The 244,238-nt window shown below is 38.8% G+C and overlaps 27 protein-coding genes, 1 long non-coding RNA gene, 1 other non-coding gene and 2 pseudogenes across 37 annotated transcripts; 13 read left to right on the top strand and 18 right to left on the bottom strand.

Moving 5' to 3' along the window:
- Window positions 1-1,264: 1,264 nt before the first annotated feature.
- Window positions 1,265-3,997, top strand: LOC145906174 (contactin-associated protein-like 5). The gene is made up of 6 exons (XM_082993591.1): window positions 1,265-1,528; window positions 1,718-1,811; window positions 1,888-1,995; window positions 2,365-2,534; window positions 2,843-2,966; window positions 3,392-3,997. The coding sequence occupies exons 1-6, from the start codon at window positions 1,304-1,306 to the stop codon at window positions 3,571-3,573; spliced, it is 903 nt and encodes a 300-aa protein (XP_082849717.1). The 5' UTR covers window positions 1,265-1,303; the 3' UTR covers window positions 3,574-3,997.
- Window positions 3,998-5,171: 1,174 nt separating this feature from the next.
- Window positions 5,172-7,897, bottom strand: LOC145906165 (uncharacterized). 2 transcript variants are annotated; one of them, XM_082993580.1, is made up of 9 exons: window positions 7,773-7,897; window positions 7,188-7,346; window positions 7,003-7,122; window positions 6,735-6,887; window positions 6,573-6,674; window positions 6,398-6,514; window positions 6,171-6,335; window positions 5,942-6,120; window positions 5,172-5,340 (listed from the first exon to the last, which is right to left on the bottom strand). In XM_082993580.1, the coding sequence occupies exons 1-9, from the start codon at window positions 7,828-7,830 to the stop codon at window positions 5,203-5,205; spliced, it is 1,191 nt and encodes a 396-aa protein (XP_082849706.1). In that variant the 5' UTR covers window positions 7,831-7,897; the 3' UTR covers window positions 5,172-5,202. The 2 variants fall into 2 exon arrangements, with proteins under 2 accessions (XP_082849706.1, XP_082849705.1); XM_082993579.1 differs by having other exon boundaries at window positions 6,573-6,887.
- Window positions 7,898-15,046: 7,149 nt separating this feature from the next.
- LOC145906164 (retinoschisin-like) lies at window positions 15,047-17,835 on the top strand. 2 transcript variants are annotated; one of them, XM_082993578.1, is made up of 9 exons: window positions 15,047-15,123; window positions 15,581-15,739; window positions 15,805-15,924; window positions 15,996-16,148; window positions 16,212-16,313; window positions 16,372-16,488; window positions 16,551-16,715; window positions 16,766-16,944; window positions 17,559-17,835. In XM_082993578.1, exons 1-9 carry the CDS (start codon window positions 15,066-15,068, stop codon window positions 17,694-17,696), a joined length of 1,191 nt encoding a protein of 396 aa, XP_082849704.1. In that variant the 5' UTR covers window positions 15,047-15,065; the 3' UTR covers window positions 17,697-17,835. The 2 variants fall into 2 exon arrangements, with proteins under 2 accessions (XP_082849704.1, XP_082849703.1); XM_082993577.1 differs by having other exon boundaries at window positions 15,996-16,313.
- A 917-nt stretch (window positions 17,836-18,752) lies between these two features.
- Window positions 18,753-20,624, bottom strand: LOC145906181 (contactin-associated protein-like 5; annotated as a pseudogene). The gene is made up of 5 exons (XR_014402803.1): window positions 20,455-20,624; window positions 20,180-20,273; window positions 19,995-20,099; window positions 19,440-19,609; window positions 18,753-19,122 (listed from the first exon to the last, which is right to left on the bottom strand). The product of XR_014402803.1 is annotated as a contactin-associated protein-like 5 (transcript).
- A 3,663-nt stretch (window positions 20,625-24,287) lies between these two features.
- Window positions 24,288-26,413, bottom strand: LOC145906171 (contactin-associated protein like 5-3-like). Its single transcript, XM_082993587.1, has 6 exons — window positions 25,995-26,413; window positions 25,625-25,715; window positions 25,476-25,568; window positions 25,086-25,267; window positions 24,735-24,867; window positions 24,288-24,674 (listed from the first exon to the last, which is right to left on the bottom strand). The coding sequence occupies exons 1-6, from the start codon at window positions 26,388-26,390 to the stop codon at window positions 24,487-24,489; spliced, it is 1,083 nt and encodes a 360-aa protein (XP_082849713.1). The 5' UTR covers window positions 26,391-26,413; the 3' UTR covers window positions 24,288-24,486.
- Window positions 26,414-27,049: 636 nt separating this feature from the next.
- On the bottom strand, window positions 27,050-34,449 carry LOC145906155 (putative flavin-containing monoamine oxidase A). Of its 2 annotated transcripts, XM_082993564.1 has the most exons (10): window positions 34,234-34,449; window positions 33,939-34,026; window positions 33,704-33,881; window positions 33,438-33,552; window positions 32,966-33,123; window positions 32,082-32,171; window positions 31,436-31,639; window positions 30,949-31,101; window positions 29,413-29,603; window positions 27,050-28,386 (listed from the first exon to the last, which is right to left on the bottom strand). In XM_082993564.1, exons 1-10 carry the CDS (start codon window positions 34,355-34,357, stop codon window positions 28,089-28,091), a joined length of 1,599 nt encoding a protein of 532 aa, XP_082849690.1. In that variant the 5' UTR covers window positions 34,358-34,449; the 3' UTR covers window positions 27,050-28,088. The 2 variants fall into 2 exon arrangements, with proteins under 2 accessions (XP_082849690.1, XP_082849691.1); XM_082993565.1 differs by lacking the exon at window positions 34,234-34,449 and having other exon boundaries at window positions 33,704-33,891; window positions 33,939-34,011.
- A 3,390-nt stretch (window positions 34,450-37,839) lies between these two features.
- On the top strand, window positions 37,840-40,817 carry LOC145906166 (microfibril-associated glycoprotein 4-like). Of its 2 annotated transcripts, none has more exons than XM_082993581.1 (6): window positions 37,840-38,365; window positions 38,496-38,635; window positions 38,914-39,010; window positions 39,611-39,707; window positions 39,888-39,955; window positions 40,411-40,817. In XM_082993581.1, the coding sequence occupies exons 1-6, from the start codon at window positions 37,876-37,878 to the stop codon at window positions 40,674-40,676; spliced, it is 1,158 nt and encodes a 385-aa protein (XP_082849707.1). In that variant the 5' UTR covers window positions 37,840-37,875; the 3' UTR covers window positions 40,677-40,817. The 2 variants fall into 2 exon arrangements, with proteins under 2 accessions (XP_082849707.1, XP_082849708.1); XM_082993582.1 differs by having other exon boundaries at window positions 40,395-40,530.
- A 534-nt stretch (window positions 40,818-41,351) lies between these two features.
- LOC145907033 (fibrinogen-like protein A) lies at window positions 41,352-43,726 on the top strand. The gene is made up of 4 exons (XM_082994473.1): window positions 41,352-41,598; window positions 42,791-42,890; window positions 42,957-43,024; window positions 43,191-43,726. Exons 1-4 carry the CDS (start codon window positions 41,352-41,354, stop codon window positions 43,286-43,288), a joined length of 513 nt encoding a protein of 170 aa, XP_082850599.1. The 3' UTR covers window positions 43,289-43,726.
- Window positions 43,727-45,117: 1,391 nt separating this feature from the next.
- Window positions 45,118-47,108, top strand: LOC145906152 (cyclic nucleotide-gated channel beta-1-like). The gene has a single exon (XM_082993562.1). The coding sequence runs from the start codon at window positions 45,165-45,167 to the stop codon at window positions 46,935-46,937; it is 1,773 nt and encodes a 590-aa protein (XP_082849688.1). The 5' UTR covers window positions 45,118-45,164; the 3' UTR covers window positions 46,938-47,108.
- A 138-nt stretch (window positions 47,109-47,246) lies between these two features.
- On the top strand, window positions 47,247-51,251 carry LOC145906173 (iron-sulfur cluster transfer protein NUBPL-like). Its single transcript, XM_082993590.1, has 10 exons — window positions 47,247-47,384; window positions 48,191-48,325; window positions 48,495-48,588; window positions 48,660-48,699; window positions 48,760-48,850; window positions 48,969-49,062; window positions 49,127-49,212; window positions 49,560-49,680; window positions 49,751-49,833; window positions 50,285-51,251. Exons 1-10 carry the CDS (start codon window positions 47,277-47,279, stop codon window positions 50,336-50,338), a joined length of 906 nt encoding a protein of 301 aa, XP_082849716.1. The 5' UTR covers window positions 47,247-47,276; the 3' UTR covers window positions 50,339-51,251.
- An 89-nt stretch (window positions 51,252-51,340) lies between these two features.
- On the top strand, window positions 51,341-58,149 carry LOC145907032 (uncharacterized). Its single transcript, XM_082994472.1, has 9 exons — window positions 51,341-51,673; window positions 51,960-52,216; window positions 52,386-52,563; window positions 54,257-54,556; window positions 54,674-54,828; window positions 55,440-55,536; window positions 56,957-57,056; window positions 57,123-57,190; window positions 57,316-58,149. Exons 1-9 carry the CDS (start codon window positions 51,352-51,354, stop codon window positions 57,561-57,563), a joined length of 1,725 nt encoding a protein of 574 aa, XP_082850598.1. The 5' UTR covers window positions 51,341-51,351; the 3' UTR covers window positions 57,564-58,149.
- Window positions 58,150-59,876: 1,727 nt separating this feature from the next.
- LOC145906177 (uncharacterized) lies at window positions 59,877-61,560 on the top strand. The gene is made up of 3 exons (XM_082993596.1): window positions 59,877-60,298; window positions 60,577-60,833; window positions 61,351-61,560. The coding sequence occupies exons 1-3, from the start codon at window positions 60,013-60,015 to the stop codon at window positions 61,558-61,560; spliced, it is 753 nt and encodes a 250-aa protein (XP_082849722.1). The 5' UTR covers window positions 59,877-60,012.
- Window positions 61,561-63,768: 2,208 nt separating this feature from the next.
- Window positions 63,769-65,171, bottom strand: LOC145906179 (uncharacterized). The gene is made up of 4 exons (XM_082993598.1): window positions 65,055-65,171; window positions 64,695-64,892; window positions 64,280-64,579; window positions 63,769-64,212 (listed from the first exon to the last, which is right to left on the bottom strand). The coding sequence occupies exons 1-4, from the start codon at window positions 65,128-65,130 to the stop codon at window positions 64,091-64,093; spliced, it is 696 nt and encodes a 231-aa protein (XP_082849724.1). The 5' UTR covers window positions 65,131-65,171; the 3' UTR covers window positions 63,769-64,090.
- Window positions 65,172-66,962: 1,791 nt separating this feature from the next.
- Window positions 66,963-70,926, bottom strand: LOC145906175 (uncharacterized). The gene is made up of 9 exons (XM_082993592.1): window positions 70,766-70,926; window positions 70,367-70,531; window positions 69,630-69,692; window positions 69,306-69,395; window positions 68,812-68,895; window positions 68,616-68,687; window positions 68,216-68,282; window positions 67,566-67,702; window positions 66,963-67,306 (listed from the first exon to the last, which is right to left on the bottom strand). The coding sequence occupies exons 1-9, from the start codon at window positions 70,818-70,820 to the stop codon at window positions 67,203-67,205; spliced, it is 837 nt and encodes a 278-aa protein (XP_082849718.1). The 5' UTR covers window positions 70,821-70,926; the 3' UTR covers window positions 66,963-67,202.
- A 4,116-nt stretch (window positions 70,927-75,042) lies between these two features.
- LOC145906180 (uncharacterized) lies at window positions 75,043-78,759 on the bottom strand. The gene is made up of 8 exons (XM_082993599.1): window positions 78,638-78,759; window positions 78,300-78,347; window positions 77,887-77,952; window positions 76,369-76,461; window positions 76,066-76,122; window positions 75,925-75,970; window positions 75,613-75,740; window positions 75,043-75,381 (listed from the first exon to the last, which is right to left on the bottom strand). The coding sequence occupies exons 1-8, from the start codon at window positions 78,687-78,689 to the stop codon at window positions 75,212-75,214; spliced, it is 660 nt and encodes a 219-aa protein (XP_082849725.1). The 5' UTR covers window positions 78,690-78,759; the 3' UTR covers window positions 75,043-75,211.
- Window positions 78,760-80,485: 1,726 nt separating this feature from the next.
- LOC145906183 (uncharacterized) lies at window positions 80,486-83,961 on the bottom strand. 3 transcript variants are annotated; one of them, XM_082993602.1, is made up of 6 exons: window positions 83,596-83,961; window positions 83,312-83,418; window positions 82,272-82,367; window positions 82,117-82,200; window positions 81,128-81,229; window positions 80,486-80,843 (listed from the first exon to the last, which is right to left on the bottom strand). In XM_082993602.1, the coding sequence occupies exons 4-6, from the start codon at window positions 82,187-82,189 to the stop codon at window positions 80,647-80,649; spliced, it is 372 nt and encodes a 123-aa protein (XP_082849728.1). In that variant the 5' UTR covers window positions 82,190-82,200; window positions 82,272-82,367; window positions 83,312-83,418; window positions 83,596-83,961; the 3' UTR covers window positions 80,486-80,646. The 3 variants fall into 3 exon arrangements, 2 of the variants coding, with proteins under 2 accessions (XP_082849728.1, XP_082849729.1); XM_082993603.1 differs by having other exon boundaries at window positions 83,312-83,395; XR_014402804.1 differs by having other exon boundaries at window positions 80,777-80,843; window positions 81,128-81,195.
- A 1,196-nt stretch (window positions 83,962-85,157) lies between these two features.
- Window positions 85,158-87,018, top strand: LOC145907031 (steroid 17-alpha-hydroxylase/17,20 lyase-like). Its single transcript, XM_082994471.1, has 4 exons — window positions 85,158-85,196; window positions 85,808-85,931; window positions 86,272-86,435; window positions 86,704-87,018. Exons 1-4 carry the CDS (start codon window positions 85,158-85,160, stop codon window positions 87,016-87,018), a joined length of 642 nt encoding a protein of 213 aa, XP_082850597.1.
- A 1,413-nt stretch (window positions 87,019-88,431) lies between these two features.
- LOC145907030 (cytochrome P450 2C28-like) lies at window positions 88,432-94,777 on the top strand. The gene is made up of 11 exons (XM_082994469.1): window positions 88,432-88,722; window positions 89,139-89,284; window positions 89,593-89,695; window positions 89,752-89,861; window positions 90,373-90,494; window positions 90,676-90,797; window positions 91,870-92,014; window positions 92,625-92,788; window positions 93,118-93,427; window positions 94,205-94,312; window positions 94,689-94,777. The coding sequence occupies exons 1-11, from the start codon at window positions 88,432-88,434 to the stop codon at window positions 94,775-94,777; spliced, it is 1,710 nt and encodes a 569-aa protein (XP_082850595.1).
- Window positions 94,778-98,720: 3,943 nt separating this feature from the next.
- On the bottom strand, window positions 98,721-100,538 carry LOC145907029 (uncharacterized). Its single transcript, XR_014402874.1, has 5 exons — window positions 100,487-100,538; window positions 100,015-100,068; window positions 99,780-99,863; window positions 99,075-99,134; window positions 98,721-98,758 (listed from the first exon to the last, which is right to left on the bottom strand). It is a non-coding gene; the product is annotated as an uncharacterized LOC145907029 (long non-coding RNA).
- Window positions 100,539-102,066: 1,528 nt separating this feature from the next.
- LOC145907028 (uncharacterized) lies at window positions 102,067-106,096 on the bottom strand. The gene is made up of 10 exons (XM_082994468.1): window positions 106,045-106,096; window positions 105,573-105,626; window positions 105,338-105,427; window positions 104,632-104,691; window positions 104,220-104,321; window positions 103,620-103,670; window positions 103,189-103,275; window positions 103,058-103,109; window positions 102,601-102,743; window positions 102,067-102,392 (listed from the first exon to the last, which is right to left on the bottom strand). The coding sequence occupies exons 1-10, from the start codon at window positions 106,094-106,096 to the stop codon at window positions 102,262-102,264; spliced, it is 822 nt and encodes a 273-aa protein (XP_082850594.1). The 3' UTR covers window positions 102,067-102,261.
- A 1,534-nt stretch (window positions 106,097-107,630) lies between these two features.
- LOC145906182 (uncharacterized) lies at window positions 107,631-108,818 on the bottom strand. Its single transcript, XM_082993600.1, has 4 exons — window positions 108,735-108,818; window positions 108,604-108,655; window positions 108,151-108,293; window positions 107,631-107,942 (listed from the first exon to the last, which is right to left on the bottom strand). Exons 1-4 carry the CDS (start codon window positions 108,811-108,813, stop codon window positions 107,815-107,817), a joined length of 402 nt encoding a protein of 133 aa, XP_082849726.1. The 5' UTR covers window positions 108,814-108,818; the 3' UTR covers window positions 107,631-107,814.
- Window positions 108,819-109,725: 907 nt separating this feature from the next.
- LOC145907027 (uncharacterized) lies at window positions 109,726-111,592 on the bottom strand. Its single transcript, XM_082994467.1, has 5 exons — window positions 111,482-111,592; window positions 111,095-111,148; window positions 110,860-110,943; window positions 110,155-110,214; window positions 109,726-109,838 (listed from the first exon to the last, which is right to left on the bottom strand). The coding sequence occupies exons 1-5, from the start codon at window positions 111,531-111,533 to the stop codon at window positions 109,726-109,728; spliced, it is 363 nt and encodes a 120-aa protein (XP_082850593.1). The 5' UTR covers window positions 111,534-111,592.
- A 1,462-nt stretch (window positions 111,593-113,054) lies between these two features.
- On the bottom strand, window positions 113,055-118,102 carry LOC145906176 (uncharacterized). 2 transcript variants are annotated; one of them, XM_082993593.1, is made up of 10 exons: window positions 117,982-118,102; window positions 117,595-117,648; window positions 117,360-117,449; window positions 116,655-116,714; window positions 116,237-116,338; window positions 114,588-114,638; window positions 114,167-114,253; window positions 114,036-114,087; window positions 113,583-113,725; window positions 113,055-113,374 (listed from the first exon to the last, which is right to left on the bottom strand). In XM_082993593.1, exons 1-10 carry the CDS (start codon window positions 118,031-118,033, stop codon window positions 113,250-113,252), a joined length of 816 nt encoding a protein of 271 aa, XP_082849719.1. In that variant the 5' UTR covers window positions 118,034-118,102; the 3' UTR covers window positions 113,055-113,249. The 2 variants fall into 2 exon arrangements, with proteins under 2 accessions (XP_082849719.1, XP_082849721.1); XM_082993595.1 differs by having other exon boundaries at window positions 117,360-117,443.
- An 821-nt stretch (window positions 118,103-118,923) lies between these two features.
- Window positions 118,924-121,250, bottom strand: LOC145906170 (uncharacterized). The gene is made up of 2 exons (XM_082993585.1): window positions 121,007-121,250; window positions 118,924-120,870 (listed from the first exon to the last, which is right to left on the bottom strand). Exons 1-2 carry the CDS (start codon window positions 121,074-121,076, stop codon window positions 119,849-119,851), a joined length of 1,092 nt encoding a protein of 363 aa, XP_082849711.1. The 5' UTR covers window positions 121,077-121,250; the 3' UTR covers window positions 118,924-119,848.
- A 682-nt stretch (window positions 121,251-121,932) lies between these two features.
- On the top strand, window positions 121,933-122,715 carry LOC145907026 (uncharacterized). The gene has a single exon (XM_082994466.1). The coding sequence runs from the start codon at window positions 121,939-121,941 to the stop codon at window positions 122,713-122,715; it is 777 nt and encodes a 258-aa protein (XP_082850592.1). The 5' UTR covers window positions 121,933-121,938.
- An 11,758-nt stretch (window positions 122,716-134,473) lies between these two features.
- LOC145907025 (uncharacterized) lies at window positions 134,474-136,455 on the bottom strand. Its single transcript, XM_082994465.1, has 8 exons — window positions 136,305-136,455; window positions 136,107-136,226; window positions 135,892-136,045; window positions 135,718-135,833; window positions 135,518-135,625; window positions 135,163-135,282; window positions 134,714-134,833; window positions 134,474-134,628 (listed from the first exon to the last, which is right to left on the bottom strand). Exons 1-8 carry the CDS (start codon window positions 136,324-136,326, stop codon window positions 134,474-134,476), a joined length of 915 nt encoding a protein of 304 aa, XP_082850591.1. The 5' UTR covers window positions 136,327-136,455.
- An 8,352-nt stretch (window positions 136,456-144,807) lies between these two features.
- On the top strand, window positions 144,808-144,922 carry LOC145907509 (U5 spliceosomal RNA). Its single transcript, XR_014402894.1, has one exon. It is a non-coding gene; the product is annotated as a U5 spliceosomal RNA (small nuclear RNA).
- A 12,057-nt stretch (window positions 144,923-156,979) lies between these two features.
- On the bottom strand, window positions 156,980-157,576 carry LOC145907024 (uncharacterized). Its single transcript, XM_082994463.1, has one exon. The coding sequence runs from the start codon at window positions 157,574-157,576 to the stop codon at window positions 156,980-156,982; it is 597 nt and encodes a 198-aa protein (XP_082850589.1).
- A 55-nt stretch (window positions 157,577-157,631) lies between these two features.
- Window positions 157,632-162,029, bottom strand: LOC145907023 (uncharacterized; annotated as a pseudogene).
- Window positions 162,030-196,664: 34,635 nt separating this feature from the next.
- LOC145907022 (uncharacterized) lies at window positions 196,665-213,713 on the top strand. The gene is made up of 14 exons (XM_082994462.1): window positions 196,665-196,781; window positions 196,984-197,047; window positions 197,240-197,349; window positions 197,419-197,604; window positions 197,836-197,995; window positions 200,936-201,045; window positions 201,115-201,300; window positions 201,532-201,691; window positions 208,829-210,480; window positions 211,203-211,364; window positions 211,549-212,097; window positions 212,842-213,003; window positions 213,233-213,457; window positions 213,687-213,713. Exons 2-14 carry the CDS (start codon window positions 197,020-197,022, stop codon window positions 213,711-213,713), a joined length of 3,717 nt encoding a protein of 1,238 aa, XP_082850588.1. The 5' UTR covers window positions 196,665-196,781; window positions 196,984-197,019.
- Window positions 213,714-220,526: 6,813 nt separating this feature from the next.
- Window positions 220,527-225,326, bottom strand: LOC145907021 (uncharacterized). The gene is made up of 8 exons (XM_082994461.1): window positions 224,393-225,326; window positions 223,872-224,170; window positions 223,665-223,803; window positions 223,292-223,483; window positions 223,072-223,229; window positions 221,991-222,482; window positions 221,525-221,722; window positions 220,527-221,462 (listed from the first exon to the last, which is right to left on the bottom strand). Exons 1-8 carry the CDS (start codon window positions 225,324-225,326, stop codon window positions 220,527-220,529), a joined length of 3,348 nt encoding a protein of 1,115 aa, XP_082850587.1.
- Window positions 225,327-244,238: the final 18,912 nt, after the last annotated feature.

Genomic DNA, 244,238 nt, shown 5'->3' with positions numbered 1-244,238 from the left:
CTACCGTTCATTTACGAACCAAACGCTGTATATTTTCGTGTATATCCATACTCCATGTACATCAAGTAATGTATAAGAAATAGAGCCAATAATGCTTTTTATTGTTTGCTTCAAATTCACTACAAAATACACCAAGAAATGTTTTGTGCAATTTATCAGTGAAAAGACGCTTTGAAAATGATGAAGAAAACTTAACCCAGTTGTCTACCGAGCATTAAAAAAAGATGTTGAAAATTCTTGGTTGTTTTTAATTTCTTTCATTTTGTGAATCGCTCAACAAAGGCCATGGACTGCACAAATAATTAACAAGGTTTTTTTTGTTTATTAATTGCGGGTGACGCGTGCTTGTTTCCTATTAATTTCGTAAAGTTGTTTTATTTGTCTATTATTCCATTTTTAAATTTCCGCAATCTCCAAATTTCAATCTTGTATGAATGTAAATAATCGAAGGAGAAAGATGGTGCGTTACAGCAAGAAAGCTGTGTTTTATCTTTTGTGGCAGACTCCATTGTGCAACATAACGTGTAGGTCAGGGGTGCATAACACAGGGTACACGTGCTAAACTTGGCACTGGTTGAAAAATGGCACGCAGGATTAATTTGGCCGCAGTGCGTTGTCCTGAGTTGTATCTTGTTTTTCCTAACAATCATTTTTAATCATCATCTACCTGATTAAAATATATGTTGGTCACGCGATGAAATGGAAAACACCTCTTGTATGGACTAATTTCAGCAAAATGTTTACGTCTAATATGAAAAGCTCCCAGTACATGAAATTAAAAATCACCAGGATTTGCTTTTTTCAATCACTATGATAAAATCCTCCCTTTGTTTGTCCGCCCGTCAGAATGGACAGTGCAGTGCGTGAAATGAATGCCACCATCACCAACCAAGAAAAGCAAGCCTTCTTCCTTATTGGCACGTAACGATTTGTTCTGTGTACCAAGTATAACTTTGAGTCAACCTTCTTCTAGCAAGCAGTTTAGAAACGTCGAGAGTCGGTTACAGATGGGATAAGTGCAAATGAGCAAATAAAACAGTGTTAGATCTGGAAAATTGATAAATTACAAAACATCGGACCAGCTTTATTGAAACAGTTTTCGCGAAAACACTGAATTTTTATATTTTGCCAATGACCAGTAATATTGTTTCAGATGTAAAAGAATTTTGATGAAGCTAATTGCAAACAATATATAAATCCATTGCCTATAATTAGATCTCTATGTTTAGTGCAAAAATAATTTACATTCTAATTGCCAACTGACAGGTAAAAGTATAGGCTAGTAAAGGAACCAGCTAACGATATGCTGGGTGTACTATTGCTCTGTCTACTGACAACTTTGCAAGTTGTGACATCGCAGCAATCAACTAATGAAAACTGCAAGGGATCAACCATTATACAATATTTCGGGGGCGATCAACTTCCACAACAACATCTCACGCAACCAGTCGGACCTTCTCGGCGTGGGCCATCTGGGCCACCAGGAAAACGTGGCCCCGTCGGTCCGATAGGGCTTCAAGGACAAAGGGTAATATTTATTTTTACGTTGTAATAACTACAGAAGTTATGAATACGCTACAACATGTTAAGAGATGAGGAAAAGCAAAAATCAACTTGTGTGGCAAAATTTTTGCTGAAATTATTTATTGCTTGGTTGAACTGATTAGTATTTGCTCCTTATATAAAAATATTTGTTGAATAAATAATGTTATTTTAGGGTGAAGTTGGACTTAAAGGCCAAAAAGGAGATCGACACGAAGAATCTGTTCTCATTCAATTAAAATCGCAGTTTGATGCACTGAGAATAAAAGGTTTATAGTTTTACTAAAATGCACATATGCTGGTAATGATGTCGGACTGCAAATAAAACTTTGCTTTTATATTTAGTTGAAGAAATTCCGACATCATGCAAAGAAGCAGCAACAAACATATCCGGTTATTATCTGATTTCTCCATTGGGACGACAAGAGATTCCGTTTTATGTCTTTTGCAACGGTATGTTTACACGTTGTTTTGTATGCTTTACCGGTTGTACGATATGCTTTACATATTGTACAGTATGTTTCACATGGCTTTTTCAAAGTCACGGAACCAATGTCAACAAGTATTCTCTGGTTCGACGCAATGTTTTGAAAAATATTTAAACTTTAACACAAGAAAAGAACTTCAAATCCATTTTAACATAAGTCCACTTCTATTTAAGCTTTGATTAACTTCAATGTTGCGCACTTTATTCTATTTTTGGACCAAAATTATTGTACAGATATTTTGTTGGTAATTTTTTAGCATTTAAACTATTGGTGGCGAGCCATTTTAATGCCTGCCCTCAGTTAATTTCACAAAAGTTTTATATATTTGTTACAGTGACCGATTCGCGAACAACAACTTCCATCAACCACGATAGCGAAGATGAAATACAGGCAACTAAATGCATTCTTAATAAATGTTACAGAAGGAAAGTGACTTACAATGTTGAATTTCGGCAAGTTGTGCAACTGGTTGATTCGTCTGAACACTGTAGACAATTCATCAAGGTAATGTTTCTGGTATTCAACAAGTGATGTTTATCAGTCATCCAAACCTATTATTCAAATACTTAAAATTTGTTAAACATTATTAGCAAAAAATATCATAAATCAGATAATACTATAATGTTTGACACAAAAGTCAACGTAACAAATCCTTAAGTGCAATTTATATGTAAAAATTGTATACCGCGAATTCAACCCTACATATGCATTTCATAAGTTCATTTGAATCTCTGAAGCAAAGGTGCCTCGTCCAACTACATTTGAAGGGACAAAAATTTGCTAAAACTTATTTGTACAAAATACAATCACAGTATCGATGCAAGGGAAGCCAACTGCTTACAAGTCGGCTAGGAGCTTGGGTTTCACGAAACGGGATTGAGAAATATTACTGGGGTGGAAGTGAAAGAGAAAACTACTGTGCGTGCGGAGTAACAGGTTAGATATACATGACGTGTGGTTAGGTGAACAAATTACAACAATGTTTGTTTGGTCTGATAGTCATACCAACTTCACTGATGGGACCTTATATGTCGAAACATTTGGCCATCTGTATGCAGCTTACACAAACCTTACTATTGGCTCCACTTTGCTGATCTTATGATTATTGTGACACGGGGCCTGACAGTACTATTGGTTGCGCATTGCTTGGCCATAATGTTTCCTGCTTGTTTTCTCCGTAAGGTTGCACCTAGCTTGGTTCCCAACGAATGACGGAGTCATATATAGTCAAGTCTTTGCTTGGCCGTTTGGTCAGCAAAGTCGTCTTATAGTCACACCAGCTGCATTGATGAGACCTTATAGGTCGTGACAGTAGTCATCCGTATGCAGCTCACACAAATTACAACAATGTTTGTTTCCAGCATCTTGTATTGACAACAATTACAAGTGCAACTGCGGCCAGAATTCAAACAGCGTGATAACATCAGATGAAGGTTATCTGACTATTAAAGCTGATCTCCCGGTGACAGAAATGCGTTTTGGCGACACTGACGGCCCAAGTGAAAGTGGATGGCATACACTAGGAAAGTTGGAGTGTTGGTGAAATATGTATATTTGAAAAACTGCTTGTAAATAATGTGCAACGCATTTATATTAAAACTCATTACCTGTATCTACAAAGAATAATCAGAGTAAATTTCCAACAATGCTCAGACAAAAATAAACATTAACCTGTATATCTGTATATCTGCGTAGCATAATCAGTAAAATACAGCTATTTCTGTCATACGAATTAGTAAATATGATGATTTATCACAAATTTTCGGAATGGTTTTGTTTTTGGGCAAACAAATACTTATACTTTTGGCAAACAAAGTATGTGTTTTGCAATGATAACAGAAAAATTAAATTGGCCTCTACTGGCAGACAATGATAACCCTGGTTGTGAAGTCTATACTTCATTGTATTCCAATATTATCGAGGAAAATAAAACCGTTATTTCACATTGTAAAAGTGATCTATCAAAAAAATCAGCAATTCGCTACAAGGAGACCCGTGTTCATGGTATGACTGGTCTGATGGACATCATTGAAAAGTATTTCCTCGTTGGCTTCTACAATATTGTTTTGTTCTCCGACAAGCAATGAGGGTCGCAATTTTGATTTCACTTGCTGTGGTCACCGGGTTTTCATACGAAAGAAATGTTAGGCGCAATTGAGAAACTGCAAGATTCGTAATTTTGACAACATTTTAGATTAACTTTGCAGAAAAGTTTTAATTGGAAATTAAGACAAGACTTTTTTGTTTTTGTAACGTGCTTTTTCAACGGATCGGCGGCGTTACACGCTACATAGCAGTTTTGGTCTTCAGCCCAAATGTGTTAAAATCGCGTCCCAAATTTTTCTATGTAGCCCGCGGAACACAACAGACACTTGTATTTAATACAACGGAAATGACCGGCACAACATCAACGCACCAGAACAGAAACGGTTTCTACAAACGAAAAAGAAATTCAATTGTATACAGTATACGGTTTGCAGACATTCTAGTACACTCAGCAAATTGTTTTGCGACCGATCTATAAGCAGGCACAGGCTGCCCGTCGCGAAATCACACTTCCAAATGTCACACAGTTTTCAGAGATAAACACAGTTGTCAGACGTAAACACTACCCACGCCTTATTCAAGTAGAATTCTTATTGAAATAAAATCCTTATTGTTAAAATACATGACAAAAACTGGCAACACAAAACAAGCAAACATAACCAAGCGGTCTGCACGCGCACAGCTACTGCGCAGCCTTTGTTACGAGTGTTGCGCCAAACATAGAAATAACAACAATAACGAAATGAACTCATAAATTTGGGTTTGGGATCTACAGGTTTGATGTCGGATTTATGCACACTTTCGATCGCAAACCCATAATGCTACCAATATGTACAATGTGACGATTCAGAATGGTTTGTGAATGATCTGGCAGTGGTGTTTTACGTATTCGATGGCCAAAAATACAAACGATATATTACATTTCTGTTTATCTCAAGAATGATCTGGCAGTAGTGTTTTACGTATTCGATAGCCAAAAATACAAACGATATGTTACATTTCTGTTTATCTCAAGAACATTTTGACAGAAATATTCTACATTATTTTAAGCATGAATGACAAATGTTTCACGTTTACCTTTTTGCCTTACTTTCCATCGCTGTATACAACATAAAAAACAGTCAGATTAACAAACAAGATACTCAAGACGAACAGTCATATAGTTATTGTAAGTTTGTGGATAAAGTCGCAGCTTGATGGCAATCACCGGTTGGAGAAATCGATTAGTAACCTTCGTTGTCCTGTCTGTATTCCCAACAAAAACCTTGAAAAGCATTTGCAAAAAGTTTTCAAAATTTGAAGCAAATGTGAATATTGTTACAATTTTAGAAACAATATACACAATGCACCAGAAGTTAGCCTATATTAAATTATAAGGAAAGGGGGTGGCGACAACAAGTGTGGTGGTGAAAGATTTATTGAAAGGGCGAAAGTAAATGGGGTTATTTGTCATTTTACGCTAAAGATAGCTAAACGTTCTTTGATTACAAATCAATGTCTCACATGGTTTCGTAGGAAATGACGCTTTGCCTCAAACAACACATTTAGTCCACCGATAAACAACTCGTGACAGTAGTGATGTGTATACGTTATTGGACAAGTACAGAGATTCCAAAACTGTGGACCATACCACCAGTAATGGGGCACGCGGCCACATTCAGAGGCCACATTTAAAATAATCGCTTTGTTTAAGTATTTCTAAATATTCTTCAACCGGACCTTGGCTCATTTCACCGACATCGCCTTTTGCTTGACAATAATGAGACTGTAGTTTGCCAATAATACCTAAAAAGTCCCGCCACGGACATAACATTTAGGACACGGAAAAAAAAGCGTGGAAACGTGATATAAACTAGCAAACCTACATCATTAGAGCTCTTGGAGTTCGCTACGTATTTCCAAGCCGACGAATTAGGTGGCAGATATGATATCTTGTAGGTCTTAACCCATTGTTGATGATTGCCATCGGCTCTTCCCTGTGTTATTACTCCTGTGACTTTTGTGGGATTCTGCAGTGCGACTTCAATGTATTCACCAACTTGTTCTGTAGAAAGAATTTTTTTACCAGTTTATAAGAAATATTAAGTTAATTACGTTGATTTGGAATCCATCCGCCAATATTCGTTCCCGGTATAAATGGCTGATCAAGTCTTCCAAACCAGGGTGCATGATATGTATTTGATATGGAATCAAAATAAGAGCTTGCTGTCATCGAACTATCTGGTATTATCGTACGGTTTCTTACTCCAAGACGGCAATCTGTTAATTCGCAAAATATTAAATATCTTGCAGTAAAGTTTCTGCAAACAAAACAAACACACCTTTTTCACAGTTACTACCTCCATACCACAGATCACAAACACATCGATATCCATTCAAAATATCAACACAAGTAGCACCGTTTTGACATGGATTAGAGGGCAAACAATCGTTTATATCTAAAATTCCATTTCTGTGTTATGACAAATAAATAAAATCTGGTATCAGTATTTTTACCTGATCTAAACGTGAACCAAGCCTCCTTACATGATGTTTTATTCGTTGCAAAATTGACTCCACTTGAATATTTGTAAAAAGTTACCAAACCCCCGACATTTTCTGCAAAACTATTATTGATAACAAAAAAGTTCTTTAAATCAACACAACAATTTGCAAAACCTTGTATAATTCCTTCTTGTACTGCTGCAGCACAAACCGAAGTATTGACGGCATAGGTGCCTGTTCCGCATGAGTAGGTATTGCCACGACAACCCGGTGGACAATCGACTTGGGCGACATCATTCTCACTGTTTCCCGTTGTCGAGCAAGTCACTAAAAGTTTGATTAACGTTAATTTTTTTGTTGTTACAGTGGCCATCTGTATGCAGCTTACCCAAGGTAAATTTTTGTTTGATTTCACAATGGATTACTACATATTTACACTTACCAGAAAATGTATAAGTGTAATTTGCTGCTGGGCAAGATATGCTTGTTACACCGTTTCTTGATTCACCAACATAACTCATTTGACCAAATCCACGGTAAATATCGACTGGTCCTCCACTTGCTACATGACAAATTTTTTCTTAACCACGCAAGACTTTTGTCGCATTTTCCACGTAATTATCTTACCATCTATCCACTGATCATGCATTGCAGCGAGACATATTGGACCTTTGGAATAATGTGAACTTCCACATAAAGTTGATGAACCGACCGTTGGACAGTTAGGAGGACAAATGACTCTCGATATGGAATAATTAAGAGCCGATAGTTTGGTGTTGCAATTCACTGTTAGAAATATAACAAGAGGTTTATTAAAACCAGCTTAAATGCAAACACCACGTACATGGTTTTTCTTGCGTTATGGGATAAATTGCCTATCTTGAAAATTCGTATGTTTGTGTCCTAATTTTTTTTAATAATTTGACGTTCAGCCTACTTTGGTCGCATTGTCCTTCGTAGAGTGATGTTTCAAAACCAAGCTTTTTACATGCTTGCACAGCACATAAAACATTTTAGGTCGGCAAAATTCTTGCTCACTAGATCGCAACAAAATACGTTTATCAGTTAATTGAGGTTAACACACGTCACATGGCAAAAGGTTCTGCAATTTATGCTACTGTGAATAATTGGACACTGACCTGCCATTAAATTATTTACTAAATTCATCAAATTCACTTGTTGAATAGTAAATAATAAATTAAATGCACTTACCAGTTAGAGCACACATATTCCTCATACAAAGAGCAAACGCCCAAAGTTTTAAATTCATGTCGGAATATTACAGTTACAAATGATTAAAAAAGAAGGCGATCTGCCTGATTTTGTTGCCTGTCCGAAAATAAAGTATACTATGCTGGTAAGGAAGACGTTATTGTCTGTCGAATCATCTAATGATAAATTAATGACATCTTCCTGCTCTCATATAGTATATGACGTGTCGTTTATGTGACGCATAACATAAACCAAACGATCGTATTCATGTATAAGATTAAGAGCACATTTTGCCTGGCGCGGGTTACGTTTTTCTCATTCTTGTGTTGGTCTCAACACAAATGACTGCAAATTTGCAGCAAGGTATGGCTTTAAATTAATTTCGAAATGATTTTCTAAATGCAGATCGAAAATTTAGAAAGCGATTTGATCCGCATTTGTTAACGTGTTCGTACTTTTGGAATATATGACGCCATTAGCGATCTATTTATATCATATATGATGTTCCTGATATATATTATATATATTGATTCGAAAAGACAGATCCGTCGGTCACCGATTCTCACAGGTTGATTCGTTTAAAGCACTTTTGACGTTTACTCTTTTTATATCATGTTAACATTATATTTTTTTCTACGCTACCACTAATTTAGCTGTAAAGTATAATGATATATTGATCACTATATTCGATGTAGAAGAGTAACTTTTAGGCTTGCCACATAATTCTGCCGTTTTTTCTTCTATAGTTACACACTATATACGGTAAACCAATTTAGTTACGCACTATACGGTGAACCAATATACATTATACTGTGGCAATGTGTATGTGCTGAGTTTTTTAATATCCAATTAGGCTCATGAAGTAACCCGTGCTGCTGTGATGGATTTCTTTGATTATCCAATGAGTGGTCTGATGTTGATTGATGGTAGGATGATACATATATAGTTACACGCTATACGGTTATTCTGTCAGGTAAAGTTTAAATGCGCGGTACCGCGTGGTACATAACCTATGCGAGCTGTGGTAAACTATCATCTTTCAAAGTATAACTTCCGACGACACCTTAGTGCCTTAGGAAGTTGTAAGGGTAGTTACGGGCGATAATAAGGACAACTGGGCACATGCCCTTTACAGCAGCATATTGTATACGAGCTGATTATGCAGCGTGCAAGAATACTAATTTCGTGCAATTGGCAAATTTTTTGGGGGGAAAATGCAGAAATATTTTCATGCTTATTTTTGGGACTTCATGAATTTTCTCTTCAAGCGAACAAGGTGTTTGAGTTGATGTGCTAACACAGTGGTTTCCAGCGATAGGCGATGCCTCATTAATTTAACATAGAAGGTTAAAAGTTAAAAGTGATAAAATAAATCTTTTTAATGATGAATTAACAAAGCTCTCATAGTTTGAACACAAAGTCCAATTCTTCATAGCTGTGTATCTCAACTATAATTAAAGGTTTTTTAAAGTGGATGCGGGATTCGAAGGACGGTGCATCGACGTTGACAAGTAGGTTTAGAGCAGGGATGTGAAACAGGCGGTCTGAGGGCCAAATATGATCCTTCGTGTCCCGTTTTGTGTCCCGCATGACATTTAATTTTACCCTTAGATTTAAGATTAAGCATCTCCAAACGACTGTCTAAAAAAAATTAAACAAGTTACGCTTAATATGATGTTAACGTTATGCTTGACATCGCTGTGCTACAAATAAAATTTAAATGGAATGATCGTAAGTGCTCTTAAACTTGGGGTCTGCAAGGCAAATACCCCTTTCGCCATGTGATTAAGACCTATAGGAAAAAAGGACAGAATTTCGGAATTATGCCAACAAAACCTCTAAAATTAAAATCTAATGTTAAGTGCTACATTTTCTTGTAGACACCTGCCTTGCTACCACTGGATGGTTCGAGAGAGCGTGAGGTACGGTGAAAAAGTGAAGAAGAAATGGGCACAGGTAGTGATTGCATGGAGTGTATTTTTGTGTCTGAGGTGGAGAATATTTACCAAATATTGTTTTAGGACGCGGCTTGCACCAAAGTACTTTTCCAACTACCAGAGGTGTTGGACAACTTTGCAAAACCAGCGAACCGTGACGCATTTCCGAAATGGGTCGATTTTCGTGGCGCTTTTCTCAGCCAGGTGAGCGATTGAACTGAGAACTCTGTTGGGATTTATGCAAAAATTTTATCTTATTTTGATATTAGATACTGTTCGTGACTGTAGATGGCCTCAAGAGCTATTGACAAAAAAGCGATAGTTTCTAAATGACGTTTCAACTGCACAGGGAGGAATCATTGAAACGTATCCCCCCTCAGAGAGTGTCACGTGTTTAACGGTGGACATGTTGATCGATCCCAAGGGGACCGTCCAAATGACGTCATGCAGGGACCAGATTCACGCTGAATCCCCTGAAATGCTGGGGCACCTCCATACCACAGGTTAGACCTTCATCTTTAAATACTTATCGTCATTTCTGTATTTTCTCTAAAATGGGTTCACAGTTTAGGTGTTAGTTTTTCGGTGTTTGTTGTACACAGCATGGGTATAGTGTTGTTTTTTTCTTAATCGTCCTGTTTGTCGTGTTGAATCTTCCGTTGGGTGTCGCTGTGTTGGTGGTAAAATCATCTTGGTATTAGCAAAATAACTGTAATGACAAATGACTTTTCTTTCTCGTATAACTTGTGGGAAAAATCAGATACCAAGCCTTTGTTGCCCATAACACAGTTTGGCAATTCTGATGCTTATTCAAAGAGTTACAGCAGAATAACAGTATGTATACCTGCACTTTCTTCCAGGCTTCTGTGGATCCAGTCCAGCTATTTGACGTCAGCTTGCGGATCGGTGAAGCGTGCCGTCGCGTGGAGTTATTGGTCACTTCTCGATCGATTACGTCACTTTCATTGACCCCATATCGATGCAACAGAGTTTGTGGGCAACCGACCTTACCTTGGGCTACAGGTGCATATTGGAATAATTTTAAACGCATAAGGATTTCGTAAACGTCTTGTCTCTTAGCAAACATTGTGTCATCATAGTACACTCATAGCATGCATCTTCAACACAATTTGAAAGTTTTCGCTTACAAGATCGTCACCAGACCTTACAGGTCAGTACACAGGACCTGTTTACAGCTCACTAAAAACTGTTGTGCTCTGTTACTGAAAAAATATCCTTGCTTTTAAAATCCATATGCAGTCATATAAGCTTTGCCCAAAGTAACCCAAAAACATTTATCGCCAGTCGTTGATTTTGTCATGAAACAGTTCCCATGCAATGGAGAACGTCTTCATGGCAGTTTGAAGAGCATTTCGTATTCTTCGAAACATTCACAACTTTTCTGTATTTATTGTAGCGACTAAATGGCGATGACACTCTCACTGCGTTGTGTTACATCGAGACTGAAGCATCACGTGTTTGCTGCCATTTAATAACTCATCCAAATGTAGTGTATATCTACTGAATTGTTTCGTAGCCATTGTAATTATTTTGTTTGACAACAGACTCCGGTCAATCTTAACCGGTATTGCGTGTTGAGCACAAACCTCATCCACAGCAACATGGCCGTTGTCCACATACAGCATCTTTTTCCAGGTAAGCTGGTTTTCCGGTAAACCAACAAAATATGTCAACAAAAGACTGTTTCGTTGTTTCAAGTTCTATTTTTTTCCTTTCGTACAGATGTGTCGCGCTCATGGGATTGGCTTTGATATCAAGGAACGACAAGAAACAGTTTTCACACTGGTTGATTCGTCCAAGCGCGAGGAGTTTGGAATGGTGTGAGTATAATTATTTCCCATAAACTATAAATTATTTAAGGCTGGTGCCGCTTTTTTTGTTAGCTGTAAAATATAAATTTTGAAAAATGCGTCTTATTCCGTAGTTATTGTACCCTACGCAAAAAATTAGATTACTTAGGATTTGAAAATAAATATTGTCAACACCTATCTTTGTCTTCGCCCCATTGACTTTGTAACCGTTTTTTACGTCACACAAGTCTGTGGGTGACGATCTTCCTGGAGCGCTCGCGGCTTTCGCGCGGAATCTGTTGATTATTCACCAGGAAATATCGGCTCCCAACATGCAGGGAGAAAACAACTTCAAAGTGGCGATGAACGACATTGAGGAAATATTGGGAGTTACAGCTCAGAACGAAAAAGAAGACGACACGACCAGCAGAGAACTGGTGCCGGTTTAGCGACAAAATAATATTTCTTTGCTGTTTTTTTAAAATGTTCGTGTTTTTTTTATTCTGCTGGTTGACGATGCATGACCGTGTGTCCGTATGCACACTATTTCTGTTACTGAAAAACACAAAGGTACTCCTTTGAAATTACGACCAAAAGTAATTTGGTTACACAATGAGAAGCGGATAATTTCCGCATGGTGTCGTTAAAGAGTATCAGCATTCGTACCTGTTGTCCCTAGGTGACTCAAGTATTTACACCCACTGTGTTTTGTCGAATTTAATATGTTGACGCGAAACGGTCGATTTTTTTATGTTTGAATCCAGTATTGCTTTTTTAATTTTACCTTAAGCTGCACACCAAGGTTAAAGATGGTTCTCGAACCATTGCAAATTATTTCCTATCGATAGTCACAATATTAAAGGACAATTCAGCGCAAGCACTTAACCGCTGCATCATATAAATTGTAGGCAACGTTACTTCGTTGAAAGTGGAAAAGACACACTCATCGTAAGCTAATGAACAATACCGAGTCACTTGGAAAACACGACTTCGAAAGATATTTTTAGAACGGATGCCAGCAGACATACACAGTGGCTTGGGGTTGATATATTTGACACTGCACAATTTTAGATTCGTTGACAAATTTTTCAAGTCAATGGTCATCTCCTCTGCACATGTGGTGGCCTGTCATGGTAGATTTGTCATCCACTGTTATTTTACCTGGTTAAGTAAAACTTTACTGAAAAAATAACACTATACAATTCTTTTGATTTAATTTCTTTGTTAACCGTTTCAGTACGAAGCTTCGTTGGTTTAACTGGTCCTTATACAAAATATCTACATCGCAATCATTTCTTGAAAATTTATATTTTACTGTGCTAATTGTTCAAAAACGACAGTCCTTTACGTAAATCTGCCAAATACCCAAACAAATATTGCAACAGGTTTTCAGGTTCACTTCTTTAAACAATTCAAAGCCACAAATTTAGCAGAACAAAATTTTACGGATCCAAAACATTTCGCACTAGCGCGTAAACGGCGTTTCATAGTTTTTAAAATAATATTCCCAACCTGGATATCGCAGGAATCCTACTTGCGCAATGTTAACACGAGCTTCAGGTATTACCACATATTGCTAAAAAACAACAAATATCATGAAGCGCGATGTCACCCATTTTTGATTTAATATGTTGTAAGAAGTTGTAACACCCCCAAAAAGAAACTTAACCTGTATTTCTCTGATAAAGTTCATTTAAACATATGGTAACGGCCTTTATTGAGCCAGCAACAAACTTGCGAAGGTGGCAGTGGACCAACGTTTTGAAAGTGCTGTGGCTGCATTTGTCCTGAAATGTCGGATATTGCGACAACGCGTTTGTTTTTGAATCTTTGCCCTATGGGATTATGTTTTTTGCCGACAAGCCTTTACCGGGCAATGCATAGGCCATGCAATATAAATTTCGATGCCAGCAGTCTCGAGTCCGTCGAATGGAGGATGCGATAGGCCATAAACCACGTCGAAACCTTCCTGTGCCATGTTTTATGACCAGTCGGGCGTGGCGTGCCTGTTTGGGTATCCCAAAGTTTTTTGCATTTGAATCAACAATTTGTTGGTCTTTCAGCTTTAGGCCATACAGTTTGTTGCTAATGCTGCCAGGCATATTACTCAATAAATCAAAACTCCTCTGGCAAGAAAACCACTTGTTTGGGCGACGTTTCGGTCGTTATGCAACAGACCTTTATCAGGACAAGTGAAGTGAAAAGCTAACAGGGCGATAAATAGCAACGCGTGAAAAGGCGAAAAAGGCGATTTCATGCAGTACGCCTGTATTTCGGCATCTTGCTGCACAGCTGCAATTCGAGTAAACTTTAAGCTTTTGATTAGACTGCTGCTGCAAAACACTACTAATAGCCTTGTCGGATGTGTCGGTGGTTAGGGCTGTTGGTGCTTGCGCTGGTAGTTGATATTACAGCGTTGCGTTTGCCAGCGTGGTCTTAGTGTTCGTGAACACTTCCTCACAATTTGATCATTCCAATTCGCAATTCTTCGGGGTTTCCTGATAAAGTTTCGGAAATAGACGACATGATGGTGACAGGCGCTGGGTGCAATGTGTTAATAAAAAATCAAAATGCTCGCATAATGCTAGAGCGTGGTTTGAATGGAATTTTGAACTGCCCGGACCTTCTAGGGTAGTGGTTTGTGCCATGATGGCAAAATCCAAGATGCCAAGATAAATCCGGATTTCCATAAATGAGAATATTCGTGCAATTGTGCCGTTGCCTGTAAAGTTGTTCATAGGTTTGTGCTTTTTTAGGTGTCAACAAAATGTCGACCTGCGGAACAAGTCCCAAATATACAAAAGACTTTGTCATCGACGTCGCAGTTACACCAGGCCTGGAACGTTGTTTTTGAAAATGCACATGTAATGTATCTTTATGCCGTAATGTCGATGTAACTTCAAACAAACGTCTTTGTTACGAGTTCTAAGTCCGACAGGCGCTTGTTGAAAAAGATCAGATCTATACGTAATAATTATAAATAAGTTGACACTCTTCTATCGAATATAGTGATCAATAGATCATTATACTTCACAGCTAAATTAGTGGTATACATAGGAAAATATATAATGCAAATACGATGTAAACAGATAAAATGTCAAAAGTCGGTGATCGACGGATCAGTCTGCGAAACAATATATATAATATATATCAGAAACATCATATATGAAATAAATATAACGCTAATTGTGACATATATTTCAAAAGTACGATGTGAACAAATGTGAATCAAAGCCCTTTCTAAAATTTTGGATCTGCATTTAGAAAATCATTTCGAAATTAATTTAAAGCCATACCTTGCCCCAAATTTGCAATCATTTGTGTTGAGGTGCTGTTAATCTGCATGAATACGATCGTTTGATTTATGTCATACGTCACATAATCGATTCTGCATGAGAGCAGGAAGTATTCATTAATTTATTATTAGACGATAAGAGACACAATAACGTCTTGCTTGCCAGCTTAGTATACTTTATTTTCGGACAGGCAACAAAATCAGGCAGATCACCATCCTTTCTAATCATTTGTAACTGTAATATTCCAACATGAAGTTAAAACTTTGGGCGTTTGCTCTTTGTATGAGGAATATATGTGCTCTAACTGGTAAGTGCATTTAATTTATTATTTACTACTCAACAAGTGAATTTGGTGAATTTAAGAAACGATTGAATGGCAGGTCAGTGTCCAATTATTCACTGTAGGATAAATTGCAGAAACTTTTTGCCATGTGACGTGTGTTAACTTCAGTTAACTGATAAAGATATTTTGCCTGCTCATATGATTGTACTTGCCTGAGTGTTGTGATCTAGTGAGCAAGAATTTTGCCGACCTCAAATGTTTTATGTGCTGTGCAAGCATGTAAACAGCTTGGTTTTGAAACATCACTCTACGAAGGACAATGCGACCACAGTAGGCTCAACGGCAAATTATTTAAAAAAATTAGGACACCAACAGACGAATCTTTAAGATAGGTAATTTATCCCATAACGCAAGAAAAACCTTCTACATGGTGTTTACATTTACGCTGGTGTCCACTTATCAATTGTTATATTTCTGACAGTGACTTGCAACACCAAACTATCAAGGGTTAATTATTCCATATCGAGAGTTATTTGTCCTCCTAACTGTCCAACGGTCGGTTCATCAACTTTATGTGGAAGTTCACATTATTCTAAAGGTCCAATATGTCTCGCTGCAATGCATGATCAGTGGATAGATGGTAAGATAATTACATGGCGAATGCGACAAAAGTGTTGCGTGGTTAAGAAAAATTTTGTCATGCAGCAAGTGGAGGACCAGTCGATATTTACCGTGGATTTGGTCAAATGAGTTATGTTGGTGAGTCAAGAAACGGAGTAACAAGCATATCTTGCCCAGCAGCAAATTACACTTATACATTTTCTGGTAAGTGAAAAAAAGCTGCATACAGATGGCTACTGTATCGTATAAAATAGTAACGTTAATCAAACTTTTAGTGACTTGCTCGACAACAGGAAATAGTGAGAATGATGTCGCCCAAGTCGATTGTCCACCGGGTTGTCGTGGCAATACCTACTCATGCGGAACAAGCACATATGCCGTCAATAGTTCGGTTTGTGCTGCAGCAGTGCAAGAAGGAATTATACAAGGTTTTGCAAATTGTTATATTGTGATTTACAGAACTTTTTTTGTTATCAATAATAGTATTGCAGAAAATGTCGGGGGTTTGGTAACTTTTTACAAATATGCAAGTGGAACCAATTTTGCAACGAATAAAACATCATGTGAGGAGGCTTGGTTCACGTTTAGATCAGGTAAAAATACTGATACCAGATTATATTTATTTGTCACCACACGGAAATGGAATTTTAGATATGAACGATTGTTTGCCTTCAAATCCATGTCAAAACGGTGCTGCTTGTGTTGATCTTTTGAATGGATATCGATGTGTTTGTGATCTGTGGTATGGAGGCAGTAACTGTGAAAAAGGTGCGTTTGTTTCGTTTGCAGAAACTTTACTGCAAGATATTTAATATTTGGTAAATATACAGATTGCAGTCTTGGAGTAAGAAACCGTACGATAATACCAGATAGTGCGATGACAGCAAGCTCTTATTTTGATTCCATATCAAATACATATAGTGCACCTTGGTTTGGAAGACTTGATGAGCCATTTATACCGGGAATTAATATTGGCGGATGGATTCCAAATCAACGTAATTAACTTAATATTTCTTATAAACTGGTAAAAAAGCTCTTTCTACAGCCAATGTTGGTGAATACATTGAAGTCGCACTGCAGAATCCCACAAACGTCACAGGCGTAATAACCCAGGGAAGAACCGATGGCAATCAACAACAATGGGTTAAGACCTACAAGATATCATACCTGCCACCTAATTCGTCGGTTTGGAAGTACATAGCGAACTCCCAGAGCTCTAATGATGTAGGTTTGCTAGTTTATATCACGTTGCCACGCGTTGTCATCCGTGACCTAAATGTTAAGTCCATAACAGAAGCTCGGTGGTAGGACTTTTTTGGAATTTTTGGCAAACTACAGTCTCACTTTATCAAGCGAAAGGCGATGTCGGTGAAATTAGCCAAGGTCCGGTTAAAGAATATTTAGAAATACTTAAACAAAGCGATTATTTGACATGTGGCCTCTGAATGTGGCCGAGTGCCCCATTATTGGTTCCATGGACCACAATTTTGGAATCTCTGTACTTGTCGAATAACGTATACATAACTCTACTGTCACGGATTGTTTATCGGTCGACTAAAAGTGTTGCTTGAGGCACAGCGACATTTCCTGCAATTATATAACCAATGTGAGACATTGATTTGTAATCAAACAACGTTTAGCTATCTTCAGCGTAAAATGACAAATAACCACATACTTTCGCGCTTCCAACATTTTCACCAACGCACATGTTGTCCCCAACCCCTTTCCGCACAATTTAAAATAACTTCTGGTGCACGGTGTTTATATTTTTTTAAATTACAACAATATTTACGAATTTGCTTTAAATTTTGAAAACTTTCTGCATACGTTTTCTTAAGGTTTTTATTGGGAATACAGACAGGACAACGAAGGTTACTAATCGATTTCTCCAACCGGTGATTGCCATCAAGCTGCGACTTTATCCACAAACTTACAATAACTATATGACTGTTCGTCTTGAGTATCTTGTTTGTTAATCTGACTGTTTTTTATGTTGTATACAGCGATGGAAAGTAATGCGAAAAAGAAAAAAACGTGACAGATTTGTCATTCATGCTTAAAATAATGTAAATAATTAAAATATCTTAGTTGTTTTTTGTGTAAGTCAAATTTGGTTTTGGGATAAATCGCATCATACAGTGTACAATATTTCTATCACAATGTACTTGAAATAAACGAAAATGTAACATATCATTTGTATTTGTCCATCGAATCGCTAAAACACCATTGCCAGAACATTTGCAAACTATTCTGAATCGTCACATTTCTACATATTGTTAGCATTATGGGTTTGCGATCGAATGTGTGTAGAAAACCGGCATCAAATCTAAAAGTCTTGTCCTAATTTCCAATTAAAACTTTTCTGTAAAGTTAATCGAAAAGGTTAGAAGACGTCAAAATTCCGAATCATGCAGTTTCTCAATTGCGCTTAACATTTATTTCGTTTGAAACCCGGTGACCGCAGCAAGTGAAATCAAAATTGCCACCCTCATTGCTTGCGGGAGAACAAACAAGATTGCAGGAAGAAAAACAAGAAGTCAACGCGGAAGTACTTTTCAGCGATGTCCAGACCAGTCATACTATGAACGCGGGTCAAAATTTTAGCGAATTGCTGATTTTTTGATAGATCACTTTTGCAATGTGAAACTAAACGATTTTTTTTTCTCGAAAAATAACCCATAAATTTAAAATGCAATGCGGTATAGATATCAAAACCAGGGTTATCATTGTCTGCCAGTAGAGGCCATTCCAATATTTCTGTTATCATTGCAAAACACATAACTATTTGTTTACCCAAGAACAAAACCAAGCCAAAAATATGTGATATATCATCATATTTACTAATTTGTATGCTATCAATAGTTCTATTTCACTGATTATGCTACGTAGATATACAGACATGCAGATTAATCTTTATTCTTGTCTGGGCATTGTTGGAAATTTAGTGATTATGCTACGTAGATATAAAGGTAATAAGTTTTATTAAATTGCGTTGCACATTACATACAAGCAGTTTTTCAAATATACATATTTCACCAACATTCCAACTTTCCAAGTGTATGCCATCCACTTTCATTTGAGTCGTCAGTGTCGCCAAAACGCATTTCTGTCACCGGGAGATCATCTTTAATAGTCAGATAACCTTCATCTGATGTTATCACGCTGTTTGAATTCTGACCGCAGTTGCATTTGTGAGTGTTGTCAATACAAGATGCTGGAAACAAACATTGTTGTAATTTGTTCACCTAACCACACGTCATGTATATCACATCATCTGTTTCTCCGCACGCACAGTAGTTTTCCCTCTCACTTCCACCCCAGTAATATTTTTCAATCCCGTTTCGCGAAACCCATGCAAGCTCCTACCCGATCTGTAAGCAGCCTGCTTCCCTTGCATCGATACTGTGATTGTATTTTGTACAAATAAGTTTTAGCAAATTTCTGTATTCCTTCAAATGTAATTGACGAGGCATCTTTGCTTTACAGATTCAAATGAACTTATGACACGCATATGTGGGGTTTAATTCGCGGTATACACTTTTCACATATAAAGTGCATGTAAGGATTTGTTACGTTGACTTTCCAGATGTGTCAAGCATTATAGCATTATCTGATTTATTTCCCACTTTTTCTAATACTGTTTAACAAATTTCAAGTATTTGAATAATGTGGTTTGGATGCCTGATAAACATCACTTATTAAATACCAGAAAACATTACCTTGATGAATTGTCTGCAGTGTTCAGACGAATCAAGCAGTTGCACAATTTGCCGAAATGCAGCATTGTAAATCACTTTCCTTCTGTAACATTTATTAGGACTGCATTTAGTTGCCTGTATTTCATCTTCGCTATCGTGATTGATGGAAGTTGTTGTTCGCGAATCAGTCACTGTAACAAATATATAAACTTTTAATAAAATTAACTGGATTTAAATGCATGGCCACCAATCGTTCAAATGCAAAAAGTTTACCAACAAAATATCTGTACAACAATTTTCTATCAGAAAAAGTCTCCGATATTGACGTTTAGCCTAAAAGGTCAAAAATAGAATTAAGTGCGCAATACTGAAGTTAATGAAATGCAATGAGCTTAAATAGAAGTGGACTTGTGTTAAAAATGTGTTTTGACGATCTCTTCTTGTGTTAAAGTTTAAATATTTTTCAAAACATTGCGTCGAACCAGAGAATACTTGTTGATATTGGCTACGTGACTTTGAACAATGTTAAACATACCGTGCAACATGAAAACCGTACTGAACAACGTGTAAACATACCGTTACAAAACGCATAAAACGGAACCTCTTGTCGTCCCATTGGAGAAATCAGATAATAACCGGATATGTTTGTTGCTTCCTTGCATGATGTCGGAATTTCTTCAACTAAATATAACAAGCAAAATTTTATGTGCAGTCCGTCACTATTACAGCATGCATATATGCACTTTAGTAAAAGTATAAACCTTTTATTCTAAGTGCATCAAACTGCGATTTTAATTGAATAAGAACGGATTCTTCGTGTCGATCTCCTTTTTGACCTTTAAGTCCAACTTCCCCCTAAAATAACATTTGTTATTTTGTTTATATAAGGAGCAAATACAAATCAGTTCAACCAAGCAATGAAATGATTTCAGCAAAAATTTGCCACACAATTTGATTTTTGCTTTTCCCTCATCTCTTCTCATGTTGTAGCGTTTCTAACTATTTTGTAGTTATTACAATGAAATAAAAATATTACCTTTTGGCCTTGAAGCCCCACCAGACCGACGGGGCCACGTTTTCCTGGTGGCCCAGCTGGCCCACGCTGAGAAGGTCCGACTGGTTGAACGTGATGTTGTGTTGGAAGTTGATCGCCCCCGAAATATTGTATAATGGTTGTTCCCTTGCAATTTTCATTAGTTGATTGCTGCGATGTGACAACTTGCAAAGTTGTCAGCAGATAGAACAGAAGTACACCCAGCATTTCGTTAGCTGGGTCTTTCACTAGCCTGTACTTTTACCTGTCAGTTGGAAATTAGAATGTAAATTATTTTTGTCCTAAACATAGAGATCTTATTATAAACAAGGGATTTACATATTATTAGCTTTTTCAAAATCCTTTTACATCTGAAAAATTAATATTGGTCATATTGACAAATAAGACATTGCATCGTTTTCGCAAAAACTACTTCAATAAAGCTGATCCGAAGTGTTGTAATTTCTCAATTTTCCAGATCTAATACTGTTTTATTTACTCATTTGAACTCATTCCTTCTGTAACCGAATCTCAAACTTTTTGAACTGCTTGCCAGAAGAAAGTTGACTCAAAGTCATACTTGGTACACAGCAAAAAATTGTTACGTGCTAATGAGGAAGTAGACCTGCTTTTTTGTGGTGGTGGCATTTAACGAACTGCACTTTCCATTCTGACGGGAGGACAAATAACGGGAGGATTTTTGCTTAGTCACTGCGTGGAATTGGAGTGGCTTCTGCGGTGAAATCACTATTGGAAGCTAAGTTAATAAAGCGGTTAACAGTTGGAATTTTGTGATTTTTAATTCATGTACTGGGAGTTTTTCATATTGCACGCAAACCTTTAACTGAAATAAGTTCATACAAGAGGTGTTATCCATTTCATCGCGTGACCAACATATATTTTTGTTAGGTGGATGATTAAAAACCATTGTTAGATAAAACAACATACAACTCAGGACAACGCACTGCTGCCAAAATCACTACGCGTGCCATTTTTAAACCCGTGGCATGGTAAGTTTAGCTGACAATGCTGCTAAACGTTACCGGGAGGGAGCCTGTCGCGGAATATAAAATACTGCTTTCTTGCCTTACCGCACTATATCTCACTTATTCGATTACTTATATTCATTCAAGATAGAGGTTTTAAATTTTGCGGATACTGTTAACGCAGTTAATGACAAATAAAACAACGAAATTAATAGGAAACAAGCACGCGTCACCTGCAGGTAACAAACAAAAAACTTTTTAAATATTTATGCAGTCCATGACCTTTGTTGAGCGATTCTCAAAATGAAAGAAATTAATAGTAAAGTGGCGTCTGAATGCTAATTTTCTTCTTGAAAGTTCAATTCCATAGAAATAATCTCTCCTTCTCCGAAGGGAAACAAAGCAGTAGTAATAAGTTATGATGAACGGTGAAACAATACGTATTTAAATAAAACATGGTAAGCAACCTGACTGACATTCTATGGCTGCGGTTCCGAAAGTGGGTTCCACAGAAACCTAGGGTTCCATAAAAGGTTTAAAGCTTTCGTGAGCTTTAGTTTTGGGTTAATAAAATGCTGACGATGTTTGATAAAACAGACATAAAAGAACATTAACGACGTTTTAAGGAAAAAGTCATTTATGTTTACAAGACGAAAGTTTAGGAAACAGTGCTACGCAGCCATCCGTAACATACCATATTGCCAGATCATTCACAAACTATTCTGAATCGTCACATTTTGTACATATTGATGGTGGCATTATGGGTTTGCGACCCGACATGAAGACTAAAAGTCTTGTCCTAATTTCCAACTAAGACATTTCTGTAAAGCTGATCTAAAATGTTAGAACACTTCAAAATTCCGAATCATGCAGTTTCTCAATTGCTAACATTTATTGCGTACGAAGCCACCGCTGTCCACAGCAAGTGAAATCAAAATTGCGACCATTATTGCTTGTGGGAGAACAAATCAATATTGTAGAAGCCAACGCGGAAATACTTTTCAGTGATGTCCAGACCAGTCATACCATGAACTCGGGTCCCTTTTTAGCGAATTGCTAATTTTTTTGATCGATCATTTGCAATGTGAAGTTACAATTTAATTTTTTTCTCGAAAAATGATCCATAATGTTAGAATGCAATGCGGTATAGATTTCACAACCAGGGTTATCATTGTCTACCAGTAGAGGCCATTTTTTTTTTATCATTGCAAAACACATAACTATTTGTTTACCCACGAACAAAACCAAGCCGAAAATATGTGATAAGTCATCATATTTACTAATTCGCATGCTATCAATAGTTCTATTTCACTGATTATGCTACGTAGATATGCAGATATACAGGTTAATGTTTATTCTTGTCTGAGCATTGTTGGAAATTCAGTGATTATACTACGTAAATATAAAGGTAATAGGTTTTATTAAAATGCATTGCACATTATTTACAAGCAGTTTTTTAAATATACATATTTCACCATCATTCCAACTTTCCTAGTGTATGCCATCCACTTTCATTTGAGCCGTCAGTGTCGCCAAAACGCATTTCTGTCACAGGGAGATCATCTTTAATAGTCAGATAACCTTCATCTGATGTTATCACGCTGTTTGAATTATGGCCACAGTTGCATTTGTGAGTGTTGTCAATACAAGATGCTGGAAACAAGCATTGTTGTAAATTGTGTAAGCTGCATACAGATGACCATTGTTTCAACCAAAAAGGTCTCATCACTGCAGCTGGTGTGACTTTCAGGCGACTTTGCTGACCAAACGGCCCGTTTTTCTTTGACGTAAACATTTTACTGAAATAAGTTCATACAAGCGGTGTTTTGTATTTCATCGCGTGACCAGCTTATATTTTTATCAGGTGGATGTTCATTAAAAAACATTGTTAAAACAACATACAACTCGTACTGCAGCCAAATTCACCCTGCGTGCCAATTTTAAACCCGTGGCGTGGCAAGTTTAGCTGACTTACACGCTATGCTGCGAAACGTTACCGGAAGGGGGCCTGCGGCAGAAGATAAAATGCTGCTTTCTTGCTATATTATTAAAAATCGAAATTTAAGAAGTTCTGACTGCAGCAATATTATTCAGTTGCCCTGCAGTTACACGCTTCGTTAAAATGTCTTCTCCGAAGAGAACTCACGCAGTAGTGATCAGTGATGATACGTCATCACCTAAAACATGCTGGTTAATGACAATGAAAGCTTCCGTGAGCTATTTAGTTTTAGAATAAAAATGCGGAGTATTAAAACAGGCGCATTATCACAAAGCTGCATGAAAAGAGAAAAAAACGATATTTTAGGAAAATTCGTTTATGGTATATTTTCGTTGCGTTTTTGAGATTTTTTTTATTCCCAGGCAAACTAAAATAAATTTTAGGAAGCACTGCTACATGCCAGCCACCTTTTCCCTAAAATGCCACATTGCCAGATCATTCATAATTCATTCAAGCTCATCGTGCGACATGGGTTTCCTTGCTATTACATTAAAGGTGCGGATGGATTTATTTTTCTGATAACCACAAATGTACAGAAACCGGTATAAAAGTAAAAAAAAAATAACAGTATTCTGGAATCTTGCCAACAGGGAAAATTTAACTGAAAACAGATATTTCCTGCCTTTTGGTCTAAAAAAACAATTTTTGCTGATGTGTTTGTTTTTACAATGTATGTATGTTTGCAATAGGAATACTTCTTTTGTAAATAGAGATAATTTTAATTCCTAAAATTGTAACGCAAACTTAAAGTGTTTTTTCTTTCCTTCAACCAAGAATTTTCGACATCTTTTCTGCTCGGTAGACAACTGGGTAAGTATTCTTGTCATTATTTTCGTCTTTTCACTGATAAATTGCACAAAACATTTCTTGGTGTATTTTGTAGTGAATTTGAAGCAAACAATAAAAAGCATTATTTGCTCTATTTCTTATACATTGGTGTATGCGGAGTGTAGTTATACACGAAAATGTACAGCGTGTGGTTCGTAAATGAGTGGTAGTTGGGTGAAACTCATTAGTTTGTAACAAAATGTTTTGTTTGTAATGCAGGAATCAGACTCTTCCCCAACACTCAAGCTTTCCAAGTGTGTGCCAACCAAATTCTCCACGTCCCCCATTATCTCCAAATTGCATTGAGGTAACAGGAAGATCAGCTTTGTTTGTCAAAAAACCTTTATCTGACGTCATTATATGAGCATTTGTGTCGCAGTTGCACTTGTACTTGTTATTAATACAAGATGCTGTAAACATTGATTGTGAGCCATTTGTTTAAAAACCAAACCTCACGTATATCACATCACCTGTTTCTCCACACGCACAGTATTTATCTCTCTCACTTCCGCCCCAGTTACGTTTCAAAGTTCCATCCCTTGAAATCCATGCACCGATCACTTCACCAGTTTTAGCGTGCAACATACTTCCACGGCACCGATACTAAACAATTCTTATGAGATGTTTTCGAATGTAAACAACACAAGTTCAGCATCTTATTCGATACGTTATCTGCGTATTTGTGATAATGTTTTGCTAATCCATGTGCTAGTGTTAGGGTGCCTTAGCAAACGTCCTGTCGATACTAAACAAAATTAAGACATGTGGTATTACCCTAATCGACTCGAGTACATCAAAAAAAGAAGAGAATAAATACTTACTTTAATGTATTGTCTGCATTCTTGAGAGGCATTTATTAATGCAATTATCTGTTGCATGGGAACATTGTAAGTTACATTTCTCTTGGAACATAGGTTTCCTTCACATGATTCTGCTGCAATCTCGTTTTCGCTGTCGTGGCCAATCAAGGTTTTCACGACCATTCTACCGTTTACATTTGCACCTGGAATAGAAGTTACTTTTATTTTTAGTTAAGACGCCTTCTAGTAGCGAAATATATTTGTCTCAGAAACAGAGCCGACTAATATTAACCTTAAAAATTCACGTTTTCATAGATTTGGTACTTTGTTTGGCCCTTCTTTTTATTGACCAAAGAATAAATTTCTAGTTTGGAAAGAGTTTCCTAAAAAGTGTAGAAAACGCTTGTCTACTTTGACATTGAACTTGTACAGACTCCTCTTGCCCTTCATGTGGCCAGATAAAAAAACCTGCAGCTTCTTCACAATTCCGAGGCTGTTTGTTTACTGAAACAAATTTAGGAATAAATTGCTTTGATTTTAAATTTTGTCACAGATCAAACCTATGTTGGATAATTCGTCAACTCTTGCTTGCAACTGGTTTATTGCAGATATGGAAGAATCTCCCTTTTGTCCTTTCATTCCAATCTCACCCTAAAATTTAAAGTTAAATATTAAGTTTTCAGCAGTGTTTGTTAAACCATGGGTCGTTTTGAGTTGTCCACGTAATTATTTGTGATTGGGATATCTCTCACTTTAGAGACATCTTGTCAATAAAAACCATTATTTTACGTTTGATTGCAAAAAAATTTTTTTTTCAAAGTCTCCGCAATAAACTTGAAGCGTCTCAATTGGAAATCAATTTTTTCACATACAGTGCATGCTGAACAATTTGGAAATCACTTAAAGATTGAAGAAACGAATTAACATTACCTTCAGACCTTTGGGGCCCATGGGGCCAACAGAACCAACGGGACCAACGGGACCAGCGAGACCAGCGGGACCAGCGGGACCAGCGGGACCAGCGGGACCAGCGGGACCAGCGGGACCAGCGGGACCAGCGGGACCAGCGGGACCAGCGGGACCAGCGGGACCAGCGGGACCAGCGGGACCAGCGGGACCAGCGGGACCAACGGGTCCAATGGGACCAACGGGACCACCTTTTCCAGGTGCTCCTGGCGGTCCACGAGGGTAGGATGCAACTTGTTGAACGAGAGGTTGAGTTGGAAGTTGATCGCTCCCAAAACATTGAACAATTGTTGTCCCCTTGAAATATTCCTCGGAAGCCACAATTTGTGATATTCCCACAAGTAGCAACACAGCGAACATGTTGAATTGTCGGTCTTTGCAACCCTTTCAGAACAAACAGAATCGGCCGAACGTTTCGTGAAGTTTAAATACCCGCTCAATCCTCCCTTTTTCCCCGTATTTCTCCAAGTTTTAGCTGCAAGAAAGAAGACCCTGACGTGGAATTAAAAAAGTGGCAGCAACGTTGGCAATTTTATAACATTACTACTTAATATTTAAAACATTTAATGATTTAGTTGCAACCACTTCTCGGTTGTGCTGGTTCGTTCGTGTTTTTGCATGCAGTCAAACTATATTTCTAGTACAGAACTATAAATTGTTTATTGGTGATTTATGTTGCTGAAGGTATTTTCGTGGTGTATAAAATTGCAGCACAAATATTTGGGTAGAAATAAGCCCCAGACTTCGTTAAAACGTTTTTCTAGTGTTGCCAATCATTTTTTATCTTGTCACTGATCAACGGAAAAAAAGTTGTTTTGGACTTCAGGTTCTACACAGCAACGAATAATGATAACAATTGCTTTCGGAAATTATCCGCTGAATGAATTTGTTTGTGCATTTTCCTGCAGCGCTCTGGCTGCATACGCAGTACACATAAAAATAAAATCAACATTACGTCCAAAAGGAAGTTTGTGGTAAATTCTCTACGTCAAGATGTTTACTAAACAATTTCACTCTTCATATTTCCACTTTAATTAAGCGACGCGGGCAAAATGAAAGTAACGCGCCTGCATAATAGAATTGCACAACTTCAGCAATGCTTTGCATGAACTTAACACAATTACAGCAATTACAACTGCAATCTTACATATTTCAACAAATTAAGACGGTGTTGGAACGACCTTGCATTCGCTTTCTCCAATATCCGATGCACTGAAAGAATAAACGAGAAGAGAAAGCATTGGTAATTAGACAGTGTCCACATACAGGCAATAACTTTATGACATGTGAGTGCTGAAGACAAATAAACACGTTTTAGAACCACACACGAATTACAGGCAAGCGCATTGCTGTCTTCAACATAAGTACCGTTCATACCGAAATAAAAAGAAGTTGTACTACATAGGAATCAATATTTCGAAACACACGTCCGCACTTGAAAGTAAAAACATACTGATGGTGTTAAAAAGTAAAACAATTTTTAAAAGCGTATTGCATTTGACTTCAGTGCATAGTATTTGCAACGTTCGGTCAAATGGTATTTCCAATAAAAAGGATAAAAACAATTAACTATACTCTCGTAGGAAAATAAGAAAACAGTGAAACGATTATAAAGGAACAGAAACATCTGTAAGTCGGAAACTATTATATTCACACCATGTAGCAAAACAATGCTGTGAAGAAAATATCAACATGGTAAAAATATTTGCGTCGTTAACGAAAAGAAACGTTTAGTTTAACTGTCTTGCATGTGTTTCAGATGGTGTTCCAAAACGATTATTGTCATAATATTTTTCATCATCTGCTGTGATGACATGTAATGGTAGTAACTGCTGTTTTAAGCGCTTTTTATCAAGGTAGTATTCTGTTTTAACAATTTAAACCCTTACAACGATAGTCAGTCTTAGATGCGACAAGAATCGCATCGATACTATTTCGACATCATCTCTTTAACAGTTACAAAAACGGCGTTTCACTTTGAAAACACGTACTATTGACAAATGTTGATAAAAGATTAGCGGGGATGAAAATGATTGCGAGCAGCGTTGAAAATCTATTTTACTCCAATTTCTGTTTCAAGTACTTGAACGACACATAGCCCGCACCGCACAACGCTGCAACCAAGCACATACCCTTGACCACACGAACGGTACCAGACGGACGATGACACGTTGCAGTGTTGAGTTCGAATACTGGGGAAACTGTAGCTCGAATCTGGGTTGCAAAATCATCCACCTCGCCACTTTTGCTGTTGTATTTTAGAGCCACTTCGCCAGCTGCTCGTTGTCCTGCTTCCACGCCACCGTCGATATATCCAGTCCACTTACGAGCCGTTTCAGTGCCAGCCCAATGTACTCTGCAGGGACATGATACATAGTTTACATATACAGGCGGTAATTTATTCGGTCGAAGCCTCAACCCATATTTCAAAAATTGGCGGTGCTTCATTACTGGGGGTTGAAAGTCCGGCAAATTAAATTGACTACAAAGGTCACATGTGTGGATTTCTGAAGTAATTTATTGGATTAATTACAACTCACATGATAGCATGACAGGAAACTTTGATGCACAATTATTTTGTAGGGTTCGGCAACCTTATGAAAGCAGTGTGCAAGTTAACAAATGATGTCCAAACGTTAATGACGTCTAGGTCTAAATTCTGTGCGTCAAAAATGTAGCATGTTTTACTACATTAAGTAATATTGGAGGATAAACTTGGTAATCAAATAAATGGCACAAAAATCTTGGCCCACCAGTTTAATATACGATTTAACTTACTGAATATAAAAGAAAAGCATACATTAATGCAAACGTGCTCATATTGAAAAACTTTGCGTTTCCAACTAAACTCTGTGGACATATGGAGCATGATAGTGATCCCCATAAAGTCAAATCAGGAATCATTGTGTCGTTATGTTGACGTAAGTGCGTGCTGTACAACACGTATACACAGCCCACAGTCACAGGGTTGCAGGAAAGTGCACCCAAGCAGCGCAAAGCGAAATGAGCAAAACAAATTTATTCAACTCTACAACTTCCGCAAACACACGTCAACCTAGCATTCATCAAGCTCTCCACAGAACCGATGCCAGCACAAACACGTGACTCAGGGGAAAACATATTTTGTATTTAGGCGTCCATCGGCTGCATGACTATCTGCCAGATACAGGCAAACTCCAGCCAAATCTGGCATGCCTTCAAGATGGCCAACCAGGTGTTGGTATCAATTAATGGTGTTATCGCTATAAGCACGGTCCATATTGCAGTTTAATCTAAGTTTAGTCAAACCGCAGTGTTAAAACTGATTGTCCACTGCATATATTGCCCTTTTTCTCACATCGGCCACACAAAGTGTATAAATTAGGTACAAAGCGTGGTTTACCTTTTGAAGGGTTCTCTAAGTGCGTGATGATAATAGATCAGACAGCCCGGCTGCATGACGCTCACGGGGCATCCCCCGTTGTAAGACTCCTTTGCCCAGTCCTTATCTTCGTAGTGAATTAACTCGTCGGCAGCATCTGAACCGAAAAATTCCACCAACTTATCGACAACAGCCATTTTTCTTTCATCCATCTGCGCAACAAAATATTTGCAAGTTATTAAATTCGTTTAGGAATTTTTACGCCTGTGATTGACGGATTCTGTGCTTTGTTTACTGGAAACTCTCCATGTTACGGACAATACGCTCCCAAAGTTCTTCAATTCTTCAGTCTCTATTTGTTTAAAACAATTCCTGCGATAATCGTGAAGACCTATTTTAAATATGCCTATATACTAACTGTGAAACCAGGCCAGAAAGAAAAATTTAAAATTTCCAAGACTACAGCAATTGCTAAAAAGATATAACCTGTACTTTTAAATATTGATTCGGTTATTGGTGTTGATGGTCGATTTGTTACCTTTGACTACAAATTTTTTGCAATACCAGTATTTTAACATCCTGCAAAAAAGTCTGATAAGGCTGCTTAGATTTGGAATGTCTTGGATTATATTCACATTGCCAATATATGGGGCACTTGGAACTTCGAGGTAAACCAAATTTTTGAGGCAGTTCAAGTTTTATATGAAACTACATATGGAAACAAAAGCAGTCAATTAACGTGAAGCATGGGTCTGGTTTAGGTGAACAATAATATAGTTTGGTTTCGTGTCCAACAAGCACATCCACAGTTCCTCATTCAAATCTGTGGATTGCGAATGTATTTTTTTAATTATTGCTGTAGCGGAAAAAGTTGATACAGAAGTAGAGTTCACAAGCGCTTGCAATTTATGTTCTCAACTCTGGTGTTACACAATTCAAGCAACGCATGCCGAAACTTCTTATTAATTATTGTTAATTTGGAGGATCCCGGTTCTAACTAGCTCGTTAAACAAAAAGTTAAAACCCTTCGTTGAATGTAATACAGGTTTTCTTAAACTATGTGCTGCACTGGTATTGTCACGGGCGATAGTGCAATACCATCGGGCGTGCGTCACTTTTTTCGATCGTGGCGTGGAAGTGCCTCATCGCCACAGGATGTCAATGTTCCGAAACAGCAAACGGTTTTGATTTTTTGTTTAAACCAGATTGTTAGAACCGGAATATCGACTCTGTTCTCGCGAGAACACAGTTCAATGCAAGTTAGTTAACATTTTTTGCTTTTCAATTGCATCATTTAAAGGTTAAGTAATGTAGAGGTGACATCATTACAACTGCAGTGTGAACGCAAACACTGGTTCTTTGCTTTTACGCATGACCAATTGGTCAGCTTGGGAAATTTGTGATAATTTTTGGCAAGTCAGTAGAATTGTTTGCTCACCCCAGCTACAACCGAAATATGATTTAATTTGGCCTAACCGGTACAGAAAAAACCTAATGGCTATGGTTCAACAATAAAGGTGTCGTGGCATTGGAATTTGTGAGAAAACGAATACTCACAGATTTGTGCGTCCAGTAGGTGGCGTGCTCGGCTCCAATAAAACCCACAAGTGCAGGATTACCTTTGAAACTTGTTGCATCCATAAAGTAACACACAGGACCGATTGTACACGGGTGAGTCAGTGCCATACATTCACCAGATTCGCCGCGTTTCTTCGTAAGTATATGAAATTGTTAAGTATAATTTTACATTTTTACACTTCTTTGAGCTATTAAGTCTATGCACAAAGTTGTATTCTATGCATAAAATATACTGAATATGTATTTACTATACAGGAACTCACAATGCCACAGGTCGAAATATACATAATTATTTTGAACAAATTAAGCCGATCCTGTTTTCAAAGTAAGTGCTTTTTTGTATGAATCTATACATCAAATGTTTGCTAAATAACTATTATAAGCCAAACAATCCTAATTACTTCGCTACAGGTAAATAAGGAAGCATCACATAATTGGCGACTCACACGTAATTAATACAACATACCTTCCAGAAAGCTGTCCTATACGTTACAATAAACTTGATGAGGTGGCCCACTGGCATACGATCGCCCAGACGGCGTCGGTCGACTGGCAAATCAGGCGTGAAGTTTATCTGGTTTACCAAATGTGGCGGAATTGCCATAATCACGAAGCGGGCTTGGTAGGTTGTACCATCTTTCGCTGTAACTTTACATACAGAAGGGTTGCTCTGCAACAAAGGTAAACATGTTTTGAAAATGATTATGAAAAAGAAAATTCAAAAAAATATCCACTAGTTGATCCACTATGTACGATTTTAATTATGTTTTGGTTTCTTAAATATTGTTTGCCAGTCAAAAATCTACAGCTGCTCAGACACAAGAATGATTAATTATGCCATGTGGCAAACCCGCAACATTGCCAGTATGTTGATGGCAAATATGGGCATAATTACAAATAGTAACTCACTGGCAGAACCCAAATATATCACACAGTAAACCCCCTATGACTGGACAAATAATGAAAAACGTTTTTCTTCAGTTTACTGTACTGATTTTTCATATTAGATGTTTCCAAATTACAATACTCTGGACCAACTACAGAGCCCTAAAAATGGGTATAATTATGATGTGATTAGTGGATCAATCATAACATAGAAGAATAAAGCCTACCTGGTCAATGTTTACAACTGGTTGTCCACATTTCACTCTCTCTGTTCCAATTTCTTCACTAAGCTTGTCAATAAGTTTTGCTGCGGTTTTCTGAAAAAACATTGATATTTACAGTGAACTGAAAAGACATTGAACAAAGATATAACAATTTTTTTTTATTCTGTTACATATATTTTTATTATAAAGCTTGTTCCATTGTAAAAAATAGGAGTAAAGGCACAAGTTATTTTTTATGTGGGAGAAAGTGCATCATTTTGTTAGAAAGTTACAAACATATCAAAAGCTGTGAGTCTCAAACAGATAAACAATTTGCGTTTTTGACAGTTGTTGGCAACAACGAGATGACTATCAAACTAATGCTTAGTGGATCTAAACCTTTTTTCATCATTCCACCCTCGCCTATTGGTCTATACATACAGGCCCAAATGCTAAAACAATTAGTTTAGTTTGCTAACACTAGCTGAATAATGGCACCAATACTGCATTTAATGGCAGCGTAGGCGTCCATTTACAAAAAAAATCGATGTATGACAACACAACCATTCATGGAAGATATTCAGTTGAAACATAATGTCACAATTTGATTTTTTGGTGTGCAATTTGTCATATATTACTCATATCTTTGGCATTTTCTTCTTGCGTCAATGCAGGGCAGCAGATATAATGGCCATCAAGGATAAAAATGCTCGTTTAGAGCAGCCTCATAGGTTAAGACCCACTGGTTTAAGTCAATTGGTTGAATTTAAAGGTATTTGCCACATTAATAAATGATTGGTTTTGTTCTAAAGTGCATGAAGTCTCAAAGTATTTGATGCATATCAGGTTGCTTTTGTAATGAAAAACAATAATTAAAGTTTTGGTACAATGTGAAACAAACAATATACCTGAACCCGCATTTCCTGTGCATCTCCAACAGAGTGGTCGACCAGACGGTTGATTCCGCCAGACAGAGCACAGTAATAAAGGAAATAGAGAAGTGAAATTTGAGACAACTCTGCTCCAAACACAGTGCGCATGCCACATGCTATGGTGTCAAACGTGGCTGCAAAGTATTATGTCATTAGTTTCCAGGAGTACCATCTCCTATTTATCATTAGTCCTCCAATTTGGCAAATTCCCATATGGATTAAACAACATCTGGACTACAATTCATATGTACCCTTGCAAACAGTAGCATCATACAAGCAAAGATTATTGTATATATATACCATTCAAAGGTAACGGTATTTGGTCAGTTGATTGGTTTTAAAAAAATACCACAAACTCACAAAATTTTGTAGATAAATATCTCATGGACAACCCACATGGGAAAATACCTCAAATGGAAAATGGGTCACAACAAAAAAAAACATTTACCTTTGCATCTTGATGATTGTTTTAAAAATGTTTCCATTGTCATTCCATCCCACTGACATGCATGTTTTGCAGATGCTGGACTGCCTATGGGTATTTCAGCTGTCATTTTATCAATCTTAAAAATACAATATTTGTTTCAGACAAAAAGTTCCCAATGGAAAAAAAGTATTCAATATACAGAATACTAATATTAAGTGAAATCTAATAAATGTGGATCAAGTATTCCTATGTTTGAGAATTTAGTGACATACAAGGCAGCATGTTACCTTTTTTACAAGTTGATCCAAATCCAAAAGTTCAAACACACTCAGAGAAGGATAAAGTCCCTTGTATTCCCTCAAATCAGATTTGTCGTACATCATCAACTTCTTTTTGCCATCAGAAAATTGAGGAAATGTACCCAATCCAAATTCCTCGAGTAGTTGCATAACATAGATCTGTGAACTGCCGACATCTTTTTTCAAAAAATGCATTTCACTAACCACAGTTACTGAAATATACCTTGATACCCATTGTCCTCCTAAATCCCAGTCATCCATTCCATTTGCAGCGGGAAGCGTTTTTCCACAAAGTCTTCCCCCAGGCCTATCTAATCATACATGTAATGACTGTAGTAGCATTTATAACTTTTTAGGAATTTGCAACATCATTTTTTAACAATAACTTAGGATTCCACATTACAAAGCACTTGTATCATGAATAAATTGCAAGATACTCTAATTGTATAGACATGTGTATCAATGAATACATTTGGCCTTCGTATCGAAACAACCATGATTTAGTTAGTAATTTGTACCTTTAGCTTCTAAAATCACAATTTCGGCTTTTCCATTTGTAATATGTTGCAATTCATGGGCAGCAGCCAGTCCAGATATACCAGCACCAATAATGACGACATCAATACAAACAGGTTCAGACATTTTTACTGCCAACTTTTTAACAAAGAAAGTAGCAGCGCCACAATTACCACCCAATTGCACAAAAGAAGGAAACTTCAGACCAACGTAGCACAGTTACTGTAACAGAAACAGAGCCAGTTACGAAATTAAAGTTGCATGAAACGAAAGCTAATAGAAGGTTTTCTGCACTGCGACGCAATCCAGGAACAAGGGGACAAATTATAAATTGTATATTAAGGGCGTGCACAAACTAACAGCTTTATAGGTCTTTCATAGTACAAAGCCTAATGTCACGTCCGCTTTGCTGCATAAACCTCAATTTTTACGCATTGTTTACTTTTATATGTCAGCTGATAAAACGGTTGGACGCATAATGGGCAGTCAACCGTTAGAAAAAATTTCCAACCAGGGTCCGTGAATTTATAGAATGGCAAAATTGTTAAAATGGTTTCAGGGTTCCGTGTATGGACAAGAACAGACTTCAAGAACGATGAAATCAATACAATCATCAAAGAAAGTAGTCACGTCAAAATTGCCACTTCCTGCAGTTACGACACTTCACGGGCATCCGCTCTTGTGGAAGCTCATGCAATGCTGAAGTTTAAATGCGCAATTTTCAGTTGTTTGTTGTTATTGCACTGCTAGCATCAACTAGAAAAGGAGGACCGATAGAAGGCAGTTCACAACACCAAAATTCTATCATTTGTGTCTGATTATACTCACTTGCATGCTAGAAAATTAGGACATCGCGGATTTATCAATAAACCTTTTTACAGTGAGGTAGAAGGCTACAACGAAGGGCGTTGAAAGAGTGAGAATGTCCTGTTATATCTTATGGCTTTTATTTTCTGGTGTCGCTCTCGGACAAGAAATGCGAATGGCTCAACTTTATTGTTTAATCCCTTCTGAAAGAGCGTCTGAAAGTACTTCTGTTGGTCGACCTGGAAAAAGAGGTCCTGTTGGACCACTAGGACAAAAAGGTCCAGCAGGCCCGGTTGGCCCGGCAGGCCCGACATGCCCGGTTGGTCCGGTTGGCCAAGAAGGCCCGATTGGCCCAGAAGGCCCGGTTGGCCCAGCAGGCCACAAAGGCGAACCTGCTGATGACGGGGAAATTCAAACACAAAAATATATGCTCACCTATATTATACTTATAACATACACAGAGGAGGAACGTAAAAGTGTTGTTATAGACATACAGTCAATAATTTCAGGATGCACCAATGGCGCAAATGGCCTTCATAATTTAGCATTTATTACTCATATCATGATATGAATCTTAATTGAACTGTTATTAATCTCTAAACAAATAAAATCCCGTAGGTCCACTATACCATGTTGGTCGTTCTGTAGATATGATACTTCAAACTTAAACGCAGTCGCTTGCAAACAAAACAAACATGTTTGTTTCCGCTGCATTCGCCTCGATTTATTGCGTTTACAGTATCGTGCAATGTTGCATCCAGTATACAGGCCGCATTGCAAAGCGACGTAAGTCGCCGCAAAATGAGGACACATGTGCAATCTCAAGCGGAAACTCATTCAGTTTACGGCCACCATTAACCCTTTAGAGCCCAAGGGTATACTGAGCAACGGAAAAAATTAATGCATGGCGTTTTGTTGCGTTGATGGGTCCAATAACACATTTCAAAAAAACAATTTGAGATGTTTGACCGCTAACCCCCATGTTTTGGTTTGGTCACTTGTTATGTGACCCATTAGGCTCTTGAGGATACACAATGAAAAAAATTACCTTTCTAATTTTTTTGAAACTAGTGAAGCGATACATTTGTTTAGTAGTACAAGTAACAACTTGAATGAGATCGAGGTAATATTTTACATTGAATTTACCCATACGTGTGATTTTCGTGTTTCGCAGGTTCTTATGGGCAGAAAACTTTGTTTTTCAGTATTTGAAGCTAAACAACGCCTTATTTAAGTCCGTGCTGATGCTACACAAGTTGTAATAGCGATATTTGAGAACTTTTGCTGCTCAATGATTATTTATACCAATTATATTTGAAATAACCTACACATATTAATAATCCATATTAAACCATGCATAAAATAAAAACCTGACCCGAAATTGACACAGTAGATGATACACGTATTATTTTTGGTATCATGTGATGTTGTTATGTAATAATATTCATTGAAAAGCTTAAAAACATGATTCATAAAATTTCATCGTACTTGTCACCAATGCCCTATGTCCCATACACGACCCCATGGAATTATAAGGTGTGCCGTATCTTAAAAATACGTGCTATGAATACCTAACTTATTATAGATACTATACAAGGCCTTAGCTCAAGGATTACCAACTTTATTTGCAAATTGTTTACCAGTTGAATTGTATTTTGACATATTTAGATGTAGCTTACAAAGCATTTCCTTTCGGTGTGCTTCATGTGTAAATCAAAAAGCACATTTACCGGCTTTAAATTTTTTGCTATAGCACATTTACCGGCTTTAAATTTTATGTAGATCAGGGCAAAGGGGGACTCTGGGCTTTAAAGGTAAAAAAATGAAAAAGCAGAAACCTTTCTGGTATGAATCTTTAAAGTCATGGGGTCACTGGTTACCCCTGGGGCTCTAAAGGGTCTAGGTGCAATTTGTAGAAAACCATGGGTGTTGACTACAAAAATACTCTACTCAGAAAATTTGTGTGCAAGTGCAGAAAATTTAAGTTAAGGAATGCAATGAACCTAACTATATCAAACTTGTTTCGAGTTGTATGGGCTGCGGGAAATTAGGGAATAATAGCTACCTGAAAAATTAGATTGTACGTTAGTTTTTTTTATGATTTCCCTTTCAGTCATTCTTTATCTGCAGCATTGAGACGTCAGATCTGCTGATGAAGAAAAGTCGGAATCATAAATATAAATTTTATGTCACAAATCACTTTATGTAGCTTTGTCAGAATATTGAAGTAATTTATACGTATAGAGCTACTTAAACCAATATAACAGCTTTCCCTTTTGTAATCTGCAAACCATGGGCAGCAGTCAGTCAGTCAGACATACCAGCACCACGAACGATGACATCAATACAATTGTTCCAGACTTGTTTTACTGCCAACTGTTCATCAAAGAAAGTAGTTACGTTAAAATTGCCAATTCCTGCAGTCACGACACTTCACGAGCATCCGCTCTTTTGGAAGTTCATGCAATGCTGAAGTTTAAATGCGCAACTGTTCAGTTGTGTGTTGTTATTGCACTGCTAGCATCAACTAGAAAAGGTTAAAATCGGTTTCTGCACTAAAGTCAGAAATAAGATTAGAATTTGCACGACAAAATCATAAAACTAAGACTTCCATCATGGGAAACTTGAAATTACGTTCGTTTTTCTGCACAAACCTAAATCTATACGCAATTTCATGTTTTAAACCGAAACAAGGCAGTTCACAACACCAAAATTCTATCATTTGTGTCTGATTATACTCACTTGCGTGCTAGAAAACTAGAACATCGCGCATTTATCAATATTACTTTTTTACAGTGAGGTAGAAGGCTACAACGAAGAGCCTTGAAAGAGTAAGAATGTCCTGTTATATATTATGGCTTTTCTTTACTGGTGTCGCTCTCGGACAAGAAATGCGAATGGCTCAACTTTCTTGTTTAATTCCTTCTGAAAGAGCGTCTGAAAGTACTTCTGTTGGTCGACCTGGAAAAAGAGGTCCTATTGGACCACTAGGACAAAAAGGTCCAGCAGGCCCGGTTGGTCCAGAAGGCCCGGTTGGTCCAGCAGGCCCGATTGGCCCAGCAGGCCCGATTGGCCCAGCAGGCCCGGTTGGCCCAGCAGGACCGCTTGGCCCAGCAGGACCGATTGGCCCGGTTGGCCAAGCAGGCTCGGTTGGTCCAGCAGGCCCCGTTGGGCCAGCAGGCCCGATTGGTCCAGCAGGACCGATTGGCCCAACAGGCCCGGTTGGCCCAGCAGGCAAAAAAGGCGAACCTGCTGATGACGTGGAAGTTCAAGCACAGTTTCGGACAATGTCTCTTCGCTTGGCTAAAATAGAATCAGAACTGGAAAGTACGTTTCTCTTTTTGTTTCCACCGCGTCCAGAACGTTAGTCTATAACTCGGGAATTAAACCTCATGCAAGTTTAGTAATAGTAAATAATGCTTAGGAATAGGGTGGACACATTTTTCTTTATATTTAGACTCTGTCAACAAACACAGTTGCTCTCAACTGATCTCTGGTGGAAGTGGAGTTTATGTAATTTATCCATTCCAAAATTGTGGAACAGGCAAACCTCTTCAAGTGTTTTGCGACCAGACAACTGACGGTGGTGGATGGATTGTAGGCTATGTTGATTTGATTTTTGACTCGTACTTTCTTTAATCTATAATGAAGTTTTATTGTCATGCACTATTTTCGCATAATTAAATCTAATGAAATATACCAGAAGACATGTGGTATAGGCCTATATTGTTGCAAACAAGGTTTAAATATGCGAAAATAGTGTGATTTAGTGTTAGTTTGTTTTGTGCGTTTGGCAACTATGACCAAGCTTTTTTATCACAAATATTTATTGCCGGTTTTTCAAATCTATTCATGAGTGTTTTGCTCCATTACAGGTAATTCAACGACGTGTGAACGATTCCGTAAGTTTTGAGAAGAATTGGACTTCGTACAAACATGGCTTTGGGTCATTGGGCGGCAACTACTGGATTGGTAATTACAGACATTTTCGAAGAAGTAATTTTTGCAAAATGATCAACCTATAACTAAACCGTATCCAGTTTTACTGCCAAATGTTTATCAAAGAAAGTAGTCACGTCAAAATTTCCACTTCCTGCAGTTACGACACTTCACGGGCATCCGCTCTTTTGGAAACTCATGCAAATGCGCAATTGTTCAGTTGTATGTTGTTATTGCACTGCATCAACTAGAAAAGGTTAAAACTGGTTTCTGCACTAAAGTCAGAAATTAGATTAGAATTTGCGTCAAAAGCATAAAACTAGGACTCATATAGAACTTCCATCATAGAAAACTTGAAATTGCGTTTGTTTTGCCGCACAAAACTAAATCTATACGCAGTGTTTTCTTAGTCGTTTGAATAACTGGTTAAACGGACAAAAGTTAGTTTACAACACCAAAATTCTATCGTTTGTGTCGGAAGTTTTGAAAAGTGTTCAACCTACCGAACTGTATCAAATAAATATCTATGTTTAGTGCCCGTTGAAACATTATGTTCAATTGCATACACACTTTACCATTAATCCATGAATAGTAAAATGCTTGGTTGTTTAAAATAAATCTAATCTGATTCAGGTCTTGAAAATCTGCACAAATTGACGCAGGCGACGAACTATGAACTTCGAATTGATATGGAAAGTTTTGATAATTCGTCAGTGTACGCAACTTACAGGTAAGCTATGCCTTTTATCCAAAGCGATGGAGTTGGATGGTGCGTTTAAACATGTCACAAGTTGATGTGTGGAAATTACCCCAGTGAGATCATTTGGCACCAAACGTGGGTGGCGAATGGAATCCGTGCTGACGATTAGGCATTTTGTTCCAAGTAAATTCTGATGTCTATTTCCTGCAGAACTTTTCGTATTGGAAGCGAACAAACAAACTACACTCTCTTGGTCGAATCGTTCAACGGCACCGGAGGTACTAAGTTTGTGTTTGTCGATACTTTGAGATTGCGTGGAAAAGTTTTGGTGTATAACATGTAAGCACAAAAACTTGTACAATAATCATTTAAATCATTCCAAGGCTTTTTCTAAAGTTTTTGGGTGAGGTAAAAAGTGTCTGAAGTCGTAATGTTTCATTAAGTCATATTATCCCTGAGCATGGGCCTGAAGCCCTAGTACATATTTGCGCTTTTTCGTTAAATTTATCTGGCAACATATATGCTGCAAAAAATCTGATTATTATGAAAAAATGTCAAGCCTGTTTGTTTGCTTGGTAGAAACCAAGGCAACCAGTATAGATGCAGGCAAAATTGCCTTCAAAAGTCTAATACACTTGTCATCAGTCATGCCGTAGTTTTACCAATAACTATATTAACACTAGGATAGTCACTGTTAAACGAATTAATAGATGACAGAATTTATGTTTTCCAGGAGATAGCCTAAGTTACCACAACAGAAAACCTTTCACAACCTTAGATCGGGACAACACCAACATGCCAGGTTACACCTGTTCGAATTCACACGGTGGTGGATGGTGGTTTGGAAACGGCCAAATATGTTACAACACCAACTTAAATGGTTTTTACGAAAATGTCCAACTCCGAGAATGGAAAGGTGTCGTGTGGAATATGTTCCGAATAAATTACTCCCTGAAAAAAGTAGAAATGAAAATACGAAAAATCCCTTTTTCGTCATAACATATCTGAGCTGACGCATCACAAAATGTTTTCCATCATCACCGATATATCTTAGGTTACCTCCAACAACATCCATACGAAATTATGAATGTGTATAAAGTGTTTCAAATGTTCCTTATTTATTAATGGCATATGTTTGCCTATGCCTCGAATATATTCCTTCAATCTTGTTGTAATATTCGACTGTTCGTATGTGAATTGCGTTCGAACTTTAATGCAGTAAATAATAACAATTGTCGAATCATCATCAATTGCCTAAAACCATGAAAATCGTGCTGTGATGCCTGAAGCCATAGCAAGTAAGCAGTGGAACCTGTACGCGATAAACGTTTGCAAGGTGAATCATTTGAGGTTACTGTACGTGGAATAACAACCTGTCAATGTACTTACTTTAGACATGAAAAGTAATTCTGCACAGGATAAATGTAAGGAAGTTATTTCAAAATTAGATAATTTCGTTTCCCTGACATAAAATGCAATAAAAGATCAGCATGAAATGTATCTCCTCGTAATTACTGTTTTTTAAAAAAAAGTCGAATTAACAAACAATTGCAACGAAGTAGAAAATTGCAAGTGTGCATATTTCACTAGCAAAGAAATTTCATTGAGTGGTAAATACAGGTTTAGCCCTCATGTGATAAGTGTAGTTATTTACTGTATTAACAATATCCGACAATGCATTGCTTTCTGTTTCTACTGTTCTGTTGCGGTCTGGTGTCAGCACTTAAAACTGCCAAACTTACCTGTTCTCTTCCTACTGAATTCATTGGACCACCAACAAAAGGTGAAAAGGGATCTTCCGGACTCAAGGGATCTAAAGGTTGCAAGGGAGATACAGGAGAATCACAGGACGTCACTCCCGCTCTGACTGACGTCACTTCACAACTCGCTGAACTACAACTGAAAGTTTCAAACCTCCAAGGCAGGATATCTCTCTCTACAGTTATATGCCAGAATGTCTAAATACCCTGTGGTATAATTATGTTCCCTGGCATCGCAGCCAAGGCATGCCATCGAACATGATCTCGATACGATGGACGTGATCGCCCATTAATAACCTACGACGTGGGAACCTGCCTTGTCATGCGTTATCATGTGCTACTTAAAACAAGAGTGTTTTGTTAAGGTTATTGAATTATTTGTGAATTTAAAGGCGACGTCGAAGGAAACAAATTGCCAAGGAGTTGTCGAGATGTTCAGAAACATAGAAACATCAGTGACATCTACACTGTATTTCCATTTCCCAACGACCTTGGCGGATCCTTGAAAGTGTTTTGTGACCAAACAAGAGACGGTGGTTGTTGGATGGTATGGATGTGCAAGAATTTTATGATTACATGAATTAGTGCCAAAAGTCATCGTTTGCCCGAGGATTAAGACAATTGTTGCAGTTGTATCGTTGTCACAGCGCCCTTATATGAGAAAATGGCGGTTTGAATTTGTTGACATAACGATATTCCTCATTTTGGGGCCCTGTTTACTAATGTTATTTTGTTACAAGTCCTGATTGAATTAAATATAAAATGTCAAAACAGGGCATTGCTGTCCTATTGCGTTCAGCACAGTTATGTATTACACGTAAATTTATTTCTTCTAAGCTTTGAACAGTTTTTTTGTATCAAATTTGCAATCAGATCGTTTTGTCTCAGAGTGATGTTTTCTACTTTTAGGTCATTCAAAGACGAATCAGCGGTTCTGTAAGTTTCGCAAAAAGCTGGTCCGAATACAAGAGTGGGTTTGGGAGTTCGACTGGCAACAATTGATTTGGTATGATTTCTATGCCAGTATAGTACAGTACAGTAGGTTTCAAATAAGAACATCACAATTTACGTATTTTTGTGCTGTCGGTGTACATTTTCGTTGCGGTCGGTGTACAATGGTGGCACCAGCTATGTTTTTTACACCATTTTAACAGTAACTAGTGGATACTTATATCACCAACCAATCTAGTGGCTGACTGTACTTTCATTAAATTGAAAGTGCCAAAGGAACGAAGTTCATTTGATAATAAAAAATCAAAACAAGTGGGAAAGAAAAAAGCTGCATGCTATTATTTTTTAAATTCCTATATTGCACTGTCACCTCGATTGATTTCTTTTGTCTTGGTAACACAGGTTTGGAAAATCTACACAAAATAACTGGTACCGGCACCAGCTACCAACTTCGCATTGAACTTACTGACTTTGCAAACAGAGAAGTTTATGCTAAATACAAGTAATAACCATGTGAATGTGGTATATGCCGAGTGTCACTAAGATTAACCATCTCATTTTTTTGCAGTAACTTCAGTATTGGAAGTGAATCAACGAAGTATATTCTAACGATCTCAACGTACTCCGGAAATGCTGGTATTCTGTTGCTTTTAACATCACTTTTAGTAAAGTATTAAGAACATGCTACCAATCCTATTTATTCCGCCTGTAATAACGGTTTTTGTGTAATGATCCTGAACATAGATATTTTCCGAATTTGTGCAAAACAAATTATTATCATGTGATGCATTAATCTTTTCAGGTGACAGTCTTGGGTATCATAATGGAAAACCATTCTCGACACAAGACCGAGATAATGATAACCGTGAACAAGACTGTGGGGCTTACGGGGCGTGGTGACATGGACATGGTCTATGGTGCTACCAAAGTAATCTGAATGGTATCTACTATACTGATCAACGCAGAAACTGGAGAGGGATTGTATGGAATGCGTTCCACGAAAATTATTCACTGAAGAAAGTGGAAATGAAAATTCGGAAGCTCATGTAAACATGTTAACTGGTTACAACCGGGTGTAGAAATCAGTTGTAAATATTCATTTTAAACTGCTATACAGCATCGCGTGGTTTGCATTGAAGTGCAAGTTACAAATGCGTCGAACTTTTTCCGCTTTGATTCACAAATTCTATGTAGCATCGATCAGTATAAATTTGATTGATAAATAATCTCACATAACCTACAGTCACTAAAATATTACGTTAACAATCATTTTTTTAACAGAAACTGTATTAGTGACACATTCTGTGCATTTTATAAGTCGTATTCAATAAACCATTCGCATGATGCTGTTTTTGCTAATCAGCCTTTTTTTCATATCAGAGTACTGCAACTATTTAAACTTCTACCGCTGCTTTGTGTATTTGCTTAGCGATCGCGACGGCAACGGCTGCGTACACAGTGGGCTGATTTAGCTAAATCAGTCAGATGTTGTGCCTAGGGTTAGTCTGCATAAACTAGCAGCAAATGGGTAAAAAAAATCTGCGCTATGAATATGCAGTTTTGCATTTGGAGGTGCGGTTTTGAATATCACGCTTTGATTTTGAATTTGGAGACAGCGATTGTGGAACCACTGATCACCACCAGATAGAGTTTTCTACTAGATATATACGGGTCGGCACTTGACTCTTATGGGAGACCGTAACAGTGCGCTATACGCGATTGCTAAAAAAAATAGTGTCTGAACCTATGCATTTTTATTAAATCTTTACCTGCAGCAGTGTGAGGTCAAACCCTTTCGTGAGGCGAAAGCGAAATAACTTTGTTCGCCGGCAGCCAAAAAGTGACTATAACTTCTTTTTTAACAGTTTTAACATCATAAATTGGTTCGTTTGTATTACTATGCTATTATTTTAAGTACAAAGTATTATTTAAAGTGCCACATATATACCCATTTTAAAATTTGAAATAAATTTGCGGAAATACTTTGACTCAAGAATATGATTTTTGCATAACGCACGTGCAACATTTGCATTGTTTATCACGTCGGCAGTGATGCGGAACGAATGCTCGCGATCGTTTGCCAAATCCAGTAACAGAGATTAAGGTTTTGGTTTTGGCATTATCTGTTCCCGTTGGTGACTGCGCCCTAGATTTATCGATTTCAACATGTTGTAGGGATTAAAGTTTGGAGAGAAATATTTAAATCACAATGTTCTGATATGTGGAAGCTGCATGACCTTGTGAAACGTTGTCAGGGTCGATGGGTCAAACTTCGACTCAGGGGCGAGAAATTAGTAAACATTTTGCACACAGGCAGGCCAATGATCTGGGTATTTAATTGTGTTGCAATGTTGTTATTGCTTAACTACTTTATTTGCAGTAGTTGTTGTTGAAAGATTCAACCAAAAATTATAAATACAAGCAAATTACTCTTAACTGCAGTGTCAACAGTGTTCTGACACAACATTAATTTTGTTTCTTTACTTTGACCAGCAATTTTCACCTTTATTATTTGCCCAAAATATCTCATTTTAAACATGTCAGGCTTAATAAGCCTAATAAGTTATTATTTTAATATCAATCAGCCACTTTGACGTTTAATTGTCCCATGTTGCAAAAAATTTGGCAATTTCAATGACGTAGTTTGATGCATTTAGTAGTTTTTTAGAGATTGACTTTTATTTTGGTCGAGCAAGCAATAATAATAAATTCATATTTCAGGTATTTTTTTTATTTTTTTGTAGTATGTAAAAAAAATTGCACCACAATAGGTAGTATGGAGCAACTGAAAATGTCAGAAGTTGATATTGATTGTGTAAGAAATAAGTGTCAATCTCCAGCAGTAGTTCATGCTTTCAAGAAATGGCATCACAAATGTCACTCACGGGCAGTTCGTATGGAGCAGCATTTGTTTGAAAATGACAGCAGTTCTGATGAATCACAAGACCAAGATGAAGAAGAAAAACACGGCAGGACAGAATCAATGTTTAAACACCAGGAAACGTCACATACAAACATTCTTTCAATTATTATCAATTATAAGTTTCCAACTACTATAAACCCAGATGGTGATAGCATATACTTACTGTGGCAATTTATGGTTACGTTGTGTTTCATGTACAATGCTGTCTGTATTCCACTGAGAACAACTTTCCCTTATCAAACAAAAGAGACCCTACACCATTGGCTTGTGTTGGACTATGTTGCAGATTTCATTTATTTGGTTGATATGGTGCTATTCCAAGTGCGTCGTCAGTATTTATTAGGCGGTGTAGTTCAAACTGAACGCAAGATGACACAAAAATATTACTTTACTACCTGGCGTTTTCGGAGAGACCTAATTTCTTTATTACCAACAGATTTGCTATATTTAAAATTCGGAGTTAATCCTATTTTCCGCTCTAACCGCTTGTGTAAGCTTGATTCATATTATGAGTTCAATAACAGGTTTGAAACGATCTTAAAGCAAGCTTACATATTCAGGGTGTTTCGCACAACTGGCTACTTGCTTTATGTTATTCACTTGGATGCCTGCTTCTATTATTATGTTTCATACCTAGGTGATTTCAAAAGTCCTTGGGGTTATGATCTTCAAGGGATTGCTTATGTCAGGTGCTACTTCTGGGCTTTTATGACAACTGTTACTATCGGAAATGTACCAGAGCCTGATACTACTCTTGAATATATCTTGCAACTTGTAAACTATTTTGGCGGTTTGTTTATATTTTCTGTTGTGATTGGTCAAGTCCGTGATTCAGTCCATGCAGCTACAGCTGAGGAGGAAACATATCGCTCACAAAAGAATGCATGCCTAAATTACATGCAAAAGAATCACATCCCTGTGGCGATACAGCGCAAAGTGAGATTGTGGTTTGAGTATACCTGGAGCACCCAACGTATTTTAGATGAGAATGCCCTCCTAAAGCAAATGCCAGACAAAATGCACACTGACCTTGCGATTAATGTGCATATGGACGTTTTAAGCAAAGTGGAAATTTTTAAGGAGTGTGACCGACAACTGCTGTATGACCTGCTTCTGAAACTCAAACCTGTATTGTACCTGCCAGGGGATTATGTGTGCAAGAAAGGAGAGGTAGGGAGAGAAATGTACATTATCACTAATGGAATGGTGCAAGTGGTTGGAGATACAAAGGCAACCGTTTTTGCATCCCTTTACCCAGGAACCGCATTCGGTGAAATTAGTCTTCTTGCCATTGGGGGTGGGAACAGAAGAACAGCCAATATCTACAGCCCTGGATACACAACATTATTTCTGTTGCTTAAAAATGACCTCAATGAGGTCGTTAAAAATTATCCTGCTGCCCAAAAAATTTTAAGAAAGAAAGCAATGAAGATGCTGAACAAGGACAACAAATCCAAGAAGCCTCTTGTAATTACAAGAAGTTCAGTAAGTCGCTATAATTCTATGCAAAAAAATTCTAGGAATCGTACTGGTGGATTAATGAAAACAATTCTGGATGCTGCCAAGGTAAAAAATAAAGAGTTTACTTTTTTAAAATCATTGGTTTCCAAAGCAGTGGATAAATGATGAAACGTAGGTGGTGGGGAATTATATTGTTGTTCGTGCTTTTCTGTATAATCATTGTGCCAGACTCTGTTTTTAACTTAACTGTCTTGTGTATGTTTTTAGTTTATATGTGTACTTTAACTGTATTTTCATTGTTTTTACAGTATTTATATTTTCTGTATATTTTCTATGTAGTGCAATCAGAATTCTTCACTTTGTTAAATATATATACAAGTTTTAGCAGTTTTCATTTGTTAAAATTTTTCAAGCCTTGAGCAATATCTTTTAAACAAACCTTTTGTATTACTTGTTGTTTTGTTCTTCAGGTTTTAATTAAAATAGTTCACTGTTCCAATTTTCATGATTAGAATGATTTTCAAATCAATATGTTCCAGTCATTTCTATCGAGGATTGAACAAAACTATTCATTCCTTTGTTCAAAGGGAGTTTGCATCACAAACAGACCAGGTATGTATTGGAAAGGTATTTTACCTGTTCTTTGACCATGCAAAAACGATTTGGAAAAACAAAATTACTAATATAAATGAAATGTAATCTCTAAAGTAGACAGAATCTAGCCCCTGATGTGGCACTGTCTTAAAACCAGCGACAGCAATTAGCGGATAGCAACAGTTTGAAACCAAGTGTTTCTGATTACCGTCAGTCGGTTAATTTATGAAATACGAAAAATCGATTTCGCCTACAAAGGCATCATCAGTTTCTGCAATAAAAATGCAATAAAGCACTCGAAACTACCTTTACACAAGATAGGCAAGCAAATAAAATAAAATTGAATGTAACATTCAAAAAATGATCCTACTGGAATTCGTTAGTAATTGCTGGTAGTTTTGCTTTATGTTGTTGTGCGTTTTTGTGGACAAGTACATCTTTTACCTTTGTTTTTAGTGCTGTTCAATGATGTCGTGCGTTCATGCTGGGGTTGTCATTACTATTTTACATACTCACGTGATTCGCACTCCCTTATATTTCGGCCTCAGGTGTTAGAGAGCCTTGCACAGCAGTGCAGTTCGTAGTTGTGTATATGCAGTGGTAGGGCCCACAGTGTTCACCATTTAGTTTTGTTTTTTTTGCTTGCCTATCTTGTGTAAAGGTAGTTTCGAGTGCTTTATTGCATTTTTATTGCAGAAACTGATGATGCCTTTGTAGGAGAAATCGATTTTTCGTATTTCATAAATTAACCGACTGACGGTAATCAGAAACACTTGGTTTCAAACTTTTGCTAATCTAAATGATTTTGTTTTATCTCACACCAGCAAAATGTCATGTCCAAAGGTCTGCCTAAGAAGAAACCTATTAAGGGTGTAAAGGACATCATTCTGGTTGCATCTGGAAAAGGTGGCGTTGGAAAATCAACTATAAGTGTGAACCTGGCTTTGGGTATGGCACAGGTTTGAAAGAAATATTTTTTTTTGCATACAAGAGTAAATAAAATTTTTATAATTTGATCAAGAAAGCTGAAGCTAGTATGGTAGACATAGAGCGGACGTTTCAAACAAGGCTGTGTTCATCATCAGTGCTAACTGTAATTAACGAGTTGCATTTTGGTTTTGTTTGCAGGAAAATCAAAAAGTTGGTTTGTTGGATGCGGATATATTTGGACCTTCAATTCCCAAATTAATGAATATTAATTGCAAGCCAGAAGTCAACCAAGGTTTGATTTACACCTAATGTATAAAATTCTTGAGAAGAATATGGAAAACTTTGTTGCCTCAATATTTCCAGATAAAATGATGATACCACCCAGAAATTATGGACTACCGTGGTAAGTTATATATTGTTTGTTGTCGACCCCATGTAAATGGGTGACATGGTTTCTATGCAGCATGTCAATGGGATTTCTCATTCCAGAGGAGGCTCCAGTGGTATGGCGAGGTTTAATGGTGATGCAAGCTGTGCAACAGCTTCTATGGAAGGTACACTAGTATTCCGATTTCAGAGAAAACTTCACAATCCCCAATAAATTTTCCTTGAAAATGTGTCTGGTAAAATGTAACAGAAAAAATGTTATTAATCTCAACTGCAGACTTGCAGGTGGAGTGGGGAAATTTGGATGTTCTTGTTGTCGACATGCCACCTGGAACTGGTGATGTTCCACTTTCAATCATACAAAATGTCCCAGTAACTGGTGAATGCCTTGTCTTTTGTGTTCCTGATGAACTTGTGTTCTTATGCATCTTACATTTGTCCAGGTGCTGTTATTGTATCAACACCACAGGACATTGCATTGAGTGATGTAAGAAGAGGAATAGAAATGTTTAAAAAGCTTGATGTTCCGGTAAATTAAACAACCTTTTTGCAATAGTTGGAAATTATCTTTCACTACTATAGATTGATTGCACTTTTGTTAAAACAGTTTTATTGTAATTTAAACATGTATTTTTTTTGTTGGTAATAAAATTATAAATTTGCGAAATGTAAACTCTGTGTATATATATTTGATTTTAATTTGTTCCATAATTCCTACCACCCCCTATTTCTCATTATCTTTACTTTGCTGCACTAGTTTGTCCGCTTGGATTTCTCATTGCCAATGATGGTGGATACAATCCTAACATTTGCTAATGAATTTCAGAGCAGTTGTTTGGGCTTTATTGTTCGTTTTAAACTCTGTTTATTGTAAAGGTTCTCGGTATCATTCAAAACATGAGCGTTTTTTCATGTTCTCATTGTGGACAACAAACGCACATATTCGGAAAGGACAAAGTTAAAAACCTTGCCAACAAAATGAATCTGCAAATATTGGGTATGATGTGTTCAAAGTTGATGTGCAGCATATTTTAGGTTGAAAACAGTGTGTTTCTTTGAACCACTAGGTGATGTACCCCTGCATGAAAATATTTCTGAACTTTCTGATGAAGGAACTCCTATTGTTGTTTCAAAGCCCAACTCACAGGAGGTTTGTTAAATTTATCACAATAGAAAAAAAACCTTTAAATTTTAAACTAAATTTTCTGGTGTACGCACTTTGGCACAACTTATCATATAGTCAGTCAGTATGCCCCATTTGTTTGGTAAGTCAACACCATGTAAAAGTATGATTGATTGACCAACACCGGCATTATTATCGTGTAAATTTTTTCCACTTGTGGTTTCTATTGTTACATACTCCAAGTTGATATTTAATTTGCAATGTAGTTGGTCACAGTTAAATTGGTTTGAAGGTAATGTGTTGTGTAAGTCTTAAAATATACCTTCTAATTTATATATATTCAATACCTTGAAGAGGACTATTTGTTTGAAACATTACCGGTATTGTTTGTAAATGTCCTGGTTTGGTGAAAGTTAAGTCCAGCTATTGGTTACGTGTTGTTGTGACATTAACAAAGTTGTTGTCTATGTTTTTTCAGGCCCAGGCATTTCTGTCCATTTCACAAAACCTCAAAAAGGCACTGCCAAGATGACTTCAAAATTCTATGTTTTCGACAGTAGTTAAACATTGGATTTCCAAGTTCGCCAGTCTGTGTGAAGATGTCAGAAAATCTGGACCAATACAGCAGGAACTTTTTACACCTAAATGGATTTCCCTTACGATTTTATTCTGAAACACATTTTTCTCACCTGTACACACAAACGATAACAATGCGTAAAAGTTTTCCAAACACCTTGATCATCACGCCGTACATCAGAGAGTGCTGTTGTTTTTTTTGCAGAAATACGTTACCATTAAATTCATAGTGTGAATATGGGGCAATTTCAACCAATTCAATCCCATTTAAATTTATTCTATCTTGAAAAAGTAAAACGAATCCCAACGAAGAAATTATACATGGTAAACCTGATCGTCACGCTGTGAAGGCCTTTGACTTGTCGAACGCGGCTGGCGCATTTGTTGTATTATTAGTTTACTGTTACAATGGTAGTGGCGGAACATTTCATAGAAATATTGACCACCGTGGCAGGGATCGATCGGCGTAACCCCGTTTCATTCTCTCCAATCGCTCGGAAGACTTGTTCGAATAAAACCCTGCACACAAGGGTTAGGGATGAGGATAATTCACTTGCTGAATGCGTTCACGTCATTCAGGATTCGAGAGAATTGCGCCGATCGATCATTGCCGAAGCGGTCAGCATTTCTTCTGATTTTGTGATATTCAAACCAATTTTACTAAAACACGTTTTACCAGAATATTCGTCACACTTGATGTCGCCCACATGACATTATCTCGTCATTGGTTTCTATTGTATGTTACATTCCATGTTATAAGGTGTGTGGATGTGCAGATACTTGCAGCGCATTTTGCCCACAATTGATAGCCTGCTGTATACATAACGATTACGCCACACCGGTTATCATGTATTGCACGATCCAGTAAAACCCTGCATTAATCACTTGCTCTTTCTGCCAACTGTTTCTCGCTTGGTCCGTGCTCGACGCAAAGCAAACCAGACCGTAAACAAAAGCAGTCTTGAAAGTATGGGGTCGCGTATATGGATGAAAGGAGGTTCGCGGGCAAGCTGGATAAGCCACTTTTCCTGGATGAAAAGAGCGTTGATAATTTGTACAGCATTGAGCCATGTATCTGGTGAATATTTGGTGTGTAAACCAATTCAAAGCTTTTTTGAGTCCAACAGTACGTCATCAGCTGTGGGACAAACTGGTGTTGGGCCAAGGGGCCCACCTGGACCTCCAGGCAAAAGAGGGCCCCAAGGCTTGTCTGGGCCTTCTGGACCAGTTGGACAACAGCCGGAAATCGATTGGAAAGTGATCAACGAAATAATTAACTCAAGAATCAAAGGTTTTGTCTAATTTAGGGTAAAATTGCAAAAAAAAAATTTAGGGTGAAATTGCAAAAAATTAAGCTTGGCCAATTACTTTTTAGTCATGTAATGGCATCTTTCAAAATCGAGACGAAATTACTCCTTCCAGATTTCCGAATTGCATAGGTTATATTATTCTCTTAAAAATTCAACTAATGTGTTGTGAATAAAATATAGTTTTACCAGTAACAAGTTAGGTGTGTCCATTTGTATGTCACAAGTTTTTATATATATTGACAAGTTTAACCCTATATGTCATGGCAGAAAACCTCAAGTGCAGCGGGTTCGTGGACGGTGGCTACTGCTATAGATTACTCTACACAACAGGACTTTACTCTGTCGACCATGGTGGGAAGCAAAGAGCAACAAATTTATGTGTTTTTCATGGGGGAGAGTTGGTGGATATCGATACCCAACAACTGTACAACAAAATATGCAAGTATTTGCAGCAATATTGGCTTGGATGGGTGGACAAGCCATCGCGTTACGCCTTGTATATCTGGCTCGCTTCGACTTTTCAGGTACCTGCAAGAAAATAGTTTAATGTCTAGAAACCAATTGACCTCCTCCCTTCGTGAAAATATAAGACGATGCAAATAATAGAAATAAACATCACCAATCACATTTACATTCTCATTTTTCCTTTTTTTTGCCCTAAATCATGATTATTTGAACATATTTTATGCACAGAACAACCACATAGTCAGTTCAACAGGAGGGAATATTTATGAGAATTGGTGGCCCGGATTCCCAAGTGGGTCAGCTGGTGGAATGGCATTAGAGGTTAAAATGTATCCTTCCCAGAACAGGAGTGACACCGGAGTGTTTAATGTAGCGACGAACAACCCGAAAATTGTGCCTTTTTGTCGTTTTACCCACTAACAATCTTCGACAGCACAACGAACTTTTGTAAACTTTCAAAGTGAATTTTTTAGTGGTAATATTTGTTTTTGGAATGTGAACGTATTTGCTCAATACTGTCCAAGTTATTTCTTTGAGTGGATCATTATTACCATTTGTCAGATAAATGTTATCATTCAAGCGATATGTTGTACTACTATACAACTAAGTATGTGTCTAATAATTATGTCTGTGTCAAATACCACTCTTAATTTATTGGTTGTCTTTGGGCACTTTCTTTACTTCCCAACCCTAAAAATATTTAAACGTAAACAAAGAGTGTTGTCAAAAAAATGATAAAATGTTATAACTTCATTTTTGTCTTGTATAAAATTTTATGTGATTTTCTCCTTACAATTTGTTGTGTGAAATTTTAACGCATCGTCTCCCTTGCAACAAGCTGGGCGATTGTATTTGACAGTCAAGGAAAAACAATGGTTTTTTCTTGCTACCACATTTAGTTTTGCATATCCTTTAAGGATTTTACATAAATATTGCTGTAATATAAAATTTTGTACAGATAAAAGTGTCGTTTGCTGTGGATGCCAATTCTTCTATTAATTTCTTTAGTTCATCGTTTGTTGCCTGAAGATTATATCCAAAAGATCAAAAATATGTTTATGGAGAGGTATTTTGGTTGGGTACGTGCTCTCTTTTACGACTAGAAACCAACACTACACATCGTTGGAGGTCAAAAATTACAGCGTTCTTCTTATAATACCGACTTGGCACTGTAGGCTATTTCCAAATAACATTGAGCCTAAATAAATAACCGGCAAGGTTGACTGAAACAAAGTCGTTTTTGCAGTTGTGTTTGGAAGGTCGAAAATGCTAAATTTATGAAGTGCGACAACGCAATACGTCTTTGGTCTTGTTGTTTCGTAAAACCAAACAACGTAAGTTCATAATTATCAGTCGCTTATAAGTTCATAACGCTCATGAAAAGTAGGATAGTATATAGTACTTTTCGGGTGTAAAAAGTTAAAAGCAAGTACGTACAACATTGACCGTGACAGATTTAAATCTTTAGTAAAAGGTGCGTGTATACTATAGTACTTGTGCCGTGTGCTTTACAAAATTAAACAACACTGTGGACCACTATTCCTAACACATAAATCAACAGATATGTTGAAAATGGATTAAGCTGTGTATTTTTTACCTGCAAAAGCCATTAAACATCACCTATCCAGTCCAAAGATTCAAGACCGGCAAATGCAACTAAAAACGTTACTTTTCAAGGCTCCATTGGTCGCAATTTAAGGGCCGAAGTAGGTCCGTTTTTAACAGCACTATAACCACAAAATCAATGCAAGTAGATCCAAACTTGTGTCATGCAGCTGCTCAACCAAGAATGTCAGCGTCATAATTGTCATATCACGGAAATACGTCAATGCGTGCTCTTTTGGCAGTCTGTGCAGCAGGCTTGAATGTTAATTGATGCAGTTGAATGATGTTGTTACACTGTAAGCATTAACAATTATTGTTAAATTCAGTTTTCTGCACTAAAGTCAGAAATAATATTAGAATTTACCCGTCAAGATCACAAAACTAGGAGTTTGACTGCATGGATATAGTCTTCCTCAGTAAAAAACTGGAAATTACGCTGCAAGTCATCGCATATAAAACAGTGCCTCGTTTGTTACTTGCCAGGTGTAACAATTGACTAGAAAGAGTAACAATGCTCTGTTTTCTCATGTGTTTTTTATTCTGTGGCGTCGTGCTCGGTCAAGACTTACGAATGGCGAAGCTTTCTTGTTTAATACCTTCTGAATCAAGTACTTCAATTGGTCGCCCAGGTAAAAGGGGTCCTATTGGACCACCGGGGCAAAAAGGTTCCGTAGGCCCGGTTGGCCCAGCAGGTCCCAAAGGCGAGGATGGTGATGCAGATGAAAATGAAGCACAGTTTCGGACAATGTCTCTGCGCTTGGCTGGAATTGAGGAAAAGCTACGGGAGATACAAAGTATATGTTTTGAAGAGGTTTACTTGTTAGCAAATTATAATACAAACGTAACAAAAATTATTAGCGTTTCGGACAAGGGATGCTACAAATAAGAAGTATTTCCGCATGTATTTTAAGGCGACGTCGAAGGAAACAAATTGCCAAGGAGTTGTCGCGATATTCAGAAACATAGAAACACCAGTGACATCTACACTATATTTCCATTTCCTGACGTCCTTGGCGGATCTTTGAAAGTATTTTGTGACCAAACAAGAGACGGTGGTGGATGGATGGTATGTTTACGAATATATATAAATACACGGGTTACTGGAAGCTTATTTAAAACGTAACAATTTCAAATTTCGTCGATCACATTCGCTGCGGTTAATTAAGGACCGACAAAATTAGTGCTAATCAGAAAAGTTTAGCTGTTTTTTTCACGAATTATGATGTCGCACTGACATAAAACAAGTTATATACGAAAAAACCTACGTTACGTTGTTTCTGACACATATATTTCGCCTACAATTCGACATCGTCAGTATCACTAACAAAAAAACAAAAAACAACGCGTTATAAAACAAAATAAGCAAAACAATGCAAAAAAACTGACATGAAAGTCTAAGGACTTATCAGATACCAAGTCTCTGTTGCCCATAAGCCTGTTGGGAGATTCTTGTCCATATTTTAAAAGTTAACATAAAACAACGAATGAATAAGTTATTTTCTACACCGACAAACGAAATCTGCCCAATAGCGCAGTGGCGGACAGACACCAAAAACCCCGTTGAAAACATTTAAAGCAGTCGTTTAAACTTGTGGGTTGCAACGTACTGAAATGGCTTCACCGAAAAAAAGAAATATCAATCAGAACGCATTGTTTCAGAAGGTCAAATGCTTTCAGGTCATTCAAAGACGAATTAGCAATTCTGTGAGTTTCGAAAGAAATTGGTCGGAATACAAGAGTGGATTTGGGAGTTTGACTGGCAACTATTGGTTTGGTATAAAGTTTGTTCCAATAGAGTTTAAATTAATGAAACAATTTCATGCAAATTCCATTCTCTAAAAGTCTAGTCGATTTTGGTGAGGATGTTAACTAAAATAAAAATTGGGTGTGAATACTTGTGGGTGATCAACTTAATTCCGATTCCAAATGATTATCAGCAATTTTGATAATCTATATATCAGTAAGTATTCGATATGAATATCCCCATCATACTTATTTTTGAAAAGCAGTATTTGTTAAGTTATATGTTTCGTCGCTAGATTAAAAACTACATTATACTTTAATAATCTGCTCTTTTGGCACAATTAGCGTGACTTTTAAGGTGGACGTTTCACCTGCTATGCAGCTAGGCTACATCAGGGTATAAGTGCATCACACAAACAAGCATCAAAGACCGTACATACACGAAAAAATAAAATAGGGTGGCGACTAACACCGCATGTGAATTCACGTGATATAATTAAAACGCGGGAACAACAGTTTTAAACAAGTTCCGGGAAATATACACACTGTTCCCTGTCATTTACGCAGAGATTGTTGTTTTTGTATGTGGAGCGCTTCTAGAAAAAGGCGCTAGGTGTGATCCGCCTCCTTCTCCAGAACCTTGGTCCTGTCGAATGCAATCTGATGACCGTGTAAGGCAGAATGTTTATCCAATGCTGTCTTACTTGCGCCTTTTGATGCAACATCGCGACTGTGTTCCTTTTCTCTGGTCTTCAGAGCTCTTCCGGTTTCCCCGTTGTACACACCCTCGGGCACTCTCCGCACGGAATCGCATAAACCACTCCTTTTGATTCTGCAGCTTCCGTGGCAATCGGGTGCGACAATAAGCTGCGGAGAGTTCTATGGGGACTAATGTAGACCTTAATCCCATGGTCGGTCAACATCCGCCTTATAGTCTCAGTAAGTGTGGGGCACATGGAAGAACAACTCGAGACCAAAGCATTAGTTCTGTCCATTAAGGATCTCACAACCGACCTTTTGCGCCACTAACGGTTTGTGTGTGTCGGCTTAAGGTAGACACGAGCGCCGATTTTGTCGTCCATGCTCAGGTACACTTCCACATCCAAAAGCGGCCCACTTTTTCGTGTATGTACGGTTCTTGTTGAAGCCAAACTGTAACGCAGGTGATAGGTCGGACAATAAAAGTCGCTTGAATTGTGCCAAAAGGACAGATTATTAAAATATAATATGCCTGGCAGACACAGCAACATATTATAAAAACTACTTTCAATTTTGAAATTACCAAATAACTAAAAATATATCATTACCAGTTTGTTTGCATCAAATCGCTTCCGGTTGTGTAATGCAGTAATGGGACTTTTTATTTGCCATTAGAATATATGAATAATTTAAAGAGTAATTCTAAATGAAATTTCGGCCGACAGACAAAAGAAACATCTTTGCCAACACAGGTTTGGAAAATCTACACAAAATAACTGGCACCGGCACCAGCTACCAACTTCGCATTGAACTTACTGACTTTGCAAACAGAGAAGTTTACGCTAAATACAAGTAAAAGACAGTGAAAATGTTTCTTGTACTGTATAATACTTTAATAAGCAATGCATTTTTTTGAAGTAATTTTAGTATCGGAAGTGAAGCAACAAAATACATTCTTTCTGTCTCGTCGTACTCCGGGAATGTTGGTAAGTTATAATCTCAAGGGTTTTTATTAATCACTGTTATTAAGATTCTGGACTTTGTCGCAATATATCCCAGTCTCTTTAAAGCAGGAATGTGCGTACGTTACTACACGTTAAATGCATTCCAGGTGACAGCCTTGGGTATCAAAACGGAAAACCATTCACGACCCAAGACCGAGATAATGATAACCGTAAACAAGACTGTGGGGCTTACGGGGCGTGGTGGCATGGACATGGTCTATGGTGCTACCAAAGTAATCTGAATGGTATCTACTATACTGATCAACGCAGAAACTGGAGAGGGATTGTATGGAATGCGTTCCACGAAAATTATTCTCTGAAGAAAGTGGAAATAAAAATTCGGAAGCTCATGTAAACATGTTAACTGCATGGTTACAACCGGGTGTACAAATCATCTGTAAATATTCCTTATAAAACTGCTATAGCATTTTGCGTGGTTCGTTTAAAAGCGAAGTTACACAATGCGCGAAACTTTTTCTTCATTGATTCACAATTGTTATGTTCATTGATTCACAATTGTTATTTGTAAATAATCTTACAAAACCTACAGTCACCAAAATATTACCTGGAAAAGCTTTACATTATTTTTTTTCTAATAGAAACTGTACCAGTAACACGAAGTTCTGTGCATTTGAAAAGGCGTATTTATTAAACCATTTGCATGATTCTTTTTCTCCTAGTGGTCAGCCTTCTATCCAGATCAGCACATACACTTTTTTATTACAATGATTGCAAATATTTAAACATCTACCCGCTACTTTAACGACAGCTATAACAATGTGGATCCATGTACATGTGAAACGACTGATTCACTGGTTTCAATATAAATAAGCTAATGTTGCACAAACTGTTTCATGAACGAAGCTGAATTTTTGTTTGCATCCCGTATGTTTAAAGTAATTTTTTGTAATATTTTGAAGTAGGTGTGCGTTAATACGATAGTCAACTGCTGTAAAAATGTACAGTTGTGAAATACAATCCTTAGCAATGCTATACGTAGAGGATAAAGGCTTTATAATGTGGACTTATGATTTCCCTTTTTACGGCAAGCACATGAACTTTCTACACGGTCCACGTGCTTTTCTTGCGCCTCTTCCACAAATTTCAAATATAATGAATTTTAAAAATAGGGCTAAATTAAATGTATCGCCTGAACTTGAGGTACGTTTAAACCGGCCCTCAGGAATTTCTTTGGGTTCGTTAAATTCCGTAAATTTACCTGGTTGCCATTCACAGCGTAATAACCAATCTCACCACAAAAACTAAAACTTTTGTTTGAATTACATAATTGGAATTTCATTTGTGAGTATATATTTTATAGGTTCTATCGCCGGTTTGTGGAGCGTTTCCTGACTTACCTCAACATGCCCAGTCACACAGGAAAAAATCTGTCACACACTTTACTTCAATGCTTTTCAGATCAGTGCATTAACATCAAAATTTGTCATGCTGCGAATCATAAGAAACAGCAAAAATTATATATATTAATTGCGCTGGTCATTCTTTGAACCCATAATTTTACAGTTAGATACGGATTGTTGTGGTGAGTGGGTTTTATTATTCGCCTTTTGCATTATTCAGCGATATGTAAAGCTATATAATGAACAATTAACCTGGATGTCTTGTTCCAAAAAACAATAGAACTCTCATAGAGATGATGAAGCATTAAAGCATTGACGACCAGTTTAGAAATGTTCATCAGAATATCTTCTAGGATTCTACTTGCAACACATGGAACGATACAAGTGAATTAGCCAAACACGTTGGCACAATTGAAATTTCCTTATTATGTAAACTTTAAACCACTTTCTCCAAAGTTTCAACAGCTCCAGCAAGTTGTTGCAAAGTTTCACGGTCGAATGAACACCAGCTATATTTGAAGAGCTTGTGTATATTTTGGGTGAATGTCGAGAAACGTTTTCCTATTCTGAGCAGCAGGCAAGCGATCGTTGCTGCACCAACTCATACATTTGAAAACCGAAGCGTAAGATTCGTACCCAGTAAATAGCACGACAGATGTTGTATGATGATAGAATGTCGGTTTAGCGAAACTTGAAAGTCAATACTTTTTTGTTGTAATGCATAAGCTAAAGTAGACAACTGTATTGATGCATGTTATATAGTGCAGAACGATTGGGAGAGTTTTTCTCCCTGTCAGTATTCATTGGACAACGGACATTCACCAATGAGCATATTAATGATGCTACTACCAAACATTGTAATCTGTATATGAACGACTTTTCCTGCATAAAACAATTTGTAATTTATTTTGAGTGATGAAGAACAGAGGCGCCATAATTTAACGTCAACCCGAATTCCCAAACAACGTTTCATTTTCTGTACACCGCATGTTGTTTATCCAGCATTTTCGAACACCAAAGTTGCACAAGGAAAGTCACTTATGGTCACAAACTCTTCAGTCGAATGCCCTTTTCTCGCAGCTCATAATAATTCTAAACTGCCAGCAATGGATTAGCAGTGCCTGTGAATTCCTTTACAAACTTAGCTTTGAAAAATAGATCAAAGAATTCGCGGTAACATACACGCACAAAATCGCAATATAGTTTGACTTATGGAATTTTTACCCTGTGTGAACGCACAATATGGTGCAATATAGAAGGTATCAAACTCGTCACGTTTATGGTTGGCGCTTGAGTCGCATCACAAGTTGTTCGCCATGAATCATTGCATGAATTGAGCAAAAACCTTTTGTTGTTTAAAGCGCTCGTGTAGTTACTTGCTGCACGCTCCGTCTATGAAGGCAAACCGGGAAGCAAGGATAGCGAGAACAATCTTTACAAAGTATGGGGCCCCACAAGGTGATAAAAGTAGTGTGTTTTATTTGTTGTGTTTGTGAAGCGTTGTGTCAAGTATCAGACGAATATTTGGTGTGCAAACCTATTCGAAGCTTATTCGAGCCCAACACCACGTCATCAGCTACGACTCAAACTAAAGTTGGGCCAAGGGGCCCACCTGGTGGTCCAGGCAAAAGGGGACCTCAAGGTTTGCTGGGCCCTCCTGGGCCGGTTGGACCACAGCCGAAAGTAGACTGGAAATTGATCAATGAATTAATTGACGCAAGAATCGAAGGTTAGAACTAAACCTAAAAAAATTAGCAAAACTCGCTAGTTCTATATGGTGCAAACAATCATTTTGCTGAGTCTCTTCAAATCTGTGTTTCTGGAAACGCATAATGACCTTTTCTCGTCAAAAGTAAAATTTTGCCACATAACTTTGTTTTCAATTCATGGATAATAAACAGAAAATGCAGTGAATCTTTCAAAAAGGCTAAAAGCGAATGTTATGATAATAACGTTTCTTCATTATTGTGAGTTTGTTGAGACAAATTTATATGCATGAAATGACAGAAAACCTCCAGTGCAGCGGGTTCGTGGACGGTGGCTACTGCTACAGATTACTCTACACAACAGGACTTTACTCTGCTAACCAAGGAGGAAAGCAAAGAGCAACAAATCTATGTGCTTTCCATGGAGGAGTGTTGGTGGATATTGATACCCAACAACTGTACAACAAAATTGTCAAGTATCTGCAGCAGTATTGGCTTGGATGGGTAGACAAGCCGTCGCGTTACACCATAGACATCTGGCTTGCTTCGACATACCAGGTATATATCCAAGACCTAAGCAAATACTTATTATTAGTAAACAGTTGCTTTCTCACGCTCTTCCATCATTTGGAAAGAGATAACAAACCGGTCGAAATAATGTCAGCTATTTTTTACAAATATTCGAGGTCTTGATTTCGCCTATACAGGAACCATCAGTTTACTGTTGATAATCTAGTTAATAATATCATGTCACCAATAATAATCTAGCAGACAATAATCTGAAGCAGGGTTAAACTACTACGTATTAATGCTTGTTTTTTGCATGAAAGATTACTTCCCACTGTTATTATAACCTTGACTTTGTAAGTTTTTATTTTTGGTTAAACGTTCAATGGCCCTCAACGCAGTACAGGCGAATACTCGCAAAGCACTTGTAAAGATGACTTTCGGAATGCCTAGGCTTGAAAAATACCATGTGGTCCTTGTGTTAAAGCAAGTGCTTTGTATGTATGTAAAACTGCAAAGATTTAGTCTTATCCTGAATCATAATCATTTGAAAACATTTTATTCACAGAACAACCGCATAGTCAGTTCAACAGGAGGAAACATTTATGAGAATTGGTGGTCCGGATACCCAAGTGGTTCAGCTGGTGGATTAGCATTGGAGGTTACTATATTCCCTTCACAGAACAGAAGTATATCCGGCATTTTCAATCTGGCAACCAGCCACCCAACAGTTGTGCCATTTTGCCGTTTTGCTATAGCTAAACTAATAAATGTATAGTAGCCTTCACTATAACTAAACTAACAAATCAATTGACGTTCACAGTGATGAGAAAAATAAACTAATATTTACATTTAATGTATACATACAGCGATGGACTTTAATAAATTAATTTCAGAAGTTAGGGGGTTGTGGAAAATTTAAAGCAGTTCTCACTGTGAGGTTTTTGCAATAACATAAAAAATGCTGCCAGTGCTAATTATTGAACTTTCTTTGCAAGATGCTGTGGTACCCTGGTTCTAAAAATGTGACCAGAGTTCCTTTAAGAGTCCCAGAAACATCTATCTGGGCCAGTGAAGCAAACTCAATTTTTGTAGTGGCCGTTGGTGTACAAAATAGTTGCACAGCGGTAATACGCTGCATTCTATAATTCCTATGAAATGTTAAACAAAAGTGCGATTGGCCAATCGCAAAAAACGTTTTGAAAAGGTAGAGAAATCTTGAAATATTTGCAGAAACATCAACACATTTGGGTAGGAGAACATTTAAAAGAGAACGGGAAAAGTAGCTAAACTCACGCCACAGCAAAATCGTGTCAACATTTCAAGTTGTACATCGGATGCATCGTCGGTTGATTAGGTTGAACATAGTTTTTTCTGTCATAGAAACTTCTGTTAAAAACACAAAGAAAGAACAAACGTCTTTTAAAACGCCAGAATGCGAAATTCGCAACTATTTGCTTTAACAAAGCAACTGTGAAGGATTACAATCAATGCAAATTAATGCATCTACGCATCGGTGTATATACTCATATATTTTGCAGCGTGAAAGTCTAACTTCTTAACTTCAACGGCGTATGCTGGTAAACATCAAACTGCCAACTGTTAAAAAACCAGCAGGTTGGAAGGGCGCTTCTCCCAACATTACCAATTGGCCTCGACAACTTTTTATTGTGGTGGAAAGGACCGAGAAACAGGCAGCTCCTTGGTTACCGGAAATATACCTTGTATCGCCGAAACAAAATTCCTTTTTGCGAAACGGATTTTGAAACGATTTTTTAATTGAATTCAATTTTGCCATGTCTGCCGCCCATAGGGATGCCATATACCATGACGACATCACTGCCCTTACTTCAAAGATTGCCATTTTACCGTCTTAGTGTGAAAAGGGTCTTTGTTTGTGTCTGAACGTTGTTTTTTGAGATTTTTAAGGCTGTTTTAGCTCCAACAATGTTAACGAGTAGTAGTAAAAATGAATTTTCAAATCATAGGGTAGGTGGACTTTAATAGCGAAATGATATCCCTGTTGATGGTTGCCGAAGGAAAGTACCGACATGGGCCAGGCCAGGCCTTCGAGTTGGAGCCAAAAACACAACGTCGATGATTTTGGAAATGCGGGAGCTTGTTGGATATATTGAACGTAATTCAACTCCTGTCTTCCTTTCGGAAAAACGGAATGTAGAATAGGTTTGCCTGATGAAAAAAAAAACACGTAATACATGTGGCCTGTAGAGTCAACAGACTTTTTGCATGTAAGTCGCACATTTGATTATCATGTGCTGTATAGTCTGTTGGGAATTATCGACAATCAATCCGTTCCCACAGTATACCTGTAATTGTAATGCCGGTCACAGGTCTAGTGTAGACTTCTTCAATAGCTTTGCATTTCATCACTGTATCGTTCAGTTTAGTGACTATTTCTACACAAGTGTATTGTTCTTTGTTTTTACATTTGGTCGAATGCAAACTCACAACACTTCAATATCTTTGCTATAGTTTTTTCCTACCTGTATGTTTTGTATTACAGTCGACATCGGCGTTTCCAAATGCAACCACCAAACACATTACTAAAACAAGAAAGGCTCCTTTGAAAAATTCCATTATGGCTGTAAATTTCCGTGTTGCAGTCAAGGTTTATCCAACGATCAAATCTTGGGAAAATGTCAGTTTCACACTAACCTACTTTATAAATAAAGTTTTTTTTATATAGCTGACTTAAAGAGCGCGCCAGAATCACCTAATTAAAAAAGAAAAAAAGGGCCGAGTTTTTCCTGATTTGTTCGCCTGAATCCTATAGTCGTTGTCTCCTCAAATTACCAGATTTGGCGAGAAAAGTCATTATTTTTTTGCACTCAGCTTTATTTTATTTATTTGCTTATTGCAGAACAACATTGTAGACGTTTACCAAGACTTGGGTCATGTGTTAGTAGCCTACACACAAACAAGCTGATGTCCTCAAAAGAAACCATTTTTTCGTGTTGTCCTGCAATCTCAACGCCAGCTGGAAGTCAACACATAAACGAAGGGGCAATGCGAACTACTTACAATAAAACCCAGGGGCACATAGGACGTGTTACCTCGGGTTTAAAATAGAAAACAAAATATATGTTCATGTAGGTGAAAAAAATTCGACACAAGACACTGTAGCGCAAAGTATAGTGTTTTCGTATTAGGCACTAATCACTACCAAACGTTAACTGTTTACCAACATCAATGCAATACAGTTTTTTTTAGCTGTAAAGGGGGCAGAGCGCAAATAAAACGTACGCTAATGAACAGCTGTAAAAACAATTGCAATGCTATCTTTACGGTCATGGAGACAATCTTGTCAGCAACACAATTCCAACCAGTATTCCAAACATTACTCTTCCGGGTGTACTCAGTACTTTTGCAGATGCGCAGCATTTGCTGGGAGCAGTTATTGTCAATAACTCTACAAGGACATAAATAAAATTTGGAAACTAAACGGCCCCCAAACTAAAAATATTTGAGCAACTTACTCGTTGTTGTGGTTGGGACAGAGGATGGCAGGCAATTTGTACTTGCGTTTAAAACTGCAGCACCATCAAAACCGGGCTTGGGGCAGTGCAAAAACTGATACGACATTTTCAAATACAAGAAGTACACACTGGTGTTCATGCGAGGTGGCCATGAGCTGGAAGTTTCCAGCGGTTGGTCGCAGTGGTTCGTGTAATCCCTGGCGCAACTGCCCGCCTCGCTGTTCCTTTCACGCGAGTAAAGTCGACACCACAAGCCCATGACTGTGTTGTTTATACCCCTTGGAATATTCGCCAGGTTTCCTATAAAAGTGTACAGGAAAAGAGATCACCGAGTTAGATAGGGTTACTCTAAAAATACTTCAAACCGGAAAGTATATCTTACTCGTTAACTAGAGAACATTCTATTACCACTCACCGCTGGGTGAGTAGATTCTTTCTCCCTGATTGCGTTTTAAACCATTGTGCACATAGACAGTCAAGCCAAGGATGCTGTTCTGCTCCAAAGTTTTATTAAAAATCCATTGACAAGTTTGCATTGTGATGGCAAGTGTCCGTTGGTAGTAAATTGTCTCATTCTGGTTACTATATATCAGCTGGCATGTCTCACTCAAACCTTTGAGAAAATCCTCATTTTAATTCCTCTTTTTCTCAGAAAACCAAAGTAATTAATAAACCTACATGTTGCTGAGATCAAGTTTAAGGGGTGCGAATATGTTTAAAGCATCAGATTTATTTTATTTAAAATTAATTGAATTCACTTTGAAAGCAACCTCACCAAATGTACATAAAAGTAAGAAGATGAATTTGTTGCCAGAGCAGAGATTGCTGTACTTCTGATGGTCTAATTTCATGATGACTTTCTTGCAGTCGGCTATTTCGCTAACACTCTTCAATCAACGTTAGGGGATTCTATTTGCTTTATGCGAAGAAGACCATCTATCTCTGCGTGTGTGTACCAAACACAACCTGAATGTCTAATTTTGAATTGCAATTCAAATAAAGAAAAGTATGCGAAATATTCACCTGAGCCAGCCATATTGGTGCTAAAGGAAGCAGATTTGCATACACATTATTCATTATTGTGATTGCTACTGCGTATAGTACAGATCAGTTTTGAATGCGTATGATTTGCAAACGCACCATGCGACAGATTACAGTGAATGATAACTGAGTAGAAAGAGTACAGTGGTGCAAGTTTAAACAGTGTAAAGGCACAAAAACACAAAAAAAACTTTTATCAAACTAAATAAAGCTTTGCAATTCATGACTTTCGAGACATCTCCTATTTGTTATTGACCATATATGTTACTCGTTAGTCATAGTAACTCATGCTCGCAAGTCTTTGGAGTTCAGCAAAATTTTGAAAACGTGAGTTGCAAAAAGATAAAACAGTTTTTAGGCCCGCGCCTGCACTGAAACAAAGACTGTTAAGTTCAACGTAATCAATCATCTGTGGTAACCAACAGCTAAACGTTCACGCATTGTACAATTCATTATGGACGGTTTGCCTTTCGGTCGGCTGGTGAATATAATATAACTCATTGTCAACCAACTGTCTATATCTCCAGTCTTACTCAGGATGACGTCGTGCGTTTTCAGTGAGTTATTAATGTCGTGTTGCGGTTTCGCCGACTTCTTTAACTTCCTGTGTTCAGGGAAGTATTTATTTTAGGACCTCTACTTCTTTTCACAGTTGTCACGACGATTATATTAAAACAACGAGCATTACGTTCAAAACTATTGTTTAAAACCAAATATTTTTCATACACATACAAAGCCAGTTGAACTACAGCAATTTCAAACAACATCATTAACATGTGCATCACAATCGATCGATGCTGTTTTTCAGTTTTGTTGGCAAACTATTGCTGCTGATTTTCAACAGTAGAACGAGCATCATGACACAGGCTACAAAAAGCATAACTCTGTGATACAGGGCAACCTACAAATACGATGACTGATTGTCATTGGAAGCTTTGGTGATTGATTGTGTTAGCTTGTTCGTACCTACGTAAAAGTACAAAATACATTTGATTGCTATTAGTATGATCATGGAGACAATCTTGTCAACGACACAATTCCAACCACCATTGCTATGCCAATATTCTTCTGGGTACACTTAGTACTTTTGCAGATGCGCAGCGTTTGCTGGGAGCAGTTTGAGTCAATAACTCTAGAAGGATTTATGCAATGTGTGTCTAAACTAAATTGCAATAACTTACTCGTTGTTGTGGTTGAGACAGAGGGTGGCAAGGAATTTATAGTTGCGTTTAAAACTGCAGCACCATCAAAACCTGGCTTGGGGCAGTGCAAAAACTGATACGACATTTTCAAATACAAGAAGTACACACTGGTGTTCATGGCCATGAGGAGAAAGTTTCAGAGGTTGGTCGCAGTGGTTCGCGTAATTCCTGGCGCAATTGCCCGCCTCGCTGTTTCTTTCTCGCGAGTAAAGTCGACACCACAAGCCCATGGGTGTGTTGTTTATACCCCTTGAAATAGTGAATAAAGAAAGACTGTTTCTTTGTACTTGCCTGAAGTGTGTTAAATATATTTATAGGTCATCTTCTAGCAAACTTAAAGGAAGGTGTTTCATGTAATATTCGCTTAGCCGATTGTGCATAGTAAGACTCAAACAGGAGGAATGTGTTTGTGCTGTTTTTGGCAAATTGCTGTTCACATAAACTATGAATGGTTTTTATTCACATGCTAAGTTCATTTCAATACAATACTACAAAGTTTTTGTTGCTGGAAATACAAGAACAAAACCCATACATTTAATTATGATTCACAAAACATTGAAATATAGTTCATGAAGTACCCAGGCATACGTTTTGAAGACAGAATTTTTGTTTTATCCGTCATAATACTGCAATGTACAGGATATGAGCTTATATACATTGACTGTTCTTTCCGTTTTGCTTCACACGTCAATCACATCTTCTCTCTTCTCCGAGGGAAACCAAATGTTTTCTTTCACGTCGTCCTGGATTTTCTCCGGGTGCCGTAAAAGTGCTTTGTGTTCATCTTAAATTGAAATCAGAATCCATTATTTTACTTAAAATGAAAATGCTGCATTAAAATTGATGTGTGTAATGTTTAAATAATCCAATATTTATATGGGGAAGTCAAGGCTACAACGTATTCCACCCTAAAATGTGACTTTCATTGTTTCGTTGAAAACTTTTAATTTTTATATATTTGTATCACCAGGTAAGACTGATTTGTGAACGTAAAGAATTTTTCAAATCCTTTTATGATAGAATCTTCTGTAACATTAGCTTACCACTATCTACGTCATTTCTAAGCTTCTTGTAATGGATGCTTGCACGTCTTGCGAACACAACACTCAACGCTGTAACCACGAACAGCAAAGCTACAACTGCCACCGCTCCTCCTCCCAAAGCAACGTAGGTTATATACCTGTAAAAGAGACATTTTGTCTCCAGACCAACATGTTGAAGTACATCTATTTTTAAATTGATATTTGAAAGTAGGAACAGTATTAACGGATTTGCTCAAAATTCTGAGAATAAAAGGGACTGGCCAAAACGTTTTTGTACATGAAACATGACAATGTTAACAACAGTATGGGCCAGTCTTTTTATTCTCAGAGTTATGAAAGTAGGAGTTTACATGGTTTTGTTGTGTTGAAAAACCTTCACCTTATTAGGGAGACACGACTAAAATGCGGATACGTGGGAAGAAAACTCTCGGGTCGCATGTACCACACTTTATTGTTAGTAAAAGTAATGTTATTTTAAACATAAAACCATATTCACAAGTCAAAATTAAAAAGCAATGTTCGCAAAAAATGGATGCAAGCGTGGAAACCGAATAAACGCTGCCAATTTGTCTCGCACATGCTGTGGTGCACCCCTGTCCCATATATGAACAAAACGGGTTCATTCAAATTTGAAACTATGTCGAACTTACGGCCAGTGAATAGGATTGCCATTGACGTAATCATATTCATTGGCTGCGCTGACTCCCCTGTGGTAATCTGTAAAATAGAACAATACAATAAAAGCTGTACTATTGGTAATGAAAAAGGTTAAAATAACACATAAGAAACTTGAGAAGTTCTATACGCTCAAGTGAGTTGTTACAATTTGCAACCGAGTTAAAATGTAATACGACATTTGGATTATTATTAGGGTGTGATTTTGAACTTTTGAAACATATAAACGTAACATAAAACAAAATCAAAAAGCATTTGAAATATAAGTATTAGACAATATTTATATCATACCAAAAGACTTCATGAACTACATTTACGCGCCATAAGACAGAAGACAATATATGTGCAGTAAAAATCAACATGTAATTTTATTACTGTCTTCATTTTCATCCCAGTCGTAGTTTTCTGTTGAGAATCTGTTGTAATTGTAAGTTGATGTGTCATAATCTGCAAAACAAAGACTTTTTCAACACCAATACCACAGGTTTCATTTTAATCATGTTGGCAGCACGCCAGCAGCAGCGGTGATATTACAACTGACAAAGACTCATTTAAAACCAACTTTTATTACTTTCATATCTATCGTCTTCCCACTCAGAAGTAGTTGATGGGAATGTTGTTTTATCCTCATTGTCAAAGATGTGATCATCGTAATCTGCGAAAACAGAATAATTGACGTAACGTAAAATGAAAAGCCGCTTAGTTTTGGAACTTATATTGTTTTGCTACTAGTTTGGTCATACATATATTTCAGGCAATATCGGTAAAATGAAATAGTTGCAAGCAGATGGACCACAACATAATTGAGTGCATCGAAACATTTGATTAGTATTCGATTACAACGAAAAGTTTTGCCGAATGAATGTAGTACTTTTGATATGGGGTAACAACCAAATTTTCGACCGCAAAATTATGACAAAAATGCGTTTGTTGTCTAAATCACCAACATTAGTTAATCTCTCAACCAATAAACCAAATAGAAAACCTCAACGGGATTCGTAATCAGGATGAGCTGAGTTCGAATCCCTGTGTAAAAAGTATCCCAATCAAAAGCACAAACTGTACATTCGTCCCGATAATCGTCGAAATTCCACACGCCTTCTGTTGTGGGTGGTGTGGGTGTAGTAGTTCTGGCTGATGGTACTGCGAAGCTATCTGGTCAATGTATAGGGCGTAAATTTTTTTACTGAAGTAAAACAGTGCTTTGGGTCACGGTTGAGTGAACACAACTAGTTATGTCTAATAATTCTTTTTTTTGAAATACAGATGCGTAGATGTATCGGTTTTCGGAATACAAACACTGCCAGTTGTTAATAGTAGAAATAGCAGCATAAAAAAACGGAGCAATATCTATGTTATGTTTTTCTGCAACAATGACCAGATTTTTACCTTCCGGGTTATAATCGTCCCAGAAGTTGTGATTACTTTCGCTAAATGTAGTCGATTTGGGTTCTGCGAAGACAAAGATAACAATTTGTTAAATGAATAAGGTTAACAGGGTTTGCAAACCGATACCCTATGACATGTTTTAAGCGTTGTTTCAGGTTTGCCATTTCGCACAGGGCAATTTAACCCTTGAATGCTTCTGAAAACAGCGCTCAGAAAGATTTGACTCGTTTGCAATTCAAATGGTTCCCGTCTTTTGTGTGTAAGTTTCGTCCAAACAATAGATTTAGTTTGATGGGCAGCACTGATTCATTCGTATACATGTATTATAGTTATAGCATAGCATAGTGAAAAATGTAACAAAACCACTCGTAGACCGTGTAGATTTGTTTTTTGAAGTTAAGTAATTAAGACTACGGCCCATATGTTCAACAGACGTCTTGGATAACACAAAACAGGTCTTTTTCAACCAACATTGCACTGACGCCTGGGGCAATGTACATTATGTTTCTAATCCGCTTCAGTTTCGGCGTGTTGCTGCCTTACCCCTCCTGTTCTGTTCTATTAATAGAAGTAGGTGCTGTACGCTCGGGCGACGATATGGGAGAATTTACGAGCAATTTTACAAGCTATCTTGCGCTGAAAACAACTGAACAGTTTCGTGAAAAGTAGGTGTTACTGATTCGTTAGGAAATGTTTCCACGTTAAATCCCATTTGTTTTATAACAGCATCGTATTACCTTGGGTGCTAGTTGTGGTGTACATTTCCGGGTAGATTAAACGATGCAGAATTGTTTTGGGATAACGGTAAGCAGCTGGAACGGTCGTGAACTCATCTTCTAATTGATGTTGTGTCGTGCTTTTGTTTTTGTCAAGCTCGTCATAGTCGTTATAAAAGAACATCCCTGTGGTAATGGCAACAAACATATAAACATTGCACAAAAAGCATATAAACCCAACGACACACAAAAATGAAATTAACAGCGATGAATCTGTGAAGCACTTTTGTGCTTCAAAAGCAACAAGTGGTATCATGGAAACCATATGGCATGCAGTTAACTCGAAAGTACCAATACGAAAATAAAATGCTACGCAGTTCTCCTATGCCCTATAACACTTACATACATCAGGTTACTCACCTTCCACAACATGTACTGCAAATGCAAACGAAGCTGCAAACATCAGAAGTTTCATTTTTGAATGCTAAAGTCAATCCCACCTCGATAAAAACAGTCCAGCCTATTCCTCGCAGTTACACGAATGAACGGTTGTTGTGCTCACTTCCGCGAAACTGGCGTTGCAGAAGAAAGGGTTTTCAGGTCTGTTGAGCATTCGCGGACAAAAACCGCGCCTTGAAAGTAGGAATTTCCCTCCCAGTATTTGGAGAGCAAACAGGGCTTTGTGAGGTTGCCAGACTGCGTTGGTTTCGAAATCCAGTCGTGCGTAACTTTGTGATCCTGGATCACGGGTTACTTGTTGATTTCTGCAGCTATTGCTTTCCCGTGTCGTTTGTCTTCAAAACAGTAAGAATTTGTCCTAAACGAATAACTTTTTAAATGTTCACATCCAATTTATGTTCCATGATAATTACGAGTGTGTGTCTTGTACCTAATACATCAATAAAGGGAGGACTAGGGAACTTTGCCATTTATCTGCGCTTCACTAAATCTGTATAAAAATGTTAGTGATCACAATTAAAAGCTAAGAGCCAATGGCTGTATCAAAAATCTCTTCATCAAATAACTGTTATGACATTAGTTCAAAAAGCTGTTACTTAAGTAATACTGGGAAATAAAAGCGTTTATATGAAAACCAGACAACAGTTAACGTCAATTGAAAAAAAAGACCAGATCAGCTGACAAACAGGGAACTGCGCTACTACACTACCCGTACGCTCTAGAAGACCGCGACGAATTAAGACAAGGCGTAATTAAAACATTTCTTGGAGATTTTGATGTCAACGTGTTAGATCTTACCACTATCGGCATTACCACATAAACAAAGTGTGGGTATTTATTTGTGAGAGAGGGTATAACACATTTTATGCAAAATATTGTACATTGATAAGGCTGACATTACCTTTAAAGGACAAGCGGTTAAAGTGAACTTAAGCGTTATGTCGCGCATCGCAAAGAGCGTCCCTTCGACCCACCCCGTGTATGGGGTACCGGGTACTTTTTTCCCGGTAAGTACTGGAGAGTGGGCAGGATGGAGAAAACTTTTGTCATTTTTTGCTGTTAAACGAAAGCGTAAAAGGTATCTAGTCATCAAGTGTGTAGCTACAAAAAAACTGAAGTTAAGAGTGTAACGTCACCTGTACACCTGGCGCAAGAGATGCGCCCACGCCACAAAATTGCAGAGATATCCTTGCACCGGTTTGCAAACTTGTTTACCACCTAATGCACAAACATCACCAAAATGTCATCCTATGATTAAATATCTATAGCGTCTCCTGATCACCAGTTTTCTATTGTTTTGCTCGCATGTTCTTGTATTAGATTGGTAAAGTGTTACATAACATCACGTGACTAAATCAGCCAATCAGCTCTCAGAAGTATAACTTCAAACACAGGCGTACAAGCAAACACGATCCAGTTGAACAGTTCAGTGTTACTTCAAACACGGTTGGATGTTTACTATAGGTTTTATCCTTTCCCGACAGCCTACAGGTCTCATCTGTGCAGCTGATGACTGTAGCTGTTAAACAACTGCAAATGTAAACGTTGATCTTTGATTTTCTACGTTGATTTATTGATGATCTTTAATTGCTTAGAATTTCTTTTGGTTTATCGTTTTGCTATGCCACAAAGAATATCACACATATACTGGGAAATGGCGATAAATGACTCACCACACTAACACTTTTCCTCATTACGCTTTTGTTTAGTTTCTCGGATGTTCATTAGTAGTGTTTGTTTGAATTCCTAAGTTGCTTATGTGGAGTTTCCGTTGTTGTATTTAAGAACAGCGCACCGCAATATCGAATTTATTTTCAAGCCCTCTTGAAATTCTTTATTGGATGTACGGCAAGTACTGTTCAATGATTGGCGGGTTGGTTGGAGGCATTCCACAGCTTAAATGTTGTTGAAAGAAGGGACAGTATTGTTATGTGTGTCGTGCAACAAATGAAAAAGAAATGGAGTTTTGCGATACAATATTGACTTTTGTTTTCCTCAAACCCTGCAATAAAGTTAAAGTCAAATGGAATAGTGACAATTCCATGTCAAAATCCGCAGTACCTCCATCCGGAAAGTTATCATTGTTCAGGAGGGTGTCCCTTGGAAGGACGGAAGTGCCCGGTGTGGTTGTGGAACTAATCTGTTCTGTCGTCCTTGCTGTTAATCCTTCTGTTAAATGTACAGTTCAGTTTTATGTATGTATCTTATCTGAGTTTCTCCTTCCTGATTATCACCAACATGTGTCTGTGCAAGGATCACAACAAGGTTATGTAAGTTATGAATTGACTCCATTCATAACCTATTCTGGAATCTATGTTTAGTTTGTCACACAAAGCAAGGTGTTTATCAAACTATTTTGAAGTTTATTTTATGTTAAAATACAAGTAAGAAATATTACCCGCTTTTCATTAAAAAAAAATCCTACTACTTGGCATTAAAAGTTTCCAATATTATCTTTCGTAATTGCTGACGAAACTAAAAGTTGTGAAGATTTGTACAAGTATTTTTTTGCACCAACTATAGCTCCCCACGAAAGAGAAGACTAGTTTGGTATCGTTGGAAAGGTTTTTCAAAGAGCTTTGCAATGGTGGTAAATTATTTTTCCTGTTGTGCCTAGAAAAAAGTTATGATCGAAAAACTGTTTTCTTGGGCCGTGGTTCTGAACAATATTCGACCGGTAAACATATTTCCCCCGCGAGTGAGAAAACAAGTTTGGTATCGTTGGAAAGGTATTTGTGTAAGCTTTGCAATTGTGGTAGAATTGTCTTTTCCGTCGAACTGTTGCCAAAGCTATAAAGAAAAGACTGATTCTTGTCTTCTTCCAATGGTGGTAGAATTATCTTTCCTGTCGACCTATGAAAAAAGTTATAGCTGATTTATGACAATGCTTATTATTATGCGTTCCAAAATTCGTGCGAAATTGATAATTTTTTTTGCATTTTCATAAATTTTGTGTTAATCTATGCATCTTGCCAAAAAAATTATCGAAATACCACGAGTAACGGCAGAGTTATGTGCGTTTGAAGCTTTGTCGACTGGAAAAAAAGTTTTGTCGACTGGCGTCTCTTTGGTAACTACACGCACATTTTTTTGAAATGTCACGGTTTATCGCGCTGCCTGTACAGAGAATTGTAGACAATAACACGATTGGAAAATTGTAAGATAACAATTCGTTGCTCTGTGTTAAGTTAAGTCACAATTGTGAAACATTTGCTTTGCATGTTGGCTACAAAATATAGTTTAACTTATGTTAATTCATAAAGGAGTTTTTTAGATGACTCAATAGCTTTTGTAAGATATAATACGTAACATTACATATTTTTAACAATGTGAACCAGCATACGTAACACAACAGACCTCAAATATTTGATATTTCTCTTCTAAAATAGAAAGCACTTAGCGTCACATGATCCTGCGGCGTCACATGATCTTGCGGCGTCACATGATCTTGCAACAACGTAAGGCGCGCTTATTTGAGCGGAACAAGTTTACAAAAAAGGTTCGGCTTGAAACAAATATTTATTCACGACAGTGTGTTTCGAGCGATGCAAATTAGTGGCTTTCAAGTTTAAGTCTGTACCCAATTTAATTTAATTGTAAATACATGGTTATGTCTACTTAAGCTGCTTTTGTAATTAAACCTAATTAGCTTGCGTGTAATACTTCACAAACACTTGCTTTATGTTGTAGCCACGTTTAAAATGTGGCGGTTAGTGAGCCAGTAAGGTTAGAAAACAAATTTTCACGTTAAATTCGAGCGTCGGGTTTTAACAACATTTTCTATCTGGTGTTTTCCTTAGGCATTGTTTCCCGAGCGAAACACCGCAAAGTCATTCAACTCGACAAGAAATCCACCTAGTATAAAGAAACTTGATGCAAACTTGTCGTTTCTCACCAAAATTGTTTGTTGTTTAGCTTTGCATGCTTTATTGTCAACATACTATAGGACATGCTCAACATGCTTTGCTTAAAATCAGATATTAGGTGTGCAGCCCTTATATTCTTATATCGAACCCACTTTGCTAAACGCCACATCTTAAAGCAATATAAAGATGCTGGGATGACCGGATACTTAAAAACTATCCTTTCGAATGTCGTTGTTTTTTATTCCGGCTGATATTTTGACTATATTTATAACTTTCTATTTTATGTCTTATTTTATATGTAGCACCACTGGGTCTGATTCGTTTCTGTAGCAATGGATAACACTAAAAAAATCCAAAGTAATGTTTGCCTGATTGCCAGAGATCTACACATGTTTTATTGATTGGCCGCGAAAATTTCATGGTATAATACAAAAATTTGTAAAAGCAACGAAAATATTCACTGATGCATGGAAACTTGGTGCTACAATATACAATGACGTCATTGCGTCACACAAATGACTTCCACTTTAATTATGAAGTTTCACGCTTTAATCGAATAAACTTCGCTCAGTTTCCCCTGCTGTTGACCTCCCTTCTTCATTTTGATGTGAGTTTCACGTTCGACACACGGCAGTCCGCTTTGTACAGGAGCTTTTGGCTGCGGTGGGGCATATGGCGGCGGTGGAGCTTTCAGTTCAGGCACCACCACAACTGTTTCACAAATCCGGGCATGATATGAAAAAAGTAAGTTACTAATTGTGAATGTACATTAGAATCTTACGTTTGTTTGAATAAAAATTAAGTGGAAACCACATCTGATTCTTTCTGAATGTGAATTACATAAGGAATACAAACAAACTTATCCCTGTGGCGTAATCTTTGGAACTTTCACTTTACAAATATTTGCTAATTATCGATAACTTTTTCAACTCAAGAACTTACCGCGTTTCGCTTCGTTCGCAAATGCATTGTATCTGATAGATCTTCTTATCGAACATCGCCACATGAGTCGCGCAATGATTACCACCACAATAATAGCCACGCCTCCACCTCCATATGCTACGCCATGACTTAAATATCCAGAATGCATTTTATTATTCGTTGTGTTTTACGCAAGCAAATTGTATAGCTTTACCTTTTTGTTTATTTTATGTAAAGATTTTTAATCATCAATAAAAGATTCACTAAATTAGCTTTGTGTATATTGTCAGCAGCTCATGACCAATTAATTTAATTGGCAGAGTTAGGACTTACTAAGTGTTGTCATAGTTGTAAGACGAACCGCTGTCAACGTTTTCATCTGAAAAATTAAACAAGACAAATGAAATGCTATCACATATAACGCATGAGATTTGGTTTATGATCAATAACACCAGTATAACTACCAAACATTACCGTCTTTATAATTTTCCCAGTCGTAATTTTCAGTTGGGTGGGTAGTGATCCAACCAACTGCAAATGCAAGCACAACGTATAATAACTTGACATTTTTTCCTTTTTGCATTGAGATAAAAATAAGTTTTTCTGAGTGCCAGGATAAGGTTTTGATAAACATAACCCTAACGTGTTTTGGGGAGATTTTATTAAATTTCTAATGAAGAATGTCATCGCTTTTGCCCACTTACTGCTAACAATAGCTTTAATTTGTGAAGCATGTGTGAAAGGTTCTTTTAGCTTTTGGCGTAGGTCAAAACTTACACGTATCGTCGTAGTTGTCAAAACTCCCCCACATTGCTGGTGTTTCAGATAATGTCGGTAACGTGGTAAATTCTGTTGTCTCTGTGTACCATCCTGCGAAACTTACAGTGTTTAAAGGGGAAAACTGTGTTTACAAAAAATAGTTTCATGTTCACAAGCAACGACTATATAAATTGATTTCCTGCAATATAGACTGTTTATTGACAAACTTGGTTTGACAATGAAATTGCCATTGCAGCCATGAATCAACGTTACATGCCCAACGAAATTTCACTAGATTCATGAGCTTGTGAGTTTTTTAAGCATTATGTCGGACAGCATCAGCAACAAATTGTTCCAATTATGACAAACTAAGATTCTTTTTGTGCAAATGAAGTTGCTTTTTATTTATGAGATAAATTCTTTTTCTGTTTAACATCAACTTGGAAACGTTGTACTTAAACTTAGTTGATATCAAACTTTTGGTCTTTAAGCCTTGATGTCCCGCAATAACTTTCTTCATATATAGTGGCCGGCAACCATTAAAATGTTGGGCCACCTGCCCCAGATATTTTATGCAATAAGATTACTGTGCTGTTTCAGAAGCTGAAACCAACAAAAGAAATATGTTGGTGAAGCTCTTATCGTTGTTAATCGTCATGTAGTTTTGTAAATACACGTTGTCAGGATCTGTCAGGCTGATGTCAAGGTCGTCTGGCAAGTTTTGCGTTTTTCGTGTCCTGCTACGGTCTGTCTGGTTTATGGCTTTGATTGTTCAGTGATGTAGTGACATTTTCACCTTACTGTGTCCTTTGTCCATACGTCATTAATGGTTTAAATTTATTGAACGGTAACAAATCGTCTTGTTAAAAAAGCGTAGCTAAGATTTATAAGCTGTAAATTTTACCAGATGTTGTTTAACAAAATATTTGTGAGCAACATCTTGTCCGTTTGTATTTTCCCACTTTCTAAAATCTTTCAACCGAAATAGAATTTTACCTTTTTATGGTTGAGTTAAGTTCCGTTTAATTTTCTGTGCGTTTTGCTGCTCACTAAACGTGTAGGTACATCATTAACTTGTCCTGCATGCGCCCCAGGCGTTCATTTTACGCTGGAAATATCGTTCTCACCGTTGCTTGTTGCAAAACTGGAGGTAAAGGTTGGCGATGTGTATCAGTAACAACGTGCACTATCATTTCATGAAATTCTGTCACTAATAATAAAATATAATTTCCCTTCAGCAAACCAAATATGTGTATCTGATAATAACGTTTTTGTATTAAGTGGAATACGGTTCTATCGAGACACAAGTATAGTTGCGATTTGTCGCTAAGTTATGGACGGAAACCTGACTAGTTTAACATTGGCGGCACTAAGGCTAAATCAAACTCACGTTTTGCAAAAAATCATAAAAATGGATATGTACATGTACATTATACATACTATGAAATATAAAATTTTGCCTCATTTTTTTAAACCCCAAAACTTTGTGTCATAAACCAAATATTAGTTTCAAAAGTAAGTAGTACATCTATTTACCTCCAGGTGTTGAAGTGAATGTATCGCGGTTCAGTAAACGACGAACGTATTTTTTCCATCCAGTTTCTTGTTGATAAAATGTGTTGGATTTTAGGCAGATAATTATACGTGTTTATAATTATGATTAAAATCTATCTAATGTAAGGTTCCGTTTGAAAAATATTAATTCTCCACGATAAGTTCGATTAACATGTAAATTAGGATGTTTCCAGTTCCTATTAGTAAAAGTAAATGTTGAAATGAAAACAGAATCAAAAACTTACAACTTGCAAATATTTCTTTTATCTATAATTATTATTTGGCAAACACGAACAATAAGGGACCAGTCATTGACAAAAAAAATAGAAAGTTAAGATGCGATTCTTGAAATAGAAACCATCAAGCTAACGGATATCGCAATTTGTAAAACTTACCTTTAGATGTTTCCTCGGTAGGGTTGTTTTCATTGTCAAAGTATTGCCCTGTGAACGTAAATATAACATCAGAACGTTAAAGGCACAAAGCCAACGGGAAGGCAGCCAAGCATCAGTGACTGCCACGCGTTTAGCTTTGCGGTGCGCATAGTACTTAATCTTTGTCTATGGTGTTAACTGGCAATACCTGCCAGATGTTAACAGAAAGCAGTACGTCAGAAAGAAAGTGTCCTTATCTCAAAGCTATTCAACAAAGACAATCTTAATCCTAAAGAATCCAGTAAATTTTGGCCATTTAAACTTTTTCTGAAAGAAAAACAAAAAAAAATCAAACCTACCTTGAACGATTTGCACTAACAAAAATAATGCTGCAAACTGCAAAAGTTCCATTTTAATGTCACTACTACAGTCTTGTCACCTTTGAGAATAAAACATTTATTATACTTCAGCAACGACAGCGTTTGCAAGGTTTTTCTCGCTTCTTTGTGTGAAAATGGCAAGGCGCTCTGGAACGGAAGAAGCTCAAAGGAAAAAAGGGAAATTCACAGACCAGCCACCGGTATCGTTGTGTGGTGAAAAAAGCGATTAAAATCGTTAATCTGATGTTCTTCTGTTACTTCCGCACAGCAACATCTGTAACCAGAAATACTTGCTAGGAAAGAATTCAACTTAAATAACATATATTATTTAAATATAATGTTTATGTTGCTACCCGGCGTATTGTAATTTAATAGTCTGTTCTTCTGGCCAGGCATATTGTGCAAGAAGAACAGGCTATTAAACCACATATATTATTCGTTTACATTTTACTACCAATAAACCTTCGGTTTAAAGACGAAAGAAAAACGGAATAAGCAGTTTTTCATTCTGAAAAAACAGTGCATGCAGGAAGTCCTGGTTTGAAGGTGACTATTTGTTGACAAAACCTGCTTGATTTGCACTTCGGAGAATTATTATCTGTAAATATTGTGTGCACGACCTTTTTACATGGTAGATCGGAACTTAAGGTTTACGGAGAAATGCACCCACATGTCTTAATTATTAGCGCCTTCATTACATAACCTCTTCACCACCACCTCTTGCAGGTCGACGCACGAGGCCAAATACCTGCAGTCTACCACCGTGGAAATAAATTAGACCAGCAATATATAGTCTCAAACGCTGTTGTGTATTAGGAGGGAAGCAAAAGCCAATAAACTAATTCAATCAACAAGTCAATTAATTTTTTTGTGAAACAAAGGGTTAGTAGGTATTGATACACAACAACTTTAAACAAAATTGTGCGATGTATTGGTATCAAATGCTGGATGTGTTCAGCTGTTTTTTCCCAAATGCTTACAATACGTGTCACTTTTACAAGCAAGGTGTTTATCTACAAAGAAGGTCTTGTACAACGACATCTCAAATTCCTAAAAAGATGTTTCTTTAGAACAGCAATTTAACGTTTCGTGAATGGTCGGTTAAACAAAATGTCACAACATGAACCCAAATTTTATGCATGATAATTACATTGAACAGGTAACTAAATACAGCTTGCACAAACCTTTTAAACATGTTACATGCGACCAAAATTTTCACACCATTCGGTATTTGTTAAATCATAGCACGAGCTTTCGCGAGCTTGATCTCGCTTTTTTGGGTGCAGTAAATGGCGTGTTAAATAAAATGCGGTACAGTTGCTAAAAACAATTAAGAAAGAAAAAAAGGGGAAAAACGCACAAAGAGGTGATCATTGTTGATCACTTAGTGCCCATGGCACCATGGTGCGTGTAGTGACTCATGAAGCCCCAGTCTCTGTTGAGACCGTGATTGACAGAGTCAAACTTTTCGATATAGTGTTGTTCCGCCGTCTCTTTCGCTAGTGCTATAATAAAGTTATTTACCAGTCAGTCTCTTACAAAAGCAGTGCACCAGCTAGCATTAGGCATAGTTTTAATTTCAAAAAGCTATATACAGGTAGACCGAGAAGCTTCAGTTTATATTCTTTACGATAGGCTTGAACTGGATCGTAATGGATTAAATATGTTGATATTTTATTACGTTTCATATGAACAGTCGGAATAACTAAAAGTTTACCCGGAAACCAGAAAAATGCCAGTTTTCATGGCCTGGAAATCTCCTCAAGTTCCATTTAATTTTCCTAATGTTTCTTGCTAGTCACTCTGTTCTATTTATTTATTGCATGTCGAAAAAATACAGCAGGTATGCAAACAATTGATAAGCTACAACAGGCTATACTAATAAGTGACTACATTACCCAGACAAAGTAATGTTGGTTCCTTTATAAGGCCAAGGTTAAGGAATCCCGATCTTACAGAAAACTGGAAAATACAATGAATATTCTTCCTTATATACCAAATGCATTCACTTCACAGGTCACAGTCACTTTGTCTCCAGAATTTTGTCCTTGCTTTTCTTGCTTTGGGACTTCTGGATCTTTCAGTGTAAGCGTTATCTTGCGTTGAATGAAAACCAGAGCGGGTACGATAAATGTTCTTCTGGGCTGTGGTCTCGGTTGAGGTCTAACTTTTATACGTTTCCGGGCTAGGAAAGAAAACAATGATTTGTTGTGGGTTCCAATGCAATAATTTCATTAAATAACAAAATAAAACATATTTAAAACATAAAAGTATTATTTTTCCACTAATAAAACTGCCTTCAAGCTGACTTACCAGCTTGCACGTCGTTTACGAGCTTGTTGTAACCATCACGTTTGCACTTATTTATCATTGGCTTTCAGTTAGTCAAAAATTAAAATAATCTCGTTGCTTCATAACTATTTTCAACTGAAGAACTATTTTTTATGATCATCGACGTTTAAAGCTTACTTTTCTCTTCGAAACTTTCGGTGCTCCACGACACTTTCATTGATGTGCGTGTTTTAGGTGGGTTCGTGCTGGATATAATGGATTTTGGTGTTATTGTGTAACCTAATTTGAAACAAACGCGAAATGTTAAATTAGTTTGCGATTTATGCCAAATTCTCATTTTTATCAAAAATATGAATCAGTTAAAAAATAATATTGTTTTGTGGATGTATCTTAGTTGTCGAAATGCGAAGAAAACTGCACAGAAATATATTAGGAGAGATTAATTTTACTACATTTACATAAACCAATCACAAGTCGCATAGAAAACATCAACGCTAAACGTGTGACAAAATGCAATATTTTGTGCTAAATTTGATCTAATGCGCCCCAGGCGTTTTCCGCGATAGAGTACCTATCATGGGATCAACGTTGGTATAACGACTTTTTGCTGACAGACTTGTTGTAATTGCCTACAGGATTTATGTTCATCCAACAACATAATAAAGTTGCAAAACCACTGTGAAAGTCGTGGTTATAAAATTGTTGTTTTCAAAATGCACACAGATTGCCAAAATTCAAAACAGATCCTATATTTTCCTATGATCGTTTTCACTATGTTGTTTGCTTGTGTTCGCTACTACAGAGCTATATTGTGTTCAATATGCTGATTCAAAATTGACTGCAGTTAAACTGAAAATAATGCTCTTATTAGAGTCGCGAGATATAAGAAGAAATTTTTGTTGGTCGCGCCAAAAAGTATTTGCGCACCCCAACTGTAAACACAGGACAAATCGTGAAACGAAGTGCGATCATTGCTAACATGCCATTATTTTTTAGATAACAGCCTATGTATACAGCCTAGTATTACTTTCCAAGTAATACTTTACACCATATTACCGAAAATGTTTGTAAGTATCCTGGCATTCAATACAACATTTTGGTTAATTTTCAAGTACTCGATAAAACAAGCTACACAAGTTTGATTTCTAAAAATAAGTTCCGTTTACCTCGAGCTTGAAAAGTGCTCCTTTCCGGGTAGTTCCAGTTGCCTTGGTTTCTTCGGAGGTACAAACTGAACATCAATCTACTTTCTTTTGAAAGAATTTCGTAATTTAAGAAATGTAAATATTTCAGCACAAAATTTTGAAGACTTATTTATTACCTAACGAATCTTCATTTAATTTCTGTTTTGTTGTTGTCTCTGCTGTTGTAAACTTGTGTTCGTTGTCAGTAAAATGATTAATATTAGTAGGCTGTGCTGCAGATAACAATAAAAATATGTTGTATTTTCACAACTGGGCAAAGGACATTCGGAACTCGTCGAATACATAGTTAACATGTAGTCAAGAGTGCGTCAACAACGTAATGAGAAAAGCAACACTAATCTGGTTGATGCATAGAATTTCTTGTCATCTATAAATTCTGCGTCGTTCCGGTCGACATTATTATCGACAAGGACTTTGCAAACACATACCTAAACTTTAATTTATATTGGCCTGATGTAAACTAGTTTATTGAAAACAGGATTCAAAAGAAGAGGTAAGGCACTTAGCTAAATTTGGATAAATGAAAATATCTGTATTGTTGAAACCCCATGGGCATGAAATGCATTAATATCGTCAAAAAACTTTGTGAATTTCCTATAAAACAACATATGAGCAAAGCGCTTGAAAATTTGCAATATTAACGCAGAATTTCCGCCCCAGGCGACTTCCACAATGCATAGGCCCTATGAGGTCTTGTGATCAACGTTGCTTTAACGATCGTGTGCAGACAAGCTTCTTGCATCACAAGAGTCAAATCAGGTTACATAGTTTCAGTCCAAGAGTTTCAGTCGTAATAACAAAAATGTTGTCTTGAACGATGTATGGCGAAAACCATTTGTGCAATTGAACTTGATTTGTCATAAACATGATTGCGGATTTGCTTTAAGGCCTTGAGCTGTATATTTAACTACCTTTATAAGAAATGGTCCAATGAGTATCTTTCAGTTACACCTTATACATAAAAAAGCCCTGGTATTAGCCAAATCTTGCCCGGTATTAGCCAATAAGTGTTAGCACACTGATTAGCATTTGCAATTACTTTACACATTGTTGTCGAAAACAAAAATAATTTGCTTTACTCCTCGGTTCTGTAAGACGTACCTTCTGTTACGAAATGGCATTTGGGTTTTGAAATAAATTTACTATTTTCATTTACCTTGAGCTGGAAAAGTGTACCTTTCCGGGTAGATCAAACGGTCAAGGTATTTTCCTCGGTAAGCAGCGGTGGTCAATCCCGTTTCTTTTAAAACAATGGCGAAATTTCTGGAGTTAAAGTTAACCATTAAGTAGTAAATATTTTTCTGTTTGACTTCCAATAGAACAAAATGCTTTACATGCGAAACACCACCAACAAATGCACAATATTAACATATGATTTTTTTTCAAATCAAAAAAGCAGTAAAATAGTAGTTTTAAACCTCGGCAAAAGAGAATACCAACCTTTCACTGTTTCTTCGGTGGGTTCGTACTCTACCTCATAACCAGAGGTTCCTCTTTTAAAATATTGCCCCGAGAAATAAAAACTGGAATCACCAGAATATTAAAACCAAAAGTGTTTATCAAAACCACGCCTTACACGAGACCCGTGTCTTGGTGTTTATTTACTGAAGAAGAACGGCAAAGAAGCATCCTTTAAAGCAACTCTTAAGATTGTATGTTAGTTTTACGCTTCTTAAACACACACATATTTGCAGCAACGCGATTTAGAAATGACGTCAAGTGTAATTCATTTGCTATCAAACTTACCTTGAACAACATGTACAAGCAGACACAGGGCTGCAAATTTCAAAAGCATCATTTTCTGAGCAGTCACTACACTGAATGTTTAGCTGAAGTTTATCTGCACCTGTATATCACATGATACGTGGACAAGCACTAGCGTGTTTATTGGAGCGGAACAAGCTTCAGAAAAAAGGCCTTGAGTCGGTTTAACGTGCGCAAAAACATCGCGTGTTGGAAAGGAAACGTGGAATCCGTTTAAATTTCTTATGAAGACACATTCGTAAGCATCCAATTTTGTTCGTAAGCTAAAAGTACCACCACTACTGATTCAATATTTAGCTGGCAATATCATGAAAACAGCACCGCTGAGACCTTTATGCAATATCCTTGTCTGCAGTTCACTGGAAAACATTTTTGGTCCTATTGCTTATTCATATCCAAAGAATTGTTGGCACGATAGCCAAAAGCCAGCAATCTCCCATCGTTTTATTTGCGAAGCAGTTTCTTGGCACATTATATCAATTTCATCATTTCTCAAAAACGTACTGATTCATTAAAAAGACATCGAAAACATTCTTAAGCTTGAAAAATGCATGATGAAAATGTCACGACGAAATCGGATTTCATTTAATTACAGTTTTTGTGCAACAGTTTTATTTCAAAAGCTGCCATGTACAGTGCTTGAATGCGGCCCTTGAACTAATTTTCGACGTTCAACATAACCCAATGACTTTCAGTTACCGGTTTGTGATAATTGTTCTATAACTTATCATTTCGTACTTCGGTCAACACCTATTATTCATTGCATTTATGTCGTGCGTACAGACAGCACGCACGCAAAAGCATGGTTGCAATGAATAGAACAACAAATAATCCTCCAGTTCCCAGAGCTATGTTCTTTGTATTCCCATCAACAATAAGAAGTGGTACTAAGAAGTGAATATTCTACTTCCCAATACAAAGTAGTCTTATATCTCCATCGCGTGGTTAAGTTAATCCCAAGTTATGTTTATTAAACCTGCATAATTCATTTTTCACAAATGTGAGCTTTAGTCTGTTCATCATCAACCAAACAGTAAAATAAGTGATTTGTTTTGAGTGAATATTTACGAAAAATACGAATAATTGTCGTCGTTGTAATCATCAAACCTTTAAAATACACCCAAGAAAACAATAGTAATAGTGCTGCTAGGTATAAAAAGTGCTGTTACTAAAATGAAAAAGCAGATGCCGAAATCTTTCCAAGCATGATAGATGTATGAACTGGTCTTACTTGATAGATGTATGAACCCATGCGTTCTCTTGAAAGTACGAATCAGGTAAGATTGTGAAAGTAGTGAATTCTGGTGTCTGTGAGGACCCTGTTGGGAAAAATATCATGTTTGCTGAACCGAATCAAACTTTTCGCTTCGTATAAAACCACGCACTGTGTGGTATACGAAACGTCGTTAAACAAAATCAGAGTTGACCTATAGTAGGAAGGTCATTGGTTAGAAATTCCTAACAAGGAGGCCAAGCTAGCTCTCCTCGAACATTTTTTTAGTTAACTAATATGTTTTTTTTTTCATTTTGTACCAAATTGAGAAAATCTATCAAATATTAATGGTCAAGTTTATTTCGTTTTAAATTGTGTTCGTGTTGCTTCTCATGTAACGCGTATGATCGCTGCCGTCGTAAGCGGGTCGTACAGGTATTAGCATGTTGCGATCGGAGTAGCAGTTGTGTGTTCTTTGGCATGAAGCGTCATAGGTGCCGACTAAAGTCCCCTGGTAGGCTGTCGATCACATATATATCACACATATATATATATAATTACACATATATATATACCTGACACTTTATAAGAAAAGATGGTGACAAATATATGCAACAACTAAACTACAATAAATTAGGGGTTTTCAATGGACAAATGCGACTGAATTTTTTTTAGAATGAACAACTCAGGACATTGTGCCGAGAAACGACCAGTGCTGCAATATCTTGGCTGTTTGTCTTCCTTCTGAATAACCCAGACTATGTGAGCAAAATCCGCAAAGATATTGATGACGCATTCGGTAAATATGATATTTGTTGGTGCAACTAATAATTTTTCAGAAAAGCCAAACAAAAATATGTCAATAATGCTGTGCTATGAACTACTTGTGCGCCGTGTATAATGTAGTCCAGTGGTTACAACCTTTTGGCACTTGCGAAGCAGAAAAATTTCAAAACAACCAATACGGCCAAGGAATTTTGAAAACTAAACTCCGCGGATCAGTGGTTAAGAAGCACTGATGTAATTTATAAATCATTTACCATTTGCATCGAAACCGCAACAGAATGATAAATTCTTCTGAAACTCATTTGCTAACTTTCTGTAACAACAACTAATGTCAGTCATCTATTTACCTATAGGTGACGATGGAATGCCGATCATGGAAAGAAAGGATGAACTCCCCATCACTTGCGCTTTTATACAAGACACATTGAGAGTAAAGACGCTCGTCCCACTATCGGCGAACCACATAACAAGCCACATAACCAAGTTCATGGGGCATGTCATTCCTAAAGGCACGATGGTAAGTTGGGGTTACTGCTTTAATTTACTACTATATAACGAACAGAATATAAAGGATTGTCAGTGTACTTATTATTTTTGGTAATCAAAGCATTAAAATTTAAGTTTTTTAAATATCTGTTTGCTCTTTTTCGTGTTAATCGTACTGTGCAAAATTGATAAAATTTGCAAAAGTTAGTCAAACTTTCATCATTTTCGATAGAATAGGGCCTTAAACTTTAAACCAATAGAAAAAACGAACGCCCATTACAACCCTTCAACTATTGCAGGTTATAGCGAACTTAGAAGGGGCCCATATTGATCCGGTGGACTGGTTCAACCCCAAACTATTCGACCCACAAAAACACATCGATGAGAATGGAAAGTTCGTGGCTTCGGGGAAGGTGATTCCGTTCGGTGTTGGAACAAGATTTTTTTTGGGTGAAAGTTTGGCCAGAGCTGAGATGTTAATTTTCTTCGTGAAGTTGTTGCAAAAATTTAATGTCAGGTTTGCAGACGGTGTTAAGCAAGGTGTCGACGACCATGTTTATGGTGTGATTTTTTACCCAATTTCGTGTAAAGTAATTCTTCATGGACGAGTGTAATGATAGGAATACACAGCAGTTCTTGCCACAAAATACTTAACTAAGAAATTAATTTTGAAAAACAATTTATTACTTACTTTTTCTTCAAGTGTTATTTCGTGCTCTGTTGATTGTAATGAATAATTATTTAAAGAAATGCAGTATCTGATCAAGTCATTTACGTAAATAAGCAGAAAGTCATATTGCCTTAAAATGTGGGTAACAATGACTATAAACTTATTAGTCGACAACTTTAGTTGTAAATATTTTTTCGCTCAGAAAGGTTACATATATTACTTAGCATTGCATAATGGTGTGCATTGTTTAATCCAATGGTGGTGAAACGTATTGAGTTGTATTATGGGGTTGTGGTGTCCTTAATAAAACGTCTCGTTAAGAGTGCAGTAGATGTGAACTTGGTTGCAAGATGTAGGTTATGCCAACTAAGAATTTCTTTTTTGGTATCCCCTTCGACCAAAGCCAAACTAGTTTAAAATACGTCACTCTGGTTACCGTTGTTTTGGTTGCTTATTGACGAACTACGTACGACAATAACCCAATTAACACACCTCAATATAAAATCTACTCATAATCTAGTTTAAACGCCACGAGACTTTGAGCTGTAAGTTAATAAACGGATCTTCATTGCTTAGTCAAATTTTGTTACAAAAAATGACAAAGTTACAAACGCAGCCACGTTTTTCTTAACTAAAGACATCATACAATGTGCAAATAAAACAAATAAGTTCTAATGAGCAGTGTCACGATGTGTCCAGGTTTCTACTCGATTGAAAAAGCACAAAATTTAACCAGTAATAATGGAAAATGTAGATGTGGTAACCAACATTGAAAAACCAGCAAATTATTTTTCAAAACTTGAAATATTTTCGAGATGTGAGCGAACAAATATTGGCATCAAGCAACAAGTTCACACGCAGTGAAAATCAAATGGGAGTAGACTGGAATTTGTGTTTACGAAGGCATCACATCTGCTGAGTGTCGAAGTTTACAACATAGCCTACAGCGACGTTTTAATTTTTATTTCTGCTAAGCAGGAAAACCACAATCCACCTTGCAAACCCATTGTTGTCGAGCTGTTACGCAGTCAAGTCACTTTAGTTAGGCGCATTGTATGGAAGGTATTTACAGCATTTGCAAAGAAAGGCAATGACTTTGCAACAGCAAGCAATGTCAAAGCAACGTCGTAAAGCTAAATAGTAAGTAAGCAGTGCGGTAGGCAGAAGGATCGCTGTATCTAAGTAAAAAGGAAAATAGTGAAACACTGTAACTGTTGTTCGATGTATTCTACATTACTGTTAATTAATCTTTATACTGACCGATATCCACGTACGTTAGGCTTTCTAACTGAAAGATATTTACATGTAATTACACAAGTAATCATATATATATATATTATATTTAAGACTACATATCATGCTGGAGAAAGTTCTTACAAAGTACAACCTTGACCTTGCTGGGTTTGCCAGTTTTTGGAACCTTGCCATAATATCTGTGACCTTGATGATCATATACTGGTGGCGAAAACCCCATTCAAAGTTCCCACCTGGCCCAAGGGGTGTTCCCTTGCTTGGGGTGGTGCCATTCTTCGGGGAGTCCATTGGACAAACATTAAAGGAATGGAGTCTGAAGTATGGACCTGTGATGTCAGTCAGATTAGGAAGAGAGGATGCTGTGATTCTGAACACCGTTGAGGCAATTAATCAGGTACGTGAGGTGTTTCAAATGACCTTGGTGACATGTGCATCAGTGTTGACGGGGGTTCATAGATGTGTTGTGTGTCGCACTGCATACACATGTCACCACTGATACACATGTCACCAGGGATACACATGCCACCCCTGACACACATGCCACCACTGATGCACATGTTACCAAGAATACACATTTCACCACGGATACGCATGTCACCACGCATACATATGTCACCATGGACACACATTTCTGCTGGTGATACACGTGACATTAACTTTACGTATCCATAATCGTATATGATTTACTCAGAATACAGAGAAAAGGGCTTCACTATTCTGTGGTATACATTGACATCCCTAGTCGTTCTCACCAATTTAATAAACCATCCCTATCATTTCGCATAGTACCATACATTTGGTATTTTTCAGGCGTTTGTAAAACAGAGTGCCACGTTTTCTGACCGACCCAGGGTTGAGCTCTTCTACCAGAACACTAGAAACCTTGGAGTGATTTACCGCCGATATGACGAGACTTTTAAAACACAGAAACACTTCGCTATCAAATATTTGAGAGGGTAATTCTGGTAATATAGTAAGAATATTATGTAGCTTAACTATGGCGAATTAAATCATAAAATAAATTAATGTGACTTTTGTACAAAATTTAAACGAAAGTGCGTATTTTCGCGTGATGTCATACAACTAATGATAAAACTGCAAAAATGACGCAGAGATCACTTGTAAAAGCAACGCATTGCTGAAGCCATTTTCTGTTTCGAAAAAACACATTTGACCAAACGGCTTCTAGTAAAGAGAAACCGAAAATACCATTAATTTAATTTGTGCAAATGGATGTATAATTTTTTTTTTTCATTTTTTGCAGAAAAGGTCTGGCTGCTCATAAGATAGACGAAGTTATAAATGATGAAGGCGACAGATTCGTGGAATTCCTAAAAACAATAAACAAAGACCCTGTTGACCTCAAAGTGAGATGGAAGAAAACAAACAACAAAACAGTGTTTCAGATATTGTTTTTCTTCAGAAATATCTTTACTGGGTGACATCAAACGTCATCTCGCAAATAGTTTTGGGGAAACGTCACGAGTATGGAGACAAATCATTTATTCGTTTGCTCGACACCATGAGATATTTGTAAGTGATATCAGGAGTTGCTATTCGCGTTTTCAAATTCAACCTAAGTTTAAATCGTATGTATTTTGCCTAACAAACTACATTACTAGTATAAGGCTTATTCAACTTAACAAATATCATAATTTGTGCAGTGTTTTATTTGGGCAAAGGAATAAACATATTTTTATTTAATGTTATGTTAAGTTATACTGGCTTGGTAGCCTGCATAAAATACTCCTGCTTTGCCTTTCATTGTAATTTGTTTTGTACTGCTTTGAAACGTGGACAACAGTTTGTTGGGTTGGAAATACCAAGAAACACCCACAGACCACTGATTGTGTAGGTCTTAAAGATTCAACATGCATTCACTTTTAATCATAGCAAATTGCTGTTAAGAACGCCAAAGCATTTTAAATGCTGGTGCACGGATATATTACAGTCATTTTACCAAAATGTCTAGATGTGTCAGTTTGTTTAGTCATTGGGAAATGTTTTGTTGGAATGTTGATTAAAGTGACAAATACATTTAAAGGTACAACCATCCAAAAGATGCCAATGCACTTCAACTCGTAGTCTTGTTCGCATTTTTGGGAAAAATCCCGCCCACAAAAGGAGCCTTTGACCGTTTTGGAGACCGACAGAAATATATTTTAGGTATGAAGAATGCGTTTGGGAATAATTACAGTGTGATGGTTTGGCACATTTTTTTTTCATATTTGTAAATCCTAATAAAGTCTGCTGCAAAGCAACCGAAACGCACATAATATTTTTTGCCAGAAAAGCCCGTTTCACAGAAATTCGCTCAAGCAGATTAATCTAAAATGCAGTCTCTTAGAAACGATGCAAGCTTACATGGACGACCACAAGAAAAGCTTTGATCAAAACAACATCGATGATTTGATTGATGCTTTTATTCACGAACAAATGTACAACAAAAAAAATGACGTCGACAACTCCGTAAGTCAACTTTAAGTCATATTGTTCTCTTTCACAAACGAACTACTGTGCATTCCAGTAATTTTGTTGACTTTGGGTTAAATTAAAACACACAAAAGAAACATCAGTGTTGTATAAACATATCATCAGTGCTATTGCTGAGCCGACCACAAGCCCGCAACGGACTGCCTTCGCGCCTCAATTAGTTCATATGTGCTATAGCAGACTTATGGTTAAGTACACATCCGTTGAGGTTTGAAGTTACCACGGATACAGATGTCACCACTGATACACATTCCACCACAGATACGTATGTCATCACTGATACACAAGCCACCACTAACACACATGTCACTACTGATACACATGTCACCACTGATACACAAGTCACCACTGATACACAAGCCACCACTTATACACATGCCACCACTGATACACATGCCACCACTGATACACATGCCACCACTGATACACATGCCACCACTGATACACATGCCACCACTAATACACATGCCACCACTGATACACATGCCACCACTAATACACATGCCACCACTGATACACATCCCACCACTGATACACATGCCACCATTGATACACAAGCCACCACTGATACACATGCCACCACCGATACACATGTCACCACTGATACACATGTCACCACTGATACACATGACACCACTGATACACATGTCACCATTGATACACATGCCACCACTGATACACATGTCACCACTGATACACATGTAACCAATGATACACATGACACCACTGATACACATGCCACCATTGATACACATGCCACCACTGAAATAACAGAGACCGGAAGGTGTGGTGGGCTTAAGTTCGTCTAGCAACTTACCTTTATTTTACAGAACTTGATAATATGTTCATACAGCACTGAGGTCCCTTTTAATTGTGAGGTCTCCTTTATTTCTAAACACTGATGCAAACACCGTGTTCTGTTTTATCAGCACATTATAGCTTCCCTATTACAATCAACTCCAAGCCTATCGCACCTAAACAACACCGACATTCAATAATATTTAAAATGCCATCTTTTAGTATGCAATAACTTTTGTATTTTTTGTAGAATGACCAACTTAGAGCATTCTGTAGAGATCTATTCATGGCAGGGACGGAAACATCCAGTGTGTCAATAGCATGGCTGTTTGTCTTCCTACTGAACAATCCAGAATACGAGAAGAAAATTCGCAAAGAAATTGATGACGCGTTTGGTAAATGTAGCATTTGGTAACTAAGCACTGAAAAAAAATACAGTATATCTCAGTATTCGGATATTCCGGAAAAATTGGAGGAATAAGTGATCTGTAATCTATAACATTTACATTAGACGACTCATTATGTTTCGATTTATCCGGATGTGAAATATAGATCTTATCAGATCTTAAACACTATACCAAGTTTGAAACGTCTGGGAAGCAAAGAGTCTAAAAGTTATACGAAGCACAACATTTAATACCTAAATATCAATGTGGAAAATGAGGGGGCCTTGTTCAAATTGAGCTCAAAGGCTTGAAAAGCCTGCGAAAGAATTTAATTTCGTCATTAAATTTCAAAAACCAAGTGAAAAGTAATTGTGTGGTCCAAGGGTATTTGGCACAAAGCAATCACATGTTCCAATTACATATATCGCCTATTTGTGGTTGGTAACACCACACATTTGTGTACCAGAGGACTTCTGCAAACAGAGTGCATGGTTGCACGTTGCCCCTTTTCAACAAACAAGAGCGACATTTACTTGAAGGGTTGAAAGTGAACAAAATGACAGCGCAGCGGAACGTGTTGGCTAACATTCACTGCCATTAACGAGAGTTAACTCTCCAGGTGACGAAGAAATGCCTACGATGGAGAAGAAGGATGAATTCCCATTCACTTGCGCTTTTATACAAGAAACAATGAGAGTAAAAACGCTCTCACCACTGGCAGTAAACCACATGACAAGCCACACGACCAAGTTTATGGGACATGTTATTCCTAAAGGCACAGTGGTAAGTTGGGTTTACTGCTTTGCTATTTATGTTTCGATAAAAGCCTCGTGTGGTGACTTTTATCACTGATATTTTACTTGTTAACAAACCGAATAGAACATGTAACAGTGCTGGTCTTTAAAAGGATTAAGAGTGCACATTTTTTTGTGGAAAACACTTGGAAAAGACAGTCATTCGCACTTTTTGGTGTTAATGTTACTGGGGAGGATAAGTGGTAAAAACCAGCCCAACTTGTGAAGCATGAAGGCCCCCAAAACCATCTACGAAAAGCAAAACTATGACCTTTGATATATGACCCGGTTTAATACAAAACTGTGCAACTATTGCAGGTTATACCAAACTTAGAAGGGGCCCATATGGATCCGGTGGACTGGCCCAACCCTAAACTATTCGACCCACAAAGACACATCGATGAGAATGGAAAGTTTGTGGCTTCGGGTAAAGTGATTCCGTTCGGTGTTGGAACAAGATTTTGTTTGGGTGAAAGTTTGGCCAGAGCTGAGATGTTCATTTTCTTCGTGAAGTTGTTGCAAAAATTTAATGTAAGATTTGCAGACGGTGTTAAGCAAGGTGTCGATGACCATGTTTATGGTGTGATGTTGTATCCTATTTCGTGTAAAGTAATGCTTGAGGCCAGAGGTTAATATATGACAGATCCTTATCAACACAAATCCGTTGTTTTAATTCCTGTATCCTCAGATAAACGTATCTATTCCCAGATAAGTCCCACTGTTCAACATCAATTTGGCGTTAAACCATGTAAGTAGAAAGAAAGTTATTTTGTATTTGATTTTTGTTAATTACGTACCTTGTGGCAGCACTGCATACAGTTTTGTGTAGGATCCAATTTGTTCTTTGCTAAACGTCCATGGCGAAAGCCTTCTGTCAAAACTGAGAATATAAGCTACAGGAGATGCATATATTCTTGCATTGTATTGCAGTCAAATTCAGTAAAACATTTTTTGCTTCCAAGTAGTCTGTCGGCTCTTCGTTGTTTAGATTTTAAATAAAATTCATCTGCACGGCAATTTTGTCCTTCTCAGTTTTTCTTAAACTTTTTAGGAGCCAATCTGAATTGTAAATATATGTGAAGAGGTTACTTAAGCTCGTGGTATTAAACCTTGCGTAGTTTGCATGAACATTGTGTTGCCTATGGTTTGTTGTTCACCTTATATACTTGCTCAAAACGATTTTGGTAACAATTGCAAAAGTTATCATTGATAATGGAAACGTATATGTGGAAAACAGACTCGGAGTTAAGTTCACATTCTTTCAGGTTTGAGGTTCGTCAGACAAATATTGCATGGTCATAAGTACACAAGTTCTTCTGAGCAGGCAAACCAAAAAAAGCAACCTTTAAAAAAGTACTACTAAAACTATTACTCCTGCAGTTACTTCTATTTTGTTGCATGACAGCCATATGTCACGTACAAGAGCATCTGGTAGAAATTGATGGTATTTGCAAAGGCAATGACTTTGCAACAGAAAGCAAAGCAACGTTGTTAAGCTGGGCAATTTGTGCAGGTATTTATGTTGCTGCAAGGCTCGCTGCGGTACGTGCAAGTTATTAAGTTAATACTTTCGCAGTAAAATGTGTTTAATTACTTTACAGTCAGTTTTTTAGGGAAATCGTGTATAACTTGAGGTATCAAACAAATTTGAAACAGAGAGCAACGGTTTAAAGCTAGACAGTTCTATTTGAATAAGAAACTGACGATGCTTACATAAGCGAAATCGATTCTTTTACAAATAAATCTTCTGACTTCAATCTGAGCCTTGTTGCTTCGTGACAGTATGAACAGGTATAGGTAGAAAAAGTCTTGTTGTGGTACTAGTGCAAATATAATTACTGTGAATCGAACCGTACAAATATCGATACAAATATAAGTTAATTTTTTAGGTTTAAGAACAGAAATCATGCTGGATGAAGTTCTTGCAAAGTACAACCTTGACCTTGCTGGGTTGTCAGTTTTTGGAACCTTGCCATAATATCTGTGACCTTGATGATCATATACTGGTGGCGAAAACCTCATTCAAAGTTTCCACCCGGTCCGAGGGGTGTCCCACACCACTGTGACACCTGTCAATTGTTGCTAACATGTCACTGATGATAAATATGCCATTTACCGTGTAGTTATGGTCGGTGATATATAGACTGCTGGTGATACACATACAACCACCCTTTCGTATATCGTGAAAAAATTTGCATGCTTCAGGCGTTTGTAAAACAGTGTTCCTCCTTTTCTGATCGTCCCAGGATTAAGCTCTTCTACCAGAACACTGGCCTTGGAATACTTTTCCGCCGATACGACGAGACTTGCAAAACACATAAACACTTCGCTATCAAATATTTAAGAGGGTAAGTCATCAGGTATCACTGTAAGGGAATCACATTTAATCTGGTTAATCTTGTCATTTTACATCCAACCTAAACGAAAACAGAAGTTCTAAACGTATTTCGGATGCTCATGGCCTTTTTATAAATCTTTGGAGGTTTGGTCACTTGTTCGCTGTTGAAATTTTTGTCAATACCTTCTGTTAAACTTACCTTGAACGATGTGCACAAGTAAACATAATGCTGCAAACCTCAGAAGACCCATTTTCTTATTTTAAATCAAAGTTACAAACAAGAGCACTGCATCTGTACAAAGAATCTTGAGTGTGACAGGGTTTGAACGAACACTGGCTTAAACTAACAGGGCGAGCTTTGCAAAAAATTGCGGCAGAAGGCGGTATTTCCCTTATAGTGTTTGCTGAACAAACATGTATTTGGCGGTCAGTCAGTCTGTTCGGCTGTAAAACGCACAATAAGCAGGGTTACCACATACCCAGGCAAAAAACAAGAACTCCTGCGTTTCGATGAAGCAGCTGAATCATGTTTGTTGCAATATTTTGCAATTTAAATGAAATTATTGCGTTTCAAATACTTTTGTCTTGTTACGGTTGTGACCTGTCCCTCATACGGTTTGCGGTCTAAAGCCAAGAAAATGCAAGGACAATATGGTGTGTCCGTTTATTAACGCCAGCACTAACCTAACATTGCTGATTATTAAAAATACAAACAAATGAGTCAGATTATTTTTAAGAAATTCCGTTGCAAATCTGTGGAGATTATGTCTATTGTCTGCTGTTGAAATTCAGCGAAACGAACTTTTTTGTCAATGCCTTCCGTGAAACTTACCTTGAACGATGTGCACAAGTAAACATAATGCTGCAAACCTCAGAAGCCCTATTTCCTATTTTTTAATTAAAGTCACAAACAAGAGCACTGCATCTGTGTAAAGAATTTTGAGTGCTACAAGGCTTAGACATTAAACAATTCACGACCGTAAGCGGTATTACCCTCATAGTGTTTGGTTAACCAACATTGATTTAGCGGCAGTCAGTCTGTTCGGCTGTAAAACACGCCATAAGCAGGGTTACCACATGTCCGGGCAAAAAACAAGAACTCCTGCGTTGCGATGACGCAGTTGGATCATGTTTATTGCAATTTAAATTAAATTGTTGGATTTCAAATATTTCTATCTTTTCATGGTTGTGATGACATTCATCAACAAACTGAACCGATAGAAAATTTGAAACAAACTAGCAGACAAATCGAAATGAGCACGTCTGGAAAACATATCACAAAGGACGATAGGTTTCATATAATATGATGTAATGTTATCAGATGAAACAAACAAACCGCCTCGAAAACAATTTTTCCTATAATGTCAACATTCATTAATAACGTGTGCCGTTTTACACTCTGAAATATTGAACCTTTACACTCAGAGGCGTCATTTACTGTGGTGAGAAGAAGTCTGCTCCATTATATCCGAAAGCAACATTGTTTTTAGAGTATTTATACGTGTCAAAGGCGAACTGATAAGCAGCCAACCGACTTTCATGCCCAACGACTGCAATTCTCTTCAGTGTTGGTCCAGAGAAATCAAAATCTGTGTCAAGATTTGTGTTTATGTAGTCTCTCTTGTAAGCGCTATTTAATGTACAGTATTAGGTGAAAATGCAGTGCAATGAGAAGCTTCGGATCAGTGGCAATTTGTTACAACTTCAGTTGAAAGATTTTAACGCATGTGATTTTCTTTATTTGCTGCGACGGTTTCTGGGCAAATAAACCTATGGTCAGCCACTTTATTTTGTGCATGCCAAAGAATGTACACAGACGCACTAAAACGATTCAAACAGCAATTACCAATCGTATTCCAAACACCATAACAAATGTACAAATCCTGTCAATGGAATTCAAATATCACGCTGGTTTCGTTTTATAACTACTATATGTACAGCGACTATGTACATTGACTGCTTTCGCTTCATACATCAATTAAATTGTCACTCTTTTGTGCATGTTGCTGTGGGCCCTTGGGATTGTTACGTGTTCGACCCAGTACAGGTACAACATGAGTTTCTTGTCTGTTCTGTGGTGGGACTTGTGTACGGCCTTAAAATAGATATAAGAAACAATTTTGGCTTTTCACAATTCATAAGACATAGTTCATAACTGATTCATAATTGGATACAACACATATTTTATCTCTCTTCAGCATGCAATTATTTGTTTGTAAAATTCAACGGAAGAAAACGTGTCTGCTCAGTGGTGTAGAGCTATCGCTTTAAACACAGCCTACAGCAATAATTTATTAACTTACCAGTTTGTGCGTTGTTTGTGAGTTCGTTGTAACCATTTTGTTTATGTCTTGCAAATACACAGCAGCCCACGCGCATCACTTTCAATACAAAAACTACAATAATAAGAACCCCGCCACCTCCGAAAGCTACGTACTTCGTAGTTCTGCGAAAAAAAATCACACTCAGTCTCTGTGATATCCTACGTACTAAACCGTGTTTTCAAATATATAATATTTATGTTAATAGTTTAAATATGGTGACACATTTCTATGTTAAACAAAACAATTTGTTTGGTTCACCGGGAAATCAATTACTGAAAATTTATTCTTCCGGTCAAAAAACAACAGAAACGTTTACGGTGTATATTTTTTTTACTGAAAGGAGGGACAGTTCATTAACTTACTTTTAATGTAACGTTTAAATAAATCAGAGTTTTGCTATCAAACAACCAAATGTTTTTGTAGTGTCCCAACTTACGATGAGTTATCGTTGTTGACATCATCAAAGTCATCATTCCATGCGTTATCATCTGTAAAATTCTAGCAATTAGACAATACAGGAAATGCTAACATAGTGCATAATGTACAATTTGCACGCTAAGAACACACCATGTATTGTGACTGCTTTTGTTGCTTTTATTGAATCCCAGTCGTAGTTTTCAGTTACAAAATTGGAAAGAGGTGTCATCCAAAAATCTGAAAATATCTGTATTGTCAATGATGTGTATCTGTAGGTTCCCACACAGTTCAGAACAGTTAAAATTACATTTATCTCTCACTAGCAAAAGAAGCTTGATTAGAATGGTTGAATCTTACAGCATATTTTTAAATCGATACCTTTGTCTTTTAGTGCCATTTTTATTTTGACAAAATCAACCAAAGTAATTTTTGATGCTGATGCTGCCAGGCATAATACTTAGTAATTTAAGGCTCTTCTGGCAAAAAGAAAAACTTGTTTGGACGACGTTTCGGTCGTTAGTCAACTCAACCAAAGTAAGCAATTTTGCTTTCAAAATAAAACTTTTGTTACCTGCATAAGAGTCATCCAGGCGATCTGTTGTTTTCAATACTTGATATCTGTCTGCAAAATCATAAAACATCACAAGTTAGGGATAAGTGATATATGCCAAAAATATAGAGCAAATTTGAATTTGGTAATTCAGGTTTGAGCAGAATGGTTAAATAGACGTGAAATACTTCTTATATATACAAACATTGCCAGATAAAAAGGTCTTTTGCTCCTAATTTTCAAGACAGTCATTCATTCTTTATCACCATATGACAGCGCCCAAGCCAACTGTTCAGCATCGCGTGAATTCTGATGCCTCTGTGTAGTCTCCTGTGAAACGTGGAAGGTTAATAGAAAAAACAAAATCAGATACTTATGTATCGTCCTATGAAGCGTGTCATACACCGAATAAAGTCACAGTGCATTGTGAACGAAGTGTCGTTAATTTCATACAATCTTCGTTGTCTTAGGCGCGGATACCAAAGGTAAATTAAAATCGTTGGGGTGTTTACAATCAAGGAAAAGTACATAAATGTGAAGTTGTCCCACTGTGAAGGACACAGATATACGACAGATAATCAGTAATATCTATGACAGATATTCCTAACAGTTAATCGTTGTAACTGTAAATACATCACTATGTTACCTTTCAAGTCATCAGTTAACCAGTCGAACTGTTTCGCTGTGACAAAATCTTTTCCGCCGTCTGAGGAACAATGAAATTTAGTGATTAAATAATCTTAAATGATGGAGTTTTTTTCGACAACATATGTGCAACTTTTGAGGTTTATACACGTTAATTACCCTGAAACCCCCGTAAAAAACGGATCGAAGGGGAATAGTAGTCGCATACGCACGTTGGCGGGAATATAAGGTCGACGGTACACAATACAATCCCGACAGTCATTAAATACTTTATCACAAAATCACGGCGCACGAGTAAACCGTTCAGCATCGCTAATCAATAACTGTTTCCCAGCCACCTATGTAGCCGACAGGTAGAATGTTTGTATAGTGGCATACGACCGTCTTGTATGATCGGGGGTTACGTCTGAGCGCGAAACTTTTAATATACCAAGTTTAAATGTCTGTTGTGCTTTTGTTTTCACGATAGATCGCTGACCTTTTCATTGTATGACTTCAAAATGTTGTTTGTAAAAATGTGTGATGTTAAAAGAAATTTGCGAGACTCAAGTTTGGGCAAACTAAGTGCAACTACGGTTGTTAGACGTATGATGGGCCTGATAGTGCCAATACTAATGTGAAATTTGGATTGTTTTATTCCACAATTGTGTAGAAAAGAAACCATTGTAACGTTTATTTGTGAACTAACTTCATGATTTCTTCTTACCATGGGTCTTTGGAGTATATCTTTTCGGGTTGATCAATCGATGAAGGATTTTTTTGGAATGAGCAGAATGCTTCAATCCGGTTTCTAAGGCTGCATGTATGTATAAATTTGGAGAAAATTTTCATATTTACGTATAGCTGCACATTTGCACTTTAATTGCTCATTTCAAATCTAAGCGTGTAAGCAATTTTTGACAGAAAGGAATGGAGTCTGTACAGATCTTCAATATTTATACCTTTGGGTGTTTCTGTGGTGGAATCGTAATTGCCAACGGTTTTCTTTCGGTGCCCTGTAAACAAAAAAGCATTACCAGACCAGCGCACAATGTAATTGAAACCAATCAAAGACAGAAAAAGGCAAACACGCCTTTGGAGCCAGCACCGCGCCTTCCTAAATAACGAAAAGCTATTCGATGCATCTTATCACGTGTTAAACCAAACGTGCTAACTATTTATGCTAAGGGAACAGTTGCCTTGAAACAAGCTATCAAATATTTAAGAGGGTAAATCATCAGGTATCACTGTAAGGGAATAACATTTAATCTGGTTAATCTTGTCATTTTACATCCAACCTAAACGAAAACAGAAGTTCTAAACGTATTTCGGATGCTCATGGCCTTTTTATAAATCTTTGGAGGTTTGGTCACTTGTTCGCTGTTGAAACGCAGCGAAACAAACTTTTTTGTCAATACCTTCTGTTAAACTTACCTTGAACGATGTGCACAAGTAAACATAATGCTGCAAACCTCAGAAGACCCATTTTCTTATTTTAAATCAAAGTTACAAACAAGAGCACTGCATCTGCACAAAGAATCTTGAGTGTGACAGGGCTTGAACGAACACTGGCTTAAACTAACAGGTCGAGCTTTGTAAAAAATTGCGGCAGATGGCGGTATTTCCCTTATAGTGTTTGCTGAACAAACATGTATTTGGCGGTCAGTATGTTCTGCTGTAAAACGCACAATAAGCAGGGTTACCACATACCCAGGCAAAAAACAAGAACTCCTGCGTTGCGATGACGCAGTTGAATCATGTTTGTTGCAATATTTTGCAATTTAAATGAAATTATTGCGTTTCAAATACTTTTGTCTTGTTACGGTTGTGACCTGTCCCTCATACGGTTTGCGGTCTAAAGCCAAGAAAATGCAAGGACAACATGGTGTATCCGTTTAGTAACGCCAGCACTAACCTAACATTGCTGATTATTAAAAATACAAACAAATGAGTCAATTATTTTTAAGAAATTCCGTTATAAATCTGTGGAGATTATGTCTAATGTCTGCTGTTGAAATTCAGCGAAACGAACTTTTTTGGCAATGCCTTCCGTGAACTTACCTTGAACGATGTGCACAAGTAAACATAATGCTGCAAACCCCAGAAGCCTTATTTCCTATTTTTTAATTAAAGTCACAAACAAGAGCACTGCATCTGTGTAAAGAATTTTGAGTGCTACAAGGCTTAGACTTTAAACAATTCACGACCGTAAGCGGTATTACCCTCATAGTGTTTGGTTAACCAACATTGATTTGGCGGCAGTCAGTCTGTTCGGCTGTAAAACACGCCATAAGCAGGGTTACCACATGTCCGGAAAAAAACAAGAACTCCTGCGTTGCGATGACGCAGTTGGATCATGTTTATTGCAATTTAAATTAAATTGTTGGATTTTAAATATTTCTATCTTTTCATGGTTGTGATGACATTCATCAACAAACTGAACCGATAGAAAATTTGAAACAAACTAGCAGACAAATCGAAATTAGCACGTCTGGAAAACATATCACAAAGGATGATAGGTTTCATATAATATGATGTAATGGTATCAGATGAAACAAACAAACCGCCTCGAAAACAATTTTTCCTATAATGTCAACATTCATTAATAACGTGTGCCGTTTTACACTCTGGAATATTGAACCTTCAAACTCAGAGGCATCATTTACTGTGGTGAGAAGAAGTCTGCTCCATTATATCCGAAAGCAACATTGTTTTTGGAAGATTTAGACGTGTCAAAGGCGAACTGATAAGCAGCCAACCGACTTTCATGCCCAACGACTGCAGTTCTCTTCAGTGTTGGTCCAGAAAAATCAAAATCTGTGTCAAGATTTGTGTTTATGTAGTCTCTCTTGTAAGCGCTATTTAATGTACCAGACTTCTGGCCAGCAGTATTAGGTGAAAATGCAGTGCAATGAGAAGCTTCGGATCAGTGGCAATTTGTTACAACTTCAGTTGAAAGATTTTAACGCATGTGATTTTCTTTATTTGCTGCGACGGTTTCTGGGCAAATAAACCTATGGTCAGCCACTTTATTTTGTGCATGCCAAAGAATGTACACAGACGCACTAAAACGATTCAAACAGCAATTACCATTCGTATTCCAAACACCATAACAAATGTACAAATCCTGTCAATGGAATTCAAATATCACGCTGGTTTCGTTTCAAAACTACTATGTACAGCGACTATGCACATTGACTGCTTTCGCTTCATACATCAATTAAATTGTCACTCTTTTGTGCATGTTGCTGTGGGCCCTTGGGATTGTTACGTGTTCGACCCAGTACAGGTACAACATGAGTTTCTTGTCTGTTCTGTGTGCGTGGGACTTGTGTACGGCCTTAAAATAGATATAAGAAACAATTTTGTCTTTTCACAATTCATAAGACATAGTTCATAACTGATTCATAATTGGATACAACACATATTTTGTCTCTCTTCAGCATGCAATTATTTGTTTGCAAAATTCAACGGAAGAAAACGTGTCTGCTCAGTGGTGTAGAGCTATCGCTTTAAACACAGCCTGCAGCAATAATTTATTAACTTACCAGTTTGTGCGTTGTTTGTGAGTTCTTTGTAACCATTTTGTTTATGTCTTGCAAATACACAGCAGCCCACGCGCATCACTTTCAATACAAAAACTACTATAAAAAGAACCCCGCCACCTCCGAAAGCTACGTACTTCGTAGTTCTGCGAAAAAAAATCACACTCCGTCTCTGTGATATCCTACGTACTAAACCGTATTTTCAAATATATAATATTTATGTTAATAGTTTAAATATGGTGACACATTTCTATGTTAAACAAAACAATTTGTTTGGTTCACCGGGAAATCAATTACTGAAAATTTATTCTTCCGGTCAAAAAACAACAGAAACGTTTACGGTGTATATTTTTTTTACTGAAAGGAAGGACAGTTCATTAACTTACTTTTAATGTAACGTTTAAATAAATCAGAGTTTTGCTATCAAACAACCAAATGTTTTTGTAGTGTCCCAACTTACGATGAGTTATCGTTGTTGACATCATCAAAGTCATCATTCCATGCGTTATCATCTGTAAAATTCTAGCAATTAGACAATACAGGAAATGCTAACATAGTGCATAATGTACGATTTGCACGCTAAGAACACACCATGTATTGTGACTGCTTTTGTTGCTTTTATTGAATCCCAGTCGTAGTTTTCAGTTACAAAATTGGAAAGAGGTGTCATCCAAAAATCTGAAAATATCTGTATTGTCAATGATGTGTATCTGTAGGTTCCCACACAGTTCAGAACAGTCAAAATTACATTTATCTCTCACTAGCAAAAGAAGCTTGATTAGAATGGTTGAATCTTACAGCATATTTTTAAATCGATTTTTAACAAGTACCTTTGTCTTTAGTGCCATTTTTATTTTGACAAAATCAACCAAAGTAATTTTTGATGCTGATGCTGCCAGGCATAATACTTAGTAATTTAAGGCTCTTCTGGCAAAAAGAAAAACTTGTTTGGACGACGTTTCGGTCGTTAGTCAACTCAACCAAAGTAAGCAATTTTGCTTTCAAAATAAAACTTTTGTTACCTGCATAAGAGTCATCAAAGCGATCTGTTGTTTTCAATACTTGATATCTGTCTGCAAAATCATAAAACATCACAAGTTAGGAATAAGTGATATATGCCAAAAATATAGAGCAAATTTGAATTTGGTAATTCAGGTTTGAGCAGAATGGTTAAATAGACGTGAAATACTTCTTATATATACAAACATTGCCAGATAAAAAGGTCTTTTGCTCCTAATTTTCAAGACAGTCATTCATTCTTTATCACCATATGACAGCGCCCAAGCCAACTGTTCAGCATCGCCAATAAATAACTGTCTCTCAGTCACCTTAGGTTTTTAAATATTTTGAAAATGCATTGCACATTTAATATATGCTCATAAAGTTAAATTGTGAGAAAATATTTTACTGATGTTAAAATGTACAATATGTTATTGCTTTACAAACCAGGATCGCCCAAATACGAAGGCCCCTCATCCCTACTTGGCGGTCTCGGGTATTGTTTATAGATCATTGACCAGAATGCCTCAGATGCGATGCCAGTGAACATATTTAACTGATATTGAATGTTCCTGATCTATATTCATTATTTAAACGTTTATTTTGCTTTGGTTAAAGCTTACATTGGTCGTCGAAAAAGTCGTTGCCCCATGCGTCCTCTGCAAATGCGGATGGTTCGGGCGAGGTGGTGGATGCGGTGAATTCTGATGCATCTGTGTAGTCTCCTGTGAAACGTGGAAGGTTAATAGAAAAAACAAAATCAGATACTTATGTATCGTCCTATGAAGCGTGTCATACACCGAATAAAGTCACAGTGCATTGTGAACGAAGTGTCGTTAATTTCATACAATCTTCGTTGTCTTAGGCGCGGATACCAAAGGTAAATTAAAATAGTTGGGGTGTTTACAATCAAGGAAAAGTACATAAATGTGAAGTTGTCCCACTGTGAAGGACACAGATATACGACAGATAATCAGTAATATCTATGACAGATAACAGTTAATCGTTGTAACTGTAAATACATCACTATGTTACCTTTCAAGTCATCAGTTAACCAGTCGAACTGTTTCATTGTGGACAAATCTTTTCCGCCGTCTGAGGAACAATGAAATTTAGTGATTTAATAATCTTAAATGATGGAGTTTTTTTCGACAACATTTGTGCAACTTTTGAGGTTTATACACGTTAATTACCCTGAAACCCCCGTAAAAAACGGATCGAAGGGGAATAGTAGTCGCATACGCACGTTGGCGGGAATATAAGGTCGACGGTACACAATACAATCCCGACAGTCATTAAATACTTTATCACAAAATCACGGCGCACGAGTAAACCGTTCAGCATCGCTAATCAATAACTGTTTCCCAGCCACCTATGTAGCCGACAGGTAGAATGTTTGTATAGTGGCATACGACCGTCTTGTATGATCGGGGGTTACGTCTGAGCGCGAAACCTTTTAATTTTCCAAGTTTAAATGTCTGTTGTGCTTTTGTTTTCACGATAGATCGCTGACCTTTTCATTGTATGACTTCAAAAGGTTGTTTGTAATAATGTGTGACGTTAAAAGAAATTTGCGATACTCAAGTTTGGGCAAACTAAGTGCAACTACGGTTGTTAGACGTATGATGGGCCTGATAGTGCCAATACTAATGCGAAATTTGGATTGTCTTATTCCACAATTGTGTAGAAAAGAAACCATTGTAACGTTTATTTGTGAACTAACTTCATGATTTCTTCTTACCATGGGTCTTTGGAGTATATCTTTTCGGGTTGATCAATCGATGAAGGATTTTTTTGGAATGAGCAGAATGCTTCAATCCGGTTTCTAAGGCTGCATGTATGTATAAATTTGGAGAAAATTTTCATATTTACGTATAGCTGCACATTTGCTCTTTAACTGCTCATTTCAAATCTAAGCGTGTAAGCAATTTTTGACAGAAAGGAATGGAGTCTGTACAGATCTTCAATATTTATACCTTTGGGTGTTTCTGTGGTGGAATCGTAATTGCCAACGGTTTTCTTTCGGTGCCCTGTAAACAAAAAAGCATTACCAAACCAGCGCACAATGTAATTGAAACCAATCAAAGACAGAAAAAGGCAAACACGCCTTTGGAGCCAGCACCGCGCCTTCCTAAATAACGAAAAGCTATTCGATGCATCTTATCACGTGTTAAACCAAACGTGCTGACTATTTATGCTAAGGGAACAGTTGCCTTGAAACAAGCTATCAAATATTTAAGAGGGTAAATCATCAGGTATCACTGTAAGGGAATAACATTTAATCTGGTTAATCTTGTCATTTTACATCCAACCTAAACGAAAACAGAAGTTCTAAACGTATTTCGGATGCTCATGGCCTTTTTATAAATCTTTGGAGGTTTGGTCACTTGTTCGCTGTTGAAACGCAGCGAAACAAACTTTTTTGTCAATACCTTCTGTTAAACTTACCTTGAACGATGTGCACAAGTAAACATAATGCTGCAAACCTCAGAAGACCCATTTTCTTATTTTAAATCAAAGTTACAAACAAGAGCACTGCATCTGTACAAAGAATCTTGAGTGTGACAGGGCTTGAACGAACACTGGCTTAAACTAACAGGTCGAGCTTTGTAAAAAATTGCGGCAGATGGCGGTATTTCCCTTGTAGTGTTTGCTGAACAAACATGTATTTGGCGGTCAGTATGTTCTGCTGTAAAACGCACAATAAGCAGGGTTACCACATACCCAGGCAAAAAACAAGAACTCCTGCGTTGCGATGACGCAGTTGAATCATGTTTGTTGCAATATTTTGCAATTTAAATGAAATTATTGCGTTTCAAATACTTTTGTCTTGTTACGGTTGTGACCTGTCCCTCATACGGTTTGCGGTCTAAAGCCAAGAAAATGCAAGGACAACATGGTGTATCCGTTTAGTAACGCCAGCACTAACCTAACATTGCTGATTATTAAAAATACAAACAAATGAGTCAATTATTTTTAAGAAATTCCGTTATAAATCTGTGGAGATTTTGTCTAATGTCTGCTGTTGAAATTCAGCGAAACGAACTTTTTTGGCAATGCCTTCCGTGAACTTACCTTGAACGATGTGCACAAGTAAACATAATGCTGCAAACCCCAGAAGCCTTATTTCCTATTTGTTAATTAAAGTCACAAGAGCACTGCATCTGTGTAAAGAATTTTGTGTGCTACAAGGCTTAGACTTTAAACAATTCACGACCGTAAGCGGTATTACCCTCATAGTGTTTGGTTAACCAACATTGATTTAGCGGCAGTCAGTCTGTTCGGCTGTAAAACACGCCATAAGCAGGGTTACCACATGTCCGGAAAAAACAAGAACTCCTGCGTTGCGATGACGCAGTTGGATCATGTTTATTGCAATTTAAATTAAATTGTTGGATTTTAAATATTTCTATCTTTTCATGGTTGTGATGACATTCATCAACAAACTGAACCGATAGAAAATTTGAAACAAACTAGCAGACAAATCGAAATGAGCACGTCTGGAAAACATATCACAAAGGACGATAGGTTTCATATAATATGATGTAATGTTATCAGATGAAACAAACAAACCGCCTCGAAAACAATTTTTCCTATAATGTCAACATTCATTAATAACGTGTGCCGTTTTACACTCTGAAATATTGAACCTTCACACTCAGAGGCGTCATTTACTGTGGTGAGAAGAAGTCTGCTCCATTATATCCGAAAGCAACATTGTTTTTAGAGTATTTATACGTGTCAAAGGCGAACTGAAAAGCAGCCAACCAACTTTCATACCCAACGACTGCAGTTCTCTTCAGTGTTGGTCCAGAGAAATCAAAATCTGTGTCAAGATTTGTGTTTATGTAGTCTCTCTTGTGAGCGCTATTTAATGTACCAGACTTCTGGCCAGCAGTATTAAGTGAAAATGCAGTGCAAAGAGAAGCTTCAGATCAGTGGCAATTTGTTACAACTTCAGTTGAAAGATTTTAACGCATGTGATTTTCTTTATTTGCTGGGACGGTTTCTGGGCAAATAAACCTATGGTCAGCCACTTTATTTTGTGCATGCCAAAGAATGTATACAGACGCACTAAAACGATTTAAACAGCAATTACCATTCGTATTCCAAACACCATAACAAATGTACAAATCCTGTCAATGGAATTCAAATATCACGCTGGTTTCGTTTTATAACTACTATGTACAGCGACTATGCACATTGACTGCTTTCGCTTCATACATCAATTAAACTGTCACTCTTTTGTGCATGTTGCTTTGGACCCTTGGGATTGTTACGTGTTCGACCCAGTACAGGTACAACATGAGTTTCTTGTCTGTTCTGTGGTGGGATTTGTGTACGGCCTTAAAATAGATATAAGAAACAATTTTGCCTTTTCACAATTCATAAGACATAGTTCATAACTGATTCATAATTGGATATAACACATATTTTATCTCTCTTCAGCATGCAATTATTTGTTTGTAAAATTCAACGGAAGAAAACGTGTCTGCTCAGTGGTGTAGAGCTATCGCTTTAAACACAGCCTACAGCAATAATTTATTAACTTACCAGTTTGTGCGTTGTTTGTGAGTTCGTTGTAACCATTTTGTTTATGTCTTGCAAATACACAGCAGCCCACGCGCATCACTTTCAATACAAAAACTACAATAATAAGAACCCCGCCACCTCCGAAAGCTACGTACTTCGTAGTTCTGCGAAAAAATATCACACTACGTCTCTGTGATATCCTACGTGTTATACCGCATTTTCAAATATATAATATTTATGTCAATAGTTTTATGGTGGCACATTTCTATGTTCAACAAAATGGTTTGAATCCTTGGGAAATAAATAACTGAAAATTTCATTCTTCCGGTTAAAAAACAACAGAAACGTTTACGGTGTAAATTTGTTTTTTACTGGTAGAAGGAACAGTTCATTAACTTACTTTTAATGTAACATTTAAATAAATCAGAGTTTTGCTATCAAACAACTAAATGTTTTTGTAGTGTCTCAACTTACGATGAGTTATCGTTGTTGACATCATCAAAGTCATCATTCCATGCGTTATCATCTGTAAAATTCTAGCAATTAGACAATACAGGAAATGCTAACATAGTGCATAATGTACAATTTGCACGCTAAGAACACACCATGCATTGTGACTGCTTTTGTTGCTTTTATTGAATCCCAGTCGTAGTTTTCAGTTACAAAATTGGAAAGAGGTGTCATCCAAAAATCTGAAAATATCTGTATTGTCAATGATGTGTATCCGTAGGTTCCCACACAGTTCAGAACAGTTAAAATTACATTTATCTCTCACTAGCAATAGAAGCTTTGATTAGAATGGCTGAATCTTACAGCATATTTTTAAATCGATACCTTTGTCTTTTAGTGCCATTTTTATTTTGACAAAATCAACCAAAGTAATTTTTGTTGCTGAAGGCATATTACTTAGTAATTTAAGGCTCTTCTGGCAAAAAGAAAAACTTGTTTGGACGACGTTTCGGTCGTTATTCAACTCAACCAAAGTAAGCAATTTCGTTTTCAAAATAAAACTTTTATTACCTGCAGAGTCATCAAAGCGATCTGTTGTTGTCCATACTTTATATCTGTCTGCAAAATCATAAAACATCACAAGTTAGGGATAAGTGATATCTGCCAAAAATATAAAGCAAATTTAAAATTGGTAATTCAGGTTTGGGCAGAATGTTTAAACAGTGAAATATATCTCATATATAAAAAAATTGCCAGATTAATTGGTATTTTGCCCTTAATTTTCAAGACGGTCATTCATTCTTTATCACCATATGACAGCGCCCAAGTCAACTGTTCAGCATCGCCAATAAATAACTGTTTCTCAGTCACCTTAGGTTTTTAAATATTTTGAAAATGCATTGCACATTTAATATATGCTCATAAAGTTAAATTGTTAAAAAATATTTTACTGATGTTAAAATGTATAATATGTTATTGCTTTACAAACCAGGATCGCCGAACTGCGAAGGCCCCTACTTGGCGGTCTCAGGTATTGTTTACAGATCATTGGCCAGAATGCCTTAGATACGATGCCAGTGAACATAATTAACTGATATTGAATGTTCCTGATCTATATTCATTTTTTTAACGTTTATTTTGCTTTGGTTAAAGCTTACACTGGTCGTCGAAAAAGTCGTTGCCCCATGCGTCCTCTGCAAATACGGATGGTTTAGGCGAGGTGGTGGATGCGGTGAATTCTGATGCCTCTGTGTAGTCTCCTGTGAAACGTGGAAGGTTAATAGAAAAAACAAAATCAGATACTTATGTATCGTCCTATGAAGTGTGTCATACACCGAATAAAGTCACAGTGCATTGTGAACGAAGTGTCGTTAACTTCATACAATCTTCGTTGTCTTAGGCGCGGATACCAAAGGTAAATTAAAATCGTTGGTGTGTTTACAATCAAGGAAAAGTACATAAATGTGAAGTTGTCCCACTGTGAAGGACACAGATATACGACAGATAATCAGTAACATCTATGACAGATATTCCTAACAGTTAATCGTTGTAACTGTAAATACATCACTATGTTACCTTTCAAGTCATCAGTTAACCAGTCGAACTGTTTCGTTGTGGACAAATCTTTTCCGCCGTCTGAGGAACAATGAAATTTAGTGATTTAATAATCTTAAATGATGGAGTTTTTTTCGACAACATTTGTGCAACTTTTGAGGTTTATACACGTTAATTACCCTGAAACCCCCGTAAAAAACGGATCGAAGGGGAATAGTAGTCGCATACGCACGTTGGCGGGAATATAAGGTCGACGGTACACAATACAATCCCGACAGTCATTAAATACTTTATCACAAAATCACGACGCCCGAGTAAACCGTTCAGCATCGCTAATCAATAACTGTTTCCCAGCCACCTATGTAGCCGACAGGTAGAATGTTTGTATAGTGGCATACGACCGTCTTGTATGATCGGGGGTTACGTCTGAGCGCGAAACTTTTAATTTTCCAAGTTTAAATGTCTGTTGTGCTTTTGTTTTCACGATAGATCGCTGACCTTTTCATTGTATGACCTCAAAAGGTTGTTTGTAATAATGTGTGACGTTAAAAGAAATTTGCGAGACTCAAGTTTGGGCAAACTAAGTGCAACTACGGTTGTTAGACGTATGATGGGCCTGATAGTGCCAATACTAATGTGAAATTTGGATTGTCTTATTCCACAATTGTGTAGAAAAGAAACCATTGTAACGTTTATTTGTGAACTAACTTCATGATTTCTTCTTACCATGGGTCTTTGGAGTATATCTTTTCGGGTTGATCAATCGATGAAGGATTTTTTTGGAATGAGCAGAATGCTTCAATCCGGTTTCTAAGTCTGTATGTATGTATAAATTTGGAGAAAATTTTCATATTTACGTATAGCTGCACATTTGCTCTTTAATTGCTCATTTCAAATCTAAGCGTGTAAGCAGTTTTTGACAGAAAGGAATGGAGTCTGTACAGATCTTCAATATTTATACCTTTGGGTGTTTCTGTGGTGGAATCGTAATTGCCAACGGTTTTCTTTCGGTGCCCTGTAAACAAAAAAGCATTACCAGACCAACGCACAATGTAATTGAAACCAATCAAAGACAGAAAAAGGCAAACACGTCTTTGGAGCCAGCACCGCGCCTTCCTAAATAACGAAAAGCTATTCGATGCATCTTATCACGTGTTAAACCAAACGTGCTGACTATTTATGCTAAGGGAACAGTTGCCTTGAAACAAAGCGAATTCTGTTTAACAAAAGCAACTACAACCTCTGGTCGTCGGGTAAATTGTCGATATGTTAAATACAGCAACTCGAACTTTTAGACATTAATTATAACTTAATAATGTTATCAAACTATCACATAGCACCAACTTACCTTGTACGATGTGTAACAGTAAACACAGACCTACAAACCGAAGAAGATTCATTTTGGTAATTCTGAAGCTACAAAAACATCACTGTATCTTCTGCGACAGTTCTATCCTATGTCACGAGGTCTGGACACACTTGGGTAGCTTTCAGCTGAACGGATTTTTGGGCGAGTTTTGGAAAAAATTGCGGCAGATGGCGGTATTTCCCTTGTAGTGTTTGCTGAACAAACATGTATTTGGCGGTCAGTATGTTCTGCTGTAAAACGCACAATAAGCAGGGTTACCATATACCCAGGCAAAAAACAAGAACTCCTGCGTTTCGATGACGCAGCTGAATCATGTTTATTGCAATATTTTGCAATTTAAATGAAATTGTTGCGTTTCAAATACTTTTGTCTTGTTACGGTTGTGACCTGTCCCTCATACGGTTTGCGGTCCAAAGCCAAGAAAATACAAGGACAACATGGTGTGTCCGTTTAGTAACTCCAGCACTAACCTAACATTGCTGATTATTAAAATTTCCACCAAATGAGTCAGATTATTTTTTAAAAAATTCCGTTATAAATCTGTGGAGATTATGTCTATTGTCTGCTGTTGAAATTCAGCGAAAAGAACTTTTTTGTCAACGCCTTCCGTGAAACTTACCTTGAACGATGTTTACAACAAACATAATGCTGCAAACCTAAGAAGACCTATTTCCTATTTTTTAATTGAAGTCACAAACAAGAGCACTGCATCTGTGTAAAGAATTTTGAGTGCTACAAGGCTTAGACTTTAAACAATTCACGACCGTAAGCGGTATTACCAACATTGATTTGGCGGCAGTCAGTCTGTTCGCCTGTAAAACGCGCAATAAGCAGGGTTACCACATGTCCGGGCAAAAAACAAGAACTCCTGCGTTGCGATGACGTAGTTGGATCATGTTTATTGCAATTTAAATTAAATTGTTGGATTTTAAATATTTCTATCTTTTCATGGTTGTGATGACATTCATCAACAAACTGAACCGATAGAAAATTTGAAACAAACTAGCAGACAAATCGAAATGAGCACGTCTGGAAAACATATCACAAAGGACGATAGATTTCATATAATATGATGTAATGTTATCAGATGAAACAAACAAACCGCCTCGAAAACAATTTTTCCTATAATGTCAACATTCATTAATAACGTGTGCCGTTTTACACTCTGAAATATTGAACCTTCACACTCAGAGGCGTCATTTACTGTGGTGAGAAGAAGTCTGCTCCATTATATCCGAAAGCAACATTGTTTTTAGAGTATTTATACGTGTCAAAGGCGAACTGAAAAGCAGCCAACCAACTTTCATGCCCAACGACTGCAGTTCTCTTCATTGTTGGTCCAGAGAAATCAAAATCTGTGTCAAGATTTGTGTTTATGTAGTCTCTCTTGTAAGCGCTATTTAATGTACCAGACTTCTGGCCAGCAGTATTAAGTGAAAATGCAGTGCAAAGAGAAGCTTCAGATCAGTGGCAATTTGTTACAACTTCAGTTGAAAGATTTTAACGCATGTGATTTTCTTTATTTGCTGCGACGGTTTCTGGTCAAATAAACCTATGGTCAGCCACTTTATTTTGTGCATGCCAAAGAATGTACACAGACGCACTAAAACGATTTAAACAGCAATTACCATTCGTATTCCAAACACCATAACAAATGTACAAATCCTGTCAATGGAATTCAAATATCACGCTGGTTTCGTTTTATAACTACTATGTACAGCGACTATGCACATTGACTGCTTTCGCTTCATACATCAATTGTCGCACTCTTTTGTGCACGTTGCTTTGGGCCCTTGGGATTGTTACGTGTTCGACCCAGTACAGGTACAACATGAGTTTCTTGTCTGTTCTGTGGTGGGACTTGTGTACGGCCTTAAAATAGATATAAGAAACAATTTTGTCTTTTCACAATTCATAAGACATAGTTCATAACTGATTCATAATTGGATACAACACATATTTTATCTCTCTTCAGCATGCAATTATTTGTATGTAAAATTCAACGGAAGAAAACGTGTCTGCTCAGTGTTGTAGAGCTATCGCTTTAAACACAGCCTACAGCAATAATTTATTAACTTACCAGTTTGTGCGTTGTTTGTGAGTTCGTTGTAACCATTTTGTTTATGTCTTGCAAATACACAGCAGCCCACGCGCATCACTTTCAATACAAAAACTACAATAAGAAGAACCCCGCCACCTCCGAAAGCTACGTACTTCGTAGTTCTGCGAAAAAATATCACACTACGTCTCTGTGATATCCTACGTTTTATACCGCATTTTCAAATATATAATATTTATGTCAATAGTTTTATGGTGGCACATTTCTATGTTCAACAAAATGGTTTGAATCCTTGGGAAATAAATTACTGAAAATTTCATTCTTCCGATTAAAAAACAACAGAAACGTTTACGGTGTATATTTGTTATTTACTGAAAGAAGGAACAGTCCATTAACTTGCTTTTAATGTAACGTTTAAATCAATCAGAGTTTTGCTATCAAACAACCAAATGTTTTTGTAGTGTCCCAACTTACGATGAGTTATCGTTGTTGACATCATCAAAGTCATCATTCCATGCGTTATCATCTGTAAAATTCTAGCAATTAGACAATACAGGAAATGCTAACATAGCGCATAATGTACAATTTGCACGCTAAGAACACACCATTTATTGTGACTGCTTTTGTTGCTTTTATTGAATCCCAGTCGTAGTTTTCAGTTACAAAATTGGAAAGAGGTGTCATCCAAAAATCTGAAAATATCTGTATTGTCAATGATGTGTATCTGTAGGTTCCCACACAGTTCAGAACAGTTAAAATTACATTTATCTCTCACTAGCAATAGAAGCTTTGATTAGAATGGTTGAATCTTACAGCATATTTTTAAATCGATACCTTTGTCTTTAGTGCCATTTTTATTTTGACAAAATCAACCAAAGTAATTTTTGTTGCTGATGCTGCCAGGCATATTACTTAGTAATTTAAGGCTCTTCTGGCAAAAAGAAAAACTTGTTTGGACGACGTTTCGGTCGTTAGTCAACTCAACCAAAGTAAGCAATTTTGCTTTCAAAATAAAACTTTTGTTACCTGCATAAGAGTCATCCAGGCGATCTGTTGTTTTCAATACTTGATATCTGTCTGCAAAATCATAAAACATCACAAGTTAAGGATAAGTGATATATGCCAAAAATATAGAGCAAATTTGAATTTGGTAATTCAGGTTTGAGCAGAATGGTTAAATAGACGTGAAATACTTCTTATATATACAAACATTGCCAGATAAAAAGGTCTTTTGCTCCTAATTTTCAAGACAGTCATTCATTCTTTATCACCATATGACAGCGCCCAAGCCAGCTGTTCAGCATCGCTAATAAATAACTGTTTCTCAGCCACCTTGGGTTTTCAAATATTTTGAAAATGCATTGCATATTTATTATATTGCTCATAAATTTAAATTGTGAGAAAATATTTTACTGATGTTAAAATGTACAATATGTTATTGCTTTACAAACCTGGGGCGGCATGATGAGAAATTCCTCGTTCGTTAAACTACCGAGCTCGCTAAAACAGACATTAGCGAGGCGTTTGCGAGCGAGGACCTCGGTACGGAAAATGGTATGCCGAGCACATCTCGTTAGGACCTCGTACAAAGGCGCAAAGAATACGAGAGAATGCGTCACTTTTCAGGAGAAAGGGATCTTTCCGTCGCCTCAAGTCCTGCGAGTTGCGTAATTTGCCATATGTTGCGCATATGCGGTATAGAATATTGAATTTACCCCACATTTTTTTGTTCGTTTACATTATTAAGTTTACGATAATATGAGACCGAAATCACAAATCAAATTGTTGCTGTTTTAGGCTTAACAGTTGAGGAAATGTCCTAACATTGTACTGATCTATCTCATTTTTAATTGTTATAAAAAATTTTAAATTAAATTACAATTTTACCACACATTGCGAGTTATTTAAATCATTTACACGCCGGAAACGTACAACAGGTATTAAAATATTCATAGTCTCCCGATTAATATTGTCAAAATTTTTAAAAATGCACAAGTTGAGAAATTGGCTATATTGTATTTACATAGACGTTATGAAAAACAACCCATGCAAAATTGACACTAGTATATACTCGAATGGTGTGGTTCTCTCGATCGTTTTCACAACAATGATTATTTTTGTAAAAATATGTTGTTTTGCTGTTAAATACCCTATATTTTAAAGCTTTTGCAAATCTTCACAAAAATATCAAAACATACTGATATTGCAAATGCAGGCAAGCAAAATTAAACTATTACCCCCAAGTGAAACATATTTCATGAACACTTGGTTATTTTTGGCCTATTTTTATAACAAGTAATTGCAAAATATGCTGCCAAAATGCAGTTTTTCGACAAAAATGAGTTTAGCGAGTGGTCTGAGATCCTCGTTAGTTAGCGAGGAACTTAACGAGAATCGCTCAGCGAGAACGCGGCTCGTCATACCAAAAGTTGCGTTAGCGAGGTTTTGCGTCAATAGCGAGCTCGCTAAACTTAGCGAGGTGTGCTCTTCATGCCGCCCCAGGATCGCCCAACTACGAAGGCCCCTCATCCCTACTTGGCGGTCTCGGGTATTGTTTATAGATCATTGACCAGAATGCCTCAGATGCGATGCCAGTGAACATATTTAACTGATATTGAATGTTCCTGATCTATGTTCATAATTTAAATTTTTATTTTACGTTGGTTAAAGCTTACATTGGTCGTCGAAATAGTCGTTGCCCCATGCGTCCTCTGCAAATGCGGATGGTTCGGGCGAGGTGGTGGATGCGGTGAATTCTGATGCCTCTGTGTAGTCTCCTGTGAAACGTGGAAGGTTAATAGAAAAAACAAAATCAGATACTTATGTATCGTCCTATGAAGCGTGTCATACACCGAATAAAGTCACAGTGCATTGTGAACGAAGTGTCGTTAATTTCATACAATCTTCGTTGTCTTAGGCGCGGATACCAAAGGTAAATTAAAATTGTTGGTGTGTTTACAATCAAGGAAAAGTACATAAATGTGAAGTTGTCCCACTGTGAAGGACACAGATATACGACAGATAATCGGGAACATCTATGACAGATATTCCTAACAGTTAATCGTTGTAACTGTAAATACATCACTATGTTACCTTTCAAGTCATCAGATAACCAGTTGAACTGTTTCGCTGTGGACAAATCTTTTCCGCCGTCTGAGGAACAATGAAATTTAGTGATTTAATAATCTTAAATGATGGAGTTTTTTTCGACAACATATGTGCAACTTTTGAGGTTTATACACGTTAATTACCCTGAAACCCCCGTAAAAAACGGATCGAAGGGGAATAGTAGTCGCATACGCACGTTGGCGGGAATATAAGGTCGACGGTACACAATACAATCCCGACAGTCATTAAATACTTTATCACAAAATCACGGCGCCCGAGTAAACCGTTCAGCATCGCTAATCAATAACTGTTTCCCAGCCACCTATGTAGCCGACAGGTAGAATGTTTGTATAGTGGCATACGACCGTCTTGTATGATCGGGGGTTACGTCTGAGCGCGAAACTTTTAATATACCAAGTTTAAATGTCTGTTGTGCTTTTGTTTTCACGATAGATCGCTGACCTTTTCATTGTATGACTTCAAAATGTTGTTTGTAATAATGTGTGATGTTAAAAGAAATTTGCGAGACTCAAGTTTGGGCAAACTAAGTGCAACTACGGTTGTTAGACGTATGATGGGCCTGATAGTGCCAATACTAATGTGAAATTTGGATTGTCTTATTCCACAATTGTGTAGAAAAGAAACCATTGTAACGTTTATTTGTGAACTAACTTCATGATTTCTTCTTACCATGGGTCTTTGGAGTATATCTTTTCGGGTTGATCAATCGATGAAGGATTTTTTTGGAATGAGCAGAATGCTTCAATCCGGTTTCTAAGGCTGTATGTATGTATAAATTTGGAGAAAATTTTCATATTTACGTATAGCTGCACATTTGCTCTTTAATTGCTCATTTCAAATCTAAGCGTGTAAGCAATTTTTGACAGAAAGGAATGGAGTCTGTACAGATCTTCAATATTTATACCTTTGGGTGTTTCTGTGGTGGAATCGTAATTGCCAACGGTTTTCTTTCGGTGCCCTGTAAACAAAAAAGCATTACCAGACCAGCGCACAATGTAATTGAAACCAATCAAAGACAGAAAAAGGCAAACACGTCTTTGGAGCCAGCACCGCGCCTTCCTAAATAACGAAAAGCTATTCGATGCATCTTATCACGTGTTAAACCAAACGTGCTAACTATTTATGCCAAGGGAACAGTTGCCTTGAAACAAAGCGAATTCTGTTTCACAAAAGCAACTTCAACCTTTGGTCGTCGGGTAAATTGTCGACATGTTAAATACAGTAACTCGAACTTTTAGATATTAATTATAACTTAATAATGTTATCAAGCTATCATGTAGCACCAACTTACCTTGTACGGTGTGTAGCAGTAAACACAGACCTACAAACCGAAGAAGATTCATTTTGGTACTTCTAAAGCTACAAAAACATCACTGTATCTTCTGCGACAGTTCTATCCTATGCCACGAGGTCTGGACACACTTGGGTGGCTTTCAGCTGAACGGATATTTGTGAAAAAGGTTTCTCTTTTGTTCTCATAAATGCGCGTAGGAAGGCGGAATTCACCTATCCGACTTTGTGTCAAGACGTCACAATGCTGCAGGTAAAGTTTGGCTGAAAATGCATTGGTTTAAGTAAAGGTTCTTCTTAAGCGTAATTTTTTGTTAATGATGCTTGTTGGTACTTACTTTTCGACAATTTCTGTTTTGCTTAAATGCAATTTTTTTCCGCAAAAGAATTTTTCGCTGCGCTACATGCGTTTCATTGAAGAACTTCTATCTATCTAAATCAATGCATTTTCGGGCAATCTGTAAAGCATTGTGACGTCAGACTCATTGTTGACGCGAAGTCGGAACCATGATTTACCCCTCAACCACAACAGGCAATGACGGAATCTCCAATCTGGACTGTTTTGAAATCAAAATCACAAGCAATTTGTTTTCGAACGTATGCGGAAATAATGGTGTTTTTTGAAGGTTAAAAATGAGTTACCAAACTTGAAATTCTTGGACGTGACAAATAGTTGTTTAAAGAAGACAGCAGTTTTTGATTGGCTCTAATTTTGCAGGCCAAGTTAATTTAATGTCACAATTTATAAGCAAGTGAGCCAACTTCTGTCTCTTGGGGCACCGTTTTGACAAAATAACTTGGCCATAGGGCAAATGAGTTACTGCCCATGTATAAGACGCTCGACCCTTTACAACTAACCACGCAGAAAAAGCCGTCTTCCAGCAAAGTATTTTTATTTCAACACGGCGCCCCATGTTGTAAGTATGAATATGTGTGTGTTTAACGGTACCCAAAAGTTACATTTCACTAAATTTGTTCGATCCATTCAAACAATTTGACAATGTAGTTTTGAGTGAAAAGAACAAGCGTAATGATTTCGATGAATTAATGCAAAATTTCGTTCTGTTTAATTTAAAATTTGCAGGATTTCTAGTTTGATAACCAGTATGGGCATCATGAAAAAAACTTTATGTCTATTCAATGGCATGTGAAAATGATATCTTCTGGATGGCATGTAATATGATACTGTAGCGAGGTGTTTATTCGTGGTGCAAAACAAAAAGAATGACACAATGAGCGAATGAACCAAGATGGACGAGAGTAAAAGAAAAAAGGAAATCTGTCCGGTTCGCTGTACGAGCGCAAACGTAGTGAGAGAGGTCGCTTATTAATGGCACGTAAACATGAGTGCAAGTGTCATCACAAAATGTCATCACATTTGAAATGGGACCATTTTTTTCAATCTCACACAACAGAGAATATAGTCATGTCGAATGTGCGTACGTTTGCTACAAGACCACACAATTTGTACAAGGACAGGGTTCTTAGCTGAGGGTCCAATGTGACAAATTAAGATAGTCCACAAGACTTTCTTAATAAGTGATGTGGACTATCTTAATATGTTAATAAATATAAAAACAATGCAAGTGATAAAGTTTGGTCTTGGATCTACAGAGTTTACCAAAATGTACAAGGTGATCCACGCAACCTGGTGAGTTGAGAAACTCTGCACTACGCAAGTACGATACCACACAAAAGTAGATGAACAGCAGGATTGCAATTATTTTAATACTGATCTCAAACGAAAATTGTCAATAAAATATAAGCTAGCAATATTCAGAAGCAATAAGCAATATTCAGAAGCAATAAACACTAAAAATCAACAGAAAAGTGCCATTTTTATACTTTTTATTTAGACCAATGCTCTATCAGGTATCTAAGGCATGTACCTTTTTTACATGAGAATTCCGACCACTTGCAGTTCCAAAGCAACGTTTGCAAATCAGACAGCTGTGTGGCTTCACCATATCATGAACACATTGTATGTGAACTTTCAAGCGACTGCTTTCGGCAAAATTTTTTCCACAAACTTCACAGGTGTGCTTTTTTACGACTTTCACGTTTTCACCGTTTGGTAACATCTCTTTGTGGATTCTTCTGATGTGTCTGTTTCTGTGTGATGAATGACTGAATTTTTTGTTGCAATGGGGACACTTGTATGGCACGGCACCAGTATGTATTCTCATGTGCTTGCCTAAAATAGATTTAAAAGCAAAAGTCTTGTTGCATATGTCACATTCATAGGGTTTGTCCTTGTGATGAATAGTGTTGATATGTGTGTTTAAGTTCGACTGAAAGGAAAATGACTTTTCACATAATGTGCAACAATATGGCTTTAAACCGAGATGTATGTTCATGTGATCTTTAAGAACTTGCTCACAGTAGAAACGTTTTTGACAAACTTCACACTGCATTCCTGTCACACTTTGCACATGAAACCTTGCACAGTGTTGCTTAAGGTTTGATTTCTTTACATAATTTTTGCAACATAAATCACATCGAAACCTTCCATCAGGAGATTTGTTTCTTTTCCGCCTGATTTTCGCAGGCAATGGGCTTTCCACAGGAAGGATTTGTTCATTTTCACTGTTGTGTGAAACAGACAGAGTAAAGTCATTAGTAATTGCATTTGCAATGTTTTCAGGAACAGGTGGTTTGGTTCTATAACCTTTCTTACTTGGAGAATCAAACAACTGATTGGTTCCTATCTCCTTCGGGGCAACACTGGGTTTCACAATAGGATCACCAATGGAATAATCAACTAATATTTCCTTCTCAATTCCTTGGACTGTTGAGGATTTCTTTGAATGTTCTGTTTGTTTTGACTTATCTTTAGGGACAATCCCATATTGATCAAAGTTGGAATCTCCAATGAGCTCCTGGTCCACACCTGGAGTAAATATTCTTGTCAATAAGCTTTTATTTTGTGATACACTGTTTTACCAAAATCATACATTAAACTTTACCCCAAATGCACTTACATTTACTTCTAAATAATACAAGATAGATCAATAATTGCAACTAACCTAGGTCATTGTAATTGTATGCTGGTAAAACATCTTCAACGATTTCCGTCTTTACTTTTAGTTGATCCATGCCTTTCCATTGCTTTCTAGTTTTAATAAATTTAGTTTTCCATCGTATTCAGTGGCACAGAAATTACACCTTGTTCTTTTGTTGCCTTTCGAGAGATACTTTGGTTTGTAAAAAATCACTTTTTAACTCCATAAAAATGTTTTTCACTGCGCACGTTTAGTTTTTCTGTGTTGTGCTGTTTTGGGTCATATTCATTGAAGCGTGTCGGCACAATGATTTTTTGGGGGGCAACCATGCACCTAGTTTGCTACATCCGTGGGCCAGGTCAGAAAAAACTCGTGACAGATTGGAAAAATTATTACTTTGCAAAAAAATAACCAATTATCCTTGCAATAAAAATTAGCTAATGAATAAACATACAAAAAGCGTTGCGATCGTCGGCGCATTGTCGGCGCAATGGTCTGTGGGTACCGTGCTTTTTTTATTTCTCAGACTTGGACTAATTTTTAAGAACAGAGAAAAGAAGTAAAACTGTGCTTATTTTCGATTTGACTTGTTTAGTTTTTTTATCTTTATTTGCATACAATGCCGAATTTTATATGACGCAGTGTGGTCGACATTTTACTTTGTATTTAAGTGGTCACATCGACAAATAAAGAAATAGTGTCAAAATGATGACCATTCCTAGGTGATAGACAACATCCTAGAAAATCAGAAATATGACCACTATATAATAAGCTACTGTAGCGGCCTCTCTAACTACGTTTGCGCTCCTACAGCGAACCGGACAAATTGCCTTTTTTCTTTTACTCTCGTCCCTCGTGGTTTATTCGCCCATTGTGTCATTCCATTAGTTTGTACCTCGAATAAACACCTCGCTACATTTGGTGACCCCGAGCGTGCAAAAACGTTTTTTTGCATTATGAATGAAACCGCAAACTCAGAGAACGCTGTAGCCATCAAGCTACCTTTGTTTTGGACAGCTCAGCCACGAGTTTGGTTTCGGCAAGCCGAGGCGCAGTTCGCTCTGAAAAACATTACAGGCGATCAGACGAAGTACTATTATGTCGTTTCGGCCTTAGATCAGGACACAGCAAAGCGTCTACTCAACCTGCTGGACAATCCGCCCAATGATGACAAGTACGAGTCAATTAAAGCACGATTGATTGACACCTTTGGTCTTACGCGTTCGCAGAGGGCCAGGCAGCTACTGCACATGCCCCCTTTGGGCGATAGAATGCCATCCGCTTTAATGGATGACATGCTGGCTTTGCTTGGTGATGACAAGGAATGCTTTGTTTTTCAAGAACTGTTCTTGGAGCGCTTGCCAGAATATGTACGGACACGACTGATAGGAGAGGAGTTTCGTGATTCGCGACTCTTAGCACGCAAAGCTGATGCGATATGGACAGGAAGTCAGCCGTCTACGGATTTCGCACTTTCCAACGTGCGTCGCAGCAAACCTTCCAAGTCTTCATCAGGTTTGCCACAGATAATGCCCGATTCGAAGTCGCTTTGTTTTTATCATCGTCGTTTCGGCAAAGATGCGATAAAGTGCCGCCCCCCTTGTGCACTGCAGGGAAACGACGAGGCCGGCCATCATTATTTGCTACGATGGCCGGCGCAGTTAGTAGTCTTTTCTTTGTGTGGGATAGCTCAGCGGGTCGTAATTTTCTTGTTGACACCGGCGCCGAGATAAGCGTCATACCTCCCACGGGACTAGAGCGCCGCACCAATCCTCCTGGAAAGGCTCTAGTCGCTGCTAATGGTACTCACATCCGGACGTACGGTTCACGTCTAGTCACCATGAATTTTCCTCCCGGCAAATTTCAATGGAAATTTGTTCTGGCCGAAGTTTCCCGGCCGTTACTCGGCGCTGATTTCCTGCGGGCAAATTCCCTTCTGGTTGACCTCAAGCACCGACGCCTAATCAACGCCGAAACCTTCTCCAGCAGTAAACTGGGCAAAGCAGCGCAATCGGCTCCCCACCTCAACGCCATTTCCGCAGGCACATCGGTCTATGCTCGAATGTTGGCTGAATTTCCAGGGATAGCTTCTCCCCATTTCTCGCAGTCGCTTCCTAAGCATGGAGTTCAGCATTTCATCCCCACCAGCGGACCACCCGTGCACTCTCGCGCTCGACGACTTCCTCCCGAAAAGCTCGCCCGCGCTAAGAAGGAATTTCACAACATGCTACAACTGGGAATTATTAGACGCTCATCCAGTCCATGGGCTTCGCCCCTGCACATGGTACCAAAGTCGTCCGGTGGGTGGCGCCCATGCGGCGATTACCGCCGTCTTAACGCTGCTACCCAGCCTGATCGTTACGCTATCCCCCACATCCAAGATTTTTCGGCTCGTTTGGCCGGATGTCGAGTTTTCTCCAAAATTGACCTTGTTCGCGGCTATCACCAAGTTCCTGTGGCACCGGATGATATTGCGAAAACGGCGGTTATCACGCCTTTTGGCCTTTTCGAATTTCTTCGCATGCCCTTTGGTTTGAAAAACGCGGCACAAGCCTTCCAGCGACTTATGGACACGGTATGTCAATCCTTGGATTTTGTGTTCGTCTACCTAGATGACATACTCGTCGCAAGCAAGTCCCTCACTGAGCACTACGACCATTTAAAACGCCTTTTTAAGCAGCTTTCAGATCATGGCCTCGTCATTAACCTCGGCAAATGCCAGTTTGGAGTATCCAAAATTGATTTTCTGGGACATCGGGTTGACACCAACGGTGCACGACCTCTTCCCAACAAGGTTGAAGCCATTCAGAATTTCCCTCGCCCTACTACTATCAAAGGACTCCAAGAATTCGCAGGTATGGTAAACTTTTACCATCGTTTTATTCCTGGGGCTGCACGCATAATGTCACCAATCTACGATTCACTTTCGGGCAATCCTACAAAGTTGATTTGGAGTGACAAGCTAAATTCGGCTTTCTCAGAGGGAAAAGTCGCCCTAGCCCGTGCCACACTGTTGCACCACCCTTTACCCGATGCGCCGACCGCTGTAACTACCGATGCGTCACAGCACTCCATTGGAGCTGTCCTCCAACAATTTATTGACAATGCCTGGCGCCCACTGGCCTTTTTCAGCAAACGTTTACGACCACCCGAGCAGAAATACAGTGCCTTCGACAGAAAACTACTCGCCTTGCACCTTGCCATTCGTCACTTTCGATATTTTCTGGAAGGTCGCGTGTTTACCGCTTACACGGATCACAAACCTTTGACTTTTGCTTTTACTAAAGTGTCAGCTCCATGGTCATCGCGCCAACAATGTCATTTAACCGCGATTTCAGAGTTTACCACAGACGTGCGACACATCGCAGGCAAGCAAAACCACGTTGCCGACGCACTCTCGCGCGGTTCCATTGATGCTGTTCGACTACCTCTGGATTTGGATTATTCGTCATTGGCAGCCGCTCAGTCCTCTCCCGAAGTTCAAGCGTATCGCACTGCTGTCACTAACCTTAAACTAGAGGACATACAGCTCGATCAATCCGGGACCACCATCCTCTGTGACGTCTCGTCCGGCTCACCCCGTCCAGTTGTTCCAACATCATGGCAACGCAAAATTTTTGACATAATACATGGTCTATCGCATCCGTCGATACGGTCTACACGCAAACTTGTCGCATCCAAGTTTGTTTGGCACGGCCTACGCCGCCAGGTCACCCTTTGGGCGAGACAGTGCATCCACTGTCAAAGGGCAAAAGTCCAGCGCCACACTCGTGCGCCTCTGGCGAACTACCCACCCTGTCGTGCACGTTTTCAACAGATCAACGTCGATATCGTCGGTCCTCTCGCACCTTCACAGGGAAACAGGTACCTTTTTACCATTGTTGACCGTTTTACCAGATGGCCGGAAGCAATTCCTATGCCAGATGCAACCACCCTGACGTGTGCACGGGCCTTCGCGTTCCATTGGGTTTCTCGTTTCGGGATTCCTTCCGACCTCACATCGGATCGCGGCCCCCAGTTTACCTCGGAGTTATGGACGGTTTTCACCCAACTTCTGGGAATCCAACTACACCGAACAACTGCGTTTCACCCTCAGGCTAATGGCCTTGCGGAGCGATTTCATCGGCATATGAAGAGCGCCCTAATGGCACGGCTAGCAGGCCCCAACTGGGTAGACCAGCTCCCGTGGGTTATGCTTGGCATCCGGACTGCTCCCAAAGAAGACCTGCAGGCATCATCGGCCGAACTTGTTTACGGTTCTACCATAACGGTACCCGGCGATTTCTTCCGTTTCGGCCAATCCTTTCCTCCCCCTCAAGATGTCATTCCATCGTTGAGGGACACAGTGCGTCAACTGGTGCCGACATCGATGTCACGCCATGGTTCCGTTCGCACAATGCTCCCACAAGCGTTAAGCACGACCCCGTACGTTTTTGTACGCAAAGATGGACACCGACCCCCGCTTACGCCGCCATACGATGGCCCATATCGCGTCCTTGATCGCAATAGCAAGACTTTTACGCTTGCCATTGGTGGACACAATCAGGTCGTTTCCATCGACCGTGTGAAGCCTGCACATGTCGACCTCACACAACCGGTACAGGTGGCTGTGCCTCCTCGCCGCGGTCGACCCCCGACATCAACGCACCACCCACCGCCATCCGACCCGGGGCTGTCCGAGCCGGTTTCGCACACTTCGACTCCGCCTTTTCTGGTTCCACCTGAACCCTCGCATACATCACTGGGCCCACCGGAGCACCAGCCCAACTTTTCACATTCAGGCAGACACACGCGCACGCGTGGCAACATTCGTATTCCACTTCGTTTTCAGTGTTGATATATGTCCGTTTCTGGAGGGGGGTCATGTAGCGGCCTCTCTAACTACGTTTGCGCTCCTACAGCGAACCGGACAAATTGCCTTTTTTCTTTTACTCTCGTCCCTCGTGGTTTATTCGCCCATTGTGTCATTCCATTAGTTTGTACCTCGAATAAACACCTCGCTACACTACCATCATTATTTAGGCTACTGCAGTGATTCCCAACCCTTGGTAGCCTAACTTCAAAACATTTTGCGGCATCGAATAGCGGCAAACCAATGAGCGGCCGCCACGAATGATGCAATCAGCATATCTATCTGATTCTAGATGGGGTAAGGAAGGGGTTAATACCGTAATAAAATTTATGCTATCAAAATAGTGTTACATACCGATAAAAAGTATGGTGAAAAAGTACGAACGTCAATAAATAAAAATTCGCGGCAAACCTGAAAGACAGTTGGCGGTTGGAAACGATTTGGCTACTTCGTCACCATATTCTTGTACTGCATTAACGAGCACTCGATTTTCACAAATATTCGACGTTGTATTTAGACGCTTTTCATCGCTTTAATCAATCCTCTTCTTGAAATTTGTCAACGGTAGAATCAATAATGTTTGCTCCAATTTAGCTCCCAATCACTTGTCGGTTAACAGTCCAAGCCACATTCATAACCAAATCGGTCCTCGTTCTTAAAAGGGGTCCCGCAGTTTCACTACAGAAATACGACATTGTGATTTTGTCTGCATTTGTACTAAAAGGTTTGGTGGAAAAAAACAATGTAATTTTTTTATCAAACAAACCTTGAAATTATTTCCAAACGTCATGGAAAATTTTCCCTATGCTAAACGCGACCCCTTTCCCGGCTCCACACATATTAGTAGTCGACACAACGTCGGCTTTTCTGTTATGAAATGAACATGCACTTAAAAATTTACAATGATATCAACAACAACGAATCAACTTTTGCTAACAGTAAAACGTGGCCAGAGAGTGTGTCGCAATCACATACTACGTCACGTCACAGCCGCGAGACGTAAAAAAGGAAATGTTTTCCTTTTTTAGGTCAGCATCGGTATAAAATCTTGCCTGTATTAAATCCCAAGTACACACTATTACCAAAAATCGGACGTTACTTGACCATAAACAAAAGTACAAAATAAAACAGAATGCCTGAACAACCTAGTCGTTTTCGATTAACTTAATGTTCGCATGTTACATCTTTAATTACAATACTCTGTCTCTACAACAACCAGAACACTACAAAATTTTGTACTTTGGGTACTGCACACGAAAAAATGGAAAGAAAAATTAGTAATACATACAAATTACAGAACTTTCTGTGTTGCAATTACTTTTTTTTCTTTTTTCGTGCATTTTAGTGTGAGAATTTCTTGCTGATTTGGTGGCAAAACACCTTCCGCATACGGAGCAGCCATGTGGTTTTTGCATGTAGTGAACAGCTCGCATATGGACGTCTAAATGATACTTACTCGAGTAGATTTTGTCGCATATATTGCACTGGGCTTGCTTATGCTGGCTTGATTTTTGGGGGATTGTATTTTTCTGGTGGTTGCGGTCAATATGTCGTTTCAGATGATTGGAATGTTTAAACTTCTTATTGCATACAGAACACGAATAAGGCGTCTCGCCTGTGTGAGACCTCATGTGCTTTCCAAGAATTGATTTAAATGCAAATGTTTTGAAACACAACTTGCACTCATGAGGTTTCTGGTTGTAGTGAATCAGATTAATGTGGGTTTGAAGGCTGCTTAAATAGGTGTACGTTTTTTCGCAGATATTACAACGATGTGACTGCACGCCTAAATGGGAGTCCACGTGGTCTTTGTAGGTCTGCTTGTGGTGAAATGTCTTTTCACACAATTTACATCGACTAAGTCCAACTTTTTTATGATAATATCGGTCGTGATTTTGCAGAGCACATTTACTGTTGTATGATTTGCCGCATAAATCACATTTGTACTTTTCAAAAACTGACTTTTTTGTCGATGCCCCTTTCAGGGGTCTTTTAGAAGTCGTTGCATTATCAGGAGAATGATTTCTTTCAGAAGAATAACTTTCATAAGGTGTCAAACACATCGTATCTTCGTCGCCAGAATGGTTTAAATCTTCGAAGTGAGCTTCGTCGATTTCGGTACATTCTATTGAAGAACCACTGAACGATTCCTCAATAGTAGTGTCATCGGAATCTCCATCAGAGTATGTTTTCGTATGTAATGTTGATAGGTCGTCTTTGCCTTCCATACCATCAACAGACATGGTAAGCTCTTCTTTTATTTGGCTTACTGTGATCAGGTTTTTCTTGTCCGACTCAACATGTTGAAAAGCGTCCGTTCCGACAGATGGACTTCGTTCACGATCTTTGTATTCGATTTCTACAAACAATTTAATGCCGGGTTATAAATAATGTTAAATTAATCGACAATAAATGCTTACCACTGATTTCTTGTTTATCATCCATCATTACACTAGATTCAGATGGACGAAATTAAAGTTTATGAAAAACAACGCTGGCAATTTTATTCCTATATCATGTTTCCGCTGAGTGAAAAAAGTCAGTGTTGTAACATGTTGAAAAGAACAATATGTATGGTGTACTTATATCTAAGTGATATCTATGGCTCATATCCATAACCAATTCCCATAATCAAGTTTTGGAGGCGGTTATCGGCACTAATTTACATGCATTGTAATTTGCTATATTGTGAACAACAATTCCTGTGACATGTGATGTGTTATGTGTTATGTCATGCTTAACCGTTTTGTCCAAAGACATGGGCCCAAGGACTAAAGGAAACTAGAATAGTAATCTCTTGAACTCATTGCCTTCATTCTTACTTACTGAGTTCTTACTATTCTGAACAACTGGTCACTTTAGGCTTTTGACTGTGACAGACTACATTAGTTCCGCTTTTAGCATCTCGTTCTATACCTCGGTAATTCCCTGCGTCTACTACAAGGCCGCGACCGACGTGACTGACGCACACCACACTCATGAAACGCGGTGGCTTCATATCATTGCCACGCACGCGTCGAACTCCAGAACATCGCCTGGGGCAGCAGCAACCTGTATCATGCTGAAATGCGCGCCATGTTAAAAGAGTTCTGTCCGGCACACCAATTAACAGGGGAAAAGCATACAGAAATTTCGCTCCCAATCAAAGCCTGATCGACATCTCAAACGACAAAGGTCCACGTTCAAATCTGACCCAAACCAATATTAATATCAAGACGTTTGAACCTATGAACACAATGGATTTTTTTGACGCGAGCGCTTGTGGTTAGACCTGTCTGTACTGCAGGTCAGACAGGTCTAACCACATGCAGTTAATTCACACTTTTATTATTTCTGAGTTAATGCTTGAAACCCGATTATTTTTATAGTTTTTATTAATTTTTATTTGTTTTTAGCTTTCGTAACCTTTTTGCGTTAGATTCTTGACTCTTTCTTTTCTGTTTTTCCTTTTTGGATCGCTGTGTTGGGATTTTAATACATTATTATTGATGCGGTGTGCGATCGACAGCCTGCCAGGGGCCTTTGGTTTTTTGATCCAGTTTTTATTTACTAATCACATCATCATTCGTAATTTATTTTTCTCGTACCATAGTTTGGGTTGGGGAATTTTTAGGCGCTTAAATTCTCAACCCAAACTATGGTAAATGCTCAATTTACCCTGCACTAACGGCCCATCGTCAAAACAAAAGTTGGGAGCCTAACGGGCGGCAACTTTCATCTGTAAATTAAATGACGTTGATATGAATAAAACTGTTGGAGACAAGGTGTACACACTGTGACGACCTGTAAGGTCTCATTAGAGCAGCTGGTGACTGTGGCACATGCTAGCTGGTAGACTAGCAGGCACACTGATTTCCACTTTGTGAGTACCACGAACCACCGTGGAGCGCACTACGGCCAAACACCAAGCTGCACTAATGGGACCTTATAGAGCGTCGAGATAGAATGCTAGAACAAGTAGAAGCAAGGTTTGTCGTATTAATAACTTGAAGTCTGGTTCCTAAGAATTCTGTTGCTTCGCAGCAGGAAGAACTTTGTACAAATCTAAAAATATCTCAGGTATACCAAGAAATTAGGACGGAAATACAAACAAAACAGAAAAACTGTTCTATCATTAATGACGAACCATACTGACATTTACGATACAAGTGATCTTAAAAGTTACTAACGAAGTTTGAAGAATGAAGCCCTGCCAATGCACGTTATGCTCTAAATCATTCACTCGGAAAGCATATCTAAGTAAACCACGCTAGAAGTCATACTGAAGAGAAACATTACAGATGCAAAATTTGCGAAAAATGTTTTAAAACTCGCCGTGCATTGAAAATCTTTAAACGAATTTATACTGTAGAGAAACCTTACAAGTGTAAGATTTGTGACAAAGCTTTTATTTATACAAGTACACGAAGAAGTCACTTTCGAACTCACAATGGAGAATATTTTAAAAGCAATATTTGTGAAAAATGCTTCAAAACTCGCCAAGAATTCATGTATTCTTTGCAATAAAGTGCGTTTGACACAAGATTATTTTTTTGTTGTAATTATGCAAATGTGAAGTTTCCACCTGTGTCACGCACAACTCAGCAGCAGTGTTCAGAAAAATTTAAAATCAAACAATAAACTAAACAACATGAATGCCAGTTTGCCAAGACACTCCACTTCAGTGTTTAAAGTAGTAATAAACATACTGATCGTTATATCAGCCATTGACACCGAATCAGGAACTTCTCATTTTATTTCTCGTATTGCTTGTTCATTGATGGGTCGCGAAGGTGGGAACCCTTTTCAAAAACGTTTCCTGTGGCTTATGACCTATGAAGGCCCACTAGTTCTAAATATTCCAAGAAAAAATAAATAAATTCAAATAAAGCGATACTTGTGTTATTAAATTTTTGTCAACTCTCTCTATGTCATCTACATTTTTCCATGGAATGCACCCGGCAGACGCATCAGACGCGTCTGTGTCCTTCACAAAGTGCTGTGTTAAGTTTGGTTATTACACAAGAATGTATATGGTCTGACCTTGGGAGGTAACAAGAAAATGATTTGTAAAGGAAAGTCAAAGCTAGTATTCTACTCATGCGGAAGCAAATGTTTCAAACACCACTGTGTTCATCATCAGTGCCAAGTAAGAATGAGTTGCAGCAAGGTGTGTGCAGAGGTAGGCAGGTAACAGAACAGACAAAAACAACAACACAACTGAAACACATCACGTGACACGCCACACGAAAGCCTAGTTTGGGCCATAACGTCCTAGTTTGGACTCAATGAGGACCTGAGTTTTAAAAAGAAACCTTGTTACGCAATTTACTCTCACATAAAACCTTTACCACAAGTCGGTGAAATGGCGCCGCGATATCCGCACTTTTCTGTAAATATTTGCGGTAAATTGGTGTAAATGCATTTTGGGGGTTTACTAGAGAAAGCCAAACTGAACTAAATTAAATTTCTGACATACTCGAATCAGAAACCAACTGTTAAATTTGATGGATCAATGTTTATATTTACATGGATTATCAACATAAAGCATGGAAACGGTTGCATGCGATATTACAACGACATGATATACAATGAATGAAAAAACGGAATATCTTGTCAATATCTAATTGACACGTTGACATGGAATCCGAAACTCACAAAAATGTAGTAACAAGTATTGCCAACGTCATATTTGCAATTATTATGTTGTGTTTTTCTGGCATCAAACGTTTTCTTTATTAACTAGTGACGTTTTCGCTACTACACAAAAATTTGGATTTGTGAAATACATTCGGTTTGGTGTGTTTGTTTTCGTATTATTTACGCTTTAAAGCCTTAACTGGTGAAAGTATCTGCATGGTATCTCAATAATTGTAAATCAACACAACGTTGCCATGGTAACTAACGACGCAATGTTAATTTTCGTCACTTAAACCTCCCCAACATTTATTCGCATATCACTTTCATCTTAGAGCTCATTATTGCGCTCCATGAATTCTTCCAACTATACCAACTCATAGTTTCGCCAAAAGAAATTGTCGACCATGCATCATTCAGGTTGGCATATGTACACCTACCATGCCACCAAGCTCCATAAGACGAAGCACAATTAGCCCATGACCTGCAATTATAATCGGTTGTTAACAACTCAGTCTTACAACTTATTTAAACTCAGTTAAAATTTGTGTTTAACTAAAACTTTAACGCATCCCCCTGTTTCAGAGCAATCGATTTTTACAATTGTTGATTTAGGGTTGGCGGTGTAAAGTATTTGCCTTGTCAACGAAAATCAACTATTTGAGGAAATGCATTTCATATTTTTAAAATAACTCGATTTGCTTCGTTAGTAAAACAGAAATACAATTTGACACATTGTATCATTATTACTCACCTATCATTGTCTCTGTTGCGTGTTGTAAATTTCATCCCGTTTAAACTGCCTGACGAATCAACCATGGAGTCTCCTGCATTCCCCGAATATCCTGATATGGTAATTGTGTAAGAACTTACTTCATCGCCAATGCTGAAATTACTGAAAACAACAATGTCATAATGTTCAAGTTAATACAAAGTAATTTAAATAACAACGGATAATTTGTTGTTTTAAATCAATCCGCTCACATTGGTTTGATGCCCATGGAAATAATTGATAAAAATAAAACCCTTTATTACGTAACAAACGACATGTGTCATACATCAACCATGCAGCGACCAGCAGCGACCAGGGAGGGTAAAGAGAACACAGAGCATTTGCTCTCTCCAACTTATACACTGACAATCAAGTTGCGTCAGCGTCTTACACGTTGCGATTACGGTATTTTTGTTGCCTCATTTAAAACATTGGGAGCGGAGCATGTTGGGCAAAAAATCGAAAGTTTAAACACTGGACACAGCACTAATATTCCCTGGATTGTTGCCATCAATTGACAAACGTTGTGGCCATGGTTAATTTCGCTTGAACTGTCTTCCAGATGCCTACGCTTTAGAAGATTTGGAATCAAGGGTAAGAAAAAAAAAATTCTGTGGCCACATTCTCTTAGCGTAAAAAGGTGGCGTTCGACACATTCCGAGCCCCACCGAGCTCGGTCCCGGCAATCCGCGACCAAGCGATCGCGCAAACCTTAAGTGTGGGGTTTATGGATGCACCAAGGCGAACCCGAACCCGAACAGATTCGCAAAATATGAGCACAGATTTCATATTCGTGCGAACCCCAATAGTGCGCAAGATTCGTATTCGGATAATTATGGAAGCATAATATGGTTGTGTGAAACAACCGCCAAAGTTTTTTGTATTTTTCGCATCACCAATAACGGTAGCACACCGCTATAGCGCCACGAGAACTGGTGTAGCCGTTTTTGCTATTGGTTTATCAAAACGATTGAACAAAATGTGACGGAAATACCGTTGCGATTGCAGTAAAATCTCGGTTGTCTAACACTTTTAATTCTTGACGCTGCTCGTAGGACGGGTTTTCGTCACCAAAATACAGAAGCGCATTTGAAAACAAAGGAACAGAAGCCCTCTGTTGTTCAACATAGTATTTGGTCAATCATGACATAACGGATTTACTACGTAACGTCAAGTCAAAGTAGCGTTTTTCCTAAACACTAGCGGTAAAGGTCACTGATGTTCGTGTGAGGTGTAGTATAGACTCGATTGTTTGAAAACAATAGTTGGTGAAGCAACATACTTGCGCACGTGATGCAAACGACCAACTATTATTGACGTCACACTTACATACGAATATATTCGGGTTCGCACGAATAATGTTTCTAGTTATTCGGATTCGCACGAACCCAATTCTTTGTCCATTTGGCACATCCCTAGTGGGGTTGATTTACCATCCCTATGTGTGTGCGGTATCTAAACTTTTGTTTCATTATTATTCCGAACCGAATGAATACATCGAAACACAGCAAAAATATTCTCTGTTGCTACAAACTTTTTTGAAAATCTGACGTAATAAGGGGGATATTTCTCCAACGGCTTTTAAGATTTTGTAAGTTATGACGACCAGGTCAGCATCGGGTAAATTATCGTTGGAACAATGGCAATAAATTGAAAACGGTAAATACGTCATAGTCTTACCTATACTCGGCAAATCCTTCACCTCCGGAAAAATCCTGAAGGTCAACACGAAGGCGACATCTAGTGGACGCATTGGTGATTTGATGCAGTTTCTCCAAACCTGATTAAATTTGTTCGTTGTAATAATATTGCCTAAAACACTGGAATTTAAATTGAATTAACTGATACTGTTATATTGACTCTAGGATTGTTACGTAGCGTGTTTGAAACGTTTTTCTTGGTAGGCCTGAATATTTAACTGGGTGTGCAGATTTTAAAACACTAAGTACATGTTCAGTAAATGCATTAAATTTAAAATCATCTAATATTCGAAATTTATCGGTAGTTGTACTTAGTTTTTATTTAAACTTGTAAAACGTTTAGTTAAGGATTGCTTTATTGGAAAACAAACCCATCCAAAATTCTGTTGATAGATCCCCAAACCCGTTCTTGTAATCCTCCCAATCTCTATCGAAACTCACAGATCCATCATAACGACGCTGGAACACCTGGTATTTATCATAACCAAGGTAAGGTGACCAGACAAAAACTTTATATGTAAACGTACACTAACGCTTCCCAACCACTAAACTTAGGATACAGTTCCATCCTCAAGAGGCAAACTCACCAGCCAACTGTCACCATCCATGTCGCAATATCCCTGGAAAGTCAGAGGAGAAGTTAAACTGTAGACTCCGCTCTCGTTAAGGCCGCTTTGTAACGCGTCCTGGCAGGTAGGAAACGAACCTATGTTCCGACCAACATAAACAGTGTTAATAAATTGCATTCCTTTCATCCAAAAAGGACCTAACAAAAAACTACAAAATCTTACCTTTTTCGCAATGTGATCCGCTGTACCCGTGGGCACATGAACAATTGTAGGATGTTTTTGTGTCAACACATGTTCCATTATTCTGGCAAATACCAGGATTTTGTCCACAGAAATCTGGATCTAAAAAGAAATCAAGCTTCACGATCTGAATTTGCATTCTTTCTCCCAGGGAAAAGTTCGCTTCGCGGCGCTACAGAACACTACCGGGATAGGTTGTGTAAATAGTAGTTTATATAGATTGTAATTCGATTATAACCACAGTTAAGCATGGTGCACCCAAGGCTGTTTCGTTTTGCTGATTGACATACAACATGTGGCATCCTCGAAAAACGCCATCGTTTTTCTTTTTTCTACTGGCCATTTACAAATGCACCACAGCCTTAAATCGCTTCGCGACCCTAAGGTTGGAATCCCTGTATTGAATATTGTAAAAAGGACGTCAAACTCACCACAATCAATGCCATCTCCTATGTAGTTTGCGTTGCAAGAACAGTGAAAACTGCCAACAGTGTTGATGCAAGTTGCATGTTGATGACAGTTGTGCATTACATTCACGCATTCGTTTATATCTAAATATGATAATTACGATCAAATTCAGTGGACTTTCACATGCTGAGTGGCATTTGGGTCCAAAGTAAACGCGGGCCATGAACTTCATTAAAGAAAATCATCTTCAACACGGCTATAAGTAAAAGGTCGTAAGGCCGAAGTTTCAGAACCATCAAATACTTTGCTGTCTTTTGTCTTTTCCGATTTACCTGGCACAATGTACCAAATATTCCAGCTTTCAGGGCAATTTCTTACCTATTTCACAGTCTGACCCGATCAACCCGGGGTTGCAAGAACAATGTCGGTCGTTAACTCCAGACAAACATTTACCGTTGTTAGAACAAGTTCTCAAACAATCTTCATCTGAAATATTGGAAAACAAGCGTTATTTCATTGATCACTTCTTTTCGCATTCAATGCCTGCTTATCTATTAGAAGGCTTTTTGTTTACTTACGAGTGAACGAAAAGAATTGACTTGAGGAACCACACGATTTGCTGGTTACACCACCCTGGGTCGAACCAATAAATGAGCGTCTTCGGTTTTTAGAATAAAACGTCACGTATCCTCCACTTCCTGAAAACATTCATGGTTGATTCAAACAAACTACAAAGTGTCAATTACACCAACTTACGCGACAAGATACCAGCGTGAATGGCAGAGGCACAAACCGAGGAATTCTTGTTGTACGAATTTGTTCCACAGACGTAGTTGGACGAACAACCAGGTGGACAAAATACATCAGTTACAGAAAACTCACTGTTTCCTGTCGTGCTGCATTTCACTATATTTTCATAAAAGTAACTATTTATTCTATCTACAACGCTACCCGGAGCATAGCTTACTTTCAAATGTGTACGACCATCTTGCAAATGAACAATATTTGCTTCTCACTCCGTTCCTGTCCAATCCTTTATATTCATGTATTGGGTCACTTTTGTATACTTCAAAGTAGCCCCCATTATCTTTACAAAAGTATTTGGTTTGAGTTCATATCAAAAAAAATCCGGTAAACGTACCAGGGTACTGTCACTGTAACTTACTATCCATCAGTCCTGCATGCATTGCAGCCAGACAAAGGGGACCAGAGGCGTAATCATCACTTCCACACAAATCCGAATATTGTCTCCAGCAGTTGGGTGGGCAGATTACTTTTGAAATTGAGTGATTTAAATCTGATAACTTTGTGTCACACGTTGCTGTAGAAACGAAATATTTAGACTTATAACCAGTACATGAAAAATTTTATTTTGAAAATTTAAAATTCAGCTTACCTGTCAACGAATTGCATTGATTCTTGCTTTGCAAATAACAAAGAAGGAAAGCTTGCAAATAGTACTTTAACATCATTGCTACATAAAATGAAAGAACATACGCTACGAGTAAACAAGAAATTTAAAGGTATTGAGGCGTGCTAGTTCATTATTCGTACTAAGTCGAATGATGCGCACATGGCGTGACACAAGACACGTGAAAGTGTCGCAAGAAAAAGGCAGCACGCACTGAAATTAACACAAACCGCGACGCCTCATTTTTACAATATATTATGTTGCAACAGTGTGAAGTAAATTAAAAATAGTTATGATAATATTTTTATCTCGCATGCATTCCCTGAAAATAGACTTGCAATGTTTTTTCTCTTAAAAATATTCCTCTGTTTGCAAAGTGTTCTGTAAACTATCTTCAAAGCATCCTGTCTCTTGGCAAACCCTCAACCTACTGATGTCTGTTCATTTGTTTCAATAAGCCGTTATTTAAAACTGTTTATAAAGATGACGAAACGACCAAACCATTTTCAGCTGACAGACTGATTTTTGATTTAATTAACTCTAATTGAAATTGTTAAATGATCATCACTCATTCGGGACAGGCGCTGTGTTCAATCAATTACTTTGGATTTCGTGACGTTTATTTGATGCTTCAAATAGATGAAGGTTTCTAAATATAAGCATATAATGAATAGGAGTAATATTCCACTATTCATCATTCAGTCATATGCTATCTCACCCATTCTCATACAGATGAATGCTGAAAAACATCCAACACACTTCAAGGTAAACAGACTAAAGCGTTGTCAGTAACTTGGCTATTACCTTCAAAATTAAGAGAATTCACGCGATGCTTCGTCAAGCAAAGTAATAGAGCTTTAAACTCTTCCGACAACGTTTTCTTCAATCGCTTAAATCGTCTAACTTTTACCCATTTCTTGTAAATCAACCAATCGCATTTATTTTGGTGCTGCGACAAAAATTGAATGTCTTGCAAACGATCAAAAATTCCACTTATACCTTTACCCAGCACACACAAAAAATATAGCACACTATGATTGCTACATAAAATGACAACATACGCTACAAGTAAACAGGAAACTTAAAGAGATGAAGCAAATTAAAATTGATTTGCACCTAAATATAGGAAAAGCATCGCACAGGTATTGCATAATCCATGCAAGCTCGTAACCAAATGTATTAAACATTATGCAAGTTTTAACCTACATGACTAACCGGTCGAATGTTCTCGAGAAAAGCGATACATTAAATATCCCTTTTACCATATGAAATGTTCTCACAGGATACATGGTCTTACATTAAAATACCCATTTTAAATCGGCCCAGATTTTGCGCTAAGGATCTCCTTCCGTTAATGAGCACCAGAACGTGTGAACCAGTGACTCCCTAGCACACGTGAATCATCTATGTCCGTTCACACAGATAATCCCGATGTGTACTGTATTTTATGTTCTTGTAATATATTACTTCGACCGTTTTGTGATGTCACGTGACATTATTGACCAATCAGCTCTTATAATGGAGAGCGATTAAGCGATGAGGAGCCCAGTTTTTGCAGTCTAGTCTATTTTATTCGCTTGGATTCTATCAACGTTTATTGAAACGTTTTAATGTATCATCGTAATGAAGCTGATAACAGATATGAATACAGTTATTCGCGAAGATATCCTAGTTCTGGGTACTTTACAGGACGGGGCAGACGCAGGTTTAACAATCGAAGAATCTCAATTCGCGCTCAAGCTATCGAGGCCCTGCTAATTATCTCTGAGTCAATTGGGGTTGTTTACAAACGAAACTACCAAACCATTTTTAGCTGACAGACTGATTTTTGATTTAATTAACTCTAATTGAAATTGTTAATGATCATCACCCATTCGGACAGGCGCTGTGTTCAATCAATTACTTTGGTTTTTGTGACGTTTATTTGATGACGTATTTCAATTGAATGAGGTTTGCTAAATATAAGCATATATTGAGTAGATTTAATGTCCCACGATTCATCATTTAGTCATATGCTATCTCACCCATTCTCATACAGATCAAGGCTGAAAAACATCCAACACACTTAAAGGAAATCATACTAAACGTTGTCAGTAACTTGATTATTACCTTCAAAATTTAGGAAATTCACGCGATGCTTCGTCAACGTAAGCAAAGTAATAGAGCTTTAAACTCTCCCTACAACGTTCTTTTCCAATGCTTAATCGTCTAAATTTAAACCATTCCTTCCAAATCAACAATTTGCTATAAATTTGGTGCTGCAACAAAAACTAAATGCCTTGGAAAAGCGCTCCGAAATTTCACTTATACCTTCACCCAGCACAAAAAATATAACACACTATGATTGCTACTTAAAATGAAGGAGCATTTGCTACAAGTAATCAGGAAACTTAAACATATAAAGCAAATTTCTGTCTGTTACATTCCGACCTCTAAATAATAACCACATAATTGTTTACAATCAATAAAACGGCAGAACGATCACTAAACAACACCACACACAAGTCATGTTGCCTCCAGGAGACAAATCTTACGTACATCGCGTTTAAACACACCACGCGCAGTACGAACACACACTCTTCGAACAGTTCCTTCCTTGTCTGGGAAGACCTCTTCAATTATTCCTTTAGGCCAGTCACCGGGTGGTGTCTGATTGTCAGAAATCAAAACTAAATCTCCAACAGCAAGGTTTCGCAAAGGATGCATCCTCTTCTGACGCATCTGGAGCAGAGGCATATATTCGCGCATCCAGCGCTCCCAAAACCGATCAGTCAACATCTGCGCCATGCGCCAAGATCGACGGTAACCATCTGCCTTGCAAAAAACTCCAGGAGAGAGGGAAGGATGAAGCGAATTGATCAACACCCATTTGGTGTGAGAGCCTTCAAATCCTTGGCAACGTCACTAATTGAGAGGCCCCATATATTCCACATCGTTGAAAAAAGAGGTTTTCCAATAGTAACCCGCTCCGCAGGCACCTGTCCCATTATCTGCATTTCGAGTTTAGCGCTTTTTAATTGGCACAAAATGCGTTTTCCGCAAAACAAAAAAGTTTTACGCAAAATGGAAACTTTTTTACAAGCGACAAATCCCCCGATTCAATGATCCTTCAAAGACGGAGGAAACAAGACTATAAAGTCAGTTAATCAAAAATACCAATGTGATTTATGTGACAACGCATATGACAAGAATCAATCACTGTTTGACCACGATCGCATTGTTCACAAACAACAACTCGGCTTATATCGCTGTAAAGTATGTGAGAAAACATTTTCCATAAAGCGCACCTTGAAAGACCACCTGGATTCCCATTTAGGAGTGCAGTCACACCGCTGCAAATACTGCGAAAAAACATTTACCTACTCGACCAGCCTCCAAAAACACATCAGCTGTGTTCACCACGAACATAAACCTCATGAATGCGAGGTGTGCGGAAAGAAGTTTGATTTTAAGTCATCTCTTGGAGCACATATGCGAACACACCCGTTTTTGAAACGGCATAAAACAATTAGCAGTTCCAGAATTTTTGGCATTAACATTTCAAAAATAAAGCAAAAAGAAACTTTTGGAAATTGGATCTTAGGCTTTAGCTTTTGTTTTTGTATAACTATTTGCTTTGATGTGACCAATGTGGGGACCAGTTTAAACAAACATCTTATATTACAGCACATTTTACTATTCAATTTAAAAGATTCCTCAGTTGCAGTCGTTAAAACTAGAAAAATAACACATGGGTGCTCTTGTTATTATGGGTGACATCATTATAAACTCGCCTCCGTTTAGATAATTTGGGACCGAAACCACTGCCAGAGTAACAGCTCACAAAAACGTTTTCTTTTGGTAAACCTTTCTTACAATTATGTCGCCAACTCCGTGTCTCGCAACAGAATAAATAGCATGAGTAAATAGTTGCATGATTTGATGGGGGTGGGGGGGGGGGGGGGGGGGGCAACCATGCACCTAGTTTGCTACATCCGTGGGAAAGGTTAGAAAAAACTGGAGACAGATTGGAAAACCAATTATCCTCACTATAAAAATTAGCTAATGAATAAACAGACACAATGGTCTGTGGGTACTGTGCTTCTCAGGCTTGGACTAATTTTTAAGAACATTGATAAGAAGTAAAACCGTGCTTATTTTCGATTTGACTTGTTTAGTGTGTTCCACATTTTACTTGTATTTAAGCGGTCACATCGACAAATAAAGAAATAGTGTCAAAATGATGATCATTCCGAGGAAATAGACATCATCCTCAGAAAGTTGACTACTATATAATTAACCACAATCATCATATAGGCTACTGCATTGTTTCCCAAACTTTGGATTACAGATATCCTTGGTAATTTCAAAACATTTTGCGGCCACGAACATTTTGCGGCCCGTCAGTAGAATCAATAATGTTTGATCCAACTTAGCTTCCAGTCACTTATATCGGTCAACGGTCCCAGACAAATTTATGTCCAAATCCGTCCTCTTTCTTAAAAAAAGGCGCCCCGCAGTTTCACTGCAAAGACAAATACAGCATTCTGATTTTGTCTGCATTTGCACCAAAAGTTTTGGTGAAAAAAAATTTCTTTATCAAACAAACCTTGAAATTATTTCCGAACCACATGGAACAGTGCTAACTGCTAAATTAGACTTTTCCCTATGCTAAACGCAAACCCGTGCCCGGCTCCACACACATAGTACTCGACACAACGTCGGATTTCTGTTATAAAATGAACATGCACTTTTTACAACGACATCAACAACAACCTATTAACTTTTGCTAACAGTAGAAAGTGGCCAGGAAATGTGTCGCAATCACATACAATCTTACGTCACAGTCGCGAGACGTTTCCTTGTATTAAATCCCAATTACACACCATTACCGAAAATCGGATGTTACTTGACCATAAACAAAAGTACAATCAAACAGAATGCCTGAACAACTAAGTTATTTTCGACCAACATACTATTCGTATGATACACCTTTAATTACAATATTCTGTCTCTACCACAACCAAAACACTACAAAACTTTGTACTTGGGGTACTGCACACGAAAAAAATGAAAGAACAATTTAGTAATACATACAAATCACAGAACTTTCTGTGTCGCAATTATTTTCTTTTCTTTTTGTCGTGCGTTTTAGTGTGAGAATTTCTGGATGATTTGGTGGCAAAACACCTTCCGCATATGGAGCAGGCATGTGGTTTTTGCATGTAGTGAACAGCTCGCATATGGACGTCTAAATGGTCCTTTCTGGTGAAGATTTTGTCGCATATATTACACTGGGCTTGCTTATGCTGCCTTGATTTTGGGGGAATTGTATTTTTCTGGTGGTCTCGGTCGATATGTCGTTTCAGATGATTGGAATGTTTAAACTTCTTATTGCATACAGAACACGAATAAGGCGTCTCACCTGTGTGTGATCTCATGTGCTTTCCAAGAATTGATTTAAATGCAAATGTTTTGAAACACACTTTGCACTCATGAGGTTTCTGGTTGTAGTGAATCAGATTGATGTGGGTTTTAAGGCTGCTTAAATAGGTGTACGATTTCTCGCAGATATTACAACGATGTGACTGCACGCCTAAATGGGAGTTCATATGGTCTTTGTAGTTCTGCTTGAGGTGAAATGTCTTTTCGCACACTTTACATCGATTAGCTCCAACTTTTTTATGATAATATAGGTCGTGATGATGCAGAGCTCGTTTACTTTTGTATGATTTACCGCATAAATCACATTTGTAATTTTCGAAAACCGAATTTTTTGTCCGTGTCCCTTTCAGAGGTATTTTTAAAGTCATTGGAAGATCAGAACAATGATTTCTACCAGAAGAATAACTTTCATGAGGTGACAGACGCAGCGTATCTTCGGAGTCGACAGAATGGTTTAAATCTTCCACGTGAGCTTCTTCGATTTCGTTACCTTCTATTGAAGAATCACTGCATAATTCCTCAATATTAGTCTCATCGGAATCTCCATCAGAGTATGTTTTCATATGTAATGCTGATAGGTAATCTTCTTCTTTGCCTTTCATACCATCATCAGACATGGTAAGCTCTTCTTTTATATGGTTTACTCTGATCAGGTTTTTCCTGTCCGACTCCACATGTTGGAAAGATGGACTTTGTTCACTATCATCTTTACAGCCGAATTCTACAAACAATTGAATGCTGGGTTGTAATAAATATTAAATTAATCGACAATTCTTACCACTGATTTCTTGCTTAGCATCCATAATTACACTGGATTCAGATGGACGAAATTAAAGTTTGTGAAAAACAACGCTGCCAAATATATATTCCTATGTCTTATTTTCACTGAATCAAAAAACAGTGTTGTTACAGGTTGAAAAGGACAATGTCTATGGAGTTGCAGGTGACCCATAGAGGTCCACTATTCAAAGGGGTAGAAATTATTTGAAACTGCATGCTTTGGACAAAACACAATAAAGATCTGAAGAGGCTCCAAGGGGATCTTGCGTCCAGTACGATACCAAGAACAGTCCTAGGGGGCTGGCTGTCAAACCAACATTGTAATCAAAAGTTATCACCATTGCGTAGAGAAGGTTTGGGGCTAACAAAATTGCGAATTGGGTGAGGTTTTCTGTATTTAATTTGATTTTACAAAAGCAACTCACATTTTTGCTGCCTTTTTAGCGAAAATAATATCCGACCAATTGTGGAATTGTCCCACAGGGACGCTTCACGTAACTGTACTGCAACTGGTTTTGACCTGATTGCGTAGGTTTTGACCTCAAGAGGGTGGCCTAACACAAAATGGCATATGAAGGCATACCGCTTTGATTCAATTTTTAGCAAAATCCCCCAAGAATATTTTGATGCTTTCTCAAAACGCACTAAAATTACTCCAACACGCTAAAAATCAGCATATGCATCCCAGCTCATTCAACCCTAAATTTGACCTTTATGCATCGCCGGTTGATTTGTGACGTGCCTTTTCATTTTCCGCCGATAAAACTGAGTTAGGAATACTGATTGTGGTTGCTTGTATGGCAAAATTTTTACTACTCGCGCAACCATACATTTATGTTTCTATGTCTGTCACTGATATTTCAATAGTAAATTTTGGTCTCTGGGCTCATTGTTTGCAAACGATTAAAACAATAAAAGTTTCCGAAAATTTTTATTTATAGTTTTACAGACACTTAGCAACGGCACCGGTGTTCAATACGGAGCACTATCCTAAACAGTATATATCGTAAAAATAAACTTCCATTTCATAAGCTTTCTGTCTTTAATTTCTGTTTTTGTCAGAACTTCTAATTTGCCGGTGTATTAAGTATGACATTTACTAACAATGTCATTAACTACGCAACCTTCGGTGAACACCGCGGTTGGTGTTCCAGAAGCCACCACAGAAAATAAAGTGCCGTGGGGTGTATATCCGTGTGGTAGAAAGAAATTTGCCTTTCTCGCTAGCACTTATATTTTATCAACCTGAAACAAACGAGGGTGCGAAACTTATCTAAAACGGAGATTAGTGTTTTCGCTGTTTGAGGCGTGTTGCTCCAGAAAATAGCACCTACTGATACAATAGTTACATTCACTCCATGGCTGTTCTAATCCAACCACCTGGAGATAACGAATCGCTATACTGTTACGCATTGGTTATTCCACGATCCATGGAAGCACTGAATGTGAAAATCACAATCTCATACTGTCCTTTGTGCAATAAAATGTTCAAATATTCCATTGTTATGATGCAACATGTTGACCGCACCTACCTGGGAAAATCCGTCAAAGTAGAGTAGGTATATCGAAACTACAACCAGGAAGAAAACCAGAAAAGTATATCTAAAGTTTGATTCAGTATAAGTCGTCGCATGTAGTCCGAATTTTGGTGTTCCAAAATCTTCTGGGCATTTCGTCTCAGACATTACAATGCCAAGTTAAGTTGTTGAACAATATTTTAGATACACGACAATAAAAGAGTCGCAGACAAACAATTTGCATAAATATGGACACAATTTGTTGAAACCACAATACAGTTTCTAAAATTTTTCTAAAATATTGTTTCCAAAATTTTTTTTGAAATATTATTTCTCACATTTTTTTCAAAAACATTGCTTCCAAAAATTTACTTTAATGATATAGGAAATCATTAGAATAGTTTTGATGGGATGTCGTCGTTCAACGATTTGTTATTGGTCGTCGATGCACAGAAGAAATATTCGGATAAAAGCATCCTGCAAATTGCAAAACTTCCCAGCATTTGTTTGACTTTAATTTTGCGTTCCGAATTTGCAGCTCTGGTCTAATTTCAATGTCGAGCAAATCTTTTCCCTTTTGCTAAAGATTTCGGTGAAGTTCGACATAAGATGTGATATATATTTATCGCATTGCGTAAACCTAAACGATCGCGCACTCACTATGAGAACCACATGATAAAAATAAAATGAAATCAGACCTGTCGTGAAACACAATTATAACCCAATCGTGCGTCAATTCGTCTGCACCGATTTTTCCAGTTTATAAAATCTGCGCAAGAAACTTTCAACTGGTTTTCTCTAAAATTTGCGAACAAACACTCGCGGTCTTAGACCAGGACGGAGAACATAGATGTATTTCGATGCTTTCACTTATACTATGCCGATTTGACTCAGGCTTAAATTTATGTTCGACAGTCAGTATATCAACAGACGACTGCGAAGCACGCTTGCTCCTATTGGTATTGTAGCCTTTAAAAGAAACTAACGCCAAGGTTTTTCTGCATTAATTTTAAATACAAATTAGTAATAATTTGTTAGAGGAAAGTTTCGCCAGAAGTTGCTATCTCTCACAACGACACGTCACATAGGATGACACAGGTGAGTTACGGATATTGTTGCCTGCACCGGAGATAACATGCTGAGAACGCCATTCAAAGTGTGGATGCGCAGGCGGCGGACTAGCACCTCGTAAACCTTTTTTCTTTTTTAAATTTTTGTTTAAAACAGTAGCGCCGTTTCGGTATCTGGTAAAAGAAATTATTACAGTTATGGAAAATATGATTGATTGTAAATTTTATTTTGTAAAGTATTCAAAAAAGTTGTTAGATCGTAAACATAACAGAAAACTAAAAAAAATGAAACAAAGCAGAAACGCGCGGATGTTCAGTTCGACGTAAAGAATGTTTTCTACCCGGGTTTTGGTGGATGGTATAAAATTTTTTTTGATAGACTAACAGACTTTCAGCATACATTCTGTTTTAAAAACTTTACCCGTAGATATTATCCTTTTCAATCTGTTACAACACTGACTTTAGCCTATATACTGATTGTGGCTTATTATATAGTAGTCACTTTTCTGATTTTCAAGGATGTTGTCTATCACCTCAGAATGATCATCGCTTTTGAGATGGAACAAATAATGTTGTCTCGGAATCACGGGAACAGGTTGAACCTGACGAGTTATCATCTATCATGATCAAATCACTGTTTGATCTCTCATTATCAGAATCATTATTACATCCCCCACAATTTACATACAATCACATTACAATGTTCAAATGAATTTACCCAACCCGAAAATGTCAAAAAAATGTCAGGCCACAATTTATAAACTCCGCCGACTTCATAAAAAGAAATCATTATGCAGAAATATCTCCGATACTTTTTAAAGGAAATAAAAAATTAATTAATAAATTTACTATTTAGGAAACACACAAAGTTTGGAGCAGTTACCCGTCTATCATTTTTATCTAGTTGCATCTCCTCTAGTTATAACCGTTTGCCTTTCGCCTACGAACCAGCAGAAGTTTTGTGCAGTTACGTGGGTTACCTGGGTTATGAGTTTAAACTTTAAGTGTGCAGTGATTGCATTTAAAAGACTGTGTTTGTCAATTATTGCTTGCTAACCGTATAACTGAATATTTTAAAATCGATATAGGAAAATATTTCTCAAAATAATTAGTCTTGCGGTACATCAAATCTTGAAACTATTTACCCCTGCAATCTATTCTGGTACCAGACACGGAGGCGGCGATATAGTTATAAGAAAGGATTACTAAAAGAAAAAGACTTTGTGAGCTGTTACTCTGCCAACGGAATTTGTTCTAAATTATCTAAACGGTGACGAATTTAGAATGATGCCACCTATAATAACAACGGTATCCGTGTGTTATTTCTCTCTACTGGTTTTAACGACTGCAACTGTGGAGTTATTTGAATAATTTTAAATTGTGAAATGTGCTGTAATTAAGGATGTTTTTTTCATTGGGTCCCCAAACTGGTCACATATCAAAGCAAATGATCACACTAAAATAAAACGCATAAGATCCAATTTCTGAAAGTTTCTATTTGCTTTATTTTAAAAATATAAATGCATAAGATCCAAACTTTCAGCATCTGCTAATTGTTTTATGCCGTTTCAAAACCGGATGTGTTCGCATATGTGCTCCAAGAGATGACTTAAAATCAAAAACCTTTCCGCATACCTCGCATTCACAAGGTTTATGTTCGTGGTGAACACGGTTGATGTGTTTTTGGAGGCTGGTCGTGTAGGTAAATGTTTTTTCGCAGTATTTGCAGCGGTGTGACTGCACTCCTATGTGGGAATTCAGGTGGTGTTTCAAGGTGCGCTTCATGGAAAATGTTGCCTCACATACTTTACAGCGATATAAGCCGTGTTGTTTGTGAACAATGCGATCGTGGTAAAATGGTGATTGCTTCTTGTCATACGCGTTGTCACATAAATCACATTGTATTTTCTATTAACTGACTTCTTAGTCTTGTTTTGTTTCTTCGGTCTTTGAAGGATCATTGAATCGGGGTATTCGTCGCTTGTAAAAGAGTTCCTCTGGGATGACAAACTCAATCGGTGGCCGGAACCTTCGGAACCCGGTAAATCTTCCCGCCAAGTTGCCTTGCTTTCGGTTTCGGTAATAAATGATTCCTCAACATCAGTCTCTTCTGAATCATCATCAAAATATAATTGCATTTGTAATGTCGATAAGAAATTTTCAACATGGATATCTATCCCAAATTCTGACTTGAAATGTACTTCGTTTGGTTGTTTTTCTGCAGTTATTTGTTTTTCACTAAATTCCATACTAATTTATCAAATATCAAACACCAGTTAACTTTTACCTTCAGATAACAGTAATCAGACCATTTGTAAAACGTTTGTCAAACAAAACGTTTGATGGTAGTATTTTCGAATATATACTAAACAGAGATCCACCAGTCACCACCAGATGGAAACAGACTGAGTGCTGCAATTTTATGACATTTTCCTTATTTTCATGTAACATTGGCTTGCTGACTTTCAAGTTGGTTGCAAAAATATGGAGTTGCGACAATTGCAAACACATTCTCGTTATTGTTCAGCAGGGTGCTGCAGTGATGAATATCACTTCAATAACGTGGCAAAAGTTTGTTCATCAGTTCAAACGCACCTAATAAAAACATACTAGACAGTTGTAACAAAATCAGGGTGTAACTTGAAAAGGAAGCAGTAGTTTTTTGCAATATTATGGACTTGTATACGATTGAGTAGCATTGAAATTTGTTGAAGTAAATTTACATCTGCGTGCCAGTCTGAGGGTATTTGCGCTATGTAGTGAACGGCATGCACATGAACATCTAATTGTACCAATCCGAGTATATATATTTTATCGCATATATAATGAAACAACAAGCCTCGGATTGAAGTCAGCAGATTTTATGATGAAAAATCGATTTCGCTGATGTAAGCATCGTCAGTTCCTGCAAAATTACGTAGTAGTAACAATAAAAGCAAAAAATGCAAACAAAAACACCCTTGTATTGTGGTGTAACGAATGATTTCCCTAAATCTAGCGAGTCTTCTTCTGGGCGTCGTGTGGTTAGTATCACTGTTATGGTGTTGTGAATTATCGGGATCACGACGGGTGGCGTTTCGTATTGTTTTTTATCGTCTTAATTTAACACGACGTCCAATAAGTTAAATCAGCCTGGGTTACTTTGGCTTTGTGGTGAGCCGTTATTGCAGGGTTCTGGGCAGTATCAGAATTAGGGAGGCAGTTGTGTGACAAGTACCGAATTAGGTAGAAGGGTTAATTGGGGGATAACATCGTCACCCAAAAACATCCAACATCCTAATTGCAAAGCTGCCGAAATAATTCCGTAACACATTTGGTGGCTTTTCATCTTTGTCATCAAACCTCTTCTTAAAATTTGTAAACCCGTCGGTAGAATCAATACTGTTTGCTCCAATTTAGCTTCCAAACACTTATTCCTATTGGTCTACGGTCCCAGGCACATTTATAACCAAATCGCTTCTCGTTCTTGAAAAGGGGTGCAGTTTCACTGCAGAGACAAATAAGACATTGTGATTCTGCATTTGCACCAAACGTTTTGATGAAAAAAAAAACCAAGCAAGTTTTATCAAAAAAACCTTGAAATTATTTCTTAAACACATGTAGCAGTTGCGATTTGCCAGTAAAATCTGCACGTCCTAAAAAGTGACAACTGCTGCAGTTTTCCCTAGCTGGAACGCAACCCCGGCCCTCTGTTCCTTGCACTGGTAGTAGACACAATGTTATAAAACTAACATTGCACTTAACAATTTACAGCAATATTAACAACAAAAATATCAACAACAACATAGCAACTATTTTAAAATCCAGGCGACAAAACCAAATAACAATTTACTAAACAAATTATATCTCACCTATTTGTATAAAAATAACTCGGTAAACAGAAATGACTCAGTAATTTGCGTGAACTTGCCAAATACAGCACTTTACACTGCTAACAGTAAAAATGTGGCCTTGTAATGTGTCGCAATCACGTAGAATGATACGTCACAGTTTTCAGACAACGTCAAAAAGCAAAAGGCGAGAACATACACAAACAAATTAATAGCCTCGTTATAACACCACCTGTGGCTCGCCAGACGAAGAGGATTTGGCACCCCCTGGTGTAAAGTGTAAATGTAAGTATTCTTAAGTTCCATTTCGAAACTTGTTTTATTTTACATTTAATGTGAGAATTTCGTGTCAACAAATCTTCGTCTATGAGACACGCATACCTTACAAGTGAGAAATCGCAAAATAGTCGTTTATGACCAACATTATATTCATATGATACATTTTAACAACAATATTCTGTCTCTACCGCAACCAAAATGCTATTGAAATGTTTTGTATTTGGGTTACCGAAAAATAAAGAATTAAAAACACAAATTCGCAAAACAAATCACATTCAAGGCTCGACAATTATTATTTTTTTCTTTTTGACCTTTTTGTCGTGTGTTTTAGTGTGAGAATTTCTTGATGATTTGGTGGCAAAACACCTTCCGCATACGGAGCAGCCATGTGGTTTTTGCATGAAATGAACAGCTCGCATATGGACGTCTAAATGATACTTACTCGAGTAGATTTTGTCGCATATATCACACTGGGCTTGCTTATGCTGCCTTGATTTTTGGGGGATTGTATTTTTCTGGTGGTCGCGGTCGATATGTCGTTTCAGATGATTGGAATGTTTAAACTTCGTATTGCATACAGAACACGAATAAGGCGTCTCGCCTGTGTGAGACCTCATGTGCTTTCCAAGAATTGATTTAAATGCAAATGTTTTGAAACACAACTTGCACTCATGGGGTTTCTGGTTGTAGTGAATCAGATTAATGTGGGTTTTAAGGCTGCTTAAATAGGTGTACGACTTTTCGCAGATGTTACAACGATGTGACTGCACGCCTAAATGGGAGTCCACATGGTCTTTGTAGTTCTGCTGGAGGTGAAATGTCTTTTCGCACACTTTACATCGATTAGCTCCAACTTTTTTATGATAATGTCGGTCGTGATGATGCAGGGCACGTTTACTGTTGTATAAATTGCCGCATAAATCGCATTTGTACTTTTCGAGAACCGACTTTTTTGTCCGTGTCCCTTTCAGGGGTCTTTTAGAAGTCGTTGCATTATCAGTACAATGATTTCTACCAGAAGAATAAGTTTCATGAGGTGTTAGGGGCAACGTATCTTCGGAGTCGGCAGAATAATTTAAATCTTCCAATTTAGCTTCGTCGCTTTCTGTACATTCTAATGAAGAATCACTGCATGATTTCTCAATATCAGTGTCATCGGAATCTCCATCAGAATATGTTTTCATGTGTAATGTTGATAGGTCATCTTCTACATTGCCTTCCATACCATCAACATACATGGTAAGCTCTTCTTTTATTTGGCTTGCTGTGATCAGGTTTTTCTTGTCCGACTCAACATGTTGAAAAGCGTCCGTTCCGACAGATGGACTTCGTTCACGATCTTTGTATTCGATTTCTACAAACATTTTAATGCTAAAAACTAACATTACATTAATCGACAATAAATCCTTACCACTGATTTCTTGTTTATCATCCATCATGACACTGGATTCAGATAGACGAAATCAAAGTTTATGAAAAACAACGCTGTCAAATATATTCCTATATCTTGTTTCCGCTGAGTCACAAAGTCAGTGTTGTAACAAGTTAAAAACGATATTTCTATGGTGTACTGATATCTATGGCCCATATCGGTATCCAATCTCCGTAATCATGTTTTGGGGGTTTATCGGCATTAATTCAAATACGAAGTAATTTGCTTTTCTGTGAACAAGAATTCCTTTGCGCGTGACCCATAGAGTTCCTCTGCTAGGTTTTGGGACCGACAATGAATTGCAAATTGGATGAGTTTTTTTGTATTTCTTGTACAAAACCAACCCACATTTTTGCATCCTTTTTATCTAAAATAATGTCCGACCGTGTGACGAAATGTAATTGTCCTGCAACAAGAGGTGGGCCTAACACAAAATGACAAACAAATGTATTTTTTGTGATTTACCAATCATCCTGTGATTTACTTTTTGAGCAAAATCCTCTTGAATAATTTGATGCTTTCTCAAAAATCACTAAAACTGCCCCAAACACGCTAAAAATCGCCTTGGCAGCAGCATAGGCCTATGCATCCCTGCTCTTTCAACCCTAAATTTGACCTTCATGCATCACCGGTTGCTTTGTTGCGTGCTTTTATTACAGAGGATTTTTATCCGGCAAAACTTACTTAGAAATACTGATTGTAGTCGTTATCTGTGGTAAAATTTTACAACTTGCGCAACCATACATCACTGTTTCTATGACTATGGCTGATATTTGAATAGTAAGTTTTGGTCTCTGGGCTCTGGACGGTTAAAACAACAAAATTTTCCACAAACAATTGTTTATAGTTTTACATACATCTAGCAACGGCACCGGTATTCAATACTGAGCACTATCCTATACCGTAAAAATAAACTTCCTTTTCATAACCTTTCTGTTTCCCTTGTTTTTTGTCAGAACTTGCAATTTATCGGTGTATTAAATATCACATATACTGTGTCACTAATTACGCATTCTTCGGGAATCACCGGGGTTGACGATCCAAGTCTATTTTAGAGAATAAATGCCGTGAGGTGTATATCCGTATGGTTGAAAAAACATTTACACTTTCTCGCTAGCACTTCCATCCACTTGAAATCAACGAGGGTGCGAAAATTGTCTAGAATGAAGATTACTGTTTGCGCAACTTGTCAGATGTTGCTCCAGAAAATAGCACCTACTGATAGAATAGTTACATTCACTCTAAGACTGTTCTAATGCTACGACCTGGAGATAACGAATCGCGATACTGTTACGCAGTAGGTTATTTAACCATTCATGGAAGAACTAAATGGCAAAATTACACTCTTAAAAAAAAGGGAAATCATACCGTCGAGATGTCTTATTTCTGTCATTTGTGCAATAGAAAGTTCAAATATTCCATTGTTATGAAGCAACATATTGACCGCATCCACCTGGGAAAATCCTTTAAAGTAAAGAAAGTATATTCAATGTACAACCAGGACGAAGAATTTAAGTGCAAAAATACGATAAAATATATATACTCGGAAGGTTCACTTTGATGTTCATGTGCAGGCCGTTCACAACATGCTTAAGCCACATGCCTAGTGTGCCACATGTGGAAAGTGTTTCGCCAGACCTGCATCGGAAACGACGGACACTGAGATGCTTCCTGGCAAACCCTTGAACAGATTTAATGACTATATGACGTTTGCATGTAGTCCGTCTTTTGGTGTTCCATAATCTTCTGACATATCGCATCAGACATTACGGCACAATGTTGATTTGTTAAACAATCTTTTAAATACACGACAAATATTTTTTTTGCCATCGGTGACGTATGTCAGCATGACGCCCATAGTGTTTCACATAACATTATTTTTTTGAGAAAATCTTTACATTTATATAGTTTTTCAAATTTGTGACTTAGATAGAATTTACCAACCGCCTCCATTCGTATAGGGAAGCATTGCCCGGTGATGGTAGAAGAGTCGCATATAAACACTTATAAATTTCGACTCAAAAGGTAATATACATTTATCGTTTTGCGTAAACCTAAAGGATCGCGGATTCACTTAGAGAACCACAAGATAAAATACTGCAGTAAAATCAGACGAGGCGTGAAATAGAATGATAACTCAATCGTGCGTCAAGTCGTCTGCACTGTTTTTCCTCATTAGAAAAGCGACTACCAGCGAAAAAACTTTTAACTGTTTATCTTTAAAATTTTCGAACAAACACTCTCGCGGTCTTTCTCCATGGATGTTTGTTGACGTTTATAAATATACTATGCTGGTCTGACTTTGGCATAATGTTATGTTCGGCAGTCTATAGACGACTGAGAGGCACGCTTGCTCCTGTTGCTACCGTAACATTTGGAAGAAACTTACGCCAAGGTTTTCAGCATTGATTTTGCAGTATAACTTTATTAGGGGTAAGTTTGGACACAAGTTGCTATCTCATACAGCGTCACATAGGATGACACAGGTGAGATACAGATATTGTAACCTGCACCGGGGATTACATGCTGTGAACGCCAATCAAAGTAGGGTTGCACAGCCGGCGGACTAGCACCTCAAAAACCCTTTTTCCTTTTTCAATTCTTGTTTAACAACACTGGCGCCGATATCTGGTAAAAGAAATTGTTGTAGCGTCAACAGTTATGTAAAATATGTTTGAATAAAAATTTTATTTTTTAAGCATTCGAAAAAGTTGTTAGTTTGTAGACATAACTGAGAACTTAAAAATAATGAAACGAAGCAGCAACACGCAGACGTCCAGGGCGATGTAAAGAATGTTTCTACCTTTTTTGTTGGTTGGTATAAGATTTTTTTTCATAGACTACAGACCTTCTGTATAAATTGTGTTCGTTTTTCAAAGCTTCTTTACCCGTAGATATTGTCCATTTCAACCTGTTACAACACTGACTTTTTTGACTCAGTGGAAATAAAATATAGGAATAAAATTGGCAACGTTGTTTTTCATAAAGTTAGATTTCGTCCATCTGAATCCCTTGTAACGATGGATGAAAAACAAGAAATCAGTGGTGAGGATTTATTGTCGATTAATAATATTAGTTATAACCCGATATTAAATTGTTAGTAGAAATCGAATACAAAGATCGTGAACGAAGTCCATCTGCCGGAACGGACGCTTTTCAACATGTTGAGTCGGACAAGAAAAACCTGATCACAGTAAGCCAAATAAAAGAAGAGCTTACCATGTATGTTGATGGTATGGAAGGCAATTTAGAACATGACCTATCAACATTACATATGAAAACATACTCTGGTGGAGATTCGGATAAGACCGATATTGAAGAATCATGCAGTGATTCTTCATTAGAATGTACTAAAATCAAAGAAGCTCACTTGGAAGATTTAAGTTATTCTGGCAACTCCGAAGATACGTTGTGTCTGTCACCTCATGAAAGTTATTCTTCTGGGAGAGATCATTGTTCTGATCTTCCAATGACTTTAAAAATACCTCTGAAAGGGACACAGACAAAAAAATCGGTTGTCAAAAAGTACAAATGTGATATATGCGGCAATTCATACAGCAGTAAACTTTCTTTATATCATCACGAGCGATATTATCATAAAAAAGTTGGACGTAATCGATGTAAAGTGTGTGAAAAGACATTTCACCACAAGCAGACCTACAAAGACCATGTGGACTCCCATTTAGGCGTGCAGTCACATCGTTGTAACGTTTGCGAAAAGTCGTACACCTACTTAAACAGCCTTCAAAGACACATCAATCTGATTCACTACAACCAGAAACCTCATGAGTGCAAAGTGTGTTTCAGAACATTTGCATTTATATCAATTCTTGAAAAGCATATGAGGTCTCACTCAGACCAGACGCCTTATTCGTGTTCTGTATGCAATAAGAAGTTTAAACATTCCAATCATGTGAAACGACATATCGACCGCGACCACCAGAAAAATACAATCCCCCAAAAATCAAGCAAGCATAAGCAAGCCCAGTGTGAAATATGCGACAAAATCTACTCGAGTAAGTATCATTTAGACGTCCATGTGCGAGCTGTTCACTACATGCAAAAACCACATGCCTGCTCCATATGCGGAAGGTGTTTTGCCACCAAATCATCAAGAAATTCTCACACAAAAACACACGACAAAAAGGTTCAAAAGAAAAAAATAATCTCCGAGTCCTGAATGTTCTGTGATTTGTTTTGCTAATTGGTGCTTTTGATTCTTTCGTGTTCACTAACTCAAATACAAAACACTTGAATACTTGAAAGCTAGCATTTTGGTTGCCGTATAGAGACAGAATATAGCATTTTTGCCATGGTGCAAATGCTGACCAAATCACAATGCCGTATTTGTTTCTGCAGTAAAACTGCGGGGCGCCTTTTTAAGAACGAGGATCGATTTGGTTATAATTTTGCCTGGGACCGTTGACTGGAATTTAATTGGAATCAACATAGTTGATTCTACCGACAAGGTTCACAACTTTTAAGAAGAGGTTTAATTTAAACGATGAGAACCGACTACATGCCAACGTTGAGTTATTTATGAAAATCCAGTGCTTGCATAGGCAGTACAAAAAGGTCTCATGGACTATAACAGAAACACGCTGCTTTTTGATGATGCGGTATAGTTGTTGCAACCTATAGGCCAAATATGAACCTAAAGCTGGGTCTTAACAATATTATTTATAATCGATGGGAAATCCTATTTGATTAACGCATTTGACATAAGATCGAAAGTGAGTTCTAATTGTTGTGTTTCCTAATCGGATTTTCATTGAAAACCTGATGCAAACGCTACAGCAATATTGATTTCATCACGAACAATTTTGGTTACACCAGTAACACACGCAATGATACCATCGCCAAAATGAATAAATTTATGCCCATAAGCGCTAAGACAGAACTGAACAGAACCGAATCACACAACCAGATAAAAGAACTACTAATCATAGCAAACCATGCTGATTTTATAAACGCAAAGACAAATGCAAGCTAACGGTCAGTGGACAGTTAACAAAGGCAATACGGTTACTCACGACGATAGAGGAAAATCACACAGGAAAACCTAACGTTTCTAATCGACCAAACCAAACACCACTTTAAACTACCCAAAAAATCAATTGACAGCAACTGTTGCTTGGAAATTAAACATGTCTTGAAATTAATATGACGCCAAAAAGATTGTGAAACAATATAACTCCAAAAACACGAATCACGTGAATATACAACTGTTGCTATCGCTACACTTTCAAATGAATTACGCTTGACAAGACGCTACGTAAGAATAAGCCAATGGGGAGAGATTGCGAACAATGACAAACGGACCAGGCAGCCTAAGTCCATGAGTGCAAACGTTGATATGTAACGTAAAATTACGCTACGCTAGCCCAGTCGTTTCCAACCGACAACTGTCTTTCAGGTTTGCCGCGAATTTTTATTTATTGACGTTCGTACTTTTTCATCATACTTTTTACCGGTAATGTAACACTACATTGATAGCAAAATAATGCAACGATGTTGGCGACTCTTTACTGCAAATATTTGTATCCAGAAAGCTATAGACGTATGCACTAGCAAAACACCAAATTGTACGTCAGTTCAAATAGTCATTGTACCAGCAATCATTCTTGTTGTCAGAATGCTAAACATAAAGGTTTTTATCATAAACATCACACTTTACGTTTTTTCGTTTGTTCTTCTCGACGTTTTTTGTCTCTTTTGGTGTGGGAATTTCGTGATGATTTGGTGGCGAAACATTTTCCACAGATTGGACGGGCATGAGGTTTAAGCCTGTGATGAACTGCTTGCACATTCTTTCACTTGATTCACTGTAACCTGATATCCCTTCCCATATTCCATATCTGGTTGATTGTCTTCTTTTAAAGATGAACTTTGTTCATGAAAGTCATCACAGGCAAACATTTCTGAAATTGTTTTAACAACTGCAAAATATATATGTCCAATGTAAGTTCACAATTTTATCCGTTTTGTGAACGTTCGAAACATTTTACAAACACATCGCCAATATCGTGCGTATCGCGGAGTGAAATCAGTGTCCGATGGTATCTTCGGAAGACCGAGCAATTAACCCGGATTTCATCTAGCAACGCGAGCTGCCATCGCTCGGAATGGTTGAGGAGGTCTCATCAGAATCAACGATGCGACACAGTTTTGTTATAGGGCGCCGAAAGAAACCGCTGCTCGTCCGAACGAGTACAGTGCGAACTTTTCCATTTTCATCAGGGTATGTCTCAATGATTCGACCGATCGACCATTTAGAACGGCACTCAGATTCGCACACAAGAAGGACGACATCATCTTTCTTGAAGTTGCGATGAGAATCATGCCACTTTGGACGAGCAGTGATAACCGGCAGGTATTCTCGCATGAACCTCTTCCAGAAATGGTCAGCAAGAAACTGCACCTGACGCCAACGCCGTCTTGTGTAGCAATCCCCTTTCTCTGCAATCGTCGGAGGCAGGTTGGGCGATCCTCTCATCAGCAGGAGATGGTTCGGGGTCAGCGGTTCTTCGTCCCTATGATCAAATGTCACCGGGACAAGGGGTCTTGAGTTGATTATAGATTCAGCTTCCACAAACAAGATCTCCAGGACTTCATCAGACATCACCAGGGAACCAGCAATCGAGGACATGATCCGACGAACAGAACGAATCATACGTTCCCAAACGCCACCCATGTGGCTTGCAGAACGAGGGTTGAATGACCACGACGTCTGTTTCTGAAGCAGAAATTCAGAGATTTGAAGCTTGCAACGACTCTCTCAGAATTTTCTCGGCACCAACAAAATTTGCGCCATTGTCGCTGAAGATATGTTTTGGTGCTCCGCGTCTCCCAATGAAACGACGAAGGGCAGCTACAAATGAGTCAGTAGACAAACTCTGGGCAACCTCCACATGAACAGCACGGATTGTAAGGCAGGTGAATATGCAACCGTAACGTTTTACTTCGCTGCGACCCTGCTTCACCAGAAAAGGACCGAAATAGTCAATTCCGACATTGGAGAACGGAGGTCCAGCGATTCCCAAGCGAGCCGACGGCAGATCGGCCATCATCTGCCGACCCGGCTGTGCATTGCGGCGTCGACAAGACAGACATTTCCCAAGCACGCGCCGTACGGCAACACCGCCCTTGATGATCCAGTAATCTTGTCGAATTGAAGTCCAAGTGTGTCCCATTCCGGAGTGTCCAACTCTTTCATGATGGCCCAGGATTAATAGGTCAGTCAAATGCGAAGAATGGGCCATGATTGCAAGATGTCTCGCGTTGAAACTAATCGGCGCTTTGTCTAAACGTCCACCAACACGGAGCACTTGATCAACCAGAACAGGGTTTAACTTGTACACGGAACGACTGCAGTCAGTCTTTTTTCAATCGGGAATTTCCACTTAATGCAGAGAGAAGTGAACCAAAGCTTTTCCGCTGCTCGTACTTAATAAGTTCCAACTCGGCGGTCTTCAACTCAGACAAGTCAATATTAGTTGACGGGACAACTGATATTTCCTTCGATGTACCAAAACATCTTAAATCTCATTGCGGCGGCCAAGTGGTTTCTGGATCAAGGAGAAACATTGGGCCTTTTAACCAGCGACTCGAATTGACAAGTTCATCGGCGGGTAGACCTCGTGTGGCATCATCTGCGGGATTTAATTTTGTAGGAACGTGTTTCCAATTCGTAATGTCGGTCAGTCGCTCAATCTCTGCCAGGCGATTGGCGACAAAAACTGGAAACCGTTTGGTTGCATTTCGAATGCTTAACATAACAGCAGTGGAATCACTCCAGAAAACTGAACTTTCAATGGGCAAGTCTAGTTCCTTTCTCATGAGGCGATCCAACCTCGCAGCGAGCACAGCAGCGGTGAGCTCCAGTCGAGGGATCGTCTTCGTGTTCAACGGGGCAAGTCGGGATTTTCCAATCAGAAAAGAACACATCACTGTCCTGTGATCGTCTTCGATGCGAAGATATGACACGGCGCCATACGCATACTTAGATGCATCAGCGAAATGATGCAGTTGATACTTCAATGGAGGTTTCAGTTCCGACGACCTGAAGCAACGCGGAACGACAACATTGCCTAAGTGAGGCAACTCAGCAAGCCACCTCTTCCAGTTATCGGATATCAAATCCGGAATGTCGTCGTCCCAATTCAGTTGCAATCTGCACAAGTCCTGCAGCAATAACTTGGCCCTTAGAATCACGGGAGATACGAAACCCAGAGGGTCGTAAAGTGAACTGACAGCTGAAAGGATTCCTCGACGTGTGTGCGGCCTGCTCGGCGGTTTGACTTTGAACCGAAATGCATCCTCCGCAACAGACCAATAAGCACCAAGGACTCTCTGTTGCGTAGCATCATCGAGGCAACGCGATTTTACAACTTTTGCTCGATCATTTTCGGGAGCCGACTCCAAAACGCGCTGTTCGTTAGAAAGCCACTTTGTCAAGCGAAATCCTCCTCTGGCTAACATGTCTCTCAAACGAAGACGAACAGCAATAGCAACCTGAGGATCAAAGTTTTCACCAAATAAATCTGCGGTCTGTCTCAGACAGAAGGTGGCGCAACTCGGAGAGGACGTTGCACCAAATAAGTGCACTTTCATCCGGTGAGGCGTCGGTGTACAGGTCAAATCTCCACCGGGCCACCAGAAAAATCGAAGTGCATCGCGATCACGGGTTTCCACCCGAACCTGGTGGAACATTGCCTCGATGTCGGCAATCAAGGCAACTGGCTGACAGCGAAAACTGGTTAGCACGCCAACCAAACTGTTTACAAAATCAGGACCTTGCATCAGTGCGTCGTTCAGTGAGACGCTTCTGTTTCGAGCAGCACAATCAAAGACCACACGAAGTTTGTCAGGCTTGTGTGGGTTAAATACTGGGTGGTGCGGCAAGTACCAGATGCGATTGTCTGTCACGACCTTGTTGTCGGGAATTTCTTCAGCGTATCCTTTGGATATGTACGTTTGCACCGTGTCTACGTATCCCTTTCGCAGAACATCGTTGTTGGACAATCGTTTTTTCAAACCGACCAGTCGCTTTTCCGCTATCTGGCGACTGGGTGGCAACTTTTCGATTCCAGGTCTCCAGAGTAATGGGAGCTCAAAATGTCCATCTTGGTGCTTCACCGATGCCTTCATCATGTCATAAACAATTCGATCTTCCCTGGATGTGGGCATGTCGAATACTGATGTCCCGTCGCCAAAGTCGCTCTTCCACAAACACTCTATCTCCCGTTGGAACATGACTTGTGCAACCTTCAGAAAACGGACATGTGCTTGGCCCCTTGCAGACGAACCAAGTGCGGGACCAAAGAGTGACCAGCCAAGAGATGTCTTTACAGCACAAGGGGTCCCCTGCGGTCCAGAACGTGTACACTGTACGTGGAAGGCTGCGGGGTTATCGGCTCCGATCAGTATCGTCACAGTTCCCCCTTCCAAACGACGCAGGGGCAACTCTTTGAGGTGATCGAACTCGGCAAGCCTCTTCGCATCAGGGATCCTATTCGGCGACACGGGAATTTTGTCGATAGACAGCACTTCCGGCAACATCAACGGCTCTCCGTCATCAAGCGGCATGACGGTGAAGGACACAGTGGAGCCTTGGTACACTCGCGATTGATCTGTCAGAGTGCTCAGACAAATCTTTCTATCCTTGGATTGCAGACCAAGTTTATCAATCAGACCTTGTTCGCAAAATGTAGACGTAGAACCTTGATCAAGAAACGCGTACGTATTTACCTCGATGTCGTTGTGTCTGACCTTGACGGGAACGACGTTGAGGTAGACTCCGCAGTTGTCCGTTGTAACATTCATTATCGTTGCCGATTGTTCTACCGGCGGTGGCTTCGGGGCAGGGTTCTCAGTAATCTTGCCGGGTCGCCTCTTCTGAAAGGCGCCATGCAACTTTGTGTGGTGAAAAATGCCAGTGCAACCCTCCACCGAGCATGGCTTGCGAATCATGCATTTCCCGCAACGATGACCTGAACAAAGACATTTAAAACACAAGCCATTTGTGACAACAAACTCGCGTCTCTCCTGGGTAGACATTCCGTCGAATTTCGGGCACTTGGGCAAGTCGTGAGGCTTGTTGCAGCACGCACAAGAAACGGGAGTAGATAGGGTTTGACTTCGCGGCAGACTGGATCCTGACGACGAAACGTTGCACCCAGCAGCACGAGAACCCTTCTTTACTGAAACAGGGACGGGTTTTTCGCGCACGCTTTCGTAGACTGCTTCGACACGGAACAACGAATTGGCGATACGCGATCGCTCGACGACAAAATTTGTAAAGGCAAGATATCCGGCTTGGGATCCAGTCTCGTCGAGCACTTGAACGGAACGTTCGATGCACTTCTCTTGAAGCCGGAACGGCAGTTTTCGAATTAGCTGAAAAACGGCTTCGTATCCACGCAAGTTGGGGGTGACCGTGGCACGACAGGGACAGCAGGTTGGTAAGGATTTACCGGCGCACTATTTAACTCAGGTCGAAGCTCCCCAACAAGGGAACTTGTCACGTGAGGATGTCTTGGGTCACACAGCAGGGGATCTCCAGCAATGGATTCTTCCTCCCACGCACGTACTTCAGCCTCGGCTATCTCAACCTCATCGTCGACCTGTTTTCTTCTTCGTTCAGCATCAAGTTCTGCTTGACGCCTTGCAAGTTCAGAATCTTCATTGACTTGACGCTGTGACACCCGAGCCAATTGAAGTTTAACACGAACGGCTATTCTTTGACGGGTAATCGAGGAGGTGGAGGAAACAGAGCTATGTACGTCAACATGTGAACTCGACGATCGGCTTGATATAGTCCTCCGACGCCCAGTTGACTTCTTGGCGTTGGCAAACCACTCCGCCACACGAGAATCGAGTTCACGTTTTGCGCGCTGGCAATCCTGTGTTGCTAAAGCCAATTCTTCGCTGTTTTCAGCAAGCGGCGCATAGGCATCAATCAGGTCGGAAAAGCACTTCTCCAGCTGTGGCAGGTATTCCTTAACAAGAACAGCGTTGTCAATTTTCAACATTAACTCTTCAACATGCAGACAAGATTGTTGCCATGCATGCGCGCAGCTGGATACTAGCAAAACCGGCGGGTCCTCGAATGTGGAAGACGAAGACGGTGAAGCAGGATCACACATTTCGAATGGTAATAAATCCAAATGGTTCGAAACGGGCTGAGAATCAATCCAATAATTCGAAACGATGATAAGGAATTAAATAATTCGAAACGGGCTGAGAATAAATCCAATAATTCGAAACAATGATAAGGAATTAAATAGTTCGAAACGGGCTGAATAATGAATCCAAATAGTTCGAAACGATGTTGCGCTGCCCTTGGGAGTCAGACGGGCGTGACTGGTTGCGCCCTGACAGTGCAACAGACGGGGTTTCTGCAATGGTTCTTAACACACAACACTTCTTCTTCAAAAGGAACGGGTTAACTTTATTCGGAAGACGCTGCGGTTTCTACACAACACGCGTTGAATTAGCGACCAAAAACATTGAAATTAAAAGCACAATTCTGCTTACCGAACGATTGTGGAACCAGTCACAAAAATATCGGCTTCTTTCCAATTTCACACAACAGGAAACAACGTTAGCAGATTCAACTTGCACTTAAATTGCCTTAAATTGTCTGATTCAAATAGAAATAATATTAGTTTCCTACAGCAGTGCACGACAACTAAACTAACCAAAACTAAAACTTAGTCAACAACAGTTCAGGCATGCATTGGGGTTCTAAGGGAACAACGGTATTTGTGACGTAACAACGGTACATAGTGCTGACGTCAAATTATCAATACATCACATAACATAGTGGCGATGTAAGGCTAATGCGTTATCCCCGCGGCAAATCCATCTGCCCGTTGCATGTTTCATTGTCTGTAACGTGTCATTATAAAACAGGTCAAGTGTTGATTGGGGTCATTCCAAAATTGCGATGTTCTAAATAATCCGACATAACAACAAAATTCGAAGATATATTTGCAATGAAACTTTCGACACAGTAAAAAATAACTCAAAGTAAGTTATAATACTCAAAATCGCAACTCGCCTGAAGGGTCAAAGTGCTGTCTGTGAAACAGCGTATTCTAATTGCTGTTCGGCGTACATTCCCACGACCTGACAAGAAAAACTTTGCTTTATTGAAGCAGAAGGTTCGGAGAGGTTAGTTTTGAAACTGATGATTTTCATCGCAACTGATTTTGGTATTTTCACCCGGAGGAGGGAAACAAATTTAAATGTCTTCTTTCTTGGCATTGACCATCAAAAATAAACGTAGAACAAAAACAATTTTATGTTCTTTGCGAATATTATTACTAATACGTCGTCTACAGTTTTGTGTTTGCCTAAAAATTTGCAATACAAGGGTCTATCTTAATGAAATGCATTAGTGTGAATCGACACGAAAACAAAATCAGCGTGTAGTGGAACTAACGACAAAATAAAAGTTTATTTTTGTGGTTGTACACTTTGGGCTTTTTTGTATGTATTTTGATGTGATGTTTTTGTGTCGAAAACCAAACAGGACAGACATAAAGTTTAGGTATGAATTCAACTGCCCGCACGACTGAACCGTCGTGTTTTCACTAATGAAACTTAATTTGTTCATGGACCAAAGGTATTGGTAGTTGGATTAATGTGTTACTGTGACACTTGATTAAAATGTCTCGTTTGATTAAGGAACACAAAGTAAGCACAGCTCCCAAATGCGAAAGTTGGCACAACGCTTTAAAACATTTTTTGATGATAATTACTTCATTTGCGTTTTGCCAATTTACTATACCGAAAACGCTAAATGATTGTGAGGATTTCGAGAAAGTATTTTTCAAGAAAATTTACAAACCCCTTGGCTGCGAAACCATTGACCCTTATGATCGAAATACAAGAACTGAGATCGCATAATATAAAGGGAGTGTGCGGTGGGGCGATTCTGCCCCTTGCTTTGCGAAAGCATGGTAATACTTCTGCGTTGTATGATTACGGTGGTGAAGATCTCCCACGTATGTGAAAGTCGCCTGACAAGCTATGCGCTGGGGAACCAGTGTACCTTGGCCACAATATACCCCATGAAACCACAGAGCTCCTGTAGCTCAGTTGGTATAGCGTTATGGGCCTGGTTAGCCCAGGGTCGGAAGTTCAAATCTTACCGGGAGCTTGATTTTTCAGATCTCGTTTCGACTTCTGGAAAAGTGGCTGATCCAGCTTGACTACAATGCCTTGGCTGCGCGTCTTGTAAACCATATGATCAAACTACGATAGCAGAGACAACCAAATATAAAGAGCTTGCGCAGTCGGGCGATCCAGCTTTGTCATGCGAAAACATGGTAGCAGTATGGTAATTTTGTTTTATGTTTTGGTTCATCACTCACAAAAGCACCATAAATGCGTGCTAAATATGAAAAGGAGTAAAAACATTCCGCTCTATGCTAACAGATTGTTAACCATGGTTTGCTAGCAAAACAAAAAACTCGGGTTTGTCAGTAAATGCATTGCGCATTGTTTGTAGATTGCATGGACTTCGTGCAATGACCATATCTTTCATAGATAAATTTCAAGAAAACACGCAGTTTGCTCACAATCCTACGTTGAAATCAAATTTTCTGCACGCATTCATATTTCATGTTTTGGGAATTAACATACGTTTTGATGGCATGGAAATCTCATGCAGCTACCGACAGTTTGCCGCCCAGTTCCCTATCAGAACTCAATGCTTTTGGAGAAAAAATGATACACGGACCCATCGTAGAAAAGACCGATTGAAAATATCAGACTGTTTAAATTTGAGCTTATATATTGTCATAACTACCCCAGCTGTTTTAAATGTTTTAAATGTTATATTTGTATTTTTGCTTACGTTGTATTACTACTGCAAAGGTGAGTTCAACAAGAAGCATAACCACCGTAAAATTTCAGTTGTACGTCAACCCAAAATGTGGAAAAATGCATTAATAGTGGCAGCAACCAATAATCGCTGCAGCGAAATGGACGTCATGCATGGAGATTGCGTCAAAACAATGCCTTGTTTGGAAAACTGCATCATATTGTCGATATCGAATAGTTTCAAATGTAGGGGGCCCCCAAAATTATATTACCGCATATAGTGACATTACATGACGTCAGTTTGGGTGTGATGTCATAACTTTAACCTCACCTGATGATTCTAACATTTGTAATTACGAAATATACAGCGAAAAATATATTGGTGGTTGATTGTGGCAGATTAAGTAATAGTGAACTTAAACCACAACTAGTGAATCACTGCATCGTTTATCTAGGTTATGACCGAAACCGATTATTCGGCAGTCGAATCATTAAAGTCGGAACATCCGATACAGCACAAGACAGCGGTAGTGCGGGCGCTTATGGATAGAGCCGAGGCTCTGGTTTCCAGAGAAGAAAACCGTGACAAAGAGGTGAAGTTCATCAAGAATGCACTACGAAAGAATCTGTATCCGTCATGGATGTTTGGAAGAAAGTCCGCTGTCAAACCACAAGAAACAGCGCCAACTACCGGTACGATCGTTTTGCCATACGTTCCTGTTTTAACAGACACGCTAAGGCGTATGATGTTGGACTATGGTTTTGCGGCCTGCACAAAGCCACACAGAACACTGAACAGGATGGTGTCACACCCTATTGAGAAGGGCACGGCCCAATCCAAAGGCGTTGTGTATTACATTCCGTATAAGGACTGCGGTGGAGTATATATAGGTGAAACCGGAAGAGTATTACAGTTAACTTTGACGAGGTCCGAGTCATAGAGATGGAGGAGGACCATACAAAACCTCTTTTCCTGGAGACACTCCACATTTACAAAAAAACATTGCCTGAATGACAAGGAGCAATGTGTGTATTTTCCAGCGGTTCAGAACAACTTATTGCAATTGTTACGCACCGTTACGCACATGGTCACTTGACGATACAAGCGGTGTCACTGTTATCCATTCCCCTTTTTTCTCGCTTGATGCATTATAGTTAACATAACTCTGAGGAAGTCTCGCATGGTAGAAATGACCGGCCGAACTGTCTTTGCGAATCAAAATAATATATATTTCTGGAACACCATAAGAAGTGAAGGACGATCAACGCCAGTGTATAATCCTTAGTTGTAAACAGAAATTTTAATTTCGCCTTTTGGCACCTTCAGTGTCTGTGTAACAAGAAAAACAATAAAAAGTTAAAAACCACAACAAAATCCATCAGTAAGTCCACTTTCGGGTGTTCAAAGACAAAAAATTGGCGATAAAAAAGTAAAAACTTTTTCTGTAACGTGGTTACAGGTACGCAACAAATGCCGATAGATAAAAACAAAGAGAGGAAGGGGCAAGGACAGTATCGTAGTCATGGGATAAGGCGACAACGCACACAGAATACAAAACAGTGATGGAGGTAAACGACGAAAAGTGTGTGGAGAAGCAGCAAGGACTTCTTATCTGAGAGCATCGATAATGCGGATCAAATCGGCGTAAACTGCTAAGTGAATTGCGGTCTTACACCATTGTCTGGGAATGCTTCGATATGCTGGCTAATTCTTGATAGATATAATCATTAACGACGTTCCTATATAGCATAGTATATACGTAATCAGCCACCGTTTGAAATTATTACGTGATCGCAATGATTCTAATTAAAGTTTGTCTCTCGAGTTTGAACGTAATCGAATTAGAATGGAATCTAATAGAATGATACGAAAGAACCAAAGCGTTACATTATAAAATGGCGGTCACGTGATAAGTTATAATGTGATAGAAAGGCAGTGGGCACAAAAATAACAATTATATATAAAAGTCCTAACTCCGCGAATGATGGAATACGAGGTCAAATTTTTTTTCAAAGCAGCCTCCAGCTGGGAGTTGTCCCACATGCGGCTTTGTTACGCATTTTTTCTCCCTCAAAACAATTAATCGTACTCCAAACGGACATCACAAGACTGCAATTCAAACCGAAACACGCTGCAGCACGAAACAATGTGAAAGTTGTGAATTGGTGCTGTGTGAACGAAATGAGGCGAGTAAAGTTACGAGCATGCAAAGGTTTTAGGGTTTATTTATGCAGTGTAACGTCAATGCATGAGAAAGCGCAATACGACAGATCTCATTTGTCCGACATCAATATGCGGAACACCTCATTGTATTGGTGTTGATGATAGTTAAAGTTGATCACTGTACAGGATCAGCTATTGGTTTAATGTTTACAGAAAGTGTTGTTAGTTCATTGTTTTAGACTAGTAAGGCACGACCACTTAAAACTGCCGCACTTGGCACATTATATAAAGGTTGTAATGCTTGAAACAGTAACTTTTATTCTTCTATGAGTCGCAAACGATTGAGATTGTTGAGACTTTACAGGAAAGAGTAATAATTTCCAATCCAATTTGACAGCCTATTTTACGCGCCAAAAAGACACCAAACTATGTGAAAGTTGTGCATGGAACTGTGTGAACGAAATGAGGAGAGCAACAGATTGGGAAGATAATATTTATTCCAAACTTGATCCATATATAAACCTATGGAATATATAATCTGTGCGAATATCAGTGTGTATTTCAATTCAAATATATAACTGAAAACAACAGGTGGTTGCCCTGATCACACTTAAAACAACAACTTGTTGTAAGTGTTACGCCCCGCTACACACCTAATCACGTGACGACACAAGCGGTGTCAATGTTATCTATTCCCCTTTTTTTCTTGTGTTTCTTACGTTTTTTTCTTGCGGTTTAGTGTTTATGCGCTTGATGCAATATGTTGACATAACCCTGGGGAAGTCTCGCCGAATGGCAGACAAAACGTCGGATTTTGAATAAATAACTTCAGAAACTTAAGTGCCAGAAGAAAGATTTTGATTAATTAGTATGCCTGGCAGCAAAAATAGCAGTATAGTTTTTCATTGTTTAAATGATAGCTAGGTGGCATTATTCAAAAAACATAATAGTGGGAAAGGCGGTAGATTTAAAAACCCTTGTTTTGGTAAATAGCCGTTAGTCGTAGGTTTGCTGTTGTGATTTGAAGGCTTTACTTGTAAATTAGTAAGTTGGAAAAATATCCTTCACGTTTGCTTAGATGAATTAAAGTAAATACCAACGATTTTTTGACAGCTATGCTTTAATTGTGATTTTTGTAAACGTGATGAATTTGACGACTAAGTCCAGGGGTGATATTTTGCAATAAATAAAAAAATTAAGGAATATTGAATTTGCTTTGGAATTGTGAAGATTTTACTCCAGGTTCAGTAAATGCAAGGGCAATTGATGGTAACGCTGTATGATGCACGGAGCTTAGTCTAATTGTTTCTATGTTTATGTTGATAGATTTGGTAATTTGATCAAACACAATGTATTTTACTGGTTTGGGTATTACTTAAATCATTTTGCCATTGTAGATTCAGTGCATAAACCCCTAGTTAAAACATTAACATTTAAAAAAGGGATGCAAAAAATAATTTCTGTTTGTCACGTTTCAAAATATCCCCAAATTAATAACTTTTGTTAAATCAGAAACCTGCTAAGTTAAGTTTTGAAACGCCGGATTAATATTAAGGCTCAGTGAAGAACGACATCTACACTGGAACGTCATGAAAAGCAACGGGAAAGCACGTGTATTGAAGAACATGGAACAGAAATCTTTCGAGTGCACGTACTGTTTGAAAAGATTTGCTACAAATAGCCGCTTGAAGATACACATTAGGACTCATACTGGAGAAAAACCTTTCAAGTGCTCATTTTGCTGCAAAGAATTTAGTCAGAAAGGCAATCTGGACAAACACATTCGAACTCATACTGGAGAGAAATCTTATAGATGTGACATTTGTGAAAAGTGCTTTCGAACTTCCAATGAAGTCAAAATTCACAAAACAACTCATACTGGAGAGAAAGCGTTTAAATGTAATATATGCGAAAAGGATTTCCGACGACCACGCCATCTCTCCGAACATATACGAAGTCACACCGGAGAAAAACCATACAAGTGTAACAAATGTAGCAAAGAATTCAGCCTGAAAGTCAGTCTACTCGTGCATACAAGAATCCACACTGGAGAAAAACCTTATAAATGTGATATTTGCGAAAAATCCTTCAGAGACGCAAAGTTCGTAAAAATTCACAAACGAATTCATACTGGAGAGAAACCTTACAAGTGTAAATTTTGTGACAAAGCTTTCAGTAGATCATACCTTCGAACGACACACGAACGAATTCATACTGGAGAGAAACCATACAAGTGTAACATTTGTGATAAAGATTTCAGTAGTTTAAACAATCGAACGATACACGAACGAATTCATACTGGAGAGAAACCATACAAGTGTAACATTTGTGATAAAGATTTCAGTAGTTTAAACAATCGAACGAAACACGAACGAATTCATACTGGAGAAAAACCGTTCAAATGTAACATATGTGATAAAGCTTTTATCCTGAAATACAGTCTAGACCAACATTTCAGAATCCACACTGGAGAGAAACCTTTTAGGTGTGACGTATGTGAAAAAACTTTCACCTCTTCAAGCGCTAGAACTGCTCACATTCGAAAACACATACTGAACAAAAAACAATAAGTGTGACCATTGTGGTAAGCGATTCAAGCGGTATACGTGTTCACGTTCGAACTGATACCGGAGAGAAACCATACGATTGTAGTGTTTGTCAAAAAATCTTTTAGTCTTGCGGAAAACCAAAAGACACGCTTTTTTACCCACACAAAGACTAAGAAAATACGATTAAGTTCACACCAAAATTACTCTTTCATTGAAATATGTGAAAATATTTTTAAACAATTACAAAGAAAGTAAATCCACCGCTTAAAGGCAGACTCCCACATATTATGATTCGCAAATAAAACTTGTGTTGTTGTTGTGTTTTTGAGATTGTTTGAGTCATTTCTTGTTGTGTAAATGGTTATCTAAGTGAAACACATTGGTTTCTACGCGGAAAATATAAAACAAGACTTTTAAGTCTATTTTGTTGGCTAATTATATTTTTATGAAGAAACGGGCATCGCCAAGTTACCTAGAATAACCTAACTTCCCATCTCCAGCTCACAATGTGCCATCACTCTGCCCAACTAACCTCAATAAAATGCCCACCACCGAAACTTATTTTATAGAAATACCAATATTCGTAGACCCTTGTCACAATGGATCACAAAGCAAACCAGTGATGCATAGGAGCAAAGTTTACGGTTGAAAGAGTGCACATGCGTGTGTTGTAATAATGGCGAATTTAAAGGTGCAGTTTTGGGCTATTTCAATCAGGTAGTTACTTATTGGTGGGTCCTGCTAAAAATTATGTTGAAATGACCAATCATTCGTAATTTTGTGAAAGAAAATACAAATTATGTTAAAAATTATTCTCTTGAAAAATGGTTTAACTACCCCCCTGGTTCGTCAATATTTTAGTAAAAGCAAAAGTAAAAGTTTATATCTCCCTGTTGGTAATAAGATCTTCCAGGATGCTCAACAAGTCTTTGCAATTTATTTTTACTGTAAATAATATTATGTCCGTATTTAAGTCACAAGATTTTTTTTATTTTCCTTATATTTAATAACTCTGTCCACAGAGGGTTAACAACAAAGACTGTAAATCGTATCAGAAACCTGCTAAGTTACATTTTGAAACGCCGGATTAATATTACAGCTCGTTGAAGGACGACATCTACACTGGAATGTCATGAAAAGGGGATAGCGAGTGTACGTAAGAACATTGGCGAAAAACCTTTTAAGTTGACCGAAAGGTACAACAAAGTGAAAATTAGTGTGCCCGCTAGTGTAAAAGTGCATAATTTGTTTGAACGGATTTAACGAAAAGAGAAACTTATAAACACACATTCTGACTCATATAGAGAAAAAAAACTTTCCAGTGCTCATTTTGCTGAAAAGATTTTAGTCAGAAGAGCAATCTGATCAAACACATTCAAACTCATACTGAAGATAAACCTTTGAAGTGCACGGTCTGTTCGAAACAATGCTATCACAATGTTCATTTAAGCAACCACATTTTAACTCATACTGGTAAGAAATCATACATGTGTAACATTTGCTAAAAGTGCTTTATACTTTAAATGAAGTCAAAATTCACAAAAGAACTCATATTGCAGAGAAACCATTTAATCTGGTCATTATCGGAAAGACGACATACGTGACATTCAACGATAAAAAGATGTTAAAACAGAGGCGAATATCCTGGTTTAAATGACGCACTGACAGCGATGAAGACTTTTCTATTTCTTTTTGCGATTCTAAGAGAAACCTGAGGATTAGCGTTTTTACAGGTGCTTAACTCGTGTTTGCGTCATTTTGTGACGAAATCTGCTGGCATTTTTACACATTATCTTTGATTTTGTTCCTACCGGCTTTGGAAACATGATCACAAACCACATTTTCATGTACATCCACGTGTTAATTAACGGAGCCCAGGGGGTTATTGCTTTCCTGATTTATTGCGTCATGGACGACGTCACCAAGCACATTATAATTCCGTGTACAAAAGAAGAAGATGGTTTGGAGCTAAAAGGCAATACTGTAAGCGATCAACTTGGTACAAGCACAGATAAACGGACCATCGGCTGCACCAGTAAATTTTGAGATCAATATTCCTATCGATGTTAAACCTGCATGCATTGCAATTGTTAAAATTAGTTTGAACAGCTATTAAAAAAAAGTCCAAATGTTGTAAAACCTGCAATTTATTAAAAGCAAATCTGAAAAAGTGTTTCTTTAATTTGCTAAAAAAAGCAGTAGCTTTTTATTACAGGATCAGCCTGGCTTATAAATCAGGAATATATATTTCGCCCCATGGGCATCTTCAGTTCCTTCAGTAAACACATTAAATGATATTAAAAACGTCTGAAAAACAGCAACATTAGAGAAAGGGCTAGTGATAAAAAGCAACAACAACTTCGACCTCTTGCAATGCTACTGTGCCAAGGCAAAACACTGAGTTACCCGCCTTGCAAGGTAAGAGAATTGCGCACACGGTGGAGAAACAGCATCAGACGCGGGTGGAGATAAGGAACGCGCCGATAAGACGAACGGCGTAAAACCACCTTGAAAACACACACGAAAAACACGAAAAACATGTAGCCATTAAAACGATTAAAAGCAATAAAAAAGAGAGAAAGATTTTAAAAAACATCAACGAACCCTGGGCAATATAATTTTTTGTATGTTAATGGTGGCACCTGTAAGGTGAAGCCACTTTGCCTCGCACATGTCTAAATCCCGAAAATGTGGTTGTTCCACAAAAATTACATAAAAACAATCCGCAATGTTCGGTTGATTTGCAAAAGTGGACTTGTGCTGGGTTGCGTAGTGCTTTAGCAGAGCTACCTTGTCATCCCCTTTGTCAATGGAAAAGCTTCTCCAATTTGCTCTGTGGCCACGCCACCTGACGGCGAAACTATTTTTAGTTTGGCCCACGTATTTATTTCCACACAGCGTGCACACGGCTACGCATATGCCGTAATTCTGGCAAGTCAACTTTTGTTGGAGGTTTGTTGTGCTGGTCTGGAGGGAGATATAGGACATTGCTGGAACCATGTCTTTCCCTTTTCCGTGGCAACCACATAAACTGCAATGTCAACAAGGGCCAGAACTACCTCGAACAGTAGTGTGATCTTCAGAAAGTGCAATTCGCTTGTAGTTTGTTAGTATACAAGATAGTGTCGGTGGTCTTTTGTAGGCGACCATTGGACTATGCTTTAGTGATCTTTCTTTTTCTGTGAGCTTAATAGGTTTAGGAAACCACGTATCCCACACGCGGGGATCGTCCTTTATGTGTGCAGTGCGGATAGTTGAGTTGCTGTCATCTTCTATCCACTGCAATGCCTTCGTTATACCCAGTCTGAAAACGTTTTGGGGGAAGTGTGATTGAACACATTTACGTTGCAATATTTGTGGGCTGTCGTGGAAATCCTGTTCTCGTTCATTCGTCCTGCGAAGTCTGATAGCCTCACCCTTTACGATCGCACTGTAGACCCACAAGGGGTGGTGAGAGGCACCGAAGTCTTTTATAACATACCCGAATGGATGGTCTGTGCTTGTAACATGCTTCACATCTAAGAACTCCAATTCTTCTCCAGCATCCGCAGTACAAATGGTGCGAAAAGTTAATTTTAAATTATGTTTGGCCAGTGCTCTCCCAACAGATGATTGAATGCTGCGGTTGACAGCTTTTCCATCTGCTATCCAAATTATATCGTCTATATACCTTTTAAACAATTCTGACTGTTTCAACGACTTTGCCAGGGGTTTTATAGCATAGTGTAGGGCAATGTTGGCTACGGATACTGAGTGGTTATCTCCAGTAATTATTCCTTTAACTTGCGTATAAAACGTACCTCCATGCACCGTGGTGATGTTTTCCATGGTATAGCTAATGAGGTCTATTAACTGCCTTCTGCCTTCGTCATTGAAACGTGATTGTTCATTCAGTGCTTCCTTGGGGGCGTCTTTGATCAGAGTCCGAGGTAGATTCGCATAAAATGCAACAACGTCTGCAGCTGTTATGTACAGCCTTGACTTTAGTTGTTGTGCTCTGTGGGTGTTTTCACTTTTCCAATCATGAACCTCTTGTACGTAATGGGCACTGTCTCTGCAGTGTTCATTGACTAGGGACTTACAATAGTTGACTGCGATGGGTTGCAGTATATATTCCAGCATTGCTGTGACGCGAGCCGTTGTTTAAAAGGTATATAGACGATATAATTTGGATAGCAGGTGGAAAAGCTGTCAACCGCAGCATTCAATCATCTGTTGGGAGAGCACTGGCCAAACATAATTTAAAATTACCTTTTCGCACCATTTGTCCTGCGGATGCTGGAGAAGAATTGGAGTTCTTAGATGTGAAGCATGTTACAAGCACAGACCATCCATTCGGGTTTGTTATAAAAGACTTCACGAAAGCAACAACAGCACACCGGAAGTTCCTCCACGGTGCCTCTCACCACCCCTTGTGGGTCTACAGTGCGATCGTAAAGGGTGAGGCTATCAGACTTCGCAGGACAAATGAACGAGAACAGGATTTCCACGACAGCCTACAAATATTGCAACGTAAATGTGTTCAATCACACTTCCCCCAAAACGTTGTCAGACTGGGTAAAACGAAGGCATTGCACTGGATAGAAGATGACAGCAACTCAACTATCCGCACTGCACACATATAGGACAATCCCCGCGTGTGGGATACGTGGTTTCATAAACTTATTAAGCTCACAGGAAAAGAAAGATCACTCAAGCATAGTCCAATGGTCGCCTACAAAAGACCACCGACACTATCTTGTATACTAACAAACTACAAGCGAATTGCACTTTCTGAAGATCACACTACTGTTCGAGGTAGTTCTGGCCTTTGTTGACATTGCAGTTTATGTGGTTGCCACGGAAAAGGGAAAGACATGGTTCCAGCAATGTCCTATATCTCCCTCCAGACCAGCACAACAAACCTCCAACAAAAGTTGACTTGCCAGAATTACGGCATATGCGTAGCCGTGTGCACGCTGTGTGAAAATAAATACGTGGGCCAAACTAAAAATAGTTTCGCCGTCAGGTGGCGTGGCCACAGAGCAAATTGGAGAAGCTTTTCCATTGACAAAGGGGATGACAACGTAGCTCTGCTAAAGCACTACGCAACCCAGCACAAGTCCACTTTTGCAAATCAACCAAACATTGCGGATTGTTTTTATGTAATTTTTGTGGAACAACCACATTTTCGGGATTTAGACATGTGCGAGGCAAAGTGGCTTCACCTTACAGGTGCCACCATTAACATACAAAAAATGATATTGCCCAGGGTGCGTTGATGTTTTTTAAAATCTTTCTCTCTTTTTTATTGCTTTTAATCGTTTTAATGGCTACATGTTTTTCGTGTTTTTCGTGTGCGTTTTCAAGGTGGTTTTACGCCGTTCGTCTTATCGGCGCGTTCCTTATCTCCTCCCTCGTCTGATGCTGTTTCGCCACCGTGTGCGCAATTCTCTCACCTTCTCATGCTAGGCGGGTAACTCAGTGTTTTGCCTTGGCACAGTAGCATTGCAAGAGGTCGAAGTTGTTGTTGATTTTTATCACTAGCCCTTTCTCTAATGTTGCTGTTTTTCAGACGTTTTTAATATCATTTAATGTGTTTACTGAAGGAACTGAAGATGCCCATGGGGCGAAATATATATTCCTGATTTATAAGCCAGACTGATCCTGTGATAAAAAGCTACTGCTTTTTTTAGTATCATAAAATATCCAAAGCTAACAAATGCATTGTATTATGTAAGAATCATCTGCGAAAAAACAAATTATTGTTTAATTTATCGATATGATACACGAATGGCTTTTCAGATTTATTCAGTACCATAAATCGAATCGGTGCAATATGTGAATTGTAATTAGGTTGTATGTGTCTGTTTGAAGGTGGTTTATTATCCATACAAGGCACTGGGATTTTACAACACAGTAAACTTTACATGCCATCAATTTAACATGTAACACAGGTCATCCACAGTAAACCACATAGGTTTTCCGCCCCATCCTCCTAAATAAGCGGAAAATTGATTTCACTTCAATGCGCCACACGCTGTTTATCACATTTCGTTTACCTTGGATCACTGGGTTAAAGCGTTACATGCTGGTTATTTGCCTCAATTATTTCACCTATAGAGTTTGCTTTATTTCTTAGTGATTACTTCCCGTATTTTCTTGTTTATGTACAGTTACTAAATTTTGTAAAAGTAAGAAATATTTTGTATTTTTTTGAAAATGTCCCCTCAATTTAAGGACATACGCAGCGTTTGCACACCATATTCAATGAGGTTAATTCTTGTTCAAACGTTTCAGTAAACCGTAGAAACCCAACCCCACATTAATCGAAACAAACGATTTTAAAATATAAGATCTCATTGTTTGTTTTTGCACATTTTTCCAACTTTTCGTACCAAGATTTTTGCACATTCAAGGAGACGTTCACTTCAATAAGCATGCATTATCTATGCGGGACAGCTTCTGTATACTTTCTGCAATGAAATTAGATTTTATTCGAGCGGCAGACTAAATAAATCTTTCGGTTCTGAACGAGAAATATTAGATACCGTAAGCCAGCTTCAAATTGTGTGATTTCGAGTCCTTACACAATGCGATTGAGGAACAGCATTAAATCTAATCTGTAAGTACGGGTTTGGTTCTAGGTTCAAAAAAGCAAATTTTTAAACTTACCTTGAGAAGCAACACATGTGCTCGCTATAGTAAAATCACATGAAATTAGGTATTTTTGGTTTATGAAAACTTTGCAGTATACAACCTATGGTCTTTGATTCTTTCGGGCAACCGCTCACATAAGAAAAGCTTAACGGGTTTCTGCGTTTCAAGTTGTTCAATAACTAAAAAAGTTTTTCGAGAGATTTTGTACTAAAGATAGGCAAAATAGATTTTATATTTTTTGAAAATAATTAGCACTGTCAATTTCTTGTCACCAAAATCACTGTTTTTCCTAATTCTATCTTGTAGGCCTACTACAAGATTAACGTTGTATTGCCTTCTATTGTTACTGTTTGATCATTTGATCGTATTTTGTTGTAGCAACTTTCCAATAACAGAACTTCCGTCACAAAACTAATCATCAGCGGCAAATTGTTTAAGCTTATGACGCCATAAACGTTATTCATAGTAGGATATGTGCGCCAAGAACATTCCTACAACAACAATTACTTTGACCAATATTATCGCGTGAGAACACAATTATCGCGTGGAAATTGGCTTTTTTTCGCATTAACAATCCTCTCAAGCAGACTTATACATGGTTAAAGAAAATCGCAACAACATGCAAGTGTAATGAAAAAGTAAGTAGTAATCACCCCCAAAAAACAAGAACGAAAAGTGTGAATGTTCATGAATACATTGATAGATTTTTTCTCCAATGCAGGTAAGACCGTGTTGTATTTTAATTGTTGACAATTCTTTGGGGCAAAAGCAGAGCACTTGATCCAACAAACTCGTTCTCGCAGACGAAGTTTAAGACATTTCTCCATTAAGAGTTCAAAAATATGGTTTCAAAAACAATCATTTATCATCTCTTTCGTTAGAGTGAGTGAAAAGGTATTTGTTGAGGATTAAACTTTGTGGAAACTTTTCTTGGCAAACTTAAAATTCAAACAGGCTTTCCTCAGTGTGAGTTCGGGTATGAACCTTTAAGTGTCCTCCAGTAATAAAAAGTTGTTCACAAACTTTGCATTTGTAAGGTCGTTCCCCAAAGTGTATTCTCATGTGAGTCTTTAATGTTCCACTCTGTGTAAACTGTTTTTTGCAAATATCGCATTTATAAGGTTTTTCTCCTGTATGTGAGCGGAGATGTACATTTAGGTTACATCTGCGCCGAAAATTATTCTCACATACATCACACTTGTGCCTTTTATACCTTGTGTGTGTTGCAATATGCTCCTTTAAATTCCAAGAGTATGCGAATTGCTTTTCGCAAACATCATATTTATAACGTTTCTCTCCAGTATGCGTAAGAAAGTGCAGCTTCAAACTGCAGTTTGGAGACAATTTTTTTCTCACAAATATCACATTGATAAGGTTTTTCTCCAGTGTGTATCCGAAGGTGCTGCTTTACATTACTAGCAACATTAAAAGTTTTTTCACACACCTTGCATTTAAAAGTCTTTCGCCAGTGTGAATCCTGATGTGATCTCTGAGCTGTGCATTTTGTCGGAATGACTTTCCGCAAATTTTACATTTGTCAGGTTTTCCCCCCGCCGTGTGTGTCCAACTGTGAGGTTTTAAATTTCTCGAAGTAATTTGCTTTTCACAGATATTGCAAGAGAATTTCCTTTTTCCTTCTCTGGTTTGTATCAACGTGTAGTTTTTTGGGTGCATATATAAGAAAGAATGTAGTAACTTAGAACTTAGAAAACAGAATGCGAGGCACAATGCTTGCAAGAGCAAACGTTGATCAGAAAGAGGAAATAACAGATTCACAACGGTGCGTTTAACGTTACAAAAACGTTACCAGTTTTTCTCTAGGAAAATACCTATTTGTTACTGCTTTGCAATGTTGCAAGTAACGTAACACAAACGATGTAAGGCTACGTTGGGAGAGGCAACTTTAAAACGTTCTATTGAAATTGCAATATGGTTCTTTCCCGTTTTGTTGCATTAGTGATTTATATGTTGATAAACAACGCTGATGACCTGTTTTCAAAACGTGCAAAGTGAGGTGTAACCTTACAAATAAACTATTTTTTCCAAGGTTCTTCACCTGTGTTTGATGTTTTCTAGAAAATCTTGTTCTTCTACTTTTTTCTTTTACTTTTTTGTAAAAAGTGATCTTTCATCTAATATTTCATCATGGTTTAGTGATTGATAATACATTTCTTTGCTTCTACGTATATGATAACATAATCTTAAAATAGTCCACACTTCTTGGACCCGGATTTGTGGTTCGAAACGCATGGTGCTCGTTAATGCGTAACGTTTCGCATTCGTATCAAGATGCATTGACTGTCGTCGATTTGTTTCAGAAGTCTATGAAATTCAATCGATGTTTTCGATAAGCATTTAATCAAAACTTGAATAAGATTATGATGGCAATGTTATGATCTGTGGGGAGTCAGTCAGTAAGTATCTTAACTAACTATTACTAAAACCTAATAAGTAATGTTGTGTTTTGGGGTTAGCATATATATAAGTATATATAATTGTAATATAATTGTAGTGTTTATCAGTGCCAAGTTTATTCTAGTTTACAGCCCCTCTTTAGAAGCCAATGCAGTTCTTACCCAGTTCGTTTGATGATTTTCAATGTGTGTTGTTGGAGGTTGCACGCGTTGCACAACGTGATAAGAAAGTCAGTCGAACCATCGGCTGCGATGCATGATAATTTCATGATTACGTTCTATGAATATATTTTTTTTGCAGATGATGGGTATATCGAATCACAGAACCCAGAACAAATCATTTCTTTTATTCTTATTATTTGTCCAATCCTGTTTGTAGGAGCATTGCTGTGGCAAAACCAATCTGTCAAGGCACTTTCATTTAGGCGGGGTTTACTTTGAGTAAATGCAACAACAGCAAACAAAAATTCCGTTCACACATACGTTATGGGATGGGTGACTTTTCGTGCAAATGACAAGTTTACCTTGTCCAATCATTGAAGTAAAGTGATGACTTATTTCACAAGCAACAAATTTCATAAATTTAAAATTTTGATGCTTGACATAAACCGTTTCGTTAAAACGGAATACTTACAGTTATAAAGACCGACCCTACCAATATTTAATCACTACCAACGCAACAAGAGAACAATAATAGTCAGATGTTTAAAAGAATTTTTCTAAGTAGATTTTAGCGTATATTGAATTATATCACTCCCATTGTAACGTTAATACAAATACGTCAGTAAGTGTATTTTTTTCGTAATCCTATTTCTGAATAAATTTATCCGGATTACACGACTATCCGATTAGACGTTTGTTTCGAGCCTTACGTTGCGCAGTTAGCGCTGCATTCTAGAGCGCTGCCAATGTTGACGGAATGATCACTCCCACTACGTCCGCCAAACCAGTGAGAACTTGTCCAATTACAATCAACACCATCGGGGAGCTGCTTATGAAAGGTAGAGCAACACACAAAAGTCCCACAGTCGATGAAAGACCGACCAACAAAACAATGCCCCTAAGACCAAATTTTCCTTTAAACACGAGCCAGGCCAGTGACAGGGTTATAAATATTCCACTGATGTTTCTTGCATTTTTAATCCAATCCATAGTCGCATATAATGTTGCTCCACGCAGAAACCACTCACTTGGCCGTAACTTGAGAACGATATTCCGGCGAAGTATTGAAAAATGGCAAGTCCGCCAACAGAGCCCATTTCCTATGATATAACAGAATATTTGTTCCCATTTGTTTTGTGGTAATCATCTCGAGAAAAACATGAAGTAACAAACATTCAAATCTGTTGTATTTTTACTAGACTTTTAATTACATCAATTCATCTCTAATACGTCATTAATCTTGTCAACGCTTAAATCCAAAAAAAATTTATAGCATTGAAAGTAAGTGACACTTTTGCGAAAATAAGATATGCTGTTATTCACCAACGAAGTCCAAAGACACCTCAGTCATTCGGCTTATCGCTTACTATGATATTGGATATATAAAATTTTATTCACGTCGATAATATTTCAGCAATGAACACATAGTAATACGAACAACTAGTCAAGTATAATTCTGAGTATAAAAAGACTGGCCCATACTGTTGTTAACATTTTTAAACATGAAAATGCTTGCCACAGTATGAGCCAGTCTTTTAAAACTCAGAATTATGAGCAAAACCGTGAGTTGTGTTCCTAAGTTTGTGGGTAGTCAAGCATAGTTTTACATGTTGATTTTTTTGACAGTTAAGTTTAATAAATTACTGAGTATGGAGTGCTACATGCGAAAATTTATATCTGGCCAGATTTAAGCCTTTCTTCGTAATCTTACTTTTGCATTGCGGTTTTTTTAACGACTCGTTCTGATACAACCAATGCTGTTGTTTTGGCGTCGCCATCGCAGTGTTTATGTGGTTAAATAAGTTAGTTATGATATCCATAGTTATTTAGTCGCTATATCAATTAAAGTTTGTATCGTTGAATTTTGACGTTGCGTCAATCACTGAAGTAAAGTTTGTTAAATTAGCGTTCACTCAAAACAAAAATAAACGGGTCTATACTTGTGGGTAAGTCGTGGGGCTCGACCTACTAAAAAGAAAACATGATCAAAATATATGACCCAAATGACCATGGGTTCGAATGCCGGCACAGTAAATAAGTATGATGTATAATGCAAGAAACGTAAAATGGATACAGAGAACTTTTCATCTCTTCCAACGCATAAATAGAAGATTTTTAACCCGAAGAAATAATGCATATCTACAGGTATTAATGCCCATTTATCGAAATATTGCTAAGAGCTTAAAAAGTTAAGGTAAAATTTGGAATGATAATAGAAGAGGTTACTACTAAATATACATCCTGGAATACCAACAAATTGAATTTTGGGGCCCCGATAATACCTGTAGAGACTACAATATGCGCCTGTGAAATAAAGCATTACCGTTCCTTTTTCTCGTGTTGAGGTTGTTGCATTATGAACGCGCGTTTGGTAGTACTCGTCCCCTTTATATTACAGTATGTCTTGTTTTGCTATATGCTTGTGCATACCAGAAACCTCGCTACATGATATATGGATCTGGATACAACAAAAATTTGTTAGGTATTTTTTTAGAAGTCGATGATTTGGTGAGTTAAAGATTGTTAAATGTCATAGTTAAATTTGTATGGAAAACGCTTTTAATTTGGTAGGGGAATCGTACTCATAGTGGAACATGGGGTACTAACATTTTTTTTTGTTTTTGTTTCTTATAAAACCAAGTGTTATTGATGTTGTGTACACAACCACCAGTACTTAAAGCAAAATAAATGCGTTGTCATATCATGGTTAACCCATATATTGGTCGGGCAAAACGTGCCACCTTTTACCTCAAACACAATCTGCATGTCGCCTTTCATTGCTCCTGTCTGAACTGAGTCTTTTCCGTTTAATTTCTTTTTAATCAGGTTATAAAGGTCACAGCATATCGCCTCGTCAGTAGTGAGCTGTTCCAGTAGAGGAACACACTCTAAATGTTTTTTAGATGAAACGTAGATAAAGTATCTAAACAATTTAACAACGGAAATATTATTTGGTTTGCTTGAATATTAAGTTTCTACTTCGTTAGAGAAATGTTTATTTTAAGTGAAGGGTTGCGTGTTGTCATACGACATCGCCAAAAAATAGAAATGAGCAAAATTTTATTAATTGGTCTTCTTACATTTTGTGTCATCAGCATAACAGACGGTAAGTCAATAGTCTTGACACCGCAGAATGACTTTTCGTTTTCATACACGTATGAGTAAGTTGATTAATGTTTGTTTCAAATTTCCAGAGGCTCTTGTCGAAACAGGAAAAAACAGAGCAAGGATGGATCATCCTCAGTCACGAAATGGAGCAACTGTAAACAAATTCGGTAAGAATTAAAGGTTTGTGGTATCAAATATGAGATGCCAGTCATTGTCCTTGTCCTGTAGCAAACACTAAACATTGCACATTGACTAATTATCGTATGCTAAACGAGATAATACAGTAACAACAACAATTTGCTTTAAGTAAAATTATTTTGATATTTCAGGTACTCCGCCGTACGCCATCACAATTACCCCCTTTTTTAGCGGTAAAAACATGTTAATTTTTTTTTCATGTTAATGTTTGCGTTTGGAATTACCCAATCTTAAAACCTTTTATATTTACACAAAATTAAAGCCTTTAAAATAGTGGTGTTAAATGGTCTAAGTATGTTTTACAATGACAAAATACACGTTAACAAAAACATATAATTTTTGCTTTGTCTTTAAACTTTAGGACCATTTAAATGTCGGTATGATGTCATCGATGGATGTCTGACTGGTCACTCCGTTGGTTATGATCGTGAAGGTGAATAGGATCAATTGTTTTGATAATATCTTGATCAGCTAGAAATGAATATGTTGTTTTTCGTTTAAAGATGTCACATTCTGCAACATCCGGGACCTAACTTTGTTTGCAAGCATTAGTAAAAATCTTTATGAAACATTCGCTGTCACTGTGGAGAAAAGAAGTAAGCACTCAATGTCGTAAAATCTCCTTTACAGTAGAAGGCAATAAGTTACTAATTACAGTGAATAACTGAGTGGGAAAGTAACAACATTTATTCATTTTAGGTGGTCCCTACTATTTTACAGTGAGTTCCTGCACCCCTCCAGATATATTAAACATCTAACGAATTTCCTTCAAAATACTTTTGCATCTTTGATCTCAGTTTAAAATATACTAACCTCGCCTTCATATTGTTATCAGACACAACAACCCTCCCATCAGCAACTGTGTCTTCTATATCATCCACATCCGAAGCTTTGACATTGAACACACCAACCATTACGCCAGATGTAACAAAAGCGCTTTGTGCAGCGACAACAGCTACTTCTGACGTACAACTAAACAAAACAACACCTACCACAGTAAATAAATCAAGCAATTCTACACATGAAGAAATTTCGAAAAAAGTGACGACTACATTCGAGCAACTACAAGGTAAGAAAATCATAGAATTTATATCAAAGATATTTTTGCCCACCCTGACTATAAGAACTTGTTTGCATGCACCTATCTTCTCAAAACGAATAACGTTACAAACCATAGATAAGACCGCAGCAGTGGTTACTGAACAAATCCAGCCAATGTAGAAGAAATGTTTTCAAACAATACATTGTCGACGTCAGTTGTTACGCAATATGACGATTTTCTTGGTAAAGATCACTTTTTTTGTTAAAACATTTTGGGTTTGTGAAAAAAAAGTATGTCAGGAAACAATAACCCAAACTAAGTTAACTTTTATTTATTTTTCAAGCTGTGACTAACTTGGATCCGTCCAGTGTTGGGGAGTTAGAAAATCTTGAAAACTTGGTCGAAAATCTTTCGCCGTCGAATCTGTCAACAAACCAAACGATCAACGATCAACTCTTTCTCCAACTTGTTCAATCGCGAATCGATAAACATTACCACACTACAAACGTTAACATTAATTCGGCTATAATAAGCTTTACACTGCAAACTAACGGTGTAGGACCATTCGTGTCAGCAGCGTTTGTCATTAAAACTGATTCGACATTATTCGTTAAAGGACCAAAAAACACTGCACTTGGTTCCCTTGTGAAAACCCGCTACTTGGCCACAGAAAACACAACTTTCGTTGTTATTGTTGGCTTTTATGCAAACACCATCCCGGAAAACAAAACACAACTAGAGGGCAATACAACCTTCACCGTTCCCACTCCACCTAAACAAGTCTTTTGCAACAAATCTATCAACGAAAATTTCACCAAGGAAAAGCTGGTTAAAGAACTGGAACCAATATGTCTATTTTGGGATAAAACAAACCGGGTATTTTCAGACAGAGGCTGCTTTACTTTTCATGACTTGTCAACCAATGAAATCAAATGCCAATGCAATCATCTTTCCATTTTCACCGTGTTGCTGGCCGTCAAAACCATCTCTATTCCAATTAAAGTTAAGGTAACATTACGTGTTAGAGAAGAAACAGAAAGGTTTATATCTTTAAATTGTGTTTACTTTGGCAGTTGGAAATATAGTTTCATACACGCTATGACGTCCTATTCCTATTTATCTTAACCAAATGAAAATATACGTCACAAACATACAACACGATAATCATAAAAACACAAATTACATAGGAAAGCCACATTTTGTTTGAATTTTAATTTTTAGTAGATTCTTGCAATCATTTTTATGTTTTTAGATTCTGACCTACGTTACAGAATCAGCATCGGTGTTTTTTTTGTTGGTTACAATAATTCTCCTGTTTCGTCACAAACGTGAAGATGATAGAATGCCAGTTCAAGTCAACTTGGCAACAGCTCTTCTGCTTCTCCACGCTGTCAGCATTTGTCACGACTTTTTCGTCATCAATGACGTGTCATGTGTTGTAGCGACGACTGCTAATCACTGCTTCCTTTTGTCAACCGGTAAATCCGTCTTTGCTATTTTATTCTATTGTGAGTGATTATTCATGCCAATTGTCACGCAAACAGAGTTTCAGCCCATGCATTTTGTGGTTGCTATTTTGTTGATTTTTTCAGGAATGTGGTTCCTTGTGGAAGGAATCCGACTTTACCAGGCAACTTCTGACCCTTTTAAGTTTCAACTTCAAGATGCTTCAAAGCGTTTCAAGATTTTCTTCGCCACCGGTTGGCTTCTTCCAATCATCATAGTCACCACATCTGCAAGCCTGGGGTTTACATTCGATCTCTACATGAAACCTCGACCTTTTTACGAGTTGTGTCACCAATCTAATGAACTTAATTTGCCCATTCATAAATACGACCGATGCTGGTTGGCTCCCAACACTCCAGTGTTTTTCGCCTCCGTCCTCGCTCCACTGGCTGTCATTCTTTGTATTAACCTGGTCATCATCGGAAAGACGACATACGTGACATTCAACGCTAGAAAGATGTTAAACAGAGGGGAAAATCCCGGTTTACATGACGCACTGAGAGCGATGAAGTCTTTTCTACTTCTTTTTGTGATGCTTGGAGGAACCTGGGGATTAGCGTTTTTTACAGGTGCTTAAAGCGTCGTTGTGTGACGTAATTTGCTTGTATTTCTACACATTATCTTTGATTTTGTTCCTACAGGTGTTGGAAACATGATCACAAACCAAATTTTCATGTACATCCACGCATTAGTTAACGGAGCCCAGGGGGTTATTGTTTTCCTGCTTTATTGCGTCATGGATGACGTCATTAGACACATTATAAATCCGTGTACGAAAGAAGGAGATGGTTTGAAGCTACGAGAGAATATTGTAAGCGAACAACCAGGTACCAGCGCAGATAAACGGATCAACGTCTGCACCAGCAAATTTTGAGATCAAAATTCCTGTTGATGTTTAAACCTGCATGCATTGCAATGGTCAAAATAGTTTCGATGGCTATTTAAAAAAAAATCCAAATGTTGTAAAACCTGTAATGTATTGCAAGCAAAGCTGAAAAAGTGTTCCTTTAATTCACGTACGTTTACCTTTTATCCAAAAACTTTTCTGTATCTCCAGTAAATATCCGAACTTGTCAAATGCAATTTATTATTTAAGAATCACCTGAGAAAAACCAGATTTTTGTGGAATTTATCGATTTGATACAGGAATGGTTTTTCCGATTGATTCAGTACTATAAATCGAGTCGGTGCAATATGTGAATTGTATTTGGGTCGTGTTTGTCTGTTTGAAGGTGGTTTATTATTCATACAAGTCATTAGCATGTTATAACACAGTGAATTCTACATGCCACCAATTTAACATGTAACACAGGTCATCCACAGTAAACAGAAGGTTTTCCGCCCATTGATTTCACTTAAATGCGCAACACGCTGTTTACCAGCACTCACCTTTCGTTTACCTTTAGATCACTGGGCTAAATTTCATCACTGCTTTACACGCTGGTTATCTGCCTCAATTATTTCACCTTTTAAGTTTGCTTTGTTTCTATTTAGTGATTTATTTACTTCCCGTATTTTCTTGTTTATGTGCAGTTACGGAAATTTTGTGAAATAAAAGAGTATTTTGTATTTGTTTGAAAATTCCCCGTCAATTAACCACATACGCAGCGTTTACAAACTATATTCAGTTTATTCTTGTTCCAACGTTTCAGTAAGGAGGAAAACCACCCCAAATTAACCGAACATGTGACGAATTTCCTTCAAAACACTTTGGCATCTTTGATCTCAGTTCAAAAGTAGACCAAACTCGCCTTCATATTGTTATCACTCACAACAACCCTCCCATCAGCAACCGTGTCTTCTATATCACCCACATCCGAAACTTAGACCCTGACACACCAACCATCACACCAGATATAACAAAAGCGCTTGTTGCACCGATAACAGCTACTTCTGACGTACAACTAAAAAAATAACTCATACCACAGTCAATGAACCAAGCAATTCTTCACATGACGCAATTTCGAAAAAAGTGACGACTACGGTTAAAGCAACTACAAGTTAAGAAATTTATGGAATTAGATATTTTTTCCTGACTTGACAAATAAGAACTTGTTTGCATCAACATACTGCTCAAATGGAATAACGTTACAATCCATCGACAAGACAACAGCAATGGCAGAAAATCCGGCCTCACCAAGAAAATTATCTACGTCAGCATCAATGAAACATAAAGTTGGACTGATCGTTTCCGGCTAACAACGAACAAACTCGCGGACACCATAATTGCTGGGGGAACCGCATTCCTGCAGTTTCTACAACTCACGCACAACGAGAAACAGATGAATAATCAACCCCATGTTGTATACAAAGGTCCGATTTCACTGAGTACGTTGTTGACCAACTACAGGCAACTTGCACTCAACAACGACAGCAACAATACTGCGGGAAGCTACCGTTTGCGAGAGTTGCGCGTTGTGTGGACATCATGGTGATCAGAAAAGTATGGTAAATGAAACGTCAATTTTGAAAAACCATAACATCAAATTTGTGCCAATTTTGGTATTTACATTGCAAACTGCCGCACATGCAAACAATAATATGTCTGCCAGACCAAAAACAAATTTTCCACCCAGTGGACGCAGCAACGGTCTGACTAGAACAGGGCAACAAGCGATATAGGTAAGAATGACAAGGCGGCTCTTCTTCACCATTATACATCCAAACACGGTTCACCAGCTAAACGCCCATCCACAGTAAACTGCTTTTTAGTGACATTTGTTCAGGAACCGACGACAAAGTACTCAGATGTTTGTGATGCCAAATGGCTACACATAAAGCAAGCCACCATTGACATTAAAAAAATAATTTTACCGAGAGTTAGATGATTTTTATTACATTTCGATTTTATCTTCTACTAATTACTTCCAATTTTAGTTACGTTTTTTGCTGCTGGTACCCTTGTTTGTGATTCCTGGTTATACGGCCACCTGGTGTGAGCGTGCGGTATTTTCCTTATCTCCGCTACGACCTACTCGCTACCACGATGTAGACAGTTTGAGCTGTGAGGAGATAGTATAAAGAAACGACTTCCAGTTGCAGCGGTGTTTTGTGTGTATTTTGTTACTTTCATTATTACTATTAGTATTATTTGCTGAAAACGACGATGCTTATGGTAACCTACATAAGCGAAATCGATTTTTCAAAATAAAATCTCCTGGCGTAAATCAAAGGCTCGTTGCTTCACTATATACACCAAATAGAGTAATTTGCTGTCGCAGACAAATAAACAATACCTAAACGAGGGCCAGATCCCTTTACAGCTATTAAAACGTTTTGAACACAACTGCGTCCATCATCGGTGTGTAAATAACTCTATTTGACTCAGAGATATTTAACGATAGCTTGAGCGCGAATTGAGCCTCTTCGATTGTTAAACCTGCTTCTGCCCCGTCCTAAAAAGCAACCAGAACTAGGATATATTCCCGAATAATTGTATACATACTTGTTATCAGGTTCATTACGACGGTACATTACAACTTTTCAATAAAACGTTGATAGAATCCAAGCGAATAGAATGGACTAGACTAGACTGAATTTTCGAGTGAACATTGGGCTCTTTAACGCTCTCTATCATGAGAGCTGATTGGTCAATAATATCATGTGATATCACCAAACGGTCGAAGTAATACACAATACAACAACATAAAATACAGTACACATCGGGATTATCTGTGTGAACGGATATAAATGATTCACGCGTGCTGGGGAGTCACTAGTTCATTCTGGTGCACACTAACGGACCGAGTGGATCCTTTTTGTATTGTCTGGGACGCATTGAAATGGTTAGTGCAATACAAGAGTTTGTATCCTGTGAGAACATTTAAATGGTAAACAGGATATTAGATTATTCGCTTTACTCGAGAACATTAGATGGGTTTATCATGTGGGTCGCATTATGGATTATGCAAAACTTGTGCAATGGTGCACACAAAACATTATGCAATATAAACACTGTTGTATGTGACGTATGTTACAAGTGCATATTGAGAAAGAACTGCAACAACGAAAATGCTGAGGTAAGCAGGCAACTGAACGGGCGAAACAAAACAATACATCAAAATTTGATTTGGGAGATTTATTACTGATACGGGTCCTATAGTGTTTAATGCAGATGAGTGCATATACAACTAACGCTAAAAATAGGGATGGTTTACTTAAAACCATTGCAAAACTACAAGTTAACTTTGTGAAATTTCAAATAATTGTGGAATTTCAGAAAAAGTATATATAGATAAATTCATTCAATATTTTACGATTGAATTTTGGTTTAAATTAAAATAATAATTATTTCCTTTTTCTGAAGTTAAAAATTGTCGTTATTTTCCTGCGCGGAGTTTTTCAGGGATAAAAGGAGTTGAAAAATAAGAAAGTTTAAAATTTTGATTTCCTGCCATATCTTTACATACCTCCTATGCAGACCCAAGCATAGCACCTTGGTCTAGAGTGCACCTTTTAAAATATTCTGCCTAATTACATCACAAAAAAATTTGGAAACACTCCATGGTCTTTGTTATAACAAGGTTTCAAAGGATCATGAAACAATGAATGTGTGTTACGTTTCAGAAAGCTTCTTACAGCCATGGGTAACAGAAAGACATAAAAGCAAGCAAAGTCAATTAACCACAAAAGAAGAACCAATAGTTAAAAACAATGCAAATCTCCAAAGAGACATTGAAAGTGTCGACAGCATGCTTTAAAAGTCCAAGTTACTAGTAGCTAGGGACTTAACCCTGAATATATTAAATTTGAGGCCATTTATCCCAAAACTCCCAAATGCGGTTGTTAGCCGTAATGTTGTTTTCATTATTCTGGAAGCAATGGTAAGTGATCATCAATACAGACAAACTACTTCAAATTGTTGGTAATCTGATGAACGTCATACTCTAAAAATAAACAAATATCGGTAAGATGCGCCTCCCTGTGCTCCGACCAACTTCACAAAACCAGATACAACAATAACCAATCCATTAACATATACATGTGTGTGTGTGACCATATCAACTGGTGAGAAAGAGTGTTTGACAACTTGCTACCTCTGTGCACTTCTTTTAGGTGGGGCGAAAAGTAAAATTTAGATCGTGGCGACCACAGTGTTCGCCTTTGCATCGAAGCGCGCCATTGTCTTTCTCGTGTTGCGGTTGCCGCCTCATGAACAAATGTTTTTCTTGTCTCCAGTTTGACTGCGCAACTTAAGAAAGCATCAACCACTTTGATACCACTGATTCAACCTCTAACTTCCCCTGCCTAAACATACAGCTTTCTTGATCCCAGACTCTACAATAGTTTGCAAGTTGACCGACAATTTCCACCAATGCATAATCACCTCTTGCATACAATCTATGAGCGGTGATATTATGAGAATAACGTGGATATCAGGAAATGTTTTCAAAAAATCTTTTGAATTGAGCGCAATATTGTGGCAACTATCTGGAAGATGTAACTTAGTGTTTTGTGTAAAATCAAGTTTGTCAGTGAAAGTCTTGCGGATAATAAACATTTTATAAACAAACAACATTTAACCTCACAAATTTGAAATGTCCACGAACGTATAACAAACACTAACTGTCAAGCAATCAAGTCACCTTAGATGTACACATTCGCATAGCGGTTCAGTGTTTACAAGTTTCCATCACGTTTTCACTGAAGTGCAAAGCGGAGTTTCGAAACAGGAAGTTTATTTAAAGTGCATGTGACACGGAAAAATCAAACATGTTAATAAATAAACTAAGAGATGTTCATAACCTTAAAACATTTCTTGAGAAAAAAGTAGCTTGATACGACGACTGGTTTCTGGGATACAGGTGATCAAAGTCGAACTTTTGTCGCTACAAACGAAATTGTGCGAAAGCGAGATTATTGTTAAGTGACGTCATAGAAGGCGCTACGGCCGCGCGAGTGCTGGCAGCAAGCCTTATGTGTAGGAATGGAAAACATTGTAAAATTTGTTTAGTATAGTTTTGCATTAAATAGGGGACAACAACTGAACAAGTGCAACAAACGGATTTTAATGCCAATTTGAGCTGCAAACAGATGGCCGCTGTTTCGCCTATTTAAAGGAACTTTTGAAAACACGACAGAGACAAACCGTCTGTTTAGCACTGTCGTTTCGTCCACTCACAGCAAAAGATAGAAATAGGTTAATTGCATTTTGACCGCCGAGAAAGGCTGACCAAATTAGCTGACTATGCAAGACAGTTATTCTGTCATAGTACCACTTCTTGCCTGGCAGGTCAATACATTTGTCCACGAGTTCTCGTCTTAAATGATTTATTTAATTCGCCGCAATCAACCACTAATGTTTTTTTCGCAATATAGTTTTAACTAGAAATGTTGGAATCGTCAAATTAAAATCAACTTAAAGGTAAGGTTAAGTTATGACATCACACACAAAATGACGTCATGTAATGTCACAGAGCAAAGAAACGCACCATTCTCGTCTTATCGAAGTACAGAGTAATGTCGGTAATGTGGATTCTCCTATGTTTGAAACTATTTGATATCTGTAATAGAAGGCGCCTTCTCCTATCTAAACAATGCATTTTTTTTCGCCACAGCGCAAATGGTTTGCAATTTTTGGTCGCCGCTGCTTTTCGTGCGGTTTTCTACATTTTTTAGTTGACGTAGAACAGAAATACTTTGGATGTATGTTTGTTGACTAAAGTCAGTGTTAATGCGAAACGAAGTGCAGGAAATTGTTCACAACGGCTATGATTGTTCACAAATACTGGAATCGCATTCAGAGGAAACAATTCTCTTAGTAACATGAACTGGCATTTAAGTTCCCTTTAAAAAACAGGGTTTGCCACTTTGCTCAAAGCATACAGATATTGAATATTTACACAACATAGCAATCGTAGTGTAACGAATTTTATTTACTCCACGTCACCTTACACTTTTCTTAGTTATTGTTATTGTTTGCATTTCATTGTTTTCACCTTTCTTCCTGGCACCTTGTAATTTCACTATTTTCTTTCGTAGGTACCACTTTATTTAATATATTGTTTTACCCACGCATATTGCTTTTAAGTCTCGCACTTCACTTACTTTCACCACACTATTTTATTACCTTCGTCTCCCCTCTTTTTCCTATTATTTCACGCTCCGCTTATTTTTGTATGCCCCGGATATGCCGCGTTTCGGGAAGGCGCATCCTGATTGGTTGGTGCTTTTTTAGTAACAAACAATTTTCTCTAAAACCAGGAGTCTTCTTCTGGGCGTCGCGTTGATAACACCTCTGTTACAGTGTTGTGTGTGAGCAATCGAGATCTTGTCCAGTAACGTTTGGTATTGTTTAGTATTGCCAAAGGGCTACTGGTCAACACGCACAGCGCTATCGCGCAGAGCTGATAAGGCGCGTGCAATTACCTGGCGAATCCGCACGAAAATTCGTTTACACCCTACAGGCACTGGGCGATGGTGCCTACAGGAACTCCGCTGAAGCTGCCCTTAAAAATGAGGTTCTGTAAGACCGGCGCCTCGCGGACACTATCCCGATCACCATCAAGTATGGGCGATCATTCAGAGCCGCAGCTCAAGTCGTTGTCAATACGCAAACACCGAGCTTTGTCCAAGTCGCTGCAGTAAACACAAAAGCATCAGAGATGGAATTAGTACTAAAAAAGTTAGAAGACATGGAGAAACGTTCCAAGGAAAAGAACACACAACTCGAGGACACCTTAGCGGCGTTACAACCTCAAGTTGATGCCATAAAGCGCGAACGACCACAATACAACAACGTGCGAGCACGGACTTGCTATTGGTTGCGGGTGACTGGGCCATATGCGGCGCGACTGCCCGCATACGGGTATGATCACAAAGGACGTCGACGCGGTGACAAAATGTCACTTCGACTAAAAACGTATAGCTCGAGATGTACCCAAATGTTTGGCGCCAAAATCGGTACAAAAACCCGACACACCTGCAGCGCTGTTGCGGTTTGTCAACTTACTGGTCGGCCAGACGAGGATGTGTGCGTTTTTGGACACTGGCTCCAGTGTCTTCTTGAGTAATACCCTAAAGTGGCATTCCTTAAGCGCCGAGCATCACGACCAGGTAAACAGGTGCTCGAAGAAGAACTTGGTCGGGCCCGGCGGACAGCAATTCGCGGAAAAAGGCTGCGTCGAGCTTCCCCTCCGGAGTGGGAGGATTGCTGACTCGCGAGTTTTTACATTGTGGACAATCTTACGCACGACCTTATTCTAGGATTAGATTTCCTCCAGTCGAACAAATGCCAGATCTGCTACGAGGCGAACGTGCTCCCGGCAGGGGATGCAAGCGTACCACTCTTGCATTCTCCGGTGCCGTTCCACCACCTTCCGAGGTGTACGTCGTCGACGATGTCACGGAAGCTTAAACTAAACCCTCTTGTTCCTTACCACGAGTGAAGGAAATGTGTTGGATTTACCCGTGGAATGAATAAGCACTGAAACTGATATCTTGAACTTATCAGTGTTGTGTTGTGAGTAAGGATATGAGTTGACAGAGGTTTCAACGAATTGTGAAGTGTTGGCGTTTTAAGGCTGGGCGGATAATGTGGAAATGATTCCATTAAAAATAGAATGAAAATGAATAAATGAAATTATAGAGAGCTACACACAGGTGTACGCACTGTTTCTACCTGTAAGGTCTCATCAATGCAGCTTTTGACTGTGGCACTGGTTTCGATTGTGCAATAACAGACACATAGATTTGTTGTCTAAAATATTGATTTATTTAAGTTTGCGCAAAACTACCACGCGAATGAACAATAAACACAAGAAAAAATGTGACAACATGTGAAACAGTGGTCACGTGACTGCAAATTTGTCGTAGGAACGTGGAGAGTCACACTGGCGATGGGTTGCGACCGGCACGTTAGATATTACAAACCAAGCATTTTATTAAGGAACTAGATGTTGCTCATGAGTAAAAACGGTTCGCATCAAATGTGGGTGTTTAACGACAACCACATCGTCCCACTGTGTGGTAGGTGAACTTTCATCTAAATCTCCTTCCCTTCATCTCTCCAGACAGAATAGGTGATTCCCCTTGTTGATAATAAACGCCTTATTGTTTTACCAAAGACTCTAGTTGTCGCTCATGAATAGAAACGGTTCGCATCAGATGTCGGTGCTTAACGCCAACCACATCGTCCCATTGTGCGGTCTGTGAACATTTTGTTGCATATTTGATTGGAAATAATTAGACGTGACGTTCGTGCAAAAACCACCTGCAGGGAGTTTGGATCTATATGAGGACTTATGGTTGCACAGAATACGGGCACAAATCAATGTGCAAACCATGGTAACACCATCATGCAAATAGTTTGTTTGCGTCATGTGTAGCCATTTGGCCTCACAAACATCTAAAGACTTTGTCGTCGGTTTTTGAACAAATGTCACTAAAAAGCAGTTTTCTATAGATGGGCGTTGAACTGGTGTACTCTGTTTGGGCGTATAATTGTCATTCTTACCTATATCGCTTGTTGCCCTGTTCCAGTCGGACCGGTGTTGCGTCCAACGGGTGGAATATTTGTTTTAGGTCTGGCCGACATATTGTTGTTTGCATGTGATGCATGTTGCAATGTAAATAACAAAATTAGCATAAGTTACACCTTTCCAGTTTTGGTTTCTAAAATTGACGTTTCGTTTGTCATGAATAAACATGGGTTTGATTGTTTAACGGTTTCTCTTTGTGTGTGAGTTGAAGAAACTGTGGGAATTCGGTTCCCCAAGCAATTATGTTGTCCGCGAGTTTGTTCGTTGTTAGCCTGAAGTTCGTGCTTCTTTGATGCTGGCATAGTTAATTTTCTTGAAGAAGCCGGATTATCTCTACTTGTTTAAAAGTCGTTCAAAACAAAAAAAAGTAGTGACTCCGCGTCTAGTTGGGGCTTCTACAAAGATGAAAGATGATAGGAAATAATCAGTTTAAACGTTGTGTTGTTTCGGATGTGAACGTTCTGTTGTAACTACTGTGTTATGTGGAAGTCGGCAACCTACGCAACCACCACCAATACAATCCAACCAGTCGCATTTTGCGAATTATGGCCAGCTGACTGAGACTAGGATCAAAGTGTGCGTTAGGGAAGGGGGAAAATATTTCGCTTTACTTTCATCACGAATCCGAGGAAGTAGTCAAGCCTCAACCTATGCGGATCACAACGAACATTAGAAAGTATGTGTCTTGTAACGTGACACTGCAAGGTCAGCATAATTTGTTTTGCTTTTCTTTCATTGCATGTTTGAAATAATGCGAATGAGATAATGATGCCTCTTCTTATCAGTATGCGAAACTTCATATAAATCTACGTTTATTTGTTGTGAAAAGGAAAGCGCATTGAAAAAATGTTAATATGAATCGGTAGTGACATATGAGCTGCCAGAGGATAGTTTGTTACTCGATGCAGATTTACCAAGTTTTTACCTTGTATCGTTTTGACGTTGTTGGGTCTTCGCAAACTTTTATTTTTATCCCCTATTATATTTCGTGATAATTTAGCTGCTACAATGATAACAGATTAGATATATGTTAGTGAATTTAAACTTGAAGAAGTTTAACAAAACCGTAGTTTCACTGCCTCCGAAAGTTGTCAACTTTTATTGTTGCGTCAGTGTAACATTTTGTTGGCGGGAAATGCGTCACCGGGTTCATAAAAGTTGAGAGCCACTGGGCGTGGGAGTATTCTGTTTCCTGTTCAGAGCATTTATGGAATTTTCCTCTATGGTTGAAGTCACCAGAGCAGTTGAATATTGTCACAGACAGTGGAGGGCTAAACTAAGCCCTCTTGTTGCTTACCACGAGTGAAGGAAATGTAATGGATTTACCCGTGGAATGAATAAGCACTGAAACTAATATCTTGAACTTATCAGTGTTTTATTGTGAGTAAGGATATGAGTTGACAGAGGTTTCAACGAATTGTGAAATGTTGGCCTTTTAGGACAATGTGAACAAAAATGAACAAATATATTCTTTAGAGCTAAAGACAAGTGTACACACTGTTTCGACCTATCAGGTTGCAGCAAATCGTAATTGCAGATTTGGATTTAAGACAGGATTTAAGACATTAGCAAAACAGATTCAGCTTGTGTACACGCACTGTTTCTACCTGTAAGGTATCATCAGTGCAGTTGTTGAGTGGCACTGTGCTAGCTTTCACACTAGCAGGCACATAGATTTCCTGTCTAAAAGATTAATTCATCTAATTTTGGGCACACGCGAATGAACAATAAGGTGGCAAAAAGTTAAAACAGAGGTCAAGTGACTGCAAATTTGTCTCTGTCGTAGGATCGCAGAGAGTCACACTGGCGATGAGTTGCGACCGGCGGCGTTAGATATTACCATGTCAAGCTTTCTAATAAGGAACTAGATGTCGGTCATGAGTAGAAACGGTTCGCATCTGATGTCGGTGTTTGACGAGAACCACATCGTCCCATTGTGCATTCGGTGAACTTTTTGCTGGATCTCTCAAAGGAAATGATCAGTTTAATTACTGTGTTGTGCGTTGTAACTACTGTGTCTTCAAATAAAATGTCCCGCAGTCGCATTCTTGTACAACGTAATAAACAGTGAAGAGTTTTGAATGTAAAACTAGTATCGGCCGACTGAGATATTGCAGAGTTTGGTTTTATTCCGCGGTTAGATTATCGATGTCTGGTCTGACTTTTTGCGGTATAACAAAAGGTTTCCCCTCACATTCATCACCGGCTCCAGGAAGTAATCAAGCAACCTCAACCTCCGCTTGAAACCACCCTACTCAGGAAATAATCATACCATTCAAAGAAACACAAATTTTGTTCAAAATCATTTTTCGATAGTACTCATGCATTGATCAATCACACAGTTTTCAATCACGACCCATTTACCGAAGCTTCTCTTTCTTTCTCCACACAAAATAAGAGGTGGCCGTTTATATCTCCATTGGGGAAGTTCCATATTGGGCCTCATATAATAGTTCGCATAAAAGTCTAAAAACGATAAAATATACAAAAACGCAGATTAAAACAACATTTGTTATAATTGGAGCTCGTATGGGCGTCCATGTAATGTTGGTTTTGGTTATATCGCACATGGTTTTTCAATTGCAACATGTTATACAGGACGTGCTGTTTGGATTGTCTTATAAATAACTTGCTTTGTACTATCCAAAATTAACTAAACCCCTGTACATTTTACATGTTTGTTGATTCAAGAAATAAGTTTCATTTTCGTGTAAAGAATGAGGCTATTTGTTATTTTGCCTAACAATGTGCAAATAAAACTTGCATCACGTGGTATTTGATCATCAGATCAACCACCACTTTAAGGTGAGATTTTCGACAAAAATTGCAAAGTCTGTAGACCTAGCGTATATAAATTTTATTTTTCATGGCAATAATTAATACATTAATTGACATCAAAGCAATGATATCAGCTTAAAATATTTCTATTTGATTAATATAAGCGTCACGAAAGTTGGTAATACATTGCTTTCTGTTGGTAAAACTTGTAACAAGCATATGTTTTAAGCAAACATCGAAGGAACGTTGAAACTTGCAGACAAATATGTCATCTCCTGCTCCACAAGAACAGGGTAACGACAAAACAACTTAAATAAATATATGAACACTCTAGAAATGAGTTGGTTTAGTAAATATAATCCCTTTGCTCTGTCCACATGAAATGGTTTAACAGATATAACTTGAAGCTTCACACATCTTCACAAACAGTTTAATGCGATTAACATGCAAACATACAAAACTAAAACATTCATTTATCAATTAAGCTGGGAGTTCAAGAGATGTGGATGATCTCTCACAAATGTTAAATGTTCTACCAACGACCAGCCAACATGGCGTAGTTGATGTTCCAGGGACACCTGCACAACGTGTAGTGGTAAGTTTTGACACTGAAGGAAATTTAAAACAAAAACCCTACTTCAATGTAATTTGTGATTTTGCTTAGTCATCACTAGCGACGGATAACTCATCACAACATAGCTCCAGTCAGGAATCGAGTGATACAGATGAAGATGTGAATCAAACTGTTCCCAAATATATAGAAAACCCAGGACAAATGTTGGATGTTCTACCAACGACCAGCCAGCTTAACATAGTTGATGTTGCAGGGACATCTGCTCAACGTGAAATTGTAAGTCGTTTTTTTGTCTGCGCTATTGAAACGTTGCTTGGTTAGTTTGGTGTAGTTCTCAGATTTTTTGTTATTAAGCTTAATTCAGGTTTTACTCCTACAGGTTATACTGATATAATGTTGTAATGTAAACCGAATGGTTTAATTTAACATCACGAAAGAAATGCTTTACAAAATTGCTCGTCGATAAAATTATTTTCTCCGTACTTACACCAGCCACAACATGTGTAGAATATCCAAAAACCACGCAAAGTTCATTTCGGGGAGAAACACATCCACACAAATGGACCAGTGTATACCGGACCAGTTATGATGTTGAAAAAAAAAGTCAAAGTTGTTCAACATACAACACCACAAAAGCCCAACTTACAATCACAAATACAGGAAAAATGTGAGTGAACATTGGTAGAATAAGTGTTGTCTGCGAACAAACCCTAGGGGTTGTAGCTACCAACATAAAAACAGAAATTAAAATCCGGTTGGGTTCAGGAAATTTTCATGACTTTTCCTAACTTTTGTTCCAGTTTTGTCAAAAATTTAGGGCTTAATGCTTAAAATCGACCGTTTAAAAAGGTTTATCTAACTTTTAAACCTCAAATTAAGTCACACAAAACATTATGCCAATATGTCAGAAACGAACCTCCCATTCCTATTAACGAACCTCCCCTTCCTATTAGCGGTTCTTGCATAGACCAATTGTTGGCATTCAGCACAACTGCAACGAAATAAAACAACTCACATTTTGGGCATGGTTTTATACAAACTGAACAGAGATTAAACTTATGGGTGTTGGGGTAAAGTCGTTGATATTATAAACCGTAACCCTTAACACACTGATATGCTGTTGTACAACTGAGTTTAAAGCTGAGTCGATTTCGACTCACTGTCTGAGAGATATTTCTATTGAGTTTTAAGTCTTTTTATCTGTCTGTAACAATGATAAACACCAAATTATGAAATGTGCCGTATCAGTGTTATGTCTGCAACTGAATTGTCCTGCTTTGGCACTCTTTGAGAAGACTGACTTTTGTATTATAATGTACCCAAATTCCGGAAGGAACTGATATAGTTGGGAAAATTGCTTGCGGTAGTTGTAAAACAAAGAAGATCCGAAGGCAGCTGTCCATTACTTGCTACCCAAGGAAGTAGTTAAAGATAAAAAAAAAACTTGCATACAGCGCTTTATTAGTTACGTTGGACGTGACATCGCTATACAGCAACATTGACCACGAGCGTGGACTGAAGGCTACAAAAGAAATACTCTCTGATGAAAGAACCCATTCCAAACAGGTCCTACGGAACAACCCCCAATTCAACGGCGACAATTACATATAAATTGTAGGCGCGGCGATGGGTGCCCGCTTGGCACCACAATACGCTATTATCTTTGTGGCAAGTTTGGAGGAACATTTTTCGCAATCAGACGCGTCATCGATAAGATTATACCAACGGTTCATCGACGACATTTTCTTGGTTTGGACTGCGGAGGCACCCCTTCAGCTATTTGCGTAGGAATTTAACCACTTGTATCAAAACATACGGTTTACGGTGGAGTGGTCCCGCACATGTGCCCACTTCCTGGATGTAACAGTCAGTGAACTTCTCTGCCTTCAGCTATCGAAAACCGAAGGGTCGAGGTACGTACCTCCATCCGTCTAGTACCCACCCCAGGCATGTGTATCGGTCCATAGTGCATTCTCAAACGTTGCAATACACACGGATTTCCTGTCTTTATGACGATTGCAACACGCGTTTACGTGATTTGCCGAACATATTCATGGCGAACGGCTACCAGGCCAACTTGGTAGACACGGAAATGAAAAGAGCAGCAAGGATCACTAGAGACCGTCTTCTCGAATACAACGACCAACGGAAAGACTCGAGCCGTATATCACTTGTCATCACCTACAAAAATTTTATTGAACGCCTCAAGAAGATTAAAAGCGACTTGCAACCCATATTGCATCAGGACAAAGCAGTGAGTGAAGTATTCCCACACTTAGGCTACCATGTAGTAATAGCCTATCGGCAAACTGCTAACCTCAAAAACTCCTTATCTCCTCCACACTAACTGCACACAAACAACAATTGGGAACACGCCCTCTTGGCAGCACCAGGTGCTCTTTGTGCATATTGATCAACCCGGCGAACCACATCACCACTAGAAAAATAAAAGACTTTGAACCAAAGGAAACATTTAGCTGCAAGTCCACCAACGTGGTGTACGCCATAACACGATCTCTACGTTGGAGAGACAGGACAAACACCGCGAAAAGCCGGTGGGGGGCCACTTCAAGGAGCCCAACCACAGCGCTGATGACGGGTGATGGTTTCAGAAAAAGTTGGAGAAAAATCGAGACTTGCCGAACAACATCATATTGACCTCTTCAATTCATTCAACGACGGTCTCAAGAAAGATTGGGTCTTCATGAGCCATTACAAACATGACGATGCGTCAGGAGCATACTAACGTACTTGTTTCAACGTGCCTATTTTCTTTAAAAAAAACTCGCGCAAGCTCGTATAGGTTATGATATAAAAGTCAGTCTTCTCAAAGAGTGCCAAACCAGTACATTTTAGTATGCTAAACATAAACACAGATATGGACACGGATATGAACAAAACCAGTCTGATTTCTATATTCGTTATTCCCTGCTGTAATATTGAAAAAAATACGATCGCACGGTCTAGTGCACAATTGTGGGGTATCTCCCCAAGCGAAGTTACGTGCACTGACATTCTTGTCCCTGATCATGGAAAAAAGGTAATACAGCAACGAAACTGGAGTTAACTTTCTCAATGAAACCTGCCCAATGCATTTTAGAGTTGGGGGTTACTGTGTATATTATTGATGAGAAATACTTCTCATAAGTCTATGATTAATGTGGTATAATCCTTCCTGAAAATAAGCATTTTTTGTTTCGTTTCTGTTGTCTTTTTGACAAACCGTGAATCGGGCGAACGTACCGCGTAATTTCCTTTAGTGACGTCACAAAGACATATTTGTTTATGTGATGTCATAACGTTTCAAGTCAGACAAACCTTTCCAAGCGGCTAACTACAAGTCCATTTGTCGAAGGTCAATTTCCAAACCACGAACACGGTTTAATAGTAAATATAATGCCCAGAATAAAATTTAGGAAAAGTCATGGAAATTCAATAAATGTATGAGATTTCTAGAAATGAGTTGGTTCAGTAAGTATAATCCCTCTGCCATGTCCACATGAAATGGTTTAACAGCTATAACTTAAAGCTTCACACATCTTCACAAACAGTTTAATGCGATTAACATGCAAACATACAAAACTAAAACATTCATTTATCAATTAAGCTGGGAGTTCAAGAGATGTGGATGATCTCTCACAAATGTTAAATGTTCTACCAACGACCAACAAACATGATATAGTTGAGGTTCCAAAGACACCTGCACAACGTGTAGTGGTAAGTTTTGACACTGAAGGAAATTTAAAACAAAAACCCTACTTCAATGTAATGTGTGATTTTGGTTAGTCATCACTTGCCACGGATGACTCATCACAACATAGCTCCAGTCAGGAATCGAGTGATACAGATGAAGATGTGAATCAAACCGTTCACAAATATATAGAAAACCCAGGACAAATGTTGGATGTTCTACCAACGACCAGCCAGCTTAACATAGTTGATGTTGCAGGGACATCTGCTCAACGTGAAATTGTAAGTCGTTTTTTTGTCTGCGCTATTGAAACGTTGCTTGGTTAGTTTGGTGTAGTTCTCAGATTTTTTGTTATTAAGCTTAATTCAGGTTTTACTCCTACAGGTTATACTGATATAATGTTGTAATGTAAACCGAATGGTTTAATTTAACATCACGACAGAAATGTTTTGCAAAAATGCTCGTCGAAAAAATTATTTTCTCCGTACTTACACCAGCCACAACATGTGTAGAATATCCAAAAACCACGCAAAGTTCATTTCGGGGAGAAACACATCCACACATCTGGACCAGTCTATACCGGACCAGTTATGATGTTGAAAAAAAAAGTCAAAGTTGTTCAACATACAACACCACAACAGCCCAACTTACAATCACAAATACGGGAAAAATGTGAGTGAACATTGGTAGAATAAGTGTTGTCTGCGAACAAACCCTAGGGGTTATAGCTACCAACATAAAAACAGAAATTAAAATTACCAACAAGCCGGCTTGGTTCAGGAAATTTTTTTAATTTTCCTAACTTTTGTTCTAGTTTTGTCAAAAATTTAGGGCTTAATACTTAAAATCGTTTATTTAACTTTAAACCTTAAATTACGTCACACAAAACGTTATGTCAATAAGACGTCAGAAACGAACTTTCCCTTCCTAATATCGGTTCTTACGAGGAGCAATTGATGCACTTCAGCACATCAGCAACGAAACAAAACAATTTTGGGCATGGTTTAATACAAACTAAACAGAGACTAAACTTATAGGTGTTGGAGTAAAGTCGTTGATATTATAAACCGTCACCCTTAACCCTCATATGCTGTTGTAACCTTGGGTACAACGTTGTCGATTTTGAATCAGTGTCTGAGAGATAATTCTGTTGTGTTTCAGTTTTTTATCTGTCTGTAACTATGGTAAACATCAAATTATGAAATGTGCCGTATCAGTGTTATGTCTGCAACGGAATTGTCCTGCTTTGGCACTCTTTGAGAAGACTGACTTTTGTGTTGTAACGTACCTAAGTTCAGGAAGGAACTGATAAAGTCGGTGAAATTGTTTCCGGTTGTTACAAAAGAAGATCCGAAGGCAGCTGTCCATTACTTCCTACCCAAGGTGCACAAGCCCAACAATCTGGGACGCCCAATTATAAGCGGCTTAGGAACGCTTAAGGAGAATATCAAGGTATGTTAAAAGGATCTGGAAGCCAATCCGCGAAAAGCCACACTCAAGACAGAACGGTTTTCATTAGGCATTTATTAAAGATAAAAAACACCTTCCATTCAACGCTTTATCAGTTACGTTGGACGTGACATCGCTATACAGCAACATTGACCACGAGCGTGGACTGAATAGGCTACACAACAAATACTCCCTAGTGTGAAAGCCCATTCCAAACAGGTCCTTCGACTAACCCGATTTATTCTTGAGCACAACAACTTCCAATGCAACGGCGACAATTACATATAAATTGTAGGCGCGGCGATGGGTGCCCGCTTGGCACCACAATACGCTATTATCTTTGTGGCAAGTTTGGAGGAACATTTTTCGCAATCAGACGCGTCATCGATAAGATTATACCAACGGTTCATCGACGACATTTTCTTGGTTTGGACTGCGGGGGGACCCCTTCAGCTATTTGTGTAAGAATTTAACCACTTGTATCAAAACATACGGTTTACGGTGGAGTGGTTCTGCACATGTGCCCACTTCCTGGATGTAACAGTCTGTGAACTTCTCTGCCTTCAGCTATCGAAAACCGACTGGTCGAGGTACGTACCTCCACCCTTCTAGTACCCACCCCAGGCATGTGTATCGGTCCATAGTGCATTCTCAAAGTTGCAATACACACGGATTTCCTGTCATTATGACGATTGCAACACGCGTTTACGTGATTTGCCGAACATATTCATGGCGAACGGCTACCAGGCCAACTTGGTAGACACGGAAATGAAAAGAGCAGCAAGGATCACTAGAGACCGTCTTCTCGAATACAACGACCAACGGAAAGACTCAAGCCGTGTATCACTTTTCATCACCTACAAAAATTTTATTTAATGCCTCAAGAAGATTAAAAGCGACTTGCAACCCATATTGCATCAGGACAAAGCAGTCAGTGAAGTATTCCCACACTTAGGCCACCATGTAGTAATAGCCTAAAACAACTCTGAACCTCCTCCACACCAACTGCACCCAAACAACAATTGGGAACTCGCCCCCTTGTGGAAGCACCAGGTGCTCTTTGTGCAAATTGATCGACCCGGCGAACCACATCACCACCAGAAAAATGAAAAAACTTTGAAATCAAAGGGAACATTCAGCTACATGTCCACCAACGTGGTGTACGCCATAACACGTTCTCTACGTTAGAGAGACAGGACAAACACAGCGAAAAGGAATCGACGGCCACAAAAACGATATGAGGCATAACAACACAGAAAAGCCGTTGGGAGCCCACTTCAGGGAGCCCAACTACAGTTCTGATGACGGGTGATGGTTTCAGAAAAAGTTGGAGAAAAATCGAGACTTGCCGAACAACATCATATTGACCTCTTCAATTCGATCAATGACGGTCTCAAGAAAGATTGGGTCTTCATGAGCCTTTACAAACATGACGATGCGTCAGGAGCATACTAACGTACTCGTTTCAACGTGCCTATTTTCTTTAAAAAAAAACTCGCGAAAGCTCGTATTCGTTATGATTTTAAAGTCATTCTTCTCAAAGAGTGCCAAACCAGGACAATTCAGTATGCTGAACATAAAGGAATTTCAGGATCCTGCATGATGTTTTTTAACTGATATCAAAAAAGTTTGCTGAGTAGAAATCAATCATAATATCGAGATTAGTGAAATCTCACACAAACACCAGTGGTTGAATGATTACTTGAGGAACCGAAGTTAGTTGGCGACCCTGAAGTTCTGCCGAACTTTCAAGGGGCGAAATATTAAAATATTAAGTAATAGTTCTGCGATTTCCACGTTAATCTGCACTCAAAAACTTGAAACCACGCGTCCAAGGTGACTGCTTTTATTTTAAAAAGGACAATAAATGCACATCAAAAGTCTAACTAAAAAACATGACAACATTCGATTTAAACAACGTTTTGTTTTTTAATGGGACGTGACCAATAAGCATGTCACAAAATTACCAAAACTGCAGCGGGTTTCCTGGAGAAATTCCAAGCCCAAAATCTTTACATACAAATTGTACAACAGCTATGATTCGCCCTGTAGAATCTGCACGGCCTGGAACGTGCGAAGGAATCGATAACATTACAATTTTCCCCTTATATAGTGAACGCGACCAGTGATTGACTCAACGTTAAAAACGAAACATTCACTGGTCGGTACAGCAAACAATCAACAACAATATCAATAGCGCTACTTACCAACTTTTTGGTCCAGGTCCAACTTACTCCTTATTCAAATAGAAGCAGACCTATATTTTATTCAATAGCTTATTTATATAGATAAACACAATAAATTTAAGCTGGACTATATAAAGTACAGCGAGAGCACATTCACTATTGACAATAAAACCGTCGCAAAAGTATGTTGCAATGTTACGTCACAGACGCCAAGCGTCACAAAGCAAGTGGCGGGAATAAACATAAAGAACTTAAGCCTCGCTGTAACACAAATGCATGGTGATAACCGGTCCGCACGCACAGTCGAACATTCGTAGAGCTTTTCCCCTTAAGCAAACTAAACTACCATGAAATCCAGATGATTTGTTTATTTGGTCCAACAATTTTCAAACCCTCAAATTACTGTAGTAATGTTTATTGAGTCCCCCCAAAAAAGACTAAATGGGAAGTTCAACGATCAACGAAAAATCAAGACTCATAACAAACAGTTCCTACTGAACACAAGTCAAGCCATAAAACAAGATCTTGATTGGCCTTGATTGGGAGTACGTTGCAATTCTCTCTGAACTGGTAAAGGAGTGCGTAAAGAGAAGACACTACTTTCAATCAAGACCCAGGTCTGAAATCAAGGCCCAGGACTTGTCCATCGTGTTGTTAGCTGTTTTTCGCCTCGGCGTACCATGCTTGTTTGATCTCAGTCATTGCAAAACTAAATCGTTTTTTATTGCTTCCTACGTTATTCGGACGACGTCTAAATGGCGTCGTGATTAATGTCATTACAAAAGTCGCGTGCACGCGGGCGAGTTAAATAATTGTGTGAATTATGAAATTATTTGTGATTCGTCAATGTTTTGATGTTGCATGCGTAAATTATGCCATTCGGTAAAAATTATTTTGATTTTTGAAGCTAATCTCGGTGTGTTTTTTTTGCGTTTGAAATTCATGTTGGTATAATTGGGCTCAATTATCGATTCCTTACATGATCAGTTTGGCCTTGTCGTGTGCGGTTTGCAGGCGTGAAATTTTAACCGCGACAACAGGTGGAAACCATTCCATTTGCGTTGTTCGTTAATTGCGTTAACATGGAATTTGGGCACCAGCTTACATGCCTTATTTCTGGACCAACCGAAAGTGGAAAGACTTGTTTTGTCTCGCGCATGATAAAGGAAAATCTCATCGTGCCCCGTCCTGAACGGATTATTTGGTACTATGGTCAATGGCAGTCTGTTTTGCTGTTCCGAATAACTTATGAAATGTCCCGTTGTCTCAACAAACACGCGGCAGTTTTGAAAACGCTTTGTAAAGCCGAACCAAGAGTCGTGCGCACGATCATAAAAGGGGCCGTTCTCGATTTGGTAAAGTGTATTTCCGAATGCAGCCACAAGGCAACATTGATTTGACCCAACGGTTTATTCGCTCCTCGCTAATAGATACCGTGTAAAAATGGCTCTGGTTGATCCCAATGTTTTAAAGACAATGCGTGACAGGGCGCCCGCGGCCATGACATAATGACACCTGTGGAGCGGGTTTAACGGATTTGGTTCGTGAAATATCGAATATCCTAAATGACACAAGGCCTGATGAGGAAAAAGTGAAGCTTGATGGTCAAGATGACGATAATGGAACGAAAGCATTCGATTGCGCAACGCGTCATCCGGACGATGCCCAAATCACTTGAAGTAAAAGCGGATTGTTTAGTTTCATTTATTCGCGTAGCGCCCGGTATTTATTTTTTGCCGTCGGGCGAACTAGTTTTGAAAGGACAAAGTGTCGCTAATAGTAATATCGAAGACCTGATACACAGAGTGTTGCGCAAAAGGGCACCACGAGACTTGAAACCGACCGGTGAGGCTGAATTTATCACAGCACTAAATGACGCGAACGCGCCCAATACGCTTTCGGATAAAAGGTCTGCGCTGGCGCCGATCACCTCCACTTCACACATTGTACGTGAGTCATTGGCGCGAGCAAAGTGATCTGGTTAATAGGCAATCACTGTCATTTAGAAACCGTTGTGTGCATTATTTAGTAACTATCATCGATGTTTTTTTCAAAATATGCTTGGGTTTTTGGCATTAAAAGGAAAACGGGTTAAAATCTTGCGTGTTTTTGATCACGTGCTGCGGGCATGTGGACGTCCACAGGTTCAGTTGCAAACCGATTCGGGTCGTGAGTTTTTGAACGGGGTCTTTCAGAAATGGCTTTCCAGGCATTGAATTCAAATTTACGTCACATACAATCAGGAAACGAAAGCATGATCGTAGAACGATTTAATCGCACGCTGAAAGATCTGGTGAAAAGCGTGGTCTGGTGAAGACGAGCCCGCTGTGAGCAAACGTTGTGTCTTATTTTTATTGCCTATCAGACTGAATCCGTTTTTTTTGTGTCAGTTAGGAATAATATTTTGTAATTGTCAGCATTAATAGTGGCAGATGTTTCTGTTTTAAGATTTTGTGGAAGAACATATAGGCTACCTTTAATTTCACTATCTGCTGTAGGTATTAGGAAAAGAAAACTGATGTTTGTACAATGATAAATTTGATAGTATAATTGAGCTTTTAAGAGAAAAAGATGCTGCACCTACAAGAATGAAGTCTCCGTCAGATTTTATAGATATCATAACTGACCCAATCGTAAGTACGGTACATTGCTGTATGTTATATATTTGTGAGTTTCTAAATTACTTACATAAGACTTCGTCTCTGTTATTGGTTAGCCCACTTAAAGTTGCCATATTGTTAGTTTTAGAGCAAATTTGCCTAGCTATTTACTTATGTTTATTTAGTGTTTCTTTGTCGAACTTTTACCAGAGATATATGTCTGGCTATGACATCTATGGACCGGCCATTCCTATCTGCCAAGCTAAACAAAGAAAAGCGGTTAAGGCCCTGGCGAACTTTTTGATTGGGAGAGTAATTAAGCCACTCGAGAGTGTCACTTCGGTGGGATTGGATTGGATGCTTCGGGAGGACATGCCACGCTGCCTTGCGCCAATGGCCAAACAAGGAATCTTTTTGATGCGTCATTTGAGCTAAACTACATATTAAATCACAAAAAGAGGAAACAGGAAAATCCCAATCAACTTACAGCGGGCGTTTTTGTGCGCCGTTTTTGTGCGCCTGCTGCTAGTTGCATTTCTCGTTTTTACTTATGTTGAAAATATCTGTGTACAATTTAATAAAGTTTTGTGTCGCAGCTAATACAGTTTCTCGTATACCTGACTATAGTAGTGCTTGCTGAAAAGGGCTTCACCGTCCTCCTGTCAGTATCAAGCAACAAAACTATTAGGTTTTCTCACTTAATTCAGTTATGTGCTTATTCTTTGATTGTCTGCGGAATAAATTGACTTAACGATTGTTCTAATGGAAACACAAAACATTGCAATACTCTACCTACACAATTCAGCACGAACCACCAAGTATAAAAAGGTTATGTCACTGATTATTTCGACCGCCAGAATCCTGACCAATTAACGTGTCACACATCTACCTTAAAAGCAAAACTTCTCAAGTGTATAAAACTAATAGAGACATTCAGGGTGAAACAAATCATGACAATCAATAAAATTATTGGAAAAATAAAATATCTCAGTAGACATGAATATCGAATTCAGTTGAAAATAAAATATAGGTAAACCTACTGTGCAAAAAACAAAACGAACAACAAGTCGTTCAAACTTGAACTTAGAACCACGATTACTTGTTCCAGAAAGCAACATAATTACTTACTTTACCATTTCCACCCGTTCTATTGAAACTACAGAACAATCTAACAAACTATTGATTGGTTTTCGGACATTTCTTACTTCGCGTTTCGACTACAAATCGTTTCGGGGCTTGGGTTTTGCGTAATCTTAAAATTATGAAGCGACAAGTGGTGGAACTTTATCCGTTCTAGAAGGAATATTTTATTACGTCATAACGCAATATAATTAAACATACGAATGTCAGTTATTGTTGATTGAAACAAGACGAAAATTTTCGCCATATTTTATGCAAATTAGTTACGTCACATTTTTTATTAGGTTACATGGGAATAACCGTGTTTCATGTTTAAAAACACGAATTTACGGATTTGTCTACTTACTGTGTGACCAACACGTAGGCATCAATTTCTTGCTCTACAAAACAACTGATACGTTCCACAATTAAAAGTAAAACAAACCTTGTTATAGGCGAAGAACTACTGTCTACTTTAAAAAATAAAGTGGAATCCATCGCTAGTGAAGAATCATCGCTTGCAGAAATTACCCAACGAAACATAATACCAGTAAACCTATCCATAGTCAGCAAACCACAACAAATTGTTGACGAGTTTCAAGCTGAAGGACATTACCATCGTAGAGAGGAGTTGGCTAAAGTTTTCGATCGACCATCCGGTGACATCAACCCTGAAGAAATGTTTACCCGTGCAAACCAAGCTGCAGAAAGAGACGCAGAAAGGAAATTTAAACCCGAACAAATGGAAGCAAAACTCGAGTACGTGGAAAAGCATGGAAATATAGTTGGCGTTGTCGGTCAAGCGGGAATCGGAAAAACTACTTCATGCAAAAAATGGGCTTTGCAAGCTTTGCATAGAGAGTTGTTTGGAAAAATTTCCTTCATCTTTTACATTGTAATCCGAAATATAAATTTCAAAACAAGCATGACTTTCCTTCGGTTTCTCCTCCACGCCATGCTACTTAGCTGGGAATACAATCCAGAGGTAGCTCAGGGCATAATGCAAGCAATCAATGGCGATCCAGATGTTCTTTTTTTTTTCGACGGTGTGGATGAAGCAGCTTTTAAATCATTCTCAAGTAAAGTTCCAACTCCCCTGTTAGATGAAAAAAATGAAGCAGAAGTTTATCTCAAGCATTTATTGAATGGAAATTTGCTTCCACGTTCCCGGAAGATATTCACTTCACGACCAGCTCCATTCTACAAACTCCATCCTTCACATCGACCAAGGTTTATTGCTCAAATACTTGGCCTAACTCCAAACTCACAGAGAGAACTTGGACAACAGATTTGCGGTGCCAGATACGACTACGTACAGAAAAAACTTGAACAAAACACCAACATGTTCTCTTACTGTTACGTTCCGGTTAATTTCATACTGACCCTCAACTATCTGCTGAGTCATGATGATGATATTCAGCATGTTTCGCTTACTCGTGTCCTGGCATCTACTTGTGTTCAATACTCACAAACGGAACACCTGAAGGATGAAAATCGACAGTTGAACAAACTGTCAAAACTGGCCTGGAAAGGATTTCGGAACAAGAAAGTTGTATTCAAAGTAGAGGATTTCAAACGCGCAAAACTGAATGACACAACAGTTCATGCTTTTTTAAATACCTCAGTTACAAGGCAGGGAAATCTAAAGTTGACAATACTGGACGGACATAAACGTACATATTTTTCACATCTCATTTGGCAAGAATTCTTCGCTGCGGTTTACCTAATGACGATCATGCCTTTAAAAGAATTCAAGAAACAATACTCTCGACTTACCAAGGACAGATGGGAGGTTGTTGCAAAGTTCGCTTTCGGAATTTGCGATTATTCAGTTTTCAACGACATTGAAGCCGTAGTTCCAGGAAGTTCACGCCAACATTGGAAAGCGAAGAAGAAGCTGCTGAAGAATCTAGCATCGACGTGTATGAGGGAACCGACCAAGCAAGCGATACTTCGATGTTGCAGCTGGGCTCATGAAGCGAACGATGGGGAGATAACTTCAATCGTGTCCTCCTTACTCCCTGATAAGCTCAACCTCAGTAACTCGTGGCTCCTGCCGACAGACCTCGAGAATCTCACCTTCGTGATTAAAAGGAGAAGCAAACCGGTAAGATGTGGTTTATGCATTTTAGTTCACTTTTCTCTACCAGTTTGTGTGCAATGTATTATTTTTTGACAATATTAGTCGAGGGAATCATGTCATATTTTTCACGGTGATAATAGGACGGAATTTAGGGGGTGTCCAATACATAATATTTTGTATTTACCGTCTCACAACGCAAGGAGGTCATACATAAGTGAATTTAAATGGAGCCGGTGCCCATTCTTGCGAACAAACACGTACTCACGAGGGATTTTGTACTTGGAAGATTAATGGTGGGTCCTGGGTAAATGTACGGTAAACGTAATAAACCTGTTTGGTTCACGATTGTTTGGATGCTTCAATTGTGCTGGCAACATCAGTCAAGCGCCCGACCCATATACCTGAAAAAAAAACATGATATGGATTTGTAGCCGGAATATCCTGGGTTTAAATGCGGTTGAAGCCCAAAAATAAAATGAGCTGAGGTCTGAGGAAAGGCTTACACTTCACTTAATCTTTTCCCAAAACAATAATCGGAAAACCTAATTAAAGTTTAAATGCGAGGAATGAAACTTAGGTTTGTTTAAGCTTTGTATTTTGAACAAAACAGGCAATTATATTTCTATGAAGCAAACTCTAAACAAAACGGCAAGACTTCCATATATGTTGTTACATGCCATTATTTGTTTGATTGCTTGTGGAATTGTTATTCACAATTTGTGTAATTTGTATATTACTTCATTCAGCTGAAGATGCTCAATCTCTCCAACAACAATCTAGAAGACCGTGGTGCAGTTTACGTGGCGGACTGCATTCAAAACATTGAACAAGTGGATCTGAGCATGTGCGGCCTGAAAACCGTTGGTGCTAAACATCTATCCGATCAGATTAAACTGTTGAAGAAACCGGTGAGTGGTTTGATATTTTAGTCGGAATTCGTCCTCACCGAGTCTTACCCATTCAAGGATGTCGCGAACATCTTCGGTAATCGATATTTAGTTGGACGCGATTATGTTATGCTCCAGATAGTTGAAACCGGTGGTAGCGGCAAGTTGCATCGCTAGGTACCGGACAAATACAATTTGCAATTAGTGGCCCAGTGGCCCAGTGGCCCAGTGGCCCAGTGGCCCAGTGGCCCAGTGGCCCAGTGGCCCAGTGGCCCAGTGGCCCAGTGGCCCAGTGGCCCAGTGGCCCAGTGGCCCAGTGGCCCAGTGGCCCAGTGGCCCAGTGGCCCAGTGGCCCAGTGGCCCAGTGGCCCAGTGGCCCAGTGGCCCAGTGGCCCAGTGGCCCAGTGGCCCAGTGGCCCAGTGGCCCAGTGGCCCAGTGGCCCAGTGGCCCAGTGGCCCAGTGGCCCAGTGGCCCAGTGGCCCAGTGGCCCAGTGGCCCAGTGGCCCAGTGGCCCAGTGGCCCAGTGGCCCAGTGGCCCAGTGGCCCAGTGGCCCAGTGGCCCAGTGGCCCAGTGGCCCAGTGGCCCAGTGGCCCAGTGGCCCAGTGGCCCAGTGGCCCAGTGGCCCAGTGGCCCAGTGGCCCAGTGGCCCAGTGGCCCAGTGGCCCAGTGGCCCAGTGGCCCAGTGGCCCAGTGGCCTAGTGCAGTTGATTACATTTATTATTTGTGATGGAGAATTTAATAACTCAAGAGTGGTAGAGAATTAGTATTACATTTCATACATTTATAAATGTTTTCGACGGAACATTAAACAAGATGCAGTTTTAAAAGGGGAGTCGCTATTCAAATAGAATGTATTATATAAGCGCGAACAAATGCGGTTCATAACCATAGTTCTAAACCATCTGTTTAGCCAAACTCGAAATTCGATCTAACCTGGTGTTTAACTTGGTCTCTAACTCCAACTTGCGTAATTAGGTTTAATCCCTTGAAATGTTGGCGCACCGATGTTTCGTCATAAGAAATTGGAATAGAGAAAATCCCGTCACTTTCTGCGATGCAAAGCGTAAAATCTTTTTAATTCAGTTCTTGCGTCTTTGCCAGGCTCGCTCGGTGTATTTGGTGTGATGATGTATTCTTTATGTTCATTTTCTTCTTCCACAAACTAGGTGATCTTACTTCACCATTTTATCCGAAGCCTGTCGGTTGTCTCATCCTCTTTCTACGCTCTTCAAATATTGTATTGATTGCATTTTATTTTATTTTATTTCTTATTTTTCTTCAGATTTTTATGGATATTTTTCTCATGTAGGTTTTTAGCGTATAAAGACATTTATTTATATCTGGATAAAAAATGTTTTTTTTAATGTTATTACAATTAACGAAATAACTAATAATTGTTACAATTTTGATTCGTGTTGTCAAATTATAGTTTAAGTACCACTCATTTGTAGTGTTGTTGTTTACACTTTGTTTAACTTGTATATTACTTCGTTCAGTTGAAGATGCTCAACCTCTCGAGCAACAATATAGAAATCCGTGGGGAGATCTACTTGGCAGACTGCATCCGAAACATTGAGCAAGTGGATCTGAGTGGATGCGGCCTCACACTTGTTGGAGTTAAATATATATCCAAGAATATTAAACTGTTAAAGAAACCGGTAAGTAATTTCATGTTTGTCCAAAGAAACGATGTTTGAGTTTGAATTGCAATGAATGCTTCCAACGTGCACAAAAATGTCAGCGTAGAAGTGGTGTTTATCTAAACAGCATAACCACTAAAGCTTTGGTTACATTTTAGGTAGTTTTGTTGATTTTTAATTAAAAATATTGCGTGGCGATGCGACGAATTCATGCTCTACTAATTTACCTTGTCTTTTATGTACCCAGGAAACTAAGAAAATGCTACAGAAGAATATCGCATCGTCATATATGGGGAAACCGACCAAGCAATCGTTACTTCAATGTTGCAGCTGGGCTCGTGAAGCGAACGATGAGGAGATAACTTCATCAGTGGCATCCGTACTCCCTGATGAGATCGACCTCAGTAACTCATCACTTCTGCCGACAGACCTCAAGAATCTCACTTTCGTGATTCAAAGGAGAAGCAAACCGGTAAGATGTTGTTTACTCATTTTTATACCAGTAAGATATTAATCAAGTTGTGAGACTTCAAAACGATAATGAAACATTTTGTGAAGTGAAAAATCAAACAATACCCGACTGCCAGGGATCTGGGCAAAAATGCTTTTTAAATTTTGGGTTTATTTTAAATAACATCGATTAAACCCAGTTGTTGCAAGGAACATACTTAAAAAAATTGAATAAACTTTTGTTTGCAAAGGTTTGGTTGTTCGTGTTTGTGACGTAATTTAATTGTTTTTGTCAGACAAGTTTTCAAACATTTTTGGAACTTTTTTTCCCCAAAAATAGAGCATGCTGCAATTTAAAAAAAAAGGCTAATCAAAATGTATGGAATTATAGGAACCCAGTACAAAATGGATGAGAACAAAAGTTTTTTGCCAACTGTTTACTTGTTTGTTTCTCGCTTGTAAAACTAGACTTCCAAGCCTCATGCAAATTTAATTAAACAAGATCTTCTGTTAAAAACGCTTTATTAAGCTCTGCGTAAGTTTCTTATGTTATCAGAAATTGCATCTTTAGGATGTGCGTAAGTGCGCCACCGCGATGAATGCAAGATAGCGCAAAACAAGGAAGGAAAAAAGAATTGCAAAAAATTCGATAATACGATACAGATAACGACGTAGACAAATTGTTATTGCAGCAAGTCCCATGGCGACCGTTAAAGTTCTCAGGGGGCCTGGTTGACAAAAAATCGAGTGGAAAAATGTCTGCATATTCCTACACATTTATTTGAAAAGATTCGATGTACATTCGATTACACCTCTCGTTTTCTTTTCCTTGAAATATTTTTCAAATCCAACTTACGCCCCTTACTTTATACATAATGTGAAAGTGTTGTTTCCGTGGACATCAGGCAGTTAAATCTGCAACGAACCTTCGATCGTAACTTGAAAATTGCTGGAAGGGTTCAGACCAAACGACGTTCCGTTATCCCCGTATACGAGTGACGTACATTACCACGTTTCAAAAGGCGGTCCTCCAAACACTGATGTAAGCCATATTACGGAAGGGTCTTAAAACAAAACGGCTTGCTTTTTCCTGAAGCAACTGGTCAGTGCTTCGCGTTGCCGCTCTGAACGTCTGGCGCTTCTATCATGGCGTACCCTTAATCAAAAATGGCGGCGAGAATCTACATCCTCCCCCGGCAAAATGGGAGGAGCATCATAAAATGCGAATCCAATTTTTTACATTCACAAAAGAATCGTGAGACGCGTGCTTCTCCGCCGTGTTCATCTCCTTTCGCTCGTGTGGAATCTCCGTCTGCGCGCACAATCGCGCAAAGTTTGCCTACTGGTCGTCGTACAATCCCAGCCATCGTAGTCACCTCCACACTCCTGACAATCTCGTGCTTGTCGTGAAACAAGCTTCGAATTCGACCCAGAGGCCATTGCCCCCGCGGAGTGTTGTGATTCATCACCAGAACGATGTCGTCTATTGAAAGGTTTTCCCTTTTGTCATGCCACTTTTGCCTCGACATGATTGAACGTGGGTATTCTTGCACCCAGCGACCCCAAAACTCGTCGGCCAGAATTGTACCGCCCCATAACGGCGGCGAATGTAACTTTCGGTTGGCGCTGTCACGATAAGTGGCAGTCCAATGCTCGGATTGATCTTCAGCAAACGATTCGGGGTGAGGGGCAGGTCCTCTTCAGCTTCCAGTGGAACGTCGGTCAGTGGCCTCGAATTCACGGTGTGTTCGATCTCTGTAGCACCGTATCGAGAATATCTTCATCCAAAGGCTTCTTGGGGAGGAGTGTCGACAAAGTTCTTTGAACGGAGCGTATCATCCGTTCCCAAGCCCCACCGAAATAGCTTGCAGCCGGTGGAACCGTATCGCTTGACGTCGCTACGACGCGCTCTTATAGTAAACGGACCAAAAAAGTCTACTACCGTATGAGCAAAAGGTGGCTCGTCGACTTGAAGTCTGCACAGCGGCAGGTCGGCAGGACAAACCAAGCACTTGCTCAGGACTTGACGTGTTGCCACCCGAGCATTAACGATCCAAAATTTTTGACAAATAGAATTTAGCGAGTGATTAACACCGGAATGGCCTACCTCATTGCAGTGGTTATCGTTGATCAGCAGATATGTTAGATGGGATGAGTGTGGAATAATTGCCGGGTGTCTCGCTTCATAGCTCATTGTGGCGTTTTCCAATCTTCCTCCCACTCGTAACACACCATTCACCAGTACTGGATCCAACTTGTAAATGGGCGACGCCTTGTCGTTTGGAGGAGACCTTCTATTCGCCTTTATCCATTGGGGAAACGTGCTGCGTTGTACGTATTTCACAAGCGCGTTTTCGGCATCTCGTAACTCCTCTGCAGTCAGTGAGGCACTTGAAAATTTACACATTTCCTTTTGCGATTTTCTTTGGAGGTACTTACGAACACGCAAGATCCAAGCAGTTGTGACGTCTCAACGACGAAAAGTATTCTATGAACTGGTCGGGTCGTGCTTTATCCGTTGTGGTAAGAAATATTCCAACTTCTGTGGCAAGGTCAAAACTCTTGTAAATCGCTTCGTGGGCAGGTTCCTTTGCAAACAAATTGGGCCATTTATCTGAGCTCATTTTCAAAAACGAAGGCACGTCGTGCCACATTCCTGACTTGAGAAATGCTTCTGTCGTCATTCCACGCAAAACTTGATTAAGTGGGTAGGGACATGTCGCCAGTCGTGCACATACGTGTACCGCTCAATCTGGGAAAAAACGATTACGCGAAAATACCGGAAAAAATTTGCTGTCGGCGTTTGATGACTGCGGTACGATTGAGGAATTCGTCCAAAACACGCAAGGGCAGTCTTCTAAACAGAATTATTTTTTGCGAGACAACTTCACAGGAAAAAAAAAAAAAATGAAGTTGAAACCCAGACCGGGTTGAAACCAACGGGGAATCTTCACGTCGTGAATCAACATTAAACCTGATCAACATTAAACCGGAAATCATCATCAGCAACGTCCCAACTGATCCCAAGGACTCTTTCCTGCACTGGACCAAGGAAGCGTGACATCCTGTACTGCTTTAGTCCTTTCTTCGTGTGGCACCGATTCCAATACTGCTTTGCTCGTTGATATCCATTTTGTCAATTTAAAACCACCCTTTGTCAACAGGATTTGCAGGTCCTTGACCAATGTTATCCCGGCCGTGTCAACCGCGGCCGTCGTCAAACAATCATTAACATAGAAGTTGTTTCGGACGACACTTGCCACTCGCTGATCAAAGAACTTTCCGTGCTCTTTGGCTGTTGCACAGCTCGGTGACGATCGCGCTCTGAATAAATGTACTTTCATCCGATGGGATGTCGGCGTCTTAGACATGTCCCCGCCCGGCCACCACAAGAACCTCAGTGCATCACGGTCTGGCGGAGATACCAGCACCTGATGGAACATAGCCTCTACTTCGGCTACAATTGCAATACACAGACGAGTGAATTCACCCGAGCCGGTCCCTTCATTATTCTGTCATTTAACGACTGACCTTGGCGCAATCGTACACGATGCGAACCTTCTCTGGTTTCTTCGGATTAGTCACCGGGTGATGTGGGAGGTACAATATTCGATTTTTGTCGCAACTTGATCCTCGGGGATTTCTTCGGCGTACCCTTTGTCCAAGAGGACCTTCATGTTATTCACGTACGTCTAGTACATCGCCTGGTCGCTTAGAAGTTGTCGTTTCAGTCCCTTTTTTAAGCGACCTTGAGCCATAGGCAAGTTGTTGGGCATAACGTTGCAGCTCTGCTTCCAAGGAAGAGGAAGTTGATAGTGGTTGTCCACAAACTCAACTGATCTGGTCATCATGTCATAAGCGACGACATCTTCACGAGAGTACTTCATTCCAAACTCTGATGCCTCTGCAGGTCGACTCCACGCGAGTGCTTTGCAACCTTCTTTTGGTGGCAATCTTGCCTGGTGCTACTGGGATCCTGTTCACCAGCACAACCTCTGGCAGATAAAGACTTTCCCCTCCTTTTAAGGGCATAACAGCGAGTGACACTGAACTTGTACCAACATCCACAGGTTCGTTGGTCGTCATGGTTCTCATTTGAAAGCGTACACCTGCTTCCGTTGTTACTTGTAGCTGCTCGGCCAGCTGCCGTTCACAAAACGTCCGATTGGATCCTGAATCGAGTAGAGCATACGTTTCCACTTCGCATTTTCCGTTACTGACGCGGGGTCCAATATCGAGATAAGCGGGAGCACGTTTCAACATTTCTGGCCCCGACGAGGAGTACATACAGTCGGCGCTCGTGCTCTGTGTAACGCTTGGTTTCTCATCCATTTGAGATTTTTCTGTCCACTTCGAGTGTACCGCGTGGTGTTTGATGCTACGACATCCGTCCTTGCCGCACTGCGTTGCACTACCGCAATCGCGAACCATGTGTTGCGATCCCAGGCATCGATAGCACAGCCCTTGGCTTCGCACCAACTTCCATCTGTCATCGTACGACTTTCTTTTGAAGTTGTTGCAGTCTTCAAGCTTGTGTGCTTTGTGACAGAACAAGCACTGATTTGAACTTTTCGGAAATTTTTCGTCCCTTTGGGCTTCAGTCGTGTCATTGCAAACCGTCACTCGTTGCCATTTCGTCGCAACATTAGATGGCCGGTCTGCGGTGTTCTGAAACAGACATCTTCCAAACACTGCATTAGCTTCACGACTTCGCTCAATTACGTAGCTAGCGAAGACCCTAAACGTTGCGACACTACCTGTCCTGAACGCCTAGTGAAACGGTGACCCACCTTTCCTGAAGCTTGCATGGTAACTTCTTGGCGACCGAGAGTCGTTATATCATTCAACTTGGGTGTGTCCGTCAGGCGATTTTCACAGCGGCACACGATTATGTGAGGTTGTCTATACCTCTCGTATAATTCTCGTTGATCATTGGATGCTTCTTCCCAAGCCTCAAATTCGAACTTAGCGTGTTCAAGTTTTCGGTTTGACTCCCTCTCAGCCAGTCCGCGCTCGTGTGCGGATTTTCTTTCCTCGAGCTCTCATTCTAGCTCTATCTCGCTTCTACTTCATTTCTACGCTCTCGCTCTTGTCGAGCCTTGACTTGAGCGAGCTGCAGCTTTACTTTGCTCTCTTTTAATCCATGACTGCGAAGAGAACTCGTCGTTGAAGCAATGCTGCTGGGTCCAGATGTTCGGTGATACGAACTTGGGTCCATTACAATTGGTGCCGACGTACTACAGCCTCGAGCCTCGGATGTTTGCTCCACCCATTGATTCACTCTATCGCCATAATTCGGTTTGTCCTCGGCAAGATCCATGCTTCCATCCACCGAACGACCAAAAAGTTCGCAAATGTCGAGTTCCCAAAAAACTTACCGTCAAGGAAAGTTGGAATACGAAGATCGAAAACAATGTTATGCAGCACACTCGGGCAGCGCTTACCAAACTGCCAGTGCTCGTACAGTTTAGTCAAAAGACGCGCGTCACGCAAAATAACGCGGTTTTCTGTAACTCAAGATTTGTACATTACACGACTAAAACACAGCGCCACACAATTATCTAGCAAACTTACCGAACTGTGACGTAAGGTAAGCCTTAACTTCTTTGTGCATTCAAATAATGAGAGTTAATTATATTAACCGCCTCCCTACTTGAAAATAATCTACAAAAACAGCAGATTAAACAGAGCACATGCACCACAACCAAACACAACAACTCAACTAACGAAAAGAAAGCCCGCCATCAGACCAAGTGGCAGTGTAATGACACACAAGGCAGTGACGTATTACGTAGGCAAGGCCAGCACCCTTAATCAAAAATGGCGGCGAGAATGTTTGTTTTGTTTAACTTAGTTATTACTTTATTCAGCTGAAGATGCTCAACATCTCCCATAACAATATAGAAGACCTTGGGGCGGTTGATATAGCAAACTGCATACGAAACATTGAACAAGTGGATCTGAGTGTATGCGGCCTGACAAGTGTTAATGCCGAATATCTGTACGAGACTATCAAACTCTTGAAAGACCCGGTGAGTGATTTCATGTCCGTCCAAAAGAACAATATTTATATGTGTCCATCTATCTGCAGGTCACAGAAATCACAATATTGACTACAGTTTGCTTGTATTTATGTTTGTATTGCAATAAATGCGCCCAACATGCACGAAATTGTCAACATAGAATAGGTGAACATTGCTGCCCTTTTAAAAAAGTTGATTTGTTTTACGTGGGTAGCATTATGACGCAAAACAGCACAAAGAATTAGGCATGGGCAAATTTGAGTTAATTTAGCAAATTAAGTTGTTTTCAATTAAAAACATTCTGTCACGATGCATTCGTGCTCTACTAATTTGCAATGTCTATCATGTAATAAGGAAGCTAAGAAGAAGCTGCTGAGGAATCTCGCATCGTCGTATATGGGGAAAGCAACCAAAGAGTCGATATTTCAATGTTGCAGCTGGGCTCATGAAGTAAACGATGAGGAGTTAACTTCATTCGTGTCCTCCTTACTCCCTGATGTGATCAACTTCAGGGAGTCATCGCTCCTCTCGACCGACCTCGAGATTCTCACCTTCGTGATTCAAAGGAGAAGCAAACCGGTGAGATGTGTTTTATGCAATTCCGAACCCATAGCGGAAATCCTGAGTGGGACGCAGGAGACTTTTCCCAATATTTTGGTTTAATTTTGGTTGTAGGATAGAGATCCTCGATTGCCGTGTAATTTTTTGTATGCGATCAATTCTACCTTTTATTCCATTTGCAGTTTGTAACAGTTTCATAGCAAGCATATAATAAATTAGAATAGACACGATTCAAAACTAAATGCCTACACGGCTCCACCTTATTCAATTAGAATCAACCAAAAAGGCATTAAAACAACGCAAGACTAACCAGATTACAATGGATATACCCACACAACATTATAAGCTCGCACAAACCAAACACGAGACAAGTTTTCACGCATGAATGCACCAAACAGAAATCATACCCTGTTCTCCCCGTTACATTCCGACCCCTAAATAATAACCACATATTTATTTACAATCAATAAAACAGCAGAACAAACATTAAACAACACCACACACAAGTCATGCTGCCTCCAGGAGACAGATCTTACGCACATCGCGTTTAAACACACCACGCGCAGTACGAACACACACTCTTCGAACAGTTCCTTCCTTGTCTTGGAAGACCTCTTTAATCATTCCTTTTGGCCAATCACCGCGTGGGGTCTGGTTGTCAGCAATTAAAACTAAATCTCCAATAGCAAGGTTTCGCGAAGGATGCATCCACTTATGACGCATCTGGATTAAAGGCATATATTCGCGCATCCAGCGCTCCCAAAACCGATCAGTCAACATCTGCGCCATGCGCCAAGATCGACGGTAACCATCTGCCTTGCAAAAAACTCCAGGAGAGAGGGAAGGATGAAGCGAATTGATCAACAATCCATTTGGTGTGAGAGCCTTTAAATCCTTGGCATCGTCACTAACTGATGTTAACAGACGATTGTTCAGTATACGTTCTACGTCACTTAGTAAGGGCGTCAAGGTATCATCGGTCAAAGAAGCGCTCCCAAGCAAAGCACACAGAAACCGTCGCACTGACCGGATGATACACTCCCATATTCCTCCCTGATGACTGGCCGCTGGTGGGTTAAAATGCCATTTCGTCCCAACTTGCAGCAAACTTGAATGGACATGATGTTGATTCCATTGACTGATTCTTTCCCGAAGCTCCTGCTCTGCACCGACGAAATTTGTTCCGTTGTCGCTAAACATATCAGTCGGGACACCACGGCGACAAGTGAAACGACGAAATGCGTTTATAAACGCCGAGGTATCCAGTAACGGTAATACTTCCAAATGCACTTCCCTTGTGCACAAACACGCAAAAACACAAACGTAGCGTTTAACTTGACTTCTTCCAAGCTTCACAAAGAGAGGCCCCATATAATCTACACCAGTACTTGAAAACGGAGGTTTTCCAATTGTAACCCGCTCCAGAGGCACCTGCCCCATTATCTGCATCCCGGTTTAGCACTTCTTAATTTGCACAAAATGCATTTCCGCAAAACACTTCTCACCGCAGAATGTCCTTTAATTATCCAGTACTTGAGTCTTAAAGAAGCAAGAACATGAAGAACCTCACCATGTCCTTCTCTAATGTGGCAGTCCATGACAAGCAATTCAGTGACATGGTGCCGATACGGCATGATGATTTGATGCATACGTTCTTGGTCCAAATTCGCTCGTTGCAGTCGTCCTCCAACATACAGAACAACCTTAACGCGACACGGGTTGAGAGTACACAAATTAGATTTGTAATTGGGTGTAGTAGTATGGTGTAAAGCTTCTGCAAAACTCTCATAGTTCGATAAACATCTTACATCCTCCGGAAATGACTCACGTTGCACAAGTCGAACAATGCTCAATGTAGCACTGGTTACCTCGTGGGTTGTAAGTTCCTCAACTTCAAATGTTGGTCTTCTATCCCCTCGGCGAGAAAATTTCCAAATTGTCCACCGTTTAAAACGCAGCAAACAACGCTACCGCCCTCTGTAGCCTTTTGAAACACGAATAGCGAAGCAGCAAAAGATGAAGCACATCCAGAGACGCAATCGTGATGTACACACGTCGTTGTTTCTTTATCTCCAAATCGTCCTGGAATAAACCAATTTCCAAATCCGGCCGGCTTGGCCAAAATTTCGCGTCTTTTAGCAAGAACTCCGGTCCTTCAAACCACGTCCGTACATTACCGTATTCCTTCGGCATTACACCGCGCGAAGCAATATCCGCCGGGTTATCCTTCGTACCAACGTGATGCCACTGTGAAGGCTTCGACAACTCATGAATCACAGCCAGATGGTTGGCGACAAATGTCTGAAATCTTGTGAAAGTGTTGTGAATATAGTGCAATACAGTCAACGAATCGGTCCAAAACATCACGTTGTCGATGACGTAATCCAACTCGCGCACCATCGTATCACCGAGCTTCGCTGCAATGACAGCGGCTACCAACTCAAGCCGTGGAAAGGTAACGGGCTTAAGGAAATGACTCGGTTTTGCCGCAAACTAATGAAATACTGACATGACCAACCGAGTCAACAAATCGAAGGTAGCACACTGCACCATATCCTAAATTACTAGCATCCCCAAAGCAATGTAATTGTACAGAAGTAAACCCTAAAGGTTGCCTTAAACAACGAGGAATGTGCAGGTGCTCCAACAGAGGCAGTTGTCTAAGCCACTCTTCCCAATGCACTAATGCATCTGAAGAAAGGGGGTCATCCCATCCCAAGCTTAAGTTACAAAGATCCTGCAGAAGGCACCGCATGGGCAGAAGAAAACGCTGAATGAAACCTAAGGGGTCATACACTTGACTCATCATTGACAAAACCCCTCTACGGGTATATGGCTTGGGTGATATGTTTACTCTAAACCCAAAAGAATCCTTAACTATGTCCCGTCGGCCACCCAGTGTACGACCAACTAACTGGTGTTCAAAGTCTAAATCAAGAAAGGAAATGTTGTGGTTTGAGCCAGGAAGTGACTCAAGAACCTCTGAAGAATTGCTTACAAATTTAGTCAAATGAAAGCCCCCCATATCCAATATTGAGGTAACTTCCCTTACCAAGGTAATTGCTTGCTTCGTGGAAGCGACTGACACCAGCCAATCATCAACATAAAAATTGTTTGAAACACTCTTTGCAGCATCTTCACCAACAAGATGGCTGTTATCCGACACGGTCCTTTTCAATGCAAAACTTGCACAGGTGGAAGAACTTGTTGCTCCAAACAGGTCATTTTTTTGGACCATCATTTGATAATCACTGGTGGCTTTGTGAAATCACCTGCATGCCACCAAAGAAACCGCAGAGAGTCACGATCCACGGGGAGGACTCTAAGCCGATGAAACATGGCTTTAATATCCGCTATAATTGCCACAGGGTCTTGGCGAAAGCGTAAAAGCACACCAACAGGAGAGTTGGTCAAATCAGGTCCGCGAAACAGATTGTCATTAAGAGATGTTCCTTGGAACGTTGCTGCACAGTCAAATACAATGTGAAACTTCTTCCCAGTGGCATGATGAGGAATCTACCACGTTTTATCAGTACGCTTCAGACAATCATCCGGAATCCGACGAGCAAATCCATTTTCAGTGTAATCGGCAATCTTCATTCTGTTAGCGACGCATAAGGTTCTTTAGTCTCCTCTCTGCCATACTTCTATTGTACGGCAGCTTTAGGTTATCAGACTTCCAGGGCAGGCTCATTTGGTAATGTCCATCCACCAAAGTGGTCGTGCTTTCCATCACAGCAAGAGCCCGCTTGTCCTCCAATGAGTATGTGGGCTTATGACCTCCCTGATCCATGAAGTCTCGTCCAAATATTTTATCAAGTTGACCACACAATTAGTCTGTACAAAGTTTACTGATGCTTGAGGCTTTCCCCTGGTACGTTCTGTACCAAACAGACACCATCCCAGTGGTGTATGTAATGCATCAGGTTCTCCATGACCTCCACGGATAATCTCTGTACATTCGTGAACTTCAGGCAGATCAGCTGCCAGCAATAAATCAACCCCACCATCACGAACCACAGGTAAGTCCAAATGGCTAATGTGTGGGTATCTTAAAGTTTCTTCGCCAACAGGAATGCTCCCAGCCAAACTGGGTAATGTCGGAACAACCATAACATCAGCTAGGTCAAAGGCGGCATCAGCGTGTCGTCCTACGCCATGAACTGAAAGAGCCACACAACAACTATCAACTTGCCACTTAGCCCAAGCTTATCCATTAGGCGAGAAGAGCACAGGGTCTTATTCGCACCATTATCCAAAAATGCATATGTAAGTACACATTTATCCGATGTAACAGCACATACCTTGACAGGCACTACTTTCAATCGCACATTAAATGATCGAGCAGTAGCTGTTGAAGCAACGACACCGACCCGTATCTGGGTCAATGGTGGAACTTGGGCTTCGCCCCTTTCGCGGTGGTCCCAATGCATTGTTAACCTTGCTCCAATGCAGTAGTGCATGATGTGACTTGCCACAACCCTTCACTTCGCATGTATCTTCAGATGGACATGCATCAATGTAGTGTCCAGCCCCAAGGCACTGAAAACACAGTCTGCAACGCCGGGCCAACAGGTATTTCTCCTTGAGGGATCGTCCTATAAATGACTTGCAATCCTTTAAGCTATGTCGTCCACCGCGATCTCGACATTCCATCAACCCTTTACAATGATGTCCATCAGACACAGTGTTCGTTACAACCGTAATGAACACACTTCGAGATTGTTTACCAATCTGGTTCCTAACCGATGTCTTTGAAGTGTCCCGCACAAGGTATTTCATCATTGGCGACAGAGTGTCTTCACATTTAATTTCCAGGAAATTAAGCAAAGTCTGGAACGTTGGAGATATTCCTTTAAGTCTAAGTTTCGAACACTTCGCAATGAACTGCGCAATATAATCCGGTGGCATTCTTCGAGCCACAGCCTCCAAATTCTGTGGCAAGTCCAGCGTGTAGCGGCAACTCCATCTTCCAAACAATTTGTAACTTTTGGCTGCCTGCGCACGAAACATTTGCAAACCTCGGAAGTCATTTTCTCGCAGCTGGTTCCTTCCTATCAGTTCGTCCATATGTGCACGAACCACCAATTCAACTCGTCCATGACGTTGGTGAAGTATTTTCAATGCTTCAGAATAGCCCATACCAGATGGCAAACTTTTGCATTCCACAATATTAGATCTTGCACGTCCAGTGCAAAATTCATAAAGGTAACTAAGTTTTTCAGAGTTACTTAGGTTCGTTTGATTGATCTGAAGATCAAAGTCGTTCAGGAGTTTGTGATAGTTGTACCGGTCACCATCAAACATCTCTATGGTCAAGCGTGGCAAATTAAAACTTTGTTTAATCATTTCAGCAAAAAACACCATATCTGAAGTCGGTCGGGTACCTGATAGGCCTACTGCAGGGCCAGGAGTTTGGTTCATAGGGCTTTGATCAAGAGTCCCATATTCCATGTCAGCATTTCTCCCTTTGCCTGAAATATTAGCTTCGGTTGGAGGCAAAATACCAGTTTCCTACCAGGACGGCGGCAAATCTTTATGCGCCTCGTCCAATTCTAACAGTGGACCCAACGAGTTTGATGCGACAAGCGGTGATTCATGATCAGCACGAACATTTATAGATGCAGCATTAACATGTGATCTTTCTAGTAGAGAAAGTGACGTTGGTGAAACATCATGAACTGAAACTTTTCTGCTACGCCGCTCATCTAAAGCCTTAGTCAAGCACGTGAAACGTTTCATTGGTAACCTTTTAGCTGGTGTACCATCTAACACAATATCAGACAAAGATTCTGATGAAGAGCAACTGTAACTGACATTGAGTAAGCTGCAGACAGATGGCCACTGTTTCGACCTAAAAGGTTGCATCCGTGCAGCTGGTGTGACTTTCAGACGACTTTGCTGACCAACGGCCAAGCAAAGACTTGACTATATGCAATCACCGTCATCCGTTGGGCACCAAACTAGGTGCAACCTACGGAGAAAACAAGGTGGAAACACTACGGACAAGCAAAGCTCAACCAATAGTGTAACTGACATTTTCAGCAGCGAGTGTGGCCTGTGCCACCTCTTCCCTGGCTTTAGCCATTTGCTTTTTCAATTCAAAGCTCTTTATTTTCCCTTCAAGTTGTATACGTCGCCGCTCAGATTCCAACGTTAAACGACGTTGTTCAGTTTCAACAAGCAGTTTTTCTTCCTTAATGGCAACTTGTTCCTGAGCATACTTTAGGGCCAGTGATTTTCATGGTAAATGCTACTACACCAGAACACAGCCAGGTCCCAAACCCTCATTGGGGATTACCCCATGTATACCACTGAAAACTGTAAGATACTCAGTGGGAATTTCCCTTATTCGATACTTGCCGTTCGGAGTTGAACACGTGTTGATAGCATACCTAAACTGGCGTGCGAACTGTAAGTTCAATCTGCGAGGTGAAAACTTTCGCAGATAGTTCAATGCACTTCGGTTCTACTCTTAACGAACAATTTTAAGGATCCTACACCTTTTCTTGTTTGCCACAAAATGCATGCGCCGCGTGTGCGTGCCAAACAGTTACTAGTTCTGTGGATTAGGCGAAAGATATTGTTCTTCGGCTATAAACCATGGGAAAAGACAAACACATGCAACTTCAACCAAAATAAACTTATCTCATTGGCCCTACACATATATTACACAACAGCAACTGACATACAAATAGATTCCACCAGCGAATGCATTGATTTTCTACAAGATAATGAAACAATATGGACTGTTACGTCATACAAGCTATGTGACGTGTTAATAGCTTCTTTAGGTGTGACACCAGAACACAGCCAGGTTGGAAAACCTGACATGAACTGCAGCTTGTTGGTTTAACTGTGTTTGCTAAAAGTCTTGCTGTCGCAGTGACAGCTTTTAAAGCGGCGAGTTATGCGGTGATTGTGGAAAGTATGTGAGCTGTTAATAGCTTCTTTAGGTGTGACACTGGATCACAGCCAGATTGGAAAACCTGACGTGAACTGCAGCTTGTTAGTTTAACTATGTTTGCAAAAAGTCTTGCTGTGGTTGTGACAGCTTTTAAAGCGTCTAGTTATGCGGTGGTTGTGGAAAGTATGTGAGCTGTTAATAGCTTCTTTAGGTGTGACACCGGAACACAGCCAGATTGGAAAACCTGACGTGAACTGCAGCTTGTTAGTTTAACTATGTTTGCTAAAAGTCTTGCTGAGGCTGTGACAGCTCTTAAAGCGGCGAGTTGTGCGGTGATTGTGGAAAGTATATGTGAGCTGTTAAAAATAGCTTCTTTAGGTTTGACACCGGAACACAGCCACCATACAAAACGGTAGGCCATTAGTATTACCTCTTTTCTCGCCTGTTTCTTTGAATCTGTTAAAAAGACCTTTGTTACACATATTGTTTTGATGCATTTGCATAATATAGTTACATAGCACTTACGTTTTCAAAATTTTTCATTTTTTAAACCACAATTGTGTTTACATTATTTTTTTGAATTTTTATTTCCATTTTCCCTGCATGATTAAACAAAATTAATACTCACAACCCACCAATGATGAGAATAAATCAATATACAATCAACAGTTAGCCACAACCACAAAAGTGCAAGTTTAGGTGCATGATATGAAATACAAACAGATGCACTGCAAAAAAAAAACATCCGAACGCATTCGCACGCTGCACAGAAACCGTGTTTATCCCGCCATTTCTTCCATGACGTAACAGTTAACATTGTTACACAAAAAAGACAACTACACTAACAAATTGTGTTGGCCGTCAGATTTTCTGATCAAGCTGTGTCCCGGTTTCACTCCTGAAGCTATTAACATATGTCACATGCGTTCCACAATCACCGCATAACTCACTTGATAAGTTGTCACAGCCACAACAACACTATTAGCAAAGATAATTAAACAACAAGCTGCAGTTCACGGCAGGTTTTCTGACCTGTTAGTGTCGCGGTTTCACAACCAAAGAATTATTACACGTCACATACGTTCCACAATCACCGCATGACTCGCCGCTTAAACAGCCGTCACTGCAACAGCAAGACTAATAGCAAACATAATTAAACTAACAAGCTGCAGTTCACGTCAGGTTTTCCAACCTGGTTGTGTCCCAGTTTCACAAAGAAGCTTTTCACATGTCACACGATTGCGATCGACTAACTCTAAACTGTGCTTCGAATGCGCAAACGCGTGAATTTTCTATATTTGTTGATCCAAAATCTGTCAAACTGTAATTCTGTCGATTTTACCAGAAAACAGTTGAATCCGAATAATCAGTTTACTATCCGGCTGTAGGAATAAATCCCAAGGCGGAGAATAACTTGTAGAGTCCTAATAATTATTACAATGTCTTGTCAACAATAGAAGATCAAAGATAGACGATGGTTCCGAAAAGAATAGAATCGAGCCCAATTACTATCGAAGGCTTATTGGTTGGTTTAGTCATGTGCCGCTATACATCACTTCGGTTATTATAATACAAGAACAAATGTGCAGTGTGACATGCATGGGCGAACATTTTATGTGGTTGAATGAATCACTTTAACTGAAGACAAATGGTTCACGAAGGCGATATTGCGTTATGTTGCGCAACAGGCTGCAATTGCAGGTTATGTTGCGCAAGAGGTTGCAATTGCACGTTATGTTGCCCAAGAGGCTGCAAGGTACTTATGTAACGCTGCAAAAGGCATGACATCACGATGTGTGAAGTTATTGCTGGGCCGATGTTATCACCGCATAACTTACTGCTTTAAAACTAGTGATGCACCGAAACAGCATTTTTTTTATTCTGCCGAAACCGAATATTCGTTAAAAGTTGCCGAAGGCGAACTCTAACCCGAATAGATTCGCCGAATATGAGCACAGATTTCAGATTCGTACGAACCCGAATGTTGCGCAAGATTCGTATGCGAATATTTATTAAAGCATAATATGGTTGTGTGATACAACCGCCAAAGTTTTTGTCTTTTTCGCATGACCAATAACGGTATCACACCGCTTATAATGCTACTAGAATTGGTGTAGTCGTTTTTGCTATTGGTTTGTCACAACGATTGAACAAAACGTGACGAAAATGCCGTTGCGATTGTAGCAAAATCCTGGTCTAACATCGTATTGCAGTTCTGGGCGCTGCTCGTATAGCACGGGTTATCGTCACCAAAATACAGAAGCGCATTTGAAAACAAAAGAACGGAAGTCCTGTGTTGTTCAACATTATATTTGGTCAACCATGACATATCGGCTTTATCACGTTATGTCAATCAAAGTATCGTATTTCCTAAACACTAGCGGTAAAGGCCACTGTTCGTCTGAGATATAGTATAGACTCGGTTGTTGGTTTCCAAAAGTTTATTAAACTTTGCAGAAAATAACTGTTTGCAATTTATTTGTCGTATGACATCAAAACAATAGTTGGTGAAGCAACATACTTGCGCACGTGATGCAAACGACCAACTATTATTGACGTCACACTTACATAGGAATATATTTGGATTCGCACGAACCCGAATCTTTGTCCATTTGGTACATCCCTATTCTGATTCTATCATACAACCTTTTATTGGCACTTAAAGAATGCTATACCAACTTCTTAAAGTTGATTTCAATGACAATTACCAAATAAAACACACTAGTACAGATTCAACAAAGATTCTAAACTTTGCGTATCAGTGTTGCGTGCAGTAAAAAAATTTTGCAAAATTCGGCCGAAACCGAATAATTAAAAACCTTGGTTTTGGCCGAATAAATTCGGCAAACCTAACTTTCGGTGCATCCCTATTTAAAACCTATAAATAGCCTCCAAAACAAGTAGCAGTCTACGTCGGGTTTTCTGACCTGGCTGGCTGTGTTCTTTAATCTTGCTTCATACCTAAAGAAGCTGTTAACACGTCATATACTATCCACAACCACCGCATAACTCGCCGCTTTGAAAGCTGTCACTGCAACAGCAAGACTTTTAGCAAACATAGTTAAACCAACAAGCTGCAGTTCACGTCAGGTTTTCCAACCTGGCTGTGTTCCGGTGTAACACCTAAAGAAGCTATTAACAGTTGACATACTTTACACAATCACCGCATAACTAGCCGCTTTAAAAGCTGTCACTGCAACAGCAAGACTTTCAGCAAATATAATTAAATTAACAAGCTGCAGTTCACGTCAGGTTTTCCAACCTGGCTGTGTTCCGGTGTCACACCTAAAGAAGCTATTATTAACAGCTCACATATATTTTCCACAATCACCGCACAACTCGCCGCTTTAAGAGCTGTCACAGCCACAGCAAGACTTTTGACAAACATAGTTAAACTAACAAGCTGCAGTTCACGTCAGGTTTTCCAACCTGGCTGTGTTCCGGTGTCGCACCTAAAGAAGCTATTAACAGCTCAAATACTTTCCACAATCACCGCACAACTCGCCGCTTTAAAAGCTGTCACTGCAACAGCAAGACTTTTAGCAAATATAATTAAACCAACAAGCTGCAGTTCACGTCAGGTTTTCCAACCTGGCTGTGTTCCGGTGTCACACCTAAAGAAGCTATTATTAACAGCTCACATATATTTTCCACAATCACCGCACAACTCGCCGCTTTAAGAGCTGTCACAGCCACAGCAAGACTTTTGACAAACATAGTTAAACTAACAAGCTGCAGTTCACGTCAGGTTTTCCAACCTGGCTGTGTTCCGGTGTCGCACCTAAAGAAGCTATTAACAGCTCAAATACTTTCCACAATCACCGCACAACTCGCCGCTTTAAAAGCTGTCACTGCAACAGCAAGACTTTTAGCAAATATAATTAAACCAACAAGCTGCAGTTCACGTCAGGTTTTCCAACCTGGCTGTGTTCCGGTGTCACACCTAAAGAAGCTATTAACAGCTCAAATACTTTCCACAATCACCGCACAACTCGCCGCTTTAAAAGCTGTCACTGCAACAGCAAGACTTTTGACAAACATAGTTAAACTAACAAGCTGCAGTTCACGTCAGGTTTTCCAACCTGGCTGTGTTCCGGTGTCACACCTAAAGAAGCTATTAACAGCTCAAATACTTTCCACAATCACCGCACAACTCGCCGCTTTAAAAGCTGTCACTGCAACAGCAAGACTTTTAGCAAATATAATTAAACCAACAAGCTGCAGTTCACGTCAGGTTTTCCAACCTGGCTGTGTTCCGGTGTCACACCTAAAGAAGCTATTAACAGCTCACATACTTTCCACAATCACCGCACAACTCGCCGCTTTAAGAGCTGTCACAGCCACAGCAAGACTTTTGACAAACATAGTTAAACTAACAAGCTGCAGTTCACGTCAGGTTTTCCAACCTGGCTGTGTTCCGGTGTCACACCTAAAGAAGCTATTAACAGCTCAAATACTTTCCACAATCACCGCACAACTCGCCGCTTTAAAAGCTGTCACTGCAACAGCAACACTTTTAGCAAATATAATTAAACCAACAAGCTGCAGTTCACGTCAGGTTTTCCAACCTGGCTGTGTTCCGGTGTCACACCTAAAGAAGCTATTAACAGCTCACATACTTTCCACAATCACCGCACAACTCGCCGCTTTAAGAGCTGCCACAGCCACAGCAAGACTTTTGACAAACATAGTTAAACTAACAAGCTGCAGTTCACGTCAGGTTTTCCAACCTGGCTGTGTTCCGGTGTCACACCTAAAGAAGCTATTAACAGCTCACATACTTTCCACAATCACCGCACAACTCGCCGCTTTAAGAGCTGTCACAGCCACAGCAAGACTTTTGACAAACATAGTTAAACTAACAAGCTGCAGTTCACGTCAGGTTTTCCAACCTGGCTGTGTTCCGGTGTCACACCTAAAGAAGCTATTAACAGCTCAAATACTTTCCACAATCACCGCACAACTCGCCGCTTTAAAAGCTGTCACTGCAACAGCAAGACTTTTAGCAAATATAATTAAACCAACAAGCTGCAGTTCACGTCAGGTTTTCCAACCTGGCTGTGTTCCGGTGTCACACCTAAAGAAGCTATTAACAGCTCACATACTTTCCACAATCACCGCACAACTCGCCGCTTTAAGAGCTGTCACAGCCACAGCAAGACTTTTGACAAACATAGTTAAACTAACAAGCTGCAGTTCACGTCAGGTTTTCCAACCTGGCTGTGTTCCGGTGTCACACCTAAAGAAGCTATTAACAGCTCAAATACTTTCCACAATCACCGCACAACTCGCCGCTTTAAAAGCTGTCACTGCAACAGCAAGACTTTTGACAAACATAGTTAAACTAACAAGCTGCAGTTCACGTCAGGTTTTCCAACCTGGCTGTGTTCCGGTGTCACACCTAAAGAAGCTATTAACAGCTCAAATACTTTCCACAATCACCGCACAACTCGCCGCTTTAAGAGCTGTCACAGCCACAGCAAGACTTTTGACAAACATAGTTAAACTAACAAGCTGCAGTTCACGTCAGGTTTTCCAACCTGGCTGTGTTCCGGTGTCACACCTAAAGAAGCTATTAACAGCTCAAATACTTTCCACAATCACCGCACAACTCGCCGCTTTAAAAGCTGTCACTGCAACAGCAAGACTTTTAGCAAATATAATTAAACCAACAAGCTGCAGTTCACGTCAGGTTTTCCAACCTGGCTGTGTTCCGGTGTCACACCTAAAGAAGCTATTAACAGCTCAAATACTTTCCACAATCACCGCACAACTCGCCGCTTTAAAAACTGTCACAGCCACAGCAAGACTTTTAGCAAACATAGTTAAACCAACAAGCTGCAGTTCACGTCAGGTTTTCCAACCTGGCTGTGTTCCGGTGTCACACCCAAAGAAGCTATTAACACGTCACATAGCTTGTATGACGTAACAGTCCATATTGTTTCATTATCTTGTAGAAAATCAATGCATGCGCTGGTGGAAGATATTTGTATGTCAGTTGCTGTTGTGTAATAGATGTGTAGGGCCAATGATATAAGTTTATTTTGGTTGAAGTTGCATGTTTTTGTCATTTCCCATGGTTTATAGCCGAAGAACAATATCTTTGGCCTAATCCACAGAACTGGTAACTGTTTGGCACGCACACGTGGCGCATGCATTTTGTGGCAAACAAGAAAAGGTCCTTGAAATTGTTCGTTAAGAGTAGAACCTATGTACATTGAACTATCTGCGAAAGATGTCACCTCGCAGATTGAACTTGCAGTTCGCACGCCAGTTTAGGTATGCTATCAACACGTGTTCAACTCAGAACGGCAAGTATCGAATAAGGGAAATTCCCACTGAGTATCCTACAGTTTTCACTGGTATACATGGGGTAATCCCCATTGAGGGTTTGTGACCTGGCTGTGTTCTGGTGTAGTAGCATTTACCGATTTTCATCGACAAGTCTACGTGCACGCGAGCTGTTTGAACGCAAACTTTTGCCAAGGGAACCACAGTTTGTTGAAGCGTTTGATCTCCTTACAGAACCATTTCCCGAGCGCACAACGTCCAGTATTTTAAACAGTTCCTTAGAAACATTGGGCTCCTCGCCTGATTCATCCATCCCAAGCAACTATGCAAGTTGCGTATTACGTCACAATGTGAACAGATTACAGACGTAACTCAAAACAACACAGTTTTGACTTTAGTTTTGAATTCAATGTAGGATAGAGATCCTCGATTGCCGTGTAATTTTTTGTATGCGTTCAATTCTACCTTTTATTCCATTTGCAGTTTGTAACAGTTTCACAGCAGACATATAATAAATTAGAATAGATACGATTCAAAACTAAATGCCTGCACGGCTCCACCTTATTCAAATAGAATCAACCAAAAAGGCATTAAAACAACGCAAGACTAACCACATTCCAATGGATATACCCACACAACATTATAAGCTCGCACAAACCAAACACGAGACAAGTTTTCACGCATGAATGCACCAAACAGAAATCATACCCTGTTCTGTCCGTTACATTAATCATCATAAATTTTACGGTTTTTGATGTTTGGTGTTTAACTCCCTCCAATATAAATTCTCCTTCGTCGGATAAATGAATTATTTGAAAGAAGCGCGTCCAAAGGTTCATCTTTTGGCAATTTGTAAGAGTTCAAGTATTGCACCTTACGGCACAATTCGTCATTTCGGTCGTAATATGACCTCACAGCCGTTAATTATTGTAGCACAAAAACTGAATAATTCCATTGTTTGTGCGTTTAGTTTTAGCGGGAAATCTGTGTTATTTCGATGTTTGGTCATTTTGTGAAAGCAGAAAGTACGGCAAAACATAAGAAAAGTTTAATAATATTATGTTTTAAAAGAAAGCTTCTGGAAAGCGATCACGACAAAATTGGTTAACACGCGCGACCACGACGAAGAGAAGTTTTGAATTTTTGGTCGATTTAACCAAGTTGGTGCAAAGTCGGATCAAAGATGTTCGTGTTTGTGACACACTTTCCCACATATCTTTATATGGTAACGGCCTTTAAAATATTTGTGTGACGTAATATTGTTCGTTATAGATTCTTGACCGAATATTTGTGGCTGGATTATTTTCGAAGCCAGTTGTCTCATATTTATGGATGTTTTGTCTGAACAATGAAACATGCTGCTTTTTTGCGGTCGCTAATCGAACGGTTCGGAACCATTGTTGTTAGCCAGCTATTTATACCTTAATGAAATATGAATCTGACGTTCTTCTGTTGAAAAACAACAAATATACACCTTTTGTATAAAAAAGATGGTATTTTCTGACGTTTCGCCTGTACGTACGATTAGGCTTCTTCAGAGAATACAACAAACACAGTAGCGAACCCACGGGCAAAGAAATTAAGCGATGAAAAAGTACAAAAGAGCGCAACAGATAAAACACAGCAGGACATAAATCAATGGACACCATCAATCACGGGTCAAACGGCCAAACATGGGAAACAAACGTCAAGAATGGTTACGGGCGAAATTGCGGAACACTGGTGAAATTACTTTTCCATCATTACAATTTAACACATTAGGTAGCGAATTGGAGATTTATCCAAAACAATATTAGGAAAATCGATTTTAATTTCAAGTACAAATGCGTGTAATAAGTGCACGTGATGCACGTTCTCGCGTCACTGAATGAAACTTAAGTTTGTTTAAACTTTGTATTTTAAACAAAACACGCAGTTATATTTCTCTGAAGCAAACTCTAAACAAAACGGCACGACCTCCATATACGTTGTTACACGCCATTATTTGTTTGATTGCTTGTGTGATTGTTATTCACGGAATTCCTCCATCACACGAATGTTTGTGAGTGTAACGCGTCTTGTTTGTACGTCGTGAGTTCCTCACCGAGTCGCATCTGTTGAAGGAAGTCGCGAACATCAGCAGTAACCACTGTTTTGTTGGCCGCGCTTACGTTCTGCTCCAGATGGCTGAATCCGGTGGTAGCGGCAAGTTGCATCGCCAGATACCGGACAAATACAATTTGCAATTCGTGATACCCTCCGGCAGGTCTATTTGTTTGTCACTAACATTGGCGGTGGAACCATTAACTGTATCACATTGTGAAGAACATACGATCGTAGAATTGACAAATTCGTATTTTTAACAAAAGCGATCCATTCCATCGTGTTTGAAGTACTGCACGATAAAATTTTAAACTTTTCCTCAAGACAAACGTTTACTGGCAATTGGGTATGGTCTGATGCTGTCTTTGATTGTTATGGTGTTCGACATCACTTGGTGTTCGACACCGTTAACGCCCTGTGATCTAGTGTCCACTTCATGTCTTTTTCATCTAGGTGAAGATTTTACCATTCTACGACTCAGACGCGTCTCAGACATGTCTGAGTGTCTGTTTGGACGCGCAATAATTCCCTGTCGATCATTAGGTGCACAACCGTGGAAAGGATTCTGGATAACTGGCTCGGTTGCATAGATTCGTTCGTTTCAGTTCGTTGATTTCGGCCTGCATCGTCCGACAGTGGCTGTTGATTCTTCAGCCGTTTCTTTTGCGTCTCAATTCTTTCTAAATTATTTTCAATTAGCTTATATTCCAGGCTTATATGATTGCACCGAGGAAACCTCCATGGCCGCTGAACTATGCGATTCAAAACCAGCTTAAAGCGCTGCAACAAAAAATCGATATTTCGTAACAATCGCTTACGCACATCTGTTTGACGTAAAAATAATTTACATATATTGCTTACCTAACATTTATGTAACCTGGGTGGTGGATAATTCTTGTTTTATTTCATATATCTACAAATATTTTTGTCGAAACATTAAATATGTTGCACTTATGAAAGCGGTTTGCTAATCAAATTGAATGTAATTATATAAGCGCAAACAAAAAAGGAAACCAAAGTTCCAAACCATCTCTTTATCCGTACCCGAACTTCGATCCAACTTGGTGTCTAACTCCAACTTGCGTAACTGGATTCAATCAAATGTTTGCGCACCGATGTTTCGTCATTAGGAATTGGAATAGAGAAAACCCCATCGATTTCTGCGATGCAAAAGCAAATCGTAAAGCGCATTCAATTCTGCCCCCCATTACTCTTTACAATTAGTCAACAACAACGGGTGATGTATATATACATTCTATAGGAACTTCTTCATTGATTTCCCGACATGTTAAATTTCATGATATTTTTACCAGTTCTTGCGTCACTGCCTCATCCACTCGGTGTATTTGGTCTGAAGATGTATTCTATATGTCCATCTTCTTCTTCTTCTTCCACAAACTTGGTGAAATTACTTCACCATTTTCACTGTGGCTCTTTCTACGCTCTAATTGTTGATTGCTTGTTGTTTTTGTTTTTTTTCTTGTTTTTTTAATATTTTTTCTCATATTCCTAGAACTCCGAAACAAGTAAAATACGATCAGCGCCAGTATAATTTCTTTATTTGTTTACAAAAATATTAATTTTGCCTATTGGCATCCTCAGTTTCTGTCTTGTTCAAATTCTGTTTGCGCTGATCGTTCTATTAGCGCTGAGAAATATAATATTGATTTGTGAAGACAAATCCGTCGGTCACCGACTTGCGCAGGCTGATTCCTGTAGTCACTTTTTGACCTTTATTTGTATCCGGATAGAAACCCATTATACATTGCTATCATCCCGAATCAGTGAACGATTTAGCGTACTGATTCGTTGTTCTTTCACTGCACAATATATTCACTGAAAACCAAGAGACTGGAGAGCCGTTGCAAATTTCTGACTCATCGTACCTGACGAAGAACCGGCATAGGCAAACCGATAGCGTAGACCAGTGCTTTTCGACCCTTCCAAAGACACTCCGCACTTTTCTATGGCACAAAATTTTCATCCGCGCAATGCGGCCAAACGCATAAAATGTAACCAGGGCGTCGATTGTTTATTGCGTGCCGAACATCTTGAGAAAAATTGTCGTGCTTGTCGCAAAAATGTCGTATCTGGCAACTAACGCATGAGAAAGACCAGGCTTATTTCGATTACAGGATTCTTGTACTTACATAAGTTTAGAATGCAAGTTGAAATAACGACAAAACAATTAAAATCTTGCATGCTGTTGGGTGCTATGTCTCTTTTCACGTCGGATTGAACGAAAAATGGTACTTGTTTCGTAACAATGACATGTGTTCGGTAACAATACTCCATGTTTGGAAACAATGGTAAGTATAACGCGCTTATTGGCCGAAAGTTAGAGCAAGTGTTGGGTGGTTTTTGCATGGATTTTGTCCTATAATTTATTGTAGTTGCGTTTATTCAGTTGTTTAAACCGACAAATTTATTTGGGGTGGGGATCCCGAACGATGATGCCATTAAGTTTTTAACACTACGTAACCGTTCCAGTTAAATACTGTTGTTTAATAAAGACTCGAAAAAAAAATTCTCTCCAAATAAATGTTGCAAGATTGGCGTGACCGATACATTAGGCTTAATTAAGAGATTATAGTAATTGAATTTATGGACTTTAGCAGATAAAAATAAGATTGATCTGTTCGTGGTACTGCATACCAGTAACTCAACATTTTTTCACGCCGCCCGTGTATATCAGTGGCGTCGCGTGTCGAATACTTAGAATGGTGAAAAAGGCATAAATCGACACCCTGCATGTAACTTATACTAACCTCCAGGCGGCATGATAAATTACCCTCTCTTGAACGTTTCTGTTGTGTAATTTTATCGTTTTGTATCCTACAGTTGACCTAAGGGCGTTTTAGATTCATCGTGTAATCAACATGTGTTGCAATGTGACTTGCGCCTGTGGAATTACTGCGCACCTCAGTAAGAGTTAATTGCGTTCCTGGCGTTATTTGTCTGTTTGCTTTGGCTATTTCGAAATTTAAACGATTGGAAACCTACCGACGATTCAAGGGGAAGGTTTAGCGTTGCTTCTTGAAGCGAGTGTACGTAACCAAATATCAAAAATTCTTAGACTAAAAAGCCTACTTATCGGGCAATTGTCATCCGCACTCATCCGCACCATGTTGCCCATCTGCACAACAAATTTTCATATCCGCACCAGATGGTCCCACAAGTTGAAAAGCACTGGCGAAGACCTTATTGCGGCCACGCGTCATTACATATATACGGCAGCAACAGTGCGTTTGCATGCCACAGCCGAGAAATACGTAGAATATGCCGCAGTCCTTTCTGCGTGATTCTTGCCTGTGTTCGTGGTGTTTTAAGTGCAATTTACTTCCCAATAAATGCGTGTGTGCTTGCCTTGTTCATCATTCTATGGTTTTGCAATGATTCGAACAAACACAAAGAAACACCCACACTATGTCTAACTTGGATATTACTTCATTCAGCTGAAGATGCTCGACCTCTCCTTCAACGATATAAAAGACAGTGGGGTGGTTTATGTAGAAGACTGCATCCGAAACATTGAACGAGTGGATATGAGTAAATGCGGCCTTACAAGAGTCGCGGTCGAACATCTGTACGAGAAGATTAAACTGTTAATGAAGCCGGTGAGTGATTTCATGTCTGTCCAAAGGAACAATATTATGTTTTCTTGCAATTAATGCGTCCAACATGCAAGAAAATGTCAGCGTACTAGAGGTGTTGCGGGTTAGGTTCATTTTTTTTATAACAGGAGCCTAGTGATGCAAAACAACACAAATAATAAAGCAAACGTTCCAGGAAATTTTGGCTTTTTTTTTATTTTCAATGAAATACATTCTATCACGATGCAGGATTCATGCTCTACTAATTTTATTTGTCTGAAATGTACCAAGGAAACCAGAAAAAAGCTGCTGAAGAGTCTCGCATCGTCGTATATGGGGGAACCAACCAACCAAGCGATACTTCGATGTTGCAACTGGGCTCATGAAGCGAACGATGAGGAGTTAACTTCATCCGTGGCATCCGTACTTCCTGATGTGATCAACCTCAGGGGCTTATCGCTCCTGTCGACCGACCTCAACAATCTCACCTTAGTGATTCAAAGGAGAAGCAAACCGGTAAGATGTTGTTTGCTCATTTTTATACCAGTAGGATGTTATTCAAGTTGTGAGACTTCAAATCGAAAATTAAACATTTTCTAAAGGTAAAAATCGTAAAATACTTGACTGTCAGGGATCTGGGCAAAAATGCAAGTGGTTTCCAACTAGTGGACCGATACCCCTTATGGGTCACATTGATTTTTTAGAGGATGGAAATGTGTAGGTGTATTTCGTTTCAAATTTTTGTTTCATTTAATTTTAAATAACATCGATTAAACCCAGTTGTTGCAAGTAATGTACTTAAACAATAAAATTAAATTAACTGGAGTTTGCAAAGGCTTTGTTGTTCGTGTTTGTGACGTAATATAATTGTTTTTGTCAGACAAGTTTTTATATAAAAAAAATTTGAAATAAAAAAAAACATTTTGAGATGAAGGCCTTGTGCAATGTGATGGGTTATCGTCTTGTGGCCGTGGGGTCAATCGAACTTCTATTAACTCATTTTAATGCAATATCTTATGCGTTTGTTCGTCGTTCAAATCCATTAGGAGGCATGACACTGATTTCGCGCCTTTATCAACAAGAAAATGGCGACTGGAATTGCATACAAAGAAAAAGACGTTTTTCTTTATTCGTTATCCGATTGTCCAATTCATTACTGAAAACATGCCTTGGAATTTTGCATGTAGGTGGTGAACAGCATTGCCGTGTTTTTTTGCACAAAACGTTTATAGTAAAAGCACATGCCAGCAGCGTCGGGCTTGCCAAATATTTGCCGAGTTGCGCGACTCTTCTCCCTGCTTACAGAAAACTCGGGCGTTTTGGTTCGTGCCTGTCAGAATAAATCTGCACGCTTTGCCAAAACCGAAGGAACATCCTCACTTGCAATAACCAAGCGAAGGACCTCCGGCATGTACAATAAAAACAAATGTTTAAACAGGAAGCACGTGTGATGATCACCTAACTAAGCAACAACGTCCTCAATTAACGCCAATAGCTTATGATCTCCTAGGAAGGCAATTTGAATAAGCGTGATGCGCGCTCTTGTCAAAAAAGGTGAAAAGTGTCAAGCAACCGTGCCCCGATGGCTGCATTTTTGTCTCTATCATGTGGTGGCAAAAACACATGGATAAAAGGCACACAGTTTGTGGTACGTTTAATGCGATGCCTACAATTTAATGGCCAAATACTTTATCATAAATAACAAGAAGGTGAATAATCCCTGGATTGTAATCTTTTGAATTGGGTCGCCGAGACTTACCAGCAAGCTAGTTCTACACTGGGTGGTCTTAGAAGGTTTTGTTATCAGGAATTGGTTTACCTGCGTCATTCATTCTGATACAAACATCACAATTATGTCATCTGACCCAGTTACTATCTATTTAAACGAAATCGGGTTTATTTAAATTGGCGCAAAAATTATTCGCGTTCGATTAAAAATAATTATTATTTGTTTGATTCGTGCTTTCAACTTTTGTTTTTTGATATCACTTATGTGCGCATTTATTTTATTGTTGTCAAAACTCAAAATGAGTACTGATGATGAACCCTGTATGAGTTCGAAACGTTTACCAGCATTATAATGAACAGCATTCTAGCTTTGGCGTTTTTATTTAGACTACTTAACTCCAGATACTTTGCACCCAAGTATTTTATTGTGGTTATTGTTATTCGCAATTTGATTAACATCGATATTATTTCGTTAAGCTGAGGTTGCTCAACATCTATCGCAGCAATATAAAAGACCTTGGTGCAGTTCGCGTGGGGGGATGCATCCAAAACATTGAACAAGTGAATCTGAGTGGATGCGGCCTCACAAGTGTTGGTGCCAAATATCTATCGGATATGATTAGGCTGTTGAAAAAACCGGTGAGTTATTTGATGTCGTAGTCGCAATTCGAAAGTTACAGGCTTAGTTATTTAAATGTCTACTGTCGCCCAATGGCTATATAAAGCTTAACAATTGTATTTCCACTATATACCCCAAATATAACTTAATGACATTCTGAAGATCATGCCATTTTAAGATCTATCCAAATGCACCAAACTCGCTACATGCTGCAAAATCGTTGTTTCTGTGGACTCCTGGCAGTTAATTACGTCACCCTAATGTTTCTTCAGTCGTGTTCGTAATGCGCGGTCAGTCTCACCAAGATCGACTACCTCGCAGTTGCCACGGTGTGATTCGCCACACACACCAGACACACCACACACACCACACACACCACACACACCACACACACCACACACACCACACACACCACACACACCACACACACCACACACACCACACACACCACACACACACCACACACTTCGGGCATATCTCCTGTGCATTCAGAAGAACGTAGTGTAACATCTGTAAGACGACGCACCAAATTGCCAGATAGCTCTCCAAAATGAGGACACAATCACACCCATGGGAGTTACTTCATCGCATCTATGCATAAATCAATATCATAGATCAGTGTTTCCCAACCGGTGGTACGCGACGGTATTCCAGTTTGGACAAGAGTACCTTTCCGTAATTATCGGTAATAGTTCGAATTTAAAAAATCGTAAGTAATCTAATTTGTAACGCTCAACTAGGTGGTACACGTTGAAATAGTTTTACCTCCTAGGTGAACTGGGGTAAGATTAGCCCCAATCTAGCCAAACAATTTGCTGTGAGCATATGCAACTTTCTCTTGAGTAAATCCTGAGATATTTGTCGCACGAATTAGTTTATCTCCATCCGGCAACTTAGATCGTTTTCATCAAACACCTGAAACAACGCAGAAGTAACGCCATGCTTACGCATAGCAAGGCGGGATCGCCCTACTGCGCAGGCCCTTTTATATTTGGCGATATACACAGCTTTAATATTCTGATCATAAGGTTCACAGGCTTCGCAGCCAAGGCATTGCAGCCAAGCTGGATCTGCCACTTTTCCCGACAAGTCGGAGCGAGATCTGAAAAATCAAGCTCCCGGTGAGTCGGTGGTGGAGATCCTCTACGCATGTGTAGGTCGCCCGACAAGTTGTGCGCTTGCGCACCAGTGTACCTTGGCCACAATATACCCCGTGAAGCCACTGAGCTCCTGTAGCTCAGTTGGTAGAGCGTTGGGCCTGGTTAGCCCAGGGTCGTGAGTTCAAACCTCACCTGGAGCTTGATTTTTCAGATCTCGCTCCGACTTGTCGGGAAAAGTGGCAGATCCAGCTTGGCTGCAATGCCTTGGCTGCGAAGCCTGTGAACCTTACACCTGAAACAAGCGACGCAAATTTCGCAATTGTACTTCCTTGGAGAAATCAACTGAAAAAAATGTCGTATATTAAATTTTCGGTGCATTATCCGACAAAATTTAAAAACATTTTAAAGAAAAGCACATCGATATTTTTTGTTTTCAAATGATTGTTTTAATATCATTTATTGGTATTGTTTTTATTCACACAATTTGTTTTACTTGGATATTACTACATTCAGTTGAAGACGCTCGACCTCTCCCACAACAATATAGAAGACCTTGGTGCGGTTTACGTGGCCGACTGCATCGAAAACATTGAAGAAGTGGATCTGAGTAGATGCGGTCTGACATGCGTTGGTGCCAAACATCTATCCGAGAAGACTAAACTGTTGATGAAACCGGTGAGTGATTTTATGACTTGGTCGGAATTCGTTCAACACACACGAACTTTTGTGAGTGTCGAGAAAACAGAAATCCAACGCACGAAAGAAGGAAAGTTACAGGCTTAGTTATTTAAATACCTACTGTTGCCATATCGCTATGTTATGTTTTAAATGTTTTATTCCCCTATACCTTAACTATAATTTAGTAACATTCTGAATATCATGGCAATTTTTTATCTTACTTATGCGGCAAACATGCTAAATGCTGCTAAATCGACGTTTCCGTAGACTTCTGGCAGGTAATTACGTAACCCTGATGTTTCTTCAGTCGTGTTCGTAATGCGCGGTCAGTCTCACCAAGATCGACTACGTCGCAGTTGCCACGGTGTGATTCGCCACACACACCAAACACACCACACACACCACACACACCACACACACCACACACACCACACACACCACACACACCACACACACCACACACACCACACACACCACACACACCATACACACCACACACACCACACACACACCACACACACCGCACACACCACACAAACCACAAACACACCACACACTTCGGGCATATCTCCTGTGCATTCAGAAGAACGTAGTGTAACATCTGTAAGACGACGCACCAAATTGCCAGAAAGCTCTCCAAAATGAGGACACAATCACACCCATGGGAGTTACTTCATCGCATCTATGCATAAATCAATATCATAGATCAGTGTTTCCCAACCGGTGGTACGCGACGGTATTCCAGTTTGGACAAGAGTACCTTTCCGTAATTATCGGTAATAGTTCGAATTTAAAAAATCGTAAGTAATCTAATTTGTAACGCTCAACTAGGTGGTACACGTTGAAATAGTTTTACCTCCTAGGTGAACTGGGGTAAGATTAGCCCCAATCTAGCCAAACAATTTGCTGTGAGCATATGCAACTTTCTCTTGAGTAAATCCTGAGATATTTGTCGCACGAATTAGTTTATCTCCATCCGGCAACTTAGATCGTTTTCATCAAACACCTGAAACAACGCAGAAGTAACGCCATGCTTACGCATAGCAAGGCGGGATCGCCCTACTGCGCAGGCCCTTTTATATTTGGCGATATACACAGCTCTAATATTCTGATCATAAGGTTCACAGGCTTCGCAGCCAAGGCATTGCAGCCAAGCTGGATCTGCCACTTTTCCCGACAAGTCGGAGCGAGATCTGAAAAATCAAGCTCCCGGTGAGTCGG

The sequence above is a fragment of the Ascidia mentula genome, chromosome 6, assembly GCF_947561715.1.
Source record: "Ascidia mentula chromosome 6, kaAscMent1.1, whole genome shotgun sequence".
Lineage (NCBI taxonomy): Eukaryota > Metazoa > Chordata > Ascidiacea > Phlebobranchia > Ascidiidae > Ascidia > Ascidia mentula.
The sequence above is the reverse complement of the archived record's forward strand: the minus strand, read 5'-3'. Positions and strand labels throughout refer to the sequence as shown.

Coding starts and splice junctions, on each gene's coding strand:
- LOC145906174 (XM_082993591.1), top strand. CDS start 1,304: ATGCTGGGTGTACTATTGCTCTGTCTACTGACAACTTTGCAAGTTGTG. Junction 1,996..2,364: donor GTTTTATGTCTTTTGCAACG/GTATGTTTACAC, acceptor TATTTGTTACAG/TGACCGATTCGCGAACAACA. Junction 2,967..3,391: donor CTGTGCGTGCGGAGTAACAG/GTTAGATATACA, acceptor GTTTGTTTCCAG/CATCTTGTATTGACAACAAT.
- LOC145906165 (XM_082993579.1), bottom strand. CDS start 7,830: ATGAATTTAAAACTTTGGGCGTTTGCTCTTTGTATGAGGAATATGTGT. Junction 7,123..7,187: donor GCATGATCAGTGGATAGATG/GTAAGATAATTA, acceptor TTTGTCATGTAG/CAAGTGGAGGACCAGTCGAT. Junction 6,336..6,397: donor AGGTAGTAACTGTGAAAAAG/GTGTGTTTGTTT, acceptor GCGAATTAACAG/ATTGCCGTCTTGGAGTAAGA.
- LOC145906164 (XM_082993577.1), top strand. CDS start 15,066: ATGAAGTTAAAACTTTGGGCGTTTGCTCTTTGTATGAGGAATATATGT. Junction 16,314..16,371: donor TTGGTTCACGTTTAGATCAG/GTAAAAATACTG, acceptor ATGGAATTTTAG/ATATGAACGATTGTTTGCCT. Junction 16,945..17,558: donor ACTCCCAGAGCTCTAATGAT/GTAGGTTTGCTA, acceptor CGTTTTCTTAAG/GTTTTTATTGGGAATACAGA.
- LOC145906171 (XM_082993587.1), bottom strand. CDS start 26,390: ATGTTCGCTGTGTTGCTACTTGTGGGAATATCACAAATTGTGGCTTCC. Junction 25,569..25,624: donor TGACGAATTATCCAACATAG/GTTTGATCTGTG, acceptor AATTTGTTTCAG/TAAACAAACAGCCTCGGAAT. Junction 24,675..24,734: donor CTGTGCGTGTGGAGAAACAG/GTGATGTGATAT, acceptor CAATGTTTACAG/CATCTTGTATTAATAACAAG.
- LOC145906155 (XM_082993564.1), bottom strand. CDS start 34,357: ATGTCTGAACCTGTTTGTATTGATGTCGTCATTATTGGTGCTGGTATA. Junction 34,027..34,233: donor TGTGATTTTAGAAGCTAAAG/GTACAAATTACT, acceptor ATGTATGATTAG/ATAGGCCTGGGGGAAGACTT. Junction 28,387..29,412: donor CTTAGAGAACCCTTCAAAAG/GTAAACCACGCT, acceptor ATGTCCCTGCAG/AGTACATTGGGCTGGCACTG.
- LOC145906166 (XM_082993581.1), top strand. CDS start 37,876: ATGTCCTGTTATATATTATGGCTTTTCTTTACTGGTGTCGCTCTCGGA. Junction 38,636..38,913: donor CTGACGGTGGTGGATGGATT/GTAGGCTATGTT, acceptor GCTCCATTACAG/GTAATTCAACGACGTGTGAA. Junction 39,708..39,887: donor TCAGTGTACGCAACTTACAG/GTAAGCTATGCC, acceptor TATTTCCTGCAG/AACTTTTCGTATTGGAAGCG.
- LOC145907033 (XM_082994473.1), top strand. CDS start 41,352: ATGCATTGCTTTCTGTTTCTACTGTTCTGTTGCGGTCTGGTGTCAGCA. Junction 41,599..42,790: donor GAAAGTTTCAAACCTCCAAG/GCAGGATATCTC, acceptor TTGGTAACACAG/GTTTGGAAAATCTACACAAA. Junction 42,891..42,956: donor GAAGTTTATGCTAAATACAA/GTAATAACCATG, acceptor ATTTTTTTGCAG/TAACTTCAGTATTGGAAGTG.
- LOC145906152 (XM_082993562.1), top strand. CDS start 45,165: ATGGAGCAACTGAAAATGTCAGAAGTTGATATTGATTGTGTAAGAAAT.
- LOC145906173 (XM_082993590.1), top strand. CDS start 47,277: ATGATTAGAATGATTTTCAAATCAATATGTTCCAGTCATTTCTATCGA. Junction 47,385..48,190: donor TTGCATCACAAACAGACCAG/GTATGTATTGGA, acceptor ATCTCACACCAG/CAAAATGTCATGTCCAAAGG. Junction 49,063..49,126: donor ACAAAATGTCCCAGTAACTG/GTGAATGCCTTG, acceptor ACATTTGTCCAG/GTGCTGTTATTGTATCAACA.
- LOC145907032 (XM_082994472.1), top strand. CDS start 51,352: ATGGGGTCGCGTATATGGATGAAAGGAGGTTCGCGGGCAAGCTGGATA. Junction 52,217..52,385: donor GGCTCGCTTCGACTTTTCAG/GTACCTGCAAGA, acceptor TTTTATGCACAG/AACAACCACATAGTCAGTTC. Junction 55,537..56,956: donor GACTGGCAACTATTGGTTTG/GTATAAAGTTTG, acceptor TTGCCAACACAG/GTTTGGAAAATCTACACAAA.
- LOC145906177 (XM_082993596.1), top strand. CDS start 60,013: ATGGGGCCCCACAAGGTGATAAAAGTAGTGTGTTTTATTTGTTGTGTT. Junction 60,299..60,576: donor AATTGACGCAAGAATCGAAG/GTTAGAACTAAA, acceptor ATGAAATGACAG/AAAACCTCCAGTGCAGCGGG. Junction 60,834..61,350: donor GGCTTGCTTCGACATACCAG/GTATATATCCAA, acceptor TTTTATTCACAG/AACAACCGCATAGTCAGTTC.
- LOC145906179 (XM_082993598.1), bottom strand. CDS start 65,130: ATGAAATTAGACCATCAGAAGTACAGCAATCTCTGCTCTGGCAACAAA. Junction 64,893..65,054: donor CTTACTTTTATGTACATTTG/GTGAGGTTGCTT, acceptor ATTTTCTCAAAG/GTTTGAGTGAGACATGCCAG. Junction 64,580..64,694: donor AAGAATCTACTCACCCAGCG/GTGAGTGGTAAT, acceptor ACACTTTTATAG/GAAACCTGGCGAATATTCCA.
- LOC145906175 (XM_082993592.1), bottom strand. CDS start 70,820: ATGAAACTTCTGATGTTTGCAGCTTCGTTTGCATTTGCAGTACATGTT. Junction 70,532..70,765: donor TGCAGTACATGTTGTGGAAG/GTGAGTAACCTG, acceptor CCATTACCACAG/GGATGTTCTTTTATAACGAC. Junction 67,703..68,215: donor GGCAATCCTATTCACTGGCC/GTAAGTTCGACA, acceptor TCTCTTTTACAG/GTATATAACCTACGTTGCTT.
- LOC145906180 (XM_082993599.1), bottom strand. CDS start 78,689: ATGGAACTTTTGCAGTTTGCAGCATTATTTTTGTTAGTGCAAATCGTT. Junction 75,741..75,924: donor TACAACTATGACAACACTTA/GTAAGTCCTAAC, acceptor TGGATATTTAAG/TCATGGCGTAGCATATGGAG. Junction 75,382..75,612: donor TGCGAACGAAGCGAAACGCG/GTAAGTTCTTGA, acceptor TTTGTGAAACAG/TTGTGGTGGTGCCTGAACTG.
- LOC145906183 (XM_082993602.1), bottom strand. CDS start 82,189: ATGTTCAGTTTGTACCTCCGAAGAAACCAAGGCAACTGGAACTACCCG. Junction 81,230..82,116: donor GAGCACTTTTCAAGCTCGAG/GTAAACGGAACT, acceptor GTTTCAAATTAG/GTTACACAATAACACCAAAA. Junction 80,844..81,127: donor CGAAAGTTTCGAAGAGAAAA/GTAAGCTTTAAA, acceptor TTTCTTTCCTAG/CCCGGAAACGTATAAAAGTT.
- LOC145907031 (XM_082994471.1), top strand. CDS start 85,158: ATGTATGAACCCATGCGTTCTCTTGAAAGTACGAATCAG. Junction 85,932..86,271: donor AGATATTGATGACGCATTCG/GTAAATATGATA, acceptor ATTTACCTATAG/GTGACGATGGAATGCCGATC. Junction 86,436..86,703: donor TCATTCCTAAAGGCACGATG/GTAAGTTGGGGT, acceptor CAACTATTGCAG/GTTATAGCGAACTTAGAAGG.
- LOC145907030 (XM_082994469.1), top strand. CDS start 88,432: ATGCTGGAGAAAGTTCTTACAAAGTACAACCTTGACCTTGCTGGGTTT. Junction 89,696..89,751: donor AAGACCCTGTTGACCTCAAA/GTGAGATGGAAG, acceptor GTTTTTCTTCAG/AAATATCTTTACTGGGTGAC. Junction 94,313..94,688: donor AAGCTGGGCAATTTGTGCAG/GTATTTATGTTG, acceptor TTAATTTTTTAG/GTTTAAGAACAGAAATCATG.
- LOC145907028 (XM_082994468.1), bottom strand. CDS start 106,096: ATGGGTCTTCTGAGGTTTGCAGCATTATGTTTACTTGTGCACATCGTT. Junction 105,428..105,572: donor CACCACAGAAACACCCAAAG/GTATAAATATTG, acceptor ACATACATGCAG/CCTTAGAAACCGGATTGAAG. Junction 102,744..103,057: donor GTCAACAACGATAACTCATC/GTAAGTTGGGAC, acceptor TTTTTTTCGCAG/AACTACGAAGTACGTAGCTT.
- LOC145906182 (XM_082993600.1), bottom strand. CDS start 108,813: ATGACACCTCTTTCCAATTTTGTAACTGAAAACTACGACTGGGATTCA. Junction 108,656..108,734: donor AAAAGCAGTCACAATGCATG/GTGTGTTCTTAG, acceptor AGAATTTTACAG/ATGATAACGCATGGAATGAT. Junction 107,943..108,150: donor CACAAACAACGCACAAACTG/GTAAGTTAATAA, acceptor ATCTATTTTAAG/GCCGTACACAAATCCCACCA.
- LOC145907027 (XM_082994467.1), bottom strand. CDS start 111,533: ATGAATCTTCTTCGGTTTGTAGGTCTGTGTTTACTGTTACACATCGTA. Junction 110,944..111,094: donor CACCACAGAAACACCCAAAG/GTATAAATATTG, acceptor ATACAGACTTAG/AAACCGGATTGAAGCATTCT. Junction 110,215..110,859: donor ATATACTCCAAAGACCCATG/GTAAGAAGAAAT, acceptor ATTGTTCCTCAG/ACGGCGGAAAAGATTTGTCC.
- LOC145906176 (XM_082993593.1), bottom strand. CDS start 118,033: ATGAATCTTCTTCGGTTTGTAGGTCTGTGTTTACTGCTACACACCGTA. Junction 114,088..114,166: donor AAAAGCAGTCACAATAAATG/GTGTGTTCTTAG, acceptor AGAATTTTACAG/ATGATAACGCATGGAATGAT. Junction 113,375..113,582: donor CACAAACAACGCACAAACTG/GTAAGTTAATAA, acceptor ATCTATTTTAAG/GCCGTACACAAGTCCCACCA.
- LOC145906170 (XM_082993585.1), bottom strand. CDS start 121,076: ATGGATCAACTAAAAGTAAAGACGGAAATCGTTGAAGATGTTTTACCA. Junction 120,871..121,006: donor ATACAATTACAATGACCTAG/GTTAGTTGCAAT, acceptor TATTTACTCCAG/GTGTGGACCAGGAGCTCATT.
- LOC145907026 (XM_082994466.1), top strand. CDS start 121,939: ATGAATGAAACCGCAAACTCAGAGAACGCTGTAGCCATCAAGCTACCT.
- LOC145907025 (XM_082994465.1), bottom strand. CDS start 136,326: ATGCATGCAGGACTGATGGATA. Junction 135,626..135,717: donor TCAATTCTTTTCGTTCACTC/GTAAGTAAACAA, acceptor CCAATATTTCAG/ATGAAGATTGTTTGAGAACT. Junction 135,283..135,517: donor CGGGTCAGACTGTGAAATAG/GTAAGAAATTGC, acceptor TATCATATTTAG/ATATAAACGAATGCGTGAAT.
- LOC145907024 (XM_082994463.1), bottom strand. CDS start 157,576: ATGGGTGGCGTTTGGGAACGTATGATTCGTTCTGTTCGTCGGATCATG.
- LOC145907022 (XM_082994462.1), top strand. CDS start 197,020: ATGTCATCTCCTGCTCCACAAGAACAGG. Junction 197,048..197,239: donor TCCTGCTCCACAAGAACAGG/GTAACGACAAAA, acceptor TTATCAATTAAG/CTGGGAGTTCAAGAGATGTG. Junction 201,692..208,828: donor ATCACAAATACGGGAAAAAT/GTGAGTGAACAT, acceptor ACCTTGTTATAG/GCGAAGAACTACTGTCTACT.
- LOC145907021 (XM_082994461.1), bottom strand. CDS start 225,326: ATGTTTGATGGTGACCGGTACAACTATCACAAACTCCTGAACGACTTT. Junction 222,483..223,071: donor CGAAGCAAGCAATTACCTTG/GTAAGGGAAGTT, acceptor CATTTCCTTAAG/CCCGTTACCTTTCCACGGCT. Junction 221,723..221,990: donor TCAAAAGGCTACAGAGGGCG/GTAGCGTTGTTT, acceptor TGTCGCGTTAAG/GTTGTTCTGTATGTTGGAGG.